This window comes from Tamandua tetradactyla, chromosome 1 (assembly GCF_023851605.1).
Source record: "Tamandua tetradactyla isolate mTamTet1 chromosome 1, mTamTet1.pri, whole genome shotgun sequence".
Taxonomy (NCBI): domain Eukaryota; kingdom Metazoa; phylum Chordata; class Mammalia; order Pilosa; family Myrmecophagidae; genus Tamandua; species Tamandua tetradactyla.
In genome coordinates, this window is record NC_135327.1 from 228,665,815 (window position 1) to 228,909,607 (window position 243,793).

A 243,793-nucleotide genomic window follows, 5' to 3' on the forward strand; every position below is an offset into this window, starting at 1 on the left:
TATGCCTTAGCCTGGGTTTCTCTGAGACCAGAGTGGAGTGGTTTAGTTAGGCAGGAGACTCCAGAGCAAGGAATGGAATGGTAAAACAAAGAAGAAGGGGGGCCACTCAAGAATGGGTTATGGAGTTGGTTTACTTGGGTGGTGATCACTAACTCCATCCACAGACCTTCCAGAAGCCTTCAATGGGTCTCAGAGGCCCTGCAGGAGGTGGAGGGAAACCCTTCTCCATCCCTGGTCCAGGCTGCCTCCAACACGCTAACACCCCAGCCTTCTCAGCTATGCATGCTCCAGCGCCCAGAGTATTCACGCCCTCAGACACCCAGGTCCCAGGGGTGGGAAGCACAGGCACCTGTGGGGACGCAGAGGTGGAATTGGCCGGTGGGCTGGGGCTGGGAGAAGTGTGAGGTGGTGAGGTGAGAAGGATGGGAAGGGACGTGCCAGGACTGGGGTCCCATATGGGGGGCTGGGGGGGGGGGCGGAGTTGCTGCTTAACGGGCAAGCAGTCAGGGCTGGGCGATGGCTCCCAGAGGAAGAAGGAGCAAGTGCTGTCAGTTCCCACTGGAACACATGGGGAAGCAAAAAGGAAATCAACAACAGAAAAATAACATCTCTAAATTACCTCACTAAATGGTGCAGGGAGTTTCAGAATGTTTCTGAGCGTGCCTCTAAATAAACCCTTAACACCGCCCCTTTGCAACTTCTTTATCTTCTTACCTTTACCCTCAGTATTTGCTTTAATATGACTTTATCTGCATGAAAGTGTTCTTTGGGTGAACATATGGTTCTTTGTCAGCAGCAAAGAACCAGCGATAGCCCAGGTGCTGGGAGCTGCCGCGGAGCCAGTGACCAGATAAAGGCTAAGCCAAGGAAAGGGGCCAGGCAGACTCGCTCTTCTCCAGCCCCATTTTGAAAGAGAGGCACCATTTAATCGATTCTGGGAAATGTAGCCCCAGGTCCTTAGGGGAAGAAGGCAAAGAAAATAAGCCAGGAGGAATAAAATGGTTATTTTTTTATACCACAGATGCCTTGGTTTTAAAATTCTCCGTTTTGCGTCCATTTCCAAAATTCTTACAAATTACAAGTCAGAAATAACCAAATATCCTGAAATTTCACAATACAGGACTCAAGGGTGGAGGACAGAATTTTTTGCCAAAGTGATTCTTACCAAAGTGCCTCTATGAATAATTTAGTGCACGGATTATTTCGTTTGGGTATTGATTATCTGGAACTCCGTCACTTCTCAAGGTAAGTCCAGTGATATCAAGGTCTAAAAGGGATAATTCGTGATTTGATATGCCTGTCAGTTATTAATATCTTTCACAGTTATGGAGTTAACAAGTGGCAAGGCCTTAATCAAAAACAGGAGTCAGACCTGATTTTAAGAGGAGGTAAAGAGTTAATCACACTAGGTTATCAAAAAGCAGAGCTGAAACACATGTTTAGGAAATTAGTGGTCAAAAGACACCCTGTACTAAGAGCAATTTAAATGTCAACCATAGAGAAAGTCTAGATTAGCATTTCAAAAGTTCAAGTCTATGTTTCTTCCTCCTGTGCAAATAGATGAAAGCAAAGGGAAAAGTTGGGGGTGGGGGTAAGTTCCTCTAAAGCATCTAAAAACTACAGCAAATGGAAGGGCATTTGTTTCATGGTATCTTGTACAATTTTCTCCTTATAAATATGATTCTTTCTTAAATTTAAAACCTCAGTTTATAATCAGTATCACTCCCTTTGAAGCTATCGAAATCGAAACTAAAAACAAAAACAAAAAAAAACTATGTTCGCAGGTACAAGATAAGTCTTGTAGAATATTAAAAATATCCTTTGCCTATAAAAAATGTTCTTTGCCCCCTGGTGGTGAAATTACTATTATTTAAGTTTTTTAAAGTTAGAAGACTTTAATTATGCAGTTTTAGCACTAAAAGCCCCTCTGAGGTAAAAAATAAAATAGCATTTTAAACTGGAAGAAGAGGGAGGTACTTGGTAAAATGTGTGTGATGCCACATCCATATTTAGGACAAAAAATTTAAATTTCCCATATCTTGCCATTTGCAGCTACATTTTCCTTACTGTATCGCTATTTCCATGTTTATCATATTGCTAATTCAATTTTCTGAAAAAGCGTGCCTCCTTTGAATAAATTTAATAATAGGTATTTCTGAGGCTGGCAATTTCTACTTGCACCAATGCTTTAGCAGGGGCCCGTTGATTGGGTGAGTGGCAACTTTATATTGTTTTTCTTTGTGTTCCAATTTGGCATCGCAAACAAGATTAGGACTCCACGGCAGAAGGCCAAAACCAAGCTGTTTAGCCTGGAAGAATAGATGATGACGAGAGCTGTTAAATTTTTCTTTCGCAGACTAATTGGCACCTTTGTATGTGAGGAAAAAACAAGGATTGCCCTGCTCCAGCTGAATCAAGGAGTTGGGAGGAGAGAGTATCCGGTGGGTTGGTGAAAAAGGAGAACTAATTTTCAATTATAAAAACGGATTCAAATGAGTTACTAGAAACCTTCGAAAAATAAAGGATGACTCTGGATTTGTGGAAGATGCTAGAAGAAACTTTAGCAGGGATTTTATTGTGATACCTTAAAAATCTATGTAAATTAGAAAACATCCGTTATCTAAAATCACAGAGCTACTTCCTGAAAACAGCAGTGATCAGGGGTCTTTAGGGAATCAATAGTTGAATGTGAACGCCTTCCCTGCCTTTTATTCTACTGGGGAGCAGGCCTTTAATTCTGTATCTATTGTTTAACTTTAGCAGGCAAGCCATGGATAATATGTTTCACGGAGTTGGAATAAAAAATTAATCTGCCTAGCTTCTAGAGCCGGTCATCATCTTGTAAAGACAATAGTCTCCCACCATTCTGGGTAAGCAAGGGACTGGATAAATTCCTGATGCAGCTGGCCATCACAGGGTAAGTGTAATAGCAGATTAAATTTAAGCGATACAATACAGACATTTAAAACAGAGATTTATTTATGGAACCATTAGTAAAATGTCGATGAAGGCTTCCCACAAAGCGATTAGTAACATTTAAATGGTGATTCCTATATACCAGGCTTCAATTATCTCCATCCCCATAACCTTATGATTTGGTCATAATCATAATAATAATTATTTAATAATAATAATAATCCAGTTTTAGAGGTGAGGAAATGGAGGCATTAGTGTTCACCCCACGAGGGAAATATAGAGCCAGATTCAAACCTAAGCAATCTGGCTCCAGAATCCATGCTGTTATCCGCTATGAGATTATTTGAGTAAATCGTACATTATGCAGAGAAGCGAAAAACCATAGTGTCAATGTGTTTGAAACATATTATTTGTAACATGAAGAACATCTAAATTTATATATGAGGAAATTCAGTATGATTAAAAACCAGTAGTGCAATACAAAAGGGATTATTTTCCAGGGGTACCTCCCAAACCAATATTTTTCTAACCTTTGTCAACTCGGTGTAAGTTTGTTGAATGGGTATTTGAATGAATAAATTACTGAGTGAAGAACCTGTTCCATGAAAGAACAATGATATCTTAGAATGTCAAGTCCATATATTGGAGAAACATCCATAAAAGGCTGAAGAGGAAATGTCAAGACTTAATGAGAACCAGAACTTTCTAAATCTTGAGATGAATAGGCCACTAATGGTGATTTTAAGAGAGGTTCAGATTTTAGCTGTCGTGTTCAATTCTGTTTGAAATCGTGAATTTTGATCTTCACAAAAGTAAGGTGTAGACTGCCAGATGGCTTAATTGTCTTAGTTTCCTGTGGTAGCCATGACAAAGCTCCACAAATTACGCAGCCCCAAAGAACAGAAACCCTTCTTTGGTCTCCCCATTCTGAAGGCCAGAAGTCTGAAGTCAGGGGGTTTCTGTGCTCCCTCCAAAACCTGTGGGAAGAACCTGCTCCCTGCCTCTCTTTCGGCTTCTGGTGGTGGCCGGGCACCCTGGGCGTTCTGCGGGCTGTGATTTAGCACTCTGCTTCCCACATCATGTGGTCATCTCTCTGGCTCTGTGACGCCTCTCCCCTTCTTACTAGGACACCTGCCCATTGCATTTAGTACCCACTCTACTCCAGGATGACCTCGTTTTAAGTTGCCAAATTCCATCCAGATAAGACCACATTCCAAGGTTCAGGATTTCACCATATCTTTTTGGGAGACACAATTCAATCCATAACACTTATTTGAGCCTGTGTAAGTCCCCGTTGTCTAGATGAAATTGCTGCCCTGGAATCTGGTGGTCATTGTGACGTTCAAGTTTCTGTATCCTGAGATCAGAACTCCTCCCGCCACCCTCCACGTGCGACCACCCAACACCAGGGGTTCTCCACGTTGTCCTCATGGCCAGTGGCCCTCTCTTCCCATGCAGCCCAGCACACATCACTGTGCTCACGCCTTGAACCTTATCACCAGAGCCTGCAAACTCATGTAATTACAAAAAGAAAGTCCTCTAACTGTATGTGAACTGATATGCTTCCAGCTCTTGTGCTGAGGCGCCACACTGAAAACAAGGATGGGTCTTCATTAAGACCTTCACGCTGGGTTTATCTGGTTGTTATTAACGTAACTCTTAATTTCTACACTTAGCACCATATTTTTCTGCCTTCCTTCTTTAGACATGTAAGGCTGCAAATGCTCTTTGAAGTTACTGCCATCACTTTACCCCATGAGCTTTTCTCATGTTTTTGAGTGTGATATGCTTAGGTATGGTTTCTCTGCATTTATTCAACTTGGGATTCGCTGAGCTTATTGTATCTGTGGGGTTTTTTCCTCTTTTTTTTTTTTTAAACAACCTTATTGAGAGTATAGTTCGCATACTCATAGGATTATGCAACATTACCACAATCAAATTTTAGGACATTGTCATACCCCCTATAAGAAACCACAAATCCATTAGCAATCAATCTCTAACCTCCAGCCCTAAATAACCACTCATCTACTTTCTGTCTCTATAAATTCGCCTATTCTGTACATTGCATACAAATGGAATCATATACTACGTGATCTTTGGTGACTGGCTTCTTTCACTTGGCACAATGTTTTCAAGGTTCATTCATGATGTAGATTTGATCAGTACTTCATTTTTTTCATTGCCAAATAATATTGGATATGCCACATTTTGTTTACCCATTCATTAGTCGATGGACAGTCATTTATTAGTTATTTTGAGCAATGCTGCTTTGAATATTCATGTACAATTTTTTTACAGACATAAGTTTTAATTTCTTTTGACTATATACCATGGAGTAGAACTGTTGGGTCACATAGTAATTCTATATTTGACTTTTTGAGGAACTATCAAATGGTTTTCCAAAGCAGCTGCGCATTTTGTATTTCCATTAGTAATGTATGAAGGTTTCAATTTCTCCACATCTTTGTCAACACTTGTTAATTTTTTTTGATGGTAGCCATCCTAATAGGTGTGAAGTGGTATCTCATCACTTTGATTTGCATTTCCCTAATGACTAATAACTAATAATGTTTTCATGTGCTTATTGGACATCTGCATCTCTTCTTTGGAGACGTTTATTGAAATCCTTTGCCCTTTTTTAAAAAAATGGGTTATTTGTCTTTTCTTGTTGAGCTGTAAGAGTTCTTTACATATTCTGGATGCAATTCCCTTATCAGATACATGATTTTTCAGTTTTCCTCAATTTTGTCCATTGTCTTTTCACTTTCGTGATGGTATTATTTGCAGCATGAAATTTTTTCACTTTGATGAAGTCCGCCTTGTCTACTTTTCCTCTATCACTTATGCTTTAGGTGTCATATCTAAGGGCACAGGCCAAGGCAACAAAGAGTCACTCCTTCTTTTCACAAGAATTTTATAGTTTTGCTTTTAAATTGAAGTCTATGATCATTCTGAATCAAAATTTTGCATCTGTGGTTTTATGTCCTTCATTAGTTTTGTAAAATTCTTGGCCATTCTCTCTTCAGATATTGCTTCTGTCTCGTTCTCTCTACTCTTTTTTCTCAGCCTCCAATTACACATATGCTAGATTTATTAGCTGTGTCCCATATGCCTTTAAAGCTCTATTCTTTTCTCCCCACTCTTTTCCCTCTCCATGCTTCAGTTTGGATATTTTTTTCCCTCCACCTACCCTCAAATTCCCTAACCTTTTTTTCTGTGTCCATTCTGCTGTTTAACCTATCCAGCAAGTCCTTCAGATACTGCATTTTTTTTAGTTCTGGATTGTTCTTTTTTTTTTTTCTGTATTCCAATTTTTTTTTGTTGTTGCAAATTTTGCCTCTTTTCAACCATTTTGTCCACTTTTGCCTTAATTTTATAATTTATCCCTCTATAAGTTATTTTAAAGTTCTTATCTGAACTCCAATATCTGGCTTATCTGTGGGTCTGCTATTTTCTATTTTTTCTCTTTATTGGTCAACTTTTCTTGCCTCCTCTCATGTCTCATATTCTTTATCACATGCCAAACATTTTTATATAAAAGATCCATGGACAATGTGATGATGTTATTTTCCCCTGGAGAGGAAAACAGGCTGTTCTAGTTTGCTAGCTGCTGGCATGCAACACACCAGAGATGGATTGGCTTTTAATAAAAGGGGATTTATTTTGTTGGTTCTTCAGAAGAAAGGCAGCTAACTTTCCACTGAGGTTCTTTCTTACGTGGAAGGCACAAGATGGTCTCTGCTGGTCTTCTCTCCAGGCCCCTGGGTTTCGACAACTTTCCCCGGGGTGACTTCTTTCTGCATCTCCAAAGGCCTGGGCTGAGCTGCAAGTGCTGAGATGAGGAATGCCAAGCTGCTTAGCAGTGCTACATTGCAATCTCTCATTTAAGCACCAGCCAATTAAGTCAAATATCACTCATTACAGCAGACACGCCTCCTAGCTGACTGCAGATGTAATTGGCAACAGATGAGGTTCACGTACCATTGGTTTATGTCCGCAGCAACAAGACTAGGTATGCTCACCTGGCCAAGTTGACAACTGAATCTAACTAACACACAGGCCAATAGTGTGAGGTTCTGACTGCCTCAGTCCAGTCAGGGTTGGTGGCAGTTTTAGTAAGACTCAGTCCACCTCTGGCTCCTTTGTGTTCTTTGGGTGTGAGTCTCTTGGGCTTTTGAGTAAGAGCATGGAAGGACCCTATATCCTCAGCCCTGAAAGAATCTGGGAGATTCAGTTTTGCCTTTGGGAGGTTTTAAATGTAGAACTTTAACTTCTTACTCATACAACCACACAAATCTTGTAAATGTCTTGAGGAGAGAGACTGCCTTGGTATTTGAGCCAGACTTCTTCCTTCCAGGGAGAGTTAGTTTCCTTTGTACTGGTAGGATGTGGGGAGATATTACTCAGGAAGGTAGACCAGAGAAGACAACAGCTGATGATTGTCAGTTCATTTAGTCCAGGCCTCAGCAAAAGATTTACCCACCATGCAATCCTTTCCAGGACTAACATGGGAAGATGGCAATCTAGAAGTGTAAATATGGACATTACAGTGCTCTCTGCAGTGACCTGCCCAGCAAGGACATCAGCTCAGAGTGGACAAATGTCATTGGACCTCGGCAGCATGGAGCTTCAAGGGCAATACATTAATACCTAGGGGTCGTGAGCGCTGCTGAATAAACTCCCGTCCTGCTCAGGTTGGTCTTTGAAAGAAGACTGACTCCCTTTAGACGGAGTAAGTCGCTAGGGTTCTTGGACAATGTAAGAGTAGAGCTTGACAGGGGAATACTAGACTTTCTACGAATAGAGCAGGGTAAAATGCCTTGATTTGTAGCAATAGGGCACCAGTTTAAAATGTTTTATTGAATGTAACCCAATTATCAAATCAGGAGAAAAATTAAGATGAATGATGGAGTATTATGTAAAAGAGATGCCTAAGTTCATTATTTTAAGAATATTTTGATACTTTACTCCATGAATAAACATTAGCCAGATTTAAAGCAAAGATGACTTTTAATTCCAGAAAACTGACATATCAAAAAATTAATTAAAAACCTGGTGGGGAGGGCAGACCACGGTGGCTCTGCAGGCAGAGTTCTTGCCTGCCATGCCAGAGACTCAGGTTCGCTTCCCGGTGCCTGAACCATGCAAACAAACCAACAAACCAACAAAAACCTGGTGGGGACAGAAGCAAGAAGCTGAAATCAACGAATCCAGAAATGAAGGCAAAGACTAGCAGGTCCCACCACGTGCCTCACCATATGCCTTGCCACGTGGCAGAGGATCCTGACAGGAGTTGGACATTTCCCAAGACTCTAACTTTTAACCAGAAATGGATTGTGACCGAACTTCACCAAGCTGTTCCTGGGTTTTTCCTACAGTGACTCTCTGCTTATTTGGTGTCTTCTCAATGATGAGACTGTCAGAACTATTTTTTGTGTCTTATTTAGCAGGACCAGATAAAAACATGCGCCTCAGTGTGATCACAAAGGACATCCTTCCTCTTTGGCCATTCTCTTACCTGGCACTGGTGCTCCCCGTGCCCATTCTCACTGATTACGTCTGCTGCAAGCCACGATGCATCAGTTGCATCATGACCTGGGTGCTGCTTGTATTTGGTCAAGGATTAGAACTCATGCAAGTGCTGGAGGTCAGCATTAGCTTGGCCACTGCCATTGAGGTGGCCTACAATGCCTACATGCACAGCCTGGTTGGCCTAGAGCATTACCAGAGAGTGAGCAGCTACTGCAGGGGCGTGCCATACCTTTATCTCTGGGTCATCTCCTTGGTCTCAGTCTCTGTGGTCTTCTATTTTTCCCTCTTTCTACTGATGCCCAAGAAGAGCATGTTCTTTCAGGCAAAACCCAGCAAAGAAGCACCTCAAAAACCATCAGGAAAAGATGCCATATGAGATGAGTCCCTTAAAGATCACCAACCAGCCCGCCAAGACTCTTTCCATGTTTGAGGGCCTGTGGATGATGGTGGCTTTGAGAATTCTCACACAATCCTTCCAAGATTGAGGGAGTGCTACTTACTCCTCAAGGCATATTTTTTATAGGTCTATCCATGGTGGGTGTTTACCAGGTTTTGAACTATGCTCAAATCCTCTGGGGTTACAAGGCACCATCCCAAAGCAATACAATATGTAACGGAGCAGTGGAAGCCCTTCCAACCTTTGGAGGGACGTGGCAGCCTATTCAGCAGGCTACCCAAAAGTCAACTGGGATCTCTTGGGACAGTTGGCGTTGAGGATCTCCTCAGCAGATGACGGTCTCTAGTTCTCATGCATTACACAATGAGTATTTGGGTGCTCCATGCTGGTCTTTTTTTTTTTTTGGTATGCCGTACCGTGGGGGTCACATTTCATTCTTTTTCCATGTGAGTATCCTGTTATTGCAGCACCATTTGTTGAATTTTTGTTTCACTTTTTGTTTGTTTGTTTGGAAATTGAACCGGGGTCTCCCACATGGCAGGTGAGAATTCTACCGCTGAACTACCCTTGCGTTACATACTTCTGATATCATAGCAGCACTTCAGCTTACTGTGAATCCCAGCATGGGGTGCTATGCCCTGGTGTTCAGAATCAACACCTTTGTTGCCTTGGTGAGCCAGACCATCCTGTGATCATGGTTGACGACTGACCAGAATCCAAATGAATCAGTTGACTCAACCACTGATATGAGCAAAGTAACATGGTTTAGCCTGGTTTATCCTAAGTCGGTCTCAGAGGATGGGCAACTGATTGAAAATATATAGTGTGATGCACGTGTACTCAAGTATTTTAGTGTTTTGTCCTAGATTAAGATACTGTGAAAATGGGGAGCAGATGCTTAATGTGTGCAGAGTTTTTAACTAGGTTGAATTTAAATGTTTGGAAATGGTAGCACATTATGATGGTGAGTGCAATTAACAGCATTGAAGTATGAGTGTGATCGTGATTGAAAGGGGAGGTTTAAAGCTCAGTATGTTACTAGAAGGACACTAGAAGGTAAAAACGAGACTGTAACACAGTGAGTCCTGTAGTGGATGATGATGGTGATTAAAAGTACAAATATAGAAGTTCATCTTTCATGAACTACAACAAATGTATGTCACTACTACAAGGAGTTAGTAATAGAGTAATAGAGTAGGGGGAAGCACTTATCAAAACCGTGGACTATAGTTAAAAGTAGTATTTTAATATTCTTCCATCAATAGTAACAAATGTATTACACCAGTACTAAGGATCAATGGGGGAGAGAAGGGGCTTGGGACGTTTTGGAATTTTAAGAAAATTTTGTTGTTTTGTGGTGGTTGTTTTGAGTAATGAAAAATGTTCTAAAATTGTGATTAAGGGACAATTATGCGATGATACTGTGAACCACTGATCGTACACTTTGGATGGATTGTAGGATGTGTAAATGTATCTCAATAAAACTGCTTTTAAAAAAAACAACCTGGTGGGGAAATGGGAGGAACGTGGTGGGAAGTAACTCATTGGGTGCTGTCATGTGCCATGCATCCTCTCAGCACTGTGGCTACAGAGAAGGCAACATATTTGAATTTTATCTTTAAAAGGTGAGAGTCATGATTAATTTAAAGTGTGATTTATTCAAGTATATATACACATATATTCAGATTATACTTTCATTTATGACTTTATTTAAAAATGTTAGAAAGCATTTCTGCAACACTGGAAGGATTTCTTCAGCAAGATTTGCTTCCAAGTGATTTTCTAAACTTTATCAAGCATGATACATTTTTACTGTGAGAGCCAAAGTGGCTTTATCAGTACTCTGTCGGGCTTCATTGAACTGGCAGGATCCAAGATGAGAAAAGCACGAGGTCCAATTTTCAAAACTGGGCTAGCACCCTAAGTGATACAGACGTTTTTCACTCTCTTCTACCTCTTCAAAAAGAGTAGGGAGACAAAGAGGAGAAATGTGAGATGGCTAAGAAAATAATGTTCACACAGGAGAAAGCCATGTGGTGGAGGAAAAATTTAAGGACATTGCACAGAAGCCACGTAAGACTAGGCAGTGAGAGACTGGTGAGAAAGAGATTCTTAGAGTCTTAAAAAACTAAGTTTATTTGGGAAAGAAAGGGAACTCCAACTGGGGGCTCAGTGGACGATTACACGTCCTGTAAGGCCATGTCACTGTTGTCAATTCCAGCAGGGTGGCCATCTTTTAAAAAAGCCTATAAATCTTAAATAAAAGCTAGTCTTAACTTTTGTCTTGGTTCCAGTTTCCTTCCTGATTCCCCTCTTTCAAAGGGTTCTCTGGACTTCGGCCCGATTTGCTCCTAAACCCTGCGTCCGACTCTCTGTCGACGTACCGGGCAGAGGCCTCAACCAGCACGGCCGACCCGGTGCCAGTCAGCGTCCAGGATCCCGCACCCGCCCGCAGGCCGCCGGGCCGCACCGCCTAGCTCCACGTGGACACGTGTCCGATTTGTGCGCTGCGGCACCTCGTCGCTCCCACTTCCGGACCGGCCCCCGCCGCGGGTTGCTAGGCGATGTGACGTCACCGGAAGCGAGGCCTGGGATAGGCTGAGGCGGAGGACGCCTCCGCTCAGTGCGGCGTCGGCGTCGGCGCCGGGCGCTGGCCCAGCTGCTGCAGGCCCGGGGCTCGGAGAGCCGCGGAAGGGAGTCGCGCTGGCTCGATCTCGCCGCTCCGACCCGACCGCCCGCTGCCAGGCCGAGCCCCCCACCCCCGATGCCGGCCCCCCGCCCACCGCGGACCCCACCGCTGCCCGCCCGGCTGCTGCCGCCTCGAGTGCGGCGGGTGCGGTTCCAGGTGCCGGTCCCGGTCCCGGTGCTGGTGCTGGCGCTGGTGCTGGCGGCCGCGGGCCAGGCGTGCGCCTGGGAGAGCGGGGACTTGGAGCTGTTCGACCTGGTGGAGGAGGTGCAACTCAACTTCTACCAGTTCCTCGGGGTGCAGCAGGTGAGACCCGAGCGGCGCGGGGGCCGGACCCCAACACCACCAGGGCTCCTCGGACCCCGCCACAGGGCTCCCCGGACCCGCTACCAGGGCTCCCCGGACCCCGCCACAGGGCTCCCCGGACCCCGCCACCAGTGCGCTCCAGACTCTGCCACCAGGGCTCTCCGGACCCGCCACCAGGGCTCTCAGGATCCCGCTGACAGGGCTCCCCGAACCCCGCTACCAGGGCGCTCCAGACCCTGCCACAGGGCTCGCCGGGCCCGGTCACCACCAGGGCTCCCCCGAACTCTGGACCTCGCCAGCACCAGGACTTCCCGGAATCCACCACCAGGGCTCCCCGGACCAGGGCCTGACCACCTTTCCCAGTTGTCTAGTTGGGGCTCGGGGCCGCCTTCACTTCCCTCTGGACTTGTGAGGACGACCCTTACGCAGGGCTATGCTGGAGAGAGGAAGGAGGGGGGTGTGGGGAGACCTTTTAAACACCCTCTTACCGCCCCCAGTTTGCAGGAAAAGTAGCGGGTCTCATCCTTCAGCCAACTCTCTTCCTTACTCGAGCTGCCTCGGTGTGCCTCTTCCGTGTGGGTGGCGGGGGTGGGTTGGGGGGCGGCAGGAGCACTTGGACCCGGGTCTGCGTTGCCAGGTCGTTTTTCTCTTTCCAGCCTAGTGGGTGGGGGCTCCTCTCTCAGGCTCGAGATCGGGGGCCATGCCAAGCCTCCCCGTGGGGTCCTGGGAGCAGAGGGGGAGCTGTAGGAAGAGAGCCCAAGAGCAAGTGTTTCCTTTCGTTTGCTGTGCTTTTTTAGCTGGAGACAACTTGTGAAATCCGTTTTTTGCTTTTTCCTTCTACCGTCGGTGGTGAGAGGTCAGTATCCTGTTCTCTCTGAAGCCTGGGAGAAGAGGACACTTCGTGGATTTCAGTGTTAGGAGGTCAGAGGCTTACTATTTCTGATTGAGCCCTTCATAAAATGCTTTGAATAGTAGTTACAAGGGTTAAAAAATTAAGGCTTACCAAGGCATACTCTACATGCCTGGATATGAAAGGAACCTTTTTCCTAAATCAAATTTGCATGAACTCTTGACTAAATGGAAATTTAATTTTCAAATATGCCATTATTGAATCATTATTGAATATAACATTGCTATGCTGACATGGCACCATGAGTTTAACAATTTTAATTTTGTTATAAAGTATAAGCATTTTGCAATTAAAATTCTTCTGTGCAAACAATTATGTAATAACTTTGTCAACTGTCATCCAGTGCCACTTTCTGCTCATAGAAGCAGAATATACCTCATTTCCAAAGGAAGTGATGCAGTATGTGTAAAAATAATTCGTGAAACTATGATTCTGAAGACTAACTTTTAAAAGCCTCTACTGTTAATTGGGAATAATTGTTTAGAATTTATCAATGATCAAATCCTGTACGATAAAGTATTATACATAACCTACTCAAAGATCTTAAAGGTGCTGTACATTATTCATGGAAAATCTAAGCCCCTTTAAGAGAATACCTAAACTTAGTAAGCACAATTATCCAAGTAAGTGGGCCTGCAGTAGTTTAAAATTTAGATTATGTAATCTAGCTTTGCATATGAATAATTTTCATGTATAATTTCATGAGCTTCATTTGTAGTTTGCTAGATAGTGTGGACAAGCAGGCCACTTAAATGTGTGGGCAGTGATGGGATAATTGAGATAATTGAGAAGATTCTGTGTCAAGGTAAAATTTGAAAAGAAGGATCCAGAAAAAGTGTTTTAATCTGTGTTTCTCTTCTCAACTGTGTTGAGATTGGAATGAATGCCAGAAGTCTGTCTAAACAGAGAAATGGATTGTAACAAGTCCTTTACTTTACACTGAGTTTTTCTGGAAGACTTCCAGGGGACCAGAGGCTCGCTGGAGTCTGTTTGAAGTCAGAGTGTCTGACTTTGAAGCCGGTGACCAGCTGGACTCCTGAGGACAGGCCAAGTAGGTGACCTGGCTCTGTGCTCCAGTCACCTTTTATTTGCTCATTCAGCAGAGACTTACATAGAGCAATATCCCTAGCCTTGTGAAAGTTATATTTCAGTAGGGGGAACAAGTTCTAACAGCCACCCAAGTCACTTAAACATCAGAAGGTCAGGGAAGGCCTCTGAAGGAAATGATGGCCTGGGCCAGGTGGTAACGGGTGGAGGTGCAGGCCTTGAGTGCAAAGCCAGGCCAGAAGCCTGTGCAGTGTCCGAGGAACGAGCTGGCAGCCTGCGCGTGGAGGACAGCAGCAGGAGAGGAGGTCAGGGTCAGGATGCTGGGCTTTGTGGGACATCAGAAAGTCTGTGGCTCTGTTTATAAACAAGTTGATGGTCCACTGGGGGGTTCGGAACAGAAGAGGGAGGTGATTTGACTGAAATTTCAAATGCTACTTTGTTGTGTTGAGAATAGTCTGTTACTCATTATTCAAGAGAATTGTGGCTTGGACCTGGCTGGAGCAGTGGAGGTGATACAGAGGGGTTAGATTTTAAATTTAATTTGAACATAGAGCGGACAGAATTTTACTGATGGTTTGAAAGTGGCATGTAAGAGAAAAGAACTGAGGATAATTCTAAAGATTTTAGCCTCCACAGTTGCCACTTACTGAGGTGGATAAGCCTGAAAGAGGAACAGGTTTGGTGGGGGGAAATCAGGAATTCAGTTTTGGCCATGCTACATTTGCAGTGTCTTTTAAACATGCAAATGAAGCTGGCTTATAGGCAGTTGGTTATTCGAGTCTGGAGTTACAAGGAGAAAGGAGCAGGTTTGGGCTGTAGGTATACATTCAGGAGTCCCTGGCACTTAGAAAGTCATTTGAAGTCCCTAAACTGGATGGGTTCACCAAAGGAGTGGATGTAAAGGGAGATGAGAAGCGGCCTGGGGACTAAACATGGGGCCTCCAAACTTGAAGGGTTGGGGAGATGAGAAGGCACCAGCAAAGGGTATGAAGAAGGAGCAGTTAGGGAGGTAGCAACCAGGCCAAGGAAGAATGGGTTCCTTCAAGTCAAGGAATAAAGTATATCGAGGAGGAGGAACTGTTAGCTTTAAGTGCTGCTGTTGATTTTCAGGAGTTGAGTTCTGAGAAGTGGCTGTTGGGCTGCTACAACAAGAGCCCTTCCATCAAAGTGGAAAAGATTGATAGTTTAGCTTTGGTCAGTGCAGGTGAGAATGAGGGAGAATCGGGGACAATATAGAAGATTCTTTTGAGATGTCCATACCCCAAACTAGGAGCCAGGGCTGGTGGTGGCTGACCGTGGTGGCGTTTCTTTCCTGCCCTTACCTACCAGTTCTGAGGTGGGGGTACAGACGCCCTGCAGTTGTACGGTCAGGAGAGATGACCCTTGAACTTGGACCAGGCCTCATAAGTGCAGCGTTATGCACTTGGGTGAGTTTGTGGCCTCATTTCGAGGACAGATGGTGTCTTCCTTATTTATCTGCTCATTGTTAGGCACATAGTAGACAATATTTATTGAGTGAAAAAATATAGGCATTATACAGTTAAAATTTAATTGTGATTCCCCAAATGAGAAGTTGCTTAATAACATTTACTCTACAGGTATTCTCTCTCTAGCTCTCCCACCCTTTGACAACCCCCATACAGTGGAGGAAACCTTTTTATGTATTTCTGGGTTTCAGCTTCTTTCTCGAGCCTCAGAGGGAATCCCCGAAGTCTCTAGGAGAGGGCATCTGGAGATACCATGTTGGCAATTGAGCCTATTTTTAGGATGGCGTTAGTGGCTGATAGTGCCATTTGCATATTGCATCTTTTCCCAGGATCTGGGTTGGAAGATGAGGGGAAAGCATGTTTTATTGAAATATCTTTCATTAATAACAAATTCCAGGTTCCCATGCAGTGTTTCTATTTTATCTGACAACTCTCGGGATATCTGTGTTTTCTTGTGTATTTCTTGGGGGGGCAATGGCAATTCTGTATTTTTATGGTGTTTTGGGGCCGTGACTTTCCTTATACTTTGTCCACTAAATTACCCAATGATAAATAATTATTATTTATTGTTTGTTATTTATTAAATAGATAAGTAAATAATTTGACACATTGAAAAGTCTGAATTGAAATCGTGACAAGCTAAGCTATCTTAAATTTTAAGTGTCTGTTGTATGAGAAAGCTGGATTTAAAGTCTTTATGATATCAGTCAGTCATTACAGACTCTTATAAAAGTAGCTAGAAAATGTGATTCTTTCTCTTTATTATTGCTTGTTTATAACTTTATTTCTACGAGCTAATGAATGCTGAAACTTGCTTAGGAGAAGAAAAGCTATTATTAAATGATACAAACTTAAGATATTATATTGGTTTTTAGTTTTTTGATAAGAATTTATAAACATTTTAAGCTCTTTCAGTCTGTATTTCAAATGTATGGAATAGCAGCCTGCTTAGGGAAGGGACAAATAACAGTAATTTGGTGGGGGGTGGACTTCCCTGAAGAAACTCTGCTGATCTCTTGTGCTCTCTCTTACATCTTTCCATGGAGGGGTTTTGCTTGATTGGGGAAAGGTAAACAATGAAAAAGCTGTGAGTATTGGAAGCCAGTGTCTTCTCTGCCCCTCCATCCCCAGTGTGTAAGGGGCTTATCCTGGTGAGTGCGCTGTCTCGGTGTCGATGAAGAGGGACAGGGCAAGGACGGCTCTAAATCCATTGGGCTCCCACATCGCACCCAGATCCTCCCACAGCTTTATCAGTGCATCAAATATGGAAACATTTCGTCTCTAGCTGCCGCACTCCTGAGTCCCCTGCTTTTTGGATGGGAAGAAGAAAGTTATTAATGGGGCTTTCTCAAACTCCATCAAAGCCCTTTTTAGAGATAAGGATGTGACCTTTTATAGATGACTGGGACACTGTACTGTGATGTCTTTTGTGTCCACTTATTCTTGTGAGGGATTCTGCCGAGCTTTGGGTGATGGTTGGGTATAATTTACTCTTTCTTTATTAAGTTTATTCCCTTGTAAATTATGTTGTGTAATAATAGCTTCCCCATCTTTATTGTAGAATCCAAAATTATTTGTTAATTTGGAGGGAAGGAGATAGACAAAATCTGGAATGATAGATACCCTCCCAGCTATTTATATTTCTAATGTAGGCATGTAATGCCTAGAATTAGAGCTGAATAGATACTTGTTTAATTTTATACATCTTTGCATCAGATTATCCCCAAATTAGTTTCCTTTTATGTACACAGCATTTAGTGGAGGTTGCCTGAACATATTTTATGGGAAAAAGTAAATCTGTTGTGAAAATTTTGTCATATGTAGTCTAGAGCTGATGGGTTCTAGATGTTCCATTTTTTTCTTTTCATTGACTATGGGGATACTCTTAATATTTTATCTTTTATTACTCATAGATATATAGCCTTAGTTGAACTGGGAAAGTGTTAGTTGGCTTCTATTATTACAATTTTTACTCTTAGAGATATATTTTAAAATCGAATTTTAGGCCACCACTTTGACCATTGGTTGGTGTAGAGAGGTGAATTACAAAATCATTTGTTTTATTCAGTGTTGGGCATGAAAGGGAGGGTGGGATGGAGGTGGGAGAAATATTTAACTTGATTGCTGAGAGAACTTATGGGGCAAGTATAAATATCACTGATACAAATAGTTTGATTAAGTGCTTGCTATCTGTATTGAGCCTGTTTTCCATTTTATGTTTTTGTAGCGCACTACTTAGTCTGTAGATTGTTATGGTCTTGGGAACCTTTTCCTAAGTTGGACATTTTCTGTTCTTTTTGTAATTAAAAGTGATTCCAAAGCCTTTCATGTGGAGTTGTGCTGAGATGGAAAGAATGCTGTTGCAGTGAAATGAGAGAATCCTGGTTAGGGGAGCATAATCCTGGGCCATTTATAACGAAGCTGTAGCCAGATGTATTTTTAAAACCATTCTTCACTTTCATCAGAATGCTTATTTGTGAGAGATGGATTTTATACTAATGTGTGTAAAATTGTGACTGCCGTGTTTTAAGTAACATCATAGTTTTTCCATTTTCAGAGCTAAGTATTTGGGGTTTGAGATGTTCCTTATATTTGCTGAAATAATTTTTTTTTTTTTTTTTGTCTAAAGGTGTCATTGGAAATAAATTAGAAATATAATCCAGAATTTGGGTCTTACCTCCCACCCTCCTTAATACTAAATTAAATAAGGGTAGGATTCATTCGTTATTCAGTGGGTGTTTCTGATTACCACCATCTGGCACGTGGAATCTGATGTTTACTCAGGCCTGTTGCAAAAGCAAGGGCATGCCGCATTCACTTTTCTGGTTAAAGACCATATGCTTCATTATTACCCATTTTATTATCAGTGAAGCTGTAGGCATAAAGTTCTCTTAAGCTAAACTATCAGTTGATAGAATTTGAGTTGTTTAATATTAAAGGTAAGAATCTAAGATCAAGAATTAAATAATGGACGTATAGCATAACCTGCAGTATTGAAGTAGTAAAGTCACGGCATTAAAATGCTACCAAGGCGAATTCTCGCCTGCCATGCCAGAGACCTGGGTTCGATTCCCGGAGTCCGCCCATGATTAAAAAAAAAAAAGATGCTACCAAGAGCAAACATAGAATTATAAAAGACTAATTTCCTAGTTAAATTCTGAAATGAATGTAACTCTTGGTTATAGAAGGTACAAGAATTTTTAAAAAAACAGCTTGAGATCCCACTGTGGCATGTATAGTTATAAGCAGTGGTCAAAATACGTTAAAAGTAGAAGGAAGATTGTTGTCATTTACTGGAACCATCGGTTCAGACCAGTGAGAGATCTTAGGATACATATGCATACCTACTGAGGAAGGCAGAGATTTTTTTATTTCTAGCCAATCTTTAAGGACTTTATTTAAACCATTAAAATGGGATTAAAGAAGCTATCCCATGACCAATTAAATATATACATTACCAAAAATCCTCTGACTTGGGAATTTTTTTCCAAAAAGTCAATTGCAGTTCTTTTCATTTGCCACACTTTTATTTAACGGATAAAAGATTAGTATTTAGATTCTTTTCTGACTTTAAGTGGGGTTTTGGGTTAGTAAATTTGATTTTCAGAAATTAATAATCTATGTATTATAATGTAGGATGACTGAAAATTGTGTTTTTACTTGCAATTATATTGTATCTTAGGTGCACAATCTTTTACTGTAGTAGGAAGTAGATTTCGTGCATTTAAATAAAGCCTTTTAGTTTAGACTTTTGATGAAATTCCGAAGACTGCTGTGCGGTTCTGTATTAATTTTATATAAACTAACTATAGTCTTAGTTTACCGGTGCTGCTATAGCATATACACAGATTGGGTGCTATTATCATCTCAAAGAATTTATCGTGTCAGGTTTGGGAGACTAGAAGTCCATTCACCTTGCTGGCAGGACCACGTTTTCTCCACGGTCCTCAGTGTCCTGGTGTTCACTTGCCATCCATGCCTCGCTCAGTCTCAGCATTTGTCGTGTGGCGTCTCTCTGCCCATCTGCTTCCTACTCCCTGGGGCCACCCTTCCCTCTGCTTCTGAGAACTCGGCCAGCTTGGCTGAGACCACCTCAATGCAGTGTGTCCTCTCCTCAGCTGGTCACGTCCTTGAAGGTCCTGTTTACAGAGGGCTCACACCACCAGCCTCAGGCCAGGACTTGACACGCTCAGTCTGAAAGAGCTGTGCACAATTAACATGTGACTTTGTATGTCACACCTTGGGAAGTATATAGGGCTCAGCTACATATTCATCTTGAAAGTAGTTTTCATGGAAAGCTTCACACTTTTTCAAAGTGCTGCCATCACTAAAAATATATTGAAGCTTCTTCTTTTGAATTGTTTTCAAAACCTGCAGATTGTCTTTATTGATAGCACATGGATTTAAGATGGATTATGTTTGGCCCTAGCTAATATTCATTTGGAGCTAAGTTTAGTGGCTAAATTGGGTTGACACACTTGAGTAAATACAGTTTGAATTTAAGGTGATCTGAATATAAGTTTTCATGTAAAGCACATAAACTAGCTCTTAAGATTTTTCTGAAAGAAGAGTTCCAGAGGACTTTTGACTGATGTCAACATGAAATAATTTATAGCCTTTTAACTTTGAAGTTTCTTGGATTTTGGGAAAAAATCACCAAGTAAAATTGTTGGAGTAAATGACTGTTGAAGTACTTATTACTTTGTTATTAAAGATTTTTTTTTTTTGTCTACAGGAGAAAAAAAATCAAGTAAATAAAAATTATTTTAATTTTAAAGAGGTGGTAAAATATTGAGTCAGAAGAGAATATTCCAATTTTCTGCCTGCTTTTTAAATATGAAAACAACAGTCATGAAAGCATGGCTTATATAATATTCCTGCATTTAAGCCAGATGAAGCAGAGTGCAGAGAATACCTATTGGGGATCCAGGCAGTAGTGAGTATACCATAGAAGGAGAAAGCAGGAAACACACAGGGAGAGAGGGAAATGTGCCCAGAAAAATGCATAAATACAACAGCAGTGGCAATGGGTACTATCCCCCTTGTGGCCTTCTTTGGATATTGCCATTAAAAATCGTTCAGGGGATTGGGTGCACGGGTGGTTCAGTGGAAAGAATGCCTGTTCGCCATACAGGAGACCAGCGTTCGATTCCTGGCCCATGCACTCCCCACCCCACCCCCCAAAAATGTTCAGAGGTGGTATTTTCACAACTGTAGGCATAAATAAGAATAAAATATGGGTCAGATGAAAATAAAATGTGGGTCAGGGGTTTCTTGAAATGGTAGGTGGGGAGTCCCTCTGGGGTGGCCGGCCTGGGGACTGCACTGTGCCAGGCAAATAGAATTTTCTGGGAGATGCCACAGCACGAGAGGTTGGAAAGATGCTGCCAAGGCGTGCTGTTCCATGTTTTCCTTCCGGTGGAAAATTCATGAGTTTAAGTGTTTAAACATGAAACTGCCCTATAAAATTAGTCTTATGCAAATCTCTTCAATATTAAAGATCCTTATTTAGCTCTCATAGATTCAAAAGTATCATTTAATATGTTGGTGAGCGATCTGGATGCAGAAGGGATCTGAAGTTGGATAAATTGGCACGTTCAGTGATGGCCACTTACTGCCTAGATGGAGGGTGACTTCAACTTTGCTGGGGGTGGCAGGAATGCAGTGTACTTTCATGAGCTATGATGGTCCTCGCGACTCTGGGGAGGGGACAGATGACTTTGGAACGTACAAATATATAAATTCCAGGTAGCTTAAAGTCATATTTTGGCACACTAGGCGGTAAGGTGATATTTTTACTTAAAAATCTTGACTGATGGATATTTCAGGTTTTTAACATATGACATATGTTCTCAAGCCGTTGATTCTACAGAGTAGCGATGTGCAATAGATATTCAATGCAGATGTAGTTCTAAATTTTCTGGAAGCCACATTTAAAAAGTTAAAAAAGCAGTAGTAGTGAGAACAATTTTAATAATTTGTTTATTTAACCCAGGATATCAAAAATATTATTTCAGCATGTAGTCAAATTTTAAAAACTATTAATGAGACATTTCACATTCTAGCTTTTTGTGCTAAGCCTTCAATATTTGGTGTGTATTTTACATTTATACATCTACCACATTTCAATTTGAATGCTAAATTTGAATTGAAAGTGCTTGGTAAGTGTTTAGATTTCAGAAAATGTACAGTTCAGAAGTGCAATTCACATAACCAAATTGTTCCAAAAATACTTGAACATTTTCCAGTTACGTGAATAGAGTATGTTTTTATATTTAAATACAAATGAATTAAAATAAAAAATTTTGCCTATTATATTTTATGATTCTTTAAATGTTATATGATAACATAATATATGAAGTCTTTAATGATCCTTTGACCAAGAAATCACCAGTGTTATTACTTTGTAGTTTTAACTTTGAGGTTGTGCTTCTTCCATATTTATTCAGAAACTCATCCATCAGATATATTGCTAGTTATGAAATAGTTACTGTGTTCTCTTCTGTCGTCTGTTTTGATTATTATAATATCTGTAATTAAATGATTTAAAAAATAGATTTCTAAATGTAAGTCTTATTTGTTTGCCAGTCTTTATAATACCAATCAGGCACTCAGAAATTATCCTTCTTTAACACGCTGCCCTTGCTACTTCTATATTACAATTTTCTTAGGATTGAATAATTATCAATCTTTTTTGCTTTTGTCTTCTTTTGTAATTTCCTCAGTAGCTTAGGAAAAGAAGTAGATTTTCATATTGTCTGTTCTTATCCTGAACTTCATTGTTTTAAACAGATCTGGTACAAGAAATTGCATTGAGGTCAGAGATGTTAAAAATTCTATGTTGAGGAAGGAAACAACACCAACAAAATTTTAAATTTGGAAGACTCCTCACCAGTCCCTTCATGCTTCCAGCAGAACCAACCCTGTTGGATTATGAAACCACCTGGAAGTTTCTGAGAGCAGTGCTCAGCGGGAATTCTATTCTTAAGGCAAAGTTTATTTTTATACTGACTTCATTCTCACTAGCAGTCTTCCTTCTGGAGCTCCCCTGAACATCTATTCCTTCTAAATTACGCATCTTTCTAAAATGCTAATAAACAAAATATGCAAGGGAGATAATTCTTTGTTTTCCTTCATAGCAGTGGCAGTACTAGGGGAGAAAACCACAGGTTTTTAGAAGTTTGGTTTATATGACCTTCTTACTCAGGACATTTCAGTATAAAAATCCTTGCCACTTTTTCTTTTCTGCTCCAAAGTGGCAGTGGATAAGCACTTTTAATTCATAGCTTTGAATATATTAAACTAAGCAGCCTCGGGGAAACTGTTTTGGGTGTAGGGGGCGAGGCAAGCCAAGGGCCAGCACCCGAGATAGACTCAGCGCTGAGGCCATGGCTTCTGGGAACTGTGCCAGGCATGGGTGGCGGTTATTGGCCCTCATCCCTTGGCGCAGCAGAGCCAGCCATAGAGCATTTCTGGAAGTTGGGAAAATACGGTGATACGGAGTATGCCAGCCCTGGTAATCTGGCTTGCTGGATCAGTGTCTTTAAAACCGTTCAAGAAGTTGTTAGGGCTTCTGAGCACAGGTGGTGTATCTGCTCAAGCTGTCTTGTGACGTAAAAATAATGTTAAGAGTTTGGGATTACTGGGAAGAATTGCAGGGAGGTGGTTCAGCTGTGAAACACGTAATTTCTCCTTTTATAGTTAAGATACTCTCTTTCTGTAGATGGCGTTTTAATTTGGGGCCTGTCCTGAGGGGGAGTTTCTATGTGGGCCCTTCGGCCCCCCCCCAGGGCCTTTACAGTGGCTTTAACTCCCTTCCCTGAGCCACCAGGACAAGCCCGAGGCCTTCTGTAGGCAGTGTGGGCCCTCCTGAGGGACACTGGGGCCACTGTAGCCCCCATCCCAGCCAGCAGTTCGCAGCTGCTGGGCCGAAACGGTCAACCTCTTTCCGCAGGGGCCGGTCCCACTGCGAGCTCTGTGCTCCCAGGAGGTCTTCCTGCTCATGCCTCCAGGCCTAGTGCCTGCCTCCCTGCCCAAGACGGGTCCTGGAGCCCTCTCTTTCCATGGCTACAAGTTTCCACTTCTTTTGTGTACGCAGAAACAACTAGTTTTTGATCTGGCATATAGTCACGATTTTTTCTCTTTAAATTTTAGTCTTAATTCATATCTGGAATGGGGTTTAGGAGGAAGTTCCTAAATTACTTGCAGTGCTACTCTGATCTTGTAGCGTTCTTAAAATCTGCATATCTTTTATAATGATTATTTTTAATGCTGCTTTTTGATTACCTAAGGCCCCTTTATCACTTGCCATCCAGAAGTATAGGCAGGCCGGCTCTTCACAGCTGAGGGAGGCTGTTACTTAGGCATTAAAGGGACAGCCCTTTCTGGCCGTATTCCAGACTTCATCCTGTTTAACAACAGCCGAAGTCGGCTGGGTATTAAAACTGGCAAGTAAAATTTTAGAGCGGTCTGATTTTGATTGCTTTGAATATGGTAATAAGTGGTGGTGACTTGCTGTGGCATATATGGCTTTTTTTTGGGTCTAAAAATAAAAAAAGCCTCTCTGAAAAAGGCTTTTTTCTGGGTATAAATGACTTGTTCCCCTACGTTCAGTCTTCAGAGATTCACAAACAATACGTAGGACAGCAAGGATTCGCCTTACTGAAATGGTTTTAATAAGCAACTTGATGGACAGTCCTAGAATTATAGGATTTCAGTGGATATTGCATTCATACAAGTTCAGGGTGACACTTAGTTTCAACTTGAAGCAGTTTATGCAGTGCACGATTGGAATGCACTTCCCAAAGTGGGAAGTATACAATTCAAATTTATAATATAAGATGAATCATTTGATTCAGATTTTAGATATAATTCGTTTACATACAGTTTGAGGAACGCATTTATTTTGTGATTGTTATATACCTTTAAAATCGAGTTGTTAATCTAGGGGAAGGCCTTCAAGGAAATGACATGGAAAAAACAATCTCATCGTGATCCTTTAAAACGTTCTTGTGGGGTGGAGATAGAGAATGGGAATTTAGGCTTAAAATGTACGCAGTTCCTGTTTGAATGACAGAAATGCTTTGGTAATGGATAGTGGCAGTAATCGCACAACATTGTAAACGTAATTAACAGCACTGAAATGTATATATCTGAATGTGGTTAAAGGGGAAATGGAATAAAATAAAATAAAAAACTCAATGGAACTGCTCTCACAAACAGTGAACCCCACGTTAAACTGTGAACTATAGTTAATGGGACAGTTATAAAAATGTGCTTTCATCAATTCTAACAAATGTTCCATAACAGTACAAGGTGCTAATAATAGGATGGTACATGGGGGTCTTGTATTTTATGCATGACTGTTGTGTAAACCTAAATTTCTTTCTTTCTAACACATTTTTGCTGCTGGAGTGCCACCACACCTTTCCGACCCAGATAATCACACTCCTTGGGTTAGAATCATCACAGCCCTCTGCAGTTCTCTCGATTACATTAGAAAATTCTGAAAACAAAGCCTGCTTTTAATATATGTTAATTCATTAGTTCTTTCTACAGCATTGCTAATAACAGTAAAGAATTGCAAGCAATCAAATTCTAATAGAGAATATTTGAGTAATTGTGGCACATTCTTGGTGTGTTATAGTTATTAATAAGAATATGTGAAGACTACTTAGCGACATGGAAAAACGCTTATAATGTAAGTGAAAAAAAGCCAAGTGTCAAGTTGTAGTCACATATAATTACAACTTTGTAGGAATTATATATGTGTAACAAGGATTAGACAGGCATGGGCTAATGAGAGCAGTCTGAATTGGTTGTTGGTGAAATAGTTTTATTTAGGACTGAATATATCATTTAAAGTTCTGTTAATATTACTAATAGCACCCATCCAAATTCTATTACTTTTGGAAAGAGTATTACAAAATTAAATCACAATTAGACTAAAACTAATAGCACATGTCTTTATATCTACAAGATAAATTGTATTCATATTTTTAAATTGCCTTTAACTTATAACCTATTTGATCAAAGGGGGAAATTAAGTAAAACAAAGAACTTTAGACTGAAAAACCTGTATTTCACCTTTACATGAACTCATGATATAGAAATACATATTTATTTTGTTACTTTAAAAATACTACTGTTAGTGGTCAATGAGAGGGAGGGGTAAGGGACATGGGATGTATGAGTATTTTCTTTTTTCTTTTTCTTCCTTTTTCTGGAGTGATGCAAATGTTCTAAAAGTGATCACGGTGATGAAAACACAACCATGTGTTGATAGCATGAGTCATTTTTAAAAAATAACATCTTTAAAGTTTTTGCAAAGGTAAACTATTAAACTTAAAATAGATCTTAGTAATGCAGAATTAGGCATGTTGCCTGCTGTGTTAGAATAAGAAACATACTTTATTCGTCAAAGGCAGACACAGTGTGCAGAATATGCACCATCAAAATAACTCCCTTGGTCACGGAAATCGTGTTAGAAGACCATTTGGGGTGCTGGCTCCCTCTTGCCGCTTTTAAAAAATGGGCAATGCAGTGGCAACATGAGTCCCATCAACTAGATGGGGAAGTGAAAAAGGACTCTCTCCAAACCTTAAGGAAACAATGGAGGAGGCTTCCCCCCCCCCCCTTTTTTTGGCTTTTATTTAAAAATCTTAAATATTACATGGCAGGCCACAGGCATGACTGACAATGAGCAGGTGAAGAACCAATGGGAAAGTGTTCAAAAACTCCTGTGTTAGCTAACAGGCTTCTGAATGTATCACTGTGGTCCACAGAGAAGGCTGGAGAAGGTAGCAAGGAGATGCTGTATCAGCTACTGCAGCCTTAAAACAAAGTTAGTGTCTCTTTGGACTTTAAAATTGTTCCTATGCAGTTTATTTTATTTTTGTTAAATCAAATAAACAAGGGTTTTTTTTTTTCCCCCATGGAAATGGTGTCTGTGGGATCCTTTAGGAATTGTTTTTAGGATGCAGATCACTCAGAATTAATCATTCCTTTCATATAATTTTAGGGAACCGCGTTTTAATGTGGGGTAAATGTTTAGAATCATTGTAAAGTTGGAAAAATGGTTTATAGCATTTCAATTATAATTTAAAAGGCTTTAACATTAGGATATCCTTATAGTGCTACATCAGGGTTTCATTGTTAAAATGCTGTTTTTCAAAGTTGAACTTTATTCCTCTTAAATGTGCTTAAATCAAATTCTGAAACATGGCAATTGTCTCTGCAAGTTACTTGAATAAAAACTATAGTGAAGCTGTTAAAACTGAAAGATTAAAAAAAAAAATAGATCTTGGTATGTACTAAGTTTTATAATTGTATCCCAAGGGTGGTGTTTAAAACGTATATCCTATATATCACTGAAGAGCAACCTTGATCTGCAGTTATACAGAATTAATTTTGCAAACATAATAAATATGCACCCTTGCACATAACAGTATGTACAATAGCAGTTGACAATAGTCGCTCCAAACAGCAAAAGGATTAGCCCCTCCCCCATAATTGTATCCTTAATGCATCCTGGACTAATTTAAGGAACGTTGACTGCAAGAGTAGTTACTAAGTCAATCTATTTCTTCCCTTAAAAGAGAAGAAATAGTTTATATGGAATGAAAATATTAAGCTTGGTATGTGTTCTTCCTTAAACCACAGAAAATGACAAAAGACGTAGACTAAGGAAGGCTTACAAAGGGGAGAAGATAGAATAATTTCCATGGCATAATAGTGGATTACAATACAAAGCTATTCAATATAAACCCATGAGGAAATACATAAAACAAATTATTTTTAACCACTGAATTTATAGTCTGAAATGTTGCTTCATTTCAGACAGGTAGGTGGGAGACACACATGAAATAAAATCAAAATATACAAAGATGAGTCAGTAAAATATCATGTTCACAAAAGCTCAGAGAGTTCAATATGAAACCAAGTTGTACACCATGTACAAAAAGTTCAAGATGCGCCATTGAATGTACACCATGTATGGACTGTATGTGTGTGAAGATTTGTCAATAAAAATGCATTTTAAAAATTACCAAATAATGTCTAATGATTATTTCAAGGAATCAGAAACAATCTCATCATAGTTTTGTCCTCTAGTGACTTTAAAAATTGATAGCCTGGATGAAAATGAAGTTCATGGTCTATGTTGAATAAAAGCAGTTGTAATATATACTTTTGATAAGCTATGGAAATTATTCTACATGCTGGTAAACAGACCCAATTGCATCCTGACCAGGAAAGCCAGTTGATGAGGTTGTGAGGTTGAGACCACAATTCCGTTCCTCTCAACTTTGTAGTGCCCTCTTAGTGTTTTCTATGCACTCTACCTCTTCAACTCAATATGGAGCAGCCCACTGTGGTCTAGGCAGTTTGTAACTTTGTAAACCCTCATGGGTGCTTGTGGCTGGAGCAGACTGTCCAGTATCCATTGGCCATATATGGGTTCTGGGCACTTGAAATGTGGCCAATTTGACTAGGAACGTGGATTTTAAATTTTATTTAATTTTAAAGTAAAATAAAAAAATGGGGCAGTGTGAAATATTTTTCTGTTAAATGCAGCTTTTTTGTTTAGGTAGGACTGCATTTCATTTTAACCTCAAAACTTTAGCTTGTGAATTGAGATATGCTCTAAGTGTAAAATATACCCAGGATCTCTGAAGACTTAGTATGAAAAGGAATGTGAACTATTTCATTAGTAATTTCAATATAGACTACATGTTGAAAAGATAATATTTTGGATAGATTGGTTTAAATTATATTATTAAAATTTCATCTATTTCTTTTTACTATTTGTAAAACTATACATGTGGCTTGCATTATATGTCTATTGGACAGCACTGGTTTAGAGCAGGAGCTGGTGAACCACGGCCTGCTTGTGGCAGAGACCCCTCATTTGGAAGATTGACTCCAAAAGGAGGGAGAAGATGTGCATATTGCTCAGGGGTACAAAAAATAATTGTTGGATTCAGGAAGAAAATGTTAGAACTTTTACTCACTTGTATTTTCATCTTATACTTTACATTTTATATTTACATAAAAATTTTGTAATATGGTATATATTAGAACAGTTAATAGGCTATCTATAAATCAATGAATAGATAGATATTTATATTCGAATATAGGTTTAAAAATTTTAAAATTATTTTTTCCCTGATGCTATAAAAAAAAAATGACAGAAGAGTTCAGCAAATATGCAATCCAGAAAACAATGATAAAACTTGAGAGAGGGCAGGCCACGGTGGCTCAGCAGGCAAGAATGGTTGCCTGCCATGCCAGAGGACCCAGGTTCGATTCCCAGTGCCTGCCCATGTGAAAAAAAAAAAAAACTTGAGAGAATTGTCAAAAACAGCCATCTCAGGACTCTGGAAATCAACCAGAGGATAACCACAAATTGTGCAGCACTTGTGTAGAGAAACTGGTGAACTTTGGGTGGGTTCGGGGGGGTCTCTTGAGTTGAGGCTGGGCTGCTCCCATCCCTCCCCAGAGCTGGCTGGATGAGCTGGTCCTGCCAGGGGGCCATGCTGTGAAACCAGCAGCTTCACTGCTGGAGGGGGCTGGCTTGATTTTCAGTGAAGTGAAGTGTGGAAAAATCTCATTCCCCGCCCCCCCCCCCCCAGGGTATAGTAGGAACAGTAGTTATTTCGGTGGCAAACAAATGGGCAAGGCAAAGATGCCAGCCTGCCTGGGATTGTGATTCTGGGCAAGTGATAGCCTGGCAAACTGGCAGAAAATTAAGAGCGGTACAGGGAGTCAGGCGGTCTTGGGGTGCCTAAATCAGCTCCTCTGTATCCATGACAGCCTAGAATCCCACACACATGCACAGAGCTACCTGCACCCTCAGGAAGGACCCACAGAGGCCTTGCTGGGCACAGTCGTGGCTGAGCAGGAGGGCTTGTGTGCACTCCAGTGAGACACGTGAGGGTCTGCCAGAAAGTGAGAGCCTGGGGAGATCTGCAGAGTGCCCGGTTCACAGATCTATCAGGAAAAAACAGGAGCCCTACTGGCCCAAGGGGTTTGATATAACCTCTAATGAATGATTGGCCAATCTCTAAGCTATGCTGACAAAGACCAAAAACTAGAAAGTCAGGCCTAAAAATAAAAAGAACAAAAAAAAAGATTTCGGTGGCCACATATACAAGACATACTCCGTGTTTAATCCCACTAAGTAAGCAAGCAAGCAAACCCATAACTATGTAAACTGAATACACCAGTTTATTTTTACTGTGGCATCTTTGCTGCCAGAACTTGGATTCTCTATTAATTTTAACATTCATTAAAATGTAATTTCTTTATATAAATTGCCTTAAAGACTTTTAAGACTTGTTAGATTTTATGCTTTTTAGAAACAGTCTCAAATTGTAAGATGCTTATTAACTGAAATAACCCACCCAGTATCCTTTCTCCCCCACTTCCGTAGCAGAACCCTGATAATATCGCTTGCTGGAACTTGTCTAGTCAGAAAACATTTCCCTTTCTCCTTTGCAGGCAGTGGTGCCAGCGAACAGGAGGGCATGGGCTGGGTTTCTGCTGCAGTCCTGAAGCATAAAGGGAGATACCGCATTTTGCCCTGTTCCTTCCTCATTTCTGCTCACGCAGGACCTGCACCTATAGCTGCAGAGTCCAGCAACGGGCCCGCCTCCTCTCTCCTTTCCTGTGGTGCTTGTCAAGTGATCCCTTTTCTATTTCTGTCATTCTTTCTAGGTTTATTAATAGGGATTCTACTGTATGGTAGAGATGCCCCTTCTCACTCTTTAGTGGGTTATTTATTTATATCGGCATTGTATTTATTTATATCGGACTCATGGATATTTATTTATACTATATAGTATTCTATACTGTATATTTCATGCTCTATATAGTGTTTTTTTTTTTTTTCCCCAACTTTTGTATTGTATGAGAGAAAAGCAGGCCTCAGTCATTTTTTAAGCCGTCAGCATTTGGGCCGCTTATTAAAATTTTTCATGTAAAAGCAAAAAGGAAATTTAAAAATACTGTAGACACCACTTTTGACATTTTAATCCATTCCCTTTCAGTTTTCTTACCTTCATGCTTTTTTTTTGACTCAGTAACTTTGCTGATACTGTTACTTGTGCCTAAAATTTCTTTTGCTTCCTAAAAGTGCTCTATGTAAGACATCATGCTAACTGCTCTTTTAATCTTCTTATTTGATCTTTACAACAGCCCTGTCTAAGTAGATATTTCATCCCTATTTTTTAAATAAGGAAATTGAATTCCGAGAGATTACTTGCCTAAGGTCACCAAACTAATGATTGGTGGAGTTAGGATTTGAACTCGTGTCAGTGCTCACTTTCCCAGCTGCTAAAACAAGCACCGTTCATTCGGCTGCCGTAGACAATGGCAGTTATTGGAGAGGTCCAGAATCGAGGCGCCAGCAAGACAAGGCCGTCTTCCCGGAGACTGTGGCATTCTGGGTGACTGCTGGCGATCCTTGACTTTTCTGTCACATGGCAATGTCCTCTCCTTCTCTTCCAGGTTCCGTTGACTTTTCACTTCCAGCTTCTTCCTGTGGCTTCTCTCTGTCCAATTTATTTGCTTGTAAGGACTTCAGCCATATTGGAGTAAGGCCCCCTCTCATCCAGTTTGGGTACCTTAGGTACTAACATTTTCAAAGTTCCTATTTTCAAATAGTTTCGCACCCATAGAACAAGGGGCTGGGACCTGAATATGCCTTTTGTGGGGCACATGATTCTGTCCCTAACAGATTCAAAGATCATAACTGTTACTCTGTAGTATTTTTATCTGTTCCTAAAGGTTTAGCCCAAAGTCCATCACTTTAAGATTTTCCCTATTGCTTGCCTACACACCCAACTCCTTGGCAAGTTTTGTATAGATTCTTGTTGACATTTATTGCAAATGGTATGTATTCAGTACATGGTGAATGTTTAAATGCTAGAATTATGACTCATAATAACCTGCCTGGTTCCCATTCTAGTGTGAAATATGTGCTGACATCAAAAGGATGGAATAATCAGGAGTAAATGTAATTCTACAATTTGCTTAAGAAAATCAATTGAACAAATATACAATGGGGAGGAGTGATTTGAGCCTATATAAATTTAAAGATAATCTTCAAGTTTTATTTTCACAGGCTGAAATAGACCAATTGTGTGAAATATCTGCTTTTAAAAACCAACTCTAGTTTGCATTAATATCTGAGTGGCCAGGTCATAGAAAATGAGAAATTTAATGCAATCTGTACCAATATATTATGTGCATTCCTGGTTGTTAAGAGATATGTTAACAAGCAGTTTTTCAAAAGGGGAGATATAAAGATATTAGGGGGTCTGGGAATCTTGACCCACAAAGAACATATTTCTTATTAAAAGGAAAGGCTTGGGGACTATTTGGTCACTGATCAAATATTAGATTTAAGAGATACATTTTAAACTACTGTTACTTAATTTTTCACTTTGAAATAACTTTAGACAAAAATGTGGCAAAAATAACACGAAGTTCCTGTATACCCCTCACCTAACTTTCCAAATGTCTTACACATAACCGTAGTAAAATGATCAAAACCAGGAAATTTACACTGACACAATACTATTAACTCATCTGCAGCCCTTATTCAAATTTTGCCAGCTGCCCCACTAATATCCTTTTTTTGGTTCAGGACCATACATTCCATTCCATAATCTTGTCTCATAACTCCAGTCTGGGACAGTTCCTTAGTCTTTCTTCACTTGGACATTTTTGAAGAGTACTGGACAGTTATATTTCAGAACACACTTCAATTCGGGTTTGTCCACTGTTTCCTTGTGATTAAATTCAGGTTACGCTTGTTTGGCAAGAGTCTCGGTGGTGGTGGTGCTCTCTTTCCAGTGCACCTGTGCCGATGGGGCGCGCTGGTCATCTGCTGAGGTTTGTCTGCAGGTCTCTCCACTGGGAAGTTACTGTTTTTTCTTTTCTTTTCCTTGTGGGAAGATCTTTGAGCCCATATAAATGCCCCATTTCCCAACCTACTTTTGCCCAGTAATTTTCACACCCGTTGATGGTTTGTGCCAGTAGCTCTCATTCCTGTGGTGCTTGTCAAGTGGTCCCTTTTCTATTCCATCATTCTTTTTAAGTTTATTAATTGGGATTCTACTGTACTGCAGAGATACCCCTTCTCACTCTTTAGTGGGTTATTTATTTATGTCGGCGTTATATTTATTTATATCAGACTCATGGATATTTATTTATACTATATAGATAGTATTCTATACTGTGTATTTTATGCTCTATATAGTGTTTTTTTTTCAACTTTTATATTGTATACCATAACACATATATTATAAAGCAAAGAAAGAAAAAAAGCAATAGTTTTCAAAGCACTCTTCAAGTAGTTACAGGACAGATCCCAGAGTTTGTCATGGGCTACCATACGATCCTCTCAGATTTTTCCTTCTAGCTACGCCAGAATATAGGACGCTAAAAGGAATAAATACTTTTTTATCACTATAATCAATCTTTTTTTTTCTTTTTTTGTGAGAAATACCATATATACAAAAAAGCAATAAATTTCAAAGCACAGCACAACAATTATTTGTAGAACTTATTTCGGAATTTGGTATGGGTTACAATTCCACAATTTTAGGTTTTTACTTCTAGCTGCTCTAAGATACTGGAGACTAAAAGAAATATCAATTTAATAATTCAGCAGTCACATTCATTTGTTAAATCCTACCTTCTCTGTATAACTCCACCATCACCTTTGATCTTTCTGTCCCACTCTTTAGGGGTATTTGGGCTATGTCCATTCTAACTTTTTCATGTTGGAAGAGGCTGCAGTAATATGAGGTAGGGAGATAGAAATAGTTGATGTTCTGGAGAGGCTGGGCCCTGTAGGTTTCAGGACTTATGTGGTCCAGGGACCCATCTGGAGGTTGTAGTTTCTGGAAAATTACTCTAGTGCATGGAATCTTTGTAGAATCTTATATATTGCCCTAGGTGTTCTTTATGATTGGCTGGAGTGGTCTATATAGTGTTTTACACCATATATGTTTAAATATAGTATTTTATGCTATATATATTTTATGCTAACGTCATTTTCTGCTCACATTGTACCAGATTTGGCTGTTGGGAACTCCTTCATATTGGTTCTTGTTTCCTTGCTTCTATTATTTTTGAGGATATTTTCTTATTTTTTGGTACTACAAGATATTCCAGGCTCATCTTAAACTTCACAAGGAGCCTGGGAAGCCTTTCCCCTAGGAGCTCTTGTTCTTTATTTTGGAGAATGGTATTTAGAAACCATAATACCAGCACTTACTTAGGCTCATTGACTTCTCCTGTGTGGTTGCATATAATCGCTGTCAATGGACAGAGCGAGGAAATAGATGAATGTGTACTGTGTACTTATGTATATACAGTGTCTGTATTTCTTTGTGTATCTATGTATTTATGTTAAAAGCAATTTCTTTTTGAAGATAATTTTTTTAAATTTAAAAATGGAATAATTCTGTTTAGTTTTGGAATGCCAGACTAGACTCTCCCATTATTAAGGAGAACTTGTTGCACTGGACTATACTGGGTTGCTCCTCAACTGGAGATGTTTAAGCAAAACTCTTCTCTTCATATAGTAACTTACATATTGGGCTTTGTTCAGTTTCTTCAACTCACCATATTCTTTTCTGTCATATTAAAACTTTTGCAGATGATATTTTCTCTGCCTAGAAATAAATGTTCCCTTTCCCTTTCATTCTCTCTTTTTCCCTCCCTTTTTCCTTTTTTGCTCTTCTTCTTCTTTCTCCCTTTTGACTGCTACTTGTCCTTTAATTTCAATTTAAAAGTCATTTTTCAGTTTCTGATTTTCTATACTAAATTAGATCATGTGTTGTGACCTCCCATAGCCTCCCTTTTTATTTTGCAGTCATTTGCCTATTTATTATCACATGATAAAATGTAACTTTAATATCTGGGTTTTGAGTCATGTTTGTTTACTGCCATTTCTTCAATACCTGATGCAACATGTGGTCAGTAGATACTCATAACTAAGGACATGAAGGCATTCCTCTGTTAGTGTAAGGTTAGGCTAGATAATCTATGGACTTCCCAACCTTATAAGTCTCTTATATTCTGATTCTGAGAAAGACAACCTGGGGAACTAGACAAAAAAAATGAATTCTGAGAAAGGTACAGAATAAGAATTGCAAAAGCCATATCAGAAGAAAATTTTGATTATTGTAAAAAACATTGCAGAAGTTGAAAGGCTAGAACAAACTTTGCTGAGAGTAGGTATGAAAGAAGAGAGCTGGTCCTTTTATCGATTATACCTTAGTCTGGCAGACTTTCAGAAGGTTTTATCAGTTAGCAACGTTGCAAAAGGACAAAAGCAACTGCAGATATCTCCCTTACTGGTATTCTCCCTCTGCTTTTTCTGTTATTTTCCACTATATCCAGGCAGATCAGATCCAAGCACAGGTGTTTCTGCTATAACACCATATACAATTTCCTGGAAAACTTGTGTTCTGCAAAATCACACCTTAAAATAACAGGGTTTATAGGAAAAATAGGGTTAGGAACAGAGCCCTCAAAATCTATGAGCAAGAGATGGAAATAGATCAAATGTCTATCAGTGGATGAGTGGTATAATAAGCGGTGATATATATGTACGATGAAATATTACTCAGGTATAAGACAGAATAAAGTCATGAAGCATGTAACAACATGGATGGTTCTTGAAGACATTATGCTGAGTGAAATTAGCCAGAAACAGAAGAACAAATACTGTATGGTCTCACTGATATGAACTAATATTAATGAATGAATTTGTAGAGTTTCAGTTAAGAACACAGGTTATCAGGAGATAAAAATAGGGTAGAGATTGGGTAATTGGTGCTGAAGGGATACAGGTTGTGCAATAGGACTGATTGTAAAAATTCGGAAATGGATAGCACAATACTACCTGATGGTAGCACAATAATGTAAGTACACTGAATGAAGCTGAATGTGAGAATGATAGAGGGAGAAGGGCTGGGGACACGTATGAAACCAGAAGGAAATATAGATGATAAAGACTGAGATGGTATAATTTAGGAAGGCCCAGAGTGTACAGTGGTGGTGATCAGAAGTACAAATTAAAAAATGTTTTTGCATGAGGAAGAACAAAGAATGTCAGTATTGCAGTATATTGAAAATAGATGGTCATTCATATTTTAAAACTTCAACTTCTGTGTGAGACTAAAGGGAGAAATGTTTATTTGATGTAAAATTTATATTTTGACTGGTGCATTTCCTAATTTAACTTGTGTGGTCATTTTAATTGAATACCAAAGGTACATGGAACCTTCAATAGGGCTTGAGATTTTGTAGGTTGGCCCAGTGTAATGCCCTGATAAATTCCAGAGTGATTTGAGCAGTGAATAAAGAAGTATTTGCAGAGTCCCCTTGGGGAAATGGCAAGAAAGGTGAAAAAATTCAACTTCCCCTTTTGGAGAACTCTTGATATTCTTGCAAGCAGTGGGGACAAACAAATCAAAAGGCTGAGCCCTCGATGTTGGTGTTTGCCCTATGAGACTTATCCTTGGAAAGGATAGGCTAAGCCTACTTGAAATTAGGCCTAAGTGTTCCTCCCCCCACAAAGAACCTCTTTTGTAGCTCAGATGTATCCTCTCTCTCTCTCTCAGCGGGCAGGGCAAGCAAACTCACTGCCCTCCTCCCTCTACATGGAACAGGAGTCCCAGGGATGTAAACCTTCCTGGCAACGTGGGACAGAAGTCCTGAGATGAGCTGGGACTCAGCATCAAGGGATTGAGAAAGCCTTCTCGACTGAAAAGGGGAAAAGAGAAATGAGACAGAATAAAGTGTCAGTGGCTGAGAGATTTCAAACAGAGTTGAGAGGTTATCCTGGAGGTTATTCTTATGATTATATAGATTTTTAGTTTATGGTGTATTAGAGTGGCTAGAGGGAAGTACCTGAAACTGTAGAGCTGTGTTCTAGTAGCCATGTTTCTTGAAGATGAGCATGTAATGATAGAGCTTTTACAGTGTGACTGTGTGATTGTGAGAACCTTGTGTCTGATGTTCCTTTTATCTATGGTATGACAGATGATTAAAATATTGGATTAAAAAAATAGGGTGAACAAAGGTTAAAATAAATTGAGTAGATTAAAATACTAGTTGTCAATGAGAGGGAGGGGTAAGAGGTGTGGTATGTATGAGTTTTTTCTTTTTTATTTCTTTTGCTGGAAAGATGCAAGTGTTCAAAAAAGTGTCACGATAATGAATACACAACTAATTGATGATATTGTGAGTCATTGATTGTACACCATGTTTAGAATGTTTATATGTCAAGAATGTATGTTTGTTTATTAAGGTTTACAATAAAAATATCAAAATCTATGGAACTTTATAACTAGAGTACTAACAAAAGCAACAATACTTAAAAAAAAATTAATTCTCTACCACGTTTTCACCTAGAATCATAGTCAGTTCTTTAAAACCCTTCTGTCTTTGAGCTTATCTTTCCTTATTTAAAATATAGGTCTTTGAGTTCATTTGCATTAAAGTTCAAAATCTGATAGACTGTGGAGCCCATTTCACTTATCCGTAAGTTTTAAAAATGGAACAAATGTTTTTGTAGCCCTTTCTGCTGCACTCCCAGCTCCATCAGCTTTACATTGTGGAGACGAGAGATTCTGGAAGCCACTGAACTGGCTATGACTTACATTAAAGGAAGGCACATCTGTAGATCTTCAGCTGTTTTTTTAAGGTCTTCAAATATTGCTGAGACTTTCTGTTTAATAGCAAGAAAATTTGCCTCTGATCATTTCAAAAAATGAGTGTGTTGGGAAAAATGAAGTTTGGAGCTAACATAATGTCTGTTTTATAATGACATCATTCCACTCCACTCTTTACTAATGACATACACGATAATTGAAGTGAAAGGCAGTTGAAGTGGTGGACCTGCAGCCAGCTGAGTACCTGATTCCTTGTTTGTGTGCACTTCGAAGACAGAGTGTTTAACCCGAGTTGATGTTTCCTGATGTGTGTTTTATATCACCTTATATATTTTTGGTAACATGATATAAACATAGCCCTTACTGAGTTTATAGTCTTTGAGTACAGAGGGTGGACTAGTGATGTAGTTTTTTGGAAGTACTTCAGCCTTTGGATCCCTGCGTCTTACAGAGGCTCCTTTGGGTAGTAATTTGTATTATATATTTGCACAGTCTTAAAACCTTTCCCTGTTATTCCTCTTCCTTGTTCTTTTCCTTCATCTATTTTATTATCCTCCAGCACTGTGCTAGATATGGACTCCTTGAGAGAAGTGTATGCTATTATTCCTGCCCTTTTACAGACAGGAAATAATTGGGGAATGTTGCAAGACAAAGTGATGAAATTGATGGTGATGGTAAGGTTCAGCCTGCTTCTGCTGCCCCCAGCATTGCCGGATCCTGTCCCCCAAACTGCAGGCTGACGTTGCTCGTGCTCCGCCTTAGTGGGTCTGTGGGTGTGTTTCAGAGCCAGGCCTCTTGCTTGGTGATTTTCCCACTTCACTGAAGGAAGAGGTTTTATGAATTCTGTAAATTATGTCATCCTTTTATTCAGAATGGTATATTTCTTGAACAAAATCTTGCTTCAGCAAATAATGGGAATTCCTACAGAGTTTGCCTTTCTCACTCTTGTTGGTCTTAGCTGCTCTGGGTGGCTGATGGCTAGGGAACTTTTATATTTTATATTCTTGAATACTTCTTGACTATTATATTACCTGTTTAGAAAAAGTTAATAAAGGAAAAAGCTATCAGTATCCATTTATATTTGGTTCATAGGGAAAGGGAAAGATGGAAGGACTTTTGAAGTGAAGAAGAACTTTAGAAAGAAAACTGAAAGCTTATCTAAGTTACAAAATAAGTGTAATGTTTCTATATAGAAAGTAGACATCCTTGTGTAAATTTTTTTTAAATGAACTCCTTCAGATAAATATTTTCTAATTGCTTCTCGCACTCTTGGCCAAGATCAAGTGTAAAATATCATCTAAATGCTGGTTTGATATAGTGTAGAAGAATAGCCTTGTCATAGATTTTTTTCCCTAATCACTTTGAAAAGAAATTTCTTCCTGTATTTATTATTTTTCTGTAGACTTTTCAAAGAACTTTCATATTAGACGATGGAGCAGCTTTCCCTGAGAGAGGAAAGAGCGCTGATCAGGTGGGGACATGGTGCTGCAGAAGACTGGAACCGCGTGGGGTCGGCCCTGGAGAGTAAGCTTCTGGCTCCCGACCCAGGCAGCCTGCTGAGGGGTTGGCATGCTATTTTTGTTTTATGTAATGTGAAAAAAATCGTGGTAATTGATTATTGGCTGCTGGGTTCCTGTGTGTTTATTTTATTTTTTGGTCCCCTTTACTGGGAATCAACTCTAAACTCAAATCCAAAATCGGCTTTAGGGTATCTAACGTTTTAAAAAGTACTTTAGGCCAAAATACTTGAGTAGTAATCAATATATAGTTTAATAAAGGACATCTGTAGTTTGAGTTTCTGAATCACCTCTCTTCATTTGAAAGTGTTCCTTAATTAAAACCAGATGAGAGTAGCAATGAAGGCATTCCGAACACTAAATAAAATGGATGTGCTTTGTGGAATCTGCAGAATTCACCGGTCCACCCTGGAGTGATTTACCGTTGCATTTGGCTCTGCTGCCTGCCGGTCACTGTGGCCCTCCCTGAGGCACTGGGCTGGGATGTGGAGGTGAAAGGGTTAATTGGCCTGCAGGGGTCACATCATCCTGTGGGTACTTTCTGTTGTCTGAGTAAACAGAGTTTGAAAGCAGGACCCAGAGTGGTTCACACTCTGTATCAGTAAACAACTAGAGCCGTGTAGAAGTTGATTTTATGCAGATGTGTGTAAAATGGGGAGAGAGTAAGCTTTCCTTGTTCTGAGCATAGCAGGTTTTTTTATTTGAAATCCTCTGTTTATATGACATATGTAGTCATATTTTCCTGTTTTCTCTTGTTTAATTCTATCCAGTTATTCTCTAGTTATAGTACTGTCCAGCTTGTGCCATAATTCTAGAGTTTAGTAAATGATCGAGATATTTTTTATGTTGAATATTTATATTTGTGCCATTTACTCTTTTTTTTTTTTTTTTTTTTTTTACATGGGCAGGCACCGGGAATAGAACCCGGGTCCTCAGGCTTGGCAGGCAAGCATTCTTACCTGCTGAGCCACCGTGGCCTGCCCTGTGCCATTTACTCTTTAGTTTTCATGATTAATTTGAGTAGAAGTAATCTGAGTTATGATGTAAGACCCTCAGTTCAGGATATTTTCTATATAAGTTATAGAAGAGTTTCTGACATAAGCAGAAATCAGTTATGACAAGTATTTAAAAAAATGTATACCTCATACTATCTTAAAGGAAGCAGCTAAACAAACATCTCTCTGTTATGTTTTTCATATATCAGTTTTTCTTGGCTAATATTTCTTATTTAAAGATTATTCAAATTCTGTCTTCAGGTGTTCTTTTCATAGGACTTAAAAACTTAAGTGTGTTGCTCATAATAAATATATAATTTTAAAAAGGATAAGATATGACTCTTAAACAGATTTTGCTTCTAAAGCTGAAATATGTTGTCAAGATAAAATTTTTGTTTGACGTAAATAAAAGAAATCCAAATAAATTATTTCTTTTATTCCCAGTTATTATTGAATGATTAAGTAGCTAAATCTGATGTATAATGGGGCACATTCACTATAGTCATAGGTTTTCTAAATATCTCTAAGTTGTAAAATTAAACGGCATTATGCCACACATATGTTTAAATAGATATTTTATATGTTTCTGTGGCCAAAGTCATACAAGGATAAACTAAAATACTTAGTGGTACGGAATAATCTTTAATATGCTTTAAAAATGTGTGAGATTAGAAATATAGGATAATTAGGATATGATTTGGAAAAATTGCAGAAATATTTAGGATAAGATTCCAAACTCTTAGCCGATAATCTTATTTTTTCTTCCTGCCGTAATCAGTGAGTATACTGTACTTGAGCAAATAATTTAAGAGCTATTTTTGTGGCAGTAGCAAAGCAGAAATCCAGTCAATTCCGTATTCCATTATGGTCCGTGTTTGAAAATAAATCCTTGGTTGGTCAGCTTTAGATAGAGATGCTAACATGGGAAGCTGTCAAGATCTACAAGAATGTTTATTAGTCTATTTTGTAACTGAGAATTTCCTACTTCTATTTGCTTTCTGGTTTCAGTGCTATTTTTGGATTTTTCCTTTTTAAAAGATTCTTATATTTTAACATCTGTTGAGAAATGTGGAATTTTGTTGTTGTTCTTTTCTACTGCCCTCCTTTAAATAACTTTAATAAATAGTAATAAAATTTGAAGGGCTACAAAGAAGGCGAAAATTTGCCTGACTCATGGTGTTCATTCCATTTTTACTTGATAGTATAAAATTATATTAGTATAATTTTGAATTACATTATTTTTTACTTTGCATTTATAATAAAGCTGCCCAATCAAGGACACTTGGAAACACCAAAATGCTGAGTAGAAAGACTGCTAATAGAAATCAGTGAAGTAGTTAAAAATCTAAGAAATTTAAGAAAGTTGCTTAAAATGCCTGAAGTATTTTAATTGTTTACTCTCCAACACTGCATATGATACAGGTTTAGGCACAAAGAAAATCAAGAACTGAGTAAATTAGGAATTCAATAGAAAAACATTAGACTCTATGAAACTGCAAAAGTTGGGAAAGAGCCATTGCTATGAGATGGGTAACACATGAAAAGTTTGTCCTATCTGAGGCGTATATATACTCCGGGTCGGAGGGTGGGTGTTGGTGGGAGGCGATGCCTGCGACTTCATTGATGCCAGATCTGAAGCTCAGTAATGAGATGTCCGCTAGTGAATTATAGAGTAAACACTGTTTTTAGCATGTTGCACCTTTATTTTATTTTCCACATAAAAGGAAAACATGCTGCCAAAGCTTTTTACCAATTAGAATTTCTATTTTATATTTATCAAATAACTATCAGAATTCATAAGATACCAATTTTATTATTTATAACTCATAAATTGAAAATATATGGGAAATGATATAGTTAAGTTTTGCTAAAGTTCTTTTACATTCAGAGTCTGCATCTTTTGAATCACTGGTTGGCTCAGCTGTGTTAGTGTTTTTCCACACAGTCTTTCTCTGTCCAGCATTTCTAAAAAGAATTAAGAACTATTGGTGGTGAGTTCTTAAACCAGCTTTGCAATTATGTAGAGCTAATCTACTTTAGATGCCCACTTTGAAAATGTTACTAAATTGGTCTGATTTCCCCCACCCTCAGCATTGTTTGGTTCTTAGGAGTTCTAAGAGTGTTTCAGCATCGTCTGTGGGATTTTACGCCAATCCAGTTCCGCAGGTGTTGGTGCTTGCACATTGGAGGTGTGCGCATTCATGAGGAATGGCAACTGCCGCCTGATGTGGCTACAGTAGCAGTTGTGAAATGCCGGTAATTTAAAGGTGCATCCAGAACTTAGAGAGCGAATGGGGAAAATGTGCATTTTTTTAAAGCACAGTGACTGAGCACTCAGAGTTGGTTGCTCTAATGCTCACTAATGCGTATGGTCTTGAGGAAGCCTGTGGGCTCTCTAGGCCTTGGTTTTCTCCTCTGAGGTAAGCAACCTTTACCTTACCAGGTGGTTGTGAGGTTTCAACCATGTAAAGTTTGTAAAATATACTGCTTAATGAGTGATAGCGACATTTTATCTTAGTTTTTATGGAGTGTACTTTTTATTGAGCTCCTTCTGAGTCCTTTTACTTTTGTTTTAAGTTTGACATAGTAACTTGTGGAGAGGAAAAAATACTGGTAAATTTAAGTAGCAGATGGCTAGGTGAAAATTCTGGAAAATTGTTCGAACTGAACTTTATTAATATAGCATAAAACTCTTCAAATATGCACTTATAAATTAAGGATAGTCTTCTTAATAAAAGGTCATTTCGGAAACTTTACACTAAATTATTTTTTAACCTTTTTTTCTGTTGTTTTAGAAGGTAAACTATTTTAAGTTGTAGATTTTGAAGTGATTTATTTTATAATGATTACAAGACTAAAAGTGTAAAGATATTGACAGTAACCTGTGTTTAGGTTTTTGATCTGTGATCATGCAATGAATCATTGTCACCTTGCATATTTAAAAAAAGCAGGCGGTGCATATGTGTTACAATATGGCAGAGTGATCTGGAATACACCTCCCAATGGAAACAGTTAAATTACAAAATAAAATAGAAAGATTACATATATTGATGACCTGGCATAAAAGTAAACATTCCATAGAGTGCCAAAACTTGCTTGTCTCAACCTGGGTGCTTGGTAGAGAGGCAAAAATTCTCCCCTGAGATTTTGTAAGCATATGTGACTCTTCATGCACATTTGTAGCCCTAAACTGTGTACCTTAAGTGGGGAATTTAATTTAAGGAGGTCCCTAGTGGATACAAAAGTCTCTTTTGCTAATTATCCACCAATGTATATTCTCCTCTTTTTAAATAAAATAATTCCTATATTCTAGCAGGATATATGGTTGCCAAGCTGGCAGTTCCATTTACCAACTTCCCTTGAAGGTACCTGTGGCTTATGACAAGGTTTTCACAGTGACTTCTGAACAGGGTTAGTGCATAACACTCTTTGGCTTGCCCTAAGAAGAATGCCTGTGGACTCTTTCCTACCAGTTTCCCCTTCTAGCTCACAAGTAGCAGAATTTGTACAGAGATTGAAGTATGTGTAGAGCAGCCAGCTCTGAAGTGCTTATTTCTAGACTATCACATGAGAAGGAAATAATCTCCAACTGTACTTTAGGATCTTTTTGTTACAGGTGTAAGCCTGTATCCTAAGTAATTTCCCTTAAAGAGTAACCAAGCAGATTTGAAAAAGGATCAATTACTACTTCTAGAAATGAAAAAGGAAATTGAAATACAAACTCAGTGAGTAAATCAAAGGAACCATGACTATTTGGTGAAATGGTTGACTCCAGGAGGGGGCACAGAAAATAGAAGATGAACCTGGAACAGCTTGTGGTGCAAGAAAGTGAGAAAGTGCTCTCAAGACTTGCTTTTTATTACTCAGCAATAAAAAGAAAGGAGCTACTGAATCATGTAACAACATGGATGAACTCAAAAACATTATGCTGAGTGAAAGAAGCCAGACACATAAAACTATGTATTTTATGATTCCATTTATATGAAAGGCCTAGAAAAAGTAAAATAAAAGAGACAGAGTGAATTAGTGTTTGCCTGGGTGTGGGGATTGGAGCAGGGATTGACTACAAATGACATGATGGAACTTTTGGGGTGATGAAATATTCTAAAATTAGATTGTAGTGAAGGTTGCTTACCTGGCTAAATATATTACAAGTCATTAAATGGTACAGTTAAAATGGATGAATTGTAAGGCATGTTAAGATTTACTTTATTTATGTATTTATTTTTTTTAATGAGCAGGCACCGGGAATTGAACCTGGGTCCCAGCATGGCAGGCAAGAATTCTGCCACTGAGCCATCATTGTACTGCCCTGTAAGGTTTACTTTAGTGAGACTGTTAAAAAATAGGAAGAGATGCTGTTTTTTTTTTTTTTTTAAAAAAGGAAGGCAACATGGGAAAGAGAACCAACAGTGAAGTTGTCTCATGTCTAGGACAATTTAATAACAAACTTAAGTAATGGTAGTAAGTATTTTAAACCCTTAGGGTAAAACAAATATTCAAAGGTCTATATGGATATAAATAAAGAGCTGAGTAAATGAATGGAGAAGGCATGGCTCTTATTAACATTAACTTATTAAAGTTAATGAGTGCTGAAAGAATGATGGAAATAGAAAATAGTGATTTTGCAAATGCCACAGTAATAATTGTTACAGGAAAGAGTTATCAGTGGATGCTAAAAGTAGTTGGCACAAAAGTATGCTGAGAAAGTGCCTTCCCAAAAGATACTTATTAATTAAATAGGGAAAAATATAACTTTATAGTGGAAAAACCTGGCAAATGCCACTTTACCAGGTGATCAGTATTAACACCTTAGTAAGAAGACTTTGCTATGTTATTTATCCCCAGGTGTGATGCTGGGAAAAGGGTACTTATGTGGGATTCATGCTAAAAAATGCAAGCGCTCAATTTAATCATGAGAAAACATCAGACATACTGAAATTGAGGGATATGCTACCAAAAAACTCACTAGCATTCTTTAAAAGTATCAAGGGCAAGAAAGACATAGGAATTGTCAGAAATTGGAGGTATCTGTGGTGACATGAAAACTAAATGCAGTGTGTGATCCTGTATCAGAAAAATTGTGCTAGTGGGACAGTTGACAAAATTGTCCCTATAGACAGTAGTATTGAGTCAATGTTAACTTCCTGGTTTCAGTAATTGTGCTATGGTTATATAAAACAATAAGTGTAGGGAAATCCAGACAAGGGTATATGGAGACGTTAATATTTTTGGAAATTTCCTCTAAGTATAAAGTTATTTCAAAGTAAAAAGTTTAGACTAAACAGATTAGACTCAGCTGAAAAGAGAATCAATGAAGTGAAAGAGAGATCAAATGAAATTATCTAAAATCCTGCCCAGAAAGATGAAGGGATGGAATCACGAGATTGAGACATGGAAAATGTGAGAATTGGTGTTCTAGAAGGTTTTCACTGAGCAAATGAAGAAGAGGCAATATTTAGAGATAATGGTTGAAATTTTTTTTTGACAGCTGTTGAAAATACCAGTACAGAAGCTTGTTGAACTGCCCGTACAAACTTCATAGTAAAAACATAGGAGAGAGAAATTTATGAAAGCAGCCAGATAGAAAAGTAATCTACAAAAGAATTATAGACTGGTGAAAGACTTTTCAGCAACATCAGTGGAGAAAAGAGTGGATTATCTACAGGGCCCTGAGGAAAATAACCATAAAACCATCGAATTCTATACCTGGTAATATTATCTTTCAGGAAAGATGCAAAATAGAGGATTTCCTGGTAAACAGCAAGAATAGAGTTAATAAAAAACAAACCTTCTCTGAAGCAAATACTAAAGGATATATAGGGATAAGGAAAATGATTATCAAATGGAAGCTCTGACATGCAAGATGGAATGCTTAGCAAACCTATCGATAAATATGTAGGTAAATCCTGAGAGTAACTGTATAAGAAAAATATTTAGTTTTTGGACAGGGTAAACAGGATAGAACTAATATGTTGGGTAAAAACAGTATATAAATTTGAAAGAAGTGATCAGAATTCAGATGTCCTAAGGAGGGTAAATGTAATTAACTTTTGACTGGTCCAGTTTAATATGCACTTAAAACGAACTAGAGTTATTTTAAATAGTTCTAAAAATGAACTAGAATAGAGATGTGAAAATCACCACCACCACTTATTCCAAAAGGAAACAGAGAAGGCCAGGACACAGTAAGTAGGTAGAAATAAATGCATACATACCAGTAAACACATCTGTAATAAGGAGTCTAGCTCTGTGCTTTGATGTCTGACTTCTGACAGCTCTTATGCCTCACCTGCTCATGCCCCACCTCTGGACAGGCTCACGAGGACCTTGGAGCCATTGGGTGACTCTGTCCACATAAGCCCCTGCCCCCCTGTGAACTCTTACCTGGCCCCACCCCCTAACTACAGTAGAGACCTAGGCTAGTCTCCTTTCCTTGCTTTCTCAGGCCATGTTGGCCCTGCTTGAGAGTCCTGCCCTGCTGTCCCCAAGACCTCAGATATGTAAGGAAGAAACTTTTCACCCCCTCTTGATGTGGGAACATTGAACCAGACCTTGGGCATAGCAGCATTAAATGTGTAATGTGAAGTTGAGGACGAATAAGGTAAAGGACAAAACCCAGATATACTTGTTTACAAGGGACACACACAAAATACAAAGACTCAGAAAGACTGGACATCAGAAGGTGAAGTGAATTTATGTGATTCGGCCTGCCAGATGCTGAGGAGGAGCACAGCATCCTTTGCCCACGTGCGCCTCGAACAGCAGTCTCCTTTGATGAAGTTGACTTTTGCCTGTCCGTCCTCTTTGGATATGAATCTGGAGGAGCCAGAAAGAGTGGGTTCTCAGATGCAAGTAGGATGTAGCCTGGACACTTGAACAGCCCAAAATGTCTCTTAACCAAATGGTTGTTCTTCATGAAAATGTACTACATCAGGGAACCTCTTCTCATTTCCTCCATGAATTTAAAACCCGTATATTTTAAAACAAGAAAACTAAGGAGAAGTTCAGCTGTTACTGGAGAGAAAATGCTATTAGAAGTTAGAAATCTTGCTTTACCATTTAATCACTATATGACCTCTCTTGATGTCTTCCTTTTCTCATGTGTTAAAATTAATAGGGAATTAACGTGTGCAGGAACACTACGAATGAGTTTTCATTGCTAAATTAAACATAGCATAAAAATTTAGTAATAATGTTGCAGGCTTTAATTGCATCCTGAATGAATAGAAAAGAAGTGTCAAGTCTCTTGTGTCAGTGTTTAGAATAATTTTGTGTAATTCTGCCTTTCACTGAACAAATATTTGACTTCTTGCTGCATCCGACACTATTTTAAGGAGGCACAAAATTCCAGCTCTTATGATGTTTATATACTGTAGTGGAGGAGATATACAGTAAGTCTGTGAACTATAGTTTGTTCCAGATGGCTAAAATGGTGTGGAGAAAAAGCTTCAGGGAAGTATTTGTAGTCATGGATAGGTTGGTCAGGGGAGCCCTCCTTGCGAGGGTGAGGTCTGAGTGGAGAACTGAGGTGTGGGCCAGCAGGGAGCCCCCTGAGGGGCGTGGCCAGAAGGGTGGAGGGGGCGGGGCCAGGCGCCAGAACTTGGAGGCCGTTTGAAGCACTTTGGTTTTGTTTGTATTTTTTTAGATTATGTGCCTCAGAAAATTTAGATTCTGGACAAAATAAACCTTTTTTACTTTGGTGTCAAAGAGTTGATGCAGTTCTAAGATACTGACGTCTTCCTTGTGAATTACCTTAATCCCTTCCCGATCGACTTCATTGTTATCTCTAAATACGAGGTTATGCATATACACAACAGGCTCTCAAAACCCAGAAGTCATTACTGCTCCGGACCAAACGTGTGTGCTTTAAGAGCTGACAGTCTAGGCCTCTGTTTCCATATAAGCATTTTCCAAATGACACCATACAATGTTTGCTTTTTTGTTTCTGGCTTATTTTGCCTCCCCTAATGTCCCCCAGGTTCATTCACGTGTTGCATGCGTCACGGCTCTGTTCCCTTCTGTGGCAGCAGTCTACGTCTGCTGCTCTGTCCTAGGTGGAGGGACTTGGCCTTCTGGTCCGCGGAGACAAAGCTGCGGCGGGGTCGGTGCGGGCGGGCTGCGGGCTGCGGCTCCGCGTGGGCTGAGCGGGCCCGGAAGGTTAGGGAAGGCGGAATTCCACTGGCCGCCAGTCTCCATTGGGAGATGAAATTCCAAGTTTCCGGCCTTTATTAGATGGATTGGGCATCAGTATTTTAAAGTGTATTCCGGGACCTGAGCCCCCCGAGGCTGTCAGTGCTGGACGGCTGTGTTTCCACCACGCTGTCGGGGCGCGCACCCCGGACAAGGGGGAAGCTCGAGGCGCAGGGACTCGTCTGGCTCTGCGAGGCAGGCGTAAGGTTTACAAAGAATTTCAGCAGTGAAATCTTGCTGCAAGATATTTTTGCTACTAAAACTTCATTTAAATATATTAGAAAAACCTCATTCCTTCTATTTATATGAAGTGTTCAAAAAAAGGCAAGTCTATAGACAGAAAGCAGATTAATAGTTTCTTGGGTTGACGAGTGGAAATATAGGGGGTAGGAGGGAACTTTTTGGGGTGATGGAAATGTTTTAAAACTGGACTGTGGTGATGGTTGTACCACTATCTAGATCTTCTAAAAATCATTGAAGTATAAAGCAGGTGGTGTTTATGGTTTTTGTACCATAATTGTACCTCACTAAAGCTGTTTAAAAAATAAATGTACTGGAAGTTCAAAGAACTTCATCAAGAAAGTAGAAAGACAGCCTACACAATGGGAGACAATATTTGGAAACGACATATCAGATAAAGGTCTAGTATCCAGAATTTATAAAGAGATTGTACAACTCAACAACAAAAAGACAGCCAACCCGATTACAAAATGGGAAAAAGACTTGAACAGACACCTACCAGAAGAAGAAATACGGATGGCCAAGAGGCACATGAAGAGATGCTCAATGTCCCTGGCCATTAGAGAAATGCAAATCAAAACCACAATGAGATATCATCTCACACCCACCAGAATGGCCATTATCAACAAAACAGAAAATGACAAGTGCTGGAGAGGATGCGGAGAAAGAGGCACACTTATCCACTGTTGGTGGGAATGTCAAAGGGTGCAACCACTGTGGAAGGCAGTTTGGCGGTTCCTCAAAAAGCTGAATATAGAATTGCCATACGACCCAGCAATACCATTGCTAGGTATCTACTCAAAGGACTTAAGGGCAAAGACACAAACGGACATTTGCACACCAATGTTTATAGCAGCGTTATTTACAATTGCAAAGAGATGGAAACAGCCAAAATCTCCATCAACAGAAGAGTGGCTAAACAAACTGTGGTATATACATACGATGGAATATTATGCAGCTTTAAGACAAGATAAACTTATGAAGCATGTAATAACATGGATGGACCTAGAGAATATTATGCTGAGTGAATCCAGCCAAAAACTAAAGGACAAATACTGTATGGTCCCACTGATGTGAACGGACATTCGAGAATAAACTTGGAATATGTCATTGGTAACAGAGTTCAGCAGGAGTTAGAAACAGGGTAAGACAATGGGTAATTGAAGCTGAAGGGATACAGACTGTGCAACAGGACTAGATACAAAAACTCAAAAATGGACAGCACAATAATACCTAATTGTAAAGTAATCATGTTAAAACACTGAATGAAGCTGCATCTGAGCTATAGGGTTTTTTTTTGTTTTTGTTTGCTTGTTTGTTTGTTGTTGTTGTTTTTTATTATTATTACTACTTTTATTTCTTTTCTTTATATTAACATTTTATATCTTTTTCTGTTGTGTTGCTAGTTCCTCTAAACCGATGCAAATGTACTAAGAAACAATGATCATGCATCTATGTGATGATGTTAAGAATTACTGAGTGCATATGTAGAACGGTATGATTTCTAAATATTGTGTTAATTTCTTTTTTTTTTCTTTCCATTAATAAAAAAAAAAAATAAAAAAAAATGTACTGGAAGTGAAGCAACAGCTTCATTCTTTAGTCATTCTACTTAATGTTGTATGTACTTATATGGAGACTATTTTGGTCAAACTTTTAAGTCCAATTATAATTTTAGTTTCAAGTCTCTAATTGCATATTTATAGGTCAGAATAGTCGTATATTTTCCACAATGGAATTTTTAGTTTTTTAAGTTTCCAATAATAAGCCCAATTATTAGTGAAACTAGTGTTAAGGAGCATAGCTTGTATAAAACGAATATTACAATAAAGCTCAGTAAAGAAATATGTGAATGGACTGAAGCAGACATTAGTTATGTGTTCTTTTTTTCAGTACAAAGAAAATGCTTTGCTTAATGTTGATATATTATAAAATAGAACATTATTATATAACGCATATATGAAAACAAATGCATTAAAATGAAAAGATCTAGAAGTATATGCATCAAACTAACCAGAGTTACTTCAGTTGGGAAAGTGTGACTTAGGGGGAGGAGCTAAGGGTAATGTTTTATTCTGCATTGTTTAAATTTTTATAAGAAGATGATATGCATTTCATATTGCTGATATAATTAATAGAAAACAAGGGTAAAAGCAGACTAAACAACCAAATACAAAAAAAAAAAATCAGAGCATGAATTTTAAGTCAGTGGGGATAGAAAACAAGATAAAACTATGAAAAATATTTAGTTGCCAAGTTGATACAGCACAAAATCGTCACCGAGATGGGTTAAATAGATTAGCCTAAATTAACTCAGTGGAATGTGAACCTATTAACATTACTTTATTAAATTTACGAAGCAAAATGGAAAATGTTGGATTTTCCAAATAAAAGAAGACAATATAATGTGTGCAGTTTAGTTTACAGTAATAAAAACAGGAAAATAAATAAAAGATGACAGAGTATGATAGTTAAATGAATAGAGGAGTTCTTGTAAATCTGTGTACTTTCTTTAAAAGATTTCTGAGTAATCAGAAATAATTGAAATGGAAACCTTCTGAAATGAGTATTTGCAAAATGTATATTAAAGTGTTTGCAAAGAATTCTAGAAATAGGAATTGTTTTAAAACTACAGTGTCCACTTTTATACACATTTTTAAGATGCACTCTTGAGATTAGATACCTCTCCTGTCCTATTATTTATTATTCCGTTTCCTGGCTTCTGAACCCTTCGGTGTCTAGTTAATGTGTTTAGTCTTATTAGGCACACTTATTTTTATCATGAGTTTGTTGTGTTACGTTTTCCTATGTTAGCATGTAAGATAGACTATAACAGGGAGAAATAGGTGAGAACTAGTAAAAATACTTAGTATGCATAACTGAGATTCTAATGTCAAAACAAAAAATGCTTTTTCTAAAATTTGATTTTAAAAAGTTTCAGTAAAAACAGTGTATTTTGCTTGAAAAAAATTAATACAATGTGAAAATAATGTAAAAGGTGATACTCCCTGATTTTGCTCTTTAGTCTCATTTTCAGAGGTAAGGATGAAATTTAAGTATCTCCATTATTTTCATGTTTGCCTACATAAACCTTGCGTTCTGAGGTTTAATCCTCTATTATGATCATCTTAAGCATATTGCTATTCTAAGCCGTCTGTAGGTTTAAACGTTTCTGTATTATGGTAAATAATTTAGAATTAGAGAAAACTGATTTCAGATAAATTGATTGCCATTTGTTTTTGCAGCTTAAATTATCTTATTTTATATTGATAATTCTCAGCTGCGGGAGAACCCCCTTTCCCCGCCCTGCTCTCTCTTCTCCTGGGCGTTTACCAATGTCTGCAGACATCTTTGGTTTTCGCGACTGGAGGGTGCTGCTGGCATCTGGTGGTAGAGACCAGGGATGCTGCTACACATCCTAGGACAGCCCCTCCTGGGAGAATGATCCGTAGGCAGGACCGCAGGGCCCAGGTGGGAAACCCTGCCTCATGGAAGAGGCTAGCCGTGAGGACCGCTTGGGCTGTCTGCTGGGGTCCATGGCCCTCGTCCCTCTTACTGCGTGGCTTTCGGCAGCTGCCTCCCTCTGTACCTGGCTTCTGTACCTGTGTATCTTCTAGAGTTGTTGAGAGGCTATTTAATATATGTGAAACATGGAGAATAGTGCCTGCCATCGAGTAGGAACTTGATAAATGTTGTCTGCTGTTGTTTTGTGGTTATTAATTTAACATGGAAATTCATACCTACAGTCAAAGATACAGATTTTTCAGTTTTGGTGTGGTTTATAAGCAAGCTTCTCAGTAAAAATTAATTTCTGGTATTTTAAAATTTAATCAAAATAATGAAATCACAGCATTCTGAAATTTTCTTATCAACATAAAACAAAACAAATGGCGAATTATTGTGTATCTCAGCAGTTAGGGAAGTTTCCAAACAGGATTATGAGACTTAACTGTATTCCTGCCTACTACTTTTTGTATGAATTACTTCAAAAAATATATTTAAAGATGTCAAGTGATGGCACTTGTGACAGTGTCGTGTCCCTTGAGCTGAGATGTTATTGCATAGATCTTTTCCCCAGACCAGAAGCTGCTGTCTGTTTCCCTGAAAATGCTAACTCCAGTAACATAACTCAGGACATATGTGTTGATTTAAAAGAAAGGAAAGATTTTAAATAATTTTGATTTGAATTCCTGACTTTTCCTAGTGTTAATTTCTTTTCTTTCCTTGCCATTAAATCCTAATTCTGACCTTTCTCCGTTCATAGGTTAGGCTGTTGAAGACATTTTTGGGATACAATACTATGACTACATTCTGAGGTTACAATGAAAGTGTTCAGATTCTAAGAGTCTAGATTATTTTTAGAAGTAGTAGAAAATCCTTAGTTTAGTCACATCATTGTTTTATTTCCTCTTTTAATACCAGCTGTAATGTACTGTGAAACTCTGAATTCTTTGTTTTTCACTGCTATCCCTATCAGTGAAGTAATTTGTGAAGAATATGTATATTAAAACATATAATTAAATAAACATTTAATTAAAAGTATTTTTATGTGCTTTTCAAATAAAAAACCCTCAAAATTTTCAAATTTTCAGATAATGCATTGTGCTACTAGAAACAAATACCAGCTTTATATTCTCCGTGATTTGATAAAATAATAGGTGATTAAAAAAATAATAAAAACACATACTCATTTCTTGAACTAAAAAAAAGGAGTGTAAGTGGAATAGATTACAATAGATTACATACATTACTGTTCTTGTTTTTCTTTGCTTGCTTTCTTTTCTTTTCTTTTTTTTTTTTTAAACTTCAGTTTTAGTTTGTTACCACTTGATGGCAGTGATAGAGCTAGAGCTGCCTGAAGAAGGTTAGGGCAGGAACTCATTATGAATAACAAAAGGGTAGGTGCAAAGGATAGCTCTGACATTTTAATATTATTCACATTTCTAGGTGATATTACTTATATTGCAAGTGACAGTAATGGGAGAAAAGCCTCTAGATGGAGCTTCAGTACTTTCTAAGGGAGAGCGTTCCCTACACCTTTCCATATGTGCTCTGTGTGGAAATATTGAATTCAGAATGGATTTTACAAATAATATTTAAGGATGAATATAAGTCAGTTATAATTAGATAAATTAATTCACCAAGTCCAATAATGTTTGAAAAATAGTTAAGTATATTAAATTTCTATGTCATTAGATGTTTGTTGAAAAAAATATGTTAAAAGTATTACTCAAAATATTTCTTTCTGGTATGAGAATGAACTTGCATGTCTAACAAATTAAAATTAGTAAGCCATTTTATTAATAAGAAATTAGGTGCTTAAAATTAATATTACCCCCAAATTAAATTGTTATGCCTATTTTCACTCAACATTTGAGTTCCTATTTGTAAGTAATCAATAAAATACTAATTAGAATTAACTTTTATTTTTCCTTATAAAAGTGGCAGAAGAATCAGTTATTTTTTAAGGTATTGATGTTGGCCAGGAGACAGTAAAAAATAAATTAGCACTATCTTTTGGTAGATAATTCAGAACATACAACAATAGTTTTTAAAAAGTGTCTCTTTTTTTCTAAATTATATAATATAACATATATACAAAGCAAAGAAAGAAAAAGAAATAGTTTTCAAAGCATTCTTCAACAAATAAGTTACAGGACAGATCCCAGAGTTTGTCATGGGCTACCATACCATCATCTCAGATTTTTCCTTCTAGCTGCTACGAACATTGGAGACTAGAAGGAATATATTTATTCTTATTATCACTTTTTTTGTTTTTTTGTGAAAAGTACAACACAGCAATAAATTTCAAAGCACAGCACAGCAATTAGTTGTAAAACAGATTTCAGAGTTTGATATGGGTTGCAATTCTACAATTTTAGGTTTTTACTCCTAGCTGCTCTAAGATACTAGAGGCTAAAAGAAATATCAATAGAATGATTCAACAATCATATTCATTTGTTAATGAATAACTGTATAACTCCACCATCATCTTTGATCCTTCTATCCCACTCTTTAGGGGTATTTGGGCTATGCCCATTCTACCTTTTTCATGTTGAAAGGGGCTGTTGATAATACAGGGTAGAGGGATGGAACTTTATCTGATTGATGTTCTGGAGAGGCTGGGCCCTCTAGATTTCAGGACTTATCTGGTCCGGGGAGCCATCGAGGTTGTAGGTTTCTGGAAAGTAACCTTAGTGCATGAAACCTTTGTAGAATCCTATATATTGCCTTAGGTGTTCTTTAGGGTTGGCTGGAACGGTTTTGGTTGAGGTTTGGCAAATTCTGATGTCTAAATGAAGTTTGTATAAGAGCAGCCTGCAGAGTAGCCTCTTGACTCTGAGCTCTCTCAACCACTGATACCTTATCTGTTAGTGTATCTCTTTTGGCCTGGATATTCTTTTTCTTGAATATTGAATCAAGACGTATGTACCAAATTCCATACTACTCCTCTGGTTCCAAGGTCCCATATCTCTTTATAATAAAATCCTTCTTCTCAGAGCTGTTACACTTACCACCTGCTTAAAGCAAGGAATATTTTGCTGTACCTCACGATTTTGTGAGTCAGGAGTTTGGGTGCTCCTGTCATTTTACTCGGCAGCAGTGGCATCAAGGGCAGCCGCCCGCGGCATTCTGCTGGAAGACGGGCTGGCTGGAGGATCTGCCATAGCCCATCTGTGCCCAGTCAGGCTCCAGCAGCATGAAAATGGAAGTGGAACTGCTGTTCATGACCTAGCCTTGGAAGTCATATAGCTTTGCTTCTGCTTTGCTGTACAGGCTCATGCAGTCACATCGTCTGCCAGGGAAGAACACCACCACCGTTCTTTTTTTTTTTTTTAATTAGAGTTGTGAGCTTATAAAACAATCATGCATAAAATGCAGGAATCCCATACTCCTTCCCACCACCATCACCTTGCGTTGGTGTGGAACATTCGTTACACTGATTATAGGACTTTCTTTTTTTTAATTATTGTACTGATTTTTTAAACAGCAGTTACCTTTGTTACAATTGATGAAAGATTATTAAAATGGTTATGTCTGTCATCCATTATTTACATTAGGAGTATTTTTTCCCGATACCATCCTATTATTACCACCTTGTATTAGTTACATGTGTTATAGTTCACGAAAGAGCATTTTTACACTTGTGCTGCTAGCTGTAGTCCTTTGCCTACAATAGGCCTCAGCATGTTATATGGTCCTGTGTCATGTTTTTCAATTTTTATTCTAGTAATATATACGTCTTAAAGTTTCTTCTTTTAACCACATTCACCGTTACAGTTCAGGGCTGTGGGTGACCCTCACAGAAATGTTCTGCCACCGCCACCATCCATTCCCACCACTTACCATCAGCTTAAACAGAAATCCTGAACAAGTGTAACATTAACTCCTCATCCTCTAAACCCAGTCTGTCCCCTGGTCACCTATGTGCTATGAGTTTGCTTATTATAATTATCCTCAAATTAATTGTTATGCCTGTTTTCATGCAACATTTGAGTTCTTAAGAGAGCATAAATATTTTTCCAATTTATGGTAGGACACTAACTCATCGTTAGTATGTATGAGTACTACATATTTATCAAGTATCCTCTGGTGAGTTATAAAGTAAACACTGTTTCTCACACATTGTACCTTATTATTGAGCTTCAGATCTGGCAGCAGTGAAATCATACCCATCTTCTCCCACCAACACCCCATCCTGGCTAAAATATAAATTAAAAAATGATAAATCTATATAATTTCAAGTCTTTTAGGTAGTACTCAGTAAAGCAATTGGTAAAGGAAAACATTTTATTTGATGTTTTACCAATTTAGAGGAGCTTTTACCTGGGTTTCAGAAATGATAGTCTTAATTATACCAAAAGATCAAGTGGTTAGAGCTAAAATAAGAAATTTTGATATTTTTCACATTTACACTATGGTTATATTATGTAGGCTCTGGAACTCTACGTGCAGTTGCTTTTCCTCAAACTAAATGCTATAATTTTCTCAAAATTTCTTAGTAGATATTTCTTTGCATATAGGAGACTTTAAGATTTTAGAATTTACATACATATTTGACAAACTAGTTCTTTGTTAAATAAGAGCCATTAGTCTAGTTTTAGTCTGTAGCCTTTTCTACAGACTGGAAAATGGGGGTATTATTGGATCCTTTCAAAAATTTCTCTCTAGTTTTAGAATGAGCTTGCCTATCTAACAAGTTAGTAAAAGATATTTTACTAATAAAAGAAGAGGTGCTTAAAATCAGTATTATACCATAGTTAAACAGGACTGTGTATACTGTTAATTGTTATGCCTGTGAATACATATTTTCTCAATTCAGTTCTCCAATTAAAATATTAATTAAAAACTTTAGGAATTTTATTTAAATACTCTTTTTTAAGAACATGCATATTCTTTAAGAAATATTCTTTTTTTTTTTTATTAATTAACGGAAAAAAAGAAATTAACCCAACATTTAGAAATCATACCATTCTACATATGCAATCAGTAATTCTTAACATCATCACATAGATGCATGATCAAGAAATATTCTTTTTTAAACATTAATTAATTAATTAATGTATTTATTTTTTGCATGGGCAGGTACTGGGAAACAAACCTGGGTCTCCGGCGTGGTGGGCAAGAACTCTGCCTGCTGAGCCACTGTGGCCTCCTCTTTAGACAGGAAATATTCTTAATTCTCATTAGAAATACTTTCCTTTTATAATTAAGAGCCTATTATCACTACACATCAAAGAGGTTATTTTTATTAGGAGAAAAGCAGATGTGAATTGTCTCAGCACACTGGTGATCTTAGTGTCTGCTGAAAGTAACCAGAGAAAATGCAAAACAGAAATAGTCATTTTCTTACCCTTTTACTAGTAGACCATCTTACCTAGGTAATTTTGATACTCATAAAGCATTTCAGCAAGTTTATCCTTTGGTTTATAATTGGTATTTTGGGATTCAAAATATCAGAGGGAAACCTTAGGTAATATCTGATTTGAATTCAACATGAGATAATTGTTTTATTTTGGAAGAGGTGTATAACTGGAAAATCATATGAGAAGTATGAAAAGTGGTTTTAGTTTTATTTTAGTTTCTTGAATAAAACTCTTAGTCTCTATTGAGACAGAAAGCTCGCTGAAACAGAGTAGTTGCCAGTAACTTTTAATAATTGCATTTAATAATAGTGTGTTAGCAGCGATTGATTTTCTTTTTGGCTGAGCAAATATGGCACAAATTCATTTCATGATATATATAAAGTCAACAAACTTGCAGCATAACTTGCTTGTTAATCACCTCAGTAGTAAAATCCTCTTAAAAAGCCATGTGTTGTTTTATTGCTTTTTTGTCTCATTGTTTTGTGGACTTTAGTAAAAAAAGAACACTTTTGAGAAAGATCTCATAAATTTTCAAGTGTATGTCTTTTATTAGTAATACTGTCTAAACCAAGTTGATTGCATTAAGTTAGTTTTCAATCCTATAATGAAATTGACTTGAAAAGACATGCTCTTGTTTCTCAGGGGTATGAAAACCTCAAAGCAAGAAACTCTTATACTACTACAGAGATCTATAAATGGTAACCTTGTAATTGAAGTTACTAAGGAAATAAACTAATGCAAAATAGTTATGGTTAAGTTCCAACTTAAATTATGACTAGAGGAATCTCCCTTAAACAAAGGGAAACTGAAACATTGTCCATTTCTCTGAAGCAAAGCAGACACTTGTCCTATAGAAGTAGATTAAATATCAAGCTAATTTACATTGTTAAATTTTTTTAAAGGGAGGAAGAATAAAGCATGTGATTGTCATTTACAATTACACAGGTTTAAAATTGTCTTTAATTTGGTGGAGGTAAAACTACTATTTTACAGTCATTTAGATTGTTGGGTTGCTTTTTCCTTTTAGCCATTTACGTTGGCATTGCCTAGTATCACCTATAGTATTTAACGCTCATTTAGATGACTCTTAACTTACTGCAAAGTAGTGCTAAAATGTGTGGTGAGGTATTGCTAGTGACTAATACTTCCTGTTGTATTTAGCATGTTGTGCTCACTTTCAGTATTATACTATAGATACCAATAGATTTTATCAGTGTCAATAAGACAAAAATTAAAAAAATTAGGGCGGGCCGCGGTGGCTCAGCGGGCAAGAGTGCTTGCCTGCCATGCCGGAGGACCCCGGTTCGATTCCCGGCCCCAGCCCATGTAAAAAAAACAAACAAACAAACAAAATATAATAAAACAAGAAAATGTTTAAAGATGTTTCCCTTTCTTCCATCCTTCCTTCCTTCTCTCTGTCTTTCCTTCCCTTCCTCCCTTTCTCTTTAAAAAAAAAAAAAAAAAAAAAAATTAGTCAAATGAAAATGACAGTCAAACATCTCTTATATTTCTTCTTACAGACTATTGGTTTTGAAATGAATTTTTCTGAAATGTAGTCTAATAAACATCTTTTTAGTAAACTGTGTGTTGAAAGTATAATGATAAGCACAAGGCAATCAGTTGCAGTTATTATCATGCTTGATAAAATCTTTATTGTGAGAACACTCTGTAATTACACATAAAAAGCACTCTTCTTATACAGGGTATGTGTTAGGAGTCCAGGCGAAGTTCAGGTAAGAGAAGCTTAGATCAAGGGGAGGGTCATCTTCTTCACGCTATTTGGCGTTAATCTCAGGATCTTTCTCCAGCTCTTCCCAACTGGAGACTTTCTAGGAAAGTGATGTTATTAGAACATCCTTAATTAAATCAGAAGGATTGCGCAGAGAAATTGTGTCTGCCCCAGAGGGAAGTTATACCTCACCAGGTATATCGGAGGCAATACATTTTTAAACTTTTTACTCTCTTTGGTAGTGAGAAGTTTGGAAATTTGGACCCATAATTAGGTTAAATCTTTTCACTGCACAAAACAAAGTGAAACAAAACCCAGAAAGTGAGTGAAATACCTTAACCAGTTTAAGAATGAAGTTTCAAACTTTTCTTTCTTGTAACCCACATATTAGAACCAGGAATTGTTAAAATAATTTCTGGATGTATTTGAGGATAGTTCATTTTACATTCTCTGCTATTAATTGACTTGATAATTGATTTTAACTTGTTTTCCAGGTTTAAAATATGTATAACCTGTTCTATATTTTTGTGTGTGATGCTAAGTTTGAATTTAACTAAGGAGGTAGTGAATGAATATGATATGAATGGCTATTCAGTGTTTTGAATGATTTTGTGATGCTGTGGAAACAGCACTATGTTTGGATTTAATTTTTGCGCATGAGCTCCTTCACCTGGGAACTCTGAAGACTGCCCTTTAGCCAAGGCTGAATGCTGTGGAGAAAGACACTTACTTGTCTCTGGTTAAAACATTGAGTAAAGGCTTTTCCACATAAATGATATTCCTAAGGTTTCTCTCCAGTGTGAGATCTCTCTTGTTTTCTCAGGTTAGAACTTTGAGTGAAGGCTTTCCCACGTAGATTGCAGTCATAAAGTTTCTCTCCTATGGGAGTTCTTTCATGTTTTCTCAGGTGAGCACATTCACTGAAGGCCTTATCACATAGAAGACATTCATAGGGATTCTCTCCAGTGTGAGTGTTCTCATGTCGTCACAGGTTAGAGTGACGGGTGAAGATTTTACCACAGAGATAACATTCATAAGGTTTCTGTCCTGTGTGAATTGCCTCATGTTTTTCAAGGGCAGACCTTGAGTGAAGGCTTTCCCACGTGGATGGCGTGCATAAGGTTCCTCTGCAGTGTGAATTCCCTGTAAGAACCAACAGTGAAGGCTTTCCCACGTGGATGGCGTGCATAAGGTTCCTCTCCAGTGTGAATTCCCTGTAAGAACCAACAGTGAAGGCTTTCCCACGTGGATGGCGTGCATAAGGTTCCTCTGCAGTGTGAATTCCCTGTAAGAACCAACAGTGAAGGCTTTCCCACGTGGATGGCGTGCATAAGGTTCCTCTCCAGTGTGAATTCCCTGTAAGAACCAACAGTGAAGGCTTTCCCACGTGGATGGCGTGCATAAGGTTCCTCTCCAGTGTGAATTCTCTGTAAGAACCAACAGTGAAGGCTTTCCCACGTGGATGGCATGCATAAGGTTCGTCTCCAGTGTGAATTCCCTGTAAGAACCAACAGTGAAGGCTTTCCCACGTGGATGGCGTGCATAAGGTTCCTCTCCAGTGTGAATTCTCTGTAAGAACCAACAGTGAAGGCTTTCCCACGTGGATGGCGTGCATAAGGTTCGTCTCCAGTGTGAATTCCCTGTAAGAACCAACAGTGAAGGCTTTCCCACGTGGATGGCGTGCATAAGGTTCCTCTCCAGTGTGAATTCCCTGTAAGAACCAACAGTGAAGGCTTTCCCACGTGGATGGCGTGCATAAGGTTCGTCTCCAGTGTGAATTCCCTGTAAGAACCAACAGTGAAGGCTTTCCCACGTGGATGGCGTGCATAAGGTTCCTCTCCAGTGTGAATTCTCTGTAAGAACCAACAGTGAAGGCTTTCCCACGTGGATGGCGTGCATAAGGTTCCTCTGCAGTGTGAATTCTCTCACGTTGTCTAAGAGTAGAATAATAAGTGAAGACTTTCTCACGTAGATAACATGCATAGGTTTTCTCTCCAGTGTGAGTGTTCTCATGTGGTCTAAAGCCAGAATAGTGAGTGAAGTTTTCCCTCAGAGATGACATTCATATGGTTTCACGCCAATGTGAATTCTCTCATGTCATTTAAGGACAGAATATTGACTGAAGGCTTTATCACATAGATGACATACATAAAGTTTCTCTCCAGGGTGAATTCTCTCATGTCATTTAAGGACAGTTTACCACATAGATGACATACATAAGGTTTCTCTCCAGTGTGAATTCTCTCTTGTCTCAGTTCAGAATATTGAGTGAAGACTTGCCCACATAGATGGCATTCATATGGTTTCTCTCCAGTGTGAATGCTCTCATGTTGTTTAAGGCTAGAATATTGAGTGAAGGCTTTAACACACAGATGCATTCATATGGTTTCTCTCCGGTGAATTCTCTCATGTTATTTAAGGCTGGAATATTGAGTGAAGGCTTTACCACATAGATAATGTACATAAGGTTTCTCTCCAGGGTGAATTCTCTCATATTGTTCTACTTCAGAATATTTAGTAAGCCTTTCCCACATAGATAATATTTGCAGGATTTCTCTCCAATGTGAGTTCCATTGTAATGTGTATGACCAGAGTTTTGAACAAAGGATTTCTCAGTTAGATGACATTCATATGACTTACTTCTAGTGTGAAAATGCTTTTGTTGATTAAAAAATGACTGGACATTGAGGGTTTTTCCAAATAGATTGCTGAAGTACAGTTTCCTTCCCTTGTGGGTTAATACTTGTTGAGTCATCCTGGGACTGTGAGTGCAATCTTCTGGCAAGTCACTACCTATAATGCCATTCTTTTGAGTATGAGAATTCTGCTTCAATGACATGATGGTAGATATGTCTTTCCTGCAGACATGATGCACAGATAGCATTTCTTGTTTTTTAAGACTACTTTTCCTGCCTGAATTCTGGCTCTGGAACAATCCAATTCCTTCTTCCCGTAGTTCCTCCTCCCCTTAAACCAACTTTGAAGCTATATCTGATTTACAGATCTGATATCCCACTGAGAGCAGATAACTGATATTCTCCAGCATCACATCTCTGAACAGCTTTCTCTGGGATGAATCCAGCATAGCCCACTCTTCCTGAATGAATTCTATAACCACATCTTTCAACTTCACTCACTCTGATGATGCACCTTCACCAAATTCCAATGCAAAGAGGTTTTATTTTTTTGGCTTTTAAAAAGGGGAGTTTAATAAGTTGCTAGTTTACAGTTCTAAGGATGAGAAAGTGTCCCAATTAAAACAAGTCTATAGAAATGTCCAATCTAAGGCATCCAGGGATAGATACCTTGGTTCAAGAAGGCTGATGAAGTTCAGGGTTTGTCTCTCAAGTGAAAAGGCACATGGCAAACATGGTCAGTTTCTCTCTCATCTGGAAAGGCACATAGCAAACACAGTGGTTAGGGTTTCTCTTTCAGCTGAAAGGGCACGTGGTGAACACAATGTCATCTGCTAGCTTCCTCTCCAGGCTTACTGCTTTATAAAGTTCCCTGAGAGGCATTTTCCTTTTTCATCTCCAAAGGTCACTGGCTGGTGTACTTTCTGCTTCTCATAGCTATGTCGTTCTGCTCTCTCAGAATCTTTTCCTTTTTCCAAAATGTTTCCTTTTCTATAGGATTCCAGTAAAGTAGTCAAGACCCACCTGAAATGGGTGGAGACACATCTGCACCTAATCCTGCTTTAGGACCACTCTTGATTGAGTCACAACTCCAGTGAGATGATCTAATTAAAGTTTCAGGCATACAGTGCTGAATAGGGATTAGAAGAAATGACTGCCTTTACAAAATGGGATTAGGATTTAAAACCTGACTTTTCTAGGGTATACCCATTTCAAACCAGCATACCTTCCCTCCTAGTTTTACTTTCAAACCCTCCAATCAACTTCCTGGCTCTCCTTTGAACCCCTCCCAAGTTCTCCCACTCACTCTTTCATTGCTGTGCCTAGATCTGGTTTTGAGACTTTCATATGTTTTGCCAGTCTGTGTGTAATGTTTCTGAATGCCAGTGTCAAGCTTGGATAGTGCTGATGCTGGGTCCATGTACAAGGACTTGGGAGATGCACACTCGCCGGCTCCCTCCCTCCAAATGGCAGGAGCCTTGTCACATTCGATACTAAGCAGATGATCTGCTTGCTGGTTGAATGGGAAGTAGAGTAGAATGCTCCTTGAGGGCCACGCAACTTTGACAGCAATGCCTACAACTGGAGGATTTCCATATATAAATTTCTTATTCTCTGCTTTTCATTTTTAATTATAAATTTCATCTATGTCATCAACTAAAAATTGTGCAGTTCCTCAAGAAGAAATCAAATGGCAAAATATATATATGAGAAGATATTCCATCTCACTTTTTATCAGAGAAGTACAAATAGCAGTAAGACATCCCTTGTTCTTTAACAGACTGGGAAAGATTAAAATGCACCCAGAGATGGTATGCAGAAATAAATGCTGTCCAAACACTGTTGGTAGGAACGTGTGAGTTGGCGGGAACCATTTGGAGAACAGTTTGGTCATATGTATTAAAAATTAAAATATGTAAGCATTGACTGAGAAGTTCGACCTATAAATATTTAGCCATAGAAATGTACAAGTAGACAACATTGTATGTGAAATATTCAGTGTGGTACTATTTCTAATAGAAAAACTAGAATTTTAAAATAGCATGAATGCCATTTGGTAAGGAATTAATTAAATAAATTTAGGGCAGAATGTTAGTAAATCTATCTATCTACATACTATTAAGGAAAGGTATCCCTTTCCTTTTTTTTTTTGCATGGGCAGGCACCGGGAATCGAACCTGGGTCTCTGGCATGGCAGGCGAGAACCCTGCCTGCTGAACCACCGTGGCCCACCCTCCCTTTCCTTTTGAAGAGTAGTCTATATAGTATCCTATTTTTAAAAAACATAGTGTTTGAAAAAGTGCATGTGCCAATATATATATACTTAGAAAAATGTATCAAAGAATATACCCAAGCTCTTCACAGAGGCTGTATTTCTTGGGGAAACTTTCGTTTTCTGCTTAATATATTACTATGTTGTTTGGAATTTTATAAACAGTTATATATTATGCTTTGTCAGAAAATATAATCTACTTTAATAGAAAAAAGGTCTTTCGATTTTGATTTGGAGAAAAAAAGAGAATCTTTCCATATTCCCAATTTCCCTTTGCATGCTGCCTTTATTTACTACTGTACACATTGAGAATTATAAATTCTGGTTAATGAGTGCTCATGTCGCATATTCAGTGCTTTTAAACTGTTGTGGGGATGCAGTGCCCATATATACTCAGCACATGAAGGATTTTATTTTAAAACCATAAAGAATGTTTACCTCATCATTCTAAGTGGTAACATTTCCAAACATTCCCAAGCCTGGAGCAGATTCAAGGAAATCATGGCTGCCCATGTCCCATCTTCTGTACATTAAAAGTCCCTGTTTCAAAACATGAGACATTTCTTATCCAATATAAGATAAGGTATTAGATGGTCCCTGATATTTAAATGGCTGTGTCTTTCCAATTTCTCCAAATCACAATGTACTATAGCAGTGTGAACAGTTCCCATCCTGCAGCTTAGGGTACAGAGCACAGTAGGATGACCCTGGAATACAGAAGGAGGCTTGAGTTCTCACTCTTGTTGACCAGGTGACTTGGAAAATCACTTCACCAACTAGTCTAAGCCTCAATTTCCTATTCAGAGATATGGAGGCAACACACATAGAAATTTGTGATTGTTATTTCTTCTCAGTGAATTGCCCCTTTTATTAATATACAGTGTCCTTCTTTGTCTCAACATTTTTGCATTTAAAGTTTATTTTATCTGATATTGGTATAACTAACCCAGCTTTCTTTTGGCTACAACTTACATGGTACATCTTTTTCCATCTGTTCACTTTCAACTTACTTGTGTCTTTAGTTCTAAAATTAGTCTCTTGTAAATAGCATATAGATCGATGTCAAAGAGGTTCTTTATCACTCCAGAAAATGTACCATTTTCATGGAGGATTCTCTTTTAATGCAGCTGACAGTGTCATCAGTGGTGGACATGGCCCAAGTACTCACCGAACTATCCCTATTCTGTTTTGAAGTACCCATGTTGCAATATGTGATTGGTTTCTAATGCCAGAGTAGGTTAGTCAGTCCTATAAACCTTTGGGATTGCCTTGATAATTGGGAGACTTAAGAAGAAATGCCGTTCTGTGGAATATCATTATCTATAGCATACTTTTAATCTGGTTGCATATTTGGATGTTACTGTGCTTGATGACCAGTGTTTATAACTGGGTTGATTTATTTAAATTTTCTTCAGTTTTTACTTTAAATAAATGTTCTTTGATGCTAATTTTCTCAGTCTAACTTTCCATGTCAAATAGTTTTTTTTTTTTTTCTTGTTTCATAACCCAAGAATTACTCTCTTGTGAAATCTCTATTTGATGGAAGCTTTCCCAAGCTACATTCAGAAGGTCTCATTAAGAAGTATTTGAAATATAGGAAGAGATGAGGAATTACAGGGTTTTCGAATACTCTTTCATAGGGTTTCTTTCTGGGAAGAATTAAACTGATATCAAATAAAGGTTAAGACATGAATGAAGTTTTCTTCACATTAAATATAAGTAGGTTATGGCCATTTTACTAATTCTGATACTTCTGCTGAGTGACATCTAACATATATTGCATTTCTTCTGGTTTAAGAAGAGTATTTTAACAGAGCACAAAATAAAATGAAACACTTATGTTGTAAGACCTAAATGGCATCTCCTTCATCTGTTAATTACGATGTTTTGCACCTGTGTGAACGCGCTGATGCTGAATAAGATTTGTACTCTGCGTGAAGCTTTTACCACAGATACGACATGCATAGGGCTTCTCTCCTGTGTGAATTCTCTGGTGCTGAATAAGGCATGTTCTCTGGCTAAAATCTTTATCACATTCATTACATTTATAGGGTCTTTCTCCAGTATGAGTTCTCTGATGCTGATTAAGGGAGGAGGAATAAATAAAAGCCTTCCCACATTCATTACATTTATAGGGTTTCTCTCCAGTATGGATTCTTTGATGTTGAGTAAGATTAGCACCCTGTCTATAAGCCTTCCCACATATATTACATTTAAAGGGTTTTTCTCCATTGTGAATCCTCTGATGCTGAGTAAGGTGCACACTCTGGCTGAAGGCTTTCCCACACACACTGCATTTATAAGGCTTCTCCCCAGTATGTGTTCTGTGATGCTGAGTAAGGTTTGCACTCTGGCTGAAGGCTTTCCCACATATATTGCATATGTAAGACTTCTCGCCAGTGTGAGTAGTCTGATGTTGAATAAGAGTTGAGGAATGAGCAAAAGCTTTCCCACATTCATTGCATTTGTAACACTTCTCTCCAGAATGGATTCTCTGATGTCAAATAAGGTAAGTACTCTGACTGAATACTTTCCAGCACTCATTGCATTTATATGGTTTCTTTCCAGTATGTATTTTCTGGTGTTGAAGAAGATGTGTACTCTGACTGAACGTTTTCCCGCATTCGTTGCATATGTAAGGTTTTTCTCCAGTATGAACTCTGATGATTGATCAGTGATGAACTGTGGCTGAAGGTTTTACCGCATTCCAGGCATTTATACGGTTTCTCTCCAGTATGTGTCCTTTGATGGATAGTCAGGTGTGCTCGCTGGCTAAAGTCTTTTCCACAGTCATCACACTTATAGGGCTTCTCTCCAGTGTGAATTCTCTGATGTATGGTGAGGTGTGCACGTTGGCTGAAGGCTTTTCCACACTGGTGGCATTCATATGGTTTTTCTCCAGTGTGCATTCTCTGATGTGCAATGAGGGATGATATGTGCCTGAACTCTTTCCCACATTCTTCACATTCATAAGATTTCTCTTTGGCATGGGTACTTTGGTGTTTCACGAGGGATGAGTTTTTCCTAAATTTTTTCCCACACATATTACATTTATAAGGCTTCTCTCCAGGATGTATTTTCCTATGTACAATACCATATGAGACATGATTGAATGTTGTCCTGCCTTCGTTATACACAGAAGTTTTATTATCTGATTGGTTACCAAACTGTACAATTAGATTTGAATGCTTTTCAAAAGGATTTCTGTATATACCATATTTACTAAGATACTCTTCAGTAGGATCATCTTGTAAAAAGACTGATTTCAAGTTGAAATCTCGTTCACTGGTGGGAATTCTCCTGTAGGTGTCCGCTGTGTGTCGCTCTAATCTGTCTTCATAGCCATACGAGTCTTCCAATTTGACAGTCTGGGTGCCAGTTTCCCATCCTGGACTAGGGCCTTCTAAAATTTCCTTTATCACCATCCATGGTTCTTCCAATATGGGAATCACACTTGGTCTGTAAACCGTAAGTCCCAGAGAAACCATGTTCCAGTAGTTCTGTAGCGTCACAGTCTTGTACAATTCCTTCTGCACGGGACGCATTAGCTCCCAGTCCTCCTTGGAGATGTCCACGGCCACATCTTTGAAGGACATGGATTCTTTGGTTGCCAAGTCATTCCGCCACCCTGTCTGGATGGTGGTGGCTTTGTCTTCCTCTGCGGTCTCATGAGAAAGGGCAGAATTCTGAGAAGACTCTTCCTCTTCTAGAATCTGCGTCAAATCCTCCACAAGAGTCACCGCTTCCTCGCTGTTCTCTGGGTACTGGGATTTCACCCACATCCTAACCTCCCCAGGCAGGATGGTCAGGAACTGCTCCAGCACCAGTAGGTCCAGGATCTGTTCCTTCGAGTGGATCTCAGGTCTCAGCCACTTAAGGCAGAGCTCTTGGAGCTGACTTAGTGTCTTTCGAGGACCAGACAACTCTGGGTACGGAAAGTTTCTAAAATTCTGTCGACAGGTCTCAGTGTCACGCAAGAATCTTGAAGCAAGTCCTTGTTTCTCAATACTGTAGGGTCCACCCTGAGCCTTGTCTGGCTTCCACATGAGAAAGATTTGGGAGCGCAAAGAACTGGTCATCCTCTTGCTTGGGGCTAACATTGTGACCAGCAGGAGAGTCAATCTGGTAATATTCTTTATCTCTCCAGTGGTGACCCAACTGCTTGAAGTCTCATGCTAGAGCCACAAGGGCATTATATCAAGGGCTACTGCTACTGGCATCAAGGAGGAGTTAGCCAGGCTCATTTGTTATGGATTGTCTATGGTTGCATTCATGCTACAGTGGTTAGAGTTCAGTAGTTGCAACAGAGACTGTTTGGCCCAACAACTCTAAAGTACTCTCTGGCCCTTTACGGAAAGAAAATAGCTGACCCGTGATTAAGTGAAATAAGATACTTTGGGTCACATCAGGCAGAGTTTTTCATTTACCAGTATTTTGTTTCTTTTCTTCAGGGTCCATGGTACTGACCACACTCTCATTTCTGATTTTATTTATTTACATCTTCTCTTTCTGACTTTGTCCATCTGGGTAGGGGTGTTGTCAATCTTGTTGATCTTCTCAAAGAACTTTTTGGTTTTTTGTTTTTATTATTTTGTTGTTGTTCCAATTTTGGTTTTATTGATTCTATTGTGTTTTTTATTCTCCAGTCCATTTATTTCCACTTTAATCTTTGTTGTTTCTTTTCTTCTGCTTGCTTTAGGGTTAGTTTGCTGCTCTTTTTCTAGTTTCTTACTGTTGTTCAGTTAGGTTTATGTTTTTAGGCGTCTTGCTTTTTAATATAGGCATTTAGAGCTGAATATTTCCCTCTCAGTGCCACCATTGCTGCATCCCACAGGTTTTGCTATGTTGTGTTCTCATTTTCATTTGTCTCCAGATATTTACTGATTTCTCTTGTAATTTCTTCTTTGACCCACTGATTGTTTAAAGATGTGTTGTTTAACCTCCATATATTTGTGAAAGTTCCAGTTCTTAGGTGGTTATATGATCAGAGAAAGTACTTTGAATAATTTCAATCTTTTTAAAATTATTGAGACCTGTTTTGTGACCCAACATATGATCTTCCTGGAGAATGTTCTTTGAGCCTGTTCCAGTTTGCTAGCTGCTGGAATGCAATATACCAGAAACAGAATGGCTTTTAAAAAGGGGAATTTAATGAGTTGCTAGTTTACGGTTCTAAGACCGAGAAAATGTCCCCATTAAAGCAAGTCTATAGAAATGTCCAATCTAAGGCATCCAGAGAAAGATTCCTTGGTTCAAGAAGGCTGATGAGGTTCAGGGTTTCTTTCTCAAGTGAGAAGGCACATGGCAAACACAGAGTGTCTCTCTCATCTGGAAAGGCATAAGGTGAACACGGTCAGGGTTCCTCTCTCATCTGGAAGGGCGCATGGCGAACATGGCATCATCTGCTAACTTCTTCTCTTGGCTTCCTGTTTCATGAAGCTCCCTGGGAGGCAATTTCCTTCTTCATCTCCAAAGATCTCTGGCTGGTGGACTCTGCTTCTCGTGGCTGTGTTCTGCTCTCAGAATCTCTTTCATTCTCCAAAATGTTTCCTCTTTTATAGGACCCCAGAAACTTATCAAGAACCACCCAAAGGGATGGAGACATGTCGTCACCTAATCCAGGTTAACAACCACTCTTGATTAAATCACATCTCCACGGAGATGATCTGATTACAGTTTCAAACATACAGTATTGAATAGGGTTATTCTGCCTTTATGAAATGGGCTTTAGATTAAAACATGACTTTTCTAGGGGACATACGTCCCTTCGAACCAGCACAGAGCCCTTGAGAAGAATGTATATCCTGGTGTTTTGAGGTGCAGCAGTCTCTCTCTCTCTCTCTCTCTCTCTCTCTCTCTCTCTATATATATATATATATATATATATATCTGTTAGGTCTCATTGATTTATCATATTGTTTAGGTTCTCTATTTCCGTATTGATCCTCTGTCTGGTTGTTCTATCTATAGAAGAGAGTAGTGTGTTGAAATCTCCATCCATTAATATTGAAATGTCTATTGGCACCTTCAGTTTTGCCAGTATTGCCTCATGTACTTTGCAGCTCCTTGATTGGTTGCATAAACATTTATGATTGTTGTTTCTTCATGGTGGGTTGCCCATTTTATTAATATATAGTGTTCTGTCTTGTCTCTTATGCCATCTTTATATATGAAGTCTATTTTGGCTGATATTAGTATAGCACTCTTGTTTTCTTTTGTTTACTACTTGCGTCCTTTAGCTTTCATCCTTTAGCTTGCAACCTGGTTGTATCTCTGGGTCTAAGATGAGTCTCTTATAAACAGCATATAGATGGATCATATGTTTTTTAATCCATTCTGCCAGTTTCTGTCTTTTAATTGGGGAGTTTAATCTGTTAACTTTCAGAGTTATTACTGTAAAGTCAGTTCTTAATTCAGCCATCTCATCCTTTGGTTTTTATTTGTCAGATCTGTTTTTTTCCTTTCTCTCTTTTTATCCTTTACGTTATCCTTACTAATACTTTTCAATTCTATGCCTCCTCCAGACCTCTCTCCCCTGTCTTTTTTTTTTTTTATTTCAAGCCAACAGAACTCCCTTTAGTATTTCTTGTAGGGTAGGTCTCTTGTTAACAGATTCTCTCAGCGTTGTTTATCTGTGAAAATTTTAAACTCTCCCTCACTTTTGAAGGACAGTTTTGCTGAATAAAGAATTCTTAGCTGGTAATTTTTCTCTTTCAGAATCTTAAATAAGTCTTAAGTGGCTTCCCTGGGATGTGGTGGTTCACTTTTCTCTTGCTGCTTTCAGCACTCTCTCCTCTTCAGCATTTAACCATCTGATAAGTATGTGTTGTTGAAGTGGGACTGTTTGGATTTATTCTATTTAGAGTTCGTTGGGCCTCTTTGGTTTACATATTTATGTCTTTCATAAGGATTGGCAAGTTTTCCCCAATTTTCTACTCAAATAGTCTTCCTAGCTCTTTAGCCTTTTCTTCTGGGAAACCAGTGATACATTTATACGTTTCGTGCTTTCAGTCATTTTCCTAATATCCAATTCAAAGTTTTCCATCTTTTTCACCATTTGTTCTTTTGTGTGTTCAAATTCAGTTTCATTGTCCTCTAGTTCACTCATTCTTTCTTCTGCCTCTTCAGATCTGCTGTGGTGTGTCTCTAGTGTATTAAAAAAAATTAAAAAAAATTTTTTTATTAATAAAACCAATCAACATACTATATATGCATTCTTTTTTTCATCATATAGTTGTATATTCATCATCATGATCATTTCTTAGAACATTTGCATCAGTTCAGAAAAAAGAAATAAAAAGACAACAGAAAAAAAATTCATACATACCATACCCCTTACCCCTCCCTTTCATTGATCACTAGCACTTCAATCTACTAAATTTATTTTAACATTTGTTCCCCCTATTATTTATTTATTTTTAATCCATATGTTTTATTCATCTGTCCACAAGGTAGATAAAAGAAGCATCAGACACAAGGTTATCACAATCACACAGTCACATTGCAAAAGCTGTATCATTATACAATCATCTTCAAGAAACATGGCTACTGGAACATGGATCTACAGTTTCAGGCAGTTCCCTCCAGCCTCTCTGTTATGCCTTAACTACGAAGGTGATATCTATTTAATGCGTAAGAATAACCTCCAGAATATTCTCTTGGCCATTGACACTTTTGTTTGTCTCATTACTCTTTCATTCTTGATTTTAGTAAGTTGTCTTCCCTCTCTTTTTCTTGATCAGTCTAGCTTAAGTTTTGCCAATTTTGTTGACCTTCCGGTTGAAAAGGTTTTCTCAATTCCTTGATGCTGAGTCCTAGCTCATTCCAGGATTTCTGTCCCACGTTGCCAGGAAGGTTCACACCCCTGGGAGTCATGTCCCACATAGGAGGACGGCAGTGAGTTTGCTTGCCGTGTTGGCTGAGAGAAAGAGAGGCCACATCTGAGCAACAAAAGAGGTTCTCTTGGGGGTGACTCTTTGGCCTAATTTTAAGTAGGCTTAGCCTGTCCGTTGTGGAGTTAAGTTTCATATGAACAAACCCCAAGATTGGGGACTCAGCCTATTGCTTTGGTTGTTCCCACTGCTTGTGAGAATATCAAGAATTCTCCACTTGGGGAAGCTGAATTTTCCCCTTCTCTCACCATTCCCCCAAGGGGACTTCACAAATACTTTTTATTCACTGTTCAAATCCTTCTGGGATTTATCGAGGCATCACTCTGGACAAGCCTACAAAATCTCATGTCCTGCTCAAGGTTCCATGTAATTATAATCTTCAGTTAAGCTGTCTACATAAGTTATATTAGGAAATGCACTAGTCAAAATATCAATTTTGTACCAAATAAACATTTTTTGCTTTAGTCTCACACATAAGTTAAAGTTTTACAATATTAATTACCATTTGTTTTCAACATACTGCATTATTGACATTCCTTTGTTCTTCCTCATGAAAAAACATTTTTAAATTTGTACATTTAGTCACTCTCATTATACACTCTAGGCATTCCTAGGCTACATGATCTCAATCTTTATTGTCTATCTTTCTTTTTGATTTCATTTATGCCCCCAGCCCTCCTCCCTCTATCATTCTCACATTCAGATTCATTCAGTGTTTTACAATAATTATATTACAGTTACGTAGTATTGTGCTGTCCATTTCTGAGTTTTTATATTCAGTCCTGTTGTACAATCTCTATTCCTTACAATCTCTGTGTCTTACAGCTGCATAATATTCCATCGTATGTATATACAACAGCTTGTTTAGCCACTCAATGGACATTTGGGCTGTTTCTATCTCGTGACAATTGTAAATAATGCTGCTATAAACATTGGTATGCAAACGTCTGTCTGTGCCTTTGCCCTCTGAATAGATACCTAGCAATGTCTGAGCAGATACCTAGCAATGCCTCTCTTTCATTCTTGATTTTAGTAAGTTGTCTTCCCTCTCTTTTTCTTGATCAGTCTAGCTTAAGTTTTGCCAATTTTGTTGACATTTTCAAAGAACCAACTTTTGATTTTACTGATTCTGTTGTTTTTCTATTCTCTCTTTCATTTATCTCTCTAATCTTTATTATTTCCTTTCTTGTGCTGATAGCTTTAGTTTGTTCTTTTTCTAATTTCTTAAGGTGGAAAGTTAAAGTTATTGATTTTGAGGTCTGTTTTGTTTTGTTTTGTTTTGTTTTTTGAGATCTTTTTTAATGTCAGTGTTTACAGCTATCAAATTTTTTCGGAACACTGCTTTCACGGCATCGTATAAGTTTTGCATGTTATTTTCATTTTCATTCATATCAAAGTATTTTCTAATTTCCCTTCTGATTTTTTCTTTGTCTTTTAAAAAAAATTAAATATCATGATTTAATTGAGTTGCTACTTAATCCTGAATCCTCTTACATTTAAGAAAAAACATAATTAACTCTTATCATTATCAGTTAAAACCTTCCCAGAACACATGACTTAAAAGAAAGGTCCAGCAGGTAATATGAGCCAGATAGTTTATGGCTTTTCCTAGTCCCAAACGTTCTAAATATCAATGTAAAAAAACACAAATTTTCCATAGAGTTTTCGGTTTTATTGTTCCAGACCACAATTTTCTGGCCTGTTACTAAATATAATTTTCTGACAGTTGTGTTTACACAATGGCAGTTTTCATTCATATCAATGAGTTTTTAGATGTATTTTTTGACTTCTTAAAGTCTTAGTTGTTTAAGAATGTTAACTAATTTTTAACTATTTGTGAATTTTCAAAATTTTCCTTTTATTGATTTCTAATTTCATTTCATTATGGTCAGACAACATACTTTGTATAATTTCAATCTTTTAAAACTTACTGAGAATTGTTTTGTAATGTAGCATATGGTCTGTCTTGGAGAGTGTTCCATGTTCACTTGAGAACAGTGCCAAAGTATTCTGTTTATGTCCATGAGGTCTAGTTGATGTGTAGTTTTATATTTCCTTGTTGACTTTCTGTCCAGTTGTTCTTTCCATTATTGAAAGAAGAGTGTTGAAGTTTCCAACTATTATTGTTGAACTGTCTATTTCTCCCTTATGTTCTATAATTTTTTGCTTTGTATATAATTAGGAGTGCTGTTAGTTTAATTGTTAGGAATTGTTATATCTTCTTTATGGATCAACTCTTTTGTCACTCTGTAATGTCCTTCTTTGTCTCATGTAACAATTTTTGTTTTAAAATCTGTTTCATCTGTTTTTAGTATAGCCAACCCTGCTCCATTTCTTTCTTTCTTTTTTTTTTTTTTTGCATGGCAGGCACCGGGAATTGAACCTGGGTCCTGTGGCATGGCAGGCAAGTGTTCTTGCCGCTGAGCCACCGTGGCCCGCCCCCTGCTCCATTTCTGTTACTGTTTTCATGGAATATCTTTTCCCATCCTTTCCTTTTTAACCTTTTTGTGTCTTTAGTTCTAAAGTGAGTCTCTTGTAGCATTTATTTTTATTCATTCTGCCAACCTCTACTTTTATCTGGAGAGTTTAATCCATTTCACTTATTTATAATTACTTGTAATTCTGTCATTTTGCTATTTGCTGTACATCTTATGTCTTTTTTGTTCCTCAGTTCCTCCACTGCAGCCTAATTTTGTGTCAAATAAATTTTTTCTAGTGTACTGTTTTGATTCCCTTTTCATTTCATTTACTATATATATATATATATATATATTTTTTTTTTTTTCATGGGCAGGCACTGGGACTCGAACTCAGGTCTCTGGCATGGCAGGTAGGAATTCTGCTACTTAACCTCTGTCACACTGCCCTACTATGTATTTTTTAAGTTTTTTTTTTTCCTTAATTATATGTCCTGGGGTTTACAATCAACATCTTAATTTACAAAATTCTAGTTCTAAGTTAATACCAACTTAGTTTCAATATTATACAGATAATTTTCTCCCATATATTTCTTCCCCACCTCCACCCCTGTAACATTTCTTGTAGAGTAGATTTGCTAGGAATGAATTCTCAATTTTTGTTTTTCTAGATATCTTTTAATTACTCTTAAATTTATTTTTTTATTTTTACTCTTTTTCTTTATTAGAGAAATTGTGGGTTAGGTTCCAGAAAAATCATACATAAAATACTTAGTTCCTATATACCACCCTGTTAATGCAGTACATTTGTTACAATACATGAAAGAACATTTTTAATGTAATTTTACTGAGGCATCTTCACACACAATGCAGTCCGTCTGTGATAGTTAGGCTCAGCTTTTAACTTGGCCAGGTGGTGGTGCCCAGTCATTCTGTTGCTGTGGACTTAAATCATTAGCAAGTAGATTTCATTTATGGCTGATTACATCTGCGGCCAGCTAAGGAGAATTCCTTCTGAAATGAGTGACTAATCAGCTGGAGGCATAAAAGGAGAAGTCAGAAGAGAGAGGGAGAGCACAGAGCCATCACAGACCTAGACATTTGGAGATGCATAAAGGAAATGCTGCAGGGAAAGCTGTTTGAAACCAGAAGCCGGAAAAGGAGCCCAGCAGATGTTGCTGGGTGCCTTTCCACGTGGTGAAGGAACTCATATGAAAGCCAGTTGTCTTTTTTCTGAGGAACTGTAAATCTGTAACTAAGTAAATCCTCTTTATAGACGCCAACCCATTTCCATCTGTTGCATTCCAGCAGCTTAGCAAACGAAAACATCATCCAAAATATACAATCAGTGACTTACAGTATTATCACATAGTTGTACACTCATCATCCAAGCAATTTTAGAACATTTTCATTACTCAAAACCCCAGAGAGAAACCAAACATCATGTACCTCTTATATGTCCTATCATTAACCCCTAGCATTGGGGTGGTAAATATGTTACTGTAGATGAAAAAAAAAAAGAGTTTTAAAATATTACTGTTAAATATAGTCCATAGTTTGGAATAGGGACATTTCTTCCCACATACCACTCTGTCATTATCTCCTTGTAACAGTATTGTGCATTTGTACTGGTTAATGCGAGAAATTTTTTATTCTTCCTATGTTAACCATAGTTCACCACTAGATTTACTGTGTTGTTCAGTCCTGTGCTTTAATTTCTGATTTTCTCTCTGGTGATATATATAACTCTAAACTTACCCTGTCAACCACATTCATACACCATTCAGCACTGTTAATTATACTTACAATAATATGCTACCAGTATCTCTTTCCATTTCTATACATTTAAATCCAACCTAGTTAAGAATTCTGCACACCTTAAGCAGATGCTTCCCATTCTCTGCGCACATTCTCACTCCTGGTAGACTCTACTCTGCATTCTATTACTATGAGTTTACATATTACAATTAGTTCACATTAGTGAGATCATGCAATATGTGTCCTTTTTTGTTGGACTTATTTCATTTCAAGGTTCATCCACATTGTCTCATACTTCGGAACTTCATTCCTTCTCAGTGCTGAATAAAATTATGGGTTTGACCTGTGTTCCCTAACAGCTAGTGAATATGGGCATCTTTTCATGTGCTTTTAGTCATTTGTATATCCTTTTTTGGAAAATGCCCATTCATGTCTTTTGCCCATTTTTTAATTGGGTTGTTTGTCTTTTTTACTGTTGAGTTGTAGGATTTCTTTCTATAATCTGGAAATCAAACCCTTGCCAGATAAGTGGTTTTCCAAATATTTTCTTCCTATAAGTTGGATACATTTTTTACACTTTTGGCAAAGTCCTTTGAAACACAGAAGTATTCAATTTCTAGGAGTTCCCATTTATCTGTTTTTTCTTTTGTGGTTTGTGCTTTGGGTGTAAGGTCTAGGAAATTACTGCCTATCACTAGATCTTGAAGATGTTTCCCTACATTTTCTTTTAGGACTTTTAAATGGTGCAGTCTCTTGTATTTAGGTCTTTGATCCATTTTGAGTTAATTTTTATATAGGGAATGAGATAGGGGTCGTCTTTCATTCTTTTGGATCGTATATCCGATTCTCCCACCACCATTTATTGATGAAACTATTATGTTCCAGTTGAGTGGACTTGGGAGGCTGGTCAGTGATCAATCAGATACCATCAACATGGTGATATAATTTAGCTACTGGAAACCTATCCTGAGAGATTCAGCAAAAAAGGAAAGAAATGGCAAAGGACAATTATCACTTTTTCAGAACTCTGGAGGAAGGTAAAGGCTGGAGAAGGATCCCACAAAAAGAGAGCTATAATTGCTGTCACCATCTTACATGCATCCTGGCTACTCTTTCATTTTTAAGTATGGTTTTTCTGGATGTAAAACCTTGGTTGAATTTTGAAGTGAATGCTACTCAACTACCTTCTGACCTCCATGGTTTCTGATGAGAAATTAGCTGTTAATCTTATTAAGGGTCCTTTGTATGTGAAGAATCAGTTCTCTTTTGTTACTTTGAAGTTTCTCTCTTTGCCTTTGTCTTTCAGCAGTTTAATCATAATGTGTCTCAGGTGTGGATCTCTTTGAGTTTATCCTCCTTGGAGTTTTTGAGCTTCTTGAATGTGTAGATTCATGTCTTTCACCAAACTTGGGAAGTTTTCAGCCATTATTTGTTCACATATACTTTCTGACCCTTCCTCTTGTTCTTCTGGACTCCCATAATTTGTACACTTGATAGTGTTTCACAGGTCTTACAGGTTCTACTCACTTTTCTGCATTCTTTTTCCTTTCCCTTCCTTGGACTGGATAATTTCAGTTGTCATGTCTTGTAGTTTGGTTATCCTTTCTTCTGCCAGCTCAAGTCTGCTGTTGAATCTCTCCAGGGATTTTTTTTTATTTTTTAATTTTAGTTACTGTACTTTTGCGCTCCAGTATTTGTTTGGTTTCTTTTAATAATTTCTATCTTTATTGAAATTCTCAATTTGTTCATGTATCAGTTACCTGATTTCCTTTAGTTCTTTGAGCTTTTTAAAGGTAGTCTTTAAATATCTTTGTCTAGTTTGTCAAATGTCTGGTTTTCTCAGGGACAGTTTCCATTGATTTAATTTTTCTGTGTTGCACCATGTTTTCTTGTTTATTTGTATGCCGCCTAAGTTTTTACTGGAAACTGCACGTTTTGAATACAACAATGCAGCAGCTCTGGAGATCCAATTCTTCCCTTTCCTCAGGATTTGTTGAGGCTACTTGTGGTGGTGGTGGTGGTGGTTGTTTGTTTGGTAACTTTTATGAACTAATTTTGTAAATCTGAGTTCTTTGTTGTATGTGGCCACTGCTGCATCTGTTCAGTTTGCATAGTAGTCAGCTAGTGATTCAACAGATTTCCTTAAATGCTTGGAACCAAACCACCCTGGGCATGCCTGTGGCCTTCTAGATTCCAGGGAATATGTGTGAGCTTTTCAAAACCTTTTTACCTCAAAGTGTCTCACCCCCAACCTTTCTCAAAGGTTTTCAGTGTGTCTGTTGCTTGCCCCATTTGTTATCACTTTACCTAATTGGCACCAGCTAATGCATTTGTCTTTAGATGATTTCTAGAAATACCTCAGGTCAGTGCCTCTGCCCTGGGAGAGTGCTGAGTAGAAATAAAGGCAGTCCCTTTGTATCTTACCATAAGGTAGGGTCTGTTCTGCTTGCTATGGCACCAAGAACCCACAACTGGAATATGACTTGCCGTCTTCATGACTGCCTGAGCTGAGTGGAAGACGGGGCCAATTAAACTAAAACACCAGAAAGCTTTCCTACCAAGACAGCCGCCTTCTTCTTGATTAAGCAGTGGCCCAATTGCTGTAAGCTTTTGACCAGCTTCCAGGGTTCAGGTAAACTTTATTTTGACAGTGTTTGCCGAATTATTCATCGCCTCTGTGAGGAGACGAACCCTTCTAGTTCTCTATTCCACCATTTTTGCTGATGTCCAGTTGGATTGTTTCAATTTTGAGAAGCTTATTTTGCTTTCACAGTTTTTGTATTGATTTGTTTTAAAGAATGACCACATGTCTCTTCTTTGTGGAATCATTTCTCTCATGCTTTCAGGATTCTGAAAGTGTTAGGATAAATCATGTTCAACTTGCAGAGAGCTATCACATTTAGAAGGAAAAGAATCCTGTCGGTGAAATCTCTCATTCCGACATTGTCAAGGACGGCCAGTTCACCCATGTCCCTATCAAGACATTTCCCTACAAACCAGAGAGGCCAGAGGTCTCAACTGCTTGATATGGGAGAGGAACGTTCTGGCTTTCTGGTATCTAGTGAAATGCTATGTTAAGTGTGTTGGAAAAGCCACACCTGCTGTAGGGCCTTCCTTCAGCTTTCCCCCTTGGCTGGGCCGCAGGTCTGCACCAGGCGATGTGTCTCATCAGTGCGCTGTGTATCCCTCCTTATGCAGGGCTCAGCCCAGACGTGCCCGCTAACTGCAGAGCCGCTTGGCTTCTAAAGCCACATTTCCTGGGCTTGAATCCTGTTTTTTGTCACCTAGCAGCAGTGTGAACTTTATCCGCTTCAGTTTCCTCTGAAGTGAATGCACGGATGAGAACTGTGCTTCCCTGTAGTGTTGTGAGGGTAAAATAAGTGAAGATGTCCTCAGTACATGAGTTAAAGAAAGAACTGAGGTAGTGCTTGTCTGGGGCATGTCTGTGTAGACAGGGAAGCCTCCAAGATTGTCAGCTCTGTCCCCCTGGGCTGGAGCTTACTGGAGAGGAGAGGGGTCAGGCAGTGTTGGTGGGTCCGAGAGTCCAGCTCTTTAGTCAGGAGAGAGCCACCAGTCTGCAGCCAGGGACAGACCCCGGAGGGTGGGAAGTGCACGTGGTGTGGGGGAGCGGGTGCTGCAGGATGGAGAAATGGGTCCGAGAAGTTTGGGGAAGTGCAGATGAGGAAGGAGTTGGGGACTCCTGGGGGGCTCAACACAGGAGAGATGTCTGGGCCCGTTTACTTGTGGGTAAATACTCTAGCAGAAGAATGGAGAATAGGGGTCAGGATGGCGAGACTGCAAGCAGAGAAGTGTGTTAGGTGAGTGTAAGGTGTTTTTCTTTTATGTTGGGTCAAAGATGTTCTCTAATGTGTGTGTATTCATTTTATAGCAGAAGAAAGTACATATAGGCCTTATTTTGTAAGGAATCTACTTTTGGAATAGTTTCTCTGTGACGCAGTCCCAGTTTAATAAAATCTAAAATTAAAATCCCAGTTAGAGAATGATTATTTGTTTGACATATGACCTCTTTGCATAACAAAAAGATTCTTCACAGGTTCCATTAAATAATCATCCCCTCTACCATATTACAGTTTAATGCATAAAAATATGCCTTGTATGCAAGTTTTAGATTTAGAATGTAAAGGATTTACATTCCTTTAAGCAAATTAGAATGAAAATTATAACCACAGTGCCTGCCAAAGTTAGTCCCCTAATTTTATAGCTTCTCAACTCTTGACAGGTCACAAAAATATTCACCCCTGTTTTGAAACTTATAAGTCGGGTAATAGCCTGGAGAAATAAGGCTTCGAAAGCTGGCCCTGGCAGCAGCAGCGTCACAGGAAGCCTGGCTGGCTCTTCTGGCCCAGTGGCCCCGCCAAGCCTGTGTCCTCGGCAGCCGCCCCGTCCTAGGGACAGTGTTTCATTCCAATATTTTCTTTAGCCATTTGAACCTTTTGTAAAATAGTTTTAGAAAATTCAGTGGACAAATATTCAGCTATAAAAAAGAGAAAATTTAATAAGCAACTTTATCGTTTTGCCCCATGAATATAAGTTATTGGAATATCTTTTAAGTTTAGTGGACATGAAGTTTTAACCCCCTTCTTGGCAATGTGTTCTTTTTTACTGCCATGCATTATATCCTGACCTTGTAGAAGGATGTTCTCTCATTTTCCTGTGCGTGCAGATCACGTAAAATGGAATATTAACTTCCACTTAACCTAAAGGTACTCTTGCTGAACCTTTTAAATAGCAGGCATATTTATTCCTGCAGACTAGGCTAGGGAAACTGGACAACACTCAAAATCTTAGTTGCCCTTTAAGGGACCTAAAAAACTCTTAAGTGTAATGTGTACAACTATTCCTAATTATAATTATTTTGGATAAATACTATCTTAACTGCTTTCAAATAGGCTTACTTTTTGACATATGAAGTTGAGATTCTGTAGGTTGTTGCAGGATAGTAAATTCAACATAAGTAATAATAACGAAACCACATATGGTAAGCCTAGGATTAAGAAATTGGCTTTAAGATTCCTGAACCTTTGAAGGCACACAGATGTTGTAATTTTTAATTTGTTTCATTCTGATCTCTTAATTACTGAAAAGATGTATTGGTTAATTTTTGGAAGGCAAGTGTCTGAAAAGTTTTGGCAAATTCTGCCTTCTTTAAATGACTGTATAGTGGGGAGAGGTTAAGAGGAGAGCCAAGTTAGGTTGAATAATTTGTACAGTCATGTGGGTCAGGCTGGTTGCAAAGCCTGGTTGTTAGACCGACTGCTCACATTACACTGCCTCGGGTCCCGCGCTGGGCTGGCTGTCTTCTCAGATCTTAACAAAGTTCTGGGAATTTCTTTTTCTGACAGAGTTTGCTTTGTGTTTACCCCCTCCCCCATCTCCAGGATGCTTCATCTGCAGACATCAGGAAAGCATACCGTAAGCTTTCGCTAACTTTGCACCCAGACAAGAATAAAGATGAAAACGCGGAGACTCAGTTCAGACAAGTGAGTGACATGTGTTCTTGTTATACGTGTCTCGTGACAGATGAGTAAATAATTATGCTCATGGTGAGATATTGTTATACATAGACTAGTTCCATTCGAAAATGAGGCAGTATTTTAAAAATTTAATACATATGTTTTTATTCAATTTCTTATCAAATAACTTTTCACTAAAACGTTGTGTATAGAATATTTAAATTCTTGGAGAGTCATAATTATAGCTTTCTTGTCTAAATTGTGAAGTTTTGCTTTTTTAAAAGTACATTTTAAGGCAACTATTAATTTGGCATTTTTCACAAATATTTATTTCGGTATCAAGCATTTTTTAACCTCTCCAGGTACTACTGAAAAAATAAAGTATTTCAATCATGATTTTGTCTGTTCGTTATATAAATGAACACACAGGGTTTTCTGCATGTAAATTATAGTACTGTCACCTCCTAAGTGATTTCTTATAGCTGAGAGTATTTTTATTTTAAAGTAATGCTTTTATTTTAGTTGGTGGCCATTTATGAAGTTTTAAAGGATGATGAACGAAGGCAGAGGTGAGTGTCCATTTCTGCTTTTGAATTAAAATGGTATTGTTTCATGCAACAGTTTTTAAAGTAAGAAATTAAGTCTATGAAACATTTTATTCATTATAATTTAGTATGTTATTTTTGCTTCTTCCAAGAAATGTAGTGTTAAAATTTATGTTTAAGGCAGAATTCATTTCTGTTGGAAGCATCCGCTCGGTTGGCTCATTACTTAGAGGCTTCAGGTCATTAGTCCCCCAGTTAACAAGTCACGGTGTCAGCAGGTCCTGCCCCGGGAGGCAGGGAGGCAAGGACGCCCACTCGCTTTCCCAGCGACTGCTGCACTCCTCTGCGCTTAGTGGCCCCCACCCCCCACTTTCTGAACTATTTTGGAATTAGGCCCTTCATGATATTCAAGTCAACTATGCCTTTTCTTGACGTTTCTTCACTCTCAAAATAATAAACTCATGTTGTGAGGGAGAGAATGGACTTGTGTCGGTCCTTGCAAGACAGGAGTGGGAAAAAGATATTAGCTCCTTTCTCTTATTTCTTTTGCCTCCCTCCTTTGCCTTCCTCGGCTCAGTGACTCCGCGTTTAGGGTTAAACTTGAGAATAGAGGCAGTCCCCCACTCTGAGCCAGCCGGCTGGCCCAGGCCGTGTGTCCCTTCAAAGGTGTGGGGAGTGTTTCCACAGCAGGGAAGAGAGCCTGTGACTTGGGGGTGGGCTTGATCGCAGTGCAGTCCTTCCTTCTCTCTGTCCCCGCACAGTGTGCTGCTGGGGAGTCCCAGTGCCGTAACAGGGCCCCGCAGTCGGGAGCACACTTCACTTCATGTCTCAGCAGGCACATACTCACACGTGGACACCCACACAGTACACCACATGTGTGCTACCCTGCATACGCACATACACACCGCATGTGTATACATACCCACACCACACACATGGGTGCCTCCACAGTGCACGCACATGTACACACAATGACATATGTGCTGTATCTCCCACACCCACATGTGTGCACACTTCCCTACATGCACCACACATGTATACAACTTACACCATAAACCCATGCACCCCCCACAATGCATACACATGTACCCATATCACACACATGCACACCTCCACCTCCGACACATATAAATGTACCCCACATGAATACAACTTTCACATGCACACACACACACCACACGTATGCATACTACACGTATGTAAGTGAAACAGGTTTCACAAGACAGTTGTTTTCTTGTGTATAAGAGTGATATTTCCATTCTGAGTTAGTGTAGACTAGTCTATTTATATGTGTATATATCACAAATCTGGTTGTGACTTCATAAGATACTATATGGGCCACAATCTGCAATACTTCAATAGAGTACTCTTTAAAAATAATTAGGAATTTGAGATTTTAGGCTGAAGTCAGCCTAAATATCTGATGACAGATACATCTTAAAGACATCTCCCCAAAGTGATGCTTGTGGCCTTCTGAATCTTTCTTCAGAGGTATTGTCTGGAATGTTCTGTATCCTAAGATGTTAGCTCCCGCTCCTGGCTCTCATCCTAGTTCTTTAATTGGAATACCTCAGTTTGTCAGAATGTAAAGCAAGGATTTGAGATGCTCTCTTGAAGTGTTCTTTGCTTTATGCCCAGGGCTGGCCTTGGTCCAGACACCCTAGCAGACATTCCTGGGGTCTGAGATAATCCCTGAGCTGAAGGAGCCTGCAAGCGCTGTTGAAAGAGGTGCTGGCCTCCTGGCCCGTTTTCTGGTGCCTTCTCTCCGTGAGCCCTGGTTTTAGTTCACACGTTAAGAATGTGTCTTTAAAGACTGCTTGGTTGCGCCTCCAACACCTTTGGTATCAGATTTTATTTTCGTTGTTGTCTTGAAAGTCAGCAAACTTTGTAACTATTTCTTTCATTAGTTTCTATCTTTCAGAAAAATCACGTGTAAAATATTTCTTCATCAGTGTAGACTCATCTAACATATCTTTTGGGATTAGTGCCCTTCGCATTATGTTTTAGAACCTTGGTAGAAAAATTGATCTGACAATTACACAAATAGCTGTGGTATCAATGAGACTGGGTTTCCTTGAGGCCAGAGTCTTAACTGATGAAGCTGGGAATCCTCCTCCAAGCTCATGCCTGCGGCCAGGTTACCTCTTGAGTATTGAAACAAGTAGGAGAAAATCACTTCTCTGCAATTACCTAATGTTTATAATTCCTTTAGGGGGAAAAAAAGAACATGGTCTATTTTATCTTGTAAGGAAAGACTCGTTTTGTGCTGGAACTAAAAGTTGCTCTTTGGTATCATTATTTAATTGTTACAAATATTCATTAAATAATTGCTTTTAGATGTGTAACCTTACTGGTATTTAGAGTTTAAAAAATTGTCATAGACATATTTTCCTATTTGTTTCCATACAGATAATTGTCATCAAATGCATTCTTAAAATTTTGGTTGAAAAGGGAATAGCAAATGAAATACATAAAACAATAAATTGATAATCTTTTTTTAATAGGAAAAGGCAAGTCTACTTTTTAAAAATAGACTAATATCACTTGCATACCATAGAAGTCACCTGCTTAAAGCGTACAATTCAATGATTTTTGTTTGTAAACTTCCTGAGTTGTCCATTCATTCCCACAATCCAGTTTTAGAATATTTCATCATTTAAAAAAATCCCCTTGAGCCCATTTGCAGGCTGTGGCACTGCCTCCCCCAGTGCCCGGGCAGTAACTGGTCTGTGCTGGCTCTGTAAATGTGCTGTCTGGACTTTCTGTAGACGTGATATCGTGTAATATGAAGTCTTTTGCATCTGGCTTCCTTCTCTCAATGTGATGCTTCTGAGGCTCATCCGCATTGTAGCATGAACCAGTGTTGTTCTTTTCCATGGATGAGTAGTATTCCATGTTTGGCATTTGGGTCATTCCTGCTTTTTCACTCTGATGAGTAATGCTGCAGTGGGCACTCATATCAGTCTTCATGTGGGCATACGTTTTCATTCTCTCCAGTAGATTCCTTGGAGTGCAATTGTGAATAGACTTTTAAACCTTTTTTTCTCCCCAAAGGATAGACTATAGCATGGAAACAAATCATGTTTTCTGGGTTAGTGTAAGGAAGCTTAGCATAGTAGCCTTTTAAATACTCCTTAGTTTTAAAAACTGCTTATTTAGGAGAACAGCAGCCCAGTTAGGCTCTGGCTTAAAATCCCTTTATATGAGGATTGGTTGAAATAAGGCACTGAGTAGACACCAATCACTGCATATTATGTACTAGATAGTGGTTTATTAATATGAGCGTATTTTTGTTTGAAATCTATTGCAAATTTTTAACCACTGTTCTTTTGTTAACCTCTTTGTCTTTATAATTGGGTTTTAGTCTATTTTATGTTCCTGCAGTTATAAAAGTTGAATGTATTTTTTTAGTTTTCTAAATAGTATGATGTTTTATTTATAAATGCAGTTAAAAATATAGTTATCGCAGTCTTTATTTGCTACTTCTGCAAATCCACCAACTGGTTATTGTAAATTTCATTACATGTTTGTTTGAATCAAACTAAACGTTGATCTGAGAATAAAAATCTATTTTCACATTATATCTTCCCTAATTAGGAGATATAATACACCTTTTGTATACTATGTCATATAAAATGCTCTGGACCACAAGTTTTTGGCATGTATATATATATAAATACATATATACATACACTTCACGCACCTTTATATATATATATTATATATATATATATACACATACACACACACATACACACTACACATACACACACACATGCATACTACACACACACACACATATTTGAAAGAAGACTGAGCTCAATTAACTTAGATTTATACAGTTAATTTGCTTTAAGCTTCACAACATGTCGTAAATGGAAGTTAGGTTGTTATTGTTTTAAGAGAAAAATTCAATCTTTGTATGATGGGAAGTTCACAATTTAGATGACTGACAGAATTATTTATATACTTGCTTTCATAATGTACTTTTGGCTATATAATTACTATTTTACATTTTAAAATATGCTAATAGCTAAATTTTCCATATTTTTTTCTGTAGGAAGTTAAAAATTTGTATTTTATTTGTTTTCCAGTATTTATATTAGGCTAAATATATTTGCGGAGCTCTCCAGTACCTACGCAGCCATTATTTTACATTTGCTGTGGACATTTTAAGGAAATTTGAAGTGGGGGCATACCCTGTAGGTTGGATACTGGCTGTGGGGAGTTGATTGATTAGTGCTGCGATTCCCAAGAGAATGCCTTTATAGTTCTCTGATTTTTTGCATTCATGATATTTTATCATAGAGATTTATTTATGTACATTCTGTACATCTTCCTATGCACAGTTTTCATCTGGTCTTAATAGTTAAGAGCAATTTGTGTGACTCAATTACAGAACATTTCAATAAGATTATTCAATAAAAATTATTAGATAGAAATAGCATAATATAGGAATATTTAAATTTTATGTGTTGTTCAGGACATTTTTTTCTTAAGTAACTTATGAAAATGGTGTTTGTGTGTATTTTAAGAAATATTTTTCTTTTTTCAGTGTTTTATCAGGAAAGCAGTGCTTTGTCCTTTAGCAGCATATATTCTGAAAAGTGAGCTATAAAAGCAGCTATCTTCCCCTAAAATGGCCACTAAGCCATGATGTGCACTGATAGTAAAATCAATAGAGGATTGATTCTAAGCTTAATCCTAGGGGTCTGTTGTTTAGAGTGGTGGGCCTTGCCTAGTAAATATCTAGTTCTGGTGAATGTGTGCATTAGTGCAGGAGATTTTGCTGTCTTGAATGTGGTTGTGCACTAAATACAATTTTTTGTGTGTGGGGGGGTAAAAAATAGTGTCTATGAACAGATACCCAGCATTTTCAGCAATGATTTTGAAAAATAGTTGACCTGAGAGTCATAGCTATGAATTCAGCTGTGTTTTCTTCCAATACAGTTTAGAGCTAAAACAAATTTAATACTTAGTAATGCAATTAGGAAATTATCACCATTTTCTTAGATGTTCTTTATTAATAAGCATACCTTTTATGTGACGTTATTTCATGGAAGAGATTTGCTAAAGTAATGATTTTTGTATTTGTCCTTTTTTCCCCTCAACAAATCTGAAGTAGAATATAAACTTAGAATAAACTCAGGTGTAAACTTTCATAGGCTCTCATTCAGATATTGTAATCTTGTGTTACACCATTTGAAACCTTTTTACCAATCCAGTTCTGATTCAGAATTAGTTGATTTTTCAATATAGATTTAAACATGAATTTTTGAGGATAAGAATGATAGATTTTATAAAATCATATTACTCTCTGCTAATAGTAATGTTAAAGACCTGCTATAAATAATGAAAAAGAATATTTAACATCAGTTTTTGTCTGATCCATCAACAACATAACCATACTTAATCTGTAGATTCTTTAAATGACACAATTTTCCTTTTAGACACTAGTACTCATTAATGTCCTTGGCTTTGAAAATTGGTTATTTTGATCTGATATATTATTAATAACCTCAGTTGATCTAGAAGTCAGGTTTTCTAGATTTGCCAGTAAAATGTATTTTGCATCTAAAACCAGTATTTTTCTACTGAAAAAATGTTGCCTGTTATAAATCCTCTGTTTTATTTTTTTAGCATATCTCCAAGGTGTCAATTTAATAACTATCAAAGTAGCTACTGCAGTTGTTGCATTTAAATTGATTTACATGTCAAGACTGGCAGTTTAGCAGCTGCGCTATTATTCCTAGATCGGTCAATTTACTTGAGAAAAACCTACTACTGAGTTCTACTGACCTGCCTGACAATATAGGCTCTATTTCTATTCCTGTAATTAGGCCTGCGACTAACTCAGAATATTTTTAATTAAAATATTTTGGTCAATGTGTTGCACCAAATTAGGCCTTTCAGTACAGATTTAATTCTGGAAATAGTGTGATTAGAATATTTAATGAGTTGTGTTCAATTAACAGGTTGTGTGTGTTGAACACACAGTATTTATGTGTGACCGTTTGGAGCTTTAAATCAAATATTTTTCCTTATTTCTAACTGTAAAAATATTTGCCACAATGACTGCCTGATTGAAATTTAAATTCAGTTGAAATTTATATTGTAAAGTAAAGTTTTTACTTTACGGGCAACGAGAAACCAGATTTGAAATGCATCCTGAGATTAGCCTTTACTTGTGCTGCTCATCTTTTACAGGAAAAGCCAGTGTGTGAGCGAATGAGGACATCACCCTTTAATTGTTTGCAAATAAACAGTTTTATTGAGAAATTGGATGTGAACATTTGTTCTGTTCCCCTTTCTAATTAGGAACTTTTTTATTTTCTAAAGAAATGTGAGCAAAAAAATTAAAAGCTGTACGTTTTCTTGTCTTTTCCTTCATGAAAAAGGTTTTATAAAATAAAATGTGTAAATATTTCAACCTTGAACAATATTATGGGAGTGGAGATAAAAGTACTGACTCCAAAATTTATCCCGTGCGTACCATGAATTATCACGTGATTCCTGGTAACAAATGGAACTTGTGCTGACTATTCTTGCTGTGTGCTCCCTCCTTCCATGGCTGACGCTGTCGCCGGCCTTCCCTGTGGACGCCCAGGAGAGGAGTGGCTCGGCCTCCAGGGGCTGCGCCCACAGAAGGGGTCGTGCTCCTTGGAAGGGGGCCGGGGCTGGGACTGGATGCCCCCTGCACTGACCTGCCGGTGCGGGAGGCATTCTGTCCTCATGCCTGTTTTTAGATGTAGGTAGAATTACACCTTTGGGCTTTTACGGTGAAGGCCCCTGAAGGCGTGTCCCCTCTGCCGCCGTAGGTACGACGACATTCTGGCGACTGGCCTCCCCGACTGGCGGCAGCCCGTCTTCTACTACCGGCGGGTGCGACGGATGAGCAACGCCGAGCTGGCCCTGCTCGTGTTCGTCCTCCTCACCGTGGGCCACCACGCCGTGGCCTGGTCCATCTACCTGGAGAAGCAGCTGGTGAGTGTCCTCGGCAGCTGGCGCCCTCCCACCCGTCTCCCCGGGGCAGTGCCGACACTTATTTTCCAACCTATGAAATGCCCAGTTTTTCCATGCAATCCTCTTTCTATTCGTTTTGAACTCAGTATTTAGTGTTGGAGATGTTTCTGAGTCAAGAGGAACCCATGAAATAAGAAGAAAATAACCTTCTTTTTAAAAATGTATCATTTGGGTTTGTTGTATAGAACTTTGTGAAAGCCCAAATGTGTAGCTGAAAATTAGTAAATAGAAGCCATATTTTTGAAATTAGCACCTTCCAAATAGAAATATTTTAAAATTAAGAACGATTTTAGATTTTTGTGTCATCCTCCTTAGATAATGAATGTTCATGTTGAAATTTTTCCAGTAAATACAATGATTTGAAATGAGTATAAATTTATAATTTTAGAGCTCTGTTGGTTAAAAAGGCTTATACCTTTCTTAGTTTGATATACTACTATATGGTTTATTCTGCCATGGGTTTTTACTTATGGTAAAGGTAAATCAAACGTATTTATCAGTGTTCATGAATTAGCATCTGTTTACTCCTTCTTTTTTGAAGTGACATTATTAAAGTTGGATGAATGAGGAAAAGTAAGTTGAATGCTTTCCCTCCTTAGAAAACTCTGATTGCTATGGAGACACCCATGATTGACAGTGCAGAACTTCCTGTGTGTTTAAGGACCGGGTACCATGGCAACAGTTATTGTTAAAAGATTGATGATTTTACTTAATCATGTTGGACCCTCCATACATTTGCATAAATGTTCTCCTATAATGTTTACCCTTCACAAAAGGGTCTTGATAACATTTGAAGGGTACATGTCAGTGATAACCTGTAACCATAATTCTTTCCACATTAAGGATGAGCTGCTTAGCAGAAAAAAGAGAGAAAAGAAAAAAAAGGCAGGCGGCAAGAGTGTGGATCCATCAAAGCTGGGTGTTTCTGAAAAAAATGAGAGGTAGGAACATAAGCAAATATTTTATCATTTGAGGCTGTTTTGCAATATGTCTTTAATATGATTTAACTTCATAGTTAGGTCAGAATCTCCATTTCAGATATGCTAACATTTACATTTGTAGCAGGTTTGGAAAAGGCAAATAATGGGCTGTAGTTTATGAGACAAGTTCTAATCTTAAGCAAAAATTCTATAGGCTTTTCCTCTTGTAAAGTGCTAACATACAGTTAAATAATATAAATTCCTAAATTCTTGGAGTTTGAAATTTTTATAATGAACTTTACAAACCAAACATTAGTAGAAGAATCTGTCACGTTTGTGTTTAGCTCAGAAGTGACAATTTGTAGAGAGACAGCGAAACACAGTATATACCAAAAGATAGCCTCTCTTCTTCTGTTGATTCATAGAAAGAAAGAAAGGGTCTAAGTAGTTCCCACAGCAGGGTCTGAGCTGGATCAGTGTGGGATGGCGATCAGAGGCTGTTCTGCTGCGTCTCTCCCGATGACACCAGTGAGTAATGCTTCAGTGAACTGCAGGCGACATTGATTTTTATGTACTGGTTTGTTTATGCTGCGTACTTCATAGCTGGTTGTCAGCACTCAGGCACTCTGAGGACGGCTGGTCTCCTAGAGCTGGAGGAATCATAAGGTGTAAGAATTCATTTTGTAGAAGCGATGAAAAGTCCCGTTTACAAAGACGGCTTTTGTTTCTTTTTCTTTGTAATTTGAGTAGGAGCTTCCTTCCTCAAAACCTTAGCCTAGATTCTCTTACTTGTGATATATATTGCATTTGTTGTAACTACAATATTTCATGATCGCATAAGTCAGGTTAAGTGAAAACTGTCATAAATATTTCATTAAATAATGTCTTCATTTTTAGTTGAAATGAGCCTTTGAAAAAAGGAATTCATGATTTTTATAAAAATATTTTATTAACCGGTTGCCTGTGTTTTGCTATTTTAAAGTTTGTTTTTTTTCCCATTTAGGATGCTGATGAAACCACAGTGGCAGGATTTGCTTCCATGCAAGTTGGGAATTTGGTTTTGCCTTACACTAAAAGCATTGCCTCATCTGATCCAGGTAAAATGCACCTCTTTCATGTAATATTAGATACTGCTATTTTAATTATTCATGAAATAATTTTTACCCAGTGTCTGCTAGCTGAATGTTGATATATAGTGGATGCTTCCTAATGTTGATTGATTTGAGTGGCATCTTTATAAGCGTAAACCTAATTTAGAAGACTTGTAAAATTATTTGGGTATCCATTTCTGTTACTCTCTTTCTTATATTGCTTTTAGAACACCTTAAAATTCCAAGGTACTAAAAAAAAGGAAAAGCAATACCGTCCTTAGGATAGACATAAAAGGAATAAAAATTTAATCCACAGTTATCATTTAAGACATGTCCAGTGAAAAAAAATAGTACTCAAATAGCTTGTCACCCATTATTTTAATAGCATTTAATTACACAGTGTAAGACTTTACGTGAACATCTGTATAATTATGCAAGAATATATTTTGCTTTCCTTTTTATTTGCAAATTTAAGAGGCGTGAAGGACATTTTGTCCTATACTGGTAATCAAAGTTTCTGTTTCTATTTAGTCTTGATGATCAAACATCAAATATGGGCATTTGTTTATATAGCAGGTTCTCTTATTTTTTTATATTTAGCATACCAGAGCATATTTTATTAAATTATGGCTTTGCTAATTTTAATTATTTCATCTGCTTAGAAAATTTTCACCTCATAAACATAATTAAAAGTTCGTAGAGTACTTTTTGTTGTATGAAGTTTGAGATTTTTTGTTGTTGTTGTGTGGTGGGGTCACATTTCATTATTTTTCCATGTGAGCATCCTGTTACTGCAGCACCATTTGTTGAATTTTTGTTTGTTTATTTTTTGGGAAGTACCTGAACTGGAAATTGAACCCGGGTCTCCCACAAGATTTTTTTGAGGTTGTAATTTTGGGAGGGAAGATGTTTCATTTCAGAAAAAAATGTTTATAAGCTGGAGAGCCAGATAATTTTTTCCCACTTCTACTCACTCTATATTCATAGATCAGAGATCTTCAATTCAATTTCTGCATTTTATTCTCCTTTTCCCTAGCATAATGAAAATCTGAAGGGATAATGAACTTAAAATTCACTAGTGTGCTTCCTCCTAGCCTCTGAGAAATTATTTACCAATTCTTCCATCAAAATAGTTAACCCTAATAGTTATTGCTTACAGAATCTTAAATATTATTTACAGTTAATAGAGAAAGATTGAAGTATTTTGGTAAATTAAAAGCTTTTATTTTTAAGTTGTATAGCATGTTATGTTGTTTATTTGAATAAACTCTCATCGTGCTTGTACACTATATCTTTAAAACTTAAGCGAGCGGGAAAGTAGATTTATCATATCATTGTATTTATGAGATGATGTGACAGAAAAAATATTTTTAGGGAGGAATTTGTTTATTTTAAGTGTGATTACTTCATGTCAGCTTTAGAGTCTGTGTCATAGGTAAAGCAGAGTATAGGTGAATTAAAAACTAGTTATGAGACAGTGTAATAGAATAGCACATCAAATGTCAATCTTAAACACTTTGTAATTTTCATTAAAGTAATTTGAAATAAAGTTTCTTTGGTAAAATTAACATATTCTTGGGTAGCATGTAGGGAAATTTGCAAAAAATAGAAGTAGTATATTATGATGGCTTAGATGTATAATTTTTTATTTTAAATTATCTGCCTGCAGTATCTAAACACAATAGATCAAGTGATTGTTTTACCTATTCTACATTTTTAGAAAATATGCAAAAATAAGGAACTTACCAAAACATCTTTTACTAAAAATCCGTACTTTTAAAAAGTCTTAGAAACTGTACTTTCTTGAACTGTTTGATGAATTTGATTTTTAAAAGGTTTAACCTACTTGCAGGCACCTTTTGCCTTTGGCTTTTGAAGTGCCAGGCACAAGGATTTTGAAACCTTTATTTCTCATTTTCAAATATCATTCTAATTGTTTCTTCCTGATGAAACGTTCCAAGGAGAAAAGTAAAATGGTTTTCTTTCTTTTTTTAAATTTTTACTGATAAGGCAACATACAAGCACATATATTCTTAACATACAAACATTGCATACATGGTATACAATCAGTGGCTCACAGTATCATCATATAGTTATATATTCATTGCCATGATCATTTTTTAGAACATTTGCATCACTTCAGAAAAAGAAATGAAACAAAAAAAGAAAAAACTCATACATACCATTCCCCCTTACCCCTCCCTCTCATTGACTGCTAGTATTTCCATCTACCCAATATATATATTTTTAATTTTAGCATTTGTTCCCCCTATTTGTTTTTAATCCATATGTTGTACTCATATGTCCGTACCGTAGATAAAAGCAGCATCAGACACAAGACTTTCACAATCACAGTAACATTGCTAAAGCAAATACTTGGGGTGCAGGGGGAGTTCAGTGTAGAATTCTTGCCTGCATGCAGGAGACTGGGTTCGATTCCTGGCCCAAACAAATGAACAAACAAACAAAAAAACAACAAAAACCAAAATTCAACAAATGGTGCTGCAATAAGGGAATACTCACATGGAAAAAGAATGAAATGTGACTCCCACCATGCAGCATACAAAAAAAAAAGCAAATGCTTGATATTTTAATTTTCCTTTGAGGACATAAAATAGTTTTTTATTGCTCACTAACGACATAACATATAGGAATGGACTTTTTCTGGCACAAATGGTAATAGTCAAAGTATTTTTGATTGCTAAACATGCAGCTTGTGAAAGACATCAACTAAATAATACTGAAGAACCACTGTTAGGACTAGATTTTTCTCTGAAATTGTGTATTATAAGTATATATACCTTACCTATAACATTGAAGTTTGTTGTGACACGTCAATGAGTAATCTTCTTATATAAAATATTTATGTAATGTTAAAGAGGCCGTCTTAACCCAAAGCAATTCTGGATTGGAAATTGGTTCAGTGGTCAAGAAAGAGCCCTGCTGGAGCTCTTCAGCAGAAAAAAAAAAACATGCACACAACCTTACATATTTTACACATGTACTTTGTTCTCCCTCTTGTGATAGAGGGCCAAGGTTCTGTTTTTAAATAAATGTCTACTGATTGGAGTCACTTGTCCTCTTTGTTGCAAAAGCCATACACACAACAAATCATCTGTCTTGTCTTCTTTAAAGATGAATCAAAGATTCTTATGTAACATGTAACTGTCTAACCCTTACAGATTTTTATAACACCTTCCCCAGTCTTTCATAATTGAATTATATTTATTAACAGCATTTTTACCAACTCTTTTATTGAGCTTTCGAAAGCATTCAACTTGATTTTCATAGAGACAACTCTTAGTTTATACTCACATTTCATCTTTTTAAGATATTTATTTGAATCATGTTTTGGTTTACTGAAGCTGCTACAGTGCAATATACCAATACAATATGGATTGGCTTTTATAAAGGAGATTTATTAGATTATGAATTGCATTTATAAGGCTGTGAAAATGTCCAAATTAAGGTACTAACAACAGACCTTCACTCAAGAAAGGCTGATTTCGGGGTTTCTCTGTCACATGGGGAGGCACATGCAACATCTGCTGTCCTTCTCTCCTGGCTCCTGGGTTCAGATGGCTCTCTCAGCTTCTTTTGCATCTCCAGACATCTGTGTCTGAGCTTTCCCTAAAATGTTCTCCTCTTGGAATGGTAAGAAAGGGGGAAAATCCAACTTCCCCATTTGGAGAATTCCTGATATTCTCGCAAGCAGTGCGGGCAACTAAATCAATAGGCCAAGCCCTTGATCTTGAGGTTTGTTCATATGAAACTTATCCCTGCAAAGGACAGGTTAAGCCTACTTAAAATTAGGCCTAAGAATCACCCCCAGAGAACCTCTTTTGTTGCTTAGATGTGGCCTCTGTCTCTCAGCCAACACGGCAAGCAAGCTTCACTGTCCTCCCCCTCTCTACGTGGGACATGACTCCCGGGGTGTTAACCTCCCTGGCAATGTGGGGCAGAAATCCTAGAATGAACTAGGACTCAGCATCAAGGGATTGAGAAAATCTTCTCAACTGAAAGGGGAAAGAGAGAAATGTGACAAAGTGTCAGTGGCTGAGAGATTTCAGATTCGAGAGGTTATCCTGGAGGTTATTCTTACGCATTATATAGACATCCTCTTTTTAATGTGTGGTGTATTTGAGTGGCTAGAGGGAAGTGCCTGAAACTGTAGAGGTGTGTTCTAGTAGCCATGTTCCTTGAAGATGATTGTGTAATGATACAGCTTTCGCAGTGTGACTGTGTGATTGTGAAAACCTTGTGTCTGATGCTCCTTTTGTCTATGGTATAGACAAATAAATAAAAAATATGCACAAAGAAAACAAATGATAGGGGAAACAAATGTTAAAATAAATTGAGTAGATTGAAATACTAGTGATCAATGAAAGAGAGTGGTAGGGTGTATAGGAGAAAAAAATAAAGGGAACAAAGGTTCAGCCATATTGGTAGATGGAAATACTAGTGGTCAGTAAGAGGCAGGGTTAAGGGGTGTGGTTTGTATGAGTTTTTTTCTTTTTTCTTTCATTTTCTGGAGTGATGCGTATGTTCTAAGAAATGATCATGGTGATGAATATACAACTATGTGATGATATTGTGAGCCATTGATAGTACACCAAATGTGGGATGTACATATATTAAGAATGTTTGTGTTTGTATGTTGTTTTGTCAATAAAAATATTTTTTAAAAAAAGTTCCTCTCTTAAATGACTCAAGTAAGCTAATTAAGACCCACCTTGAATGGGTAGGGCGACATCTCCATCTAATCATCTCCATCTAAACCAATTGTGGGTGGGACATATCTCCATGGAAACAACCCAATCAAAAGGTCCTACTCAAACAATAGGTCTGCCCCTACCAAAATTGGATTCGGATTAAAGAAACATGACTTTTCTGGGGTACGTAACAATTTCAAACCAGCACAAATCGTAACCACAATAAATATCACTGACAGACAAGTTTAAGAGCTAGCACAGCCTGCTCTTGATGAGCTTACAGCAAGTTAGTTAAGAGGTATTCATTCAAGAGTAACCTCAGATTTCATGGAAAGTTCCTGTAAACTGAGCTGCAAATATTCTAAGTGTATAGCGATTGGAGAAGAAGTGGGGTTCCAGCCAGAAGTGGAGATTCAGAGACTTCCAGCAAGTGTCAGAGTCTACCCAAATCTTGCCCTGGTCACTCCAGCAGTTCTTCACCCCAACTCCTTTCCTTCCCATTCTTCCTCTGACACCCATCTCTTTACTTCACCACACCACACGGTCATCCCTTGGATTGGGGAAGTGGCAGTTCTGTGCAGCTTCTGTTCACAGGTTCACTCTGTATCAGTTAGCACATACGACCCGTAAGAAAACTCCTTGTGGTCTACTTGGTTTATGTAAATGATTTCCTGTTTTCCCATTTGTAAATTGGGAATAGTGATATCAATATTTGATGCATAAAGCTTCTTCTGGTCATATGTTTAGAAAAACAGGTCAGCCATTTCAATAAAAGTGAATTAGCCACATAGCCAATAGAAGGCACCAACGATAAGGGGGTATTGAAATGAGCATGCCTTCCAGGGCCTGAGAGACAGGTCGAGACTCTGTCCCTGAATTAAGCAGTTGATACACCCTGGTAGGTGTACCTCATCTGTACGGTATAAACAGCCTCTTGTGCAGCGCTCAGACAGTAAAACTGCATTTTTATAGGAGGGCTGAGGACAGCAGAAAGAGCAGCCGCTTGAGTTGCGTCTAGAAGAATGACAGACACCTAACAGTGACGCACCCACGTTGTATGCTACTAGTGTAAAAGGTCATTCTGTGGCTGCAGCACTTCCTGCACAGTATGCTGTTTGGAGGCTGAGCCATGCCTGAGGACCAGCGTCATGCAGCAGGTTTCTTTCTACAAAGAGCATATTGTACAGCCCATCGCCATCGTCTAAGACTGCCTCCCAGGCCTCCCGAGTGTGTCCACTCAGGAAATTACATGCTAACAGATATATCTGATACAACAAGGGAAATTTAGACAGTGCTGTTAATTGGTAAGTCAGCAGTGTATGTATGACAGACATACATGCAAACCAGTGGCATGTATGTGCCCTTAGGAGGGAGAGTGTTAAAGTGTGCGAGGCTGTGAAATGGGCAGAAATACTCCCAGGAGTTGTGCAGTCGACAGGTTAAGTGCCTCCTTGCTTTTGGAGAAGAAGGTCCTTGGGACTTCCAGCACTGGGTTTGCGTGCTTCCTTTTTTTAAAACTTTTTAAATTATGTAAAATAACATGCATACAAAACAAAGAAGGAAAAAAGCAATAGTTTTCAAAGCAATCTACAGGAAGTTACGGGACAGATCCCAGAGTTTATCATGGGCTATCATACCATCATCTCAGATTTTTCTTTCGAGCTGCTCCAGAATATGTTTCCTTTCTTTTGCATTGAGGAAGATACTAGGAGAATTAAAAGAATTGGTAGATTAGAAGAAACGAGGCAGAGAATTAAAAGTCATTATGCTTGATACATGTTAAATATTTGATAATGTAAAATTGGTATCAGTCATTTCCCTAAAGGGAAAGTATCCAACATTTAGCCAAATGTATGTCCCCTATCATTCATGTACCCACATGGGCAGAGAAGTAAAGTACCCAATGAGAAGCTAAAGAAAAAAATATGGAGTGTGTTTGTGACCTGAGAGTAGCTGAGGGGCTGGAGGGGTGAAGCACAGGGCTGTCTTCGTGGATGCCCAGGGGCCGGTCTCTGCACTGGGACAGCCGAGGAAGCAGAGTACATGGATGTGCATTAGGATATGCCAAGGACCCTGGGCTCTGTAAAGACGGGACCCTGTGCTTTGAGGCTGAAATGAAATCGTCACGTGACGTTCACGTCCTGCCATCCTTTTCCTGTTCTTGGGATGGCTTTGCAGGGTGCGTGCGTTTTCTCTGCATCTGACTATCCAGACCTCGGTGTTGTCTCTGTGCCACTTTATGTAACCCCAGGAAACTTTCCAATGCCCAGAATCCCTTTCCGGGTATTTAAAACTTTACCCTGTGTTCTGGAGCCTTGCAGTAGATGAAGAATAGTCACTGCCATAAGCATATTTCCAGTTTAACTCTCATAGCTTAGTCTACTTTTGTCACTGTCTGTGTTGGAGCCTAGATATTTGGGCCTATGATGATGTAAAGTGTTTAAACTGTCAGCGTCTCATATATACAGTCAGTAAGTGCCAGACATCCCAAGTGGTTCCCATTCAGTCTAAATCATAGTTCATAGAAGTTCTCTACCTTTTCTGAGATGAAACAGCTCCTAAGTATCTAGAATTTATTTGCTTCTGTTTGGTTTTCTCAGAACTCACCCTTCAAGCTTCTTTCCACCGGATATGTTACAATGCTCGGTAATAAAATTTATGAACTATAAAACACATCTAGGTGCACAGTGCCTGAAATTGTAGATTTTTCATGTAGTGTTATGTCCCAACCCCATCTTTTCTCACTGCCATGCTGGTCTTACGTGAACATGATTAAATTAAAATTTACCATGGGATGTTGGCAGCATGCTTACTGCCACCCCCGTCCAGATGAGAGCTTAACTAGTGGCTGAGAAGACAGGAGAAACTTCTCTGAGTGCTGTGGCTGTTACCTTTAAGAAGAGAAAAGAAAAGGAAGGTTGCCTGAGAGAGCAAAGGGGGCACCACACTACCGGAGCCGTCCTCTGTAGAAGTGCCCTTCCTCCCACGCAGCTTCCCTGTGGAGACCACAGCCCTGGCCAAGCCTGGGGGCCACCCCCGCAGTCAGGGCCTCTCCTTGCTGCCCCCTTTGCTGCTGCTTGCTGTGACTGTGTCAGAGAGAAAACAAACAAAACATTCACAGCTAATTAGCAGGAAAAAAAAGCTACTAAAAGGCTAGGAGGCACTTGGAGCCCGCTGAGCCGCCTGACCTTCTACTCAGAGTTAAACAAAGATTTTTCCAGGGGAGGAGGATGCTAACTCATAACTTTATTCAAAAATTTGTTTTCCAATAACTTTTCAAAAAAATTTGCTGACAAATGTATTTTATTTCTGGCATATGTGAACAAATGAAAAGGATGGAGAAGCTCATCTGAATTTCTGTAAGGCTAAAAGCTCTGCTGTTACAGAAGCACAAAGGGATACAGGAAAATTGGAGAGTCCCCACAACACAAGATTCTGTCTTTCCATCCCCTGAAAGAAGGACAGTGGTTCTGGTTATAGGGACTCTCAAGGGAGAATCTTTATATGGTATTGTAGGGTGTTCCTTGACACAGAAAAGATAAAACCCACACAACGTGAGAGCGGTAGGTGAGACGTTCAGAGGTGCATGGTTTCACTGATTCCATGTTTTATAGATGAAAAATACCAAAGACTCAGACTGGTGACAGAGTTTGCCCAGAGTGCCACAGCTAGTTAATGGCTAAAATGAAACTTAAAGTAGATGAAAGGAATATTAAAATATAAGAAATGTGAAAGCTCAAAAAGAATAATTTTCCATCAGCTGGCTAACTAGAGCTGTAGTGTATAATAAGCTGTCTGATTATAAAACTTCCTTAAATCAGACTGTTGGTCCGACTGTCAGGTTATAAAAATCACAGAGGAGTTCTTGTGTTGAGTTGGGGCTGAAGAGGTGACTTGAGGGTCGCTCTGCCAGGCCGGTCAGAGAAGGAGCTTTCAGGCTTCATGTGAAGGCAACTAACTCAGACAGAAGGAGGTACAGCTTCTGGTTTTCTGTTTTAATTTTATTACTTGTGAATTCAGTATTATTATGGTTCTGTACAAAAATTTTGACTCTTATTCAAAGTATGCAATTTTAACGTTTCCCCCTACTCTTCATTGTAATTTTATTACATGTTACGTTATAACATGAGTCAAAGGAGAATAAAACTTGATTTAGAGCAATTGACTTTATAGGTAAATTTTCAGAAACGGACGTATTGTTGAAAGTTATTTGGAAGCTGCAAACAAGAAAGGAGATGTGTGCTGTCAGAGAACCCACAGGAAATGGAGAACCCTTCCCTTTTCTGCAGCCCCCCTGCCGAGGCTCTCCTGGCACAGGTAGCAGTGTTCCCTGCTCACACCGCAGGCCAACTTCCTTCTCTCCTGAGCTTTCCTTGGATTACTTTATGTTTTGAAGTCTTTATGGGGAAGTAAAAGTAAACTAAAGGTAGGCTGCCAGCTCAGCCTGTTATTTTATCACCCAAAGGAACTCTGTCAGTAATCTTGGAAGAAAGGTTTTCTGATACAGTCCTCCCCCTCTCACCACGCGCTGACCTCAGAGATACTTGGAGATCAGCCATGACCATCGTTAGGAAGTCCATCCTGGTCAGGTCTCCAGGCTACCTTTATACCGCTCATTATCTGTATTAACGTGGACGGATAGACTGGGATAGGCACACATCACCCTGAGACTCCAGGGACCTAATGTCCGTCATAGGTTGGCAGGAGAGGGGACATTCTGCTCCACGTAGCCCATCGGGGGCTGGGAGCAAGGAAGGCTCCATCATCTTATGGCTGCATCACCTAGAGCTTACAGCCCACCAGGTCACTGGGCACAGCAGAGAGCTGAGGATTATGTGCTTTCCTGTGTTCTGTCCTGGAAATGGCACCTGATATTGACCCCACCTCATCTCAGGAGGATGAGAAAATGTGGGGAAACAGAGATGGAATGTTGGGTGTTCTAGTTTACTGGCTGCTGGAATGCAATATACCAGAAATGGAATGGCTTTTAAAAAGGGGAATTTATTAAGTTGCTAGTTTACAGTTCTAAGGCTGATAATGTCCAAATTAAGGTAAGGTTATGGAAAAGTCCAATCTAAGGCATTCCAAGATTGGTTCAGGATTAAAACATGGCTTTTCCAGGGTATATAATCCTTTCAGACCCGTATATTGGGGGAGCGCTATTCTTTCTTTCAACAAATTATTCAACAAATAAGTGCTTACTGTATGCCATTTACTCCTTTAGGCGCCAGAAATAGACAAATGAGAAAAAATAGAAGACAGGAATCCCTGTTGTGGTGGTGTTTATAGTCTATATTTCATATTTGATTGGGGTTCATAGTTATTTTTTACCCATCCTTTGACTCCTCAACTGCAGTGTGATCTCTTTAAGGGCAGCTACTGTGTCTTAATTATCTTATAACCCTATACATCCTAGCCAAGTGCTCCACACATAATAGTACCTCAGTAAATGAGTAGATAACAGCTTCTTGTGCAGGAACCCAGGCCCCACAACCAGACACAAAGAACCCATAACATATCAGTTCTCTCAGTAGGCCATGTATAGTCCTACACTGTTAAACCAATCCCTGTTTGTCAACTGTGCAGGTCAATGGACAGCTCTTCAAGAAATCTTGTTAAACATTAAGGGAGTTGCTTCTAGAGTAAAAACTTTTACATGTGGCTCATTCATAAGGATTTTGAGTTTCTTGTAGCTAGGAACTCTTTCTGTTTGGAACAGTGTAAGTGTCATAGTTTTAATACAGCATCATAGAGCTAAATCTTGGCAATCCAGAGTCCTCGTTGACTCATGTAAGCCTTCATTCATTCATTCATTGAATATTTATTGTTTCTTAATAAATACTCAATGAATAAAGTGAATATTATATTTATTATTATGGATAAATGTTTATTGAATAGTTATTATGACTATTACTTGCCAAGCAGTGTACTAGGGCTACAAATTTAGATAAGAAGTTTATATCCTCAGGAAATCTGTAACTTCCTGTGTAGGTAAATTGGAGGCTTGTTCTGGACTCAAAATAGCACTTTGTGTTTATTTTCCCTCCCTGTCTGTCGTGTTCGTGTGAATTCGCCCCTCATGAAGAATGGGAGGGCGAAGCTGAGAACAGCTGATACTGTTCACCACCTTTTGAATGCACATGTGCCCTCTGGAGCACACCTCAAAGAAGAGCCACGTGGCCTCTTGAATTTTACCTCCAATGTTAGTATATTTCATTTGCAGGTGATTTTCATTATTAGAAAATGCTTTCTTATATTTTCCCAGGATGGGAACTTCTGTCTCTGGAACCATATATAATAATTTACATCACTCTTGGCTGTGATGACCCTCAAGATACTCTCTGGTGGTTATGAGGCCATCCATGATCTTCTCATCTCCTGCCCCTTATGAGATATGATATCAAGTTTCTTCACTGTTTGTTTACTTTCCCTTTAAGGTTTCCCAGTGTCTCAGTACCCACCCTAAGGAGTGGTTCCCCAAACTGTACACAAGGATGATGGGGTCCAGGTGGAGTTGAGTGTAGTGGAGTTGAGATCTTAGACGTACTAAGGAGTTAATGCTTCCTGATGTGGACATATTTCAATTATAATTTGAAAGTGCAAGTAAAATGTGAAGAAAAGGAAAAGGCTGAGGAATACTTTAAATAAATGCTTAGAAATGAAGCAAAAGGAGGATGGGTTATATTGCCTGGGTCAAACAGCGAGTGAGACTCTTGGAGTATGTTATAGTGATTGGCTGCTTTGAAATTCTCATGGTGTGATTTGGAATCTAATGAATATTTTAAAGAGGAACTTTAGTGGAATATCTTGACTGTGGCAGGCAAAACATTGTAAGGAGCCGGGCCTCTAAGAAGAGACTGCTTTGCCCAGCAGAAGGCTCACTCTGAGGTGAGGTGCAGGCGTGGAAACGGGATGATAGAGGACACAGGAAGCATTTTGGTGAAGGCTGCAGCCTCGGCTGAGTGAAGAAGTGAGGCCTGCCATGTGTGAGGAGGTGTGCTGCCCCCCAGTCCTGCCCTGTTAACCTCCCCCAGCCCCCGAGCAGGCTCTTTCATCAGACCCATTTTAGAAGGAGAAGCAAGAGCATCTCCTGAGTGTCACATGGCTCGTCTGAGGCAGAGCAGAGACCTTCTCCCAGGTGGTTCTCCCAGACCTTCTCCTGCTGCCCACGTTCTTCAGCAGTCTGCTGTGCCAGGGTGCTTGATCCCAGCTTCCCTCCTCTCCCCTCTAAAGGTGCTAATCCGTGCTCTTCTGGTCTTCCCTGGCAATCTTCTCACTCCCCTCATGGAGCCAAGGCCTCCCCACCTTTTCTTCTTTCCTACTATTTCCTTCTAACCGACTCTCTGGAAAGCTGTAATGAATTCATTCGTACATTCGTACCAAGCTATAAATGACTAATATGGCTTAAAATAAAATAATACTCTTCCAGGGTTGACTTTGTGGGGGAGGGGAATGAGGGGATATTAAGGGGCCATAAAACCTTAACCCAAAACCCATTGAAATTTCATCATGTATAGATATGGTGGGGGGGGGTGAGTTGGGGACACGAACCCTGTACACTTTGGATTATACCATTATTTAGCTGGCCCAGGGCTTGTGAAAACCCTGGTAGAAATGAAGTGAAAGCATAAAAGTGGAAATGGAAGGGAGGAAAGAATAAGAGATTCATCTTTTTATACAGATTCATTGATTGTAGGAATACCCTATTTCCTGAATTCATTATCGAGTAGAAGAGTTCTGACATGACCCTAATAGATTTCACAGGAAAGATTCATTTCTTTAACTTGAGTGTTTATAGATAAAAAGACAGAATTCTCTGCTAAGATTTAAGTGTTGATGTATTTATGTCTGAATCAGGTAGAGCCAAGGATTGATTTTGTTCTCTTATTTCCTGGCAGAAATAAAACCGTTTCAATGGGTTGATGATTTCTCTGCTTTTAGAATCTTATAGTGTGAGAATATTATCCTAGAGTTATTGTGGATGCTCTTCTGTTTCTAATTCCACATTAGTCCTTCTTTATAATATTTCTCATGTAAGTCAAAATAGTTCCATTCAATAAATATTTACTGAGTGGGTACTTTAGGCCAGATACTACGCTCTGGGCATACATGTCCTTCTGTCACATTTCTGATTTTCTAGGAGAGAATATACCATGATACAAACAGTCATGGATGTGTGTTTAAGTACAGAGTAAGATACAAGAGAGAATTACTTTGCTGTGGGAGGTCAAAAAAGACTTGCAAAGGAGGTGATGCTTGTATGGTTTTTCCAAGATGCATAGGAGCTCATCTGAATAATGATGGGAGTAAAATATTATAGCTAGAGGGCAAAGCTTACACAGAGACCTGGACAGGTATTATGCATGGTATCACGTGGCCTGGCAGCTGCTAGTGTGTGGCTATAGAATGGGGTTTTCAGGGATGCACAGGAGTTCATCAAAATCATGACGGGAATAGAATATTCTAACTAGAGGGCAAAGCTTACATGGAGACCTAGACAGTGTTATGCATAGCACATGTGGCCTGGCAGCTGCTACTGGTGTTGCTAAAGAATATGTGTTGAGTAAAGGGATGGTGGGGAATGATTACTAGTGTCTCCATATGCCAGGTGCGCCAGTGCATCAGCTTGTGGGTATCCATGTCTGTGTTACCTGTGGCCCGGTCTGTCTTTAGGACCTTGCTGACATCTCACCTCTTCTCTTACTTGGACTTCCACTCTGTGCGCTTGTTTAGTCATTAGCGACTATCGACTATCGACTATTGTGACAGCCTACTGTTGGTACAGTGGGTGTCCTCAGTCCTCAACCTCTGTGATAGGAACTGTTTGTTTCTGTTCTCAAAGGGTGGTACAGAGAGGAATGACAGCTTTCCCCTGTATCAATATTGTCAGACATGTTTCATAAGCAGATTTGCGATTTACCGACTTAATCTTCAAGGAGTTTAATTCAGTTCAACAGATGTATTGAATACCTAACTTTTGCCTGGCTAGGTCCTGGGGATATGGTGACTAAATCCCTCAAAATCCATGCCCTCAAGGGACTGCATTTTTGCTCTTCTTTTTTTTCCCCCTGCAGTGAGAAGCTCTTTCAGTCGGTTATGTGAACTTTCTGAAAAGGGTGCATCAGTACAGATCAGTCCCTAGTTTGCATGATGGATACATCCTTTTTTTTATTCTTATTATTTTACCTTAAGTTGTTTTCTGTAATGACACATTTCTTTAACTGCCTGGGAATTATATCAAGGCTGAACTTCAATCATTAAAAAAAAAAACAAAACCTGATATTTGTATGCTCTAATTTTCTTTAACATATTTGCCACTGCAGATATCACTATTTGCATGTAATAATTTTGAAAATCTGTGAGAATTAAGTGACCAGCATGAAAATAGAGCTAATACTATTCCGAATAGTTTGGTTCAGCAAATGTGTTTTTCTGCTCTGTGTTTACACAATAGTACTTGAACTATTGAAGAAATAATATCAGAAAGAAAACAGGAAGAGAATTTTCCTTCCATATCTGAGAGAAAAGATTTATTTAAAATTACATTCATGCAATTTCAGTCTTTAATCAGCTCAGAAAGAGAAAAATCATAGAAAGATAAAATTTGAAAATACCAACACAAAGAAAGACTTTGTTAAGTGAATATACTCCTTTGAAATGAAGTTGAAGGAATGGGACCCCATGTCCTCATAGAAGCTTTGACAATCAACGAGAAGTGTAGAAACATCTTTCTAAAAGCTCTTGAAAACAGTTAAAGGACTGTAGTAACAGGGCAAGCAAGTAAAAGCGCGGAGACCTTTGGTGCTCTGGCTGACCGCTCCCCAGCCCCTCTCCAGTTCCATGCTGATCCGTTCATATTCCCAGTGTGAGTTGCTGGTCCCAGCCTGGAGGGAGCAGAGTAAACCTTGTGCACATACAGGGAGCATGCATGTCTGGCCCAGTCTCTCTGCTGGTGACCTGAGGGACTCACTTTCTCAGAACCTGCCCTGCATGTAGAGGCAGCTCGCTGAGCTCTCCTGCAGAACGCAGGTACAGCAGTCAGGTTGTGCTGCCTGGGGCAGGGGATCACTGGCTGTGGGACACACAGTGCAGTGCCTGGAACTTGGAGGAAGTGATTTCCTAGGGAAGAGCCGATATTTGTATCCCTGGGAATGGGGGAGTTCTAGGTCCACACACATGCCCAACACAAGACACTGGGAAAAAGGATCAGGGAGGTCTCTACACTGCGGCTGGGAGCTATTCTCTGAACTCATTGAATGGATATGCCTGAAGGAGAGTACTTGCGTAGTTCAGTCTGCAAAGCTTGGGAAGGGTGTTTTCTTCACCTCTTCCTTCCCCTCCCCTCCCCCCTCCTCCAGTCATTCAGTGAAAACTCGGTCATAATGCTAGCTGGATTACAAGCTTAAGGAACAGACACCTCAGGGTCTAAATTCCAGTGATAACACACTAACAAACTAAAATATCAAAATGTCCAGGTTTCAACAAAAGGTTCCAAAGCAAACAAAGAAACAGGACTCAATGGTCCAGGCAGAGAAGAAGAGTAAAGCATTAGAAACCGCCAGGGGGAGGACCAGACCTGGGACATTGCGGACCGAAAAAGCAAGGTCCTTAGTATGCCCTATGGACCAAAGGAAAACCTGGACGAAGAACTAAAGGAAATTAAGAAAACAATAGATGAAACCAAACAGAAGATCAATGTAGAAATGGAAATTATAAGAAAGAACCAAACAGCTGAAGACCACAGTAACAGAAATCTAAAACAGGAGTTCACAGCAGATTGGAGCTGGCAGAAGAAGGTAGCAGTGACTTGAAGATGAGATAATTGAAATCATCCAGTTTGAGGAACAGAAGGAAGAAAGGATGAAGAGACGTGAACAGAGCCCAAGGAACCTGTAGGATGCCAGCAAGTGTACCAATGTACACATTATGGGAGTCCCAGAAGAAGAAGAGAGACAGAAAGCGAGTTCTAGACAAGATAAACCCAAACAGATCCACAGTGCACCATGTGATAATCGAACTAGGGAATTCTGAGATAAAGTTAAAGATAAAATTCTGAGAGCTGTAATACACACATACAAGGGAGCCTCAATCAGATTAAGTGCCAATTTCTCATCAGAAACCATGGAGACAGAAAGAAGGCAGTAAGATGATACAATTAAAAGAGCTGGAAGTAGAAGAGTGCCATCCCAAAAGTTCTCTATCTGGCAAAGCTGAATTCCAAAAATGAGGGATGAATTAGACATTCCTAGATACACAGAAGCTGAGGGTGTCTGTCGCCAGTAGATCAGTCCTACAAGAAATGCTACAGGGACTCCTGAGTTTGAAAGGGAAGGACACCAGGCAGTTGAAGCCACGTGAAGAAATAAAGACCTTTGGTAAAGAAAATGACGGTAAATCTAAGTGCCAGTACTATTGTATTTTTTTTCTTTTCTTTTTGGTCCATGGTCTGGGAATTGAAACCGAGTCTCCCACATGGAAGGTGAGCATTCTACCACTGACCCACCTGTGCACCACAATACTATTGTATTTTTGATTTCTACTTTCAAAAAGATCTAAAAGGGAAATGTATAAAATACGATGATAAATTGTTTTGGACTCATAATGTATAAGTATGTAATTTGTGTCAGGAACTCTCATTCAAGGTGGGGGTACAGGGGTGGAGGGGTATAGGAACATGGCTTTTATATGCTATTAATTTGTTAGGTTTGCATCAAAGCAAAGAGGATTGTTATAGATGTACGCTGATCGGTGTAAGCCTCCTGGTAACTATAAAAATGATGTCAGAGAACATGCAAACTCTCAGAGGCAGAAAGTAAAGTGTGTTACCAAAGGTGGGGGCAGGGGCCATGAAAAATGAGTGTAGGGTTTCTGTTTCAAGTGAAAGGAAAGTTCTAGTAATGGGTGCTGGTGAAGGTACTGCAACTCTGTGAATGTCATTATTCTCACTAGACAGTATCCTTGGGAAGGTTTGGGATGGTAAGATTTGTGTTGTATATGTGTCTGCTGTTTAAAAAGGAGGAAAGAAAGAAAAACTAAAGAGATAATGGCAATTAAATGTGATACATGATATTAGATGGGATCTAAGAATGGAGGAGAAAAGGCTCGAAAGGGCATTATTGAAATAAAAAGATTATAGAATGTAAGCTTTATATCAGTGCTAAATTTCTTGAGCTTTATGTTTGCACATACACAGTAAAATTACATAAATGAATATCTTTGTAGAAAATGTACCTGGTAGTATTATGAGTTGAAGGAGCATGATATGTGCAGTCTGCTCTCAAATGCTTAGAAAATAGGTAGATGAATAGATAGATGTATAGAAAGGAAAGGAGGGAGGAAGGGAGAGAAAGAGAGAAGAAAGGAAAGAAAGAAACGAGTAAGGAAACAGTAAATGTTACAGTGTTAAAATTAATGAATCTGGGTATTGGAGGGGTGGCATGTTGGAATTTTTTGTATGAGGTTTGTATTGTTTTTGTAGCTATCTTATAAGTTTAAAATTATTTCAAAATAAAAAGTTAAAAAAAATCTCATGTTAAAAAAATGAAGTTAAATAGGAAATGCTGTAAAAGCAAACTGGTGTTTTAATGTTAATTTATTGTAATTTTTTTAAAGGATGCTGGGCAGTTTTATGCTAAATATAAAGAAACAAAATTGAAGGAAAAGGAAGATGCAATGACCAGAGCTGAACTTGAAATTCTTCAAAGTGAGTTTTGAACATTGTCTTACTGTGTTAACAATATCATATAAAACTAATTGTTTGAATTTAGATTTTCCCTTAAATTCTGTAGTCATTAAATTTTCTGTACCTTCTTTACCGCTCCCTAAGTAGTCACTTGTACTTTATTATATGTAGAAAGTATTATATTATTGATTATAACACCATAATTGGTTCCTGATGTTGGGTTGATACGGTTCTTCAAGCTGAGGACCATCCAGTGTCTGCCAAGTCAGAACTGCAGCTAGAACTGATGCTCACTGCTAAGCCTAACGCATCGATCCTGACCCGCTGTGTGTCATAGCAGTGGCAAATGGAAATCTCAGAATGCCTGTGACTTCTCTTTGGGACATCTCTGTCTCACTGGCAGCGACCTTGTATGATACGAAAACCTCTGACTGAGTGGTTGACTTTGTGGACCAAGGTCTCCCACGGACCCTGAAGACATGAATCTAGTTCTTGCTGATACTGAAAGAGTTAGACACACATAGAAATAAAATAGGCATTTCCAAGCCCTGGTCCTTTTATCTAATTTTGCCATATCTTCTCTCTTCCTACCCGTATACACTTTATCCCCTTTACTTTATTTAGGGGCTTTGCTTTATTTTTATTTGGAACATTTAACATCACTTAGCATTCATTTATTTATTTTTTTATGTTTGCTATCTGATTCTCATGAGGGTAGGGGCTTTAGTATCTGTTTTGTTCCCAACCATGAACTATCTAATATCTCCAAGAATCCCTGGCACATAGTAACTGCTCAGTAAATAGTGGACTGAATCTGTGGAGGTGAAATCTGTATTCTTCTAAAAATTCCATCCTGGGTTTCTCTGGTTCAGGCTGGCTTCCTGCCCCCCTCCCTGGCTCCCCAGGGGAACATGTGCTGTGTGTGGCCCCGGCCGGTTCATGGTCCTGCAGACAGACATTTGCAGAATAACCTGGGTGCTTGCGGGGCTACAGGAAGAGCTAGCCCTGCAGCCCATAGCAGAGACTTCGCCAAGTCAGACTACCATGGGATTCACACATCAGTGCCGGGAAGTGCTGATAGCCAGTGCCCCCGGCTGCCTGAAACCTCTCTTTCTTTCTTTGCCCTGATGCCAAACCATGGCTTGAGAAGAGAGAATTATGTTTTCTCCAAACTTGAGAGTGCGTTGTCACTGCCTACATTTCTGACTTTGAGGATTTTAATTTCCATAGTTGTCAGAAGAACAGGTTGGAGTAGATGATTCCAGTATTCGTTTTCTATTGCTTCTATAACAAATTACAACCAAATTAGTAGCTTAATTGCAAATTTATCTTATAGGTGTGGTGGCCATAAGTCTAACACAGGTCCCCCTGGGCTGACATCAAGGTTTATCGGACAGGGCTGCATTCCTTTTTGGAGGCCCCTGGCCTCTGCCAGCTTCTCCAGGCTGCCTGCAGTCCTTGGCTCGTGGCCCCGTCCTCTGTCCCCAGAGCCAGGGGTGTTGCACCTTTGACCCTCCTGCACCGTCACATCTCCCCCTGACCACAACCAACAAAGCTCTTTGCTTTTACAGATCCATGTGACTGGACAGGGGCCCACTGGGCTGTCTCAGGACACACTCTCCTTCTTAATCACACCTGCAGACTCCTTCCTGCCACGCACAGTCAGGGATTCCCAAGTTCTAGGGTTAGCACGAGGCCATCTTTAGGGGCATTTTCTGACCTCCCTCCCTGTACAGTCTGGAGAGCTTGAGAAATGGACTGCTTCTGTTTTATCATCTTGGTGATGCCTATGTCCTGCCACTTAGTAGTTGAGAAAATGAAAATGTGCATGAAGGCAATTCCTTGAAGCACAGTCAACGAGTGTCACCTGAGGGGGGTGCGCTCAGGAGGATACTTTTTCCAGGAGCACGGAACTTAATCCAAGAAGATTCAGCAATCACAAATAGACTATAATATTCAGATCAGCTCTCCATAACTGCTCGCAGCAGACGTGTTGAGAAGGAGGAGTGGGGTGAATGAGGAGCACAGGTTGAGATTGGCTGATGTGCGTGCCAGGTGTAGGGGTGAGGCGCGATCGTCATTGTTGTATTAAACCTGAGATGGAAAACGAAGCTGTTCCTACAGTGATTTTGAAATGGTTTAATTAAGTTCAGTGAATCAAGGAAATTCTATAACATAATTTTTGTATGGTTACATATAGTTATATAGTTATTATTTTTAAATAGAACTGTTACTTGAAAAATTTCTGAACATTTGAAGGCTAGTCAAAAGGGAGAAAAAAAATCACATTTATAAGAAAAAATATCAAACTAACCCATAATTTACCTGTAGAGGCAAAATGAATACATTGCATTTTATTGGTCTTATAGATGCAGATTATCATTTTTATGTAGTTTGCGTAACAAACCACTTAATTGTTATAATTTTGGCATATGTGTTAGAATGCTCTAATAGTAAAACATTAAGAATTTGCATTTCCTCTTTGAAAATAGGAGCTAGATATGAAGTATTTCCATAATGCAAAAACTCCTTTTGAAGTTAGTGACCATATTTTCAAAATGGTTCACTGATTTTTGTTCTGCCTAAGAGTTTGATGGCATTTCTTATACGGATTTAATAATCCTCCTCATTTTGTTATTATTATCTAATAAAAATAATAATATAAAGAAGCACAAATTTTACAACTATGTAAATATCTGAAAACTTTCTCTGTTCTTCAGAAAATGGGTAATAGTCTTCTAAAAAGTTTGAAAAGTCATCACTGGTTTACCAGTTGCTGAAACCCACAATAGATAAATCCCAGAAAGCATATTAGAAGCTGTGCTCATATCAGGTCAACCAGGCTCTGAATAATCACGCTTGGCTCTTTCTTGTTTTGGAGCTCAGTGGTGGATTTAGAAAGGGCGATGGGATTGACACTGAGAGTTTGAGGGAACAGTCATGTTAACTGTTAATGTCAGAGATGGACATGTATTTTTTGTAAGTGGTCTCTAATGGCTGCATGCAAAGAATCTTTTAATTAATTTTGTTAACTTCATTACAGCATTCTGCGTAGTATACTCTAGAATTAATTTATACATACCCCAAATTCCCCAGTGGGTGTTTCATTTACCCCATCCTTCTTAATTTTAAAGATGCTCGTTGGACTACTGAGTTCATAATAATATTTCCATCTACTTAATTGAGTAAATGGCGCTCATGCAGATTAGCAATAACTATTTTATGTTGCCCATTTTCATGACCTAATTGCTAATCTGTCCTCATGTCTATCAGCTTTACTGCTGAGATTGTGCAGTATTCTCTGAGGGTTATACCAAAACTATTTTGAGTAGGACATGGTAGTCTTTTAAAATGGTGTTTTTTAAGGGGGGAAAGTTAAAAGGGTAATTTCTTAAAAAAAAGTATCATCCTTCTGGGAAATCTTTATGCAGAAAAGATTGTTGCTATCTGTTTGTAAGTTTTGGGGCACTTATGTCATAAACCTTTAATCAGTTTTATGGTTTAGGTTTGAAGTCTTTACATATTTATAGTATATGAGACTTTTTAAGTGTTGATTTTTTAAAATAATTTTTATTTATTAGGGAAGTTATAGGTTACAGAAGAATCATGCAGAAAAGATAGGCTTTTGCTGTATTTGCATTATTGTGGGTACCATTGTTACAAATGATGAAAGAATCTTATTATTGTACTATTAACTATAGTCCATAGTTTACTTTAGAGTATATTTTTTTCCCAAAGCCACCTGTTTTGGTTTGCTAAAGCTGCCAGAATGCAATATACCAGAAATGGATTGGCTTTTACAATAGGGATTTATTAAGTTATAAATTACAATTCTAAGACTATGCAAATGTTGAAATTAAGGCCCCAACAAGAGGTTACCTTCTCAGAGGAAAGGCAGCATGTGGATTCCTCCATCACAGGGAAAGGCACATGGCAATGTATGCTGGCCCTTCTCTCCTGGATTGGTTTAGAATGGCTCTCTCAGTTCCTGTGGGTCCTTCTTGCTTCTACAGTGGGGGTTTTCTTTGCTTCTGCATCTCCAAATGTCTGTGTCTAGGCATCTGCTCTCTGTATGGCTCTGAGCTCTTTTTCTCTCTGTGTGCTCTTTGAAGGACTCCAGTAAACCAAGACCCGCCTTGAATGGGTGGGCTCATATCTCCATGTAATCAAAAGGTCCCACCCTCCATAGTGTAGGTCACATCTTCATGGAAACAACCTAATCAAAAGGTCACACCCAAACAGTAGTCTGCCGCCACAAGATTGGATTAAGATTAGAACATGGCTTCTCTGGGTTACATAGTGGTTTCAAAGCAGCATGCCACCCTATCACTAACACTTGCATTAGTGTGGGACATTTGTCATTAATCACAAAAGAACATTTGTATAATTGTACTATTAACTATAGTCCATTATTCACAACAGAGTTTATTATGTTGTAACAGTCCTATGTTTTTTCTAATTTATTCTAGTAACGTAAATATGACCTAAAATTTCCCCCTTTGACCACATTCATGTATATAATTCTTTGCTGTTAATTACACATACAAGGTTGTGCTACCATCACCATATACTTCCAAAACTTTACAATCAACCCAAATAGAAATTCTGTACAGTTTTATTCTTTATTAGAGAAGTTGTGGGCTTACAGAACAGTCACACATAAAATACAGAATTCCCATATACCATCTTATTATTAAGTGTTAATGATTTTTCTACATCCTCTAATTATTTGATTTTTGTTCTGAATCAGTAGCACTGACTTCTGAGAACTTACAGTGAACATTCCAATGCCAGCAGAAATAATATTTCCAGACATTAGTTGTTTTTCTTCTTGTTTCATGGTCCCTGTTGCAGGGCCCAATGATGCATCTGAGCCTGGGTGTCAAGGGGACAAATGACAGGTTGGGTGAAATACTTGGTGAGAAGGTTAGGCATAGAAGAGCCTTTTTTTATTGTATCAAGACAGGGAAATATCACCTCCATTAAGATAAAGGAAGCCTGGTACTCTAGAAAACTCATATTCGTGAAGCTTCATGCTGATGCTGATTTGTAGGTTGATTCAGGAGAGTTGGTGGGGAAGAACAAAGAGGTAGGGCAGGAATAGGGCCAGTGTAAGTTAGGACATTTCTGTCCATGGTAATATAGGGCATCCATGGATGGCAGAGCACTGTCTCAGCTCTTTTACAAAAGGCATATAGCTTTGTGCTGTCACTTATGTAACATGTATTCTAAAACATGATGGGAGCCCTAGTCCCAAAGGAGTTTATATGATGACAAAAAATATCTAAAGAACACATTTTATTGTAGATATTTTGTTCTAATAATAATAGAAGTATGAATTTTAAAAATCATGCAGTTCAAATGTAAATTTACTATTTCCTTAATATTTCCAGTCATAATGCTATACATGACCAGATATAATATAATCTTAGTTTTCCCACTGAAATAAAGTTCTTTAACCAATTGAATGTATAAACATTTATGGTTATAGATTAGTCAAATACGCCAAAATTTTACTATTCATTTGTATATGAAAACCTATTTAAAATGACGTGTTTCATATAATAATCTATTATTAGTTTAGAAGCATCATGGATGAGGGTGTTTTCTCCTCCTTATTTACAGCTGTAACTCCAGTGCATATACTAATGTCGGGGACGTGAAGGGTGCTCAGTAAATATTGGTTGAATGAAGTAATGAACTTAGAAATACCATGTTGCTCTTTCCTATGCACATACTACTTAGAGCAACTTATTAAAGCTCTTCAGTAACATTTTTGACAGGTATTTTTGTCATCACCAAGATTGCTCTTTGAGTGATCTAAAAAGCTATCCAGAATATATCATCTTTATTTCCATATATATTGAAACATGGTACTTTTGAATGCATGTATGATGCTATCACTGGAAATGTTATCCCAAGCCACAAGAAGATGTACTCTGATGTTCTTGCATATACTGTTCTGTAAATGCCAGTTGACCCAGGTGATTGATGGTGTTATCACGTTCTGTATCCCTGCTGACATACTGTTAAGTTATTCTATCATTTCTTATCAGTCACTGGGAGAAAGGTGTTGAAATCTTCAACTAAAATGGAAATTTGTCTATTTTTCCTTTTAGTTCTATCAGTTTTTGCCTCACATATTTTGCAGCTCTATTGTTTAATACGTACACATTTAGGGTTGTTGTGTCTTCTTGGTGGATTGACTCTTTTATCATTATGCAGTATTCCTGACTGTGCTTGATAATTTTCTTTGCTCTGAAGTCTACTTTATCTGACATTAATATTGCTTTCTTTTGATTAAAGTTTGCATGACATATCATTTTAACCCTTTTACCTTAAACTTATCCATGTTGTTATATTCAAAGTGAGTGTCTTATAAATAGCATGTAGTTAGATTACGGTACTTATCCACTTTGCCGATCTCTCCCTTTTATTGGTATACTTATACCATTGCAGTTAGTGATATGTTAGGCCCTAAGTCTGCCTTTTTATATTTTGTTTTCTGTTTGTTCTTTATGGTTCTAATTTCTGTTTTCCTTTTACTATGTTCCTATGGGTAATGTGCATAATTTTTTGGAATTACATGGTGGTTTATTATGGGTGCTCTAGATATTACCTAATATATGCATAACTCATCACACTCTATTGGTGTCCGATTTTACCATTTCAAGTGAAGTATAGAGGAAACCTTACTTCTCTTTACATCCCTTTACCCTCCCCCCCAGTTATAATATTATTGTTTTCAATATTTTATCTACATAATATTAATGTTTTAATTTTGATTCAATTGTCAAATACAAATTAGAAAACTCAAGAGGAGGAAAATTTGTTGTGTTTACCCATATTTTACTCTTTTTGTTCTGCTTTATTCCTGCTTAATGTTTCAAGATTTCTTCATTTTTTATTTCCTTTCTGTTTACAGAACTTCCTTTAGCTGTTATTTTAGAACAGTGTGCTGGTGACAAGCTCTCTTAGTTTTCCTTTGTCTGAGAATGTCTCAATTCCCCTTTCATTCTTGAAAGTTATTTTCTCTGGATATAGAATTTTTGTTGACAGTTCTTTTCTTTCGATATTTGAAAAATGTCCTACTTCCTTCTAGCCTCCATGTTTTTGTTGAAAAATCTGCTGTCATTTGAATTGTATTTCTCCTACAGGTAAGGTCTTATTTTTCTTGCCACGGTCAAGAGTTTTTCCTTTGTCTCCAGTTTTCAAAAGTTGGACTATCATGTGTCTTGGTGTGGATTTCTTTGGGTTTATCTTGTTTGGAGTTTGTGCATCTTTTAGAATTTGTAGGTTTATGACTTGCCAACTTGAAGGCATTTTCAGCATTCATGTGAATAGGTTTTCAGCCCATTTGCATCTCCTCCCTTTTGGGACTTCATTGGCATGAGTGTTCAAGCTTTTCTTACCTTACAAATCTCAGAAGTTCTGTTCTCTCTGCCCAAGCCCCCACCCAGTCTATTTTTGCTCTGTTTTTCAGATTGGGCTGTTTCTATTTTTCTGTCTTTAAGTTCACTGATTCTTTTCTCTGTCTACTTCATTTGTTGTTGAGTTATTCATTAAGTTTTAAAATTTTGGTTAGTATTTTTTTTTTTACATGGGCAGTCTCTGGGAATTGAACCCCAGTCTCCAGCACAGCAGGTGAGATTTCTGCCACTGAGCCACCGTTGCACCACCCAGTTAGTATATTTTTTTAGTTTTAACATTTCTGTCTCTCTCTCTTTTTTTTTTTTATGTTTTGTATCTCTGCTGAGAACTTTTTATTCATTCGTTTGAAGAGTATTTGTAATTGCTCATTGAGCCATTTTTGTGTAACTGCTTTTAAGTTCTAGTTAGATAATTCTAATGTGCCTTTCATCCTGTTGGCATCTGGTTCAGTTTGCTAATGCTGCTGGAGTGCAATATACCAGAAATGGATTGGTTTTTTTAAGGGGGGTTTATTAAGTTACAAGTTAGCATTCTAAGGCCATGAAAATGTACAAATAAAGGCACCAAGAAGAGGATTCCTTCTTGGAGGAAAAGCAGCCCTGGGGCTCCTCTGTGACAGGGAAAGGCACATGGTGTCATCCTGCTGGCCCTTCTCTCCTGGGTTGGTTTCCACATGGCTCTCTCACTCCTGTGTGTCCTTCAGACTTCTGCTGGGGACTTTCTTCTGCTTCTCCAAATGTCTGTGTCTCCTCTCTTTATTGGCTTCTCAAGCATCTGTGTCTGCTCTCTATGTTGGTTCTTTTAAGGACCTCAGTAAACTCAGTAAACTAATTAAAACCCACCTTGAATGGGCATGTCCACATTTCCATGGAAATAATCTAATCAAAAGGTTTCACTCTGCAATGGGTATGGCCCACACGGTTGCATTAAGATTAACAGAATGTAGCTACTCTAGGGCACCTAACACTTTAAAAACCAGTGTAGCATCTATTGATTATCTTTTCTCACTCAAGTTGAGATTCTCCTTATCTTAATATGAGAATTGATTTTTTTTTTAATTAAACCTGGACATTTTGGTTATTTTGTTATGAGACTCTGGTTCATCTTCTACTTTAGCTCCTCGTTTCAGTCACTGCTCCATGGTCATGGTGGGAGGCCCCTTATTACTGCCAGGTTGGGTACAAGTCCAGACCCTCACCTGGCCTGTGATAATGTGGAGAGGGAGTGGTTGTGGCTCCTGTTACCGTGCAGCATAGGTGAGAATTCCCCCTCCCCTGGCCTCCTCTGATGTGGGAAGGGCCCTTGTTCCCACTGGGTAGGGGTGAAAGCCCTGTAGGGAGGGGCAGGGGCTCCTCGTGGCCCCTGGGTGGATGTTCCCTCCTGACTCCATGGGGGCTGCGGGGGGGTAGCTTTTTACCCCTCAGCAGAGATGAAAGTGCAGGCTTCCTTCCCAGCCTCCTCACATGTCTCCCTGCTGGGGACCCTGGGGGCCACATGGCAGTCCAGCTGTGGTGGATGTCTGCTGGCATGGGAAAAGGCTGACTGCAGGTTTTTCTGTGAGGTTGGCCTGGAGTAGAGCAGTTATTGTCTAAAAGGGTCGCCTTGCCATGCTGCTCCTCTTGGTCCTTCCACCAAAGAGAATGGACTTTTGTTATTTTACTTTGTTGGTATTGATTTTGTCTGTGTGTGTTGGCATTTCATGGTTGCCAGTGTTTCCAGCACCAGGCATGGGATGTTGACAACAGGACAACACCTAGGCACCCATGCCACGGTGGCCTTCGGGTCCTGCTGCATCTGGCAGCTGCACCCTCTTCCCTCAAGTCTTCAGAACTTCTTGTCTGTTTTATATATAATATTCAGTGTAGTATTTCTACATCCTCTTTCTGGAAGCGGAATTTTTGTACAGCTTTTTAAAGTGAATTTTTAATGTTTATTTAAAAGGGCATTTAAACACTTGCAATGGTCATGAAACACCCCCAAAATTAATATAAACAAATTTACTGGCTTCTTTTTTTTTTTTTTTTTTTTTTTTTAAAGGAAAGACAGAGAGAAGGAAGGAAGGATAGAAGGAAGGAAGGAAGGAAGAAAGGGAAACATTTTTAAACATTTTCTTGTTTTATTGTATTCTGTTTCTCACTGGCTTCTTTTTTATAACTGATTCCCTGTATATAGCCAAAATAAGTATTGATGAGGTAGTTTCTAAGAGTGTCTTTTCCCCCAGCTCTACCTTGTTGTTCCAAATAAAGGAGTTGAGCGCTGCCTGGTAATATGTCAGACTTCAATTGTAAGGATTGTTTTGAAAAGCTCAAACAATCTTGGCCTTCTGTTTGTGTGCGTGTGTTATTCTGGTGGCACTGTATTAGGTTTTTGATACCTTTATATTATACTCAAATGTTATTTGTGGTTACTTTTTATTGCAATATCAAGGATAAAAAAAAATCCCCCAAACCTGAAAGTATAAAGGTATCAAGAAAAAGAGGGTAAATCATAGTAGTAGATGCTACATAATTTCTAGTAAAGGAAATATTCTGCTTAACTAGCACTGTATTTGGTGTTATCCCTAGCAGCCACCAAGTTCACACAACTGAATGAAATCTGATTCACACAACTGAATGGACAAATGATGCTGTGCCTCCCTTCAGGGTTTTCTCTTCATCTGATGATCTTTTTATTGGAAAGTGATGTGGAATTCTTAGGAAACCAGATATTTGCTGGTGCTGCCAGAAGCCCTTTGTCCTTTCCCTTCATTGGCCCACCCTGCCCCCTCTGCACGTCAGGATTCCCTTGATCTAGAAGTACCCTTCACTGTACATCTTGTTTACGATAATATTTTTTAAAGCATCAGAATACTGTGTTTGCACAGTTCTTATATTAAAATAGCTAAGTATTGAGTGCTTAATGTGTTTTGGGTACCATGCTAATCATTTTATGTATATAAATCTCATATTAAAATTCTTCTCCTTTTGCAGAATGGTAAAGGACTATGGACAAAAGTAAATGCAAAGGCTGGGTTTTCTTTAATTTTTTATTTTGCGATACTTTCAAACTTATAGGACAGTTACAAAAATAATACAAACCCATAAAACAAACAGAGAACTTCAACTTCTTTCCACCCAGATACACAGATCTACCAGTTTTAACATTTTGCTAAATTTATTGTATCATTCTATCTGTCCGTCTTTCTGCCAATACATTTTCTAAACACTTGAGTGTAGATTGTATATATCATGCTCCTTGAATACTTAATAATTCCACATACATTGCCTAATAACAAAGATATTTACTTATATAACCACCTGACATGCAGCTATCAAGTTCAAGAAATTTGACATTGATATAAAGGTTACAGTCTACACTCCAAAATTTTTCGTATGTCCCCAAAAATGACCTTTTAGGCCTCCATTGCCTAATTTTTTTCAATTGTGGAAATATATATTCAACATGAATTTTCCCATCTCACCCCCTCCAAAGCATTCCAGTCAGGGGATTAATCACATTCACTGTGTCGTGGTACCCTTTCCACTTTCTATTAACTGAAACTTTTCATCTTCCCCCAAGAAACCCTATACCCGTTTGTCCCTATACCCTGATCTTCTTGCCCTCCACCCTGGCAACCTGCACTCTAATTTCTGTTTGGTCAGTTTGCATGTTCCCCCTTATTTTCTCTGTAGTTACCATGCAGCTTAAATTTAGCCTTCCTAGATCTGTAACACTCTCATTTGCTTAGATATGAACTTAATTTCAGTGGTATATTATTTCAGTGGTATACCTTTATGTAGTTGTTACAGGTTGCATGTTTATATATAATGAGACTAAAACCATTGATTTATCATTACATTAGATATATTTGCCTTTTAGATCCTGTAGGAAGTAAAAAGTAGAGTTACAGACCAAAAATACAATAATACTGGCATTTGTGATGACCCATGTTGTTGCCCTCACTGGCGATCTCTATTTCTTCATGTGGCTTCAGTCTGATGTCTGTCATCCTTCAGTGTCACCTGCAGAAGTCTCTTTAGAATCTCTCATGAAGCTGCTCTAATTGTGACATACCTCACCCTCATTAAAAAAAAACTATTTATTTTTAATTGCAGTAAAATATACATAACAAAAATAATTTAAACTATTTTAAATGCTCAATGCTTTTTGACATTGAAGTGAAAATACTGTGTAACTTTCACCGCTATCTGTTTCCAGACTATTTTCATCATCCCAAACCAAAGCTCATACAAATTTAGCAATAACTCTTGATTTTCCCCTCTGCCCACCCCTCATCAATATTATTCTACTTTTGGTTTCTAAGAGTTTGGTTATTCTACATATTTCATTTAAGAGAAACCATAAAATATTTGTCCGTTTATGTCTGACATTTAATTCAACCACATGCCTTCACGTTTCATCCACGTTATGGCATGTACTGGCACTTTGCTTTTTTTTATGTTTGAAAAAATATTCCATTGAATGGGCATGCCACATTTTTTAGTCCATTCGTCTGTTAATGGGCACATGGGTTGCTTTCGCGTGTTGGCAGTTGTGAACAATGCTGCGATGAACATCGCTGTGCAGATACCTGTCCCGTGTTGGCAGTTGTGAACAACGCTGTGATGGACATCGCTGTGCAGATACCTGTCCCGTGTTGGCAGTTGTGAACAATGCTGCGATGAACATCGCTGTGCAGATACCTGTCCCAGTCCCTTAACAGTTCTTTGGATATACACCGAGGAGTGGAATTGCCAGGACGCGTGGTGATTCACACTTAACCCTGAGGAGCTATCAACCTGTTTTCCTCAGTGGTTGTTCCATTTTACATTCCCACCAGCAGTGCACAAAGATTCCCATTTCTCTGCATCCTCTCCGACACTTGTTATTTTCAGATTTTTAATAATCATGTATGTTAAGTGGTGTCTCACAGTTTTTGACTTTCATTTTTCTAGTGGTTAATGATATTAAGCATCTTTTCATTTACTTATTGGCTATTTAGACACTTTCTTTGAAGAAATGTCTATTCAAAAATCCTTGCCTGATGATTTTATCAGATTGTATGTCTTTTTGTTGTTGGTTGTAGGCACTCTTATTGTATCTGGATATATTCAGGTATATGAGTTGGAAATATTTTTTTTCCATTTTATAGGTTGTCTTTTCATTTTAGAAGAATTCACTCACAACATTTGGCTGTTTGTTTTCTGTATGTCTTGTATGTTTTTTGTTCCTCAGTTATTTCATTATTGCCTTTTTTTGTATTTAGTTGCTTTTTTGTAGTGTGTCATTTTGATTCTCTTCTTCTTCCCTTTTCTCTATATTTTTTCTCAGTGGTCACCTTTGTAATGACAATTTCCACCTTAAATTGTACCTTGATTCAATAGTATGTAAACGCTCTACTCCTGTCTGTGTCCCTCCCCATTTATATTGTTATTGTCTCAGATTTCATCTTTATACTTTGCCCATTCATGTAGATTTTAAATGTTATTTTACATACTGTCTATTCTGTCACATGGGGGAAAGTGGTTACAAACCAAAAGTACAGTATAGGATTTTATATTTACCTATGTAGTACCCTCATTTTTGAAAGACAGTTTTGTTGGATACAGATTTCTTGGTTGGCAGTTTTTTGCTTTCAACACTTTAAATGTATCATTCCACTTTCTTACCTCCATGATTTATGATGAGAAAATTAGCATTTAATCTTATTGCTTCGTTGTATGTGACATGTTGCTTTTCTCTTGGAGCTCTCAAAATTCGCTCTTTATCTTTGGCATTTGATGGTTTGATTATAGTATGGCATGGTGTGACACTATTTGAGTTTATCCTATTTGGAGTTTGTTGAGCATCTTGGATGTGTGTATGCATGTCTTTTTGTTTAATTTGCTGGCGTCTCACAGGTTCCTTGGGCTCTGTTCACGCCTCTTCATCCTTTTTTCCTTCTGCTCCTCATGCTGGATGATTTCAGTTGCCTCATCTTCAAGTCACTATCCCTTCTTCTGCCAGCTCCAATCTGCTGTCAAACCCCTCTAGGGAATTTTAAATTTCTGTCACAGTGTTCTTCAGCAGTTTGGTTCCTTTTCATAATTTCTCTCTCTCTGTTAATATTCTCTTTGTGCTCACCTATCATATTCCTGATTTCCTTTAATTCTTTCTCCATGTTTTCCTTTGGCTCTTGAGGTATAGTTAAGGCCATTTTCAAAAAGTCTTTATATATCCCAGATCTGGTCCTCCTCATTGGTGATTTCTAATGCTTTAATCTTCTCCTTTGCCTAGGTCATTGCTTCCTGTTTCTTTGTATGTTTTACTCTTTTATTGGACTGGAGCATTTTAATGTTTGAATGTGCTATCACCGATATTTATACTCTGAGGCATCTGTTCTTTAAGCTTGTATCCAGCTAGTGTTATAACAGAGCTTTTCTTGAATGCCAAGAGCTGACACCCCCCCCCCCCAAAAAAAGGTTAAAAAACCACTTTTCCAGGTCTTTGCTGATTCCCCAGTGTGAGTCCTCTCCTTCAGAACTTATCCATACAGTGGGCTTAGGAATAGCTTCAGGCCAAAGTGTGGGAGCCTTCCTGATCCTTTCTGCACATGCACCCTGTCTTGGTTGTGTGCGTGTGTCCTGGGGAATTCCCCTGTTTATGTGGATACGAATGTCCTCCTGGTCCTGTGTACTGCACTGTATGCCCTATGGCCAGCAATCTTGCCCCAGGCAGCTACTTCGCCTTCTACACGCAGGACAGATCCTGGGGTGACTACCTCAGGTGCCACCAGGGAGTCTGGACCAGTTGTACATGATCCCTGCATGTGCACGAGGGTCACTCTGCTCCGTCTGGAACCAGGACTAGAGGCCAGCCTAGGGAGCTGGTTGGGGGTGGAGGGAGGAGTACTGGCTGCATGCCACTCTAAGTAGCCTTTTTCTTTATTCGGTGTGCGTCATTTTACTGCAGTGCTTTAACTGTTTTCTGGAGCTTTAAGGAAGAAGTTTCTGCCAGTTCTTGCTGTTTGCTCAAAACTTCTGTGGGGAAGGTGGGGATGGGGTGGGGGGAGGAGCCCAGAAATGCCTCACTCCATTTTCTTAAAGGCAAGAGCCTCAGAGAGGCTGGTTTTAATCTTAGGTCTGTCGACCTGGGGAGTGCTTTCAGTGATTATTATTGGCTGGCCAGTCAGCTTTCTCCTAGGCACTGGCAAGTGCAGCAGTGAATGAAGTAGATGGGAACCCTGGTCTCGGTGGAGTTTATATTCTAGCAGTGTAAGCTATCACCACTCACCTGCAGTGAAGAATGCCCAGGTGAGCGGTGATGTATGCGGCAGGTGTGCTGCCATTCAATAAGGTGGGCTGGGCAGGCCTCAGGTGGAGGTGTTTGAGCAAAGGCCTGTAGGCAGGTGGGGAACGGCCGGTGGGGGCGGGAGGCATGTCCCCACAGAGCAGCAGCTGCAACCTTAGTGCACTGGGGCTCAGCAAGGAGAGGAGTGCTGGAGTCAGGTCAGGGGGCCGACAAGGGAGGGCATCGGAGGACTGGGCCAAAGAGGGATGTGATTTGATACACACTGGGAGACAGTTGAGAACAGACTGAAACACAGCCCTTTTAGAAGGTGTTGCAGAAATCTGGGCAAGAAATGTGAAGATTGGGTCTGGGTGGAGCCGTGAGGTTAGGAGTGATGGGATTCCTGAATATATTTTGAAGGTAGAGACAATAGTTTCCTGTGTTACACAGGGTGTTAGAGAGAAGGGAGAATTGATGGTGCCAAGGTTTCGTACCTCAGCACCAGAAAGGAAGGGGAATGCATGGGGGGATGCTGGGGGGTGAAGAGTGTTTTGTGGGGGCTTGGCTTGGGCCTTAGCGCTGCCCCCCTTGGCACTGAGAACCTCTTCCCGTGCAGCTCAGGGTTGCATCCTGGCAGCTCGCTGGAGCTTGGTAGGAGTGGATGAGGCTGAGAGAGGTGAGTTGGGGAGGGGGCACATGGGTTGCCAAGTAGCACCTACTTTTTTCTGACTTCCTATTTTCTCTTTCTTGCCTCTTTTCATGTTATGACATGATCTTATTATCCTGATAGCTTTTCTGGCATAGTCCATTTTTTCAGTTCTGTACTGCTCAAAACTGTATAAAATGTCCTTCCTTTTCCTCATGTTTTGCTAGCATCTATTGCACTAATATCTGATATTTTCCAAAAGGAAACTCCCTCTGCCTGCTAAGCTGTTCCTGCTCAAACCGGTTCTCCTGCTGATTGGCCTCTTGGAGGCTCGCTCCTGTGCTAGTCAGGCCTGAAGAGACACCCAAACCACTGTCTGGTGAAATGCCTGAGCATGGTGGGTGCCTTCCATTTGAGAGCCTAGAATCCTCAGCCAGTGGGCTCATAGTGTTCCTGCGGAGTGTAAGCTTCTGAGTGTGTAAGGGACTGCTTGGGCCAGGGTGTTGTTTTCTGGGCCAGTACTCCTTGCTGTTTTTTTAAACCAAAGGACTCTGGTAGGATAACATTTTGCTCATTTCATAGTCTATAATAGTCTTATTGAATGAATTCACTTTTTTTTTTTAAAGGGAAATCTTTTCATTCACAAGATTTAACGAATCATGGGGTTTTATTTTTGCTTTATTGATTTGTTTATTGGTTTTTGGTTGTTGGTGGTGGTTTGTTTTGTTTGGTTAATTTTTGTTCTTTGACTTTGTCAGGCTTACCTGTTATCAAGAATCAGCTATCTTAACTTGAAGCCTCTAACTTGTTAGTACTTTAATAAGATTTACTGTACCAGCATCTAGATACTGTTTTTTATTTCACTCAAAATTTTCCCTATAAAATTCATCATGATGCTAAAAAATGTTAGATTGGATTCCTTGAATGAAATATAAATAATGATGTGTTCATGACCCCCAAATTCGTGATGTCTGGACCCATGCAAATTATATAGATTTTATAAAAACTAGGTATTGGAGGAAAGATGAGAGTAATTGGAAAATTGAAATCTTTTATTCACTTATTCATGTTTTCTAAGAGGCGTTTAGTTTTGAATAAAGAACAAAAGTTATTCATATATGTGAGATCCTAAATGCTTAGTCTTAGTCCACTGCTTCTGAATATTTACTCAGCTATTGGTTTTTCACTTTAGAAATATGAATTTTCGTAAGACTTATGCATATTTTAAAATTTTATTTTTATATTTATACCTGTAATTTTAGAAAAATATGGAAATACTCATCTTTTCTATTTTTTACCATAATTTCCCTTCTCTTTTCCTTTTCCTTTTTTTCTCTCTCTTTTTTTTCTCTTCTCTTTTCCTTTTTTTTTTGATTCTACATTCTCTCTCTTCCCATATGTTTCATAGATATTCATTCATATGTTTCTCAATGTTTGTATAATAACATTTGAACATATCTATATGATATACACACATGCACATATGGGGATTTGGAGAAATATTGTTTTACAATTATGGAATCATATATTTTCTACATCTTTCTTTTGTTACCCAAATTCATGAAAATCTCTATGATGTAGTCAACTAGTTTAACGCTACTTCTATATTTTTTAATAGAGATTTAATGTTTCTTAGTGTGAATGTATAACCAATAATTATTAATCATTTTTCATATTAATAAGCATTCATTATGTTATCAGTTTTGTATATCAATGGAAAATAGTAAACAGGCATTTGTACACATGCACATATATTCAAATATACGTATACACATGCAATTACATGCTAATTCTTTTATATCTGGGGGACTCGCTGGGAAAAAGACTCTATCTTTTAATTTGATTTTAATAGATCTTCTAAGGTTGCTTTCCAGAAAGGCTGTGATATAATAATTCACATTTATACCAGCATGTGGAGATAGCCCTTTCCCTGACCACAGCATGTTTTCCCCCCGACTATGGCATCCAGTTTCTGTTCACAGAGAAAAGGCTCCAGTCCATCTTTTAAATTTTTTTGAAAAATTCCTGACATTACAAAAGTAAACTGTAATGTACTGATATTCTCCTCTTACATTTCCATGACAAACAGGGGAAAAAACTGGAGCCAATAAAAAGGGGGGAGAAGCTTGTGAAATTAAATATGGATCTCAGCATTAACAGCTGATCAGAGAAAGGAATTAAAACACTTTAATTAAAAACTCATGAGTGGATGGTAAAGTATGTAGAAAATGAAAATTTGCAAACTATTTAAAACCTGGGATCACTGACTGCTCAGAGTCTATACAGATGGTTCCCAGGTGGTGGTGAACAGTGGAAAGGAATTCTGGGTGAATAGCGTTCTAACTGCTCCCCGTGCCACCCATTTCCAAGGAAAGCCACTTCACTCTGAACATTAGGAACTCATGCTTGGTAGCTGGACAGGGAAGCAGATGTAGATGCAGCAGAGGCTTCTCTACATAAAATCCAGTGTCCCTGACATTGATTAGAAATTGAGCCAGACTCATGCTTGCAGCAGACCCAGTGATCATAACCTGCCTATCAGTCAGATCCTTCCATGGGTTCACAGTTTTGATCCATGTCCCAGACAGCTGACAGATCTCATTGATTGGATACCTTTTTACCAAATTATGCAGCCAGTTAAGTTATTTGGAATGGTGGGTTCGTGAGAAGTAGTCTGAGCACATTGCCTCCACACCTGCCCTGAATCTACTGTGGCCACATGCCATAAGAAAATGAGACTGTTGCATTGTCAAGTGGGGTAGCTTGATCAAATCTGGTTGTCCTTGAATGGTATAGGCCTGACCACCTGCAAAGATGACCAGAGAACTGGAAGGCTTGGGCTGGTGTGGTCACTCCCTTCAGGGGGGACTGGGAGAGTCTCTATCATGACCACACAGATCTGTTTGACACACTCAATAATGGTCTGTGGAATCCAGCAGCAGTGACGGCCTGCTCAGTAAGTTGGGGAGCACATCCCCTGCCACCTGGACCTAAGCCCTGGTACTCTCTTGTATTTCCTTGATCTCATACGCACCTTTCCCAGTGAGAGGGCCACACTGACCAGCCGTGACCACCAGCCTCAGGATGACCGGTGGTGTATTGGCAGCTATGCTATTGGTCATAGCTGCAGATGGCCTCTTCCAGCTTGTCAGGGATCATAGCAAAGGCTTTAAAGACGGTGCTGGTGGGTCTAGGCAGAGTGCTAATCCTCTCCGGACAGTTCCCTTCTGAGATGCTGACATGTGCACCGCTCTCCTCACACATCTTCTTACCTGATTCTCCTTTCTTTCCGATGATGCTGCCACCTTCCTTTCCACCCATTTCCGTGGATGGTGAGAGGAACATTGAACCCATCAGTCACACCAGCGTCCATGTCGAGCAGTGTTCTGGGCAGGGGTCAAATCTTTGGTCACTCTGCAGGTGCCAGGCGATTGTAGGGAAAGGGGAGCAGGTGGGCAGGGGGCAGGGGGTAGGTGGGAAGGTAAGAGGCTCTGTGCGTGGGCTGAGGAGGGGAAGGAGGAAGAAGAAAGGGATCCTGGGGCGAGTAGGAGAGGGCACAGTCTGGGCGCTCTGGCTGCTGCCTGTGCTGGTCTGGGCTGACAGCAGTAGGTTTTATTAGATTTCTTAACTTTGGTCCACATGAGAGGTATAAAATCCTGTCTTACTACTTTGATTTGTGTTTCTGTAACCTTGAGTATGCGCATCTTCCCTTGTTTCTTGCCCATTTGGATCTGTTTGTGGATCGTCCATTTATTACCTTTGTCCGTTTTCTCTTGGCTTGTTTAGGCCCTTGCCAGTTCATAAGATCTCTTTATATATTCTGAATACCGACTTTCTTCTTGTCCTCTGAATTGCAGATATTCTTTCTAGGGCCAATTTTAGGGCCGACTTTGTGCCAGTTAGTATGTTAGGGGATATATATATATATAATCCTCACAGCAACTTCTGAGGTTAGATTTAGCTCACTCACAGAATTGAAAATCAACACTTGGTCTAGGAATTAAGTTACCTGCCTAAGACAATATAACTGTTAAATGATAAAGGAAGGATTAAAACACTTTTCATTGTGCCAAAATGAAATAGTTGAGGAAGAGTACTTTGAAAACTAAAAATGTATACAAACTGATGCGGTGGTTATGTCATGGTCATCCTCTAACCAACAGCGTGTCTGCGTTTTGTTTTTGAAGCATGCAGTAGTTAATGTGCACTGGAACTCAAGAGTCAGCTGTGTATAGGAGAGCAGTTTGTTTTCCCGAAAGAACAGTATTCTCATGTTCTTTCAAGATATGGTCTGTGAATAAAGTGTTAAATATTCCTTTTGTTCTTAGCAAATCTCAATAATTGGTTCTTTTAAACATTTTTTAGAACAGAAGAAAGTTAAAGTAAAAAAACCCAAACCTGAATTTCCTGTATACACGCCTTTAGAAAGTACACATATTCAGTCTTATGATCATGGAACTTCTATAGAAGAAATTGAGGAACAAATGGACGATTGGCTGGAAAACAGGAACAGAACCCAGAAAAAACAGGTAAATAAACTTTTAAAACCTTGCTTTAATTGGGTAAAACGCATGCCGAGGAGTACAGAAAACACAGCTTTGCAGCCCAGTGGACTCAGGAAGCGAGCCAGCTCAACCGTTGTCAAGGCAGCAGTGGAATGTCGCCAGTGGCCAGCCTCCCTCCCACTGCCTCCTCTTCTGGAAAGGTGACCACTGGTCTGTCTGCTGCTTTAATTCAGTTGTGTCTGCCTTCCCAAGTTGACATGAATGGAGTCATCCCTTGTATACTCTTTTGCACCTGGCTTCCTCTACTGAATATGGTATTTGTGAGATTTATCCATTGTTGTGTGTAGCAGTAGTTCATTTTCGTTACTATATAATAGTCCACTTATAAATATACCACAGTTTATTTTTCGTGAGCCTTTATGTTGTTTCTCGTTTTGGGCTGTACAATGAATAGTCTTCCTATGAACATTCTAGTATATCTCTTTAGTACATGTGTAAAGTTCTATTTAGAGACTTAAGTTGCAGGACTCGGGGAATTGCATAGTCCAACTGCAGTACATAATTCTTAGCAGGTTTTTAAAATGTTTTTATCCATTTACACTTTAGCAGTAGTATACTTTAGGGTATGAAAATTCCCATTATCTACATCCTGCCAGTGCTCGTGGTCAAGTCTTAAAATGTGACCATTCTGGTAGATATGTAGTGATAGCTAATTATGGTCACAATTTGCATATGCCTGGTGATTGGTGAAAGTGAGTGCCTTTTCTTATGTTTATTGGACATCAGTATCTTCCTATGTAAGGTGCCTTCTCAAGTCTTTTTTTGTTTTTGTTTTTAAATTGGGTCGCTTGTCTTTCTTACTAATTTAAGAAGGGTTCTTTATATAATTTAGAAGTAAGTCTTCTACACATTTTCTCCTATTCTGAGTTACCTTTCTATTCCCTTAATAGTGTTTTTCAATACTCAGAAGTTATTAATATTTTGTGATTTTAATCATCAGTCTTTTCCTTTTTTGATGTATTTGTGTTCTGTTTAAGAAATCAGTTCCTATCTCAAGGTTATGAAGATCCTCCCATAACCTTTTTTTCTCTCTTTTTTTTTTTTTTCTTTCAAAAAATGTATAGAATTCTTCACGAAGCTGCTTGTCATCCTTGCACAGGGGCCATGCTAATCTTCTCGGTATCGTTCTAATTTTAGTGTATGTGCTGCCGAAGTGAGCACTTGTATCCTATCTTCTAGAAGCTCTCCTGTTTTCCCTTTCACTTTTAGGTCTACAATCAAACTGAAATTTATTTTTGTGTTTGGTGTTAAGTAGTGATCTCAAATTTCTTTTTGTTTTGTTTTTTCTTAAACTTTTCTGAACCAGTTGGGCCCCTACCAGTTAATGAAAAGACTTCTCCCTACAGCAGTTCTAATGCTGTCTTTTGTCATAAAATAAGTGTTCATAACTGAGGGTCTGTTTTCAGACCTCCTGCTCTGCCCCATCCATCCACTTGTTCATCCTTGTGCACAGGCCTAATTACATGGCTGTGTGGTAGTCTGATACATTGAATTCTCCAGCTTTGTTTTCCTTCTTTAAGGTTATCTTAAATATTTTTAGTACTTCACATTTTCATATAAGTTTTATAGGCATCTTTGTCATTTTCCACAAATTATTCAGCTGAGATTTTTTTTAAAATTAGGATTACACTGAACATATAGATCATTTTAGGTGAATCAACATCTTGACATTGTTAAATCTAAAACCCAAGAATAAATCCATTTATATAGGTCTTTTGAAATTTCTTTCAATGAAGTTTTGCAGTTTTTTGTGTGGAGATATTGTATGTTTTTTTTCCTTGGATTTATTCTGGATATTTGATGTTTTTAGATGATGTAAGTAGTATTGTTGCTTAAATTTCGTTTTAAAATTGTGCTGGACATATAGAAATCAATCAGTTTTTGTCTCATGACCTTGTATTTAACAACTTTACTAAATTCATTAATTATAATAGTTTATCTGCATGTTACCCATTTTTATCCTTTTTTATTTTTAGAATCTCCCAAATATATCCTTGTTTCATTCCTAATTTCAAAGAAAGCTTTCATCATTTCACTGTTAAGCTTTCATTATTTCACCTAACACGATAAACTAGATTTTTTTATAACCTTTTAAATTGTGAAATTTCAATTAAATTTAAATTTCATGTAATATACAATTCACCATTTTAAAGTACATTCTTCAGTGATTTTGAGTATATACACACTATATTGTGAAACATCACCTATATCTAATTTGAGAACGTTTGTATACCTCTTAGCAGTTAGTCCCAGTTGCATCCTCCCCTCTTCCTCTGGCAAGTGCTAATCTACTTTCTTTCTCTATGAATTTACGTTTTTTAAAAATTTTTCATCTAATTGGAATCATACAATATGTGGCCTTTTGTGTCTGGCTTTTACGTCAGGGTAATGCCGGCCTCACAGATTGAGTTAGGAATTGTTACCTCCTCTTCTGTTTTTTTGAAGAGTTTGAGAAGAAATGATACGAACTCTTTCAACATTTGGTAGAATTCACCCATGAAGCCATCTGGTCCTGAGCTTTCCTTGTTGGTAGCTTTTGGATTACTTACTAAATCTCTTTGCTTGTTATAGGTCTGCTCAGATTTTATATTTCTTCTTGTGTCATCTTTGATAATCTATGTGTTTCTAGGAATTTGTCTATTTCATATAGGTTTTCTAATATATTAGCATTTATTTCCTTATAATTCTTTTTTATTTCTGTAGGGTTGGTTGTAATGTCTCTTCTTTCTTTCCTGATTTTAGTAATTTAGTCTCTCTTTTTTTCTTGGTCAGTCTAGCTTAAGTTCTCTTAATTTTGTTGGTCTTTCCAAAGAACCAACTTTTCACTTTGTGAGCTTCCTTATTGTTTTCTTATCATCTCGTTTTCTTTATCTCCTTTCTAATCTGTTTTATTTCCTCCCTGTGATGCCCTGCAGTTTAGTTTGCTCCATGAAAAGTTGGGTTATTGATATGAGATCTTTATTCTTTTTTCAAGGTAGGCATTTATAGCTAAAAGTTTTCTTCTGAACACTGCTTTCATTGCATCTGGTAAGTTTGGTATGTTGTATTCCTTTTTTATTCTGAGGCAGTAGACCCTCTACATTATCTGTCTTCCTCTTGGCTTTTAAAATTTCATTTCTATATACCTGTTATGCCCGCAAGCTATTGTTATTATTGCTTTATATAACCAGTATGCATTTTGGTATCGTGTTTAGAAATCTGTTGCCTAACTCAAGGTAATGTAGATTTGCACCTGTTGCCTCTCCATTTTTCATAACTTAATTTTCCTACTAGACTACCAAAAATGTTACTGTAATCTTAAGCTACACTAGCAGAAGCTAGCATGCAGATGAAGGCATATAATATGTCTGTTATCTGTTAGGGCTCTGTGGCTGTATTTTGAGCATATTGTTGAGGGCTCGGTATCACCTTAAGAGAGTGGCCAAGACTGTGAAAGTGACGGTGACTGGGTTTAGGACCCAAATCTTGGTTGTTCTCCTGGTGACCTGTCATGTTCCCAGTTTCATATTAACGTGCCCCAGAAAGATTAATTTCAGAAGATATTTTTGCGTGTAACCTATTTGTCAGTCTAAGTACATACAGACACAGTTGTGGCTCACGTGCAGGTTAACCCTTTAAAGCCTTGCGACTTACTGAAATACGTAAATAACTGAGAAGCGTCACAGCTGAGTGGCATGAGCGAGGGGCTGCGAGATGGCAGTGCCCTCTCGGTCCTGGCCCCTGGCCGGTGCTGCTGGCTGCTTGTACCCACCACCTGCCATGCATTATGCTGCGTCTTTCTCCAGTGAGGATCCTGGGTGATTTTAAAAAGTGATGATTATTTTAGACTTTTTTTTGAAAACAGTTGTTTGGGTTTTCTAGTACTTAGAGTGCTAGATCAAAGATACATGTGAAGATACTTTATGGAAGCTAGTCTTGATAAAACTTTGATTTTTTTCTCGTAGGGTGCTCTTTATTCTTATCTTTACCTTTCAAACCCTTTGTACCTTCAAGGATGAGCTTTAACCCCCAAATCTCTACCTTCTCTGGCCCCTTACTGTATTCACACTCAAGGCACTCGCTTGTTCTTTGTGTCTTGTGTTACTGTCTTCTCCTGAAATGGACAGAATATTCTTTACCTTTCAAACCCTTTGTACCTTCAAGGATGAGCTTTAACCCCCAAATCTCTACCTTCTCTGGCCCCTTACTGTATTCACACTCAAGGCACTCGCTTGTTCTTTGTGTCTTGTGTTGGTGTCTTCTCCTGAAATGGACAGGATATTCTTTGAAGGCAGATATAACAGGGTTTTGTTTTGTTGTTTTTCTTTTTTCATTCTTATTGCTTTTGAAAATTTAGGATCTAGTGCTTTGTGAGCAAATGTTTTGTTATGATCATTATCTGTCCAGTCTCTTATAATGGAGATTTTGAAGCCTGCTTTGGTAAACTTTTGTTTTTTATTTGTCTTTACCTTAAAAAATATTTTTCTCTGTATTACCAAATCCTTATTGCTGATGTTTATTTTCTCATATTCTTGTAGAAAAGAACCCTCTCTAACCCTTTCTGACCAGCTCTCGTGTGTATAATAATTCCTTTTGATGTGTTTATATGGGACAAGCCACCCAAAACATCCCTTTAATCATTTTTGGACCCCTTTTTAAGATGCAGGGATCATAAAGGAATTCAGCAGTCCAGTATGGAACTGAAGTCCAGAAAAGTCTTCTCTTTCTTGAATATCATACTCTTTTTATATCCCACTTCTGTTATTTTTTTAATAATTATCTCATCTTGATTCATATTAGTTTTGTAATCCAAACTAAGTTTTTAGCATTCCTCTGAATGATGGTAAGATTACTTAAACATGGCCTAGTCATTTTCATCTTGTCTGTGGTGGTTGTTTCTGGTTTCTTATCACTTTAATTTGGATTTGATTATATTGAACCGATCTTCCATCTTGTTTTCATCTGGAACCCTAACTAGCATGATTTCAATTGCTTTATTTGCAGTCACTGCTTAAAATATCAAATCCCCACCTTGGTCCCTGGGGAAATTCACTTAGACCTCCTTAGCAACCAGTTGCTGCTGAGTGTAACCATTGTGTGCCTTGAATGCAGAGGCTGAAGATGGTTTGGTACTGAATCTCTCTGGTTCATGGATTAGAAACTTTGAGATGCATAAAATTTGTAATTGCAAAATTTTCTAAATGTGGAAACATGGAGATTTGTATGTTGTTGAATAAAGTATAGTATATACATGCAATGAAATACTAAGTAGCTATAAAAAAGGAAAAAAAGATGATCTCCAGTAATTGATAGGGAGTGATTTCCAGGTTATATATTGCTAAGTGATTTTTTCTAAGTATTAAGGTAAAAATAAGTATATATAATTTGCTACTTTTTATGTGAGAAGTAAAGGGGAATAAGTACAGAAACATGTACTTGTTTATTTTTACAAAAAGAAACTTGGAATGTATAAACCAGAAGATAATGAAATTTTGTTACCCAGGCACAGTAGGTGCTGATAGGGTGGGAGAGGGAATGGGGAAGACACTGCTTTGATTTTACCAATATTACAGGTGGTAATAACAACCCAGACTAAATTATGAGGAAACACCAGAGAAACCAAAATTGAGTAACATTCCATAAAATAACTTGGTGTGTATTCTTCAAAACTATTATTGTCATGAAACTCAGTGGCTAAGGAATTATTTCAGATTTGAGAAAGCTAAAAAGAGACATGAAAACTAAATGTAATACTTCATGTAGAACTGGAGGAGAAAAAGGGCATTTTAGGGGCAATTTACACAAAATGTGAAGTATGGACTGTAGATTAGGTTATGATATAGTATCAATGGTAACTTCCTCAATTCAGTAACCTGACAGTTGATTATGTAGGAGTGTGGTGTTTTGAAGCTGTGTGTACCCAGAAAAACATATTCTTAAATTTAAACTATTCCTTTGGGTGTGAACCCATTTTGATGAAGTTGCTTTGGTTATGATGTGGCCCAGGATTGGTCTCAATCCTGTTTCTGGAGTCCCTTATAAGAGAATGAAATTCAGACCGAAAGAGAAAGCCACAGGAGGCCAGAGGCTGGGCATCAGTGGGACCTGGGAGAGAAGGGAAAGACCAGCACACACTGCTGTGTGTCTCGCCATGTGATGGAGGAGCCACGGATCACACTCAGCTGGGCTTCAGGAAGAAAGCCTCACCTTGATGATGCCTTCATGTGGATTTTTTCCCAGCCTTAAACCATGAGCAAATAAATTCCCATTATTTAAACCGATCCATTTCAAGGTATCTGTTTGAGCAGCTTAGGAAACTCAAACAAAGAGCATATCCCTGCATAGTGAAGATCACGCAGAACTATTAAGAGATAAAGAGGCATGTTGGATGCACCTGTCCCAAATGATTCAGAAAAAATAAATAATAACCATGCACATATATGTGGGCATGCAGAGAGAGAAAAAGAGAGAGACAGATACAATGATAACACAAATGTGGCAAAATATTAACAATATAACAGAGCAAAATGAGACAAAATAAAATGTCAATGGCTGAGAGACTCCAAACAGAGTCGAGAGATTATCCTGGAGGTTATTCTTATGCATTAAATAGATGTCACCTCGTTAGTCAAGATGTAATGGAGAGGCTGAAGGGAACTGCCTGAAAATGTAGAGCTTTTCTTTTACAAACAGAAACATGGAATGTATAAACCAGAAGATAATGAAATTTTGTTACCCAGGCACGGTAGGTGCTGATGGGGTGGGAGAGGAAATGGGGAAGACAATTCTCTGATTTTACCAATATTACAGGTGGTAATAACAACCCAGACCAAATTGTTATACTGTTATACTGTCTTGCCAGTTTACTTGGAACCTAGAATTGGGAACGAGGTCTTGCAAGTCTCTATAACTTAATGTAATACCTGAATACATTTCAGAGTATGTTGAGCAGGTAATTTAAAAGTGTTTACAAAGTTCCTTGAAGGGCTGGAGAAAAAATATGGAACTATTAAACTTTACTACCAGGTTAACCTCTGATACTGTCTCAAACATTGACTCCTAAGTCAATAGGGCACGTCCTTGATCTTGAGTCTTGCTCTTTTGAAACTTAGTTTTCTAATGAAGAAACTAAGCCTGCCTATAATTGTGCGTAAGAGTTATTTCCAGGGAACCTCTTTTGTTCCTCAGATGTGGCCTCTCTCACTCTAAGGCTAACTCTACAAACAAAATCATTACCCTCCCCCCTACATGGACACAATGTCCAGGGGTGTGAGTCTCCCTGGCAATGTGGGATATGACTCCCAGGGATGAGTCTGGCTTGGGCACCATGGGTTGACAGTGCCTCTCTTACCAAAGGGAGAAATGAAATGTAAAAAAATAAGATATCAGTGGCTTTCAAATAGAGTTGAGAGGCTACTTTGGAGGTTACTCTTATGCAAGCTTCAGTTAGCTGTTGCTAATTCCCACGGTATGCAAAGCCCCAACCAGCAGAATTCCTGTAAACCCTGAAGAATACCCAGAGCTTTATCTGAGACTCTAAAATTTCACTCGCTACATTTATTTATTTGAAACAAAACCTCCAGATGATTCATAGACCAGATAAATCCTGAAATCCAGAGTTACCGGTCTCTCCAGAGCATCAACCATTTGCATCCCCCTACCCCATAATGTTGACACCTGTTTTCAAAATGAAGACGTTAGAATGGTCATTGCCCAAATATCCACAAAGATCGGGAGGAGGATCGAAGGAGAAGGAGTTATATCAGAGAAGATAGGATTTAACACATGAATATGACTGCTGAATCATTATATTGATACTTTCTAGTCTTCATTGTCTTAGAGCAGCTAGAAAGAAATACTTGAAAAATGTGGAACTGTAACCCATACGTATCATCCTTTGAAATTTGTTCTAAAACTCCTTATCAAAATGTACTTTAAAATTTATCATTTTTGTATTTATTTCACAGTTAAAAAAATAGGAAAAAAATTGGTGCATTGTTTTTCTCTTATTTGTGCATCTTTTCTGTAAGTTTGGAATTGTTTCCGAATAAATGTTGTATGTTATATAGATTTGTCAGATAAATATATTTCACATTAAACTTTTAATTTTGTAATAGTTGGAACTTAGAGAAATATCCTGCGTTGTCATGTTTTGTTTTTATAGGCCTGTAGTTGGCTTCCCACCTGTGCTTGTATTGTCTCCTGAGCTAGCCTAGTTATCTCGATTTCATCTTTGAGTATTGAGCCTGTTTTAGTTTGACATGGGCAGGCTCCAAGAATCAAAACGGTTCTCCAGCATGGCAGGTGAGAATTCTGCCACTGAGCCACCATAGCATTGCCCTTGAGCCTGTTTTTTTGTCATGGCTTTCCTTTTTTGCATTTGGGTCTCTGTAGGGTTCAGTCGAGGTGGTACATTACACTGGAGATATTTCTGAAAGCATGTATTTTTGGCCGTGATCCTTGAATTCTATACACTAGAACATTTCTGACATTTACTAAAAAATGCAGCATATCTTGGCTAATAAGCAAAATATAAATTCTCATTTATGTTACGAAAGTGAGGTAGGCAGTTTGTTGAATAGATGTGAAGCTCCTGCCATTGACCTTAAATGTGGACATTTGAAAGTATGTCGTATCCCCAGTAGTTCACTGAGAACTCTCCCCAGCTCCATGGTTGGGATTAAGCAGGTGTTTGGCCTGTGGTGTGACTTCAGGTGTTCGCCAGATACTTTGGAATGTATGAAGGCTGTAAAGTTTCTCTTTCAGGGTCTCCTGCAAAGTAAGCGTTTCTCATCAGTAGCATCACTACTCTCCCAATGGGTCTGTTCTACAGAGGGCTGGGAGGCGGCTCTTGGAGTAATAATTCTTGCTGTCTGCCAAGAATTATTACTACAGCACTTTACCACACATGCAAACCTGAATCTGAACTTAGTGCTTATAAGACAAGGTGCATAGACTTTCCCCTGGTTTACAGACAAATTAGAAGGAGTTGCTTGATTTCTAAAAGAAATTCCTTGTTTTACGAAAGACCCATTATGCAGTATTCTAAGTAGTAGGTTGCCTCCCCTTTAAAACATATTTTGATTTTCAAAATTCAGTTTATACTCAGCTCTTTAGGAATATACGCTACATAAGGTGAACTGATGCATTCAGAACAGAGCACATCTGGTTGTCATTCTCTAACCACTTTTTTTTCCCTGTATTCTGACTTCATTTCATTTGTGTTGATAGAACTGTGTGATTAAGCAGCACTTGCTTTCCTGATCCCTTTGTTTCAAAGCTTGTGTTCTTTTCCCATTAGAATTTCTATCTATGGTTTCTGTGACTGAACTGACCATAGGTTGTGCACACATTAAGCTTTCAGTAAGTACTTGTTAAATTAATCTACTGCCCAAGCAGTTTATCTTGGTAGGACTTCTGCTCCCAGAGTATGGTGGGGGCTTGGGGGAGAAAAAATACTGGACTGAAAGGTCGCCAGACCTGTATTCTAGCCTTAGCATTCTAACTTTAGCATCACTGTATAGTGCCTTTTTTTTTTTTTCTGTGTGAAAAAGTTTTTATTTTGCCTTCCTTTTTTTCCCTTAACTTATGATCATTCCATTCTACATGTATAATGAGTAATCACAATATCATCACATAGTTCATATTCATCATCATGATCATTTCTTAGAACATTTGCATTAATTCAGAAAAAGAAATAAAAAGACAACAAAAAAATTCATATATACCATACCCCTTACTCCTCCCTTTCATTGATCACTAACATTTCAATCTAAATTTAACATTTGTTCCCCCTATTATTTATTTTTATTCCATATGTTTTACTTGTCTGTTGATAAGGTAGATAAAAGGGGCTTCAGACACAAGGTTTTCACAATCATACAGTCACATTGTGAAAGCTGTATTATTATATAATCATCTTCGAGAAACATGGCTGCTGGAACACAGCTCTACATTTTCAGGCAGTTCCCACCAGCCTCTCCATTACATCTTGACTAACAAGATGACATCTATTTAATGCATAAGAATAACCTCCAGGATAACCTCTCGACTCTGTTTGGAGTCTCTCAGCCATTGACAACTTATTTTGTCTCATTTTGCTCTTCCCCCTTTTGGTTGAGAAGGTTTTCCCAATCCCTTGATGCTGGGTCTCAGCTCATTCTAGGATTTCTGTCTCACATTGCCAGGAAGGTCCACACCCCTGGGAGTCATGTTCCACGTAGACAGGGGGAGGGTGGTGAGATTGCTTGTTGAGTCGGCTGGAGAGAGAGACCACATCTGAGCAACAAAAGAGGTTCTCTTGGGGATGACTCTTAGGCCTAATTTTAAGTAGGCTTGACCTATCCTTTTTGGGGTTCAGTTTCATATGAACAACCCCCAAGATTGGGGGCCCAGCCTGTTGCTTTTGTTGTCCTCACTGCTTGTGAGAGTATCAAGAATTCAGCTTGGGGAAGTTGAATTTTCCCCCTTTCTCACCATTTCATTTGTGCCCCCAGCCCTCCTCCCTCTGTCATTCTCGCATATAATGCCTTCTTGATCTGAGTTTTAGTTTCCTTATTATTTAACATTTTACAAAAAGTGTTGCATTTCCTAACTTATATAGAGAGAATTATGTTAAAACATTTGTAAAACAGTGGAACCCTGAAACATAAAGTTTTCTCTTATTCTAGCTTTCTTTTTTTTTTGGAATCCTGCTGTCATTTTCAAAGTTCTTATCTACATTTAAATTTTCCTTTTGTCCTGTTGATTAGTAGAAACCATATGGAGAAAAATGTATGTCCTAGTTGACCTCTCAACTCTTCGTGCTAAGAAATTGACTTTCTTCAGAAGCTTCCTTAAAATTTTCCTTCACTAGTTTTGTTCTATTCAGTATATACTAGGTTTTTTTTTGGCATGGTCAGGCTCTGGGAATGGAACCCAAGTCTCTGGCATGGCAGGTGAGAATTTACCCAGAAGATTTTAATACCACTTCTATGTGCTATCACACACAGAGCGCAGTGTGAACCAGTGGAACCACGGGTGCCCAGGCCCCGTGACCTGCAATGAACGACCAGAGGCAGAGACCAGTACACCTGTTAACAGCTCACACAGACCTGGTGCTTCTGGAGAAGGCCAGCAGGAGATTTTGCTTGTTATCATTGTCATTGCTAACATCTCAAGTGCCAGACACTGTTCTGTGCTTGCTTGACCCTCACAAGAAGTAGTGCTTGCTCCATTTTACAGTGCCTGTTTGAATACTCAAATAGAAGAAATAGTGCCCTGAACATGTGATACAGTGAGTTGAATTACATGATGCAGTTCCCGTTTTTAAGGTTGAAACCATTCAAATATCAGGGATTTCATATGACTTAACAATATAAGTAAGTTATGCATTAATCTATCAATGGAATTCTTTATTCCTCTTTTCTTAAGCTCTTGAAAGATTCACACGCAGGTTATTTCTCCCAGAATTTGCCCAGGCTTTCGTCAGTGACTGTCTCCAGCTCTCTGCATCAGAAGAGAAACACTTATATATCTAAGTAGTAGGAAAATTAGGTGGAAAGTGAGATGTAAAAGGTTATTTCTTGTTATTTTATAATTGTCTGACATTTTTGTAAGTTGTTGGTGTTAATTAAAAAAAAAAATCTCTGAACAATATAGTTAAATGATTTAAACCCAATAAGCAGATGTCAGTTTTTTGTGGGAAAACCATTCATATTTATGATTAATAATTTTAAAAAAGTTATAATCACTTGTTAGGGAAGCCTTACACCATAAATAGAGCAAGCTCTTTTTTTTTGTTTGTTTTAAAACTTATTTGCATATTTTAAAAATTGTGTATTCCAATAATTAAAATCATTTGAACAACAAAAAAATGGCATTCTGATTAGATTGCTTTTTACAGCTTGTAGGATATCTTGGACCAGCTTTCCTTTTACTCTAGATTCACTGTTGCCCTACCCAGTTTCTTCCTTCACCATCCCACAAGTTCTTTTCCTTTCCTGCCAGTCAGACAGGCAGATGGGAGAGGCAGGCACAGCCTTCCTTGTCAGTAGTTCTTGATTCTTTGATATGAAAAGAGGCAGCACACTTATTTAAACTTGATCCAAGAAGCTCTTTGTATCTTACAAGATTAACAGCTAAAAAAGTAAACTAGGAAGGCAGTGCTTGCGGAATGTACAGTGCATATTGGCAGTGCACACCTCATTACAATTCGCCTGTTTGCTTCTCCTGTTCAGTCATTTCTTTGGAAGGCAGTGGAGTTTTCTCTTGTGTTTCTGCCTTCTTCAGTTTTGACTTCTTGAATTTCACAATCTCAGCCATATTGGGTTTATCAGGCATTGTCGTAGAGGAAGCGAGAAAGGTCCAGTCTGCGCAGTGGCTGCGGCCGAGTGTCCCATAAATATAGCAAGCTCTTTTAGAATAGAATCTTGTGCCAGTTACCTAGGTCCCTGAAAAGCACATCTTTCCAAAAGTACCAGAAAACTGTAAAATGACTGCAGTTAACAGGGCCAGAGCTGAATAAAGAAAATGGTCACTTAAAAGTGGTAGGATCTTGTGGCACCCTGGTTGGCCGCATTCTCACTCGTCTCGGCTCTGCCTGGAGCTGGCCCACACTTCCAGAGTGGATCCTTGGTCCTGGTTCTGGAAGGAGCAGGGTAACCCCAGGGCACATCCTGGGACGCTGTGTCTGAGCCAGTCAGCCTGGGGGCCTGGGGACCCTGCTTATCCCAGACCAGCCCTGCCTGTGGAAGGCAGCTCATTGAGCTCTCCCAGAATGCTGTGGGAGAGCCAGCAAGTAGCTTCCTAGGAAAGGGCCCGGGCCAAAAGGAAACTGTTTCCTAGCGAAGGGGGAATATTTTGGGGAATTTCCTGGTCACACACACAAACCCAAGATGAGATATGTGTGCAGAAAGGACTAGAGAGGCCCCTAAGCTTTGACTTTAAATGATTCTCTAAACTCGTTATATAGATAAGCCCCAAAGAGTGTGCTTGCACAAGTTAATCTCAAGACTGGGAAGGCACGTGCGCTCAGGTATGTGTGTGTGTGTGTGAGTGTGTGTGTATTAGCTCTGGGCATTCAAAGAAATCTCTGTCATGACACTAGTTGCATACAAGCTTAAGGAACACATTCCCCGGAGTCTTACATTCCCCAGTGATAACACGTTAAAATGTCAAAATGTCCAGGTTTCAGCAAAAGGTTATAAAACATACAGAAACTGGAACTGATGGCCCAGGAAAAGGAGAAGACTAAAGCCTTAGAAGCCATCAACAAGGAGGACATAACCTGGGACATTCCAGACAGAGACTTTACAAAAATGGTCCTAAATATGCTCAAATAGCTAAAGGGAAACATGGACAAAGAACTAAAGGAAATCAGGAAAGCAATAGATGAACACAAAATGAAGATCACTAGAGAGAGAAATTATGAAAAGGAGCCAAACAGAGCTGATGACCACAGTTACAGAAATTTAAAATTCCCTAGAGGGGTTCCACAGGAGATTGGAGCTGTCAAGAAAGAATCTACAATGGCTGAAAACCAGATTTAATGAAAAGCATTGATATACACATAAAAAAGTTGCTCAGCAATCTCCAAGCATGATAAACCCAATTAGACCCGTAATGTGGTATATTATAATCAATTGTTGAATGTCAAAGATAAAGATAAAATCCTGGCAGCTGCAAAAGAGAAACAGTGTGTCACGTACAAGGGAGCCTCTAAGTGCCAATTTCTCATTGGAAACCATAGAAACAAGATGTTAGTGGGATGACATAAGTGAAATGCTGAAAGCAAAAGTAATGCCAACCAGGAGTTCTATGTCCAGCAAAAGTGTCTTTCAACAATAAGGGAGGGATTAGGACAGTCCCAGATAAAGAAAAGCTGAGGGACTTTGTCACCACTAGACCAGCATTATATGCTAAAGAAAGTTCCGCAGGTTGAGAGGAAAGGACAATATAAAAATAGTTTGAAGGCACATAAAGAAATAAAGATGAGGGTAATGGCAAAGGTAAATATAAATGCCAGTACTCTTGTATTTTTGTTTATAGCTCCACTTTTTACTTCCTACAGGATCTAAAAGACAAATGTATAAAATGCAATAATAAATCAGTGATTTTGAACTCATGATATAGAAGCAGGTAATTAGTGACAAGAACTTCTTAAAGGTGAAGGGGATAGAGGCATTTAGGAACATAAATGTTTGAATATACTATTCAAGTTAAGTTGGTATCAAAGCAAATGAGATTGTTTCAAATGTAAGATGTTAAATTTAAGCCCCAGGTTAACTACAAAGGAAATATTGGAGAATATACAAATTCATAGAGATACAAAGTGGAATCGGGGGCTGGGGAATTGTGCATAATGAGTGTAGCATTCTCTTTGGGGAGATGGGAAAGCTTTAGTAATAGAAAGTGGTGGTGGTGGTGGGGAGTAATGCAACCCAGAGAATGTGATTAATGCTTGGGAGCGGCTGAGGTGGAAAGTTTAGGTTGATCATGTTCCCACAATAAAGTACAAGAAACGAAAGAGCAGTTAAAGAGACATTGACAGTAAAAGGCAATAGTGATCCAGGATGGGATCTAATAAGGAAGGAGAGAAGGCTTAAAAGGACATTGCTGGGAAATGAGAATAAATTGGAACACAGACTGTATGTTTATATCAATGTTAAGTTTCCTGAACTTGATAACTGCACTCAATGAGGGATACATAAGGGAACAGGAAATGTACATGGCAGTGTTAAGAATTCGAGGAGCATGACGTATACAACCTACACTCAGGTGTTCAGAAAATGGAATGATGAACAAAGAGACAGATAGATGGATTTATAGTTTTATGGGTTGATAACTAGAATGTTATGGCAAATGTGGCAAAATGTTAAAATTGATAGATCTGGGTATGGGGTGAGGGGCAGGAAGAGTCTGTGGTAGTTCTTTGTCAGAATTATTTTGTAACTGTCCTGTAAGTTTGAAAGTATTTCAAAATAAAAAGTTTAAGAAACCAAACAACACAAAATCGTTCCTTTCTCCTCCCATGTGGCTTAGTGTCCCTGTTTCACAGTATTTTATGTAGGTGACAGGACTTTCTTGTTCTGTCATCAGCTCTCCCTGGGCCTCAGTGAATAAAATAAAAAGTAAAACCATTCTTTAGTTCCCTTCCTACTGAAGGCTATGCCCTGGTTGAGTTTATTATCTAAGCTAAGTGGGCCTGGTGAGGGCCACGGGGGAAGGCCTGAAAGAAGATGCGCGTCTGGAAGCCATGCCATCTTCCAGGCAGGAAACCTAGTCCTACAGTTAGCGCTGCACTTCGCGCTTCGCCATTTTACTTACTTGCTGACTCTGGGGAAAAGGAGTATTTAAGAGTGAACGCATTTCCAGCCATTTAAATGGAAGCATTTGTTTATTTCCCCTTTTCAAATTTGAGAGACTGTTTTGTTTGATAGGTGTTTGGTTGTGCTGTTGAGGTGGTGTTCCAGCTGCATGGCCAGGGCCACTCGCGCCTCTCTTCCGCTTTCCCACTGTGTAGATCCAGTGCAGCGAGTGCGTCCCAGGCAGGCAGGGTTGGGGTTTATGGCCTTGTTTTTAGTGTGACGTAGTTGATTGGGACTTGATGCAGTTTCGTTTCTAATGGTGGATGTGTCTCATAACTGGCTGTCAAGGTCTCGTTTGAGTGGGCTCCAGCACATAGCTCCTTGGGAAAATGGGGTTTTGTGACTTTTTTTTTTTTAACTCTTTAGATAAATCTCTGTGTTGAGGAAAGTATAAAATTTTCACTCTGACTGATTCATCCATCCCTCAGTATCTATAATTGTCTCTAGGATTTACTGCTGTAAATAATAATGTAGATTTTGCTGCTGGTGTTTAGGAAATATTTGCAACATATAAATACCAGCCTGTTTCCTGCTCTTTTTATCAATTTCTTCTCTGCCTATGTTATTAAGTCATCTGTTATGATACTACAGTCGTTTACTCTATTACTTTTCTGTTCTTGCCTAAGGAGATGACTTTAAACCTATCAAAATGAGTATCTTTCCCATGTCTTAACAGAACAGTAAGAAACTTGACTACGTTGGAGTATTGGTGGGACTTTTGTTTTTTTTTAATTTTTTTTATTAGTTTTAAAATTAAAAAACATATGACAACAAAGAAACACAAACATTCTTAACATATGATCATTCCGATCTACATATATAGTCAGTATTTCACAATATCATCACATAGTTGCATATTCATCATCATGATCATTTCTTAGAACATTTGCATCAATTCAGAAAAAGAAATAAAGACAACAGAAAAAATTCATATGTACTATACCCCTTACCCCTCCCTTCCTTTTTTAATTAATTTATTTTTTATTTATGATACATAACCACATATAAACACAAACATTCTTATCATATGATCGTTCCGTTCTTGTTGTATAATCAGTAATTCACACTATCATCACATAGTTGTGTATTCATCATCATGGTCATTTCCGAGAACATCTGCATCAATTCAGGAAAAGCAATAAAAAGAAGACAGGAAAAAATTCATGCATACCATACCCCTTACCCCTCCCCTTCACCGATCACCAGTATTTCAATCTACTAAATTTATTTTAACATTTATTTCCCCTATTATTTATTTATTTTTAATCCGTATGTTTTACTACCCATTGGTAAGGCAGACAAAAGGAGCATCAAACACAAGGCTTTCAAAACCACACAGTCACACTGCAACAGCCATGTCGTCATACAATTATCTTCAAGAAACATGGCCACCAGAGCACAGCTCCACATTTTCAGGCAGTTCCCTCCAGCCTCTCCATTACATCTTGACTAACAAGGTGATATCTATTTAATGCATAAGAATAACCTCCAGGATAACCTCTCAACTCTGTTTGGAATCTTCTAGCCACTGATACTTTATTTTGTCCCATTTCGCTCTTCCCCCTTTTGGTTGACAAGGTTTTCTCAATCCCTTGATGCTGAGTTCCAGCTCATTCTAGGATTTCTGTCCCATGTTGCCAGGTAGGTCCACACCCCTGGGAGTCATGTCCCACGTAGAGAGGGGGAGGGCAGTGAGTTTGCTTGCTGTGTTGGCAGAGAGAGAGAGAGAGAGAGAGGCCACATCGGACAACAGAAGAGGTTCTGTTGGGGGTAATTTTTAGGCCTAATTTTAAGTAGGCTTAGCCTATGCTTTGTGGGATTAAGTTTCATTTGAACAAACCCCAAGATTGGAGGTTTGGCTTATTGCTTTGGCTGTCCCCACTGCCTGTGAGAATATTAAGAATTCTCCACTTGCAGAAGTTGAATTTTCCCCTTTTCTTGGTGAGACATTTTTGTTGTTAGATCTTCAGCTATCTAAAAAACTACCTAGATTGAACTGTTTGATTGTTAAGAACAGGATTTTCTTTTTTAAAGCTTTTTATTGTAATTCATCTCATAACCTAAATTTCTGTTATAAGCTCTGTTTGTTACTCTAGGAGTCAACATATGTATTTATCATTGAGAGTACTAGCTTGCCACTGAATATTTCAATTATTCATTAGTTTACTCTTTAATAAAATTAGTTGTTTGACATAAACTTTCTAAAGCATTTTTATGTTTTCCAAATAATTTGTGTATGGCATGTAGATCTAGACTATCTGCTGACTCCATAAGGTAAATTTGAACTTTGCCTACCATAAATCATGTATTTTGCTAAGTATATTAAAGACATTTATCCCATTAAGGAAAATTTCAAAAAGAAATTGAAAACTTTTTCTGACCAATGTCTCTTAAGAGAAGATACCCCAATGAGTGAATTACTGTATGAAGCTATTAAAAATAATCTTTAGGGCTGTTTTGATCATCATGAGATAAAGGACCAAGTGATTTGACAGCTCAGAAAACTGGAGATTGGTTCACTATTTACATGTTTGGCATTCTTACTTTACTAAAATTTTAATTTTAAGTGCATTAAAATTGCCTGCTCTAAATATTGACCAAATACCAGTATTTTTCAAGAGTCTCCCAGAGATCTAGCTTTTTTTATAGCACTAGAGTTCAGAAATATCAAATCTGTAGATCTTCCCAACAAAATTACTGGCTTTAAGCCATCACCCACCATTGTCACACATTCTTTGGGTCACAATGCCCCCATGTCATCCCTAACACAAGTTGCTCAGTGGAGTTGGTGTTAGTTGGTTCCCCTCCTTGGGCCAGTGTGGCAGCTGTGGTCTCCGATGTGACAAACAGCCCACTGGCAGCTACCCTCTCTGCCTGCCAGGTTCACCCCAGCACTGCCTCCACGTGCTCAGGCTCACCTCCCAGGCAGAAGTGCTGCCCCTCCCTCCAAAGTCCTGGCACCTCATAGCTCCTGGAACTCCCCCCTCCACCATCAGCTTACCTTTCCCTCAGTACTTCCATTTATTTACATTGGTTTTCTCCCCTTTTCCCCACCATTTCATGCATAGTGAAACCTAATGGCTTCAGTAAGCACGGTTTACTTCCAGTCAGGGACACACTTCTTTTAAGCAGTAAAAGTTTTCATGTCCTGCTATATTAAATTCTCAGTAACTCATCCTGCTGTAGTAGCTTTCTCTGAGTGGGAAAAGAGAATGATCACAGCTTGGTTTTAGAGCTTAACAGACGAAGATAATGTGAAAGCACAAAATAAGAAAAATGCCCCTGTGTTGACTAAAATGTGTACACAAGATTTATATGCCATTTTGGATACATGGCATCAGTACATACATTGAAGGAAGATAGATAACAAAGCATACTGTGAAAATTAAATGAAATATATATGTAAAAGTGACAAACACATAATAACTGCCTTTGCTGCGCCCCATAGGTTTTGATATGTTGTGTTTTCATTTTCATTCGCCTCGAGGTATTTACTAATTTCTCTTGTAATTTCTTCCTTGACCCACTGGTTGTTTAAGAGTATGTTGTTGAGCCTCCATGTACTTGTGAATTTTCTGGCACTCTGCCTACTATTGCTTTCCAACTTCAGTCCTTTATGATCTGAGAAAGTGTTGTGTATGATTTCATTCTTTTTAAATTTGTTGAGACTTGCTTTGTGACCCAGCATATGGTCTGTCTTTGAGAATGATCTATGAGCACTTGAGAAAAAGGTGTATCCTGCTGTTGTGGGGTGTAATGCCCTATAAATGTCTGTTAAGTCTAGCTCATTTATTGTAATATTCAAATTCTCTGTTTCTTTATTGATCCTCTGTCTAGATGTTCTGTCCATTGATGAGAGTGGGGAATTGAAGTCTCCAACTATTATGGTAGATGTGTCTATTTCCCTTTTCAGTATTTGCAGTGTATGCCTCACGTATTTTGGGGCATTCTGGTTCGGTGCATAAATATTTATGATTGTTATGTCTTCTTGTTGAATAGTTCCTTTTATTAGTAGATAGTATCCTTCTTTGTCTCTTTTAACTGCTTTACATTTGAAGTCTAATTTGTTGGATATTAGTATAGCTACTCCTGCTCTTTTCTGGTTGTTATTTGCATGAAATATCTTTTCCCAACCTTTCACTTTCAACCTATGTTTATCTTTGGGTCTAAGATGTGTTTCCTGTAGACAGCATATAGAAGGATCCTGTTTTTTAATCCATTCTGCCAGTCTATGACTTTTTTTTTTACTTTTTTTTATTTTTTTATTAACGGAAAGAAAGAAAAAAAGAAAGAAAGAAATTAACACAACATTTAGAAATCCTACCGTTCTACATATGCAATCAGTAATTCTTAACATCATCACATAGATGCATGATCATCGTTTCTTAGTACATTTGCATCGGTTTAGAGGAACTAGCAACACAACAGAAAAAGATGTAAAATGTTAATATAGAGAAAAGAAATAAAAGTAGTAATAATAGTAAAAAAAAAAACCCTATAGCTCAGATGCAGCTTCATTCAGTGTTTTAACATGATTACTTTGCAATTAGGTATTATTGTGCTGTCCATTTTTGAGTTTTTGTATCTAGTCCTGTTGCACAGTCTGTATCCCTTCAGCTCCAATTATCCATTATCTTACCCTGTTTCTAACTCCTGCTGGACTCTGTTACCAATGACATATTTCAAGTTTATTCTCGAATGTCCGTTCACATCAGTGGGACCATACAGTATTTGTCCTTTAGTTTTTGGCTGGACTCACTCAGCATAATATTCTCTAGGTCCATCCATGTTATTACATGCTTCATAAGTTTATCTTGTCTTAAAGCTGCATAATATTCCATCGTATGTATATACCACAGTTTATTTAGCCATTCTTCTGTTGATGGACATTTTGGCTGTTTCCATCTCTTTGCAATTGTAAATAACGCTGTGCAAATGTCCGTTTGTGTCTTTGCCCTTAAGTCCTTTGAGTAGATTCCCAGCAATGGTATTGCTGGGTCGTATGGCAATTCTATATTCAGCTTTTTGAGGAACCGCCACACTGCCTTCCACAGTGGTTGCACCCTTTGACATTCCCACCAACAGTGGATAAGTGTGCCTCTTTCTCCGCATCCTCTCCAGCACTTGTCATTTTCTGTTTTGTTGATAATGGCCATTCTGGTGGGTGTGAGATGATATCTCATTGTGGTTTTGATTTGCATTTCTCTAATGGCCAGGGACATTGAGCATCTCTTCATGTGCCTCTTGGCCATCCGTATTTCCTCTTCTGGTAGGTGTCTGTTCAAGTCTTTTTCCCATTTTGTAATTGGGTTGGCTGTCTTTTTGTTGTTGAGTTGAACAATCTCTTTATATATTCTGGATACTAGACTTTTATCTGATATGTCATTTCCAAATATTGTCTCCCATTGTGTAGGCTGTCTTTCTACTTTCTTGATGAAGTTCTTTGATGTACAAAACTGTTTAATTTTGAGGAGTTCCCATTTATTTATTTCCTTCTTCAGTGCTCTTGCTTTAGGTTAAAGGTCCATAAAACCACCTCCAGTTGTAAGATTCATAAGATCAGTCTATGACTTTTGATTGGGGAGTTCAGTCCATTAACATTTAGTGTTATTACTGTTTGGGTAGTACTTTCCTCTACCATTTTACCTTTTGTATTTTATATATCATATCTAATTTTCCTTCTTTCTACACTCTTCTCCACACCTCTCTCTTCTGTCTTTTCGTATCTGTCTCTAGTGCTCCCTTTAGTATTTCTGGCAGAGCTGGTCTCTTGGTCACAGATTCTCTCAGTGACTTTTTGTCTGAGAATGTTTTAATTTCTCCCTCATTTTTGAAGGACAATTTTGCTGGATATAGGAGTCTTGGTTGGAAGTTTTTCTCTTTTAGTAACTTAAATATATCATCCCACTGTCTTCTAGCTTCCATGGTTTCTGCTGAGAAATCTACACATAGTCTTATTGGGTTTCCGTTGTATGTGATGGATTGCTTCTCTCTCGCTGCTTTCAAGATCCTCTCTTTCTCTTTGACCTCTGACATTCTAACTAGTAAGTGTCTTGGGGAACGCCTATTTGGGTCTAATCTCTTTGGGGTGCGCTGCACTTCTTGGATCTTTAATTTTAGGTCTTTCATAAGAGTTGGGAAATTTTCAGTGATAATTTCTTCCATTAGTTTTTCCCTTCCTTTTCCCTTCTCTTCTCCTTCTGGGACACCCACAACATGTATATTTGTGCGCTTCATATTATCATTCAATTCCCTGAGCCCCTGCTCATATTTTTCCATTCTTTTCCCTATAGTTTCTGTTTCTTTTTGGATTTCAGATATTCCATCCTCCAGTTCACTAATTCTAACCTCTGTCTCTTGAAATCTACCATTGTAGGTTTCCATTGTTTTTTTCATCTCTTCTACTGTATCTTTCATTCCCATAAGTTCTGTGTTTTGTTTTTTCAGACTTTCCATTTCTTCTTTTTGTTCATTCCTTGCCTTCTTCATGTCCTCCCTCAATTCATTGATTTCGTTTTTGAAGAGGTTTTCCATTTCTGTTCGTATACTCAGAATTAGTTGTCTCAGCTCCTGTATCTCATTTGAACTATTGGTTTGTTCCTTTGACTGGGCGGTATCTTCAATTTTTCTGGTGTGATTTGTTATTTTTTGCTGGCGTCTGGACATTTAATTACCTTAATTGGTTTATTCTGGAGATTGCTTTCACTTATCTTACCTAGGGTTTTCTTGCTAGATGAGTTTGTTGTCTATCTGTTCATTGACCTTCAGTTCAGCTTTTTCTGGCCCTCTAGCTTAAGTTTTGTTTATCAGAGGGTTAATTTTCAGTTCTTGTTTTCTTGTTTCTTGTCCTTTTTGTAAGGTGCCTTTTCCCTCCCCACCCTTAGGAGGGTCTACATAGGTATTACAGACTCCAGCCAGGTTTTCCCGGACTAAGCTGGCCTCCTTTCAGGGGAAAGGAATCACCTGCATCAGTTTTCCCTGAGTGTGAGACCCAGCAGGTTGAAAGACTTTCCTGTGAAGTCTCTGGGCTCTGTTTTTCTTATCTTGCCCAGTATGTGGTGCTTGTCTGTCTGCGGGTCCCACCAGCAAAAGATGTTGTGGCTCCTTTAACTTTGGAAGGCTCTTCCTGTGTTCTGGAGACTCGCAGCCGGTCCAGCTGGGCCAGACTGGGATACGCTGTGTGTCTGGTCACTGTCGTGGCTCTGGGAGCTGTTCTGTACTGTTTCTGGTTATTTAGCAGTTGCTCTGGAGGACGAACTAAAAACGCGCATGCATTCCTAAGCGACCATTTTGGCCCCCCCAGGTTTATTTTTTATATAAGGTGTCTTTTCCCCGTATCCCACCAAATTATTAACATCTTATAAAGTGCCATATATTTGTTATAATTTATAAAAGAAAATTGTCATATTTGTACAATTAACTAGAGTCCGCCATCTACAATAGGAGTCACTGTTTCACATGTTTTATAATCTAACTTTCATCCTATTAACATACACAGCCCCAAACTTCCCATATCAACTACATTCACACACATCATTTAGCACTGTTAATAACATTCACAATAATGTGCTCCCATTTCCAAGCATTTAAAATCAACCTCAGGGGGTGCAACATTGAATTCTTGCCTGCTGTGCAGGAGATCCAGGATTGATTCTCAACTTATGAACTTCCAAAAAAACAAACAAGCAAGCAAACAAAGAAAGAAAAAAATGAAACAAACAATAATTCAACAAATGGTGCTGCAATAATGGGATACACATATGGAAAAAGAATGAAATGTGACCCCCACCATACAAAAAAAAGTTCAGTCGAAATTCTGTACAAATTAAGTCCAATTTTTGTTAAATTTCATTTATTTCTGCTCCAATTTTTGTTATTTCTGTTCTTCTTACTTTGTGGTTTAGTTTACTGTTCTTTTTCTAACTTCTCCAGGTGTTCACTTAGGTTTTTGAGTTAATTCTTTCTTCTTTTTTTTAATGTACGGATTTAGGGGTTTAAATTTCCCTCTCAAAAGGTCCTCACTACATCCCATAAATTTTGACATGTTGTGTTCTCATTTTCATTCATCTTGACACATTAACTGATATATCTTGCAATTTCTTTTTTGACCCATTGATTGTTTTGATTTTGAGTTATTGATTTCCAGCTTCATTCCAATTTGGTCAGAGAAAGTGTTTTGTATAATTTCAATCTTTTAAAATTTATTTGAAGATGTTCCAAGATGGTGGATTAGTGAAGTGTGAAATTTAGTTCATTCTCCAGAGCAGCTAGTGCTGATGCAGGTGACACTTTCCTCCTTGAGAAGAGCTCAGTCTGGTCTGGAAAAATCTGACTGGAGTCTATAATATCTATGCAGAGCCTCTTAAGAATAAAAAAAAAAAAGGCTCCATATAGGCAGGGCAAGAAACAAGAAAACAAAAACTGAAAAACTTGATTCATTAAACAAAACCTATGCTAGAGGTTTAGAATAAGCTGAACTGAGTGTCAAAGAACCGATAGGGAACAAAGCCACCCAGCAAGAAAATCCTAGGTCAAACAGTGAAAACAATCTCCAGAATAAACTATTAAGAAATTAAATGCCAAGACATCAGATTTAGATTTCAAGAGGCAGAAGAAAGGATTAGTGAACTGGAGGACAAGACATCTGAAATCTGACAAGCAAAAGAAAATATAGAGAAAAGAATGGAAAAATTGAGCAGAGACTCAAGGTATTGAATGACAACATGAAATGCAAGAATATATGTGTTGTGGGTGTCCCAGAAGGATAAGAGAAGGGAAAAGGAGGAGAAAGATTAATGGAAGAAATTATCACTGAAAATTCCCCAACTCTTATGAAGACTTAAAATTACAGATCCAAACAGAATGAATCCAAATAGACATACTCCAAGGCACTTACTAATCAGAATGTCACATGTCAAAGAGAAAGAGAATTTTGAAAGCAGCAAGAGAAAAGCAATCCATCACATACAAGGAAGTCCAATAAGACTATGTGTGTATTTCTCAGCAGAAACTATGGAGGTGAGAAGACAGTGATATGATATATTTAAGATGCTAAAAGAGAAAAACTGCCACCCAAGAATTCTATATCCAGCAAAACTGTCCTTCAAAAATGAGGGAGAAATTCAAACATTTTCAGACAAAAACTGACTGAGAGAATTTGTGACCAAGAAACTGGCTGTATGAGAAATACAAAAGGGAACACAAGAAACATATAGGAAAAGACAAAAGAGAGAGGTGTGGAGAAGAGTATAGTAATGAAGACTATTAGTAAAGATAAAAAGAGGAAAAATTAGATATGACATATAAAATCCAAAAGTCAAAATGGTAGAAGAAAGTACTGTCCTTACAGTAATAATAACTCTAAACTTACCTTTAGTTCTATAATGTCATTCAAGGACTGGACTGTATTTCAGAGGTGGCTGCAAAACTTTTTTTTGCAACCATTTCTCTTACGATGACTTTTTGACCTGAACTTTTTAATGACAAATTTATTTTCTCCCTAGAAACCTTCTACAATGGAAACTGCTTAAAATCAGTTTTACGAATGTCAAGATAATATTGATAATTAAATTTTTAAGTGGATCTTTTGTTAAGCCTTTACATCGTACAATTAATGACTGCTATCACATCACTTGCTCTCTGCCACCTTGAATCTTCCCGCATCTGTGTTGCTTTGAGATCTGAGAGTGCTTTCCCTTCCTAACCACTAACATGCCACTTGGTCTGGTCTGACATCGTATTATTGAATAGCTGAATACTATTCCCTGTGTTTTTGCCCTGTAAATTTGGGTGAAATACTTCTGTCTTAATAGGATTATGATGTCATATAAGGCAGATACTTAGATAAATTAGATTTTTTTTTTTGGCAGAGGGAAGGAGATCATTGAAAAATAAATCATTGTCTACTAAATGCTTCCCAGAAGTAAATTAAAAATTTTTAGAGCAGTTGTGCATTTTCAGAAGCATTGTTCAGAATATACAGTTCTCATATACACCTAGACATGCAGTTTTCCCTATTAACATTTTTCATTACTGTGGTAACTTTGTTACAGTTGATGAAACAATATTATTTTAATTGTATTATTAACTGTAGTCTTTGGTTTACTCTAGGGTTTACTCTTCAGGTTAGACAGTTCTATGGATTTATTTTATTTTATTCTGATAGCATAGATTCAACTCAAAATTTCCCATTTTAACCACTTTCTGGTGTTCAGTTTGGTGGTGCTGTTTATAGTCACGGTGCTGTGCTCACATCACCACCATCCACGAGCAAGACTTTCCATCTCCCTGAACAGAAATTTTTTTATCATTAAGCATTAAATCCTCACTCCCTTCCCTCACCCCTGCCCACCCTCCCCCATATTCTAATTTATGACTCTATGAGTTTGCATATGCTAATTATTTCATATAAACGTCCTTTGTACCTGGTTTATTTCATGCGCACGATGTCTTCAAGGTTAGTTCTCTTTGTGGCATGTCTCAGGTCTTCATTCCTCTTTACGAATGAATAGTATTCCATTGTATGGACACGTGCTGCATTTTATTCATTCTACTGTTGATGGACGCTTGGGTTGCTTTCACCTTTTGGCAGCTGTGAATAATGCTGCTATGAATATCAATGTGCAAAGATGTCTTCATATCCCTGCTTTCAGTTTCCAAAACTAAATTTTTGATAATATTTAAAGTATAACTAGGTATACCTAGGTAAATAAAATAAAATAAAAGCAAAGGTCCATATTGGTGTCTGATCTTCCATTGTATCAGTACTATTTTTTAGGAAGAATCTGAGATATCATTCTTATGTTATAATTAGCTGGTCACTTATCTCCTATTTGTAGTCTACCGTAAACAATTTGATGGTTGGATTCCTGTCCTTTGTATCTTTATATCCACGACAGTGTCCTTGTATAGGGTAAATGGTAATTGAATTGAATTGTTGAATTAAACTGATCCCACCAATTTGCTTCACTCAGTCACTCAATAGTCATTACATATTCATTGCCTTCATATGTTTTTCTTTTAAGGACATTTTTTTTTTTTTTTTTTTTTTTTTTTAAAGGAAAGACAGAGAGAAGGAAGGAAGGATAGAAGGAAGGAAGGAAGGAAGAAAGGGAAACATCTTTAAACATTTTCTTGTTTTATTGTATTCTGTTTCTCCGTTTTTGTTACATGGGCTGGGGCCGGGAATCGAACCGAGGTCCTCCGGCATAGCAGGCAAGCACTTTGCCCGCTGAGCCACCGCGGCCCGCCCTAAGGACATTTTTGTTTCCATCATTTTAGAGTTCTTAGGAGTATCTGACCATATTCACAACTAGGAATAATAGAGGCAGGACTGTAGTTTGATCATGGATTAGATTCAAGTTGTTGGACCAGAAAGGCAGTTTTCCTAGTATTAATCTTTCAAGGACAGTTATTCTAACACAACAGTATGGATAGTATTGAGAAAATAATAACTATCTTTGCCAAAATAAAATGTCCAGGAGGCCAAGGTATATCCCACAATGCCAGTTTATTAATTTGTCAACTGGATCAGACCATTCTCGAATGTGGTTAGCATGTGCCCTTCCATGGTTGATTTATATGGTAAGCCAAATTATATGCAGAAGACCCTTTACCAGTTGTTCTGGTTTGCTAGCTGCCGAAATGCAACACACCAGAGACAGATTGGCTTTTAATAAAAGGGGATTTATTTTGTTGGTTCTTCAGAGGAAGGGCAGCTAACTTTCCACTGAGGTTCTTTCTTACGTGGAAGGCACAGGATGGTCTCTGCTGGTCTTCTTTCCAGGCCCCTGGGTTCCAACAACTTTCCCCGGGGTGACTTCTTTCTGCATCTCCAAAGGCCTGGGCTGAGCTGCAAGTGCTGAGATAAGGAATGCTGAGCTGCTTAAGCTGTGCTACATTGCGTTCTCTCATTTAAGCACAAGCCAATTAAGTCAAACGTCACTCATTGCAGCAGACATGCCTCCTAGCTGACTGCAGATGTAACTGGCAACAGATGAGGTTCACGTACCATTGGCTTGTGTCCGCAGCAACAGAACTAGGTATGCTCACCTGGCCAAGTTGACAACTGAATCTAACTAACACACCAGTATACCATGAAAATTACTTTCTCATGATCTGAAGCTACTCAAAGGAGAAAGTGAATTTTTAGAAGAAAGGCATATTAAATAAAGACACAAAGGCAAGACATCTGGAAGCACATTCAAGATGAGATATGGTGAGATGAGATGGTGGACCAGTGTGTCTAGATTCTAGATCGTGGTGGGAGTACAGTATGAGATAAGACTGTAAAGAACATGATTCAGTCCTTAACACTATCTTTCTTTACAGTCTTATCTCATACTATATTCCCACCAGACTGAACCATGTCCCCACAAAGACACGTTCAAGTCCTGACCCCCACTTCTGTGGATGTGAACCAATTTGTAAACAGGACCTTTGAAGATGCCATTATTGAAGGCATGGTCTAACCCAGTGAGTTCGAGCCTTTATCCTATATGATTGGAGTTCTTGTAAGGAAAGGAAATTTGGGCACAGGCAGCAGAAGACATAGGAGACACGGCCATGTGAAGACAGAGACTGGACTATGGGTTGCTGGCACGCCACCGCCCGAACCCTGCCGACTTCAGGGAATGCTGGGCCCTGTCGACACCTTGATGCTAGTCTTGTAGCCTCTGAAGCTGTGAGCTGATGAAATCCTGCCATTTGAGCTGACCAGTCTGTGCTTTTTGTTATAGCAGCCCTGGCAAAGCGAGACAGATAAGTAGGGAACAAATGTGGAAGGTTTTGAAATGTCAGGCTAAGAAGTTTAGGTTTTATTTTTTATGTAATGGAGAGTCTTTGGATTTTGCGCTAGAAAGAGTGGGGTGTTGACATACTGTGGCACCTATTTTATAAAGATGACTTTAGCAGCAGTAGATTGAAACTGTGAAGTTAGACTGGAAAGGAAAGAAATTACAGAAATCCAGACTTGTCTGAAATCACAGCTAAGTGGTGGAGCCAGGCCTGAGGGTGCCTCTGACTCCAAACCACCGCCCCATCTTCCTTCTACACTTTTATAAATAGGTTGTGTTTAATTACTCGTGTCTTTGTTTATTAAAAGAAAGAACTGCGTCATTCATTTTTACATCCCAGGGTGTTGGCAAGTGCCTAAAAAAATAATGGCTACTTTGAGTGCCATCAGTTAAAATCTTAATTGCGCACCTACTAGGCACGGTGCTGGGTAAAAGTATATAGTGATAGCTTTTTCTCATGAAGCGTACAGTTATTTTCAGCAGGTAGATTTTGAACAGTCATTGGATTACCCCTGTAAGTTAGGGTAAAATTACAGCCACGGTAGGTACTTAGAAGGAAAGCTATTTGGTGCTGTGAGAGTGTATAATGGGAGCCCCCATTTAGTCTAGGTGACTTCCAGTAGAAAGCGGCATTTCAGAGGAGAGCTGAGGATATGCAGAAAGCAACCAGATAAAAGAGAGGGAAGCTTACAAAGAGCATCCTTGGTAAAAGGGAACAGCATGCACCAAAGAATGGTGAGGTTGAGGTGTTGGAAGACTGGGAGCATGACACCAGAGGGCATTGTTGGTGCAAGATGAGACCAGAGGCCTTAAGCCAGGGCAGGTCTTTCAGGACAGCCACGGATTCTCATCATTACTCCAAAAGCAATGACCAAGTCATTTAAGGATTCTAAGCAAGGAATGACATGGTCAGATTTGAATTTTGAAAAGGTTGCACGGACCATTACGGAGGTTGGACTGGAGCCAGATGCAGACAGGTGCTAGATGTTCAGACATAGCTGGAGCAGTGTGGGTATGAGGTGACATGCCCTAGAGCCAGGTGGAGGGGATGGAGAGGGACAGAGACAGATGCATTTGAGGGGATTGAGGGTAAAAAGGGGTGAACTGGTGAAGCAGATTAAGAGGTAATGGACAAAATGGTCACAGAGTTTTTCAAGGACAGAATGATTAGCTGTGTCAAATGCCACTCAGAGATGAATTTGCCACGGAGTCTGGAAAAACATACTGTTTACTTGTTTGGTTTGTATGTTTGTTTTGTTTTAATCTGCCTCTCTTGCTAGACATGGCATGAGCTGACCTGTTTGTTCTTCACCCTGTACCTGGAGCAGTGCCTATTTCATGGTAGATATTTGACATTTATTGGTTGGATGGATAGATGGAAAGACAGACAAGAGGATTTGCCTGGAGGATATCTGCCTTTACTAGACAGCTGGAAAAGAGGACTCAACATAAGAGACTGGGAAAAATCAGTAAAGGAAAAAGGAGACTTGCAGAAACAGAAAAGCCATGGAAGAGAATAGTTCAGTATTGATGTGTCATAGAGAGAATGGAGCATTATTTTTTAAATTGAAGGTTGGCGTCACCAGTAACTTAATTGAGATTAATTTCAGTTAAGGAAAAAAAGGGTAGAATCCAACATGCAAGAAGATGAGGAAAGGAATACAAAAGGAAAGGCAGCTAGTAGGGGAAGCAGGATTTAGGAGAGCTTTCTTTAATGAGTGGAATTTCAGAACATTGTTTAATACCCAGAAGGAAGGGCAAAGGACAAAGTCCAGCCTGAAAGCATGAAAAGCAAATGATTGAAGGAGCCAAGACTCTTAAAAGAGTGAGAGATAGCCTTGGGACGACAGACATTAGTTTGGGAAAAGAACTGAAAAAACTAGGAAATGATAGGGGATGATCCAGAGGGGATTTTCAGTGAAGGGGTGGAAACAGGGCCGTAACCTTTTTTCAAAGGTCTTTTATTCAGCAAGCAATGACTGGATTCTAATGCCATGATATTTTTGTAACTGCCTTGCTACAAGGTAGAACTGGAAGTTCACCACTGAGCAGTGACAGTACTCATGATGCAGTCTGGAAGCAAAGTCATCCACATGTGCAAAGGTTGCCCTGAGGTGGTCCCATGACCCTCGAGCTGACCATGAAAGACAAGGAGTCAGCCATGCAGTTGGAAAGAAGGGCTTGTGGCTGTACCTGTTTGCTTCTGGCGACCACATTACACAGAGAAGCCATGTGTGTGTTTTTGTTTTCTTTTTTGCTCGGGAATTGAACCTAGGTTTCCGGCATGGCAGGCAAGAATTCTGCCCCGAGCCACCATCATACTGCCCTCTCGTGTGTTTTTGACCTTGACACCTACAGGCAGCATTCTCTTTGTTGCTACCTCCCCATGACAGCATTTCAAGAAAATCATTATCCAGTTGTTTATCATCTCGGTCATAGTAATTTCATCATTTTGTTGTAAATGGGGATGATAGAAGGGCTGCATGAAGGTTACTTACAAAAGTCAGTGTGTGTAAAGCACTTTGCTAGTTGGCATGTAGTAAGAGCTGTTTTGGTTTTACTATTATAATTATTATTATGCTGTTTACATATAGTTTCATCCAAACCTCTAAACTGAGATTAGTAGACCTCTAAACAGTAGACAAAGATTCAGTTTGATAATAACAAAACTCTCTCATGAACTATCATTAAACAAATCTTTCATTGAAGAACTAGGATTCTTTTTTATTTCTCCATTTCCACCTGTGTTTGGGTATTTTGAAACAGCTGACAAATAACATTTGAGAGATATCTGTAGAATATTTGTACATATTTGTAGAACCACCATTATTTGTCCCTCTATCATGATTTAAGAAATAATAATTTGGTGTATCATTCTTTAAGGTTGATGTTGGTTTTCATTTTATACTATTTTAATGTATTCTGAGCCTGTAACATTAAATTGATGGATGAATTTATCATCCATCCTTAATGTTATTTATTGTGTGTCTCGTTTTTCCATTTGTCATTCCTGGCAAAGAATCAGCCCATGATTTTATTTATTAAGTCCTTTTGTTGTTTTATATTTCATTAATTTGTACCTTTGTCTTTATTCATTCCTTCCTTTTACTTTCTTTTCACTTTTCTTAGTTGAATTTTTATCCCATTATTTTCTAATAAATGCATGTAAGGCTATAAATTTCCCTCTGAGTACTGTTTTGGCTGCATCTGTAAATTTTGATTATAGTGTTCTCTTAATCTTTATTTCTAAATAGGCCTTAGGATTTAATTTCTATTTCCTTTGATTTATATTGGAGAATTCTGCAGAATTTCAAAATGAATAGTTATAGGATAGTCTTTAGCTGTTGCTTTGTTGCTGATATCTTCTTGATTGTTCTGTATTCAAAATGTGGCATAGATGATTTCTGTATCTTAGAATATATCACGATTTCTTTGTAGCTTAATACTTGATTGATTGTTGGTGTATGTTCTATACTTGAAGTATTTATGTTCTGTTTTAATTTCTTCCATGTTTCCATTTTATCTTTTAAAATCTCAGTCATTAATTCTTCGTCTTCATCTCCCACCTCAACTTGTTAAAAGTATCCCAGGGCTTCATCGTTCAGGTGGTTAGCACTCATTTCCTGAGGAATCTCATCCAATCTACTGGTTTTAAGTCCCATCTTTATGCTGATAGTTCCCAAGTTTTATCTCTACAGTGTACTTTTTCCCTGAAGTTCTGATGTATTTATTAGCTACTTACTCATATGACTAATATTCACCTCCAACTTAACATGCTTCTATTTTCTTTTCCTTTTTTCCCTTCTTTGGAACTGATTTGTTTTCTCATTCCAGTTTTTCCCACTTAATAGTTTGCAAGTTATACACTCCTTTTCTGTTCTTTTATTTGTTCCTGTAGAAATTGTATTAATCATTAGCTTACCCACAGTTAATTAAGATCTGAATAATATGGAGAATTTGGGACACTGTGATTCTCTTTATTCCTCCTCTTGGTTGTTGTATTATTGTTATTTTGTATTTTAATTCTATCTTTTTTTTTTTTTTAACACTGTAAGACATCATCATTATTATTTTATACACTCATGATTCGATTTACCCAGGTTTGTTCTTCTTTTTGTTTCCCAGATTTTCTACTGGGAATCGTTTTCTTTTATCCTGAAGTTCATCCTTTAGACTTTGCTTCAGTGTGGACTATTGGTGAAAAACTTAGTTTGTCTTTGTGTGAATTTGTCTTTAAGTTGTTTTCATTCTTTTATTATTGAACTAATGATTACTTAATATTGCAAAAATTAAACTGCTACACAGAACAAATGAATGTTACACATGGTTGCAAATGAACCAAAGTCTGACTAGAAGATGAGCATTCCAGAGCAAGAAGCACACTATTAACTTGGGTAATTAGGCATGTAGATAAGCCATCATAACATCTTTGCAAAAGTGAAAAAGAAAAGGACGTGAGTCCCAACAACCTGAAGATATGAAATAGGACTTTTTTTCAGAGTAATGAGCTATTAATATTTTTAAAACATGTGTTTAAACATCCCTACCATTAGAAGAACATGCTTTGACCTTTTTCAAGTAGTGATTATATTAAGTAATTTAATTCACTCTTTATAATTTGCTTTCATTCTTAAAAGATTTTTTTTCTTGGGGAATTCTAGATTGATATCGATGATAGCATTTTACTGTCTTCCAACTTCAATTTTTACTGCCCACTGTCAGTCTAAGTGTTGTTCCCTTGAAAACAGTGTTGTTGACCCCCTCCCATATTTTTTAAAAGAATTTCTCTTTGGTGTTCTATACTTTAAATACTACATGCCTAGATGTGAATATCTGTTTGTTTATTGTTAGGATTTCTTGGCCTTTTTGAATAGAGGCTCTAGGAAACCCTCAGTTATCATCTCTTTATATAATTACTTTGTCTCACCTTCACCTTGTTCTAAGCGCTGATTAGACATTTGTTAAATTGTTTCACTCTCTCCTGTCTCCTATCGTTCATGTTTTTCATACCTGTATTTCCTTGGCCTCATGCTGGATGCTTTTTCTTTCCTATCCTCAGTTTATTAATTCTACTTTTAACTATGTCTAATTTTCTGTTATGCTTACTCATCAAATTTTATATTTCAGTTTTTAAATATTTAATTGTTAGGTTTCTACTTGGTGCTTTTTCAGATCCTTTTGGTAATTATTTAGTTTTCTGATTCCTGTTGATCTTTTCAAATTTCTCTTTTATTTCTTTAAGCACAGCAAGCATAGTTGCTTTATAATCCATTTCAGACATTTCTAATACATGAATTTTTGTGGTCTTTTTTTCCTTGGTTGTTTCTGCTGGTTCTCTCACATGTGCCCTATTTCTTTGAATTAAGACTGAGATAGTATAACCTAGGAATGCGTTGAGTATATAATGATAGTGACTAAATTTTCAAATTAAAAAGTGTTTTTGCATGAGGAAGAACAAATTAATGTCAATATTGCAAGGTGTTGAAAATAGATGGTCATTCATATTTTAAAATTTCAACTTCTGTGTGAGACTAAAGCAGGAAATGTTTATTTGGTACAAAATTTATATTTTGACTAGTGCATTTCCTAATTTAATGTATGTGGACAGTTTAATTGAACACCAGAAATACATGGAACCTTGAATAGGGCCTAACGTTTTGTCGGTTTGTCCAGGTTAGTGTGATCCCCTGATAAACCCAGGGTGATTTGAACACTGAATAAAGAAGTATTAGCAAAGTCCCCTTGGGGAAATGGGTAGAAAGGGGGACAATTCAACTTCCCCATTGGGAGAATTCCTGATATCCTCTCAAGCAGTGATGACAACCAAATCAATAAGGCTGAGCCCTCAATCTTGGGGTTTGCCCCTATGAAACTTATTCCTGCAAAGACAGGCTAAGCCTACTAAAGTTTAGACCTAAGAGTCACCCCCAGAGAACCTCTTTTGTTGCTCAGATGTGGCCTCTCTAAGCCAACTCAGCATGTGAACTCACTGCCTTCCCCCCCCTATGTGGGATATTAACTCCCAGGGGTGTAAATCTCCCTGGCAACATGGGACAGAAAGCCTGGGATAAGCCAGGACCTAGCATCAAGAAATCGAGAAAGCCTTCTTAACCAAAAGGGGGAAGAGAGAAATGAGACAAAATAAAGTGTCAGTGGCTGAGAGATTTCAAACTGAGTTGAGAGGTTATCCTGGAGGCTTTTTTATGCACTATACAGATATACCTTTTTAGTTTATGGTGTATTGGAGTGGCTAGAGGGAAGTACCTGAAACTGTTGAGTTGTGTTCCAGTAGCACAAGATTCTTGAAGACAATTGTATAAAGATAAAATGTTTACTGTGCGTGAGAACCGTATGTCTGATGCTCCTTATATCCAGGGTTTGGACAGATGAATAAAAAAATTTGGATAAAAATAAATAAGGGATAAAAGGTAAAATAAATTGGATAGATGGAAACACTAGTGGGCAATGAGAAGGAGGGGTGAGGAATATGGTGTGTATGAGTTTTTTCTTTTTTATTTCTTTTGCTGGAGTGATGCAAGTGTTCAAAATATGATCATGGTGATGAATATACAGTGGTTAATATTGTGAGGCATTGATTGTACACCATGTATGGAATGTTTTTATGCCAAGAGTATATGTTTGTATGTTAAGTTTTTACAATAAAAATATTATTAAAAAACAAAAATAGAGCCCAGGAGCAAGGGACCAGCAGATGCCAGCCACATGACTTCCCAGCTGACAGAGGTGTTCCTGACCCATCAGCCTTCCTTGACTTAAGGTATCTTTCCCTGAATGCTTTGGAGTCGACATTTTTATGGGCTTAGACCTGTAAACTTGTAACTTATTCAATTCTCTCTTTTAAAAGCAGTTCCAATTCTGATATATCACATTCTGGTAGCTAGCAAACCAACAACACTTTTTTTTTTTTACATGGTCAGACACCGGGAATTGAACCTGGGTCTCCGGCACAGCAGCGAGAACTCTGCTTCTGAGCCACCATCCCACCACCCTCCTTCACTGCTTTTGTGTGCCATGGTTTAATAGTTGTTTCCAACAGAGGAATGATGTGGATGCTCGTCACCCATATTGGGAAAATGAGAAAGCTTTGGTGTCCGTTTGCCATACTAAGTAATTTTTTTTTCCAGAGCTCAAAATTGTATTCTAAAAATGTCAGTCTATTTAAACAGTTCCAAAAATGTAGCAGGTAGCTCCCTTCGTGGTTATATGATAATAGTAGCAGGAGCTGACGGAAAGATCAGCTGCTTGCTTGTCATATGTGCTGGTTTGAAATTCTCATGTAACCTAGAAAAAGCATGTTCTTTAATCCTGGTTTAACACTGTAGGGAGGGATCTTTTAGATTAAGTTGTTCCATGGAGCTATGACCCACCCAATAGTAGATGGGACCTTTTGATTAGATGGTTTCCATGGAGATATGTCTCCACTTATTCAAGGTGGGTCTCTTACTGGAGTCCCTTTAGAGGGAACCATTTTGGAAAAAGCTTCAGAGCTGACACAAACAAGACACCTTTGGAGGAAATACAGAAGGAAAATGCCCCTGGGGAGGCTTCATGAAACAATAAACTGGGATTGAAAACGAGCAGAGATTGCCATGAGCCTTCCCAGCTGAGAGAGAAACCCCAAATGTCATCAGCCCTTTCTTGAGTCGAGGTTTCTTTCTCTGGATGCCTTAGTTTGCAACATTTTTATGACCTTGGAACTTAATAAGTTTCCTTTATAAAAGCCAATCTATTTTTGGTATATTGCATTCCGGCAACATTAACAAATCAATACGCCATGTAATAGGTAGTGACTGAGCCTCACATCAATTCTGTAAGTGTGTTTTCATCCCTCTTTCCTGGTCATTTAGCCCAACTTTAGGGTAATTGCATTGTTTGCCCAGTTTAATATAATTCCACAATTAGTGGAATTTAGCTTTAAAATGAGGTCTGTCCAACCCCAAACCCCATATGTTTGGCTAACCCCATGCTACCTTTAGTTGGGTCATGCCCATTGAATTGTGAAGGCCTTTAAACCCACATTTGGTTCCGCTATGGATATTATACTTAGTAAATTCAATTTAACCTAGAACCACCTAAGAAAATATGAAACTAAAACAATTCTTTTTCAATTTTTAAAAAGTCTAGAAATCTTTTTTTTATCAGATACATTGAATGCATGAAGATGTACACTTTTTTCTTTGATATTCTGAGTAATTTTTTTCTCAATTCAAAATGTCATATTTTCTAAAATTGTAGGAATGTAAGTTATATAGTTTATAAAAGTTTCTCTAGCCAGATAAGTAATATTTGATATAGATTATAAAAATGAACTAATTACCTGTTCAAACTATAGTGTATTTGATCTGCATGCCTGATTGTCACACGAGCAAATTACCAGTGTTTTTTAATCATTTGTTTTCTGCATTAAAACAATTGCCTAGAAGCATTTAATAATAAAAAAATAATTGTTAGTGCTTTATGCTTATCAGGGCCACAAACTATATAACTGTTAACTTATACAGACCAATTTAAGAAATAAAAGTTTAATTTTTGTGTAATTTATGCAGGAATTTTAGTTAACTTTTATTAACCAGTTAATAGTGACTCAAAACCTCCACCTCGCTTGTTCGCGGGTCAAGGTTTATGCAATGGCAAAGGAGGTTAAAAAATTCACACCTTATTATCTTGTGACTAGTGCAGCTTGGAGGGACAAAGAGCATAAAAAGTAAAAGTAGGTCATCTACAAGGGCTGTAAATTTTTATCTGTACAACCCCCAAAACCTACATCATTTCTTCTTGGTAGAGAAGTTGAAAACCCTGTTCTGTCAAACAGTAGTTTTTCTCCTAAGTAATAGTATTTTTAGAACCCTGATCAGAAAATTTCTAAGATATTAGGAAGTATAAAACATAGTGATTAGAAAATCAGCCTACAGGAAAGGATTCAAAATGATTGATAGGATCAAAAACTACACAGTTGGATATTTTTTTAAAAGCCATTCTATAGTCAGTTTACTGCTGTGTTACTTTGTAAGTCTTTTTAGATTACCACTATTCTCTATTTATACCTAAAAATCTCAATATTCTTATCTTTTCACATGGCTAGAATGTACACAGATGAAAACAGGCCCCCAAACAGTAAGATTTTACAATAGCTTGTGAATTGAATTCATTAGCGAAAACTCAGTAAGTAAATGTACTTATCACAACCAGAATTTTGATTACCATCAGACAGTATATTTATATCTTTTTTGATTCTGTTGAAAAATTAAGCTCTCCTCCTAACAGGCCAGAGAGCTGGGATTTATCCTCCTAAAGAATCAGCTGAATTAGTGCTTTTGGGTCTTCCTTCTAAGAGATATGCATATTTGACAAAATAAAAAGCAGCAATTAAAGTCTTTATTCCAATAATGATACATATCTCCTCTAGTTCCAAATTATATTTCAGTATGTGAGGAATTTTCCTGCAATTCCAAATAGTGTGTACTTCCAAGAACATTGTACTTCTGAGTCTGACATTTTGATGAATCTTTCTACACCATTCCAGTTATTATATTTAATATCTGAAGGATAGTCTTTTCATCCACAAGTGTACTTTTAACTGCTTTTTATTCATCATCCACTCAAATCTTCTATGTTTAAGGCCCTGAGTGAGTACACAGGATACATTTGAGAACATAATAGCCTCTGCTCTCCTGGAATTTACCTTCCGACTAGGGCTGCATCGTTTTTATTGGGTGTTCCCAGCTGCTGAGTTCTTATGTTACTCATTGGAGTGTCCTCTGACAGTCTCACTGGTTGGACTCTTCCCCTTACCAGAGGCCATTCTACATCCGCGGGAGGCAGGGACGGCTTTTTCTCACACCTGCTGTGCCCTAGTCCTCTGCTCACCCTCCCGTCCAGCCCAGCTTCGTGGTCAGCCTCTGACTTCCCAGTTGCCGTCTTTGCTGGAGCACAGCGCCCAGCCCGTCTCGCCCGGAACCCAGTCCTCCCGGCTTCCCTTCCACCCTTGCTCCCGCACTGCCAGTGTCCTGGACTCAGGGTTTTTGGCTTTCCTGGACCTCCTCATGTTTTTTTTAAGTTTATTCTGGCTTTATTACCACTCGGATTCGTCCTCCTCTCCTCGGCCTTCGTGGCTGCTCCAGCAGCCCCACATCCCCTGCCTCCTCCGCCCTCCTGGCTCCTGCCCGCTGGCTTCCTGCAGGTCGAGAGCCCCTCTCTCACCAGCGGTGCCCTCCTGGCTCCTGCCCACTGGTTCAGCCCGCTGGCTTCCTGCAGGTCGAGAGCCCCTCTCTCACCAGTGGTGCCCTCCTGGCTCCTGCCCACTGGTTCAGCCCGCTGGCTTCCTGCAGGTCGAGAGCCCCTCTCTCACCAGCGGTGCCCTCCAGGCTGGTCCTGCAGCTACCTGCCCTCATCCCAGTTCTTACAGCACTGTTTCTCTACCACCTGATTTTAGTCCTGCCTGTGTAGGACCTTGAATTGTTGTCTAGTATTTTGTTGATTGTCCTTTTTTTTTCAGTAGGAAGACAGTTGCTGAGTGCCTGCTGTGTGGAGAACAGGGTGGGAGCTGCCGGAGTTCACGAGGCGTGCCCTGTCTCGGCCCCGTCTTGTTCCTCGCAATGGCTTAGCTGACTGTCGTGGGGCTCCCGGCCGCCTGGCGCGGTCCTGAGCCCTCACGGTGGCGCGCGTTCGCACTGGGAAAGCTGGGTGTCAGGCAGCTAGGTGGCTCGCCCAGACCTCGGCTCCTGTGGCAGAGCTGTGACCCAGCCCACACCACTGCTTCCGAACTCGTGCGCTGAGCCACCCGACGTGGCCATGATGCCAGGAAGGGAGCACCACGGCCTGACCCAAGCCAAGGCGAAGTCCTGCATGAGAGCCGTGTGACCGGCTTGGGAGGTTCCGCTACCTTTCTGGAGAAGGCAGGCTCAGTTCCACATGGGGAAGTCACAGGCCTTTGGGAGGGTTTACAGGTGGGGAAGTCCCAGAGAGGATTTGTGTTCCATGAGACCACAGTGTTCCGAGCATCTTACCAGCAGGAGCAACGGTTTGGGGAGCTGGGTCGGGGGCGCTCGCATTGGTGGCAGGGAGTGTGTTGTGCAGGCAGGTGCGGCTGAGGACAGAAGACACTTGAACTGTGAGGGAAGACGATTGACCACAGTCTATAGCCAGCTGAGTGGGCTTTTGCAATGGGTCACTGCACTGGTGTGTTAGGCCCAAGTGGATAAAAGGCCCATTAGAAAATTACTGCAGTGGTCTGAGTACAAGAGAGTGAACACCTGAACTCGGTAGCTGATAGGGGACGTGGAGACCAGGGGACGATTTTACGAAGGCCAGTCTTCAAGATCTGACGCCCGATTGGGTGTCCAGGATGGCAGGAGTGGCTGGAAGAGGCAGGTCCATAAGCAGAAGCCAGGAGTAGTCTGGAGGCGCTTTGTATGTGTGTCGGGCGCTGGTGTGGGGGTGCAGAGCGTACAGTAGCCGTGGGCATATAGGGTCGGTACCTGAGAAGGTATGCACCCAGAGGAAGGAGGACCAGAAATTGCCATGGGTGAAAACAGGTGAGAGCGAGGAGCGAGGCCCAGGAGGTCACTGCTGCTGGGCGCTGTGGGTGTGGGTTCAGGAGCCTGGGACCAGGCGTGGGGTGCAAAGGAAAGCAGCAAGGAGACTTTTCTCCTGTCACATGCGTTCATGTTTTTCACAACTAAACTGCAAGCTGTTGGAGAACTGAAAAAAATAAAACAGCAACCTTCCTTGTCTTCTCCTTGATTTTGTTTTTAATCCAGAACAATGTTTGGTATTTAGAAGCTACACTTAGATGCTACCTTAGAACTGGACGAAGGGGCCTTTCTTTTATGTAGAAGGTGAGGCCAGGAAAGTCAAAGCAGTGACCTGAGGTTAATTAACCAGTTAGCAGCAAGACCTGCATCCCAGACCTGATTCTCAGCTCTGTGCTTTTCTTGCCATAGTATGAATCTGTTATATGACAGTATCAACATTTATGTATCATTTTGTAGTTTATAAAATGCAGGTGCCTATTCTTCCTCCTGCCTCCTATGTGAGGAGCACATACCTTCTCAGGTGCCTATTCCTCCTCCTGTCCCCTTACAGGCTTCCCTGCTCTCAGCTATCAGTTCTCAGCCAAGTATGCAAAAGCCTCATCTCTAACAATTCCGTCAAGTCTACATCACTCCTGCCTTCTAGATGCCGACCCTATATGCCCACGGGTACTGTACGCTCTGCACCCCCACGCCAGCCCCCGACACACACACAAAGCACCTCCAGACTACTCCCAGCTTCTGCTTATGGACCTGCCTCTTCCAGCCACTCCTGCCATCCTGGACACCCGATCGGGCGTCAGATCTTGAAGACTGGCCTTCGTAAAATCGTCCCCTGGTCTCCACGTCCCCTATCAGCTACCGAGTTCAGGTGTTCACTCTCTTGTACTCAGACCACTGCAGTAATTTTCTAATGGGCCTTTTATCCACTTGGGCCTAACACACCAGTGCAGTAGTGACCCATTGCAAAAGCCCACTCAGCTGGCTATAGACTGTGGTCAATGATTTCTTTCTGGAGGGGACCAGATTGTTTCTGGGAAAGTATGGAGGTTTTGGGGAGTTTCGTTCTATTTATTAAAGAGCAAAATAACCCTTAGACTCTGTTTAGTTATAATGATATTTTAAAATTGAGTATTTATGGTATGCTGTACGTATTAAAATGCTATTAATGTATGTGCTGGTTTGAATCTATTATGTACCTCAGAAAAGTCATGCTTTAATCCTGACCCAGTCTTGTGGAATCAGTTGTTTCTTTTAATCCCTATTCAATACTGTAAATTAGGAACCTGATTAGTTCATCTCCATGGAGATGTGGCCTGCCTAATTGTGGGTGTGACCTTTGAGTAGATGGAGATATGACTCCAGGTGGGTCTTGATTAGCTTACTAGAATCCTTTAAAAGAGGAAACATTTTGGAGAAACCTCAGAAATGGCAGAAACAAGAGAAATGATAGAAGCCTCAGAGCCGACAGAAACATCAAAGCAGAGCTGACACAGATGCAGACATATGGAAAACAGAGACACAGATGTTTGGAGAAGCTTGGAGCCCAGCAGATGCGGCCATGAGATGTTAAGCAAGCCAGAACCTGGTGAGCCAGATGCCAGCCACGTGACTCCTAGCTGACAAAGGTGCTCCTAAACCATGGACCTTCCTTGAGCGAAGGTAACCTCTTGCTGGTGGCTTAATTTGGATATTTTCATTGCCTTAGAATTGTTAACTTGTGATTTATTAAATTCTCCCCTTTTAAAAACTATTCCAGTCTTGGTATATCACATTTTGACAGCTTACAAACTAACAAAATGTTTATTAGAGCGCTATAACAAAGCTGTTCCAATCCCCTGAAATGTCAAAGTAAAATCTGTAAATAGATCTGAAAATAAACCTTCATCCATATTGAGGATGTAACTACAATTCAGTAATCTTCATTGTGAACAGTGAGGTTAAATAACATGATGGTACCTGTGTGAAAAGCAATTTTTTTGACTCGTTAATAAATCTCACCACTTAGCAGATCATAAATTCATAGGTCTTGAAATTAATATTATTTCAACTGGTTTGAATCAATTTTCTAGTTTTTAAAAATAATGGATAATAATGGATTGCTGTAGTTGACAAGGCTTGAATTTTAGAATTAGATTTTTTTGTCAGTGCCTTAAAAATCCAAAATAATAGTGACTTTAAAAAGAGAGAAGTTGATTTTTCTCCCATATAAAAGTTGGAAGGTAGGAAGCCATCAGGAGCTGAGGCTTCTCTATCTCTCTACTCTCTCTACCTCCCTCATGGGACTCCTACCGCTGCGACCTCCCCTCCCTCTGTGGCATCCCCTCCTGCTGCCATGGCTCCCCCTTCCTCCATGGCCTCCCCCCCTGCTACAGCAGGCACTGCCTCTCAGTTTTGCTTGCACCCCATTGACCAGAACTTAGTCACACAGTCAATCCCAGCAAGCATGTGAAAGGATGGATTCCCCCTACCCCATGATGTCGACACTTCTTTTCAACATGAAGAAGTTAATAATGGCCATTGCCCAAATATCCCTGAAGAGTGGGAGACAGATCAAAGGAGAAAGGAGTTGTATCAGAGAAGGTAGGATTTAACAAATGAGTATTTCCACTGAATTATTATATTGATATTTCTTTTTAGTCTCCAGCATCTTAGAGCAGCTAGAAGAAAACACCTAAGGTAATTGAACTGTGGCTCATATCATACATACATTGAAATTTGTTGTAAAACTGTAAATGTACTTGGAAATTTATCACTTTTTGAATATATGTTGTATTTCACCAAAAAAAAGTTGTTCCCTTGAGTCTGCAGCCAGGTGGGTATGAGCCTCCTGCATGAAGCCTAGGGTCAAAGACCTGCCCTTCTGTGTAAGGAAGAGGAGAAAATTTTCTTGTCCAGAACCATTAAAACCCTAAGTGCTCTGGCAGAAACCAGTGCAAAAATTGTTCTCTAGCCTTACCCCAAACTTGAGACATTTGGGGCTGAATTATGGGGGCTGGGGTGGGGAACCTCAGTGAAGTTTTGTTCACAGTCAAAAATCATAAACTTCAAAAGCAGTCAACAAATGTAACGAAGATAAGGGAACCAAGTGTGAAAGAAACATGAAATTACTTTTATAATTGTTAAAGAGTTAAAAGAGGACTAAAGCAGTAATGAAAGAACATAACAGGATAGGTAAGAAATAGAACTTCTAAAAATGAAATGTTCATCGTGATTTTTTAAATTGTTGGATTAAACTGCTGAAGCAAGAATTACTGAAATAGAGGATGATCTGGCTAAAGCACCCAGAATATAGAATCAAGATATAAGAATGGAAAAGTATAAGAATGGCCAGGAGACATGGAAAATAGAACGAGAAAGGACAACATACATCTAATGACAGCTCCAGAAAGAGAGAGTGGGGAGATGCAGCATTATAATAAGATTATCACTGAGATTTTTCCAGAATTGACAAGAGGCACAAGTCCTTATATTTGAAAAGTGCAGTGTCTGGAAGAGGCTTTTTGCCAGTTCGAAAGTATTATGTACCCCCAGAAAAGCCATGTTTTAATCTTGATTCAGTCTTGGAAGGGCAGCTATTTCTTTGAATCGTGACTAATACTGTAGGCTGGAAACTTTTGATTAGATTATCTCCATGGAGATAATGGCATGCCCTATAATTGATATGACCTCTTGATTAGATGGAAATGTGACTCCACCCATTCCAGGTGGGTCTTAATTAGTTAACTGGAGTCCTTTAAAAGAGGAAACATTTTGGAGAGAGGAGAGAGTAGATTTGGCACAAATGCCAACACTTGGGGAACAGAGACACAGATGTTTCGAGATTCTTGGAGCAAGATGGCAGCTTAGCAATGTGCACATTTTAGTTTGTCCTCCAGAACAACTACTAAATAACCAGAAACAGTACAGAACAGCTCCTGGGGCCACATCAGTGACCAGACACACAGCGTACCCCAGTCTGGACCAGCTGGACCGGCTGCAATCCCCCACAGAATCGTGAGTTCCCCAAGCCCCAGTGGCCGGCGCCTCTCCCCCACAGGCCACTTACCAGAGGGGAAAGGAAAGAGACTTTAACAGCAGCAGGGGCTGAGCACAATCAAATGCCAATTATGGAATTAATTAACAAATTCTGACTCCTAAAAATAGGCCCCCAGCTTAGGTGAACCTGGTCAAAGCAGAGGTTGCTCATATTTGCTCCGGCACCAAGGGGACAGGGCTGACGGAAAAAGGGGGGGAAAAAAAGAAGGAAACAGAGGGTTTTGTGGTTGTGTTTCTACAAAGGCTTGACTGCCTTTGGATATAGCGGCAGGACTTCTCAGGCTGCAACTGCCCCAGGCATAGGCAGAAGTGAGCTGTTTTGGGGGCCTTGTCTGGAGCCTGTGCCTTCCCCAGGGAACGGGTGAAGCCCAACTCAGGTGGAATCCCTCCCTCAAGGAATTCAGACACCAGGGCTTGGTAATTTGAAGCCATTAAAACCAGCCTACAATCTCTCCTCTGTCTCCACCATGCCCCCAGCCATAGTTAAAGGTACCGCATCATCTTATGCTGGTGGGACCTGCAGGCAGACAAGCACCACATACCGGGCAGGATAAGAAACACAGAGTCCAGAGACTTCACAGGAAAGTTTTTCAACCTACTGGGTCTCACCCTCAGGGAAAACCGATGCAGGTGACTCTTTCTTCCTGATAGGAGGCCAGTTTGGCCTGGGAAAATCCGACTGGGGTCTATAATATCTAAGTAGACCCTCCTAAGGGTGGGGGGGAAAGGCACCATACAAGCAGGGCAAGAAACAAGAAAACAAGAACTGAAAAATTCTCCTCTGTTAAACAAAACCTAAGCTAGAGGTCCAGATAAAGCTGAACTGAATGTCAAAGAACAGATAGACAACAAATTCATCCAGCTAGAAAACCCTAGGTAAAAGAAGTGAAAGCAATCTCCAGAATAAACTAGTTAAGTTAATTAAATGCCTAGAGCCAGCAAAAAATAACAAATCACACTAGGAAAATTGAAGATATGGCCCAGTCAAAGGAACAAACCAACAGTTCAAATGACATGCAGGAGCTGAAACAATTAATTCAGAATATACGAACAGACATGGAAAACCTCATCAAAAACCAAATCAATGAATTGAGGGAGGATATAAAGAAGGTAAGGAATGAACAAAAAGAAGAAATTGAAAGCCTGAAAAAACAAATCACAGAACTTATGGGAATGAAAGGCAAGGTAGAAGAGATGAAAAAAACAATGGAAACCTGCAATGGTAGATTTCAAGAGACAGAACATAAGATTAGTGAACTGGAGGATGGAACATCTGAAATCCAGCAAGAAAAAGAAAATATAGGGGAAAAAATGGAAAAATATGAGCAGGGACTCAGGGAATTGAAAGATAATATGAAGCGCATGAATATGCGTGTTGTGGGTGTCCCAGAAGGAGAAGAGAAGGGAAAAGGAGGAGAAAAACTAATGGAGGAAATTATCGCTCAAAATTTCCCAACTCTTATGAAAGATTTAAAATTACAGATCCAAGAGGTTCTTGGAGCCCAGCAAACATCACCATGAGATGTTCAGCAAGCCAGAACCTGGAGAGAGCCAAGGGAAGCCAAGAGGTGAAAGCCGGTCCCGGAGAAGCAAAGTGAGGAACACTCACGGGAACAAAGGCTGAAAGCAGTGGAGCCCAGGAGCAAGGGACCAGCAGATGCCAGCACGTGACTGTCTGACAGAAGTGTGCTTGACCCACTTCTGTCAGCCTTCCTTAAATTAAGGTATCTTTCCCTGGATGCCTTAGTTTGGACATCTGTATAGGTTTAGAATTGTAACCTTGTGACTTATTAAATTCCCTTTTTAAAAGCCTATTCTGTATATTGCATTCCATCAGCTTACAAACTAAAACAAGGATGAATAAAAAAAATCTACATCTAAACAAATCAAGGAGAAACTGTTGAGTATTAAAGCAAATAGCAAATCTTAAAAAACTTCAGAGAGAAAAAGGCTCTTCACTAATACTAATAGCCATCTATTCATCTGCAACAAAAGATATCAGAGGAAAGTGGAAAAATATCTTCAAAATACCAAGGGAAAATAATTTTCTGCTTAGCCATTTTATGTGGCGTTATTTATAAAATAAAAGTATTTTCAGATAAACTAAAACTTGCAATTTGCACTCATAGACCATTACTATGAAGACTACAGAAGATGTGCTTCAGCAAGAAGTACCTTGCCTATAGAAGGATGAAGACAGCAGCAAGAAAAGATAACAAGGGGAAAAAGTAAATCTATAAAACCAAAGTATTGACTGTGAAAGAAATTATTGTAACGATGATGACAAATTTGGAGGGTGTAAAAGCAAAATGGAATTAGATGGGAGAACTTGGAAGATGGGAAAAGAGAATCAGAAAGAAACACATTAGCAGCCTTGCATTGGTGGAAAGGAGATAGAGAAATGAGTGTAAGACTTTCTCAGTGATTGTTTTGGTTTGCTAAAGCTGATGGAATGCAACATACCAGAAATGGGTTGGCTTTTATCATTGAGATTTATTCATTTACAAATTTACAGCGCTAAGGCCATGAAAATGTCCCAGTTATGGCAATAACAAGACAAAACCGTCTGTGAGGAAGGGCACCTGGCATCCCGGGTTCCTCTGTCACATGGGGCGGCTCATGGTGATGTCTGCTGGTCCTTCTCTCTGGGTTTGGTGTCTGCTTTCATTGGCCTTCTTTCTCAGCTCTGGTGGGTCCTTTCTTAGCATCTCCCATTCGTTTCTCTCTAAGCTCTCTTTCTCCCTGTTTTTGCCTTTTATCATCTCATAAAAGACTTCAGTAAAGGATTACGACCCACCTTGAATTGGGTGGGCCACCTCTCAATTGAAACAATCTAACCAAAGTTCCCACCCATAGTAGATCTGCGCCTACAAGGCTGGATTAAAAAAAACATGTCTTTCTCTGGGGTACATCACAGCTCCAAATGAACACACTGATTGATTGTGTTAAAATATATAAGGACGGGCGGGCCGCGGTGGCTCAGCGGGCAAGAGTGCTTGCCTGCCATGCCGGAGGACCCCGGTTCGATTCCCGGCCCCAGCCCATGTAAAAAACAAACAAACAAACAAAATATAATAAAATAAGAAAATGTTTAAAAAATATATATAAGGACATCTACTAATAAAACTAGAATATACAACTTTCACACCAATTGGGGGGGGGGCTTGTTCAGTCAAATAGAATGTAGGTGAAGAGAAAGAATAAAAGGAAACACATGGTAAGTAGAAAGCATAAATTATGATGGAGAATAATTCCAAATATTTTGAGAATCCCAATAAATGAAACAAGCTAAAATTGATTATTGACAATTCTCCAGAGGAATTCACCGAACTTTTAAAGACCTGATATACTCTGTCTGATTCTAGATTATTCTAACATAGAGGGAAAACTCTGAAACTCTTTTTCTAAAGTTGATGTGAATCTCAATTTCAAAGTCAATTTAGAGTAATATGAAAAAATAAAATAAGAGAATACCTTCTCTGAAGAAAGTTTGCCGGCATCTGGGACACCTCTGTCACATGGGAAGGCATATGGCTGGTGTCTGCTGCTCCTTCTCTCCCTGGTTTCATTGCTTCCAGTTCTGGCCTCAAGGCCTCTTTTGTTTCCTGTGCTTCTCTGGGGGCTCTCCTCTCTCTGCTCTCTCGGGTTTTCTTGTCTTTCACCCTCTCACAAATGACTCCAGTAAAGGAGGCTTAGAATTGGGCGGGTTACATCTCAGTTGAAATAATCTAATGAAAAGATCCCACCCACAGCAGGTCTGCACCCACAAGAATGGATTAAAAGAAGATGGCCTCTTCTGTGGTACATAACAGCACAGTGCATAAATATTTGAGGTTGTTATTTCTTCTTGGTGGATTGCTCCTTTTATTAACATGTCGTGTCCTTCTTTTTCTCTTATAACAGCTTTGCATTTGAAGTCTATTTTGTCCAATGTTAGTATAGCTATCCTAGCCCTTTTTTAGTTACGGTTTGTATGGAATATCTATCTCCAACCTTTCACTTTCAAATTATTTGTGTCCCTAAATTGAGTCTCTTGTAGACAGCTTATAGATGCATCATACTTTTTATCCATTCTGCCAGTCTCAGTCTTTTGACTGGGGAGTTTAATCCATTAACATTAAATGTTACTACTATAAAGGCAATACTTACTTCAACCATTTTATCCTTTGGCCTTTATCTGTCATAACTTATCTTTGTCTCTCTTTTTACCCTTTTAGTTACCCTTACTGATAATCTTCATATCTACACTCTCCTACAAATCTCTCCTTTCCTTCTTTTCCTTTTAGCATGCAAAACTCTATTTGGTATTTCTTATAGGGAAGGTCTTTTGTTGACCATCTCTCTCAGTTTCTATTTATCTGTGAATATTTTAAACCCTCCCTCATTTTGAAGGACAGTTTTGCCAGATAAATAATTCTTGACTGGCAGTTTTTTTTCTTTCAGTACCTTAAATATATCATACCACTGTCTTCTCATCTCATAGTTTCTAATGAGAAATCATCACTAGTCTTATTGTAGTTCCCTTGTATGATGAATTGCTTTTCTCTTGCTGCTTTTAGGATTCTTCATGTTTGGTATTTGGCATTCTGAGTAGTATGTTTCTCAGAGCAGGTCTATTCAAGATTATTCTGTTTGGAATATATTGAGCTTTTTAGACATGCATCATTTTATGTCTATCATGGTTGTTGGGAAATTTTCAGCCATTATTTCTTTAAATATTCTTTCTGCCCTGTTCCCTTCTTTTCTCTTTCTGGGACAGCCATGATGCCTATATTTGTTCACTTCATGCTGTCATGAAATTCCCTGAGACCCTGCTCAGTTTTTCCCATTTGTTTTTGTATCCTTCTCTGTGTGTGAAATTTTGATTATCCTGTCTTGTAGTTTAGGACTAGTCGTATCCTAGTTCTTATTCTTTCTTCTGACTGTTCTGACTGTTCATATCTGCTGTTGTATAGCTCAAGTGTATTTTTAATCTCTTCTCTTGTGCCTTTCATCCTCCTAAGTTCCGTCATACTTTCAATATCTTCTTTTTGCTCATCTAGTGTCTTCTTAGTATCTTTCATCTTCTTAGCCATAGATTTCCTCATCTCCTTGAATTATTTAGATTTATTTGAACATGTTTGATTAGTTCCAAATCTTGTGTCTCCTATGAAGTTTTCAGTTGTCTCTTTGACTGGGCCTTATCTTCCTGGTTTGGAATGGCTTATAACTTTTTGCTGATGTCTAGGCATGTGATTATCTTGATGAGTTTATTCTGAAGTTCAGTTTCTCTCACTTCCTAGAGTTTAATTTTGATGGGCTTTGTGTTATGGCTTTTCTTTAGCCCTTGATTTAACTTGATCTAGACTGTTAAAATTGCCCATGTTTGATCAGATTTTTTCAGCTCTTTATCTGATTCTTGCCCTGGAAATTCAGTACAGTTTTAAGATTGCACTATCTGCACAATTGTTTTATCCCCAGGAGCAATGTTCCTTTCCTTTGTTCTTTCTCCAAGAATCTTGATCTGTTCTATTTGTTTTTGTTTTGCCTGTATAGTTTTTTTGTTAACTCTCCTTTTGTTGCCTGTAGCCACTTTTTTTGAAAGGCAAATTCTGGGACCAGAGTCACCTGGAGAGGACATTCAATAGGTCAGTATTTCTCAGTCAGACAGAACTAGGGACCCATGAAGGGGCACAGACCAGCTCCAGAGGGCCTGGAAAGGGGTCAGGAAAGATGCCTGGAAGCCTTTTGGATGGCTCCTTAAAGCTGCATATTACTGGCCTGCCCAGCAGATGGCACCCTTCAGTAACTGTTCCCCAGCCCTAGGGAGGTCCAGTGTCTTTGCACCTTCACTGCCTTCACCTCTGCTGGGGGCAGGCTGAAGCAGTGGCCACAGAGGTTCTCCCCTGGGGCGGGCTGAGTCAGTGGTTCAGAGCCAGGTCCCAGTGATCTAAATTCACCCATCAAAAGCTGTGATTAGTGCTTGGCCTTGTCCCCATCCCCCTTCTTGGGCAAAGGAGCTTCCACACCGCCTGTGTCTACAGCAGCCAGCCAGGGATGGGACTGTGGTAGCTCAACTCAGGGGTGGGTATGGGCGCCAGCCACCACTGCAGAGTGAGTGTCTCAGGTCTTCAGTGCAGGGTCTCAGCCTCTCCGTCCCTCCCTGGATGCTGTACTGGGCTCCCCTGGCCTCCCAGCCCCAGAACAGTAACTTCAGACAGTCCCTGCCTGCCCACTCATTGTTTGGGGGAGAAGCAGGTCCTGGAGTTTCCTACTCCACCATCTTGTCTAGAGGAAATTCTCTCCAATGCTTTCATCTTCTCCTTTGCTTGGGCCATCACTTCCTGGTTTTTTGTATGTTTTGTAAACTTTTGGTAAAACCTGGACCTTTTGATATTTTGATGTGTTTGGAGAGCTCAGTGAGCCGCTTTCTTCACTCAGGGCACGTTCTGGGTCTGTGAGCCCCTCAGGCACCACCACACAGGCTGACCAGGGGGTGGGGAGCAGATAGGAATCCTGAGTTGCTGTTGATGGGAAAGTAAATTAATACAGTTACTCTGGAGAACAATTTGACAGTATGTAATTGCAGAGTTTGATACCCATATCCTATCAACCAGGAATTCCACTTCAAAGTATATATACTAAAGAAATTCATGCACACATATAGGGAGGAAAGAGTGGCTTAGATGTTCATTGCAGCATTCCACTAGTGAAATATTGGAAATAATGTAAGTGTTGATGCATAAGGGGTATGAAAGAATAAATAGTATCATTATATAGTGGAATACTGTATAGTAGCTAAAAGAAATGAGCTAGGCTTCCCAAACCCTCAGCCTCCCTCCAGCAGATTATTTGGGAGTTCAGAAAACCAAAGCTAATATTTGTTGAATATTGTAATTTTCTAGAGACTTTTATATGTCCTTAATTTATAACCTGAAATCCTGGGTTCCAGTGAATTCCCGCTATCCAGTGATGCCAAACTTCTCCTCTGTTCTGAGACAGCGGTGCGCTTTTATTCCAGGTACGCTCTGCTCCCAGACTTCTCCTCTGTTCTGAGACAGCGGTGCGCTTTTATTCCAGGTAGGCTCTGCTCCCAGACTTCTCCTCTGTTCTGAGACAGCGGTGCGCTTTTATTCCAGGTAGGCTCTGCTCCCAGACCTCTCCTCTGTGGAATTCAAACCCTTGCGCTGCACTGAACATTGAGAACAAAGCCCGCTTCTCTTTCCTGTCTGAAATCCTTATCCCAATTTATTTCCTCCATGTTCCTTCCTGCCTTGTCTAGTTTGGGGCCTGCAGCTGTGACACTGCTCTAACTGTGTATCCTTTTTGAGTGGATGCATCACTTTTCCCTTAGAAAAGCCAGGGAACTTCCACATAGCTGTTGGCGACCATCCAGTACCCCAGTCCTGCTCTCTCGGGGCACTGAGTCCTGCATCTTTCCATCAGTCCTGCTGCCAGGCAGCCAGGTATTCATTCAACGTAAGTCTTTTAAGTCTGCCAGCTGCTGTGTTATGCTAAGAAAATCAAGGAATTTGCCCATATCTTCTCATCCATTTGCTGTGTCGAGTTTTTATTCTCAAGTAGTGAAACACACAAAAGAATAACAAAGAGCTTTATTTTTTTCTTAAACTTTTAATTTTGAAATAATTTCAAACTTAGAGAACTGTTACAAATATAATACAAAGCCCATAGATGGAACACCAACATATTTTCCCCTCCCCCACCAATACCCAGATCCATCAATTTTAACATTTTGCCCCAATTGCTGTATCATTTTATCTGACCATCTATCTGTCAATCCAGGAAACGACTTTGTTTCGAACTTAGAAAGACGATTGATATTGTCTATATCTAAATGGAAAGCATATCGGAAGGCAGAAATTTTAAGAGAGAAAGTAGGGAAGAAAAAAATATGTCAATTGAATAGCTTTTTATCAGAGTAAGAAAGACAAGTCAGGGAGAGAAAATCAAAACAAATTTTGAGTTAAGAAAAAAGTAAACTTTCTTGTCTAAAATGCATCCAGTGGTGGACATATAGGCATCCTTGAAGATAGCAAGCTATGCTTTGGTCCCTGAGTGAGATTGGTTTTTATGCTTTATACACCTACTTTCCTCATCCTAAGAACCATTTTTTAGATGTTTAGCATTGGTCTGGAATTGTCTGGGTAAAAAAATGAAAATGTGTTACCCCTCCAAGAAGCTGCTCTTAAGCACACATTTCATCTAAGTTTTGTTTTCACCTAAAAGCCCTGAGTGGATTTTGTTTTTGGTTTTTCAGATTAAGTCTTTGAACTTGCAGAGATTAGTGAAGATCTAAATAACACAGAAATTTTAAAAACAAATCATGATTTTATGACTTATTCCTTGTGTCATGGTTGGGGACAGGTGTCAACTTGGCCAAGTTGTGGTACCTGTTCATCTGATTGGGCAAGCGCTGGCCTATCTGTTGCAATGAGGACATTTCATAGGATTAGGTCATGATCACGTCAGCTACATCCACAGCTGATTCCATTTGTAATCAGCCAAAGGGGAGTGTCTTCTGCAATTAGTGATGCTAAATGCAATCATGGGAAGCCTTTTAAGGAGGACTCAGAGGAGACAGGTTCCTTTTTCCTGCTTTGGCTGGTAAGCCTCTCCTGTGGAGTTCATCCAGGCCATCCATTGGAGTCATCGGCTTCGCAGCCTGCCCTGTGGATTTTGGACTCTGTATTCCTACGGTCACGTGAGACACTTTCATAAATTTTATATTTGCAAGTGTTCCCTGTTGATTCTGTTTCTCTAGAGAACCCTAACTAATACACCTTGTTTCAGTGTTTTCCCTTGGTGTATTCCTGTTCTCATCCCTTTTTGGGGGGGGACCATGCATGGTCCGGAAATCGAACCCAGGCCTCCCGCATGTAAGGCAAGCACTCTACTACTGAACCACCCGTGCATACTTCTCATCCTTTCTTTGTACCTTGCACAGGCCTTTCTTTGCTAATGGTTAACACCACGTTGTCCCTGATTGTCTTTCAGTACACTCAGGATGTGTTTTCTGATCACCTACTATGTGCCTTTGGGCTTTGCTTTTGAATTATATAATATAACTGGAAGGGAAATTATAATATTTTCTTGATTTATAGAATGCGCAAGTCTTGTCATAACTGTGATGCTGACTAAAATGATAATCCTAGTAATTTTGTAGAAATATTCAAGATAATCCAGTTGGCTTTGATAATATGTTTTTATGCTATTCCATGATACAACATATGTGCCCAAGTACAGTTCAACACGTGTATGGTGTTTCAGTTCTTTAAAGCTGCCAGAATGCAATATACCAAAAATGGATTGGCTTTTCTTTTTTTTAACTTTTTTTTATCATATAGTATAACATATATACAAAGCAAAGAAATAAAAAGGCCATAGTTTTCAAAGCACTCTTCAACAAGTGACTGCAGGACAGATCCCAGAGTTTGTCATGGGCTACCATATCATCCTCTCATATTTTTCCTTCTAGCTACTCCAGTATATAGGCTGCTAGAGGACTTAAATATTTTTTTATCATCACAATCAAATTTTTTCCTTTTTTTTGTGAAAAATAATATATATACAATAAAGCTATAAATTTCAAAGCACAGCACCACAATTAGTTGTAGAACATATTTCAGAGTTTAATATGGGTTACAGTTCCACAATTTTAGACTTTCACTTCTAGCTACTTTAAAATACTGGAGACTAAAAGAGTTATCAGTTTAATGATCCAGCATTATTTGTGAAGTCCTGTCTTCTGTATATAATTCCACCATCATCTTTGATCTTTTCATACCTCTATTTAGGGGTATTTGGGCTATGGCAATTCTAAATTTTTGATATTGGAAGAGTCTGTCACTAATATGGTATAGGTAGATGGAACTTTCTGATGTTCTGGAGAGTCTGGGCTAGGTTTCAGGACTTATCTGGATCAGGGACCCATCGTGAGGTTGTAGGTTTTTGGAAAGTTGCTCTAGTTCCTGAAACCCTTGTGGAATCTTCTCTATTGCCCTAGGTGTTCTTTTTTTTTCTTTCATTTTTTTGTTTTTAATTAAAAATATATATATGACAAGAAAGAAACACAAATATTCTCAACATATGATCATTCCATTCTACATATATAATCAGTAATTAACAATATCATCACATAGTTGCATATTCATCATCATGATCATTTCTTAGAACATCTGCATCAATTCAGAAAAAGAAATAAAAAGAGAACAGAAAAAAAATCTTACATACCATACTCTTTACCCCTCCTTTTCATTGATCACTAGCATTTCAACCTGTTTATTTTAACATTTGTTCCCCCTATTATTTATTTATTTATTATTTTTTTAAAACTTTTTTGTTAATTAAAAAAAATTAACAAACAAAACATTTAGATATCATTACATTCTACATATACAATCAGTAATTCTTAATATCATCACATAGTTGCATATTCATCATTTTTTAGTACATTTGTATCGATTTAGAAAAAGAAATAAAAAGACAACAGAAAAAGAAATAAAATGATAAGAGAAAAAAAAGACTATACGTACCATACACTTTACCCCTCGCTTTCATTTATCACTAGCATTTCAAACTGAATTTATTTTAACATTTGTTCCCCCTATTATTTATTTTTTATTCCATATGTTCTACTCTTCTGTTGATACAGTAGCTAAAAGGAGCATCAGACATAAGGTTTTCACATTCGTAGAGTCTCATTGTGAAAGCTATATCATTGTTCAATCATCATTAAGAAACATGGCTACTGGAACACAGCACTACATTTTCAGGCAATTCCCTCCAGCCTCTCCACTACATCTTGAACAACAAGGTAATATCTACTTAATGCGTAAGAATAACCTCCAGGATAACCTCTCGACTCTGTTTGGAATCTCTCAGCCATTGACACTTAGTCTCATTTCACTCTTCCCCTTTTGGTCGAGAAGGTTCTCTCAATCCCTTGATGTTAATTCTCAGCTCATTCTAGGGTTTTTCTCAGTCCCTTGATGTTGAGTCTCAGCTCATTCCAGGATCTCTGTCCCACGTCGCCAGGAAGGTCCACACCCCTGGGAGTCATGTCCCATGCAGAGAGGGGGAGGGTGGTGAGACTGCTCGTCGTGTTGGCTGGAGAGAGGGGCCACATCTGAGCAACAAAAGGGGCTCTCTTGGGGATGACTCTTAGGTGTAAATTTTTTTTTTTATTAATTAAAGATGAAAAGAAATTAACACAGCATTTAGAAATCATTCCATTCTACATATGCAATCAGTAATTCTTAACATCATCACATAGATGCACGATCTTCATTTCTTAGTACATTTGCATTGATTTGGGAAAAGAACTAGCAAAACAACAGAAAAAGATATAGAATGTTAATATAGAGAAAAAAATAAAATTAATAATAATAGTAAAAAAAAAGAAAGAAAAAAAAGACAAACAAACAAATAGACAAAAAAAACCCTATAGCTCAGATGCAGCTTCATTCAGTGTTTTAACATGATTACTTTACAATTAGGTATTATTGTGCTGTCCTATTATTTATTTTTATTCCATTTGTTTTACTCATCTGTTGATAAGGTAGATAAAAGGAGCATCAGACACAAGGTTTTCACAATCACTCAGTCACACTGTGAAAACTGTATCATTATACAATCATCTTCAAGAAACATGGCTGCTGGAACATAACTCTACATTTTCAGGCAATTCCTTCCAGCCTCTCCATTACATCTTGAATAACAAGGTGATATCTATTTAATGAGTAAGAATAACCCCCACAATAACCGCTCGACTCTGTTTGGAATCTCTCGGCCATTGACACTTTATTTTGTCTCATTTCATTCTTCCCCCTTTTGGATGAGAAGGTTTCCTCAATCCCTTAATGCTGAGTCTCAGCTCATTCTAGGATTTCTGTCCCACGTTGCCAGGAGGGTCCACACCCCTGGGAGTCATGTCCCATGTAGACAGGGGAAGGGTGGTGAATTTGCTTGTTGTGTTCGCTGGAGAGAGAGGCCACATCTGAGCAACAAAAGAGGTGTTCTTGGGGGTGACTCTTAGGCCTAATTTTAAGTAGGCATGACCTATCTTTGTGGGGTTAACTTTCATATGAACAAACCCCAAGATTGGGGGCTTAGCTTATAGTTTTGGTTGTCCCCACTACTTGTGAGAATATCAAGAATTCAACTTGGGGAAGTTGAATTTCCCCTTTTCTCACCATTCCCTGAAGGAGACTTTGCAAATACTTTTTTTTTTTTATTAATTAACGGAAAAAAAGAAATTAACCCAACATTTAGAAATCATACCATTCTACATATGCAATCAGTAATTCTTAACATCATCACATAGATGCATGATCATCGTTTCTTAGTACATTTGCATCGGTTTAGAAGAACTAGCAACACAAGAGAAACAGATATAGAATGTTAATATAGACAAAAAAATAAAAGTAATAATAATAGTAAAAAAAAACAAAAAAAAAATCTATAGCTCAGATGCAGCTTCATTCAGTGTTTTAACATGATTACTTTACAATTAGGTATTATTGTGGTGTCCATTTTTGAGTTTTGTATCTAGTCCTGTTGCACAGTCTGTATCCCTTTAGCTCCAATTACCCATTATCTTACCCTGTTTCTAACTCCTGCTGGTCTCTGTTACCAATGACATATTCCAAGTTTATTCTCGAATGTCGGTTCACATCAGTGGGACTGTACAGTATTTGTCCTTTAGTTTTTGGCTAGACTCACTCAGCATAATGTTCTCTAGGTCCATCCATGTTATTACATGCTTCATAAGTTTATCCTGCCTTAAAGCTGCATAATATTCCATCATATGTATATACCACAGTTTGTTTAGCCACTCGTCTGTTGATGGACATTTTGGCTGTTTCCATCTCTTTGCAATTGTAAATAACGCTGCTATAAACATTGGTGTGCAAATGTCCGTTTGTGTCTTTGCCCTTAAGTCCTTTGAGTAGATACTTAGCAACGGTATTGCTGGGTCATATGGCAATTCTATATTCAGCTTTTTGAGGAACCGCCAAACTGCCTTCCACAGTGGTTGCACCATTTGACATTCCCACCAACAGTGGATAAGTGTGCCTCTTTCTCCGCATCCTCTCCAGCACTTGTCATTTTCTGTTTTGTTGATAATGGCCATTCTGGTGGGTGTGAGATGATATCTCATTGTGGTTTTGATTTGCATTTCTCTAATGGCCAGGGACATTGAGCATCTCTTCATGTGCCTTTTGGCCATTTGTATTTCCTCTTCTGTTAGGTGTCTGTTCAAGTCTTTTTCCCATTTTGTAATCGGGTTGACTGTCTTTTTGTTGTTGAGTTGAACAATCTCTTTATTAATTCTGGATACTAGACCTTTATCTGATATGTCATTTCCAAATATTGTCTCCCATTGTGTAGGCTGTCTTTCTACTTTCTTGATGAAGTTCTTTGATGCACAAAAGTGTTTAATTTTGAGGAGCTCCCATTTATTTATTTCCTTCTTCAGTGCTCTTGCTTTAGGTTTAAGGTCCATAAAACTGCCTCCAATTGTAAGTTTCATAAGATATCTCCCTACATTTTCCTCGAACTGTTTTATGGTCTTAGACCTAATGTTTAGATCTTTGATCCATTTTGAGTTAACTTTTGTATAGGGTGTGAGATATGGGTCTTCTTTCATTCTTTTGCATATGATTATCCCGTTCTGTAGACACCATTTATTGAAGAGACTGTTCTGTCCCAGGTGAGTTGGCTTGACTGCCTTATCAAAGATCAAATGTCCGTAGATGAGAGGGTCTTTATCTGAGCACTCTATTCAATTCCATTGGTCGATATATCTATCTATATGCAATACCATGCTGTTTTGACCACTGTGGCTTCATAATATGCCTTAAAGTCAGGCAGCGCGAGACCTCCAGCTTCGTTTTTTTCCCTCAAGATGTTTTTAGCAATTCGGGGCACCCTGCCCTTCCAGATAAATTTGCTTATTGGTTTTTCTATTTCTGAAAAATAAGTTGTTGGGATTTTGATTGGTATTGCATTGAATCTGTAAATCAATTTAGGTAGGATTGACATCTTAACTATATTTAGTCTTCCACTCCCTGAACACGGTATGCCCTTCCATCTGTTTAGGTCTTCTGTGATTTCTTTTAACAGTTTTTTGTAGTTTTCTTTATATAAGTTTTTTGTCTCTTTAGTTAAATTTATTCCTAGGTATTTTATTCTTTCAGTTGCAATTGTAAATGGGATTCGTTTCTTGATTTCCCCCTCAGCTTGTTCATTACTAGTGTATAGAAATGCTACAGATTTTTGAATGTTGATCTTGTAACCTGCTACTTTGCTGTACTCATTTATTAGCTCTAGTAGTTTTGTTGTGGATTTTTCCGGGTTTTCGACGTATAGTATCATATTGTCTGCAAACAGTGATAGTTTTACTTCTTCCTTTCCAATTTTGATGCCTTGTATTTCTTTTTCTTGTCTAATTGCTCTGGCTAGAACCTCCAACACAATGTTGAATAATAGTGGTGATAGTGGGCATCCTTGTCTTGTTCCTGATCTTAGGGGGAAAGTTTTCAATTTTTCCCCATTGGGGATGATATTAGCTGTGGGTTTTTCATATATTCCCTCTATCATTTTAAGGAAGTTCCCTTGTCTTCCTATCTTTTGAAGTGTTTTCAACAGGAAAGGATGTTGAATCTTGTCAAATGCCTTCTCTGCATCAATTGAGATGATCATGTGATTTTTCTGCTTTGATTTGTTGATATGGTGTATCACATTAATTGATTTTCTTATGTTGAACCATCCTTGCATATGTGGGATGAATCCTACTTGGTCATGATGTATAATTCTTTTAATGTGTTGTTGGATACGATTTGCTAGAATTTTATTGAGGATTTTTGCATCTATATTCATTAGAGAGATTGGTCTGTAGTTTTCTTTTTTTATAATATCTTTGCCTGGTTTTGGTATGAGGGTGATGTTAGCTTTATAGAATGAATTAGGTAGTTTTCCCTCCACTTCGATTTTTTTGAAGAGTTTGAGGAGAGTTGGTACTAATTCTTTCTGGAATGTTTGATAGAATTCACATGTGAAGCCGTCTGGTCCTGGGCTTTTCTTTTTAGGAAGCTTTTGAATGACTAATTCAATTTCTTTACTTGTGATTGGTTTGTTGAGGTCATCTATGTCTTCTTGAGTCAAAGTTGGTTGTTCATGTCTTTCCAGGAACCCGTCCATTTCATCTAAATTGTTGTATTTATTAGCGTAAAGTTGTTCATAGTATCCTGTTATTACCTCCTTTATTTCTGTGAGGTCAGTAGTTATGTCTCCTCTTCCATTTCTGATCTTATTTATTTGCATCCTCTCTCTTCTTCTTTTTGTCAATCTTGCTAAGGGCCCATCAATCTTATTGATTTTCTCATAGAACCAACTTCTGGTCTTATTGATTTTCTCTATTGTTTTCATGTTTTCAATTTCATTTATTTCTGCTCTAATCTTTGTTATTTCTTTCCTTTTGCTTGCTTTGGGATTAGTTTGCTGTTCTTTCTCCAGTTCTTCCAAGTGGACAGTTAATTCCTGCATTTTTGCCTTTTCTTCTTTTCTGATGTAGGCATTTAGGGCAATAAATTTCCCTCTTAGCACTGCCTTTGCTGCGTCCCATAAGTTTTGATATGTTGTGTTTTCATTTTCATTCGCCTCGAGGTATTTACTAATTTCTCTTGCAATTTCTTCTTTGACCCACTTGTTGTTTAAGAGTGTGTTGTTGAGCCTCCACGTATTTGTGAATTTTCTGTCACTCCACCTATTATTGATTTCCAGCTTCATTCCTTTATGATCCGAGAAAGTGTTGTGTATGATTTCAATCTTTTTAAATTTGTTAAGACTTGCTTTGTGACCCAGCATATGGTCTATCTTTGAGAATGATCCATGAGCACTTGAGAAAAAGGTGTATCCTGCTGTTGTGGGATGTAATGTCCTATAAACGTCTGTTAAGTCTAGCTCATTTATAGTAATATTCAGATTCTCTATTTCTTTATTGATCCTCTGTCTAGATGTTCTGTCCATTGATGAGAGTGGTGAATTGAAGTCTCCAACTATTATGGTATATGAGTCTATTTCCCTTTTCAGTGTTTGCAGTGTATTCCTCACGTATTTTGGGGCATTCTGGTTCGGTGCGTAAATATTTATGATTGTTATGTCTTCTTGTTTAATTGTTCCTTTTATTAGTATATAGTGTCCTTCTTTGTCTCTTTTAACTGTTTTACATTTGAAGTCTAATTTGTTGGATATTAGTATAGCCACTCCTGCTCTTTTCTGGTTGTTATTTGCATGAAATATCTTTTCCCAACCTTTCACTTTCAACCTATGTCTATCTTTGGGTCTAAGATGTGTTTTCTGTAGACAGCATATAGAAGGATCCTGTTTTTCAATCCATTCTGCCAGTCTATGTCTTTTCATTGGGGAATTCAGTCCATTAACATTTAGAGTTATTACTGTTTGGATAATATTTTCCTCTAACATTTTGCCTTTTGTATTATATATATCATATCTGAGTTTCCTTCTTTCTACACTCTTCTCCATACCTCTCTCTTCTGTCTTTTCATATCTGACTCTAGTGCTCCCTTTAGCATTTCTTGCAGAGCTGGTCTCTTGGTCACAAATTCTCTCAGTGACTTTTTGTCTGAGAATGTTTTAATTTCTCCCTCATTTTTGAAGGACAATTTTGCTGGATATAGGAGTCTTGGTTGGCAGTCTTTCTCTTTTAGTAATTTAAATATATCATTCCCCTGTCTTCTAGCTTCCATGGTTTCTGCTGAGAAATCTACACATAGTCTTATTGGGTTTCCCTTGTATGTGATGGATTGTTTTTCTCTTGCTGCTTTCAAGATCCTCTCTTTCCCTTTGACCTCTGACATTCTAACTAGTAAGTGTCTTGGGGAACGCCTATTTGGGTCTAATCTCTTTGGGGTGCGCTGCACTTCTTGGATCTTTAATTTTAGGTCTTTCATAAGAGTTGGGAAATTTTCAGTGATAATTTCTTCCATTAGTTTTTCTCCTCCTTTTCCCTTCTCTTCTCCTTCTGGGACACCCACAACACCTATATTTGTGCGGTTCATATTATCATTCAATTCCCTGATACCCTGTTCAAATTTTTCCATTCTTTTCCCGATAGTTTCTGTTTCTTTTTGGAATTCAGATGTTCCATCCTCCAAATCACTAATTCTATCTTCTGTCTCTTTAAATCTATCATTGTAGGTATCCATTGTTTTTTACATCTTTTCTACTTTATCCTTCACTTCCATAAGCTCTGTGATTTATTTTTTCAGTTTTTCTATTTCTTCTTTTTGTTCAGCCCATGTCTTCTTCATGTCCTCCCTCAATTTATCGATTTCATTTTTGAAGAGGTTTTCCATTTCTGTTCGTATATTCAGCATTAGTTGTCTCAGCTCCTGTATCTCATTTGAACTATTGGTTTGTTCCTTTGACTGGGCCATATTTTCAGTTTTCTGAGCGTGATCCGTTATCTTCTGCTGGCGTCTGGGCATTTAGTCAGATTTCCCTGCGTGTTGGACCCAACAGGTTGAAAGATTTTTCTGTGAGATCTCTGGGTTCTGTTTTTCTTATCCTGCCCAGTAGGTGGAGCTCGTGGCACACGTTTGTCTGCAGGTCCCACCAGTAAAAGGTGCTGTGGGTCCTTTAACTTTGGAAAACTCTCGCCGTGGGGGAGGTTCGCCAGCCGAAGCGGCTTGGAAAAATGCCAGCCAGCCCGGAGGTCCGAACGCAGGGAGGGTCGCCAGCCACCGCAGCCCGGGAGAGTGCACCGTTCCCAGCCGGACTGGGAAGTCACGTGTTTGGAAGGGACCCCCCCCCCCGGTCACTGTTCTCCGCGGCCTAGGGATTTCCGATCCAATTCTCTCAGTTGGTCCGGGGGGCCGCACGTGGTGGGGGCGCCAGCTGCCGCGGCTTGAGGGGACCGCCTGCCCAATTCTGCCAGCTGGCTCGGGAAGGAGGAGGGGAGGGACTCCGGCTGCTTGCCGCCCCGCCCGGGGAAGCTCGCGCCCCTCGGCGATCTCACCGGAGCGGGTTCTCCCAGCCAGTCAGCCGTTCCAGGATGGGGTACGCTGTCTTTTTGATCTCTGTCGTGGCTCCAGGAGCTGTTCTTTATCATTTCTACTTCCCTTGTAGCTGTTCTGGAGGAGGAAAGGTGAGGATGACAAGGCTGTCGAGGATGGTGGCGGAGGAGCCAGTGAAGGCGGAAGAGGGCACGGTGGTGGTTGGAGAGCCGCTGGAGTAGGAGGAGAAAGGGAAGGATAAGATGGCGGATGGAGCGCCGCCGGAGCAGAAGGGGAAAGAGAAGGGCAAGATGGCGGCGGGAGCGCCGCCGGCGGAGAAAGAGGAAGAGGAGGGCTAGATGGCGACGGGAGCGGCGGCGGAGAAAGAGGAAGAGGAGAACTAGATGGCGGCGGGAGCGCCGGCGGAGAAGGGGGAAGAGGAGGGCTAGATGGCGGCGGTAGCGCTGGCGGAGAACCCTAGGTGTTCTTTAGGATTTGCTGGTATGGTCCTGGTTGGGCATTGGCAGGTTATGATAGGTAGCAAGGTGTAACTGAAGCTTGAGTAAGAGCTATCTCCTGAGTGGCCTGTCGGCTTTATTTGAGCTCTCTCTGCCGCTGATACTTTATTAATTACACTTCTGTTCCCCCTTTTGGTCAGGATGGAATTGTTGATCCCCCAGTGCCAGGTCTGGATTCATACCTGGGAGTCATCTCCCATGTCACCAGGGAGACTGTCACCCCTGGATGTCATGTCCCATGTAGGGTGGATTGGCTTTTATAAAGGGGATTTTTTAAGTTACAAGTTAGAATTCTAAGGCCATGAAAAATATCCAAATTAAGGCACCAACACAAGAATACCGTTACAGAGGAAAGGCAGCTGGCAACCTTTGTCAGCTGGTAAGGCACGTGGCTGGCATCCTAGCTCCTGGGTCGTTGCTTCTCACTTCTGGTTGCAGTGGCTTTCTCTGTCTAAGCGTCTGTGGATCCGTTCTTTTCAAAGGCAAACTCTAGATGTCATATCGTAGCCTCTCTCAGCTCTCTCCAGGTTCCAGGTCCTTCAGGTTCTGTAAAGTCTTTGCTAACATCTCCTGGGGCCATTCTGTCTCCAAGTGTCTGTGCATACTTCAAAAGGTCTCCCTCTTATAGGACCCCAGTAAGAGAGTCAAACCCACCCTGAATCAGCAGAGTCACATCTCCATGGAAACAACCTAATTAGAAGGTCCCACCCAACAATAGGTCTGCCCCCACAAGATTGGGTTAGAAGAACATGGCTTTTCTGGGGTACGTAAGGTTTTCAAACCAGCCCATTTGGTAGCCTGAAAGAACTGACAGTAGATTACTGAGCTGCAGATTTGGAAACCCTTGGGCTTTCTCAGGCTCAGCTGCTGATTGTCCAGTGAACTTGGGGAAGCTTTCTCAACCTTTGTAGGGCCTGTTATCTCCTATTGTAAAAGGAAGGTGAGTGTAAATTGTCTTTATGATCCCTTCTAATTCTGAAACCTTATTAAATATTATGGCATATAAATAACCATTGAAATGAAGCTGTTCTATGAGAATATAGCTCCTAAAATGAATGTTAACCCTTCATGCTTTCAAAAAGCTAATTATATTCTATTGTATGTATGTGATTTCAGTTACTAAACTATGAATTAAGTACCATTTTGTTGAATATTCTGAACTTTTATAAATGCTGGATGTACCATAGCTGAGTACAATGGAAAGAGTACTGTGGATTTCTAATTTCCCCTATGTAATTTACTAAGCATATGTCCTAATTTTTTTTAACTTTCTTTCATTTCCTTTGGTTTCTGTTGTCTTTTCTCAAATAGGATAATACAGAAAATTTTCTGCCTAAAGACAGTTGTTTCTTTGAGAGGTCCGTTTAACTTTAAGAGCTATAAACCAATAAATAAAAATGTCCCTTGAGGCATGAAAATGTCTCTTTGGTAGATTTCTAATTTTATTAAATGAGAGCTCTGCATTTTGAGCATCACTAATCCTGGAAGAAATGTGTGAGTTATCCACCTCTACTAATGCATCTAGCATTTATTTTCTCACCTCCAAAAAGGTCTATTAAGCTCCCCATCTCCTTTGCCTATAAGTTCTCTCCTTTCCCCCAAACTATTCATTCAGCAGTTACCTCTTGACTTTATTATATGCCCAAGGCATTGATAAAATACAAATGAACAGCACAGTCCTAAACTGTAGGGGAATATAGAGAAACAGTTCTCTAAGGAGACTGTCATAATATAATACGGTAATTTGCACATATAATGGTTGGGGTAGGGAGCAAAGCAGAAAGGGTACTTAAGCATACCAGGGACTTAAGGAAAGTTCTATCAAGGGAACTTCTTGATGGAGGAGGCAGGGCTGTCAGGTAGACCCTGTGAAGTAGTGCATTCTGGGCAAAGGAAACACATTCAGACAGGTACAGAGGTGTGAGACTGCCCATGTCCAGCCAGGAGTTTAGATATCAGAAGTATAAGGTAGGAGGCAGAGGTTATGGTAAAATAGAACTTCAGAGGTAGACAGGGGCCACATCTTCAGAGGCTGTGCATAGGAACTTGGATTTTTTCCTATATGAAATAGGGAACATTTGATGGATTTTAAGTAGTGGAATTATTTGTGATCAAATTGGTGAGATCCTGGGCAAGTTGCATAACCTCTCTGCGCCTCTGTAAAGCGGGGTAATAGTTGCTTCTAGACTGTCCTGAGAAGTAAGTGAACGGAGATCGGCAGAGCCCTCCGTGCAATGCCAGCCACATGGTAAACTTCTGGAAGGCCTGTAAAGCCCCCTGTGTGCCGACTCTTGGAGCTTTCCAGCCTTGTATCTCCAAACCTTACTTACCCCACCCTGGCCCCAAGATACAGCTTCACTGTGATGTTGATTTGCATTTCCCTTGAGGCTAATGATGTTGAGCATCTTTTCATGTGCTTCTTGGCCACATTTATGTCTTCTTTGGAGAAATGCCTATACAGAACTTTCACCTATTTTTAAAATTGGGTTGTCTTTTTGTATCGAGTAGTACGAGTTTTTTATATAATCTGATTACTATGCCTTTATCAGAATATATGTTTTACATCAGGGAAATGCAAATCTAAACCACAGTCAGTTACCACTTCACCTCCTGAAGGATGGCTTTATCAAAAACCCAAATAAAAGCAACTGTTATGGCAAAGATGTGGAGAAATTGGAACTCTCATATGGTACTGGTGGGGATGTAAAATGCACAGCCTCTTAGGAAAACAGACTGGCAGTTTCTCAAAAAGTTAAACCCAGAGTTACACTATAACCCAGCAGCCCCACTCTTAGGTACCTACTTGTATTATTCAGGGTTCTCCAGGGAACCAACAAATGTGTGTGTGTGTATAATGTAAATATTATGAGATTTATTTTAGGAATTGTCTCACATAATTGGGTTTGGCAAGTCCAAATTCCATAGTATAGGCTGCAAGCTGGGAACTCTTTTGAAGCTTTCAAATAATTCCTTGAGAGAGACTGGTTAGCTGAAGTAGAGAAGAAAATTCTTTTAGACTGCTGAAATCATCAGTTCTCCTTTTAAGGACTTCATCTTACTGAATGAGACTTCTCTTATTGCTGAAGGCAATCTCCATTGTTGATTGTAGATGCAATCAACCATAGATGCAGTCAACCTACTGATGATTTAGATCCATGAAATAGCCTCATAAGAACTGTGAAACCAGTACTTGCTTGACCAAACAACGGGCACCATCACCTGGTCAGGCTGACACATGAGCTTCACCACACAGTACCCAAGGGAACTGAAAATATGTGTCCTCACAAAAGCCTGGACATGATATTCATAGCAGCATTATTCATAATAGCCCAAAAGTGGACACAGCCCTAATCCATCAGCTGGTGAATAGATAAAATGCACTGCTTGCGTACAATAGAATACTATTCAGCATTGATGAGAATCAAGTACTGATACTGTAGCCATCATGGATGAACCCTTGAAAACACCATGCTAAGTGAAAGAAGTCAGACACAAAAAAGCCACATGTATGAGTCCATTTATGTGCAATGTCCAGAAAAGACACATATCTAGAGACAGAATTAGATTAGTGGTTGCAGTTGCCTAAGGGTGGAGGCATTGTGGAAAAACCGCTAAATAGTATGGGATTTATTTTTGGGGTGATTAAAATGTTGTAAAATTGATTATAGTGATGATTGCACAACTTGTTAATATACTAAAAAGCTACTGAATTGTTAGCTTTAAGTGTTGGAATTGATGGTTTGTGAATTGTATCTCAATAAAAAAATAAACATTTAAAAAGGAATCAGCCTCTTGCCTCCCTTACCTCTGTGTTTGTGAGAGTGCCTGCATGTCCTTAACAGGTGTGTCTAGTAACTTTTCTGCCTTCTTACTCTAAAAAAAATGGGGAATCAGTATTGAATTGATGCCATAAGTATGGTCATATCCCAAATTTAAGGGTCAAACTAAATAACTTAAAGACCACATCCTGTGTAACATGATTCTCGGCTTCTGTATTTTAAATTATGTCAGTGATTAATCAGTTTATTTAAAGCCTGAATTTCAAGCATGATTGTCAAGCTGGTAGACTTTTTAAAATTGGTTTTTGTTGTTTTTTTATTTTTTTCTTTTGCTTTTTTCATGAGATTGGAAATCAAAGCCAGTGTCGTGTTCTAAAATTTTGTGTTAACATCATATTAGTCTTCAAATATGATTTTGCTTTAAGCTAAGTAGTGATGCACTGAACTTTGATTTTCTACTGTTTGCTCGTCTGCATTTTTCTAAAAATAAGGTTTCAGACAGTGAGTAGTAAGAAAATCCCTTATGACTTTTTACTACCTTTCACCATTTAACAAGTAGAAGAAAATAAGTAATACTGATTGCACAGATTTTCTAACATAGATTTACTAATGCTTGTTTTCTAACAGAATCTTTCTCTTTGAATAATATAATATGTATATAATAATATGATAAAATTAGGTCTTAATCACTTATTCTTATATCTTTATCCATTAAGAGCTTTGAGTTCTAATTTGAGTCTTACATTGACTTTTTAGGAAGCCCTGGGGAAATAGCATCTTTTTTTTGGCAGTTTCCTAACCTTAAAAATGATGATAGTATTATTGTTTCTGAAGGAGCAAGACAGTTTGTAAGTTTTTGTAGAGCATTAAAAAGATATAGCTAAGAAAATAAACTAGAGGGAAAAAGAATCCAATAAAGACTTCATGTCGTGAATTAGGTCCTTTGCATGCAAGATCCAAGTACTCAGCATTGTTTTATAAGCAGGGATAAAGATGCACATAGATTAAACATTTATTTGTAATTTAAAATAATTTATTGCAAAAAATGCTATGATGAACATCTTAAACAAATTTAGCACATCACAATTTCTGTATAATGAAAATCACATGGCATAAAACAGACAAACAGGTTTCTGTGAGAGAGAGGGCTCTGGAATGGGCCTGACCACCTAATCGATTGATTTGTGACAGTGGCATCAGGCAGTTCAGTGAGGGGAAAAGTGGGTTTCTCAGTAGTAGTGTTGGTACAACTGAGCATGAACCTTGAATCTTCTCTCGTCCTTGATGGAGGCAGGTGGTCCGCTTGAGGTTTTCATCTTGGCTCGGGGAAGGGGTGAGAGTCGTTCCTGCACTCGGGGTGCCAGCTTGCTCTGGCTGCTCTGCAGGTACCAGCAAGGCGTGCTCAGGCAGGCGATAGGGAGGCTGTGGCCCCCAGCACCTGCAGAATCACAAAGCTGGGCCAGACTCTTTCTTATGGGGCCCAGTGTTCAGGGAAGGTGATTCTAGAACGTCCTAGTTAGGTTAGAGTTTGAATAAGGGAAGGTGTGCACTGTCGCTTTAAGGAAATTAGACTTCATTTCTGACGTAGACTATGTCGGACTTAATAAATAAATTTATAACAAATTTATTAAATTAGGAATAAAAATCATGAATGCTTTCTGTGGTAGATTCAGTTGTCAACTTGGCCAGGTGAACGTGCCTAGTTCTGTTGCTGTGGACATGAGCCAATGGTGCATGAACCTCATCTGTTGCTGATTACATCTGCAGTCAGCTAGGAGGCGTGCCTGCTGTAATGAATGATGTTTGATTTAATTGGCTGGTGCTTAAATGAGAGATCACAACGTAGCACAGCCCAAGCAGCTCGGCATTCCTCATCTCAGCACTCACAGCTCAGCCCAGGCCTTTGGAGATGCAGAAAGAAATCACCCCGGGGAAAGTTGTTGGAACCCAAAGGCCTGGAGAGAAGGCCAGCAGAGACCATCCTGTGCCTTCCCACATAAGAAAGAACCTCAGTAGAAAGTTAGCTGTCTTTCCTCTGAAGAACTAACAAAATAAATTCCCTTTTATTAAAAGCCAATCTGTCTCTGGTGTGTTGCATTCTGGCAGCTAGCAAATTAGAACACTTGCCTTACATGTGGGAGACCTGGGTTCAACTCTCGGACCACCCAACCCCCCCAGAAAAATTCATGACCATGAAAATAACTGGGAAACTAAAAATAGCTACAGCCATAGCAGTAGGTGTTTTTTCAGGACGTCAGTCCAAATGTTTTATTTAAAAATGTCCTTTTGCAGGAGAAAGGTGACACTGTGCTCTTAGACTCATGCTGTGAACAAGGAATTAGGACTAGATTGATTTTTAATGCTCATTGATCATATATCCAGTCTATTTGAAAAGCCAGTCAATTAAAAAAAATTATTTTAAAGAATTGGTTCACCATGTGAAACAATGTTTTATAGTTTTGGTGTTTTAGACAATTTTGGCTGCTCAAAAAATATTTGTTATAATTAATGCAGAAATAAGATTAGTGGGAAATTGTGTCAGTATTGTTCAAATTGTATCAATGTGTATGTGTGTGTTTTCAACTTCCTACCATCTATGCTTAGATTTTGTGTTGCATGTTTGTATTTAAATTTTATTTAAAATTTAATCTTTTACATTTCTGCAACCAGTTGATATTCACGTCAGCTTTTCAGCAATAAAATACGATATCCTTGAGAATCATTGTTGCTATTAGTAATCTTTTGACTGTGCCTGTAAACAATAACTAAATAAGGAATAATACTTTTTCCCCAAATAAAGTAAAACCAAAAAGAAAGAGGGAAGGAGATAGAAAGGGAGGGAGGGAGCTTAGTGTAATTTTTTAATCATATGACGTGGAGAATTCGATTTCTGATATTAAATATCAACCCCGCCCCTCCCCAGGGAAGGCTGCCCTCTCCTGTGAGCCTGGCTGACCCCTGCAGCCCGCCGACTGGCACACTGGCACTCAGTTTTGGGTGGCACAAAACAGAATGGGTGCCGCTGGCCTCCACTCACTGACTCCCAAGTGGCAGTTTGTGTTTATGCCAATTTATCTGCTTCAGGGAACATTCTTGGTAGCAGAAAAAAGTGAATAAAAGTTGTTTGCTTTGCAAATGAATACAGATGGGGGGCCTTTGGGAAAGCCCTTGATGAAGCCAGCACTTGATTAGGGGGAGTCTGCCCCTGGGTAGGGGGGAGGGGAGGAAAGGGGCAGGGTGGCCCTGCAGCTGCCTGAGTGAGCCATCCCCGAACAGTGCAGCAGCGGCAGGCAGCAGGGAGAGGCTTTGCTGACCCTGTGGAGAGTCCCCAGATCGTCCAGCTCTGACTGCAGTGACAGTTCCGCGGGTGCACACCTGAGTGCCCAAGCCTCAGCCCCAACATGACGAGAAGGGTGCTGGGCTCCGGCTCCCGCTCCCGCTCCCTCCCTTTCTCATTGGAGGAAATGAAGGCAGACTTCCTCTCTCCCTCCCTGCCCCTTCTCTCCCCTTTCCCTTCCGCCCATTAAAGGAAATGAAAGTACATATCTTCCCTCCCCCTCCTCTTCTCTCCCTCCCCCTTCCCCCACTCCCCCTAATTAAAGGCCTCCCTAGCCGGTGCCCCATGGCATGTAAGGCCTGCTGCATTCTCTGTGGCATTGCCTGGCTTGGGGCATGACTGCTGCTGGTGCTGAGCGAAATGTGGAGAGGGTGCTTGCTGCTACAATTTCTGCTTTTGAGGTTTTGTCCTCTTAAAGGCAGTTTATTATTCAGTTTAATAACTTGGTCACCTTTCAGAAGTGATTCACCTGCTCAGAAATGAAGTGTTGCTTTGCATGTACTCGATGGTATACATCTTGGTCGCAGCAGTTCCTAATTACGTTTTTCTTCCTGAGTTTTATAAATCATAGTAGCATTTGGCTGTCAGCTGCTGCTACCAAGGTAAGCTTCTTGAAAGTACATTAAAAAAATTGACTGCATAGAGTGAATAAAACCATCTCTTTGTCTCAGTTGTGATTCCACCTCAGCATATTCACTTGTTCCCATTATGATTTAGTCTGGTAAAATTGTTTTGCTTCCTGTGAAGTACAGTTTTTCTTGAGACGTCTGGACTTTGCATGTTGACATGGCTCAGTGCATCTGTGGGCTTTGGGAAGAGGCCCTCGCTTAGTGCCAAGTTGAACTATCTTCTGGTAAAATGCCTTCAGAAGCCTGGTTCTGCAAGATTTCTCCTTATTTGGTGTACATGGGAAGACTCATCAAAGCTACAGGAGCTTTGCTTTTTGACATTAAACATGGAACTCAAATCTTTACATAAACTATTAGATACTTTTTTAATACTGCATCTGCAGAAAGTCTATTGTCGGTAATTTGTTTCACAGGCTTGTTGCAGATGCTTTAGCCAGCCTTTCCCTAATTGTCTGTTTTTCCCTACTCTGTCACAGGCACCTGAGTGGACAGAAGAGGACCTCAGCCAGCTGACCAGGAGCATGGTGAAGTTCCCAGGAGGGACCCCAGGCCGCTGGGAAAAGATTGCCCACGAGTTGGGTCGATCTGTGACGGATGTGAGTTCAGGCGAGCTTGTCTTGCGTGGGGAGACAGAGTCTGTGGAAGGCAGAGGAGGTGGGTCCCATGTGACCTCAGGGGCGGCGTCCGTCCTTTTAGACCGATGCAGTAGGTGGGACCCAGCTATCAGCCAGTTCCATCCACAGCAGCTGTACCGACTCGCTGCTTAGGGGTGGGGGTGCCAGTGCTTAGTGCTAGGGTCATATTGTGAGGTGACCCTTTGGCCGTGGAAAAGATACTCATACTGACCAGAATTAGAGCTAAAGCAGAGCTCAGTTTCAGCTGGATCTTTTTAACATTGAAGCATAGATTGCTATTGGTATTTAGACAGGTGGTTTGCGTTGATTAAATGAGCAATATTCATACAATGCGAATAGGAAGTCTGCATTTTTATTTCAAGGTTGATCCCTAGCACCTATTGTGAAAAGTTCAACCAGGAGAAACAAAACATATAATGATGAATGATCATAACTGTTATACAGAAGACATAGTGTTTACCTGGAAAGCTTTGACTTAACACTTTTGCTCATTCAGGAAATTTAGGGTGGAAATATCTTGCCAAAGCACCTGGCACAGTGTCTTACCTGTACTAAATGTTCACTCTTTAATTGAAATGGAGAGAAATCTTTATTTTCATCAATAGGATTAGATAGTTTTATTTCATAAAGAATAGCAAATAATCTTTACTAAATTTACTTTAAATAAATCCTTTAGATCTGAAGATATTTAAGGGGTTACTGAAAGCCAAGAGTCAAATGTTGCCTTCAATTCTTTTCATATATCTTTGGGCCTTTCTGATAATGAAGAGTCAAAAATCCTGCAAAGTGCTTAATAAACACAACTACAAAAAAGCAGCTTATGGCATAAATGCTAGGAGTTATTTTCCAGAGTAAATTTAGAAACAAACTCACAAAAAAATATATTTCTATTGAGTGTTTCCTTTATGTTTTTCTTAGGTAGGAACTGCTTTGGGGATTTTAAATTATATCTAGGAATATTTTTACTGCCATATGTCTTTTTAAAATCACATTTAAAAGGATACTCTTTGAATTCATTTTGAATTCTTATAAGATGTTTTGCATTATTTTGGCTCCAAAAATAAAATCTGATCATGTGGGAGAATAGCTACTGTTTCTTGCCACAAATTTTTTTTTGCCGTTTCATGAAGAGAAACCAGTTTACTTTGGTGGCTGGAGAACCCTCAGGGCTCTTTCTTCTGCTGGGAGTATGACCGGGGCGTGCCGTGTGGGCTTGTTGCAGGGTTGTTGTGAAGGATGACGTCTGTGAATACCCGACCGATTGAAAGCCGGCCCAGGGCTTCCGATGTGACCCACCAGCCACACAGCTGCAGCTCATTTGGTGGCTAGAAAGTTACAAACCTTGGTTTCAAAGGGCCCCCAAAGCTTTTAGAGCAATAATGAAAAAGAGCACTTTACTAATTTAGCATCTCCTGTGAAGACCAGCCCCACCCCCCACATTTGTCTTTTTTAAAGAATTTTTCTGTGACACCTCATAGTTAATAGATATGACAGAAAGCAGGCAGAAATTTGTGTAGAGCAGTATTTTGAATTAATTTGTTGTCATCAACATCAAACAATGCCATAAACATCTGTTTGAATGTTTATGAGCATTTTGAAGAGCAGACCAGTGACAGGTTAGAAGGTGGTTCGAGTCCCAGCCTGGCCGAGGTGCCTGCCGCACAGGGGCCCCCAGCCACTACCGCACCTTCCACATCTGTCTTATACCTTTCAGTTTGTTTTTCAGGAAATACCCAAGGGACACTGATTCCATGTCTAAAATAGATATTTTTTCCCTTCCTCATGGAATTGGCAAAAATAAAAGACTTTTAGTTTATTTTGTCCAAGTATTAATTTTGTTTTCATAAAACCCCCAAAGTACCGTGGAAATCAGATGACTGGTAAGTCTAAACTTTCATGGCACAAAAAAAGTCATTGTAATTTTGATTAGTTTTCTTCTTTTAGCTATAGCTATAAACGCACCATATGTTTTCATTCTTAGCATCATCTACAAAGCCGGGTGCACGTTTCATTTCAGTAATGACACACAAACCACCTTTCAGTTACTGTAAACGAGCAGGCACCTGGAGACTCATCAGGCTCGCTGGTGGTGGAGGCTCAGGGTCCATAGTGGGTGTGGGGTGGCTCTAGGGAAGGCCCGGGGTCTGCAGTGGGTGTGGGGTGGCTGCAGGGAAGGCCCAGGGTCCGCAGTGGGTGTGGGGTGGCTGCAAGGAAGGCTCAGGGTCCACAGTGGGTATGGGGTGGCTGCAGGGAAGCCTTGGGGTCCGCAGTGGGTGTGGGGTGGCTTCAGGGAAGGCCCGGGGTCCGCAGTGGGTGTGGGGTGGCTGCAGGGAAGCCTCGGGGTCCGCAGTGGGTGTGGGGTGGCTTCAGGGAAGGCCCGGGGTCCGCAGTGGGTGTGGGGTGGCTGCAGGGAAGGCCCGTGGTCCGCAGTGGGTGTGGGGTGGCTGCAGGAAAGGCCCGGGGTCCGCAGTGGGTGTGGGGTGGCTGCAGGGAAGCCTCGGGGTCCGCAGTGGGTGTGGGGTGGCTTCAGGGAAGGCCCGGGGTCCGCAGTGGGTGTGGGGTGGCTGCAGGGAAGCCTCGGGGTCCGCAGTGGGTGTGGGGTGGCTTCAGGGAAGGCCCGGGGTCCGCAGTGGGTGTGGGGTGGCTGCAGGGAAGGCCCGTGGTCCGCAGTGGGTGTGGGGTGACTGCAGGGAAGGCCCGTGGTCCGCAGTGGGTGTGGGGTGGCTGCAGGAAAGGCCCGGGGTCCCCAGTGGGTATGGGGTGGCTGCAGGGAAGCCTCGGGGTCCGCAGTGGGTGTGGGGTGGCTGCAGGGAAGGCCCAGGGTCCATAGTGGGTGTAGGGTGGCTGCAGGGAAGCCTCGGGGTTGGCTGTGGGGGTGGCTGTGATTCTCATGCAAGCACAGTTCCTCTGTCAGAAAGTTAAGTGTACATTACCCACACCTAAAAGATCACTGGCACTCCTTTTTGTCTTATGGTGTTAATTAGATTTGTTCTCATCAAGTATTTGACTGTGAAACAGAAACTAAGCTTTGTTTGCTGTAATGAGGACCTCTCTGCCTGCTCACTGCCCAGCCTCGGGACCTGGGGACATATATCTCTCCTCTGAGTTCTGGTGGGATGTGTAGCTGCTGCCCAGGATTATTTCCTAACAGGAAACCATTGCCTTTTGGGGCAGGGTGAGAGGGTGGCAGTGGTGGGCCTTGTGCGGTCTTTATTTGAGTTGACAAATTATAGTGGAAAACCCATTTCATTCCTCAATTAAGAACGGCGTTTTAAGTGTATTAATTCTCATAATTAACAGACATTGTTGAATTCTACTCTGAATAATTCAAGCAATGTGATTGACTTTAAAAAAAAATTAATATAAAGTATAATTTAACTCAGACCTAAACTGTAGGGCCTCCTTTATTATGAATTAAATATTTTAAATGTGAATGTCTGCCTTTCAGCAAATAATTTTGGTAACCACAAAGGACACTCCAATTGTAAAAACATCAGAAGATGCAAAACTGGCCTGTAAAACCAACCTTAATGTGATTTTTAGCTGCAGCTTTTCTAAATTAACGCTCAGGGAGTGTTCAGATTTTGTGAAATAATATCATTCTCTTTCCTGAAAGGGTAAACCAACTCTGCTTCTCTTCTGGTCACTAATCTCTTGAATTCTGGTTATGATAACAGACTGATTGGAGATTTGCTGCCTGCTTGAAAACAGCCCAGGTAGGCAGCAAAACAAAAGACAAGTGGATAGATTTAAACAGAATTTTATAATTAGCTTTTATGAGGTCAGAAGCGTGTAGGTGGATAAATGGCCCCATCTGAGTGAAGAGGGAAGGAAGACAGTAAAACTCCCAGTTTTATCTCACATGGCTGCAACAAGAGGGGATAGAGGAGGTGACGTATTTGGGTGGGTGGGGATTTATATATTGTTATGATGATTGTTTTGAAAATGCATTTAAGTGAGTTGTTCAATCGAAAGTAATCTTTCTGGCTTATCAATGAATAAAATATATAGTATTTTTTAGGCAACTTTACTTTTAGGGTCAGACTAGCCCTAGTTGAAATTGCTGCTGTAATAGGGACTGTTCCTGACATTCTGCCCCTGCCCTCACTTCTCTTCTTCCCTCCCAACCTCAGGGCCTTGAAGGACATGTCAGCTTTCTTAAAAAGAGTGGGCCTTGGACAGGCCATGGTGGCTCAGTGCCAGAGTTCTTGCCTGCCATGCCAGAGATCCCAATTTGATTCCTGCCCATGCAAAAAAAAAAAAAAAAAAAAAAGAGTGGGCCTTGACTACCTTCTCCTGGCTAGATGAGCCACTTGCTATTCTGACAACCAATTTATGATATTAATAGATAATAATTTAATGTGTTATCAAAATAACATACACATGTGTTTTACTAGGGGCTTTCAAGTTCCTATCCCAAGAGTATGAATGATGGGTGTAAGAGTTTCAGGGAATTTGATGGTCAGTTTGAAGGAGAGAGAAAGTAGAGAGTTATTTTGAAGTACTAAGACCTTTGGTATATATCAGATAAAATGACATCATTAATTGTTTAATCTGTCCGTTGGCCAGATTAGAGTTTTGCTGTGTATTCTGTGATTTCTAGGCCAGGAGTTTATAGATTTGCATTCCAAGTCACCATTTCTGACTCAACATTGATCAAGATCAATGACATGATCATAAACTATATATTCACTACATGAGAGCAGAATTCATGTAATGTCATAAAGATTAGAGCTCAAACCACATTTTTATTCTTAATTGCTTTAATTTATTTTCATAGTATTTTACACTTTTCAAAACTTTTCAATGTGCATTATTTTGTTTGATCATTTTTTAATTTTTAATCTTTAAATTTTGTTTAATCTTCACAACAGCATTGTGAGGTAGATAGACAACCATTATTTTTCCATTGTACAGCTGAATAAACTGCTACTGAGCTGTCTGCTCAAGGTGACACAGCTGTAAATGATGTTGGGATGAGAACTACATATTTTTTTTTTTTTTTTTTTTAGAGAGAGGGAGGAAGGGAAGGAAAGACAGAGAGGAAGGAAGGAAGGATGGAAGGAAGGAAGGGAGGAAGAAAGGGAGACATCTTTAAACATTTTCTTGTTTTATTATATTTTGTTTGTTTTGTTTGTTTCTTACATGGGCTGGGGCCGGGAATCGAACCGGGGTCCTCCGGCATAGCAGGCAAGCACTCTTGCCCGCTGAGCCACCGCGGCCCGCCCAGAACTACATATTTTGATTTCTCATCTGATGTGTTCTTACCAGTCCTTAAGCAGCGGTGTATGGAAGACACTTTAGATTCATCTAGAGATTTTATTATTAGACCTTTTATTTTGAAACACAAGTACTCCATGTTCATAACAAAAACAAACAAAAAACCAGCAAAATGTAATTTATTTTCTAATCAGCCATAATAAAAAAGATATCTGTAAACACTTTGTTATGTGTCATTCTAGCCTTATCCATCCTACACAGGCATGGGAATATGCATGACTTAAGCAGAGCTCTCAGTAGCCCCCTTCTCACTTCACTAGGAAACATGAGCATCTTTCCATGACAGTAAATGAGATCCACATCATCTTTCTAGATAGCTACATAAGATCCCACATTACATGATATAATTAAGCAGCACCTGACTGATTGATGTTTAAATTGCTTCATCTTCTGCTGGTTTACTGAGAGGGACATCCTTGGTTTTTTAAATTCATCTTTCCACTTATACCCAATTGCAGGTGATTATCATTAATTGCAGATTCTGTGTTTGGGAATTTACCTACTTGCTAAAATTCATTTGTAATCTCAAAGGTTGCACTTTCCAGTCATTCACTGACATGCGCAAAGTGAGGAAAATTTGAGCCAGCTGACACACGTTCCCATCTGCAGTCAAAAAAAAGGCAAGACTGCGTGTTTCAGCTTTCACCCTGAAAAAGTGTCCTTTTGGTAGCATGTTTGGTATCATGTTCTCCACATTTTTCTTTCACACTTTTTATTGGTACTTTTGCTGTTTAAAATGGCCCCCAAGCATAGTGCCAAAGTGCTCTCTTCCTAAGAGCAGGAAAGTTGCTTTGTGCCTTATGGAGAGAGTACGTGTTAGAGGAGCATTGTTCAGCCTGAGTTACATGCTGTCAGCCATTGAGTTGAACACTTATTTATCAACAATAGTTATTAAATAAGTTGTTCTTAAACAGAAACACACATAAAACAGTTTATGTATTGATCAGTTGACGAAAATGTTGTGACCTGAGCCTCACAGGAATTTAATCCTGTTTTTCCCCTAGAGCAGTGGTTCAGTGCTTGCTTATTCAGTGTTCATGGCAATGTTACAGAGCACAACTACCAAAAATAAAAGAATTGACTCTGTTTTCTTAGTGAGATTTCCTAGAAGTAGAGCTGCTTGGTTCAAGAATATGCCTGTTTTTAGAACTTTTGAAGACTCTCACATTGTCTCCAGTGAGGTTGTACAACATAGTCCTCTGGTGTGTATAGGCCAATTCCTCACACTCTCATACTTACTGAACATTATTTTGATTTTCATTATTGCTAATCAGATAGCTGAAATAGAGTATATTACTGATTTTTGTTACTTGCCTCCTTACTTATTGATCTTATTTCTAATAAGAGTTTATGTCAATTTATTAGGATTTTAGGGTGGACAGTCATATCTTCTACAAATAATACTTTGCCATTTTCTTTATATCTTATTTTGTTGTCTTATCTAATTGCATTGGCTAGCAGTTCCAGAGAAATATTGTATTAATAATAATAGTGATTAATGCAGACATTTTTGCCCCTCAAAATTTAAAAACCTTAATGTTCGGCCATAAATTTTACTATGTTATTGTTGGAATTGAATCATGTCCCCCACAAAAGGCATGTTCAGGTCCCAAGTCCTGGTCTTGTGGATGTGAACCCATTTGTAAATGGGACCTTTCAAGATGCTGCTAGCTTCGGTGCCCAAACCAAATGAGAGTGGGCCTTACTCCAATATGACTGTAGTCCTTATAAACAAGGAAATTGAACAAAGGAAAAGAAGCCCTAGGGAGTAGCTAGGAGCTGGAAGTCAACAGGACCAGGAAGAGAAAGAGAGAAGATGCTGCCATATTCATTGCCATGTGACAGAAAAGCCATGGACAAAGGATCACCAGCAGCCAGCTTCAGAACACCAGTCTTTGGGGAGAGAGCATTGCCTTGCCGACAACTCAGTTTTGGACTTTTAGCTTCAAATTCATTAAACAATGAATTTCCCATTGTTTAAGCCAAGATAGTATATTGGCTTAAATATATGGTATTGTTTTAGCAGCCAGGCAACTAAAACAGTCATTGATGTGAGATGTATATTATGCTATGGGTAGTTTGTCTTCTGTTGTGGGAACCTCCATTCCATGTCTTTGGTCCCGTTTTTGAAATCATCCGTGTTAGAAGTCCCATTTCATTTGGTGAGCAAGGAACTTCTAGAAGACTTGCCTGAGAAAAATGTTCAAGTCAGCAATCCAAACAATGCTATAATCAAGGGATCATTCTAAGGTTCTATTGGTAGAGCAGACTTTTTTGGAAGTCCCTTCTTTTACCTTTGTGGATTGAAGATTCTCAGCTCTACTATACTTATACTTAATTGTCCATCTGTTCAGTCCGCTTTTTTTTTTTCTGAAATTCTGATCTTAGTGCATCCTTAACTTGTTTCCAGTACTAATACAGATTTATTTGCATTTTATACCTCTTCTATTATTTCTGTAGGATTTGGGAAGCAGAAGGCAGATAAAACTTATGTCATCAGTCAGGCGTCTTTAATCAAATCCATGTTTTTCTCTCTTTGTTGGTATAGACTGAACCTTTTATCATCAAAAAGTGATGCTTCTCAATTTTTTTTCATTATTGCCCCCCTAAGGAGAAACTTTTAATTCATTTAATTAATAAATTTTAATAACAATTTGAATTTAATTATTAGGTTAGTGTATTACCTTTAAATACTTCATTATTTTTTCATTTCATTTCATAAATACTTTAGTTACTTATGCATTAACTCTAAGTTTTGTTAGTTGCCTTCCTCAGCATTATTTCTTTATGTTACTTTTCTATGTATTACATTTATTTTTAAAGTTAACTGCTGTATTCTTCCTGTGTGTGCATTTGTGTGTGTTTTTCAGGGAAATTTGGGCATTGTTTAATTTCACTGTTTTTGTAGGTTTGTAATAGTTGCCTAAATATATGAAAATTAGCATAATTGGGTATCTAACATTGGGTCTTAAAACTTACTGTCCTTAGATCTCATGAATTAATTGCATGATTGTTTTCTAAGCATATAGTTTGGGGAAGATATAGATGGTACCGGCCTGTTTATTTTCCTATCACCCCTCTTTTCCCTCTTGAATCCTTATCCTTGAAATTAATTAACTGTATTAGGCTGTGTTTTAACTGTGGGTCTCTTTTGATTCATTTGAGTTGCATTCCATGGTCTCTCTTAAAACCAACTCTTAAAGTCTCCTTTAAGTTTGGAGAACTAGTTCTAACCTTAGTTCTTGAGTTTTAGTTAAGCTTTGCCACTTACTAGCTTTTTAGTATTGCATAATTAATCCATAAATTCATGCTATAAAATATGACTAGTAGGATCTCTTTCTAAGGTGGTTCTGAGACATTGATGTGATAATGCATGAGTCGTGCCTGACAGGAACCTGGCACAGTGGAAGCATCCATAATACTAAATATTATTATTTTATTACTCATTTCAGTCACATTGACCTTCTCAGCTCCCTCCTTCATTTATCTTCTTTTTAATTTATTACCCTTTTCCTCTGAGTTTTGGAAAAATTGCTTGAGCTGATTTTCGAAATCATGGTGTTGTTTTTCTTGAACAGTGAATCTGCTGTTCCCTGCCTTCAGAAGGCTTTTTTAATTTAGTGATCATATTTTCCGTTTAAAATTAACTCTTCCTGATAGTTGATTATTCCATTTTAATAAAAGCTCCTTACCCTTTAATTTCTAAGAAAATATAAATTAAATTTAGAATTTTTCCCAACTTTTTATTTTAAAAAATTCCAAACACATAGAAATTGAAAAGTTGAAATCATAATACAATAACTATCTATCTCTGTGCCCTTGGCCTAAATTCAACAATTAGTTTCACCTACTTACCTATCTTACATTTTTGTTAAATCATCTGAAAGTAACTTGAGGACATCCTTGTACTGTGCCCTTAAATTCTTCAGCATGAATCTCCTGAGAGCACTACACAATCACAGTACCACCTAAGAAAATGAACAATTTCATATAATCGTCTAATGTTTGGTCCATATTCTAGTTTTCCCAGTTGTTCCCATAATGTCTTTTATAGCCACTTCAATCATGTTTCAATCCCACATGCTGTCAAACTTAAGACATTGTGCTTGGTTGTTGTGAGTCTTTCATCTTTTAATTTGTAGAAAAGTCCCCTTTTCATGACATTTAACCTTATGAGGAATCTGGGCCAGATCTCTTATAGAACTCAGATTTGTCTGATTGTTTCCTCAAGATTTTATTGCTTCCCTATCTCCTTAATTTCTGCAAACTGGAAGATAGGTCTTTGGGCTTGACCAATATTAAACATTTTTGGCAAGAATACTTTGCACACAGTGTTGTTGCATATATGCTGTGTTGTAGCTAAAATTCACACAGCTGTCTTTGGTATTTCCCATCTGTGATGTCTCAGTGTCACCGTCACTCTTATCCCTCAGATGCCTTTTCCTTGTTTACACCTAGCATGTCACCAAGGTTGAGGAATTAGCTAAGTAGAGACTTTGCCACCTGCCGAACCTCCAGCCACTGGTGGTTCCCTTCACTGACCTCCTTTCCCTGGGAGGAATTGAATCTCATGTCCAGACTGGCCAGTGGGAGGTGTCAACATCACAGTCAACAGGACTGGTCTCTTCCTGTGTGGTTTCATGTTTGGTTGTGGTGATGGTTAATCTAGTAACTTCATCTCTATTGTGAAGGTGATTTTTCCTTCTGTCACTAGTAAATAATTTATGGAATTGTGGGTAGCACCCCCACCACAAGTTTTTCAAGAAATTTAGAATATTTTTAAAGCATTCCCCTGTACTGTCAAATTAGACCCTCTAATTTTCTCGTCCTTGTTCTAGAGGGAGCTCTTCTTTCAAACTGATCTTTTCCTGTGTCTAAAACAGCCTCTGTCTTTTCTGCAGAGAGAGTATAAAGTGGAGGTTTTAAATGGGTTTTATCAGAGACTATTTGGGTTTGCATTCAATGTTTAGTCCTAGACAAAGGGGGAAAAGCATTGTTCATATTTTTCTGATTTGATTTTGCTAGATTGGATTTTCACTTGGCCATGAGCTCATCAAGTTGACAGCCTACCATTCCTTTGTAGCCTCTGAGTACAGCAGTTTCAGGTGTCCTGTTCACTGCCACTCTGCAGCCATGCCCTTTTCTGGACCCTGTTTCTGAGAGCTCAGCTGGACTCGCACCAGGCACCACAGTTGCGTATGAAGGGTGGACACCGAGTCACCAAGGGGCCAGGAATTCCGCAACCCTCAGTTATCTGATGGGTTGAACATGGGCTTTCTGTGGAGAGGAGGGCCCCCAGGCTTTGTTTTCCTCTTGCTTTCTGTGGGCGCCTGCCGACTGTTAGGATTCTGTGTGTCTTTGTGGTGTGGCCTGCTTCCTCACTGCCTCCCCGTCTTTGGGCACCTCCATGGGAAGCTCGGAGGCAGGGCTGCAGCCTGCGGGTGGGTCAGGTCCCTAGGCTCTGTGGCCCTCAGTTGCCGCCTCCACCACTGACTCTCAATCCAGTCCCTCTTTCTTGCACTCAAAAGGCTTTCCCGAGTTCTGTTAGGAAAATTCACCCCCTTTCAGGTAAGCTTCTGCTTTTCTAATATTAAATTGTGAGCTGAAAGCCGTAATCTGTACTCTCCTTAATCCAATCCCAACCACATTCCTTTGACCCAGAAATTCCTCTTACAGTAATGTAGATTTTTTTCCTCATTTTTCTGCATTGAGTATTCAAATGAGATATATATAGAAATGGAAGGTGTCTGGATAAATAGAAATCTATCTGTCTTGAATTCAAAAGCTCGTCATTAGATCTGGAATGAATTTTCATTGCTTATAGATGGAAAATATGGAGGTACATGAATGTTAGGTGATATGCCTTGATTTACATGGTAAACAGTTTAACATGCAGACAGGAATTACTGCTTTCCCCTAGCCGTGTTGTACTACCAAAACCAAGATGTCAGTGAGGCCCCCGTTGCCCTTAGAAGTCTGAGTCCATAAGCCGAGAAAGCTGGAAAATCTTCCCCATGTCTATGTGAACTCCCCAACTTGTCCTCTTCTTCCCTCAAGTACCCACATTCTGGCGTGGCCTCTGTGCTGTACTCCATCGAGGTCCTCAAAAAGAGTCAATTTAGAGGACTTTCGGCATTATACATGATGCCAAATGAATACAGGTCACTGAAGGATGCACTGACTGAAGTGTAGATAGGCAAATGATGGTGTATATATATATGATCGAATATGGTGCTGCTACAAAACAGAATGAAGTCGTGAGGCATGCAATGATGTGAATGAACCTGTGGGACATTTGCTGAGGCAAAATAAGCCAGAAACAAAAGGACAATTATTATATGATCTCCTTTAGAAAATGCTTATAAGAAAACAGGGGTCTAGATTATAAGCTCTTATAGCAGACACATTTTTTTTCTGTATTCTGAGAGGCTGTTTTATATATCAGTAACCTGGTATTTAGAGATAAGAATGAAGCCACTCAAATTGGGATTCAGGTAATTCAGAACACAGGGGTAAGGAAGACATTGTCTATATTTTAGAACGATACCTATTCTTTGAGACCAAAGGAAGAAGGTTTATTTTGTCTGGAACCTAAATTTTCTGTAGCACATGATCTAATTCAACCTGTCTGGATAGCTCATTTCAATAGTTATTGAAACACAGGGAGCCCAGAATAAAAATGAGGGCCTTTAATTCTGTATAGCTTAATGTAATCTCTGAATATATCCTAGAATATATTAAGCAGATAATCAAAAACTATTGGCAAAGTCTCTTGAGGGATGGGAGGAAAAATATAGAACTATTAAACCTTACCATCAGGGAATCCCCTGATACTGTGTCAAACTTTACGGACACCCAAATCAGTAGTCCAAGCCCTTGATCTTGAGGCTTACTCTTGTGAAGCTTATGTAGGTAGTGGAGAAGCTTAGCCTACCTATAGGTATGCCTGAGAGTTACTTCTGGAGGACCTTTTTTGTTGCTCAGATGTGGCCTCACTCTCTCAGCCCAACTCTGTAAGTGAAATCATTGACCTCCCTAGTATGTGGGGCATGACATTCAGGGGTAAAATTTCCCTGGCCCTGTGGGATCAATAAGGCCATTCTGACCAAAAGGGGGAAGTGTAACTAATGAAATATCAGTGACTGAGAGAGTTCTCTGTAAATGGCACAAGTTGCTGTGGAAAACTGTTTAACAGTCCCTCAAAAAGTTAACATCACCACAACTAGGGCAATATATAAGATTCCACAAGGGTTCCATGCACTAGTGTAACTTTCCAGAAACCTACAACCTCCAGATGGGTCTCTGGTCCAGATAAGTCCTGAAACCTAGAGGGCCCAGCCTCTCCAGAACATCAGATAGTTCCATCTCCATACCCCATTTTAGTGAAAGACCCTTCCAATGTGAAAGAGTTAGAATGGCCATAGCCCAAATACCCTAAAGAAAGATCAAAGGTGATGATGGGAGTTATGCAGGGAAGGTAGGGATTAACAAATGACTGTGATTGCTGAATCATTAAACTGATATTTCTTTTAGTGCCCAGTGTCTTAGAGCAGCTAGAAGCAAAAACCTAAAATTGTGGAATTGTAACACGTCAAACTCTGAAATATGTTCTACAAGTAATTGTGGTACTGTGCTTTGAGATTTATTGCTTTTTTGTATATATGTTATTCACAAAAAAAGGAAAAAAGTTGATTATGATGATAAAAAAAAAAAATAAGCCTTCTTGCCTTCTATATTCTGGAGCAGCTGGAAGGAAAAATCTGAGAGGATCGTATGGTAGCCCATGATAAACTCTGGGATCGGTCCTGTAACTACTTGTTGAAGAGTGCCTTGAAAACTATTGCTTTTTTATTTCTTTGCTTTGTATATATGTTATACTATACAATAAAAAAGTCTTTAAAAATTGTAAAAAGAATAAGAATACTCAACAAGCTAGGAATAAAAGGGAGTTTTCTCAACTTCATGAAGGACTTCTGTGAGAAACCTACACACAAAAGGCTATTAAAACTAATAAATAAGTTCAACAAGGATGCAAGATACAAGATCTATATACAAAAATTAATTGTATTTCTAGACATTTGAAATGAAACATCCGAATGAAATTAAGAAAACAATTCCATTTACAAAGCTATCAAAAAATTAAAATATTCAGGAGTAACTTTAACAAAAGAAGTGTGACTTGCAAACTGAAAACTATAAAACCTTGTTGAAAGATATTAAAGAATATCTAAAACAGAAAACGATCCATTTTTATGGATTGGGACACTTGACATTGTTAAGATGATAATGCTCACCAAACTGATCTACAGATTCAGTGCAGTCCCTCGCACAATCCCACCTGACTGCTGTTTTGGAATTGACAAGCTGATTCTAAAATTCTAGACTTGCAAGGGACCCAGAATAGCTGAAGCAATCTTAAAGAAAAGCAGTTTGGTGAGTCCTAGTTTCAAAAGTTATTAAAAAACAACAGTAACCAAGACAGTGTGGTACTGACACAAGAATAGACATATAGATCAATAGAATAGAATTGAGAACCCATAAATAAACTGAAACTTATGGTCAAGGAATTTCAGCAAAGGTGCCAAGACCAATCAATGTGGAAAGAATAATGTTCTCAATGAATGGTGCTGGGGACAACTGGATAGCTACATGCTATCACACCATATATGAAAATTAACTCAAAATGGATTAAAGACCTAAATGTAAGTGTTAAAACTATAAAATTCTTAGGAGAAAAGAGATTCGTAAATTTTCATGATCTTGGCTTTAGGAAAGGATTTATAAATATGACATCAAAAGCAGAAGCAACAAAAGAAAAAAAAGATAATATGGACTTCATCAAAATTGAAAATGTTTGTGTCCAAAGACATCATCAACAAAGTGAAAAGACGACCTACATTATGGAAGAAGCTATTTGCAAATCATCTATCTAATAAGGGACTTGTATCTAGAACACATAAAGAACATTTACAGTTCAATAATAAGATAACAAAAACACAACCAACTTTAAAAATGGGAAAAGAATCTGAATAGAAACTTCTCCAAGAAATAAGCACACAAAAAGATGCTCAATATTATTACCCATCATGAAAATGCAATCAGAACTGAGACAACATTTCATACCTTCTAGAATGGCTAGAATAAAAAAAAAGCATTATGCTGAGTGAAATAAGCCAAAACACCTAGAGGTATCTATGGAGAAAGTGAATTACTGGTTACTGGTTTCTATAGGCTGGGGCAATGATGGGGGAATAAAAGAATAATGGTTCTCTTTTGGGTGGAAGACTGAAAAAGGTAGCTCAGGGGACCAGCAAGTACTGGAGAAATGATGGACAGTTCTGGACAGTGGCCAAATGAAGTACTTGAATTTCTGGGGTGACCATGATCTGAACATATATGGATGTGATTTGAATTAGTATATCAAAGACTTCAAGGATGAGCTAATAGGTAGACGCCTGTCCCAGACTACCCACTGCATGGGGCTTACATGAGACACATTCAGACAGCATCACAAAGGCCTCAAAACTGAATTGGTATTGAAACACAGACCACAGAGGACTGAGACAAAAATAGCAACATTCAGCATAGTACAGAAACAAGACCTAGAGTCTCCTAATGTAATGCTCAAACCAAAAGAAAAAAGAAAAAAAAAATTGTTTTGATTGGCATTTGAAGAACTACCAAAAAATCTCAAATTACATGAGAAAACAAAATCAACAGACACTAACAAGATGACAGAAATAAAAATGATATGTATATGATGGTAAGGTTTCTACATTCCAATTGAAGTGATGAGATATTAATTCTTAATAGACTAGAAAACTAAGTATGTCTTGTGTTATTCCCCAGAGCAACCATGAAAGATTTTACAAAGTGATTATTTTGCAAATCACAATAAATAAATTAAAATAGAATACCAAAAATTGACAAAATAACCCACCAAAACACAGGGGAAGCGGGGAACAAAAAAACAGAGGGAGATATGCAAATAATAAAATAGAAATCCTAAACCCAAATGTATTGATAATTACATTAAATGTGAATGGTCTAAATACACCAAATAAAAGGCAGAAATTGTCAGATTGAATTTAAAAACATGACCCAACTATGTGCTATGTTTAAGAAATTTGTGTCAAATATAGCAGTATAGACAGGATAAAAGTAAAAGGATTGAATACGTACTATACCATGAGAACAGTAAGGGAAAGAAAGCTAAAGTGGCTATGTTGATATCAGAGAAAGGAGACTTGAGAGCACATAAAACTATCAGGGATAAAGAAGGATATTACACATTGATAAAGGAGCCAGTTCACCAAGAATACAGAATTTAAAATGTGTATATACCTAACAATGGAGGTTGAAGATACACAAAGCAAAAACTTATAGAACTGAAAGGAGAAATAGACAAATCCACCATCATACAAACTTCTAAACTGCTTTTCAACAATATATGCAATTAGTAGCCAGAAAATCAGGAATGGTATAGAAAACTGAACACCACCATCAGGCAGGTGGATCTAATTGATATTTATAGAACACTCCACATAATACAGCATAATAGGCATATTTTCTTCTCAAGTATGCATGGGTCATTCAACAAGATTGAGCATATCAAGGGTTATAAAATAAACCTGAACAAAGTTTAAATTCTTTTAACTAAAAAATATATGTGTTCTCTGCTTGTAATGCAGTTAAACTAGACATCAATAAAGAAAGATAACAGAAAAATCTTCAATCACTTAGAAATTAAACACTTTCCTGAATAACCAGAGGGTCAGAGAGAAAGTTTCAAGAGAAATTAGAAAATAATTTGAACTGAAAATGAAAATACAACTATGAAAATTTGTGGGATGAAAATGGCAATTCAGCATATGGAAATTAAAGGGAGATGTATAGCATAAAATTCAGAAGAGGAAAGGTCTCAAGTCAACCTAAGCACCCATCTTAAGAAAGTAGAAAAATCAAAGAAAATAATCCAAAGTCAAGTAGAAGGAGAAAATAATAAGGGCAGAAATCAATGAAGTTGAAAAACCAAAACACAATCAAGAAAAGCAATGAAACCAAAAGCTGCCTCTTTGAAAAGCTAATAAAAATCTATGAATCTCTAAGAAGACTGACAAAAAAGAATACATAAATTGCCAGTATCAGAAATGAAAGAAGGGGTATCACTGCACATATTAGAAGGATAATAAGGAAATACTGTGAACAACTATACTCACCTAACTCCAAGAACTAAAAGGAAATGGACCAATTCTTGAAAAGCACAAAATCCCAAAACTTGCTTAATAGGGAATAGATAACTTGAATGGGCCCCTAGCTATTAAATTTAATTCATTGTTAAACATCTTAGGAAAGAAATCTTTTAAGTACACATGGTTTCATTTATGAATTTTACCAAATATTTAAAGAAGAAATAATGCCAACTCTCTTCAATGTCTTCCAGAATTTAGAATGAGCAACACTTTTTAAACAAGGCCAGCATTATCTTGTTACCAAAACCAAACAAAATAGCACAAAAACAAAACCTAGGGTGGGCCACAGTGGCTCAGCAGGTAAGAATCCTTGCCTGCCAAGCCCGAGGACCCGGGTTCAATTCCCGGTGCCTGCCCATGTAAAATAAATAAATAAATAAATTCCCCTTAAAAAAAAAAAAAAAAAAAAAAAACCTAAAGGAAAAAATCTCTCATGAACATAGATTCAGAAATCCTCAACAAAATATTACAAAATTAGGTCCAACAATATATAAAAAGAATAACACACCATGATCAAGTGGTGTATATCCTGGAATTCAAGGCTGGTTTGATATTTGAAAATCAGTCACTGTGTTCTGCCTATTTAAAGGTTAATCTATATGATTATTTATCAGTTGATGTTGAAAAAGCACCTGAAAAAAATCAACATCCAGTTCTGAGGACAGTTCTCATCAAACTAGGAATAAAAAGGAACTTCCTTAGCCTGATAAAGTGTAAAGTACATCTACAAAAAAATACATAGAACTAATATCATACTTAATGGTGACAGAATATGTTTCCCCTATGATCAGGAATAAGACAAGCTGCCCATCCTCACCACACCTGTCTCGCATAGTCCTGGAAATCTTAGCCAGTGCAGGATCAAGAAGGAGAAATGAAAGACATACAGATTGCAAAGGAAGAAATAAAACTGCCTCTATATGCAGACAACGTGCCTGTTTGCATCACATCCCAGGGAATCTAAAAACTGAACAAACCAATACACTTTTATAATAATAAGTGAATTTAACAAGGTTGCAGGATATGAAGTCAGCACACAGAAATCAATCATTTATTTTTTTATAAACATGAACAATGGAAACAATTCTTAAAAATACCATTACATCTTTATTTGGGACAAAATTTATATTTTGACTAGTACATTTCTTAATGTAATTTATGTAGATAGCTTGATTAACACCATAAGTAATTGGAATCTCAGGTAGGACATGAGATTTTGTTGGTTTGTCCAGAGTGATGCCCTGATGAATCCCAGAGTGATTCAATCAATGAGTGGAAAAGTATTTGCAAAGCCCCCTTTGGGGAATGGTGAGAGTGGGGAGAAATTAAATTTCCCCAAGTTGAATTCTTGATATTCTCACAAGCAGTGTGGACAACCAAAGCTATAGGCTGAACCCCCAGTCTTGGGGTTTGTTCATATGAAACTTAACCCCACAAAGGATAGGTCAAGTCTACTTAAAATTTAGGCCTAAGAGTCACCCCCAAGAGAGTCTCTTTTGTTGCTCAGATGTGGCCTCTCTCTCCAGCCAACACAACAAGCAATCTCACCACCCTCCCCCTCTCTACGTGGGACATGACTCCCAGGGGTGTGGACCTTCGTGGCAACGCGGGACAGAAATCCTAGAATGAGCTGAGACTCAGCATCAAGGGATTGAGAAAACCTTCTCGGCCAAAAGGGGCAGAGTGAAATGAGACAAAGTGTCAATGGCTGAGAAATTCCAAACAGAGTCGAGAGGTTATCCTGGAGGTTATCCTTATGCATTAAGTAGATATACCTTGTTATTCAAGATGTAATGGAGAGGCTGGAGGGAACTGACTGAAAATGTAGAGCTGTGTTCCAGTAGCCACATTTCTTGAGGATGATTGAATAATGATATAGCTTTCACAATGTGACAGTGTGTGTGATTGTAAAAACCTTGTGTCTGATGCTCCTTTTATCTAGCTTTTCAACAGACGAGTAGAACATATGGAATAAAAATAAATAATAGGGGAAACATATGTGAAAATAAATTTAGTTTGAAATGCTAGTAATCAATGAAAGTGAGGGGTAAGGGGTATGGTAGGTATAATCTTTATTTTCTTTTCTGTTTTCATTTTATTTCTTTTTCTATTGTCCTTTTATTTCTTTTTCTGAATTAATGCAAATGTTCTAAGAAATGATGAAATGCAACTAAGTGATGATATTGTGAATTACTGATTATATATGTTAATGTTTTATTTGGTTGGTTAAATTTTTTTAATTAATAAATTTAAAAAATACCATTACAATAATTTCTCCTCAAAATGGAATATTAGGTATAAATCTAATAAAATATATATAAGATCTATATATCAAAAATTATAAAATACTGAATAGAAAAATTCAAATGACCTAAATAAATGGGGAGGCTCCCTATCTTAATGTATTAGAAGACTGCACATAGTAAAAATGCCAGTTCTCCTCAAAGTAATCTATAGATATTAACACAATTTCAATCAAAATATCAGTAGAATTTTTTTTGTAGGTAGGCAGGCTTATTGTGAAATTTATATGGACGGGCAAAGGAACTAGAATAGCTAAAACTATTTGGTAAAAGAAGAATAAAATTGGAAAAATTGCACTACCTGCAGTTACTTAACTGTATTTACTAACTATAAAATTTCCTTTAAAGCTCTGTAATCAAGACAGTATGGATTGATAAAAGGATAAACACACGGATCACCAGAACAGAATAAAGAATCTAGAAATAGACCCACATAAATATGGCTATTTGATCTTTGACAGAGGTGCAAAAACAATTCAGTGCTATTATACAAATTGAACGCACATATGCAAAAGTTTGAAACTTTACTCAAAATTCACTCCTTATACAAAGATTTGCTCAAAGTGGATCATGAACCTAAATTACTGAGCTACTTGTATATAACATGATCTCTCCCAGAAACTTTGGGTGTACATGTGACACCCAAGACTCAGAGTTAGAGCTGTGAAGCTAAGAAATTCTGCAGTACTCTTGTTCTAGTTTGCTAGCTGCTGGAATGCAACACACCAGAGACAGATTGGCTTTTAATAAAAGGGGATTTATTTCATTAGTTCTTCAGAGGAAAGGCAGCTAACTTTCAACTGAGGTTCTTTCTTATGTGGGAAGGCACAGGGTGGTCTCTGCTACCCTTCTCTCCAGGCCTCTGGGTTCCAACAACTTTCCCTGGTGTGATTTCTTTCTGTATCTCCAAAGGTCTGGGCTGAGCTGTGAGTGCTGAGATGAGGTATGCTGAGCTGTTTGGGCTGTGCTACGTTGAGTCTCTCATTTAAGCACCAGCCAATTAAATCAAACATCATTCATTGCAGCAGGCACACCTCCTAGCCGACTGCAGATGTAATCAGCAACAGATGAGGTTCACGTACAATTGGCTCATGTTCACAGCAATAGAACTAGGCAGCTTCACCTAGCCAAGTTGACAACTGAATGTAACTACCACAACCCTATATAGGAACTGTGTAAAAAAGTTGAAAAATTGATCAGTGAGTAGAGACATGAATGAAGCTGATCTAGATAGGACTAAGGTATATCAGAAGACTGGAAAAGGATGTTATCGTCCATATTTTAAAACTTCAACTTCTGTGTGAGATTAAAGGGAGAGATGTTTATTTGGTGCAAAATTTAAATTTTGGGTAATGAATTTCCTAATTTAATTTGTATGGTCAGTTTAGTTAACACCATAAGTACATGGAATCTTGAATAGGGCTTGAGACTTTGTTGGTTTGTCCAGGTTAGTGTGATGCCCCAATAAACCCCAGAGTGATTTGGACAGTGGATAAAGAAGTATTTGCAAAGTCCCCTTGAAGGAATGAGGAGAGAGGGGGAAATATTCAACTTTCCCATTTGGAAAATTTCTGATATTCTAGCCTATTGATTTGGTTGTCCACTAACCAAATCAATAGGCCAAGCTCTTGACAACCAAAAAAAGGCCAAGCCCTCTATCTTGGGGTTTGCCCCTATGAATCTTATTCCTGCAAAGGATAGGCTAAGCCTACTTAAAATTAGCCTGTCACCCCCAGAGAACTTCTTTTGTTGCTCAGATGTGGCTTTTCTCTCTAAGCTAACACAGCAAGTGAACTCACTGCCTTCCCTGTCTTTGTGAGACATGACTCCCAGGGGTGTAAATCTCCCTGGAAATGTGAAACAGAAATACCGGGATGAGATGGGACCTGGTATCAAGGGATTGAGAAAACCTTCTTGACTGAAGGTGGGAAGAGAGAAATGAGAAAAAATTAAGTGTCAGTGGCTGAGAAATTTCGAACAGAGTTGAGAGGTTATCCTGGAGGATTAATAGTCATTTGTGTTAATCCTGATTCAATACTGTAGGTTGGAAACTTTTGATTAGTTTATCTCCATGGAGATGTACCACTCTCAATTATGGGTGTGACCTTTTGATTAGATGCAAATGTGACTCCACTCATTACAGGTAGATCTAGAGTCTTTAAAAGGGGAAACAACTTGGAGAAACCTCAGAAATGACAGAAATTTCAGTACAAAGCTGACACAGATGCTGACACTTGGAGAACAGAGACATGGATGTTTGGAGATGCTTGGATCCAGGAGAAGTCACCACGAGATGTTAAGCAACATTGTTACATGAAAATTTATCTATACATGAATGCTCATAGCACCTTTTAGATAACAGCCCCAAAATGGAAACAAACCAACTGTTCTCCAGTGAGGAAATAGATAAACTGTGGTACATCTGTAAAATGGAATACCAGTCTAATAAAAAGGAACAAACTATTCATGCATGTGACAACTTGAATGAATTCAAAGACATTTTTCTGAGTGAAAGAAGTCTATCTTCAAAGGTGACATATTGTATGACATTCTTGAAAAGATAAAAATGCAGTGACAGAGAGCAAGTGAGAGTTCACCAGGAGGTGTGGGTGGTGGGAAGATGTGGCACCAGCATGAAGGCGTGTTTGGAATGATAGAGCTATTCTGTATCTTGATTGTGGTGAGAGATCCTGTGAATCTATAAATGTGTTAAAATTCCTTGTGCGCCAAAAGAGAACAAAAAAGGAATTTTATAATAATGTAATGTAAGATAATGTAAAATAAAAGTATTTTAAGTGCAGTTGGAATTGAGAGAGTGGAGGGATTCGTTGTGACCAGAGTTGGTGGTGCTGGTGGTAGCCCTTGGGAGCGTCCTGGGGAAAGGTCACCCTGGAGAGTGTCTGGCAAGCAGGTTTCGTCCCAGATTCTTAAGGAGAGATTCTTAAGGATGAGGAGGGGAAAATTGTTGCAGACGGTGGGAATGATGGACCCCACATCAGAGAGGGTGATTTCTGCCTGCATGTACAACACTAAGTGTTGAGCTCAGTTGACGTAAAGGACACTTGCAGCAAGGAGGATACAGTTGGATTGTGGATTTCCTTGCATGTCAGGTTAAGGATTGAACACTTCACTGTGTCATCAGTGGGAGCCATCAAAGGTATTTGATCACAGCTCTGCCTTGGGACAGTATTCTATAGAACTGTTCATCAGTCAGTTGGAGACCAGTTAGAAGTCCATTGTTTTGGCCCAGAGTCCAGGTGTGTCCCTGAGCCCTCAGGGGATACCTTGGCAGTGGCTAGGCAGGGACAGAAAAAGTCCAAAAGTGCACTCTTAGGTTTTGAGCCTAAAAAAGGGAAGGAGGGGAGAGTGCCAAGATGGCAGCTTAACAAGGTGTGGAATTTAGTTTGTTCTCCAGAACAGCTACAGAATAGCCAGGAATAATACAGAACAATTATTGGGGCCACGTCAGGGACCGAACACACAATGTTCCCCAGTCTGGACCAACTGGACTGGTTGCAAGATCCCCAGAAGCGTGAGTGCCCCAAGCTGTGGTGGCCGGTGCTCCTGCCCCACAGGCTTCTTCCCAGAGGGGAAAGGAAAGGGACTTTACTAGCAGCAGGGGCTCAATGCAACTAAGCTCCAGTTGTGGAATTAATTTGCAGATTCTGACTACTAAAAATAGGCCCCCAGCTCAGCTGAACTGCCTCAAAATGGAGGTTGCTAAATTTTGCCCTGGTGCCAAAGGGGCAGGGCTGACTGAAAAAGAAAAAAGAAAAAAAAAACACAGGTTTTTTCGACCAGATAGCACATAATACTTGAAAGGGTCTGGGTTCTGAAGGAAAGGAGGGGACATATAGGATCTGAAGGTACACAAAGCAACATACCAACTTATGCTGTTGATTGGCAAACCCAAGGAATGAGGGTCCTGCTCTGAGAAGGAGTTTTCTCTTTTTTGTCGCTGTGTTTCTACAAAAGCTAGGCTGCCTTTGAATATAGCAGCAGGACTTCTCAGGCTGCAACTGCCCCAGGCATAGGCAGAAACACGCTTGTTTGAGAACTTGTTTGGAGCCTGTGCCTTCCCCAGGAGAGAGGTGGGGCCCAGCTCAGGTGGATTCCTTCCCTCAAGGAATTCAGAACCCCAGGGTCTGGAAAAGTGAAGTGATTAAAGCCAGCCTACAACCTCTCTATCTCCACCATGACCCCAGCAAGGAAACTCTGCTGAAGTTAAAGGTACTGTATCACCTTATTTTGGTGGGATCCACAGGCAGACAAGCACCATATACTGGTCAGGATAGGAAAATCACAGAGTCCAGAGACTTCATAGGAAAGTCTTTCAACCTGTTGGGTATCACCCTCAGGGAAAACTGATGCAGGTGACTCTTTCCTCCTGTCAGGAGCCCAGTTTGGTCTGGGAAAATCTGGCTGGGGTCTATAATACCTAAGTAGATGCTCCTAAGGGTGGGGGGAAAAGGCACCATACAGCCAGGGCAAGAAACAAGAAAATAAGAACTGAAGAATTTGGCTCTCTTAAACAAAACCTAAGCTAGTGGTCCAGAATAAGCTGAACTGAATGTCAAAGAACAGATAGACAACAGACTCATCCAGAAAGAAAATCCTAGGTAAAAGAAGTGAAAACAATCTCCAGAATAAACTAATTAGGTAATTAAATGCCTAGATGCCAGCAAAAAATTATGAATCCTGCTAGGAAAATTGAAGATATGGCCCAGTCAAAGGAACAAAACAACAATTCAAATGAGATACAGGAGTTGAAGCAGTCAATTTAGAATGTTCAAACAGACATGGAAAACCTCATCAAAAATCAAATCATTGAATTGAGGGAGGATATAAGAAAGGCAAGGAATGAACAAAAAGAAGAAATCAAAAGTCTGAAAGAACAAGTCACAGAACTTATGGGTATGAAAAGCACAGTGGAAGAGATGAAAAAAAAAAACGATGGAAACCTACAAGGTCAGATTTCAAGAGACAGAAGATAAGATTAGTGAACTGGAGGACAGGACATCTGAAACCCAACAAGCAAAAGAAAATATAGGGAAAATAATGGGAAAATATGAGCAGGGACTCAGGGAATTGAACGACAACATGAAGTGCATGAATAAACATGCTGTGGGTGTCCCAGAAGGAGAAGAGAAGGGAAAAGGAGGAGAAAAACTAATGGAGGAAATTATCACTGAAAATTTCCCAGCTCTAATGAAAGACTTAAAATTACAGATCCAAGTAGTGCAGCGTACCCTAAACAGAATAGATCCAAATAGATGTACTCCAAGACACTTACTAATCAGAATGTCAGATGTCAAAGACAGAGAATCTTGAAAGCAGCAAGAGAAAAGCAATCCATCACATACAAGGGAAGCCCAATAAGACTATGCGTAGATTTCTCAGCAGAAACCATGGAGGTGAGAAAACAGTGGGATGATATATTTAAGATGCTAAAAGAGAAAAACTGCCAACCAAGAATTCTATATGCAGCAAAACTGTCCTTCAAAAATGAGGGGAAAATTAAAACATTTTCAGACAAAAAATCACTTGAGAGAATTTGTGACCAAGAGACAGGCTCTGCAAGAGATACTAAAGGGAGCACTAGAGGCAGATAAGAAAACACAGGAGAGAGAGGTGTGGAGAAGAATGTAGAAATGAAGACTATCAGTAAACGCAAAAAGAAGAAAAATTAGATATGATAAATAAAATCCAAAAGGCAAAATGGTAGAAGAAAGTACTACCCCATACAGTAATAACACTAAATGTTAATGGATTAAACTCCCCAATCAAAAAGACATAGACTGGCAGAATGGATTTTTAAAAAGGACCCATCTATATGCTATCTACAGGAAATGCATCTTAGACCCAAGGATAAACATAAGTTGAAAGTGAAAGGTTGGGAAAAGAAATTTCATGCAAATAACCATCAGAAAAGAGCAGGAGTAGCTTTACTAATATCCAACAAATTAGACTTCAAATATGAAACAGGTAAAGGAGATAAAGAAGGACACTATGTATTAATAGAAGGAGCAATTGAACAAGAAGACATAACAATCATAAATATTTATGCACTGAGCCAGAATGATCCAAAATACATGAGGCAAACACTGAAAACACTGAAATGAGAAATAGACACATCTACCATAATAGTTGGAGACTTCAGATACCCAACTCTCATCAATGGACAGAACATCTAGACAGAGGATCAATAAGGAAACAGAGAATTTGAATAATACAGTAAATGAGCTAGACTTAACAGACATTTATGGAACATTGCACCCCAGAACAGCAGGATACACCTTTTTCTCAAGTGGTGATGGATAATTTTCAAGGATAGGCCATATGCTGGGTCACAAAGCAAGTTTCAATAAATTTAAAAAGATTGAAATCATACAAAACACTTTCTCAGATCATAAAGGAATGAAGTTGGAAATCAATAATAGGCAGAGTGCCAGAAAATTTAGAAATATATGGAGGCTCACCAACACACTCTTAAACAACCAGTGGGTCAAGGAAGAAATTACAAGAGAAATCAGTAAATATGTTGAGGCAAATGAAAATGAAAACACAATGTGGTAGGTAAGTTCAGGTGTCAACTTGGCCAGGTGAAGATGCCTAGTTCTGTTGCTGTGGACATGACCCAATGATACATGAACCTCATCTGTTGCTTGTTACATCTGCAGTCGGCTAGGAGGTATGCCTACTGTAATGAATGGTGTTTGATTTAATTGGCTGGTGCTTAAATGAGAGAGGTCAACGTGGCACAGCCCAAGTAGCTCAGCACACCTGATCTCAGCACTCGCAGCTCAGCCCAGGCCTTTGGAGATGCAGAAAGAAATCACCCTGGGGAAAGTTGTTGGAACCGAGCGGCCTTGAGAGAAGGCCAACAGAGATCATCCTGTGCCTTCAAATGCAAGAAAGAAGCTCAGTTGAAAGTTATCTGCCTCTTTTTTCCTCTGAAGAACTAATAAGACAAATCCCTTTTTATTAAAAGCCAATCTGTCTCTGGTGTGTTGCATTCTGGCAGCTAGCAAACTAGAACACACAACATATCAAAATTTATGGGATGCAGCAAAAGCAGTGCTACGAGGGAAATTTAGTGCCCTAAATGCCAATATCAAAAAAGAAGAAAGGGCAAAAATCAAGAAATTAACTGTGCACTTGGAAGAACTAGAGAAAGAACAGCAAACTAACCTGAAAGCAAGCAAAAGGAAACAAATAGTGATGATTAGAGCAGAAATAAATGAAATTGAGAACATGAAATCAGTTGAGAAAATCAACAAAATCAGAAGTTGGTTCTATGAGAAAATCAATAAGATTGATGGACACTTAGTGAGGTTGGCAAAAGAAGAGAGAGGATGCAAATAAGTAAAATCAGAAATGTAAGACAAGACATAACCACTGACCCCACAGAAATAAAGTAAGTAATGAGAGAAACGTTGAACAACTTTATGCTAATAAACTCGGCAATGTAGATGAAATGGACAACTTTCTAGAAAGACCTGAACAACCAACATTGACTCGAGAAGAAATAGACGACCTCAACAAACCAATCACAAGCACAGAAATTGAATCAGTCATTAAGAAGCTCCCAAAAAAGAAAAGTCCAGGACCAGACAGCTTCACATGTGAATTCTACCAAACGTTCCAGAAAGAATTATACCAATCCTGCTCAAACTCTTCAAAAAAATTGAAGAGGAAGGAAAGCTACCTAACTCATTCTACGAAGCCAACATCACCCTCATACCAAAGCCAGACAAAGATATTACAAGAAAAGAAAACTACAGACCAATCTCTGTAATTAATGTAGGTGCAAAAATTCTCAACAAAATTCTTGCAACTCGAATCCAGCAGCACATTAAATAAATTACACACCATGACCAAGTAGGATTCATCCCAGGTATGTAAGGATGGTTCAACATAAGAAAATCAATTAATGTAATACACCATATCAACAAATTAAAGCAGAAAAACCACATGATCATTTTGATTGATGCAGAAAAGGCATTTGACAAAATTCAACATCCTTTCCTGTTGAAAACACTTCAAAGGATAGGAATAGAAGGGAACTTCCTCAAAATGATAAGAGGAATATATGAAAAACCTACAGCTAACATCATCCTCAATGGGGAAAAACTGAAATCTTTCCCCCTAAGATCAGGAACAAGACAAGGATGTCCACTGTCACCACTGTTATTCAACTTTGCATTGGAAGTTCTAGCCAGAGCAATTAGACAAGAAAAAGAAATACAAGGCATCAAAATTGGAAAGGAAGAAGTAAAACTATCACTGTTTGCAGATATGATACTGTATGTGGAAAACCCTGAAAAATCCACAGCAAAGCTAATAGAGCTAATAAATGAGTACAGCAAAGTCGCAGGTTATAAGATCAACACTCAAAAATGTGTAGTGTTTCTATACGCTAGTAATGAACAAGCTGAGGGATAATCAAGAAAGAAATTGCATTTACAATTGCAACCAAAGAATAAAATATTTAGGAATAAATTTCAGTAAAGAGACAAAAGACCTATGCAGACAAAACTGTAAAAAATTGTTTAAAGAAATCCCAAGATCTTAATAAATGGAAAGGCATACCGTGTTCATGGATTGGAAGACTAAATATAGTTAAGATGTCAGTTCTACCTAAATTGATTTGCAGATTCAATGCAATACCAATTCAAATCTCAAAAACTTACTTTTCAGAAATAGAAAACCAATTATCAAATTTATCTGGAAGCACACGGTGCCCCGAATAGCTAAAAGTATCCTGAGAAAGAAAAATGAAGTCAGAGGTCTCATGCTATGTAACTTTAAGGCGTTATTACACAGCTACAGTGGTCAAAACAGCATGGTACTGGCATAAAGATAGATATAACTGACCAATGGAATCGAATGGAGTGTTCAGATATAGACCCTCTCATCTATGGACAATTGATCTTTGATAAGGCAGTGAAGCCAACTCACCTGGACAGAACTGTCGTTTCAGTAAATGATGCCTAGAGAACTGGATATCCACATGCAAAAGAATGAAAGAGGACCCATATCTCATACTCTATATAAAAATTAACTCAAAATGGATGAAAGACCTAAGCATTAGATCTACGACCATAAAACTGTTAGAAGAAAATGTCGGGAAATATCTTATAAATCTACAATAGAAGGTGGTTTCCTGGACCTTACACCCAAAGCACAAGCATTGAAGAAATAAATAAATAAATAAATGGGAACTCCTCAAAATTAAACACTTTTACGCATCGAAGAACTTCGTCAAGAAGGTAAAAAGACAGCCTACACTATGGGAGACAGTATTTGGAAACAGTATATCAGATAAATGTCTAGTATCCAGAATATATAAAGACATTGTTCAACTCAACAACAAAAAGGCAGGGAACCCAATTACAAAGTACATTTCTCAGCAGAGGAAATACAAAAGGCCAAAGGCACATAAAAAGATGTTCAGCCTCTAGCTATTAGGGAAATGCAAATCAAAACCACAATGAGATATCATCTTATGCCCACCAGAATGGCCATTATCAATAAAACAAAAAACGACAGGTACTGGAGAGGATGTGGAGAAAGAGGCACACTTACCCTGTGTTGGTGCAAATGTCAAATGGTACAACCACTGTGGAAGGCAGTGTGGCGCTTCCTCAGGAAGCTAAATACAGAACTGTCATATGATCTGGCAGTACCATTGCTAGGTATTTACTCAGAGAACAGGAAGGCAAAGACACAGATGGACATTTGCACACCAATTTTTAAAGCAGCATTATTTACAATTGCCAAGAGATAAAAACAGCCAAAATGTCTATCAACAGACGAGGGACTAAAGAAGCTGTGGTATATACATAAGATGGAATATTATGAGGCTGTAAAACAGAGTAAAGTCATGAAGCATGCAACATGGATGGACCTTAAGGACATTATGTTGAGTGAGCTTAGCCAACAACAAAAGGGCAAATACTGTGTGGTCTCACTCATATGAACTGACATAAGCAAATGAACTTGGAGAATTTCCGTTGGTAACAGATACCATCAGGAGATAGAAATAGGGTAAATATTGGGTAATTGGAGCTGAAAGAATGCAGATTTTGCAACAGGACTGATTGTAAAAACTCAGAAATGGATAGCACAATACTACCTAACTGTAATACAGAACGTTAGAACACTGAATGAAGCTGAATGTGAGAATGATAGAGGGAGGAGGCCTGGGGGTATGGATGAAACCAGAAGGAAAGATAGACGATAAAGACTGAGATGGTATAATCTAGGAATGCCTAGAGTGTATAATGGTAGTGACTAAATGTGCAAATTTAAAAATGTTTCTGCATGAGGAAGAACAAAGGAATGTCAATAATGCAGGGTCTTGAAAATAGATGGTAATATTTTAAAACTTTAATGTATGTGTGAGACAAGCAAAAAATGTTTATTTGGTTCAAAATTTACATTTTGATTAGTGCATTTTCTAATATAACTTATCTGGACAGCTTAATCGAACACCATACTACTTGGAACCTTGTGTAGGGCATGCGATTTTGTAGGTTTGTCCAGAGTGATGCCTCGATAAATCCCAGAACGATTTGAACAGTGAATTGGGAAGTATTTGCAGAGTCCCCGAGGGGGAATGGTGAGAAAGGGGGAAAACTCAATTTCCCCAAGTGGAGAATTCATGATATTCTCACAAGCAGTGGGGACAGCCAAAGCAATAAGCCAAACCTCCAGTCTTGGGGTTTGTTCGTATGAAATTTAATCCCACAAAGGATAGGCTAAGCCCACTTAAAATTAGGCCTAAGAGTAAGGGTAAGGGGTTTGGTACGTATGAATTTTTTTCTGTTTTCTTTTTATTGCTTTTTCTGAATTGTAGATGTTGTAAGAAATGATCATGATGATGATGAATAAAAAAATAAAATAATTACAAGATAATAAAATAAAATAAGACGTACAAAGCAAGCTTAACATTTTTCTTAAGAAAAAGGGGCTTCCCACTTTAATAACCCTAGACTTCAATTTTAAGGCTTTCCCTTATGAAACTTATTTCTGTAGTAGAAAAGTAAACCTACTTAAAATTAATGCCTAAGAACCATCTCCAGAAAATCTCTACTGCTACTCAAATGTGGTCTCTCTCTAAGCCAAACTCTGAGCTTCTCCGCAGCATGTGACATAATCTCCAGGACCATAAATTACTGGCATCATGGAACATAACTGACCCTGGCACTGTTAAACATAAGCTCCAAGGATGAGACTGGCCCTGACATCACTGATGAAGTGACCAAAAGGGGGGAAAGAAATAGAGTTTCAATGCCTTAGAGATTTGAAATCGAGTCAAGAGGTTATCCTGATGCAAGTATAACAGCAAATGGAAATTGCTCTCGTCTAAAAACTTTCTCTCAGATTTTCTTTCATTCTTCTCCCTGTCATTGAGACCTGAATTATCCTCCTATTAATTTTCCCCCAGCCTCCTGCCTCTTACAGTGTCTAAGTTTGTTCACAGGTCAATAGTAGCCATGACCAACCAACAAAACTCTGAGAATATACTCTTGCTACAACAGAAATTTAAAAATCTACAACAGGAACATTGCTACCAACTTGTTCCAGCTGAAGATGCCCAGAAACCGAATTAATGTAGTTTAGATGATCTTCTGTAATGAGCCATTTTGAATCACGTATCCTGCCCTTTTGGTTAGATTTTTTAGGTTGTCTTATGGTTACCATGGGGATGCTAAATCTAAACAGTTTAGTTTGTGCTTTTTCCAGCTTGACTTCAGTAGCCTGCGTGTACACAGTATCTGTGCCCTGCCATCTGCCTTCTGTTGTCCATAGTACATGTAACAGCCTTATGCATTGTCTGTGTGCCAGTAGCAAAGGCTTATACCTTATTATGCATATGATTTTCCTTCAGCCTGAGAAGATGTGAAAGACCGCATTACAAATAAGAAATGAACTACTAGGGGCATTTATATTTGCCCATATTGTTACTTACACTGGAGATCTTTATTTCTTCAAACAGCATTGAGATACTGGCTAGTGACCTTTCCTTTCAGCATGAAGACTCCCTTTAGTACTTCCTGTAAGCCATGTCTAGTGATGACGAACTTACTCAGTTTTCATTTGTCTGGAAATATCTTAATTTGCCCCTCATTTTTGAAGGATAACTTTGCCAGGTACATTATTCTTTGTTTTAGGTTACTAAAGCTGAAGAAATATAATATAGCAGAAATAAATCAGCTTTTACCATGGAGATTTATTAACTTACAAGCTTAAAGTTCTAAGGCATGAAAACATCCAAATCAAGGTACCTGCAGGTGATACTTTCTCCCCAAAGACCAACTGCCTCCAGTCCTCATATCCCTTGGTCTATTCTCTTTTTCTTTTCTCCTTTTATAAAGGATTCTAATAAGAGGATGAAGAACCACCTTGCATGAGGTGGGTCACATTTCAACTTACGATCCTACTTGCCAAAAGATTCTATTTACAATAGAATTCAGATGTTCCATCCTCCAAATCACTAATTCTATCTTCTGTCTCTTTAAATCTATCATTGTAGGTATCCATTGTTTTTTCCATTTTTTCTACTTTATCCTTCACTTCCATAAGTTCTGTGATTTGTTTTTTCAGTTTTTCTATTTCTTCTTTTTGATCAGCCCATGTCTTCTTCATGTCCTCCCTCAATTTATCGATTCGTTTTTGAAGAGGTTTTCCATTTCTGTTCGTATATTCAGCATTAGTTGTCTCAGCTCCTGTATCTCATTTGAGCTATTGGTTTGTTCCTTTGACTGGGCCATATTTTCAGTTTTCTGAGCGTGATCCGTTATCTTCTGCTGGCATCTGGGCATTTAGTCAGATTTCCCTGGGTGTTGGACCCCACAGGTTGAAAGATTTTTCTGTGAAATCTCTGGGTTCTGTTTTTCTTATCCTGCCCAGTAGGTGGCGCTCGTGACACACGTTTGTCTCACGTGCTTGGAAGGGATCCCCCCCCGGTCACCGTTCTCCGCAGCCTGGGGATTTCCGATCCAATTCTCTCAGTTTGTCCGGGGGGCTGCGCGTGGTGGGGGCGTCAGCTGCCGCGGCTTGAGGGGACCCTGTGGCTCCTTTATTAATGCGCCTATTGGTGTTTGGTTGGACCCAGTCCCTGCCACTGTTGGAAATCCCCTCCTCTCCCTGGAGGGGTGTCGGTCGCCGGCCGCCGCAGCCCGGGGAATTCGCCACCGGACCAGAGAGCCGCACACGGGGGAGGGGCGTCGGTTGCCGGCCGCAGTGGCCCGGGGAATTCGCCACCGGACCAGGGAGCCGCACACGAGGGAGGGGCGTCGGTCGCCGGCCGCAGTGGCCCGGGGAATTCACCGCCGGTCCAGGAAGCCGCTCGCGGGGGAGGGGCGTTGGTCGCCGGCCGCAGTGGCCTGGGGAATTCGCCACCGGACCAGAAAGCCGCTCGCGGGGGAGGGGCGTTGGTCGCCGGCCGCAGTGGCCCGGGGAATTCGCCACCAGACCAGAAAGCCGCTCGCGGGGGAGGGGCGTCGGTCGCCGGCCGCAGTGGCCCAGGGAAATCGCCACCGGACCAGGGAGCCGCCCGCGGGGGAGGGGCGCCGTCCGCCGCGGCTTGGGAAACTTGCCTCTCCGAGACTCTCAGCTGGCCCGGGAAGGAGGGAGGGAGGTGCTTCGGCTGCCACAGCTGCCGCGGCTCAGGGAATCGTGCGCCGCTCGGGGATCTCACCGCAACAGAGTCTCTCAGTCAGTCTAGCCAGTCCAGAGTGGGGTACGCTGTGTGTCCATTCCCTGCCGTGGCCCCGGGAGCTGTCATCTGGGAAGTCTTTTACCATTATTTCTTCAAATATTTTTCTGGCCCTTTCTTTTCTGTCTGGGACACCTATGAGGCATGTGTTGGTATATTCACTGGTGTCCCACAGGATCCTCAGGCTGAGTTTCTCATTCTTTTTTTTCTGCTCCTCAACCTAGACGGTTTCCATTGTTTGTCTTTTAGCTCATGGTTCCTTTCTTCTTCCTCTTCCAGTCAGCTCTGGAACCCCTCCTTTGAGCTTTTCACCTCAGCTATTGTACTTTTGAGTTCCAGAATTTCCATTTGGTTCTTCTTTATTATTTCTATATCATTATTAAAATTTTCATTTTGTTCATAAATTGTTTTTCTGATTTTTTTTAGTTCTTTGTGTTTTTATTTGGTTCATTGATCCCATTTATGACAGTTGTTCTAAGATCTTGTTTTTTATTAATTTTTAAATTAAAAAAATATATATAACAAACACAATATTCTTAACATATTGTTCTAATTTGCTAACTGCCAGTGTGCAATATACTGAAAATGGAATGGTTTTTATAAAGGGGAATTTAATAGCTTGCTAGTTTACAATTCTAAGGCCAAGAAAATGTCCCAATTAAAGCAAGTCTATAGAAATGTCCAATCAAAGACATCCATCCAGGGAAAGATACCTGGTTCAAGAAGGCCGATGAAGTTCACGGTCTCTCTCCCAAGTAGAAGGGCACATGGCAAACATGGCATCATCTGCTAGCTTCTTCTCCTGGCTTCCTGTTTCATGAAGCTCCCCAGGAGGCATTTTCCTTCTCCATCTCCAAAGGTCCCTAGCTGGGGGACTCTGCTTCTAATGGCTATGTCGTTCTGATCTGTCCTCTCTGAATCTCTGCTATTGTCCAAAATGTTTCCTCTTTTATAGGACTCCAGAAACTTATCAAGACCCACCCAAATGGGTGCGTCTTTCTCCACATCCTCTCCAGCACCTGTTGTTTTCTGTTTTATTGATAATGGCCATTCTAGTTGGTGTGAGATGATATCTCATTGTGGTTTTGATTTGCATTTCCATAATAGCCAGGGAAGTTGAGCATCTTTTCAGGTGTCTTTTGGCCTTTTGTATTTCCTCTTCTGAGAAGTGTCTGTTCAAGTCTTTTGCCCATTTTGTAATTGGGTTCTCTGTCGTTTTGTTGTTAAGTTGAACAATGTCTTTATATATTCTGGATACTAGACATTTATCTGATATATTGTTTCCAAATATTGTCTCCCATAGTGTGGGCTGTCTTTTTACCTTCTTGATGAAGTTCTCTGATGCACAAAAGTGTTTAATTTTGAGGACTTCCCATTTATTTAATTATTTATTTCTTTAGTGCTCGTGTTTTGGGTGTAAGGTCCAGGAAACCGCCTCCTATTATAAGATTTATATTTCCCTACATTTTTTTCTAACAGTTTTACAGTCTTAGATCTAATGTTTAGGTTTTTGATCCATTTTGAGTTAATTTTTGTTTAGGGTGTGAAATATGGATCCACTTTATTCTTTTGCATATGGATATCCAGTTCTCTAGGCACCATTTATTGAAGAGACTGCTCTGTCCCAGGTGAGTTGGCTTGACTGCCTTATCAAAGATCAAATGTCCATAGATGAGAGGCTCTATATCTAAACACTCTCTTTGATTCCGTTGGTCAGTATATTTATCTTTATGCCAGTACCATGCTGCTTAGACCACTGTAGCTTCATAATATGCCTTAAAGTCAGGTAGCATGAGTCCTCCAACTTCATTCTTCTTTCTCGGATACTTTTAGCTATTCAGGGTACTGTGCCCTTCCAGATAAATTTGGTTATTGGTTTTTCTATTTCTGAAAAGTAAGTTTTTGAGATTTTAATTGGTATTGCATTGAATCTGTAAATCAATTTAGGTGAAATTGACATCTTAACTATATTTAGTCTTCCAATCCATGAATGCAGTATGCACGTTAATTTATTTAGGTCTTCTGTGATGTCTTTTAACAATTTCTTGTAGTTTTCTCTGTATAGGTCTTTTGTCTATTTAGTTACATTTATTCCTAAATCTTTTATTCTTTTGGTTGTAATTGTAAATGGAATTTTTTTCTTGATTTCCCACTCAGATTGTTCATTACTAGTGTATAGAAACACTATGGATTTTTGAGTGTTGATCTTGTAACCTGTCAGTTTGCTGTACTCATTTATTAGCTCTAGTAGTTTTGCTGTGGATTTTTCTGGGTTTTCAACATATAGTATCATATCATGTGCAAACAGTGAGAATTTTACTTCTTCTTTTCCAGTTTTGATGCTTAGTATTTCTTTTTCTTGTCTAATTGCTCTGGCTAGAACTTCTGACACAATGTTGAATAACAGTGGTGATAGTGGACACCCTAGCCTTGTTCCTTATGTTAGGGGGAAAGTTTTCAGTTTTTTCCCGTTGAGATGATATTTTCTATCCTCATATATAGTGGGTTTTTTCATATATTCCTTCTATCATTTTGAAGAAGTTCCCTTCTATTCCTATCCTTTGAAGTGTTGTCAACAGGAAAGGATGTTGAATTTTGTCAAATGCTTTTTCTGCAGAAATCGAGATAATCATGTGGTTTTTCTCCTTTGATTTGTTGATATGATGTATTACATTAGTTGATTTCCTTATGTTGAACCATCCTTGCATACCTGGGATGAATCCTACTTGGTCACGGTGTATAATTCTTTTAATGTGCTGCTGGAGTCAATATGCTAGAATTTTGTTGAGGATTTTCCATCTATATTCATTAGAGAGATTGGTCTGTAGTTTTCTCTTTTTGGTTATATCTTTGGCTTTGGTATGAGGGTGATGTTGGCTTTATAGAATGAGTTAGGTAGCTTTCCCTCCTGTGCTGGTTTGAAAGGATGTGTGTCCCCTCGAAAAGCCATGTTTTAATAAAGCCCATTTTGTAAAGGCATCCATTTCTTCTAATCCCTATTTAGCATTGTATGTTTGAAACTGTGATTAGATCATCTCCCTGGAGATGTGATGTAATGGAGAGTGGTTGTTATGCTGGATTAGGGGACAACGTGTCTCCACCCATTTGGGTGTGTCTTGATTAGTTTCTGAAGTCCTGTAAAATAGGAAACATTTTGGAGATTAAAAATTCAGAGAGAGCAGAGAATGCTGCAGCATCACAATGCAGAGAGTCCATGAGCCAGTGACCTTGGCGATGAAGAAGGAAAACTTCTCTCTCCCAGGGAGCTTCATGAAAGCAGAAGCCAGGAGAGAAAGGTAGCAGATGACGCCATGTTTGCCATGTGCCCTTTCAGCTGAGAGAGAGAGAAGCCCTGACTGGATTTGCCATGTGCTTTCTCATTTAAGAGAGAAACCCTGAACTTCGTTGGCCTTATTGAATGAAAGTATTTTTCCCTGGATGGATGCCTTTGATTGGACATTTGTGTAGACTTGTTTTAATCGGGACATTTTCTCAGCCTTAGAACTGTAAACTAGCAACTTATTAAATTCCCCTTTTTAAAAGGATTCCATTTCTGGAATATTGCATTCCAGCAGTTAGCAAACTAGAACACCTTCTCTTCAATTTTTTTGAAGAGTTTGAGCAGGATTGGTACTAATTCTTTCTTGAATGTTTGGTAGAATTTACATGTGAAGCCATCTATTCCTGGACTTTTGTTTTTGGGAAGCTTCTTAATGACTGGTTCAATTTCTTTGCTTGTGATTGGTTTATTGAGGTCATCTATTTCTTCTCAAGTCAATGTTGGTTGTTCATTCCTTTCTAGGAAGTTGTCCATTTCATCTACATTGTCGAGTTTATTAGCATAAAGTTGTTGTTCTAAGATCTTTGATAAGCAATTACAGGGAATCATGTCCCCCACAGAAGGCATGTTCATGTCACAACCCCTCCCTGGTCCTGTGTATATGAACCCAGGGTAAATAGGACCTGTGAAGATGTTATTAATTCCAGTGTCCAAGCTGAATGAGGGTGAGCCCGACTCTAATATGGTTGAAGTCCTTATAAGCAAAGGATATTGGACACAGAGGGAGAAGCCGCTGGAGAATGAAGAAGCTGGAAGTCAACAAAATCTGGAAGAGAAAGGAGAGAACAGTGCCGTGCGGTGGAAGAGCCAGGGAATCCCAGGAATCACTGGCAGTGGTGCCAAGAATGCTCCAGCGTTCAGGGAGAAAGCATCGCCTTTGTCAGTGCTGACCCTTGGTTTTGCATTTCCCTGGCCTCTCAGCCTATAAATTCCATTTTTTTAAGCCAACTCACCGAATGTGTTTTGTTTTAGTGGCTTGAAAAGTAACGCACCTTGTATGTTTTATGACTTCTTGTTGAGAATTGGACATTCTGAGTATTATATTGTAGTCAGTCTGGAAACCTAATTCTCCCACTCTTCAGTCTCCCAGACCAAGAAGAAGGGAAATAGAGGATGGTAACGCAGCATGGGGAGGAGAAAGGAAGAAACTGACAGACAAAACACCCACCAAAAAAAGGCAAGGAAAAAAAGTAAGGGCACTGCCTCTCCAAGTCTCTTGTCATTTGCCGGTGGGAAGCAGAAGTTGCTAGGCCAGCATCCCCACTCATCCCTCATGGATCCGCAAGACCCAGAAATACAAAGCAGAGAAAGAAAAATAAAACCAACCCACCCCACACCCCCAAAACGAAAGGAGGAAGAACGAGGCGCACTGGCTCCTGTTTTCTCTGTAGATGCCCATATGGGCCAGAAGAGGTTGCTTCTGAGAGAAACTTAGGCTCCGCCAGACTGACCACCACTGGGAGGGCTCAGCCAGTGACCAGTGCACTGGTCTTTCCGTGCTGGTCGGTGCCAGACAGAGCAGGACACGCCCCCACACAGAAGAAAGGGGGAAGAAATCACTGGTTCCTCAGGTCCAGGTGGAGGCTGGTGGGAGGCTGGACGAGCTACTGTCCAGAGGGCACAAACCCTGGCCGTTCTGCTCCGGTGCTCACGGACTCCCCACACTGACCTTGACCTTCACCCCAGCCTGGCCTCCTGCACCTTTCCGCGCCCTCCCATACCCTCCCGCACCCTCCCCCGCCCTCCACCCCGCCACTCTTGCTCACTGTCCATTCTGGCTGCCGAGTCCCACCATATGAATTCCAGCCTCCCTTCCAGCTCTTTGGTTTTGTCTAGAGGAGGGAGGGATTCTGCCTTTTGGGACCCATGCTCTCCCCCTTCAGGTTTCTTTTTAGGGTAGAAACAGAGGGAAGCTTTTGTGTCCCATCACTCGCATCCATGTCCTTTCCCCCACTGATTGATATTCAGAAGTGAGAAAGGATATTCTATTTCTGGAAGTTCTAACTAAAACAAGTGACCGGTGTGTCCGGTGACCCGTATTTTGAGGAGGCATCTGGGCCAGTGGGTGGCTCGGGGACCCAGAGGTCGCCCGTTGGCCGGGTCTTGCATTGGGGTGCTGAGTGGGTGTGCCCACGGGCAGCAAGCCGTCCCTTGTGTCTCCGGGCGTCAGTGTCCCAGTGCGAATGCCTGGGGTGGACGGGCGGCCTTGCATCCTTCCAGGCCGCCCCCGCCTCACGGGAAGGGCCCTGAAGTGTCTGCGTTTAAAATCTGCCCTTTTAGCCTGGTGACTTAAAGTTTAAGGTTTTTGCTTTTATGTTTTGAAACAGGTGACAACCAAAGCCAAGCAGCTGAAGGACTCGGTCACCTGCCCCCCAGGTGAGTCGCCGCTGAACTCTCCCTGATACAGCCGCTTTCCCAGGAGCTGTCATTCTCCTGTCCGGGGCACTTGCAGTTGGTTGTATCCCTCTAAGGGAGTGAGTGAGTGAGTGTGTGTGTGCACGCGCGTGTGCAGGCCCCCGTTGGTGCAAGCAAGATGTATCAGATGAGCTTGAAGGACTGTAGAAACCTGTTCTTCTCGAGAACTTTTTGGGGGAGAAAGCTGCGCTGCCCCCTCACCAAGCTGCCCTGGGGACAGGAGCCGGCAGGTGCCCGAGAGCTGGCTTCCCCACACCTGTGCCCTCCGGGACTGCACGGGAGTTTGCTGGAAGCTCCCTCCACCGTCTCGGCACTGGGGCGGCCAGGAGGGGTCCCTGGGCCTGCAGTCCCACCGCAGGCCCTGAGAAAGGGCCAGGCCCGCCCGGCCTACCCCTCCCTGGGCAGCTCCAGAACGCCTTCCCCTGGGAGCCCTGCCGGCCCAGGCAAGTGCACCCCCCATGCCTTCTCTGCCCACAGAGGCCTGCCCGGGGAGGCAGGGGTGTTGTGCCGGGCAGCGTGGCTCCTGGGGGCGCAGCCGCTGCACTCTCCCTTGGCGCCTCATTTTGTGCTTTAAGCTCCTTTAAATCACCAACGCTCTCTGAAACAAAAATATTTCTTTCTTTTGATGTTGTTCACCATATTAATGATCTCCAAGAAGTCCTGGGACCAGATCCAGCCCTACAACATTCTTTGGGAATACTATTGGAAATTCTAAAGTGTTTTCCTAAGACTGTGGATCTCTCTCAAAGGCACTGAAGTGGAAAAGTTTAAAGAAATAAAGCTGGCTTCCTTGGCAAGTATGGCCTGCCTTCCACTGCCGACAGGAAACATAATTAAACTCAAATATTTGTCCCAGGAGTAAAATGTTCATAAATAGAAACACAAGAAAATTCAGATAAACAAAAGGAAGAAAATAATGCCATATAACACACCCCTGTTGCTTTTTTTGAGAGATATATTTCTTGAGGTTTTGGATGCATGTGTGTTCACATAATTACCACTTTTTTAAGTTTGGGACCACACCACAGCATCTTCTGTCATTTTTCCATTCTGTGCATTCTTGTACCTCCATCATCGTTGCAGCATCTACTCAGTATTCCGTAATGTAAAAACCTGAGCATTGATTTCATTGTTTAACAAGTCTCCAGTGTTGGACATTTGGGTTGTTTCAGTTCTTTTATGATAGAGCAGCTGCCTCCAAAGTGCAGTGCCCAGGATGGTGCTCTGGAATGCAGAGAGACTGCATTAGAATTGCTCCTGATTTTTTCTTAAACAGCAGGAATGGAATTCTGCTCTGACTCTGAGCAGGTTTAGCCAGCAGCTCCCACCTTCCTGCCACGGCCACCAGGGTGGATGTGACACAGGGCTCCATGGCCACCTAGAACCCAGCAAGCGGCCCCGAGGCTCCCCAGGAAAAGTGGGGTTCTGCAGAGCTCACAACCCGTCCTAAGACCCAGTGACTCCTTCTGGAAGATGGAGATTTTATATCACACAGAGGGTTCCCAGTGTTTTCAAAAAGTTCTTAAAAGAGTTGTTGAATTTCAAGATCAGTTTCAAATTTTTCTTTCATGAGAAAAACAAATATTCTAAATTACTGGCAGTATCAAAATAAATTCTGTTTCTTCAAAATAAAGACAGTGTTTTAACAATGAATGTGAAAGTGGTTGTTTTGAAAAGATACTTATGCTGGAGAAAGAATATTTTGAAAACAGATGTTTGTGAAAACGTTTTCCATTATTATGTACTATGTGGTGGCCATAAAGATATGAGATTCTTAGAAAAGCTCATTTCTGCAGATTTAAAAGTGTTAAAGATAGAATTTTAACCTGCTTTAAAATATTTCAAATAAAAGGAACTCATTAATTTAAAATATAAGGGCGTAACACCTTCCACTCAGTTTTCAAGAACAACCTTAGGGAAGATTTCTATAAATGCCTCTGTATAATGAATATTGCAAACAGGGCATCAACGTGTGGTGGTCCCAGCTGACAGCTCACTGTGTTCGGATGTGGATGCCTTCGTGAGTTTGCTTCTAGCTGTGACAGCCATTAAAAATCAAGTGCTAGAATCAACTGAACATGGAATGAGCCCTTTCATTCAGGGTGTCACTCAGAATTATCAATACTAAGTATTTTCCAGCTCATTGTAACATTATTGATAGTAGTTTCATGAGAACAATGTTTCATTGATGAATGAAATAAAATTATTTAAGATTGTTTTTATGCTTTCAGTTGATTTTTAGTTGCTTTTTCATACGTTGTATGACTGAGGAATGCCGTGGGAGAGAGCAGATATGTGAAATGCACCTGACCTGTAGGGTCAGAATTGTCTTACAATTCTAATATAGCAGAAATGGGCCAGTTTTTATAAAGGGGGCTTACTAAGTTACAAGTTTACAGTTCTACAGCCATAAAAATGTCCAAAGTAAGGCATCCAGAGAAAGACGTCGACTCAAGGAAGGCCGGTGTCTGGCACATGAGAAGGCATGTAGCTGGCGCCTGCATCCACTCCCGGCTTCTGGTTTCAGACAGCTCTCAGCCCCTGTGGATCCTTCGGCTTCTGAGGCCAGTGGTTTCCTCTTGAAGTGTCTGTAGACCTTCAGTTAGCGCCTCCAGGACACAACTCTGTGTCCTGGCTTGTCGGCACCTCATGGGAAGGCACATGGCGATGTCTGCTGGGCTCTGCCTCTCCACAGGTCCTCCCTGTCGGCTCGCTCAGCTCCTGGCATCTTCTGGGCTTCTGCCTCTCCAAATAGCTGCATCTGCATTTGCATCTGAGCTTTCTCCAAAATGTTTCCCTTTTTAAAGGACTCCAGTAAACTAATCAAGACTCACTTGGAATGGGCAGAGTCACATCATCTCATCAGAAGGCCACAGCCACAGTTGAATAGGTCGATCTCCATGGAAACAACCTAATCAAAGGTGCCACACTACAGTATGTCTGGCCCCACAAGACTGGATCAGGATGGAAAGAAAATGGCTTTTCTGGGGCCCATGACAGATTCAAACCAGCACAGCTGCTGAAAGGTTTCTAGAAAGGTTGCGGGCTCTGTGACAGAGACGGGGACAGCCACCGGCCCGTCCAGGGACATCTAGATGAGTGCAGTGCCCAGCCAGCAGCTGCTCCCACCCGTGTGAGAGTGGGTGCTGCAGCTGTGCCCACAGAGCTGCCCCGCAAAGGGGTGACCGGCAGGCAAGGGGAGGTGTTTCTAGAAGCACATGCTCACGTGCCCGCCAGTGTGTTGGTGCCCCTGAGACTGGGCAGAGAAGAACTTCTCATTATATTCCCTTGGGACGGCTTGCGTTTTTATTATGTGCAAGATTTTCTTTTAAAAAGCAAATAAAAAGAGAGGACATACTCTCCACAGAGTGAAGTAAAAGGGACCCTTTCGCACACATCTTCAGCGGAAGGCGAGGCCTCCATAGGTAGGATTGAGTCACACGCAGTTTACGTTGTTTTCCAGAAAGCTGAGGCCCTGAGGGCTCTCTAAACTCCACGTGTTAAGAGGTCGGTGGCACTTGCAGTGCTTGTCCGTGCCAGGCTCATCTTCCCTGGCCCAGGCACATCCCCACCCAGCCCACTGTGTCCTTCACCCTCCAGCCTGGGCGCGTCCTCCCTCAGCTGGGACAAGGCCACCACCAGCCCCTCGGCTGGCGCTGGGACGCTCAGGCCTCCTCTTTCGACGTCGGGATCACAAATGACCGACGGTGGTTTATGTGTTTGTGAGTGGTCTGCGGTGACCTGTGCTCTCTGCCCCTTTATCTTACTCACTTGTAGATTTTACTGCATGGAGGACATTGATGTTTAAACATCCTGTCATGTTTAAATGCAAACCTAGAGGTTTGCATTTTTTAACATGAAATTCCCCGTTTAAAAATCTGGCAACAGGCATCATTTTCCCGCCCCGGGCACTTGGAACCTCCGCCCACCGTCAGTCCTCGGGGGGCAGCTGGGGTCCGGTCCCAGCATCCCCCCACCCCCCGGCCCCATCGGCCCCTGGTCCCTGCGTCTGCTGCCCGGGCCTGGCCCTCTCAGCGCGCCCTGTGCCCTTCCCACAGGGATGGTGAGGCTCTCGGAGCTCACAGCCGCCCCCAGGACCGCCGCGGCCGTGCCCGTCACCCAGCACCAGGCCCAGGAGGAGCAGGTCGAGGAGGGCGGAGCGCCCGGGGCCAATGTCCCGGGGCCGCGCAGGAGGAAGCCATCCAGGCCGCCCGAGGCGGGGCCCAGGAGGGAGCCTGAGGAGCGCGCCCGCGGGAGGCGGCAGAGGGACTTCGAGGGCGCAGAGCCAGCCGCGTGGAGCCCCGAGGACAGCCAGCAGCCGCGGCGCACCGAGGGGCCCTGGACGCAGAGCCAGCAGAAGCTCCTGGAGTCGGCCCTGCAGCAGTACCCGAGGGGGTCCTCAGACCGCTGGGACAAAATCGCCAAGTGTGTGCCAACCAAGAGCAAGGTGGGTGTGCCCTCACCCCCCCCCCGCCCTGTGTCCCGGGACCGGCCCTCCATGGTCCCAGTAAAAGCCCCGCGCGTGGGTCCCGCATCCACCCGCGGCTGCCCGCCAGCCTAGGCCCCACGCTCTCCCGGGCTGCAGTTCGGGTCGGGGGCCCCGTGGGGAGCGGGCCTTCTGACAGCTCTGGCCCCCAGTGGCCCCAGAGGGCATGTCAGGGGGCCTCCGTCAGCGCCGCACCATAGATCCGTCCCGACTTGGTGGCCCGGGAGCAGAAGCTTTCCCGTGGGACCCGTGGGGTGACAGCAGGTGTCGGCGCACCCTGGGGATCTCGGCTCTTCAGACCTTTTCCCTGGGCACAGCTCAGCCGTCTGCTTAAACGCACCTACAGGTGGTTCTCCAGTGAAAGCTCAGCCTGGCGGGGTGCAGAGGTGCTCTCTGCGGGGTACTGTCCCTCTGGGGGCACATGCACGCCAACTGCTGTCTTTCTGGGTGCTCTGGCTTGTGGCTGGGACGCCCTGAGTGTAGGGGTGACTTAGCCGCCACCTCATTGGGAGCCCTGAGGGGGAAAGAAACCATCAGCAGCTGAGGCATTTGCGAGGCGCAGGTCCCCACTGCCCAGCTGGCTCACCGAATTGAGGGACACCCCACATCCTGTCAGTGTCTGTCCGAGTGGGCGCCCCGAGTGATGTGCGGCGTCGGATGGGAGCGGAGGGGCTGGACGGGGCCCGGGCGTGGGGAGCCCCCCTAGCTTACCCAGAGATGCCCACGGCCTCGTGGCCCTGCGTGTCCCCATGGGCGCCTGTGTGTTCCGAAGCCTGAGCAGGCAGCGTCCCCAAGGGGTGGTGAGCTGCAGCCTGGGGGTTGGGGTGGAGACCAGCTCTCTCTTCGGCCCCTGTCGTGGTCTGGAGTCCCTTTACCCGGACTGTCCTCGGTCAGAGCTGCTGGTACCACGCGGCCCGGATTTGTTTTTCACAAACAACGGAGTCTGCAAAGTACGTTGCGGTAAAACGCGAGAGGCGTTAGGGCGAGCCTGGGCCCCCACCCCACGGGCAGGTCCGCGTGGCGGGAGGTAGGCGCAGGGCTCTGCGGGCCTGGCGGGGCAGCCCCCCGAGCCCGGCGGGACAGCGGGCGCGGGTCACAGTCACCCGCCAGGGACCCCCGCCCGCTCACCTCGTCTTCTCCCGGCAGGAGGACTGCGTGGCCAGGTACAAGCTGCTGGTGGGACTGGTCCAGAGGAAAAAACAAGCGAAGAGCTGAATGTTCTGGCAGACGGTGTCTGTTCGCCTTCATTTTCCAAAATGGATATTTTTAAAATCGTATGCAGAAATTTGCATTTTGTACCTCAGTATTTCTATACGTCACGTGCCTTAGTCAAAAAAATAAAGACGTGCTAACTTGTTTAAACAAGCCCTGTGCTGGTGGGGCAAGAGGCTTGCGTATTTTGCAGATTGTTTTATTCCTATCCCTGCAAAGGCTACTTTCTTGGGGAAAGAACAAACAAAAATATTGTGTTCTAATAGACCTATTCGTTTTGTTTTTTTCTTAAATTTTTTATTTCGAAATACCTTCAAACTAAGAGGACAATTGGAAAACCGATACAAACCCGGTTCCGCACCTGAGACCAGGCGCCCCCAGGCCGGTCGGCCTCCCTGTCTTTGTCTGTTGCTTGAACATTTGTGAGCAGGTTGCCAGTATCGCCTCCTTGAACACATACCCTTCCCTGCGCGTGTCCTGGGAAGGGTGTTCACTTATGTGCCCCCGCAGGCAGTTGTCCCCAGAGCCCCCACCAGCCCCAGCCGCGCTCTGGCCTGCTCTCTTCCCAGCCGTGCACAGTGTGCCATGAAGGTGCGTGTGGGACCAGAAGGAGGGGCCCACCCTGTCACTTGTCACACCCATCATCACACACCTGTCACACTAGTCACACTGTCATACCCCGTCACTCACACCCAGTCACACTGTCACGTCACACTCACACCCATCACAGTGGTCACACTGTCACACCCATCACACCTGTCACCCCATCACCCTGTCATTCTGTCACACACCCTGTCACCCCATCACCGTCATACCCCATCATCCTGTCACACTTGTCACACCATCACCCCCCATCACCCCATCACCCCCAGTCACACCCGTCACATCATCATGCCTTAGTCTTAGCTGGCCGCAGTGCCACAGGTGGGTTTCGGTCTGCCACCCCTGCTGAGATGCATCATTTTCTGGGCATTGGGCACCACAAGGTCCCTGGGAGATGCCCACCACGGCTTGCTCCTCCCCTATGGGCCCCAGGACATCTGCCTGCCTCTGCCGGCAGGGAAGAACACCCCACGGGAACCCAGGGGGAGGCCCTGGCGCTCAGTGTGCCCATGGACCCGGGTTTGGGGAGCCACAGGAGACCCCCGAGCCCAGGCCCTGCCTCTCCCCCAGTGCCACCTGCCCCATCACTGCACAGTCCTCTCTGGGGACTCGGGGCTTGGGGGTCCCGGCTACGCTGCCCCCACCTACCCCCGCGGCCCAGGGGGAGCTTTGTATGGCTGCTTTAGCCGTGAGGCCTGGCGGGAGGTCGGGGAGGGGCTTCC

At 39.5% G+C, this 243,793-nt stretch overlaps 3 protein-coding genes, 1 non-coding gene and 1 pseudogene across 5 annotated transcripts; 2 read left to right on the forward strand and 3 right to left on the reverse strand.

The window, feature by feature from the left end:
- The first annotated feature begins 8,245 nt into the window (after positions 1 to 8,245).
- Positions 8,246 to 11,322, forward strand: LOC143682878 (thiamine transporter 2 pseudogene; annotated as a pseudogene).
- Positions 11,323 to 11,471: 149 nt separating this feature from the next.
- DNAJC1 (DnaJ heat shock protein family (Hsp40) member C1) lies at positions 11,472 to 242,621 on the forward strand. 2 transcript variants are annotated; one of them, XM_077154271.1, is made up of 16 exons: positions 11,724 to 11,837; positions 12,635 to 12,758; positions 38,379 to 38,500; positions 80,892 to 80,993; positions 81,489 to 81,535; positions 88,330 to 88,495; positions 89,378 to 89,475; positions 90,458 to 90,551; positions 107,870 to 107,960; positions 127,630 to 127,793; positions 198,296 to 198,415; positions 235,438 to 235,545; positions 236,683 to 236,731; positions 240,829 to 241,216; positions 242,119 to 242,206; positions 242,403 to 242,621. In XM_077154271.1, the coding sequence occupies exons 3-16, from the start codon at positions 38,456 to 38,458 to the stop codon at positions 242,469 to 242,471; spliced, it is 1,629 nt and encodes a 542-aa protein (XP_077010386.1). In that variant the 5' UTR covers positions 11,724 to 11,837; positions 12,635 to 12,758; positions 38,379 to 38,455; the 3' UTR covers positions 242,472 to 242,621. The 2 variants fall into 2 exon arrangements, with proteins under 2 accessions (XP_077010393.1, XP_077010386.1); XM_077154278.1 differs by lacking the exons at positions 12,635 to 12,758; positions 38,379 to 38,500; positions 235,438 to 235,545; positions 242,119 to 242,206 and having other exon boundaries at positions 11,472 to 11,837; positions 240,829 to 241,217.
- Positions 65,050 to 67,624, reverse strand: LOC143677799 (uncharacterized). The gene is given in 2 exon segments (XM_077154257.1): positions 65,050 to 66,085; positions 66,087 to 67,624. Coding segments are annotated over 2 exon segments (2,226 nt in total). The 5' UTR covers positions 67,526 to 67,624; the 3' UTR covers positions 65,050 to 65,298.
- On the reverse strand, positions 128,884 to 128,990 carry LOC143652977 (U6 spliceosomal RNA). The gene has a single exon (XR_013160994.1). It is a non-coding gene; the product is annotated as a U6 spliceosomal RNA (small nuclear RNA).
- Positions 139,995 to 140,129, reverse strand: LOC143677814 (thymosin beta-4-like). Its single transcript, XM_077154290.1, has one exon. It carries the CDS (start codon positions 140,127 to 140,129, stop codon positions 139,995 to 139,997), a length of 135 nt encoding a protein of 44 aa, XP_077010405.1.
- Positions 242,622 to 243,793: the final 1,172 nt, after the last annotated feature.

What these genes read in the sequence shown, in the direction of transcription:
- DNAJC1 (XM_077154271.1), top strand. Translation starts at nt 38,456, where the DNA reads ATGGTGCTGCAGAAGACTGGAACCGCGTGGGGTCGGCCCTGGAGA. An exon ending in ACAGAACCCAGAAAAAACAG is followed by an intron (nt 127,794 to 198,295) that starts GTAAATAAACTT and finishes ACTCTGTCACAG; the next exon opens with GCACCTGAGTGGACAGAAGA. An exon ending in CTCGGTCACCTGCCCCCCAG is followed by an intron (nt 236,732 to 240,828) that starts GTGAGTCGCCGC and finishes CCCTTCCCACAG; the next exon opens with GGATGGTGAGGCTCTCGGAG.
- LOC143677814 (XM_077154290.1), bottom strand. Translation starts at nt 140,129, where the DNA reads ATGCCTGATAAACCCAATATGGCTGAGATTGTGAAATTCAAGAAGTCA.